The sequence below is a fragment of the Solanum dulcamara genome, chromosome 6 (genome assembly GCF_947179165.1).
Source record: "Solanum dulcamara chromosome 6, daSolDulc1.2, whole genome shotgun sequence".
Lineage (NCBI taxonomy): Eukaryota > Viridiplantae > Streptophyta > Magnoliopsida > Solanales > Solanaceae > Solanum > Solanum dulcamara.
Window position 1 is genome coordinate 46,821,102 of NC_077242.1, and position 288,358 is coordinate 47,109,459.

The window sequence follows — 288,358 nt, forward strand, 5'->3', positions numbered from 1 at the left end:
TAGTTTTGTCCTTACCTGAGGGAACATATGGTTTCGTAATCCATTGTGATACATCCAGAGTTGGAATGATTTGTATTTTTATATAAAAGGGAAAAATTATAGCTTTTGCTTCCTAATAGATTAAGATTTACTAGAAGCATTTTTCGACTCATGATGTAAAGTTGGTAGCGGTAGTATTTGATCTCAATATTTTGCATCATTATCTTTATGGCATGCACGTGGATGTTTTTACTGATCAAAATAGCCTACAATATGTATTTAGTCAGAAAGAGATGAACTTGAGGCAGAGGAGAGGGCTTGAGTTGCTCAAGGACACTATGAAATGAGTATTCTGTACCATCCAGACAAGGCTAATGTTGTTGTTGATTCTCTTAGAAGGTGGTCCATAGGGAGCAATGCTCAAGTTGAGGAAGAGAAGAAAGCATTGGCCAGAGAAGTGCATCGGCTTGCATGGCTAGGAGTACGCCTTATGGACTCTGAAGAGGGAGGTATTTTTGTTCAAAATGGGTGTAGTCTTCATTAGTTATTTAAGTAAAGGAAAAACAAGATCAAGATACTATTCTTCTTCAATTGAAAGAAGATGTTTATAAGTAGAAACTAATGTCCTTTGCCAAAGGGAGAGATGGGGTGTGAGGTATCAAGATAGATTATGTGTCCCAAGTATTGATGGTCTTCGAGATAGAATTATTGATGAGGACCATTGATCTAGATATTCAATTCATCCGGGATCAACAAAAATGAACCATGATTTAGAGAAGCTTGTTGATGGAATGGGTTGAAGAGAGACATAAAAGAGTTTGTATCTAAGTGCCCGAATTGTCAATAAGTTAAAGTTGAGCATCAAAGACCTGATTGTGTAGCCTAGAAAATAGACTATCCAGAATGGAAGTGGGAGATGATTAATATGGATTTCATTACAGGCTTACCCTGATCTTGTAGACAGCATGATTCGATTTGTATGATTTTGAATAAAATGACCAAATCAACCCATTTTTTGCCCATTAAGACTACAAATTCAGCAGAAAATTACACGAGGTTACATATTTGAGTGATAGTTAGATTTCTTGGAGTCTTTTTGTCTATAATATTAGACAGAGGTACTTAATTCACTGCACAATTTTTGAGGTCATTTAAGAATGTTTGGGTTTGAAGTTGAATCTTAGAATCGCTTTCCATCCATATATAAATGGTAAGCTAGAGCATACAGTTTAGACTCTTTAGGATATGTTGAGTCTTGTTTCATTGACTTCAAAGGTAATTAGGATGATCACTTGCTACTTATTGGGTTTGCTTACAATAACAGCTTATATTCGAGTATTCATATGACACCATATGAGGGTATTTATAAGAGGAGATGTAGATCGCCACTTAGGTTGTTCAAAGTAGGTGAAGCTAAGTTGATTGGGCCAGACCTAGTTTATCAAGTTATGGAGAAGGTGAATATCATTTAAGAGAGGTTGAAAACTGCTCAAAGCCATCAGAAATCCTAAACTGATGTTAGAAGGAGAGACTTGGAGTTTGAAGAAAGTGATTGGATGTATTTGAATGTTTCACCACTGAAAGGTGTTATAAGGTTTGGGAAGAAAGGAAAGTTGAGTTCTTGATATATTTTTCCTTACCAGATCATAATGAGAGTTGGAAATATAGCCTATGAGGTAGAGGTTCCACCAGAGTTAGATGTCGTTCATCTAGTGTTAGATGTCTCCATGCTTAAGAAATTCGTGGGATATCCTTCACTCATTGTTCCTATAGAAAACATTAGAGTGAAAGATAGTTTGTCCTATATGGAGGTCCCTGTCCTAATTCTTGATCGTCAGGTTCGTAAGTTGAGAACCAAAGAGGTTGCTTGAATCAAAGTTTTATAGAGAAATCAATTCATTAAAGAAGCTACATGGGAAGCCGGGGAAATTATGAAATCTAAGTATCCACATCTATTTATCCCCCCTAATATCGATATTGAAGGTAATATTCCTATTTCTATCATTGAGTTAGTACCTTCTTGAGTTTGATTCAATTGAGTGAGTATTATTGAGTTGATGTTTTAAATTATTATGTTTTATTCATTCTTTGAGAAAACCCTAAGCTTGTCCATCATTTGAGGATGAATGATCCCAAGAAAGAGATATTGTAACACCCCATACTATTCTAGCCTAGACCAAGTTCTAGGACCAAGAGCAAACCAGAGGAGACTTGAGAAAGTGAACTGGCAGTGGGGTCTATGACCTACTCTATGGACCATAGAGTGATCTACGAGTCACAAAAAGGGCTTGTCAAACCCCTACACAGATATCCAAATTTCAAAGGGTCTGTTCAGTCCTATGAGTCATAGTTACAACCCATATGAATGTTTACGAGCTGTAGGATGGCTCGTATATAAAGTTCAGAAACATAAAAAATTTGGTATGCAGGACAAATGGCCAGGATGACCCATTGATTAATCTAAAATAAATAGAAGATGATCGTAGAACCTTTGATACTTAGACAAAAATCTAGTAGTCAAGGACCATTCCTATGACCCAAGATGGCGACTCATAGCAGGGTCTATGAGCCATAAGAATCGGTCTGTTGACCCCTCCTTTAGAAGAAGCTTCAAAACCTTTCCTATGAGTTAGTAGGATGACCTGTGACTTGTCTACAACCCGTAGGAAGATTTTCATTGACCCATGTGAAGAATTTTTAGGAATTCCATGTTTTTGGACTAGGTTTCCATGATCGAGCTCCTACGGTCCATAAGAAGTCCTGCGATACCTAGACGACCGAAGTAATTTTAATGAGTGTTAGTTTGGTCTTTTTCCACCTTTTCCAAACTTAAGCTAGGACATTTAAATTTAGCCCTTATCAGTACTCAAAGGAGTTTTTCTCTCATTAACATTTAGAACTTTTGAGAGTTAGAATTGGAGAGAAGAAGAAGTAGGGTTTAAGATTTTCGAGCTAGGTTTTTGAATTTTGACTAGATATTCATCATTCTAGGTATGTAAGGATATCCAAATTTGGAATATGTTCTTTCTCATGCCCTATATGTTCATAAAGTCAAACTGAGTTATGAGTTCAAGTTTCCAATTCCATTAAAGTAAATTTCTGAGTTATCTATATAAATTTTATCGAGCTAATGTATATATACATATATATATATATATTGAGAGAGAGAGCGAGAGAGAGATTTAAATTGGTGATTTTCATGAGTTGAATTCTTGAGACATTTTATCATGCTTGCATTCACATGAACTCCAGTATATTTTTGCATTAAATATTTTATGCATTGTTGATGTTAAAAAGGAATGATTAGTTTCATTGTTTGATTGAGGAAGAGTTGAGCACAAGTTAAGTTGAATAAGTCTTTTGATGTCTATTTTACAGTATGAGTAGTAATACTTTTTAAAACCTTTATTTTGATGAATGAGATAAGAAGTTAACGTATGTTTTAGAAATACATTATTGAGCTGAGATGTTATGTATCCTTAAGAGAAGAGATGAAATGAGAAAAGATGATGTAAATTGACGCAAAAGTCCAATGAGACTAGATAAGATTTATTTTGAGTATTTCACTCACTTGATATATATAAGCATATTAAGTATTTTGAGAGTGGTATTGAGAACTGACTTGGGAAAGAGTTAAGATAAATTAATTCCCATAAACTACGTAGCCAGCGTAGTATAAGATCGTGTCATTCATTCGGATGACTCCTCATAGTCCCAAAAGAGGACTTTTTATATGGATCCAGTGATGTGACTCCCATTACCCTGGAATGATAATGGACGGTTGTGGCAACGACAATACTTTTTTGTATCATCATTTGCAATAAGTGATGGTTGTCGGTTAGAGAAACACCCAAAAGTAAAGTAATATTTTAAAATACTGAGTTTCATTTACTTTTGCATATATTTTAAAGAATTGTTTTATTATATTTCATGCCTTATTAAGTTGATCTATGTTCGGAGTTGATTACTTCAGTAAAGCTTCCTTTAAGATATTCTACATACCGTACATTTCATGTACTGAAGTCATTCAACCAGCATCATTTTTTGATGCAAATACAAGTGTCAGAGATCATCAACAGGCCCATCGTTAAAGATTTATCTTCTATAGTTTTGGTAAGACCTCTTTACATTAAAAGGAGCTCCTTCCCTTTTAGTTTATTTTTATTGTCTTAGTTCATTGTGGTAGCCGTGAGCTTGTCTCGGCACCTTTATAGTAGCTAGTAGAGGCTTCATAGATGGAGTAGATTGGAGTCATTATTAGTCTTTTAGAATTGTTTCTAAACTATGTTTTCATTAATGAATTATGATATTGGGTTATTTTTCTAATTGAATACTTTAAAATTATTATTTAAGGATTGATGAGAATGTTTTATAAATGCTACTTGAGTTACATTTTTATTGAGTCGATTCTTCCACAAAATGATGTTAGCTAGCCCAAGGATTCCCTTGGGACCATCAATAGTTTTCAAGTGCTGACCACGTCAACGATATAGGCTCGAAGTGTGACAAAACTACATACAAATAAATGATACCTCTCAAAATATAAAAGTCACAAGTATAAAGCTACTAACAAAAACTAATACAAGTCCCAAAAGTGGACCATGAAAAAAAACTTTCTCAAAAAGTAGAATACTGGTCATAATATATACAGAAGGACACGGGTAAATCTAGGACGTTGTGTGCTCACCCTCACCTCCGAATTAGATAGAAGCAAGCTCGAGATCAATGATGGTAGTTGGTGCTCACACCTATATCATGAAAACAAATACAAAGTGTAGTCTGAGTATCAAAAAAATAGGTACCTAGTAGGCACCATCGGCTGACTGAAAAAGAATAGCAATAATAATATGAAATGCTAGATTCTAAAAAATAATCACAAACATGAATGGAAACCTAATTGGGTTACACACGAGTGTACTAACACACAAAGTAAAGGAGATCAACTAGCTAAATCCAATTGGGCTCCCATAAAATTGGCGAGTACACTCGTGCGCAAGTTTAAGTAAACCTCAAACAGACTCCCATAGTCCTGACAGGTGCATAGAATAGTTGAAATCAATAAAGATAAATTGATGAAATTTCAAAGGTTACTATAACCTTCAGTGGGCTTCAACCGAACCAATCGAATATCTGAAACTCTATCAGAATTTATTAGGAGCCAAGGACTTGAACCAAAGTGAAGATGAAGGAATCAAGGACTTGAACCAAAATTGGAGTAGCCGAGGACTGGAACCAAGGATGAGGATAATCCTTGACTTGAACAATGTATAATGTGTCCAAGGACTTGAACCAATGTTAAATATAGCTATGGACTTGAATCATAAGTAGCCATGAACTTGAACAACTGCTGCAAATGGCAGTGGACTTGAATCATGACCGAATAAGTCTTAGGACTGGAACTGAGGCTATAATACCAAGGCATTGGCTTGGACCATGCCCTGTGGAGTGAATTGGGGACTTGAACCACGAATTGAGGTGAATCGTTTAGAAATAGGATCAGAAACTAAATGAGCATCACGTGGAGTACCGCCAAATCAAGTGCCATCAATAAATTACTCCAGCCTAAACTAAATCCAACCAAAATCAACAAGCAGCTTCTAAATCAAGAATCAAGGATATCGAAACCAACATAAAAGAGGGAATTATAAGTATAAGGATCCAAGAGCGGTGTAACTTCTTAGATAAGTCCCAAACTATTAGAGTCAAGTTTTTTGCATTAGTCTATAAGGAGGTAATCTGTCTAAAGTAATGTCGGAGAGATTTCAAGGACTAACGGCTCCAAAAGTATACAAGTTTATGGAAATCATTAGTTGAAGCCTAGAATAAGGCTAAACATAATTTCATAGACAAGTACAAGCAAAACTATGGGTACACCACAAGGCATGGATGATCAAACAACACAATCGACATGCTTCACAACCCAAACTACCTGAAAAATAGCCTAAGGCATATATTCTAGCAATTGTATATGAACCACAACCAAAAACCACCAAATTCACACAATTCAACATAAAATTACTTTATCATGCTCAATCTAAGAAGAGGGAAGTCTACATGTATGACAATTACGCGTGCTCCAAAATTGAGGGACCAGAGCTTTCCCTTTCTAAATGGCCTTCGAACACTTCCACCTATCATAAATAGGTTCACAATGTCAATACGTTTGTTCAGACACTTAATTTATAAAAAATGGAGACAAATTAATTTCAGAGTCAAAACTAAAAATGTGGAACCCATCCAGGAATTCCGAAATTGACTTCATAAAAGGATCTACTTTATCTCCCTAAACTTGTATTCCAAAATGAAATACAAATCAGGGCTCATAACAACGGGAAACTGAACATTTAAGGACATCATAATTTAACTATAAAAAGGAAAATGACAGCAGGTTAGGCTCAAATTTTACCTCAATTGAAGGTTCCCCAATACTTTTCAATCACCCCACCGAGTTCTCCTAACAATTACCCATAATCCATCCTTTGAATCACACAAATCTGACCTAAAATAAGAGAGATATCAATGTTTGAGGTTGGGAGAAATAACTAAAAAATAGGTATAAAAATAATCCCCCCAGGCGTCAAAAAAGTGACCAAAGAGGTCGCTTAAGTGACAACCTCAAGGAGGCGGACCTCGTTAAAGAGAGACCCATATCGCAAAAGCGATACCCTTCGAGGGTTTTCCCTTCACTTAAATGATTCCCTGGTCGCTTTAGCAACCCAGGGCTGCTTTAGCAGTGGGACCAACACAGTTACACCAGTTGTGCTTTGGAAGTACTCAAGTCTCCGACATAGTGCTCAAAATTTATTCGAAACCCTGTGCGTACAAATGCAATATGCTACCCCACAATATTTGAAGTTCCAGACTCAACAACATAGTCAAAATTCTCATATGGGGTCATTTTATAAAAAATTGGGTGCCACACCCAAGTGCCATTTTTAACCAATTCCACAATGGGCCTCGGGGTTAGATTGGAAGCCTTGAAGTGCACAAAAGGTCATTATAGACCAAAATCGATACTTGAAAACTAACCGCGTGGATGAAATTTTAATTTGAGTGCATTTTTCCAGAATGTTGATGATGAATGGGTAATTTTCACTCATTTAGAGCTTTTTTCTTATGATTTTGTGGCACTCCAGTAGAGAAAAGGCTAATTATTCTTTGAATATTATTGTTTTAGGTATATTTTTGTTGGATTGGATTTTTGATGAAAAATAATGAAAATTGAGGCAAAATGGAGCTAAAAGAGAGAATTAATGACTGTCAGCATGTTACTCTCCTCGAACGCGATCAAAAAACCCACAAACGCGTAGGCTTGGTCAACAAAGGACTACAAACACGATCAAATCTAGCCGCAAACATGGAGACACAATCAATAAAGGTCAGCGAACACAGCATCTCATCTGCAAATGCAGAATCCACTATGATCCTGATCCAGGAATGCGGATATACATTTGTGAACGTGGAGAAAAAGATCTACCAAGTGCCAGGGACATAGATGGAACTTCACAATTTAATGCAAATTCATATTATATACTCATACATAGCCATATTTAGAGGAGAAAACACATAACATAGATTACACTGATTTTTGGAACCTGGCTTAGGTTTTGACAACAAGTTTCCTACAATTCACTATCGGATTGGAGATTAAATTCTTAATTGTAACTATTTTAATCCTTTCTTCATTCCCTTTATTTGTATTGGATAAATTGTAGGTGTAATTATCACAATAGAATTAGGGCTTTGTGCTAGAATGTAACATCCCCTAAAAACATTGTATACGATATTTCAATATGATATAGCCTTTGTATTTTGGTTATAACATTTATAGTATTGTCCAAATTGGGTGATTCAAATTTTTAAGTAACCACAAGATCATTACCTACAAAATTTGTGAGACCATAATTTACGTTTCAGAGTTTAAGTAGGTCAAATAAATTAATTATTGTAAGACAGTGTACTGTGACGAAATAGAGTATTTGTAGAAGAAATTTCATATCTCACTGTATGATGCTCCAAATTGGTTGATTCTTGAACTAAATGAAACTAAACTTCTATATCTACAATTCTTATGAATACACCAAATCCTAATAATAAATTTATCTTATTCAAAAGCAGCTCCGAAAAGGAGTATTCTGTCAAAGATAACTCATTTCACCTACCATGGAAAGATCTAGATACATTTGACATCACTCATAACATAAATTGTCCTCCAATTAACATCATCCATGACATCATAATTTTCTATTAAATTTTTATATTTTTCTTTATAATTATTTTATTTATTGTTAGGTCCCTTTTTCCCACCTATAAATACCCACCTTATTTCCTCATTTTATTCATCAAGCTTTCTCAAGTAAATCTTCTCTCTACACACTTCTTTACACATTTTTAAATATAGTTTTAGTTCTTAGTAGTGAAGAAATACTATTCCAGTGATTCATATACTCTGGGTAGTACACAAAATATTCTGGCGAGGAGAAAACCTAGGACTCAAGAGTGTTCATTAAGTCTTTTGATTTCGACTAAAGCTTCGTATTCCAGGTATGTAAGGCTTCAATGAGAGTATTTCTTCCACTCTCATGTCTAAATTATTTTGATTATATGATAAGCTATATTTATTTATTTTAAGCTCTACTCTAAGTTATGTGGATGTTTATGCATGGGTTTTTTCACACATGTAGTCCAAAAACTCTTTCAATTAAGTCTCTTGATTTCAAGTAATATTTTCTTATGGTATTATTTTTACTTAATAGTATGAATCATGATTAAACTAATGATTATTGATCTATTTTGATACGACATAATTTTATATGTATGAATTGATGGTTTGCAAGTAATTCCTCTATTTATCTATTTAAAAGTTCTTGAAATTCATGGTGGGTTATTTAAAGCATAATTTTTAATTAATGAATTTCAAAGTATTTATGTATATTTATTTACATACGTATTTGCAAGTTGAAGTGATTTGAACCCACCTAATTCTATTATGTTTTTAATAAAGTTTGACTTGAAAGCCTTGACTCCAAATGAATGTTTGTGAAAGCAATATCTATGATCAAAAGGGAGTCTTATAAACGTAAACAATGATGAAATGATATGAATGATAGATTCTTTATGCAATAAGGACAATTCTTGCATATTTGAATTTTCAAATATTTTAATGAGCTATTCTATCGAATATGATGTTTGAATTCTCAAGTTATATGCTGTGAATATTTTAAAGTATTAAACTATTCTGTGGGATTGACTTAGCACCGAATAAGGCATTGAGGTGGGATTCGATAAGAAAATCCTAGTAGCAACCTCTTGTCGCATTAACTATGGCCAACATAGGAGCCCTTGTAGGCTTAGGCTAATGGATCCATAAACAGCCCTTAAAGTTAAAGTTAAAGAAATGAATAAAGTTGACGGAGTTCTACCTGGCAAGTAGTCTCCCGGGCCAACGTAGGGGGTTATGTTCGATTCCATGTAATAGCTCGCATGGTCTTAAATGTCGGTTATGGTTATTTTCCCACAAAATGAATGTTTTAAAGGATATCTATATGATTTATTATGCATGCATTACATTATGTTCCATATTACATAAATGTTATAATGTTTCCTCAATGTTCATGCATCCTTACATACTTAGTACATTCAAAGTACTAACGCATACTCTTTTGCCTACATGATATCACCATGTAGGGACCAGTGCTCCTCCTCGTTCTCCTCCACGTGGCTAGTTGAGATTTCGTTGAAGACTACTTTTTGTGAGTTCCCATGTTTCAGGAACAATACTCCTTTATATTTCTAGCTTATGATATGTTAAGATATTTTACTATGGCATTTCTTTTATTATGATTGAGGGTGAGCTAGGGACTTGTCTTAGCTCCGTTAAATCTAATAGTTATAGGTATTGTTGGACATATGTAAGTTGAAGATTTACTATTATGATTTCCGCTTGTTTATTTATCATCATTACCTATGAAAGGCTAAAAAAATGCTAAGAGGCTTGTTTGAGGTACTTTCGGGTTCCTCATTCGCCATGTCACGTCTAGGCCCTAGGCTTGGGTCGTGACATAGAAATAGACAATTGATTGGGTTGTTGATTTTATTCTTTTGATTTTGAAATTGATTAAATATATTCTCATATATGAATTGGGTGGGTCTTTGATTATCTAATCAATTTCATGCTTTAAATGCTTTCCTATGATTTTGATCACTCTTTGGACTTTCCTATTTACTTTGATTGATCTTGAGAGAGTCAACTGAGGTTGAAAAAAGTTGATTAGTGCATAATTTGAGGTTTAGTATCTCATAAATTGGATTTTGCTAGAAATAGTGAATCCATGCACTGCCTATAGTTGAACTAATTGTGTTATTACTCAATTGGGTTTGAAAGAATTATTTGAGATATATTTGCCTATATTCGGGAGAAATAGGTGGATAATTTAGATTCTAGGCATATATGATTTTATTCATGATTGATTGAGATTAAGATGCAATGGATCATGTGAATGTTAATTGACTTTCCATTAACAAATTTCCTTTGATTCCTTCTTTGAAAATATCCCATGTTCCCTTTCTCTTATCATTGATTATTACCAAAATATTTATATTATAATTGTATAGTTTATTTTGGGTTCAAGCTAGTAGATTATAATTCTTTATTTCTTCAATTGCCTATAAAGATTGTTCTTGTGGGATTCGACCCCAACCTTACATATATAGTTGATATTTCTAACGACCGTTGACACTTTGAATCGTAAAGGTGTAGTTGAGTGTTATCAGTTGACCAAACCCAAGCTTGGGTAAAATTTCAAAGGCTAATATGCATAATGGTATAGACTCACATTGAAAGCCTCGACACTCATATCGACCATGCTAATAGCCTAAACAGACTATTCTGCAGTTGATAGAACCATTAGAATTCCTTTCTGAGGCTGTTTACCTGACATCATGATCGAAATTAACTTTTTAAGTTTCAAAAGCTCCAAAATAGGGAAATGGGTATAAAACCCAAATGAACAACCATGCAATCGAGTAGTCAGTTCCATCAAGTCCTAAACAACTTAGGGTCTCTATAGGTACACTCTAAACGATGAAAGGAATACATTAAATCAAAATGACCTGGAGCATCATTATAGTATTGGACGACTCTAGCAATGAGAGCAGTTTGTTGTATTATCCGAGGCTCATAGTGATGGTTGTCAATTAGAGAAACCTCCAAAGAGTAAATACTTTTTATACTGAGTTATATTATCTTACTTATATTTTGTTAAACATTGACTTACTCTAATAATTGCGTGCATTATTTAGTTGAGTTACTTTATTATTCATCTAGTTTAGTACTCTCAAGTATGGTTTTTTCCAACTATTTTACATAATGTACATTCTATGTACTGACGTCCTTCAATGCTGCATCATTTTATGATGAAGATACAGGTGTTAGAGATCCTCTACAAGCGCATCATTGATGATCACAATCATTCAACTTTTTGTGAGACCTTCTTGCCTTCGAATGAACTCTCTTTAGGCTCATTCAATCTTTATTTTGTTAGTTCTTTTGAGGTAGCCATAGGTCTGTCTCGGTTCCTATCATGTGAGTTCTAGAAGCTTCATAGACAGAGAGAGAATTTAGTCGATTTAACCTTTCAGAGTCTATTTTTGAACAGTATTTCATTATATATACTTAGAGTATTGACACTTATTTTGAGAAGTTAAGTTTATATTCTTTTGCATGCCCAAACCAACGCCAGATGTATCATAATATACTGTGAATCCCTCTTCCTCAATTGGAAGAGTCAAAATAGGAGTGGTGGTAAGTAACTTCTTGAGCCTCCAAACTCTCATCTCACACTCCTCCAACCACATAAAAGCAATATCTTGGTGAGTCAACCACATAAACGGGGATGCAATAGCAGAAAATCCCTCAACATATTATCTGTGGTAACTCGCTTAGCCAATGAAGCTACGAACCTCAGTAATTGAAGTGGGCCTGTCCTAATTTTGAATAGCCTCATTCTTCATCGAATTAATCATAATACCCTCCTTGGACACTACACTCCCCAAATATGCTACAAACTCAAGACAAAACTCACACTTTGAGAACTTGGCATAAAGCCGCTAATTTCTCAAAGTCTGATGAACTATCCTCAAATGCTGCTCATGCTCACTCTGGCTGTACGAGTATACAACTATGCCATAAATGAAGACAATGACAAATGAATTAAGGTATGATAGCCTGAACACATGAGTCATCAAGTGCATAAAGGCGGTAAGGGCATTAGTCAATGCAAAAGACATCACAAGGAACTCACAGGGGTCGTAATGAGTCTTAAATATGGTCTTAGGGATGTTTGCTGACCTATTCCTCAATTGGTTGTAACCGAATCTCAATTCTATATTAGAAAACACTATGGCACCATAACATTGATCAAATAGGTCATTAATGCGAGGCATGGGGTAACGGTTCTTCACCTTTACCTTGTTTAGTTGGCTATAATCAATGCACATCCTTATAGTCCCGTCCTTCTTCTTCACAAACAAAATAGGAACACCCCATAGCAGCACACTTAGATGGAGAACCCTTTACCTAAGAGGTCCTCAATCTGAAGATTGAGTTGTGCAGGTAACCTCCAATAAAGTGGAATGGAAATAGGCTAGGTTCCTGGCCCCAAATCTATGGAAAACTCAATATCACGTTCTAGGGGAAGTCCATGTAGGTCTATAGGTAACACATCCATAAAATCTCTAACCACATGAACTGAGTCAACTGAAGGGCTCTCTCTACCAACTCATGCACATAGGCCAAGTAAGCTAGACAACCTTAAGAAACCAACCGTCAAACATATATAAAAGATATAATCCCCATTCCTATGTTAATGTAAGCACCCTACCACAACACCGACAGAATGCTAAGCATGGCTAAGGTAATAGTCTTGGCTTAGCAATCCAAGATCGCATGGTAAGGGAATAACCAGTCCATGCCCTAAATCATATCAAAATCTAGCATATCTAGTAGAATAAGGTCAACTCTAGTATTATAACCATGGATGGTCACTAAGCAAGACTACAACCCTTGATCCACTACTAAAGATTCACCTACCATGGTTGAAACATGAACCGGCTCTGCCAAGGACTCGAACCTCATACCCAATTAGGGAGCATAATAGATAGATACATATGAAAAGGTTGATCTTGGATCAAATAATCATGTGGTAGGACAGTGGAATAATAGAAGAGTACTGATAATGACATCGTCAGATGTCTCATCCCATACCCTTGCTGAGTTGCATAGAAATGGCCCTAAGCACCTCTTCCCGTTGCATCTTACCTACCGCCTGACCTGCCTTCTTGTGCTCCATCTGTAGCACTATGTCAGCCACCCTGATGATCCTTATCCTGAAATTTGCCTCTAAATAGAGGAGGCACTGCTACCACTAGTCTAGCTACTAGAGAGCTAGTACAATCTCCTCTTGCTCTCTCCAGGGGCACTCTCGGGACCAATGGTCTAATTTACTGCAGTCAAAGCGGCCCTGAGAAGATCAACCTATTAGAATACGGCCACCATAGCCTGAAGAACATGTATCCTATCTCCTCAAATTTTGGCTCATGATAGGACCACCCTGCTGATGTTAACTACTCTCAAAAGCAAGTAATGCCTCCTAAACAAGTTGGCTGTACTGAACCTGCTAAAATCTCTGGTGGGGTCTATCATAGGAGTCCCTCCCTATAGTATGGGACCCACCATAATGAGACCTCTTATCGCTTTCTTCTTGGGCCTCGTGATGAATATACTTCATGGATCAGGCATAGTCAACCACATCTAGAAAGGAATGGCCTACTAAATCCAAATGCTCCATATCAACTCGCATTTTGTACCATAACCCATACACAAAGAAACGAACTCTCTCATCCTTTCTTGGTAAAATCATGGTGGCATAGCTAGACAACTCATAAAACCTCACCTCATACTCTAAGAAGGTCATAGAGCCCAACTCTAATCTGGAGAACTGATCGCGAAGCTAGTCCTGGATACTCCGTGGTATATACCTAGCCAACAAATTCTCTGAGAACTCATCCCAAGATAACTTATCCAATTTTGGCCCTGAAAATTGGTCCATTTCTATTTCTTTTGATTTTAGTGTCTAAACAACCGTAATGATATAATAATTCTATTTTTGATATTGTGGCAGTGTTCATAGGCCTTCTAGAAAGGAAAATCTCTAGCAAAGTAATTCGGAGTATGCACGATCGGCCTACAGTTGGGCTACGACTTTCCTTTCTTTATATTGAGGTGGATTATGTGAAAACATGTTGAAATTCTTGGAATGTTGGGGTTGGGTAGGGTATTTACATACCTTAGAGTAGAATCATATCTTAGGTCCTATTTCGAGTATTTCAGGTATTGAAAGTATGTGACCCTTGTTGTTATTTGGTGGTTCTATTACCGGTTTTTATCTCATATTATTGGTACTAAGATGTATGTTGGCCTTAGTGTAGGTTAGTTGAAACTTTATTTAGACGCCCTGACATCACTCCGATGGTGTTTTTTATTTTTATTTTAAAACCCTTGAGGGGTTAGGGGCTGAGCAACACCCTCGGGCCTTACCATTAATTAAAAACACAAAAGTACAATAAGGGGGGACATAAACCTTACCTCCAGTCCTATGGTGTTTCATGAGTCTAATAACTTACTAAATTCAATTAACTCATGCCCAATGCTACTAGTAACTAGTTCCCTTACGAGAGGACTTCTATAGATACAAAATACTAGGAAAATAGAAACAAGGGAGACTCTCCCCTTACAATAATAAGAAAAGAATAAATCTACACTATTCATATTTAAAGAAGCCATAACTAACAATAAGAGATAGACAAATTGAAAAGGAAACAAGTATACAAAAACAAAAACAGATGCATTTATATCCATGCATTGATGATTGCAGCAAACAAGGACTAAAGTCATGTAGTTGGGCCTTATCTAGGCAGTAACTGTGCTCTTATGAACAACCTTATCCATAATTTCCTAAGTTTGCAACTTTTGAGATTCTTCGATGTTCCTAGACCTTATGTTCGGCTTGTTTCAATTTCAGTTAATGCCTAAGTGTATATAATGAGTTGGTTATTTATGAAAGGAGATCTATAGACGTTATACTTTATGTATTTGTGGCCTGTACTTGCTAAGAAAAGAGAGCTTTGGGTGATTTACTAGGCATTTGCTAGAAAAAGATGTTGGATCGGCCTCTAGATTTGATACTTGCATGGAGCATTGGGGTATAGACCCTACCTCTACGGACTCACTACTTATATAGAGCATCGGGTACATGCCCTATATCTACTGATTCATTATTTATAAAAGAGTTTTGGGGTACAGGCCCTAGCTCTATTAAGTTGGCCATTTATGGTGAGTATCGGGGTTACAGGCCCTTCCTCTACCACAATGTCAAATTGGATGAATATTAGGGTTACAAGACCGGCCTCAAACCCTAGGGCATTTACTCCTGGAGAACCTATCTCCTACCCTATTTAGCATAGTCATTCTATGTGCTCGGCAGGCTTATTGGGGTTCGCTCGGGTTTTACGTTATATTACCCACGTGTGTTCCAATGAGGATTATAGTAGCCCGATTGGGTGTACTTAGTGTATATCCCTTAGCATATTTTAACCTATCTTCATCACTGATACGTTTCCTTACCTTACATATTATATTTTGACTTTTGTTGAGTTTATTCCTCTTTTTAATATTGCTTTCACCTTCCTTGTTCAATTGGCCTATGATGGATAATGGGTACCTTATATCTGGTACTCATATTATACTCTGCATCTACTTTCATGATGCATATTCGAGTACCAGCTATTGTCGTTGATAAATCAAGCTTGTTGCAGCCGGATTCGGAGAGCAGGGTGAGCACATGTGTTTTGAGATCATTTATGTCCCCTTAAGCTTGGATGGCCCATCTTTTTGTACTTTTAAGACTAGTCGGTGTTGTGTATATATTTTTGGTCCACTTTTGGGCTTGTATTCATCTGTAATTTTTTAGTGGCTCTATACTAGTGACTTCTAGTTTGGGAAGGGATTCATTTTGCTTATGAATATATTTTTGGCTTGCCTTGTATTATTTTTGTTTTTCTTCCTTTCTGTTATTTAGTCTCTGCCCATATACCCATTACTAGCGGTTTTAAGTTACGATTTGTCTTAACTACCATAGGTGACCCAGCTATCCTAGACTGCAAGTATGAGCATGACCACTACCTGGCGGGCTGTGGAACTAATATGCAGTGAAGTCGACTCCTCTCGACTACATAAGGCCTAAGGACTGAAGTTGCTCCTGGCATGTATTCAAGAACTCATGGCCATCCTCCACAGTTGCCCCAGTAAACATCGATGGTGAAAGCCTCTAAAATACCCCAATCATCTTTTGCTAGCATAGTGGCATGAGCCCATCATCTATACCCGATTGTGTGGCCATGTGAGATGATAGTGGCTAGATATCTGGGCTACTACTGCAGGTTGACCCTATGGTGTTGGGGTTGGAGCTGGAGCTGGAGTTGGTCCTGACCCCACCAGCTATGAAGGTACATATGTTGCATGTGTCTCCTCATTGATAAGTAAAGTCATGAGAAAATCATATTGACCAAAGCATTTAAAAGAATAAATTTAAAATTATAACATACTTAAGAGATCATACATATATGGGATAGGAACCATAACCGATAATAAGACAATGCGAGCTATAACATGGAATCCCGTTGTCTCCCCATACAACAAAGAAAAGGGGAATCTACTTGTCAAGGTAGACTCTACCCCGCTAGGCGGGTTATACATACGCTATATATGGTTCCTATAGCTAAACCATGAAGGCAACCTACGGTGGCACGTAGTTTATGGGATATCAGGCTGCTACTAAGGCTTTTGGTAGGGCCCCCACCTCAAGTCCACTCGGTGCTAAGTCAAATCCCACGGAATACATGCATAGCATAGAAATCATAATTACATATATCATAGTCATGATGATAGGTTTGAAATCATAGATTAGCTCATTTTCATAACATACTTGTACTGTGAGAATTGTCCTTTCATCATTACAATCATATTTGCATAATTCATTTTGTTAGGCCTTAGATCACCACATAGGGCCCTAAGTCACCTTTTAGGCCTTAGGTCACTACATAGGGCTCTAAGTCATCTCATTTCATAACTTGCACGAAATTCATGCCTTAAACTAGAGTAAAACTCAATTGCATAATAAATTGACATTGAAAATCATGTAATTCACTTGAAAACATGCATGATCATAAACTTTATATCATCCCATACATAATTCATATAGATAATATCCTTTGGAAGTACAATTCAAAATACTCACAATTTACATCATAAACCCTAGAGATCAAAATAGGAGAATTCATGAGAAAACTCTTCAATTCAATACAATAACCATAAATTTATATCAAAATAGACTCATGATCATGTTTTGAATCATAATTCATGCAATAGGAATAGAGATCATAAAACTCATAAAATACCATACTTTAATTTGATAGAAAACCTTGAAAAATTTATTGGGCTTTATGGATGAAAGAATCCATGAATCAATACTCACATACCTTAAGTGAGAACACCAATTAATTTGGAAGAACTTGAGAGTTTGATGGATAAATTGAGTAAATTGCTTGAATTCTTCAATGGAAATCCTTGGGAGCCTTTTTGTAGAGAGAGAAATCTTTGATAGATGAATTGAAGAAGAATGAATAGAATTAGGGGTTTAGGTGAATTTATAGAGTTGCATTATGTCCTAAAAACGTTTAAGTTCATTGACTAATAATTTGGAAAAGGTCTAAAATGCCCTTTAAAAAAACTCAACTCAGTCAGAAAACTCGACTTGTCGCGGACCCTACTATTTCATGAATTTCTTCAAAAATCTATTTTCTGATATACGGGTCTCAAAAATCCACCGAGACCATTTCCCCATAGGTTTTGACCGCCTGATTGATATTCTGAACTCGGATTTTTCAAAAAGATTAAGGATAACGCATTACATGAGCGACCTATTCCCAAAGCATTCTTAAGGTACTTGTAATTATTTTTGAGGTATGTTACAATATATCCCCCTTGGGAACATTCTTCCTCGAATAAGATTCAACTAATATAGGAAACACTTGGAAAAAGGATTTAAAATCCCAATATGAACATGAGGACACTTCGGAAAAAAATGCATAGAACATGTAAACTTCATACTTAAAATAAAATATAGTCCTTGAGAGAAATCATTTCCATGAATCATGCATACATATGAATGACATATGGAACTGAAGCGTAGAAGTTTAATCGATTTGATCATGAGCAACTTAATACCTTTAGGCTTGAGTGAAAGGAAAGAGATAAGGATATTGCTTCATCATGTCTGATTCCGCTTCCCACGTAGCACTCTCTACTTGTTGATTCCTCCATAACACTTAAACAGATGCAACGTCTTTATTTCTCAACCTCTTCACTTGTCGGTCTAAAATCTCAATTAGGACCTCCTCATAAGTCAAATTCTCTTAATACTCACTTTCTCCTTTGGCACAATAGAATTTGGATCACCCACAAACTTCCTCAATATGGACACATGAAATACCAGATGAACCAAAGCCAACTCAAGTGGCAAGTCTAACTCATATGCTACCTTGCCAATGCACTTCATTATCCTATAAGGTCCTATATATCTAGGGCTCAACTTCCCTTTCTTTCCAAACTGCATTATCCCTTTTATAGGTGAAATCTTCAAATACACTATATCATCTACATCAAATTCAAGTTCTCTCATCCTGGTGTCCGAATAAGATTTTTGACGACTTTGAGACATTTTCAATCTTTCTCTTATGAGCCTTAATTTCTCCATTGCATCAATTACCAAATTTGGACCAACCAACGTCATCTCACCAACTTTAAACTACCCCATCGGAGAGCTATATCTTCTCCTATACAATGCTTCAAAAGGAGCCATTTGGATGCTAGAGTGATAACTATTATTGTAGGTGAACTCAATAAATGGAAAATGGTCAGCCCAACTTCTTCTAAGGTCAATCACACATGCCCTTAACATATCCTCAAGGGTTTGAATCATTCTCTTGGCTTGTCCATCGTTTTGAGGATGAAAAGCGGTACTTAGCTTGACTTTAGTGCCAAAACCTTTCTGAAATGACTTCCAAAAATGTGAACTAAATTGAGTACCTCTATTCGATATAATCGATAAAGGAACACCATGAAGTTTCACAAGTTTACGAATACAACTTAGCATAATCTTCGGCACCATAAGAAGTTTTGACCGATAGAAAATGTGCCGATTTGGTCATTCAATACACAATGACCCAAATAGAATCATGTTGTCTTCTAGTACGAGGCAAACCCATGATAAATTCCATATTCACATATTCCCACTTTCATGTAGGAATTTCTATTTCTTGAGGTAGACCTCCCAGCCTCTGATGTTAAACATTCACTTGTTGAAAATTATGACACTTATCCACGAACTCTACTATGTCTTTCTTATTGTCATTCCACCAATACACTTCCCTCAAATCATGATACATCTTAGTAGATCCTGAATGAATTAAATACCAAGAACTATGGGCCTTATTCAATATCAACTCTCTTATTCCATCAATATTTAGAATACACAACCGACCTTGGTAACGTAGTACCCCATCTTCTCCTAGGGAGAAAACCTCAATGGATTGTTTAGCAACCGGCTTCTTTAATTCGACCAAAATTGGAGCATTGTCTTGTTTGGCCTTGACGTCTGCCGCAAGAGATGATTCTGAACCATTATGTATAAGAACGCCTTCATCATTGTAATCAACCAAACGCACACCTAAACTTCCCAATATATGGACCTCTTTGACCAATTCCCTTTTACCTTCCTCAATATGTGCAACACTACCCATAGACAATCGACTAAGAGCATCGGCTACAATATTTGTCTTACCCGGATGGTAGAATATGCTTATGTGATAGTCTTTTAGGAGTTCAAGCCACCTTATTTGCCTAAAGTTTAAGTCCATTTGACTAAACACATATTGAAAGCTTCTGTGGTCGGTAAACACATCAACATACACCCCATAAAGATAATAGCGCCAAATTTTCAATGCAAACACAACCGCTGGAAGTTTAAGATCATAGGTTGGATAGTTTTTTTCATGTACTTTAAGTTATCTAGAAGAATAGGCTATAACCTTACCATGTTGCATCAAGACACAATCCAAACCAACACACAAAGCATCACAATAAACAACAAACCCATCTGAACTTTTGAGCAATGTCAAAGCTGACATAAGACGATCTTTTAATATTTAGAAACTTTTCTCACATTGTTTTGACCATTGGAATTTTGCCTTCTTTTGTGTCAAATTAGTTAAAGGAGAAGCAATATATGAGAACCCTTCAACAAACCTTCTGTAGTATTCGGCTAAGCCTAAAAAGCTTCTAATGTCCGTAGGAGATAATGGTCTAGGTCAATTCTTAACTACCTCCGTTTTCCTTAGATCTACTTTAATCCCATTACCGAACACCACATGTCCAATAAATGCACTATTTTAGCCAAAATTCGCACTTACTAAATTTAGTGGAAATTTTCTTTTCCCTCAATGTTTGCAACACAATCCTCAAGTGACTCATATGATCTTCCTCATTTCGAGAGTAAATCAAGATATCATCAATAAACATCACTACAAACATATTTAAATATGGCTTGAAAATATGATTCATCAAATCTATGAATATAGCAGGAGCATTTGTCAAACCAAATGACATTACTATAAATTCAAAATGACCATACCTTTATCAAAAAGCCTTCTTGGGAATATCACACTCCCTTACCCTCAATTGATGATAACTGGAATGGAGGTGTCACGACCCAACCCCGTAGGCCGCGACTGGGGTCCGATCTGGACCCTCTTATACGTATTTATCAGCTACACTTAAGTTGAACCATGTGTGATGTGATACTATACACAAAAACTTCAATCTCATATCATTCATTACTTAACTTGAAGACATGCCAAAAGAAGGAACAAGATAGGCTTTACATACTTATGCCAAAAGAAAGCTTCACATACCTTGTCTGAGTTATTCCTTATCCTGTTCGCCTCGTCATCCTTTGAACCTATCCAACATAAAATTAATATGAATATCAACCCTTCTTAACTTTCCAGCATCTTAGGTTACACCTTAGTATTAATGGAATCTATTTCCTTAGTTGTTTCCTCGACTAGTTCTTTAGTTTATTAAGGCGTTAGCGAAAATTGGGCAGCACCTCTCCTACAAGGTGCCCTATCCGAATTTCCAATTACATACCTCATTACTACAGCCAACCAACAACAACAACCTTCAGCTCATATACAAGTAAAACATGGCAACATTCCACAATATAAACTCCACCCAACTTGCTGAAAATTGTAATACCAAAATAGGGTTTCTAATCCTTGTTTCGGAAAACCTTCAATTATACGAAATGAGGGGTCATGTGGATGCAACCAGAAGCACCCACAAACCTTTTGAAATACATTTAGGCCCTGAAACACATCGCCACACACCTGCAGCAGCATCCCACACGCACAACACCCCATTTTGACTATAATTTAACTACGACGACTTCAATTTTGATTGTTTCTATCATCGAGCATTTCCCCAAATTTTTTATACTTCCAGCAGTATAAAAGGTGTAAAACACACTAAATAACAACCCCACAAACTTTAAATTAGAATGTAAAACCTTACCTTTCCCGAAATTGGCCAAAACACGCCAAAACCCACCTCGGAAAATCTCTTGATGTGCTGAAATGGAGTGGACTGTTTGCTGTCTGTTTGGTGCTGATCCAAACCTTAAATTTACATTATTAACACCCTAATAACATGGAAAAACCCTTAACAAAACGTGGGAGAATAAAATCAAGCCATAGCTTATCAAATGGTCTTCCAAACACGCTGAAAATTCACTTCGGAACCTCCTTGACGCGGCTGAAATGTTGTGGCTTCTTGTTACTCGTTTTTGCTTCCCCAAATAGGTAAGCTACGTTGTTAAACACCTTCACTTGATATAATAATACCTTATCTAATTAATTTATAAAGAGAAATTGGGACGTACCTACTTTTCTCCTCCAAGCCGTCATGTTTTTCTCTCTTGTTCTAGGGTTTGTTTTTGACTTCCTTTGCTGAAGATTTTCTGATAAGGAACTGAACTTATGAGTCATTTAGCATGTATATAAGGTCAGCCTTGGAGGTGACACATGTCATCCCCTTAGGGTGACACGTGTCAAGCCATGATTGGCCACCGTATCATGCTGCCAACTAGGGGCTGCCACATGGCAGTGGGGTCCACCTCTCCCAAGTAGGTGGGTCACCTACTTGACCCCAAGCAGGTGGGTCACCTGCTTGCTTGAGGTTCTGCCACGTGTCGTCCCTCCATTGGCTTCCACGTGCCGCATTTTCCCCTTCCTCGTCGGTTTATAATCTCGTCTTATTTTAGGAGCCTATGTAATCCATGCTATGTAAGCTTGGTATGTCCTTAAGCAACTCAAGTATGTAAGACGTCTAAGTTGGTAGCTTACATAGGTAAATCGAGTCGTACGACTCATTATTTGGCCTCTAATTCCTTCCAGATTCTTATGACTCTATTTCCAACCTTCTCTACTATGGGGTAACACATTCTCCCTTCCTTGGAGTTGTTTGATAGTGTGGTAGATTATCCGACTCACTTGATAACTTCTAAGAACTTAAGGGACATTCCGAGCTCAAAAGTGTGGGGTGTAACAAGAGGTCAATATAGAAAAGTAGCTTGCACCTTGTAATTGATCAAATAATTCATCTATCCTTGGGATTGGATATTTATTCTTTATGGTGACCTTATTCAATTGTCGATAGTCTATACACATTCGAAGTGACCCATCTTTCTTCCTAACAAATAACACGGGAGAACCCCATGGTGAAATACTTGGTCTTATAAAACCCTTATCCAATAAATCCTTCAATTGTTCCTTCAACTCCTTAAGTTCCACCGGAGCCATACGGTAAGGAGGAATACAGATTTGCTTCTGTATTTGAATTGATCTTATAGCTTTATTTAGGTTATGATTCGGTATTTTGATTTAGTTTTATTTTCTTTATTTACATTATGCATGCTCATAAATGATATGCTGAGAGGCTTAGTTGGGGCTCTCAGGATTTTAATTACCGTATCACATTTAGGCCCTAGTGCGGGTCGTGGCAGTTATCCTAACCCATTGCCCATAACTAGAAGCAACGGGCAATAAAGTGTAAGATAATCAAATGAAGCAGAAGATAAATAATAATAATAATAATAATAATAATAATAATAATAATAATAATAATAATAATAATAAGAAGAAGAAGAAGAAGAAAGAATAACTCAATAGATAAAAACAAACCATCTCCAAGGCCTGACATTAGTCTATAATCGAGCATCTAATCAAAATAAGAGTACAAGGCTCTACAGATAAAAATATAGGTACAGACTATCGTCGAATATAACATAAATATATTCTTATTCAAAACAAGATAGAGGTCGACAACTCCGAACGTCTGGAGCTCACCCTAGACTTTGAATCCCAAAATTTGCTACGCACGAAAGACAAATCAGCATTGAGAACTTGTACTATGATATGCAGGATGTAGAAGTGTAGTATGAGTTCCAAAAAAGGATACTCAATAGATATAAGCCGACTGAGATCCACAGATAAGACAAGTATAAAAAATAGGTAATTAAGAAAAGCACAATATAAGTATCTACTCATGAAATATGGCTTGATAGAACATGCAATAAGAATGAAGGAAAAGTATAAACAGAGTAAGAGATCGAGTCAAAAAAATGTACCTTAGAGCGCAAGTCCAACAACCTACTCTCAACAAGAAAGTACTAAAGAAGTCAACTAAGGAAGGACATACCGACGACAATCACCATTAGATAGCATAACAACTTAAAGACTAATCCAAGGCAACCTATCAGGGAGTACTAACATCAAGTCAAGTATAAGACACACAATAACCAATTATCAGTGTACCATAAGATAAACACAACTATAATAAAAAATTAACCTAATTGGACTCCCATAAACCTAGAAGGTACAAGTAATAACCATAACCCTACCACCCTCGTAGTCCGGCAATGGTTGTCGTTATCAATTTTGCCAAAACTCCTCTGATCAAAATTCTTCTAACACTCTGGATCCAAGGTTCAATAAGGATAGGGTGTCTAACCCTAAGTCCTAAGAAGAAGCTCTGAGTGGTCAGACTGTCCCCACATGCAAGAAGTATGGGAAGAGCCATCAAGGAGAGTGTTTGGCAGGTTCGTGTGTATGCTTTAAGTGTGGCAATATGGGTCACCAAGTGAAAGATTTTCCTTTAGTTTCTACTAGAGGTGGAGATGGTCGTCCTCAGACTCATACTTCTACATTCGTTCGTCTGACACAGCATGGTACTACTTCAGGTTCTGGTGGTGGTTAATCCTAAAATAGATTTTATGCTCTACAGACTCGTCAAGAGTTGGAGGATCTCCCGATGTAGTGACTGGTATGTTATGTTTCATTGCATTTGATGTTTATGAATTATTAGATCCGGGTGCTACTATATCTTTTATTACTCTTTATCTTGCCATGAAATTCGATGTAAGTCCTGAGATCTTATTAGAGCCTTTTTTGGTCTATACTTCTATTGGTGATTCAATTTTGGCTGTCTAAGAAATTACCCGATTACAGTCTTCCATAAAATTACCCTAGATGATCTAGTAGAGGTTGAATGACCAATTTAGATGTTATTCTCAGCATGAATTAGCTTTAAGCATTTTATGCTTCTATTGATTATTGAACCCGTTTGGTTAATATTCTGTTTCCTAATAAGCCAGTCTTAGAATAGAAAAGTAGTAATTATGTGTTTAAGTGGTCAATTCATCTCGTGCCTTAAAGCTCGAAAAATAATTTCTAAAGGTTGCATCTATCATCTAATATGGGTTAGGGATACGAATTTTGAAGCTCCTACTCTTAAGTCAGTTTCGGTTGTTAATGAGTTTTCAAAAGTGTTTCTCGGAGATCTTTCGGGTATCCCTTTTTAAAGGGAGACAGACTTTGATCCTGATCTTCTTCCCAATGCCCAGCCTATCTCTATTCCTTCTTCCCGAATGGCTCAGGTGGAACATAAAGAGTTAAAAGATTTATTGGATAAGGGTCTCACTAGACCGATTATCTTTATATGGGGTGCTCCAGTTCTCTTTGTCAAAAAGAAGGCTAGTTCTCTTCACATGTGTATTAATTGCAGACAGATGAATGAAGTCACGATCAAGAATAAATATTCTATTTCAAGGATTGATGACTTGTTCGATCAACTTTAAGGAGAAAGTTATTTCTTAAAGATCGATCTTCGATCGGGTTATCATCAGCTTTGAGTAAGAGAAGGTGACATTCCAAAGAAGGCTTTTAGAATGTAGTATGGTCACTTTGAATTTTTGGTTATATATTTTGTGGACTAACAAATGCTCCTGTGGGTTTTATGAATTTGATAAATAGGGTATTCAAGCAATACTTGGATATGTTTTTCATTGTGTTCATCATTGATATATTGATAGATTCTCGAAGTGAGGATAAGCAATCCACTCATTTGAGGATATTCATGAAAATTCTCAAGGATTGCTAATTATTTGCCAAGTTTAGGAAGTGGGAGTTTTGGTTGAGGTCGTTTGCTTTCCATTGCTATATTATTTCCGGTGGAGGCATTATGATTGATACTAAGAAGATCGAGCGGTAAAGAATTGTCCTAGACCTTTATATCCTTCTAATATTCAAATTTTCTTGGGCTTAGCCAGTTATTATAGAAGGTTTTTGGAAGGATTCTCTTCTATTACATCGCCCTTAATTACTTTAACTCAAAAGAAGGTGAAATTTCAATGGTCCAAGGCATGTGAGAAAAGTTTCCAAGAGTTGAAAGATTGACTTATTTCCGCTTCAATATTGACTTTATCAAAAGGGTCCGATGGTTTTTTGGTATATTGTGATGTTTAAAGAATTGGTCTTGGTTATGTTTTAATGCAAAATGATAAAGTGATAGCCTATGCCTTTAGTCAACTTAAGATGCATGAAAAGGACTATTCAACTCATGATTTGGAGTTAGAGACGGTGGTAGTTACATTGAAAATTGGGAGACACTTTCTTTATGGTGTCCATGTTGATGTATTCACCGACCATAAGAGTTGCAATATGTGTTTAACCAAAAAGAATTCAACCTTCAACAAAGGAGATGACTTGAGTTGTTGAAAGACTATGATATGAATGAGTTGTACCATCTAGTAAAAGCAAATATGTTTGTCGATGCTCTTAGTAGGTTGTACATAAATAGCATTGCCTATATTGAGGATGAAAAGAAGAAGTTAGTTCGTGATGTCCATAGACTAGCTCGATGGGATGTTCACTTGGTTGATTCAGAGGATGGTGGCATAGTTGTCTAAAATGGTTCAGAATCATCCCTTGTGTCGGATGTGAAGGCAAAGCATGATAATGATGCGACTTAAGGTGAGTTAAAGAAAGTGGTTACCAAAATATCCATTGATACTTTCTCCCAAGAGGGAAATGGTGTACTTAGATATCAAGGCCGATTATGTGTTTCCAATGTATCTAGCTTAAGGGAAATGATATTCTCCAAAGCTCATAGTTCATGGTATTCTATTGATCCAGGATCCACAAAGATGTATCAAGATTTGAGAGAAGTGTATTTAAGGAATGGCATCAAGAAGGATATTACGGAGTTTGTGGCTATGTATCTTAATTGTCAACAAGTGAAGGTTGAGCATCAAAAACTGTGAGGTTTATCAAGATATTGAGATTCTTACTTCAAAGTAGGAAGACTTGAATATAGACTTCATTACAGATTTGCCTTGTACTCGTATGCAACACGATTTGATTTGGGTTGTTATGGAATGAATGACTAAGTTGGCGCATTTTCTTCCCATTAATACTTCTTATTCAGTCGACGACTATGCTAAGCTTTACATTTGAGAGTTGGTTAAGCTTTACGATTTTCTGTTGTCTATCATTTGGGACCAAGGTACTCAGTTTACATCTCAATTTTGGAGGTCATTCCAAAAGGGTCTTGGCACTCAAGTTAAGCTTAGTAAAACTTTTAACCCTCAGGGCGATGGTCAAGTAGAGCATACTATTTAGAATTTGTAGGATATATTGAGGGCTTGTGTAATTGATTTCAAAGGGAATAGGGATGATCACTTGGCATTGATTGAGTTTGCTTATAATAACAGTTATTATTTGAGTATCTAAATGGCTCCATCGGAGGCCTTATATAGTAGGAGGTTTAGATCTCCTATTGGATGGTTCGAGGTTGGTGAGGGTGCTTTGATAGGGACCAAATTGGTTTATGAGTCTATGAAGAAGGTTAGACTCATTAGGGAGAGGTTAAAGACTTCCCAAAGCCAACAAAAGTGCTATTCGGATATAAGGAGAAGAGAACTTGAATTGAGGTTGATGATTGTGTTTTCTTGAAAATCTCACCTATGAAGAGTATGATGCGTTATGGCAAGAAAGGGAAGCTTAGTCCTCGATATGTAGGCCTATATCATATTTTGAGGCATTTTGGTAAGGTGCATCCGGTGTTTCATGTCTCTTTGTTGAAAATATGTATGGGTGATCCTACCTCCATTGTACCATTGGATAGTGTTGGTGTAAAAGAGAGTCTATCTTATGAAGAGGTTCTGGTTGAGATTTTGGATCATCAAGTCCAGAGTTGAGGAATAAGGAAGTTGCATTCGTGTAGGTTTTTTGGAGGAACCAACTAGTTGAGGGTGATACATGGGAGGTCAAAGCTGATATGATGTCTCATTATCCTCATCTCTTTCCCTCCATTCCAACTTGAGGTATTAAGTTCCTTCAGGTTCACTCCTTCAAATTCATGTATTTCAGCCACTCTCATATTTTTGTATGCATGTATGCTCATGAATGTAGTTTTAAAGTCATATTTTAGCTTGGGGTTGACTACTTCTTGGTTTTATGCATTTTACTATGTCATTGCATTCATGTTGAGTTGTTATATCTCTTTCCCTACTCTACTCATGCTAGCTTGAGTCCCTTTTGAGGACAAATGTTCCCAAGGAAGATATATTATAAGACCTAGAAGTTGGAAAGTCAAACGAAATAAAAATCTATAGAAAAGTGGTTTGGTGCACAGGTCTACTAGATGGTCTAAGAATCATATGGAGTTCTACGGCCTGTAGGGCCATCCGTAGAAAACAACCACAAGGGAAAATGGCACAGATGAGTTATACAGACGGTCATATGGTCCATACAAGGTCCTATGGACCTTAGATCCATCTGTAGAAAGCCCTTAGAGAAGTAGCAGCGGAAGAGAGATTCCATGGATTATGAAAGAAACCACAACCTGTATAGGGTCCTACTAGAGTGAACCTGGAGAGTAGAAGGTGAGGCAATGGCCCATGACAAGGACCACGAGTCGTGGACTCTTTCACGTACTGTAAGGTGGTCCATGAACTTTATTCCCTAGAACCCAAGAAAGGCCGCTCTTCAAGATGTCCATGCATGACCCGTGAAGGTGTTAACGATTCATAGAACCCTCCGTATAAGACTTCCCCTAATAGCCCAAGACCTATCCCTTTCACAGACACCCTTACGATTCGTGAAAGTTATATGGACCATATAAGGGTCTTTCTAGTTAAGTTTAACGATATTTTGGACTTTACCCCACTCTTTTATATTTAAAGCTTGGATGTTTTGGGGTATTTTTCTATACTAATAACTACCCAGAACCCTCCATTAACTTCTCATTCTCTAAGATACTCTCCCAATTAAAATCTTCTCTCTAAAGATTCTTATTAAGGACAAGTAGGGTTCAAGCTTCAAGTCAATTTCTATCAATATTTTATTAGGGCTTTGATAGCTAAGGTATGTGGGAGTTCGCCAATGGATTCCTTTCTTCTATTGGGTCCCAAAAAAACTCAATTCTTCAATTTCAATTTATCCGATTCAATAAAATTTTATGTCAATTCTTTATGGGTATTTCTCAATTGATATTAATTAATGTTATTCCACTATATTATGCATGAATTAACTACAATACAGCATTTTAAATTAACTTCACATGGACCCATGCACTACACTCTGATGTTTAATTATGAACCATAAAATTATGATCATGAACTTAACGAATGTTTTAAGAAAGCCATGAATTATGTTTCAAGTATGTTTTCAAGCATAAATGAATGAATTGTCTAATTGTTTCTCACAATATGAAGAAATTAAGATTTATATGCTTAGAAAGGTAAGCATTTGTATGGATTATATTATGATCATAATTTTCAAGGAGTTATTCTTATGATATACTTTATGATGTGGATTGGTATTTATTATTGTCTTTCATAATAATATCAATGATAAATAATTTATTTATTCCATTGGAATTAACTTAGCACCGAGAGGACTTTGTAGTGGAGACTTGGTAAGGGAGTCCCTAGTAGCAATCCCTAGTCCCAAATTATATGCCCCCGTAGATTTGCCTTAATTGGTCTAGCTAGTGGATCCACATATAGCATATGATGATGATTATGATATGAAGTCTACCTTGGCAAGTAGCCTCTCTCTTCTCGATGTGGGAGTTATATGAGATTACATGTTATAGCTCATATGATCCTAAATATCGCTTAAGGTTAATATCCCGCAAAATGGCTATTTTTTCTTATAAGCTCTTAAATGATGTTTTGATGATGCATTGACCTTATTAAATGTTTTCATGTTTTACTTCATTCTTTTCAAGTCATTTGGTCGAGCATCACATGTTCATGCTTATTATGTCCATTTATTCATGATTATGCATATTTCTAATATACTTAGTATATTTCACGTACTAATGCATACTTTTGTCTATATTGTTTAATAATATAAGTCACGATGCTCATATTCCTCCACTTGATATTGCTAGATTGGTGAGTCCTCGTTATTCGAGGGTGAACCTGCTATGTCTTTTCTTATGTTTGGACTATTTTTCTTTTATTATATTTTGGTGAGATAGGGCTTGTCCTATGCCCCATATAAATTTTAGTAGGGGCATGTCTATACTATAGAAATATGTTTCTTTCATGTTGATATTTATGTTTGAATTCTCCCTATTTTGAGATTTCTTTGTTGAGACTATTTCTGCATTTAAGGTTTATCTTTTATTTCAAGTTTTGAATGTCATGCTATGTATTCTAAGAAGATTGGTTGAAGTCCCTTGGGACTCTAATTGTCGTGTCACCTCTAGGGTCTAGCTTGGGTCGTGATAGAAATCTTTCTTGTCTTGAGATTATCTTCCGCACCTATGTTTACTCTTGCTTGTATGTTATTTCATGTTATTCAATGAATGCTAAGAGTCTTGGTTGGAGTCCCTCAGAATTCTAATTGGTGTGTCACGTCGAGGGTATAGCTTAGGTCGAGACACCCTCCCCATTTTACATATGTATGCTTGTTGAGAATTCAATTTGCTAGTTTATTTTGAGTTGTGAAATCAATCTAAGGTGATCCCATCTTTCAATCCTTGTGGTTTGACCTCGACCTCTAAAGCTGGATATTATTTTGCATACAATCGCCTGTGCCCTGAAATTGGGACATAGTTGAGCGTTTATCATCTTGATAATCGTAGTTGAATTAAATCTTTTATTTCCCAAATCCCCCAATTTTACATTCTTATTTTGAACATCGTGCTAGTTAGTCTTGCATTGACGATCCAAAAGAGCATAATCTTTTCTGCCAATTCTTGTGGCTCGACACTGACTCATAAAGTAAGTTATTTTGCACACATTGTTTTATACCTTGATTGTGAGGTATAATTGAGCGTTATCATATGTAAACACCAAAGCATGTGATTTTGCAAAAATGCTACAAATGTATTTCAGAAAGATATTTGACTAATCTCTTTGTTATAGCATTATTTGTATAACACATCATGTGTAGAGAATACTTTAGGAATTTCTTTGACATAATATTTAACTTTTTACAGAAAAAAAAGAGTAAACAAAGGCTATTAAAATTATATAATATACAAATACATTTATTTTTAAGATACAAATATATCTGAACAAAAAGGGTCAATACTAGAGATATACAAATGAGAAAGAAGACAAATATTATTGACTAATACATTTACGCTTATCTGATATGAAGTGGTATCAAATACATATGGTCAAAATATATACAAATAAAAAGTTATGGAAAAGGGTCTAAAATTTCCCTGAACTATTGGAAATGGTACAAAAATACCCCTCATCTATCTATTGGGCCTAAAGGGCCCTTGACATCCATTTTTAGGTTCAAAAATATCCCTTTTTAATGGAAAAGGACACGAGGGGCATTTTTGTACCATTTCCAATAGTTTAAGGACATTTTAGGCCCCTTTCCTGTCACGACCCAAGCCTAGGGCCTAGACGTGACATGGCGAATGAGGAACCCGAAAGTACCTCAAACAAGCCTCTTAGCATTCTTTTAGCCTTTCATAGGTAATGATGATAAATAAACAAGCGAAAATCATAATAGTAAATCTTCAACTTACATCTGTCCAACAATACCTCTAACTATTAGATTTAACGGGGCTAAGACAAGTCCCTATCTCACCCTCAATCATAATAGAAGAAATGCCATAGTAAAATATCTTAACATATCATAAGCTAGAAAGATAAAGGAGTATTATTCTCGGAACATGAGAACTCACCAAAAGTAGTCTTCAACGAAATCTCAACTAGCCAAGTGGAGGAGAACGAGGAGGAGCACTGGTCCCTACATGGTGATATCATGTAGGCAAAAGAGTATGCGTTATTACTTTGAATGTACTAAGTATGTAAGGATGCATGAACATTGAGGAAACATTATAACATTTATGTAATATGGAACATAATGTAATGCATGCATAATAAATCATATAGATATCCTTTAAAACATTCATTTTGTGGGAAAATAACCATAACCGACATTTAAGACCATGCGAGCTATTACATGGAATCCAACATAACCCCCTATGTTGGCCGGAGAGACTACTTGTCACGTAGAACTCTGTCAACTTCATTCATTTTTTAACTTTAACTTTAAGGGCTATTTATGGATCCATTAGCTTAAGCCTACAAGGGCTCCTATGTTGGCACATAGTTAATGAGACAAGGGGTTGCTACTAGGATTCTCTTACCGAATCCCACCTCAATGCCCCATTCGGTGCTAAGTCAATCCCACGGAATAGTTTAATACTTTAAAATATTCATAGCATATAACTTGAGAATTTAAACATCATATTCGGTAGAATAGCTCATTAAAACATTTGATAATTCAAATATGCAAGAATTATCCTTATTGCATAAAGAATCCGTCATTCATATCATTTCATCATTCTTTCATTTTATAAGACCCCCTTTTGATCATAGATATTGCTTTCATAAACATTCATTTGGAGTCAAAGCTTTTAAGTCAAATTTTATTTAAAATATAGTAAAATTAGATGGGTTTAAATCACTTCAACTTGCAAATATGTATGTAAATAAATATACATAAATACTTTGAAATCCATTAATTAAAAATCATGCTTTAAATAACCCATCATGAATTTCAAGAACCTTTAAATAGATAAATAGAGGAATTACTTGCAAACCATCAATTCATACATATGAAATTATGTTGCATCAAAATAGACCAATAATCATTAGTTTAACCATGATTCATACTATTAAGTAAAAATAAGAATTACCAGAAGAAAATATTATTTGAAATCAAGAGACTTAATTGAAAAAGTTTTTGGACTACATGAGTGGAAGAACTCATGGATAAACACCCACATAACTTAGAGTAAAACTTAAAAAAATATATAATTTATCATATAATTAAAATACTTTAGGCATGAGAGTGGAAGGAATACTCTCATTGAAGCCTTACATACCTGGAATCTGAAGCTTTAGTCGAAACCAAAAGACTTAATGAACACTCTTGAGTCCTAACCTTTCTCCTCGCCGGAATGTTTTGTGTACTACCCGGAGTATATGAATAACTGGAATAGTATTTCGTCACTACTAAGAACTAAAACTATATTTGAGAATATGTAAAGAAGTGTATAGAGAGAAGACTTACTTGAGAAAGCTTGATGAATAAAATAAGGAAATAAGGTGGGTATTTATAGGTGGAAAAGAGGGACCTAACAATAAATAAAATAATTATTAAAAAAATCTGAAAATTTAATGGAAAATTATGATGTCATGGATGATGTTAATTGGGGATAATTTATGTCATGAGTGATGTCAAATATATCTAGATCTTTCCATAGTAGGTGAAATGAGTTATCTTTGACAGAATACTCCTTTTCAGAGCTGCTTTTGAACAAGATAAATTCATTATAAGGATTTGGTGTCTTCATAAGAATTGTAGATATAAAAGTCTAGTTTCATGTCGTTCAAGAATCAACTAATTTGGAGAAAACTACAGTGAGATATAAATTTTATTCTACAAATACTCCATTTCATCACAGCACACTGTCTTATAATAATTAATTTATTTGACCTACTTAACCTCTGAAACTTAAATTATGGTATTCACAAATGTTGTAGGTAATGATCTTCTGGTTACTCAAAAATTTGAATCACCCAATTTGGACAATCGTATAAAAGGTTATGACCAAAATACAGAGGCTGTATCATTTTTAGGCGAGAATTGAGAAATCGTATACAACATTTTTAGGGGATGTTACATTTCCGTAATTAAAATTCTGTTAAATAAATTTTGATTTATAATTAATTTTAATATCACAACACGATTTCTTAGATCATGATGCGCCTACTATGATCCACTAGTAGGCAAGACGACCCATATCCCAAAACTGCAAGTAATGAAATGTCAGGGGTAGAAGAACAGCAATCTAACATAAAATAATGAATAATATTAGGAGTATACTATGAACGGGCGGAAGCAACCGCATATATATACAAACAAAAAGATCCCTTCCAAAATATGAAAGTCACATGTACAGAGTTATTGATAAAAGAATACAGGTCCCAAAAGTGGACCATGGAAATAGAGGTGTCTCAAAAAGCAAAAAATAGGCAAAATATATGTACATAAGGAGACGTGTAAATCCAGAACGTAGTGTGCTCACCCTCGCCTCCAATCACGACCATAGCTAATTCGAATTAATGCAGGTAGCTAGTACTCGGATCTGCATCACAAAAATAGATGCAGAGTGTAGTGTAAGTACCAAAACAGCAGGTACCTAGAAGGCATCATAGGCCGACTAAGCAAGATAAGCAAAAGTAAACTAAAATACGAGTAAAAGAACAAAATCAAAGACAGGACAAGAAGTAAATGTGGGTATGTACAAGAGCGTACTAGCAAGCAAAGAGAAAGAAACTAACTAACTCCGTCGGGCTCCCATAAACCGTATGGGTACACTAGTGCACAAATAAAGAACCACTTGCACAGACACTCATAAGGCCGACAAATGCAAGATTAGCTAAAAGAAAATGAACAAAACCAAAATGATTACAATAATATCTCCATTTCCTAGACTTGAACCGAACCATTTCCAAACTCTAACACCTCAACCCACAGCAGAGAGTAGATGAAGACATAAACCGAATATTCATCAGGGAAACAGGAATTTAACCACATGCAAGCTGGACCACGAATTGTAATCGGATAACTATACCTAATGAGTCGACATGAGTAGGCTAGACTACGGAATTTAACCAGGTAACTATAGCTAATGAGTTGACATGAGTAGGATAGACACGGACTTTAACCGGATAACTGTAGCCAAAGGTCGAGCATGGATAAACTAGACCGCGGACTTTAACCAGATATCTGTAGCTAGAAAGCCTCGACATAGGTAAGCTGGACCACAGACTTTAACTGGTATCTGTAGCTAAGGGATCTGACTGAATTTGGATCAGCGACCAACTGTGCGTCACGGCTAGTACCCCCAAACCTAGTGTCATTAATGCATCGATCTAGCCCAAACCAAATATAACCTTCATCATTGAGACAACATCCAGAAATCAAGAACCGAGTAATAAAGGACCAATAGGAGAATAAAGCATTATGGAGGTGAGGTCACAAGCTGAGTTACTGCCTAGCTAAGGCTCAAACTATCAGACTCAAGTCTGATATATCAGTATATAGGGAGCTATATTAGTCTATAGGGAGCTAACCATTTGAAACGACGTCGGAGAAGGTCTAAGGCCCAACGACACCAAAATTGCGCAAGTCTAAGCACAACATTCAATACAGGATAGGAACAACCAAAAACCACAGGAGTCATGCCTACACAGTCCAATAATTACCCAAAATAAGGCCTAGGACATCGATTCTATGAATTTAGCATGCTAGACACCCAACCCCACCAAACTCATACAAATCAATGTATTATTGCCTAAACATGCTTAGTCTTACGAGGAAAAAACCATAGTCTAACTATAAACCGACCACTCGCGCTCCAACTCACGAAACCAGTGTTTTCCTTTCCAAGTGGCCTCAGAATGTTGCCACGATATCAAAAATAGAATCACAAATTTAATACAATCGTTATGACACTAAAATTATCAAACTCGAAAATGGACCAATTTCGAGGTCTAAAATGGGAAATGTGGAACCCGCATTCGAATTTCCGGAATTGACCCCCAAAAAAGGTTCAAAGCAGCACCCTAAGCTCATAAATCAATTTGATAAATAGTACGAGGTTGGGAGATGACGCAAAACAAGCATGCAACAACAATTCATGAAATTTGAACTAAAAAATAAAAAAGGCAGCAAATTTGATCAGCTATTCCTCACAAATGACACCCCCACGACCCAAACCAAACATACCACAATGATCCTTACAAAAAAAAACCATAATCTAGCCTCAAAGATCACTAAAAATGTAGCTAAATTTGCCAAGTTACAATTCTCCAAAGTTCAACAAAAGACCACTCCGAAATTCACTAAACCAGTAGCTAATTATGAATTATTACCTAACACAAAGCTTTCCCTCGAGTTTCTGCACTCACCACTGGATTCCCCATGAAATGCTCTTGAATTTGGACCTTTGAATCGCCTAATTTGGTGAAAGAACGAAAGAGAAATCAATGTTTGAATTAAAGAACTATGGTTGAGTTTGAGTTTCTGGTCTTAATTAAAAGACTAGGTAGTTGCTCTTTGCGATCGTGGGAACACGTGCGCGATCGTGAACAGCTCCCAAACAGACCATCGCGATCGCGAAGGCAAGGTCTCGCAATCGCGATGACCAACTCGGTCAAACCCCAGTCAACTATTTATCGCAATCGTGATAGTTCCTTCACGAATGTGATGAAGAAAGACACCTGCACCAGATATCAGCTAAAAGCTCAGTTTTCACCAAGTTCAAATACTCCGATGGGGTCCTAAAAATTTGTTCAAAATCCCATGCACGCAAATGAGATATGCTACCCTACCAAATTTGATGTTCCGGACTCAATGGCTCAGTTAAAATTTCCATATGAGATCGCTGAAAGTGGGTCCCAAACCCAAGGGTCATTTTAAGCTAAATTCCACAACCAGCCTCGAGACTAGACCGAAAGCCTTGAGAAGCGAATGAAGGGTCGTTCTAGACTAAAATCAATATTTCAAAACTAACCGCGCTGTTAGAATTTTAATTCGAGCATATTTTCTAAGAATGTAGACCAAAGTCAACTGCGAGCCAAATTTCAAAGACAAAAGCACCAAATAGTCCTAAACTCGTCTAGATTGCCTTGGTACTTGTGCCGACCATGCCACTAGCCTAATTTGTCCACTCTGAAGCTGATGGAACTGTCAGAATTCTATTCTGAGGTTGTATTCCTGAAGTTATGGCCGAAGTCAACTTTTCAAGTTGTTAAAGCTCTAAAATAGGGAAACGGACCTAAAACCCAAATAAACGACTAGGCGACCGAACAGCCAGTACCAGCAAGTCATAAATGACTTAGGGTCGCTACAAGAAGTCTCTAAACAATGAAATGAATGATTTAATTCAAAAATGACTTTGAGGGTCATTATAAAATCCACTACTAAAACAACTTTCGTCCGCAAAAGAGTCAAGAACTAGTTGAAGGCTCAAATAAGCCGGGCAACTATTCCCGCATCTCATGTTAGGTCTCTCATGTAGAATCCTCGACTGGATGATGCCTCCAACAGACCTTAACCACAGGAATGACTCTGGAACGCAACTGTCTGACATCTCTGGACAAAATAGCAACTGGCTCCTCAATATAGCTCAAACGATCATCCAAGTCAACTGCATCCTACTGAAGTACATGGGACTCATATGGAACATACCGGCGCAGTATCGAGACATGAAAAACCGGATTAATAGCAGAGAAGGCCAGGAGCAAAGCTAACTCATATGTAACCTCGCCACCTATCCTCAATATCTCTAATGGGCTAATATACCTGGGGCTAAGCTTGCCCCGCCTCCCAAATCTCATCATGCCCTTCATTGGCGACACCGGGGGAATACTCTGTCACCAACGGCAAACCTCAACGGTCGACGCTTACAATCTGCATAGCTCTGGTGTATACTCTAAGCTGTCCTGAGTTTATCCTGCATCAAGTCTATACCACGCGGCCTGGGATCCATAGACTCAAATTAACCATCTGGAGAGCAACAACGCCTATCATATAAGGCCTCGAAAGGGGACATCTGAATACTAGAGTGGTAGTTGTTGTTGTACACAAACTCCGGCAAAGGCAAAAATTGTTCCCACTGACCCCCAAAATCTATAACACAAGCCTGCAACATATTTTTGAGAACCTGAATCGTACGCTCTAACTGACCATCAGTCTGCGGGTGAAAAGATGTGCTAAGGTCGACACAGCTACCTAGATCCTACTGAAAAATCCTCCAAAAGCTAGATGTGAACTGCGAGCCCCAGTCTAAGATAATGGAAACAGGCACACCATGAAGGCGAACCACCTCCCGAATGTAAATATGGGCCAACCTCTCAGCACTGTAGGATGTATGAATAGGAAGGAAGTGTGCTGACTTGGTCAATCGATCCACGATGACCCAAATGCTATCAAGACTACGGGAAGTGCAAGCCAACCTCATAATAAAATCCATGGTGATCCGCTCCCATTTCCACTCGGGAATAGGCAATCGCTGAAGCTAGCCACCAGGCCTCAAGTGCTTGGCCTTAACCTGCTGATAACTCAAACAATGCGATACATACCTTATAATATCTCTCCTCATGCTGATCCACCAATAGTGTTGCCTCAAGTCATGGTACATCTTAGCGGTGCCTGGATAGATAGAATATCTGGAGTCATGGGCCTCGCTAAGGATCATCTAAATCAAACCCCCATCTCTCAAAAAACAAAGATGACCACCAAAACTCAAAACCCCATCTGAGTCTAAGGTAGCCAGATCGGTGTTACCTCCCAAAACCCGATCTCGTAGTGCAACTAGCTCCTTATCCTTAAACTAACGGCTATAAATCCGATCCAATAGAGATGACTGAGCTCCCACATAAGCTAACACACACCGAGAATCAGAAATATCAAGTCAAATCATCTGGTTAGCTAACGACTGGATATCCAAAGCTAATGGTCGCTCCACAGAAGAAAAGAAGGCTAGACTACCCATACTCACCACCTTCCAACTCAAGGCTTTCTCTACTACATTCTCCTTGTTCGGATAGTAGAAAATAGAGAGGTTATAGTCCTTCAAAAGCTCAATCTAGTGGTGCTGCCTCGAATTAAGATCCCTCTAGCTCATAATGTACTGAAGGCTCCTGTGATCAGTGTAAATCCTGTATTGAACTCCATACATGTAGTGCCTCCAAATCTTAAGCGCAAAAACTACTGTTGCCAACTCTAAGTTATGAGTGGGGTAGTTGCACTCGTGAAGTTTAAGCTGCCTCAATGCATATAGAATGACCTGGCTCTACTATATTAATACACAACCCAAACCAACACCGGATGTATCACAATAAATGGTGAATCCCTCGCCCTTTAACTGGAAGATTCAATATAGGAGGGATGGTCAGCAGCTCCTTGAGCCTTAGAAAGCTCTTCTCACACCCCTCCAACCACATAAACAGGATATTCTAGCGAGTTAACCGAGTGAGAGGCGCTGCTATAGTAGAAAACCCCTCAACAAAATGCTTGTAGTACCCTATCAATCTGGCAAAGCTATGAATCTCAGTCATAGAGGTGGGCCTGGCCCTATCATGAATAGCCTCAATCTTCATCGGATCTGCCATAATGCCATCCTTGGACACCACAGCCCCAAGAATCCTACAGAATCAATCCAAAACTCACACTTTGAGAACTTGGCATAAAGAAATTGATCTCTTAAAGTCTGAAGCACTACTCTCAAATGCTGCTCACTCTCCTACGGGCTCCACGAGGATACCAGAAGGTCATCAATAAAGACTATAAAAAATGAGTCCAAGTATGGCCTAAACACTCGGGTCATCAAGTCCATGAATGCAGCAGGGGCGTTAATCAACCAAAAAGACATCACTAGGAACTCATAGTGGCCGTAACGAATCCTAAATGTGGTCTTAGAGATGTTCATTGCCATAATCCTCAACTGTGGTAGCCAGATCTCAAATCGATCTTAGAAAATACCACGGCACCTTAAAGCTGGCCGAATAGGTAATTAATCCTAGAAATGGGGTAACAGTTCTTCACCGTCACCTTGTTCAACTGTCTATCATCAATGTACATTTGCATAGTACTATCCTTCTTCTTAACGAACAGGACTGGAGCACCCCAAGGTGATATACTAGGCCAAATAAATCCCTTATCTAAGAGATCCTGAAGCTAAACACTGAGCTTCTTGAGCTCTGTGTGGGCTATACAGTACGGTATGATGGAAATAGCATGAGTACCTAGCTCTACATCAATAGTAAAGTCATTATCATGGTCAGGAAAGAGGTCAGGCAGATTGGTAGGGAACACATCTACAAACTCTCAGACTGTAGGTACTGAATCAACTGTAGGGCCCACCCTACTCATATATCTAACATAAGTTAAGTATGCCAAATAACCTCTAGTCCTGAACAAAAGAGATCAACCCATCGGGCATGCGACTTCAAGAGCCCTGCCACACCACCAGCGAAATACCAAGCATGGATAAGGTAACGGTCTTGGCATAGCAATCCAAGACCGCACGGTGAGGGGATAACTAGTCCATGCCCAAAATCAAATTAAAATCTACCATATCAAGTAAAATGAGATCAACTCTAGTGTCATGCCCGTTAATAGTCACCATAAAGGATCTAAAGACCTAATCCACTACTACAGAATCACCTACTGGGGTCAAAACATACAATGGCTCAACTAATAGCTCTAGGCTCATACTCAGCCGAGGGGTACAATAAATAGATGTATAAGAATAAGTGGAGCTTGGATCAAAAAAGCGGATGCGGGCTGATGGCAAAATAAAATTGTACCTGTGATCACATCATCCGAGGCCTCAGTCTCTACTCTAGTTGGAGCTGCATAAAAATGGGCCTGGGCTCCCCTACCTTGTGCATCGACTCTGCCTCCTGACCTACTTCTATGGGGACCTCTCCATGCACCCTGATGACCACCCATGCGGTCCTGGCCCTAGCCTCCGCCTCTAATAGAAGATGTTGGTGCTAGTGCGGGTCTACCTGCCTGTGGAGCTGGTAAGTCTAACCTATGCTAAGGTCATTCATGGGACCAATGATCTAGCTACCCACACTAATATCACCCCTGGGAATATCAACTGAATGTTGGAGTTCAGCCACCTTGGCTGGAAGAACCTTTTTGTGAACCACCTTAGCCCTGATTTGGACCAGCACTAGAACCAATCTGACAATGCTGATCACCCTCCGATGTCTAAAGAGAGGCCTATAAGGGGCGGTTGGACTGACCCGACTGAAATCTCTGGCGATATCTATCATGGGATTCTCGAGGTCTAAAGTGGCGCCCATCATGGTTATCCTCCTATCTAGATCTCTTGTCGCTGCCCCCTTGGGCCTCACAACGGAGCTGCTCGAGCGTCCGGGCATGGTGTACAAGCTCCAGAAATGAGCGGCCCCCCGAGACTAAAAACTGAGTCTCAATCCGTAGCTGGAGTCTCAATCATCTAACGAAGCACCAAACTCTCTCCTTCTCTATAGGTAAGATCATGGTGGCATGTCTAGAGAGCTAATGAAATATGGCCTCATATTCTTACATGGTCATGGAGCCATGCTCCAACCATGAGAACCGATCTTGGAGCTGATCTCTGACGCTCTTGGAATAAACTGAGCCAAGAAAGCCTTTGAAAACTAAGCTCATGTGACCGGTGGGGAACCAGCTGGTCTGGTCTCTAGGTATGTACGCCACAACTGCCGGGCGGGACTGTCTAAATGATAAGCGGTGAAGTCTTCTCCTCTCGACTCTATTAAACCTAGGGTCTGTAGCTGCTTGCGGAAAGTAAGTAGAAACTCATGGATATCCTCACCCACAGCCCCAGAAAATCTCAGTGGTGATAGTATAAGGAATATCCTGAGCATCTTTCTGCTCCCGGAGTGGTATGACGCCCTACAAATCATCAGGTTGAGCGGTCGGTGATGGTGGCTGCTGAACAACCTATGCTGCTAGTGTAGATTGGCCCTACGGTACTGGAGCATCGGGAGTTGGGGCCTGCTGGATACCCCTAATGGCAACTAAAATTTCAGCGAACATCGCCTACAAGCCTGGAACTGTGGATGGCTCGGGCAGTGGTTGGGCTTGTCCCAGACCCACCAACTGCTGATTTACTAGAGCTACTGGTGGCTCCACCTCCGGCACTGGAGTCTACCCTCGCTCTCTGGCTAGTGCGGCTGCCCTGGCACGGCCCCACAATCGACCTCTACCTCCAGCGCATATTCGATTCATCTTGTAAAAGAGTGGAACAAGTGAGAATTCCAGAAACCAACAAGACACACACTGCACGATAGCGATACAAAAGAGACACATTCCTAAAGACATCCTATAGCCCCCCGAGGATAAGTCATGGACGTCTCCGCGTTAATCTGTAGGACTCTACTAGACGTTAGCTCTGTACAAGTGAGACCGGTGAACCTGGGGCTCTGATGCCAACTTGTCACGACCCAATTTCTCAGATCATGATGGCGCCTACTATGACCCACCAATAGGCAAGCCGACCCATATCCCGAAACTGTAAGTAATGTGATGTCAGCATAGAAGAACAACAATCTAACCTAAAACAGTAAAGTAATTATAGGAGTATACAACAAACGGGCAGAAGCAACCACATATATATACAAACAAAAAGATCCCTCCAAGAACCTGGAAGTCACATGTATAGAGCTGCTAATAAAAGAGTACAAGTCCCAAAAGTGGACCACAGAAATAGAGTTGTCTCAAAAAGCAAAAGACAGGCAAAATATATGTATAGAACAAGATAGGTAAATCCAAAATGCAGTATGCTCACCCTCTCCTCCGATCACGACCGCAGCTGGCTTGAATTAACACCGGTAGCTAATACTCAGACCTGCATCATGAAAACCATATGCAGAGTGTAATATGAGTACCAAAACAACAGGTACCCAGTAGACATCATAGGTCGACTGAGCAAGATAAGCAAAAGTAAACTGAAATGCAAGTAAAAGAACACAATCAAAGACAGGGCAAGAAGTAAATATGGGTATGTACACGAGCGTACTAGAAAAAAAAAAAGAAACTAACTAACTTTGTTGGGCTCTCATAAACATGACGAGTACGCTCGTGCACAAATAAAGAACTATGACTCCCAAAATCCCGACACATGCAAGAATAGCTGAAAGAAAATGAATGGAACCAAAAGGATTTCAATAATATCACCATTTCCCAGACTTGAACTTAAACATTTCCAAACTCTAACACCTCAACCCACAGCCGAGAGTAGATGAAGACTTAAACTAAAAATTCATCAGGGAATTAAGAATTTAACCATGTGCAAGCTAGACCACGAATTGTAACTAAGTAACTGTAGCTAATAAGTCGACATGAGTAGGCTAGACCATGGACTTTAATCGGGTAACTGTAGCTAATGAGTCGACATGAATAGGCTAGACCACGAACTTTAATCGGGTAACTGTAGCCAAAGGTCGATCACGGGTAAGCTAGACTACAGACTTTAACCGAGTATCTATAGCTAGGAATCTTGGACACAAATAAGATGGACCACGTACTTTAATCAGGTATATGTAGCTAAGCGATCAAACCAAATTAGGATCAGCGACAAACCGTGCGTCACGGGGAGTACCCCAAAAATGAGTGTCATCAATGCACCAATCCAGCTTGAACCAAATATAACCCTAATCATTGAGACAACGTCCATAAATCAAGAACCGAGCGATACAGGACCAATAGGAGAATAGAGCATTATGGAGGTAAGGTCACAAGCTGAGTTATTGCCTAGCTAAGGCTCAGACTATCATACTTAAGTCTGCTATATTAGTCTACAGGGAGCTAACCATCCGAAACGACGTCGGAGAAGGTCTAAGGCCCAACGACACCAAAATTATGCAAGTCTAAGCCTAGACTAAGGCCAAACATGCTTCCAAATGTGTTACCACAAGTACAGCATTCATTACAGGATAGGAACAACCAACAACCACAGGAGTCATGCTTACACAGTCCAACAATCACCCGAAATAAGGCCTAGGACATAGATTCTAGAAATTTAGCATGCTTGACACCCAACCCCACCAAACTCATACAAATCAATGTACAATTGCCTAAACATGCTCAGTCTTACGAGGGAAAAATTAGAGCCTACTTGTAAGCCGACCAAGCGCACCCTAACACAAAAAACCGAAGCTTTTCCCTTTCGAGCGCCCTCTGAATGTTGCCACGCTATCAACAATAGAATCACAATGTTAATACAATCGTTATGACACTAAAATTATTAAATTCAGAGATAGACCAATTTCGAAATCTAAAATGGGAAATGTGGGACCCGCATCCAAAATTCTGGAATTGATCCCAAAAATAAGTTCAAAATAGCACCCCCAAACTCACAAATCAATTTGATAAACAGTACGGGGTTGGGAAACGACGCAAAACGAGCATGCAAAGAAAATTCAGGAAATTCAAACTAAAGATTGAAAAAGGAAGCAACTTTGATCAGCTATTTCTCACAAACAACACCCCCACGACCCAAACCAAACAAACCACGATGATCCTTATGAAAACCCTACAATCAAGCCTCAAAGATCACTAAAAATGGAGCTAAATTGGCCAAGTTACAATTCTCCAAAGTTTAACAAAAGACCACTCCGAAATTCACTAAACCAGTAGCTAATTATGAATTCTTACCTCCCACGAAGCTTCACCTTGAGTTTTCGATCTCACCACTAGATTCCTCATGAAATTCTCTTGAATTTGGACCATTGAATCGCCTAATTTGGTAAAGGAACAAAAGAGAAATCCATGGTTAAAATAAAGAACTATGGTTGAGTTTGAGTTTTTGGTCTTAATTAAAAGACCAGGTAGTTGCTCTTCGCGATCGTGGAGACATGTTTCGCGATCGCGACCCGCTCCCAAATAGACTATCCCAATTGCGAGGGTAAGGTCTCGTGATTGCGAAGACCAACTGGGTCAAACCCCAATCAACTCTTCATCGCGATCGCGACGGTTCCTTTGCAAATGCGATGAAGAAAGCCACCCACACAAATATTAGCTAAAAGCTGAGTTTTCACCAAGTCAAATACTCTGATGGGGTGCTCGAATTTCGTTCGAAATCTTGTGCGCGCAAATAAGATATGCTATCCTATCAAATTCGACATTCCGGACTCAATGGAGCAGTCGAAATTTCCATACGAGATCGTTACGATTGAAAGTAGGTCCCACACTCAAGGGCTATTTTAAGCCAAATTCCACAATGGGCCTCGGGACTAGATCGAAAGCCTCGAGAAGCGAATGAAGGGTCGTTCTAGACCAAACTCGACATTTCGAAATAACCCCACTGTTAGAATTTTTATCCGAGCACGTTTTCTAAGAATATTGACCAAAGTCAACTGCGAGCCAAATCTCAAAGGCAAAAGCACCAAATGGTCCTAAACTCGTATCGATTGCCTCGGTTCTCATGTCGACCATGCCACTAACCTAATTTGGTCACTCTAGAGCTGATGGAACCGTCATAATTCTGTTTTGATGCTATTTTCCTGAAGTTATGACCGAAGTCAACTTTTCAAGTTGTAAAAGCTTCAAAACAGGAAAACGAGCCTAAAATCCAAACGAACGACCAGACGACTGAACAGTCAGTTCAAGCAAGTCATAAATGACTTGGGATCGCTACAGGAATGTTGTAAACAACGAAATGAATGCTTTAATTCAAAAATGACCTGGAGGGTCATTAAATTTAAATAATTAAATTGTAACCAATAGATGACCACCATGTGATTAAAAAAATTATTTAAATTATTTCATTAAAATTTTGTTTAATAAATTTTGATTTATAATTAATTTTAAATAATTAAATTATAACCAATAGATGGACGGCACATGTTTAAAAAACTTATTCAAATTATTTCATATAAAATTCTAAAAATTAATGCCCTAGTCATCCACCTTTAGGTCCAAAAATGACCATTTTTAACATAATTTAAATTAAATAGTTTTTTAAAATACGTGGCGGTCATCTATTGGTTACAATTTAATTATTTAAAATTAATTATAAATCAAATTTTATTTAATCAAATTTTAATTAAATAATTTAAATATTTTTTTAAAATACGTGGTGGTCATCTATTGGTTATAATTTAATTATTTATAAATTAATTATAAATTAAAATTTATTTAACAGAATTTTAATTACGGAAAATGACCTAAAATACCCTCGAACTATTGGAAATGGTACAAAAATGCCCCTCATGCCTTTTTTTCGTTAAAGAAAATGTCATTTTTGGACCTAAAGATGGATGTCAGGGACATTTTAGACCCAAAAGATAGATGAGGGGAATTTTTATACAATTTCCAATAATTTAATGGCATTTCAGGCCTTTTTCAAAAAAAGTTATATAAATGCAATTAACTATTATAGTTTCGTGGAAGCATATACAAATGCTGTAAAGGCATATACAAAAGACAAATATCCTGAAAAGCATATACACTTATTTTATAACATTAATTCAAAGAAATGTACAAGAAGTCGATGAATGAGGTTATAGATTGATATAAAATACACAAATGTATAACTGATACAAAAAGGAAAATTATATTTATACAAATACTTCAAATTGTTCAACTGCATCTTCACCCACCGATCCAAAATCATCATCATTGACATCCTTTGCTTTAGAATCCTTGCTGTTGGATTCAATTTCTTTCACTTTCCTTTTCTTTTTGAAATTTTTGCATCTTTTGAACCATCAGATATGAGAGAATTATTTTGTGTGTTTTAAAATTTTTCCTGAAATGATTCTCGGAGTGGTTGCATCTGATGTGGATTATTACGCTGCTTGGATCTATTCTCTTTCGTCACTATAAACTTAGCAGCTGATACTGTAATTTCTTTGAATACTTGAGTTAGACCTAAAGAAAAAGATGGTGGATCATTAGTGTTTTGAACAAGCATTTATATACCTCGTATATATCTCTTTGATAGAGTTTGTTATGTCATGAACTTGCATAAATTTGTATATTTCTATCAAAGTCAATGGAAAATTAAGAAATCAGATGAACTTAAATAGGTTTAATTATAAAAATATAAAAATACAAATGTATATCTAAGATTTTCAATTGAAAAACGTGAATATGGGTTACCAAAAATTGGGGGACACACGATTTGGGTGGAGATAACAATCTTTAAAATTTTAAATTGAATGTGGATGAGTGAAAATAAGCAAAAAAATCATAGAGTGGAAGAGATGACAGAGAACTGATTTAATGTATAAAAGGAAAGAAAAAACGTGGGAGAGATGAGAGAGGAACTTGATTTTGACACGAATGATACATGTGGAAACCCGCATTAAAAACGTCTATGTTATTAAATTATAGCTGTGAATTGTTTGTTATACCGCATAAATTATTCTTATTTTTCCTTTGTTTGTATTTATACGTTTGAATGTGTACTTTTTACTTCGATCTCAATACTTTCAAAGGTTTCTCTTCTTTTTCAATACCATGAAATTATTGTCAATGGTACCCAATTACTTCTTGTTTCTTTGTATAAAGCTAGAAAAGACGAAAAAGATGGCTAACAAAAATACTTAACACTACGGGTGTATTTGGTAATCCTTCCTTGTAGGTCCTTGTGGATTCGATCTTGACCTCAAAAGTTGAGTTATATTTTGCATATCTATGCCTTGAAAAGGAGACATGGTTGAGCGTTCGCCAGTATACTCATTTTTTGTTTAAATCCTAACAAACAATTTTAAATTGCACCAGTACGGCGATACGTTTTATATTTCTAGGCTAAGGCCTCATTTGTTTACAATTAATGTAGGTATGAGCCTTAATTATTCATATTCATCCCATTAAATGTGTTTGGTTTTAGGATTGAATCTTAATCATTGGAATTTAGTCCATTAAGTTTATTTGTTTCTTTTTTTTAGAAAATCTATTAATGGATCTGAAAAGATCTTATCGAATTAAATCTGTAGGAGAGTCTTAACAATATTCAGACTTATTTAATACCCAAAAAATAATCACGTCGTCCGCCTCTCTCTATGTCTCTCTTTGCGCAACTTTGTCTTTCTACTACAAACTTTCTTCCTCTCTTTTTTTTAACCAAAAGCCATTTTTTTCTCTTGAACTGAAAAGTTTTCATAATTATTACAAGTATTTTGTTTAGAATTTTTTATATTAATTTTTTTGGGAGAGTGTATTAATGTTTGTCAAGAACTCTTGTTACAATAATATTTTTGAGTGTATTTATTTTGTCAAGAACTCAAGGTTTCTGAGTGAAAAAATATTAGCCATGATTAAAAATAACTACTATGTATATACTTGAGGTCTCTTATTAAAATTTTATTTTAGGCCACTGTTTTTATCGAGACTTTTTGACCATCGAACCCGCTTGTGAGATTTCACTAAATTTACTATTGTTGTTGAACTAGGTGGGTCTCTTATTAAAATTTTGAGTTAGTTCACTATGTTTATTGAGACTCTTTTGAGTTAGTTTACTATGTTTATTGAGACTCTTTAATCATCAAACCACTTGTATGATCAAACGCACTTATGAGATTAGACTAGATATATTATTGTTGTTGAATTATATATATATATATATATATATATATATATATATATATATATATACACTTGAGGTCTCTTATAAAAAAAATTATGCCACTAATTTTATTGAAACTCATTGATCATGAAATGGACTTGTGAGATTACACTAGATATATTATTACTGTTGTTCTTGTAATTTAATCTCCCGATACATATTTTTGTTGAAAAGAAATTTTTATAATATTTTATTGATATACTATGTAATTTCATTTCATAGTCAGATATTGAAAACAAACAGTCTTTAATCATTCAGTATTCAGATCCAGACACCACATCTTAATATTTAGATATATTTTCAAATCTATACATCTAGATCTTGATGCACATATTAATATTCAAATACCTATTCAAATTCAGACGTCTTAATCTTAATGAAAAAAAAGTGAAGCCTAAATTTGACACCAATCGTCTAAATCACAGAACCCACTATAAAGTAATCTCTCTAGTCCGTATTATGTGATTACTCAAAATTCAAGAAAATTGTTGAATTTTTTTCATATTTACTTTTCATTTAATGGGATTGTTAACTACTTTATATTTTTTCTTTAAAATAGTTTGGGATAATCAAAATGATAATAATAGAATAGAGCCTTTAATTTATTTTCTTAAGAGTATCATAATATATAGTTCAAGTATACTTTCTATGACTTTTGACTATTTTTTATATAAATAAAATATGACTATATTTTTTATAAACTAATTACTTTATTATATATATTTAAAACTATCCCAATATTTATTTATCCCAACAATTTACTTTCTATGGAGTAGAGGGAGTATTACGTTTTTGAGAGGGATCGGGAAAGCCGGGTGTTTCAAGGCCTTAATAGCGAAAAAGATGAAGCTTTAGGGTGTGTTTGGTATGAAGGAAAATGTTTTTCTTGGAAAACAAGTTGAATTCTAACTTATTTTCTCATTTCTAACTTATTTTCTCATGTTTAGTTGGTGAGTGGTAAATATTTTCCGGAAAATATATTTCTATTGTTTGGTTAGTGAATGAAAATATATTTTAGAAAATATCTTTTATTTTTGGCCAGAGAGTAGAAAATATTTTTAAGAAAATAATTTCTGACATGAAAATCAAACTTATTAATTAACTCGTGATCCGGTCCTGCCCTTTGATTTGGGACTCAACTCGACTTTCAACTCAAGATTTGTCTTTCAAATTTAGACTCAATCCCGACTTTCGAACCGAAATCCGATTACACCCAACTCTAGACCCAACTTTAAAATAATTTAATTTTTTAAAAAAATAATTTTTTAATTTTTTTTGGGAGAGTGGGCGGGGGGTTTAGGGACTGGCACAAGGGTCGGGGTTAGGGGCGGGTGGGGTGGGCTGGGTAAAAAAAATAAAATTTTTAAAATTTGAAATATTTTTAAAAATAAATTTAACATTTTTTTGTGTGTATATGGTGGAGGGGGGGACTGGTGGGGTGGAGGGCTGGTAGGGGGTCAGGGTAGGAATGGATAAAAAAAATAAAAATTAAAATTTGAAATGTTTTTTAAGAATAAATTTTTAATTTTTTTGTGGAGCGGAGGGAGGAGGGCAGTGAGGGTGGGGATGGGAGTTGGTAGTGGGGAGGGGCAGGGTGGGATAGATAAATAAAAATTTTAAATTTTGAAATATTGTTCAACAAAAATATAGTTTTAAAATTTTTTGGGGGTAGGGTGGTTGGGGTAGGAATGGAGTAAAAAAAATGAAATTTTCAAAGTGTGAAATATTTTTCAAAAATAAACTTTTAATTTTTTCTTTAATAAAGAAATTTTAACTTTTTTTTGGGGGGGGGGGGGGGAGGGGGGGTCATGGTAGGGGTGTGGTAAGAAGAAACCATTGTAATTTAAAGTTGGAAGATAGTTTTGGAAAACCTTAATTTTTAGAAAGAAATCATTTTCCTCCAATTTGAGGAAAATAAGTTGATTTGAAAAATATTTTCCAAAACATTTAAGCCAAAAAATATTTTTCTTCATACCAAACACACTTTTAGTATCTAGTGTAATATGGACACCAATTAATAGGTGAAAGTTTCTTCCTTTACAGTGGGAATCAAGCTTGGAACTAAAAACCAACCTGGTACCACAAGAAAATAGCAAATCAAAGAAAAATAACACAGAAACTCTAGCTAGCCTGTTTTCGTCTAATAAATGTGAGGATCAGAGTTAATCAAATGATGATGAAAAGAATATTAACTACAAAAGACAACTGTACAGACCCCCCTCAGGAGAAAGAGAAGAAGAATCAGAACTAGAGCTTCTTTACATTGATGCCAAAAGCCCTCGCATTTCTGAGATGGAAGGGATGGTCTCGGTGGGGTAAACCTTATTTATGAGTTGGACGAAACTCTCATACTTGTCCAGGAACTCCTTCTGCAAGTTTATGAATGTTGTAGCAAAACTTGATCAGAAAATCAACCAAGGGGAAAAATATACGAAAACACAGAATGCTAAAAGCATATCTAGGCACAAAATCAAAATTTTAAGCAACTCCAAAGATTGCTCAAGATTTTAGTGTCAAAAGGACAATGCTTATTAGAAGTTTAAGATTTCTACATCACCATAGGTCGACTAATCACCTACCCGATTTATAACTTTATCAATGTAAAGCATGCTTTCAACGGCGTCAGTCCACCTTTTTCAAGTTGGCTACCTACCACATCAATTATGCTTTATTTTCAAAGAGAATTAGACCACCTATGGCCTAGATGAAACCCTATGAAAAAGGTTGTGTTAAGACGCGTTAGAATTGTAAGAAATTTCAAAGTTTCAATTGGGTATGGCTTCAACTATTCCCGCAGCCCGTGATAACTTTGCATAGGAGAAAAGTTTGAATCTTCTCGAAGGAGTTCCAAGATTTTAAAAACAAAAAAAGAACAAATCTCGAATCACACGTAAGGTTCGAAGGCCATGCCCCACCTTCGCAGTAAGTGTGTGTAGCTTAGGTCCAACTAACACAAAAAAGATATAGTTCACTCAATGAGAATTTAGAGTATATATTGTATGGGGGACAATATTTACGATTTTTCAGGACTCTTTAGCATCCATCGGCCTTAGCGAACACAACCAACTTTTGCCGCATGAAACACGTGACGCATTCCAAATTTATAGAGGTGTAGCTACCTATTGAATTTGCAAAGTAATTGATTTCAATATTCAATCTGCTAGATATACCTTGCATTTATCCCATAGAGAAGGCAACAACTCCTCCGAGGCTAAGTTCTTCTGCAATCTCTTATACATCGTGCTGATGGACTTATCCACCTGTCAAAGAAAAATATATCATTTAAGAAACAAACCAAAATCTCGTAGATCAATTGAGGAAATTGATTGACTTACTCCAGATAAACTGTATTTCACCACCTTCCTAAGATCCGCTTTTGACAATCCAATCTGGAATGGAATCTAATAAAAATGGCATAGTCATTAGCAGAAGATGATTGTCGCAGTGTCATTAAGGCACACTCATATCATTAGCGGAACTCAAAACCTTAAACAAGGAACAAGTCTAACTGGAACATTTGGCATAAGATCGTCTTCTATAAGATATACTGAGTATCCTCCGTAGTTTCATTAAGGCACTCATATATACCTTCACCATTTATTCCTTCTGTGCTTGAACTGAACTTTCACATCAATCAAATGATAGATATACCCATTTTTTTCATTTGATAAGCACTGATAGACTTTACTTGAATTACCAGTTAAAGGCCAGTCGCTTATTCTTTTCTGATCCAAGTTTTCCATCATTTTTTTAGTTTTTATTTAATCAATTGTAACAGAGATATTTAAAATAGCAGAACATCCGTCGTTTTATATCAAATACAACCCAACAAGATTGTTCTGAGACACCAGTTGCATCCAGCTTCAAAGTTCAGTAAGAGAGAATCGCATGAAACAATGAAATAAGAACTATTGAACTACAAGGTTTAACCTGTCTTCCCACCAAAAAGGAAAAGAGAGAAAGACCAAAAAAGAAGACGGAATTCTAAACTGAAAATGAATGTGGTTGCATTATTTCTCACATCCAACTCATCAAAAATGTTCAAATGTCCAAACAAAAATAATATTTTAATCCAGAGTTTTATTTTGGTCATATCTTTTTCAGTTGCTGTACTAGAAGTTCAACACGAAGTGAGATTAATCAAATAAAGATTTAAGACTACACAATTTTTCTTAATTTTGAAAGAAATAATGTACTGGCACAAATTAGCAAGTTATCTAGTATCAGAGCATTGTCAAGACACCATCCTCGTACAAGGAAAATTAAGATACTCTGAGGTGACGGGCAGTCTGCAAATACAAATACCCAGAGGAGTTTAAAAAAAAAAAGAACTAACCTCTTCTGGTGTAATCGTGTACATCAAATCCTCGATTCTTCGAGCAAATTGAAAAAGTCGCTCAAATTGCTGGGAGAAAGTTCAGGTTCTAAGGTATCTCATCAAAGAGAGTAAATAAAGTAATAGGAAGGCAAAAGCATAGTAAGGATTATTACACAATCATGAAGCATGAAATAGGATAACTTACGTAGTAAATAATTGTGTTGATGTGGCGTGTGCAAGCCTGTTCATAAGATTCACTTGCTTGGTGATAGAATTTTGCTAAGGTTGGCACGACATTAGCCAGGTCATATAGACTGCACAACTGTTTCAATCAGCACTAGAAGCAGATTTTGTGGAATACAACAAATACATTTCTGAACCCAAAAGTGAACAATACCTATTCTGAAATGATGCATAGTTTTCTAAAAGCATGATATCTTGATATTTCAGGTCTGTTTGAGCAATTTTGTCCAAAGTAACAAACATTATAGTGACCTGCCAAATAATTTCCAAAACAATCGAGCCACAAAATAAAACATACATAAGGGAACAAATATAACTGACCACCACAAATTAAGAAATTTAACTCATTGCACCTTGAAAGAAAAAGAGTTCTGCAAATATTTCTGAATTCACACTTCAGATTACTTTTATTTTCTACTATTGGATATCTAAACAGTATAAATCATGCTACATTACCTATCACAGTACTCAAATCAGGAAAAAAGGGTAAAACAAGACAAACAGTAACATATATTATGTCATTCTAACATTTTCAACTGTTCATTTCTCAGCTTAATGGTCGCTGTAATGCATTAAGAAACAAGTGTGAGATAAAAGCACTCACAAACTTTGTGTATGCCTGATCAACCAAATCCCTTGATTGTCCTTGAATGTACTGCTCCATACGGGTTGCGAGGGTGGCAAATCTAGATGAAAAATTATACACCCAATGAAATGGTTGACAATAGGCCTAAATGAATAAGTAAAAGCATTCTGAGACAAAATAAGTACAAATTCTGATTTTGAGGCAGAATTACTGAAAGGCTTACTGCCTATAGTTGTAAATAAAGTTATTCAAAGAGTTGTTGAAGGGATTTTTACGAGGCTCGGGCCTACAATAAGTTCACATCACAAAAGCAATGATGAAGCTATAGAACTGTAACAAAGAGGTAACAGGGACAAGGCAGAAAACCCACAACAACAACAACAACAACAAGCCCAGTATAGTCTCACCATGTGTGGTCTGGGGAGGGTAGAGTGTACGCAGACCTAACCCCCACCTTGAAAGGTAGGGCGGCTGTTTTCGAAAGACCCTCGGCTTAAGAGAGAAGAACAAGAGAGGAGAAACAAGGAAAACAAGACATAGGTCAGTAGAGCCAAGCATATCGAAAACAATATAAAAATATGAGAAATGAGAGCGAGAAAGTCAGGGTAGGAAAGACCGGAAAGAAAGGAGCATTAACTACTATAGATAAATAGGATACCAAAAGTAAACCGGACCAACAAATATAAGCAGTAATCAAATGCAGAAATCAAATGTTAATAAACAAATGAGCAAAACTACGACTACTATGGAGAAAAGATAAGCCACCTTGCCCACTATCTTAGTTTGAGTCCTCCACAGCCTCCTATCTAAGATCATGTACTCGGTGAGCTGCAACTGTGTCATATCATGTCTAATCACCTCTTCCCAATACTTCTTCGGCCTCCCTTTGCCCCTCCTGAAACCTTCCATAGCCAACCCCTCGCACCTCCGCACTGGAGCATTTGTGTCTCTCCTCTTCACATGCCCAAACCATCTCAGTCTCGCTTCCCACATCTTGTCCTCCACCGATGCCACTCCCACCTTGTCTCGTATATCTTCATTCCTAATTCTATCCATCCTAGTGTGCCCACACATCCACCGCAGCATTCGCATTTCCGCGACTTTCATCTTCTGAACATGAGTTTCTTGATTGGCCAACACTCCGCCCCGTACAATAGAGTCGGTCTAACCACCACTTTGTAGGACTTGCCTTTGAGTTTTGATGGCACTTTTTGTCACACAGCACTCCGAAGGCGAGCCTCCATTTCATCCACCCTGCACCAATACGGTGTGCAACATCGTCGTCGATATCCCCATCTTCCTGTATAATAGACCCAAGATACTTGAAGCTTCTTTTCTTTTGAATGGCCTGGGTACCAAGCCTCACTTCCCCATCAGTCTCACGTGGCAGGCCACTGAACCTGCACTCCAAGTATTCTGTCTTGGTCCTACTCAATTTAAATCCTTTAGACTCCAACGTCTGTCTCCATCCCTCCAGCTTGTCGTTAACTCCATTGCGAGTCTCGTCAATCAGGACTATGTCATCCGCGAACAACATACACCAAGGCACCTCACCTTGTATTTGTCTTGTCAATTGATCCATCACCAGGGCGAATAGAAACGGGCTAAGAGCCGATCCCTGGTGCAACCCCATCGTGATAGGAAAGTGCTCCGAGTCCCTTCCTACCATTCTTACCTTGGTCTTAGCTCCATCGTACATGTCTTTAATCGCTCTAACGTACGCCACAAGTATACATTTCGCCTCCAAGCATCTCCATAGGACCTCTCTTGGCACTTTGTCATAGGCCTTTTCTAGGTCAATGAATATCATGTGTAAGTCCCTCTTTTGCTCCCTATACTGCTCCACCAATCTCCTTACAATATGAATGGCTTCTGTAGTCGAGCGCCCCGGCATGAATCCGAACTGGTTCTCTGAAATAGACACACTTCTCCTCACCCTCATTTCCACCACCCTTTCCCACACTTTCATAGTGTGACTTAGCAGCTTGATACATCTATAGTTGTTGCAGCTTTGAATGTCTCCCTTGTTCTTGTCTACGGGAATGATTGTACTCCACCTCCATTCTTCCGGCATCTTCGATGTCTTGAAAATGACATTAAACAACGTAGTCAGCCACTCCAATCTTACCCTACCTGCATTCTTCCAAAATTCCCTATGGATCTCGTCAGGTCTGGTCGCTTTTCCCCTGCACATCCTACGAACAGCTCCCTTAACCTCCTCAACCTTTATTCTCCTACAATACCCAAAGTCGCGACGCCTATCCAAGTGCTCCAAGTCTCCCAACACAAATTCTCTGTCTCTTCCTTCGTTCAAGAGTTCGTGAAAGTATGACTGTCATCTCTGTCTAATGCGGGATTCCTGTACTAGTACTTGGCCATCCTCGTCCTTGATGTACTTCACTTGATCCAAGTCGCGTGCCTTCCTCTCTCTCGCCTTGGAAAGCTTAAATAGCTTCTTATCCCCGCCTCTGTCCTCTAGCTCTACATAAAGGTGTTCAAAGGCTGCCGTTTTAGCTGTCGAAACTGCCATCTTCGCCTTCTTATTCGCCATCTTATACTTTTCCCTGTTCGTTCGCTTCTCTTCGTCATCCTTGCTATCTACCAACTTTACATATGTCTGCTTCTTTGCTTCTAACCTTCCCTAGACTTCTCCATTCCACCACCAATCCCCTCGGTGCCCACCATGGCGGCCTCGTGAGACCCCCAGCACCTCTCTAGCTGTTTCCTTAATGCAGCTGGCCGCCCTATCCCAAATACTGCTCGCATCCCCCCTACTATCCCACGCCCCCATAGCCATCAGCTTCTCCCCCATCTCTAGGGCACTAGACGGAGTCAAACGACCCTACCTAATCCTCGATCGGTCATCCACGACCCTCTTCTTCTTCTTCCTTCTTATGTCCAAGTCCATGACCAATAGTTTATGTTGGGTCGTAAGATTCTCACTTGGTATGACCTTGCAGTCCTTACAAAGGCTTTTATCATCTTTTCTAAGGAGCAAAAAGTCTATTTGCGTCGCCGCCCTCGAGCTACGAAAGGTTACCAAGTACTCCTCCTTCTTTGGGAAACTCAAGTTGGCCACCATTAATCCAAAAGCTATTGCGAAATCCAGGAGTGAGGCTCCTCCACCATTCATGCACCCGAAGCCAAATCCTCCATGCACCTCGTCATAGCCCATCGAAACAGACCCAATGTGCCTATTGAAATCTCCTCCTATGAATAGCTTCTCAGTAGGCGGTATACTGACCACCACTTCGTCCAATTCCTCCCAAAAGCGCCTTTTTATCTCCTCGTCCAACCCCACTTGCGGCGCGTAGGCACTAATAATGTTCAAGGTGAGCCCTCCAACGACTAACTTAATCGTCATCATCCTATCATTAATCCTCCTAACCTCTACCACCTGATCTCTAAGCTCGCTATCTACTAAGATCCCTACTCCATTCCTATACCTCGACTTGCCCGAAAACCAAAGTTTGTACCCGTCCACCTCCTTAGCTTTAGGTCCTACCCATTTAGTCTCTTGAACGCAAGCTATATTAATATTCCTCTTCTTAAGGATCTTAACTAACTCTATTGACTTTCCCGATAAAGTCCTAATATTCCAAGACCCTACTCTCAATCTAGAAGCTCCCTCAGCCCCCTTAGCCCCCCCAACCCTGGCCCTCGATCCCAACCGAGAACATGACCCTAGTCTACCATCGCTCACTAAAGCCAGGAAAGCAGATATACGCTACTGAAAGGATACTCTCAGATAAACGAACGAACAATAGTATAGCACAAGTTAGCAATAGTCTAAAAGCAGTGAGATAGGTACTTAATTAGGCGCTGCAAGCAATATTTATAAGGCTAAAATATCGGAAATGGGCTATTGGAGGTACCAACTCCAAGTAAATAAAACTTGTTCACTGCCGGAAACACTGTTCACTGCCGGAAACACTGAATACAAATATATGGTTAGCCTCGGAATGCAGAGGCGACCACACTGGGAGAAAAAACGAAGTCGAAAACTGGCCGGAAACTGCCACACGCGCCGGCGCGTGCTGCGCGTGGCGACGCAGATCTGCGGCTTCCGGCGGCGCGTGGCTGTGCAGATCTCAGAGGAGCTAACTGGGGTTTACTCGCCTGAGTGTTCCGCACCTCGTGGTGTTGTTGGTTTTGGCAGCAAGCGCAGAGAAATTGAAGAGAGTTCAAAAGAGATTCAAGGCAGAAAACCTACATTTCATAAATACTGAGGAAAATTTCAGGCACTATTCAATTGGGGGACATCAAATATAAAATGGTATACTCTTGCTCCCATTTGATAAAGAGAAATCAGCAGAAAATAATAGAAATAACACAGGCAGGCAAACTTTCAACTTCAAATTTGGAGGAACTATTTGCGTTATATGTAAGAGAGCCATAGAAAATCAATCTGCTTTTTATTTCCATACTGGGGGGGGGGGGGGGGGGGAAGAAAATATATCCACATGAAAGAACTTTCAACCTATACCATTCATAGTGAGACTAATCTCCCAATAAAGTAAATATGGGAAAAGGGTTTATACTGTAGCATACTAGCATACTAGATTACACTCGAAATGGGAGGACAGATAAAAGTAGAAAGCTCTTACTTCAGCGGCTGAAGTTTAATTTGACAATCTCGACTTACCTCCATTAACAATAACTATGCACTTCCAGCTCTATCTACATACAAACTTAATTTGAACTATTAACTATGTGGCTGACAGTAAATCTAATCCAAAAAACTATGGAAGTATAACAAAAGCATAACATGAAACCCAGTTTACCTCGGTATAAATGATAGAACTCCCAACTGTCTAACATTTCGCTCATTTCTTTCAATTTGATGGCATGTTTCCTCAACAAACTGCAAAGTATAGGGAAAACTGAGAAAATTTCACCCCTTGTGAACTGCAAAATATAGATGGCTACAAGGGATACAGTAGCTCACACGGCTGAACTGCATTGAAATTCTTGATTCCAAATCATCAAGCAAGATGCGCACAAATCCTGCTGCATCAGCCTTCTGACCAGGAATATAACGCTCTGTGATTCCATGCATTGATATGCAGCACATAGGATCAATCTTGCCTGCCCAATCCACCACAGCAAAGAAGTCTTCCTAAAGCACATAAAAGGGTAAAGATAATATTATCAGTTATATATTTTTTATAGTTTTGTTTCGTCAGAACAATATGAAAGATCTTTAGTTAAGTGGAACAACAACCCAATCAACAATTATGCACATGAAGAAGAACCCGGATATTGTGACAATCATAAATTCACAACCACAATGTATGAGAAAATGAGAGGAGGCTGACAAAAAAGATATGAGATCCAAAAGAACAGATAAAACTTGACAAAAAAAGTCCAGTGCTAACTCCTCACGATAAGGACAAAAAAATAATAAATTATGTCAGACAATGCAACAAAAAGATCAGCGGACTTGGTTTACTCAAAGGCCTGCTTCTCCGTGGCACGTAAGAAGCAGTGGTGCAGCATAAAGGTCCAAAGTCTATCTGCTAAGATCAGGTACAAAGGTATTCACACAAGAAAAGAAAAAAAATGTCAAGCAGTCTGCTTGATGAAGCAAAATCAATATTCTTGCTCCTATTTACAAAAATAATTTTCAGATTCTACAGGACAACTAAGGTAGTAGCATGAAATTGATAGAAACATAGCTATACTCCACCAGATAAATTACCAACGCCACGGTGATGTGAAGATGCAGATATCATAGAATGCATATCCAGAAGAACAATAAAAGAACTAAAGACAGACAAGACTCTGATGTAGGTTTGTATTCAGCATCCATATTAAGTGAAACTTGAGAGTCTTCCTCACTCTATTAACCTAACCTACTGTGTCATTTTCTCTTTTCTGTTTAAATAGCACTGGTGTTTGAGTATACGAAGAATCGGATAAAGTGTATATTAAGCGTCTCAAAAATCAAACTAATTATGCACTAAGGAATGTCCTCTTTGCACCCACAAAGAAAAATCAAACAAGAAAGAATAATCAGCACTTAACAAAAACTATTGTTATTAGAAAACAAGACTATTGTAAGTTAAAACTGTAACATTACTTGGATTCCATCAAGCAAATCATGTAGTGATTCATTTAGTGCCTCTAGATCTGCAGAATTCTGTCCTGCAAAATAGCAAGACGGTGGTCCTTGATAAAGTCCAAGCAGGACAAGGCAAGAGCAGAAACCAGAAAAAATTACCAGCTTTATTGTCATTCTCATCTATATCCATGATGCCTAAATCATCATCCTTATCATCTCCAGCTTTGTTTCCATTGGCAACACCTTCTGGTGGAAGCAGTGTTGGAACTTCAAAGCACATAAAGTGTGCAAAGAAAGAACTCTGGGATTTGGAATTTAAGAAAAAAAAATGATGATAAACTTCGGGTAGAGAAAGCAACATAGACATTCATACGCATATATACCAGGAAAAAAGGAAAAAGAAACTAGAAGAAAACCTCATCAACAAGGAGTGGGATAAATATTGTGAGCATTTTAGCATATGCCTCAGAGGCTGCAGAAGTGTCTGCATTATTCACGCTCTGATTCAAACCTGTCAAACCTTCAAACCATACAATAGGATTTTTGGATGCTTTTGTACTAGAACGAAGCTCATTTGCAAACTCACGAGCCTGAGAAGAATAACAAACATAAGCATCATAAGTTAAACTTGAAAATTTTCTTATTCAAGGATTTACTAAAAACAAAAAAGAGTATTTCTATTAGCTTTACAAGCTAATCCAAGGAGACTCCAACGGCAAATATAATGGTGCCTTGTACCAACAGAAAAGATGAATCAGAAAGGAAAGAGGAAGTAGAGGAAAAATAGGAATGAGATAATTCTATTCTTGCTTGTTTTCTTCCAACCGTGACCCAGAGTTATTTATAGATTGACGAAGCAGTTGTACTCCCCAATCAACTTCCCTTACCATCTTTGGCTTTCATAACAAAACTTGATTTTCAGCTACCTTTTACCACAATTCATACCATTCAAACCCCATGAAGATCGACGTTGTCCTCAAGGTCACTATGGTGTTTGGCTTGACATTGGTTGTTCACTTTTTCTGGAAGGCAGGGTTGAACAACCGTGAAAGAGCCAATCCCGATGACACAAATCCAAATGAGTGAGCTTCTCCATTGAAGCTTTCCCTTGCTGCATACCCTCAATGAAAAAATCTGGCCAACAAGTCATTGAAACATTCTCTGTTCGAGGCATCCAAGTATCTACTTGAATGGAATGAGGAAACAACATGGACCACCAAAGAGAAAGCTGGCAACCTCCACAAGAAAAAAAAAGGAGCAACACAGACACACTGTCTAAGACACCTTTAAGTACAGCCTGCAATAGTGGGGATAAAATGGCATAGTGGTCACGAGTGACATTGGCAAGACAGTCCATGTTTTTTATGTTCCTGCTTCAGGAAGAATACCACAAAATCAACTGGGAAATGACTTTATGCACGTGGCACTAACCTCTGAACTGTCCTGTTCAGCTATTCTTGCTGTATATGGAAAATCCAGTGGTTCTTAAAAGCATCCAACTCACATTTCCCAATTTCATGGACACCAAGATTTTTCTCTTTCTAATTTCCCTTGATGTCACAAGGGCATGATCATAGAGATATTCTTCCAAATCAAGGTTTCTTCCCTCAAGTATGAGTCGAACTCTTGCAGCAACTTTGCAATGTCACTTTCTACCAACTGCACTGATCCAACATTTGACCAACCGCAAGCCTAATGATTTCAATAGCAGTTTGACATCATCTTCAGCAGCCGAAGCATCTGCAAGAAGCTCTCAGAATTGTCTATATCTGACTCGACTACAGCATCAAACTACAACAACAACAAACCCAGTATAATCCCACCATGTGGGGTCTGGGGAGGGTAGAGTGTACGCAGACCTAACCCCCGCCTTGAAAGGTAGGGCGGCTGTTTCCGAAAGACCCTCGGCTCCAGAGAGGAAAACAAGATAAAAGGTCAGATAAGGACAAGCATATCGAAAACAAAATGAAAACAAGGAATAGCAAAAGTGAGAAAGTCATGGTAGAATAGTACGGAAAGAAAGATGAATTAACTACTATAAATAAATAAGATAATCAAAGTACAACGGCCCCATACCTATAAACAGCCATACAATACAGAAATCAAATGGCAATAAACAATGAGCAGAACTACAACTACTATGGTGTAAGGATAAGTCACCTAGCCTTTTATCCTAATCTGAGTCCTCCACAAAAGAAATTATAGTGCGCTAATGCGCCTACTAATAGGGAAGAATAACGAGACTATGTACTAGCCTTCTACCCTAATGTGGGTCCTCCACACCCTCCTATCTAAGGTCATGTCCTCGGTAAGCTGTAACTGCGCCATGTCCAGTCTAATCACCTCTCCCCAATATTTCGTCGGCCTACCCCTACCTCTTCGGAAACCATCCATGGCCAACCTCTCACACCTCCTCACTGGGGCATCTGTGTCTCTCCTCTTCACATGCCCAAACCATCTCAGTCACATTTTCCGCATCTTGTCTTCCACCGAGGCCACTCCTACCTTGTCCTGAATAGCCTCATTTCTAATCCTGTCGCTCTTGGTATGCCCACACATCCATCTCAACATACTCATCTCAGCTACTTTTATCTTTTGAATGTGAGAGACCTTAACTGGCCAACACTCCACCCCATATAACATAGCCGGTCTAACCACCACTTTGTAGAACTTGCCCTTAAGTTGTGGTGGCACCTTCTTGTCACATAGCACATCGGAAGCGAACTTCCATTTCATCCACCCTTCCCCAATACGATGTGTGACATCATCGTCAATCTCCCCGCTGCCTTGCATGATAGACCCAAGGTACTTGAAACTACTTTTCTTTTGGATGGCCTGGTCACCAAGCCTAACTTCCGCGCCAACCTCCTGAGGTGTCTCACTGAACTTGCACTCTAGATACTCTGTCTTGGTCCTACTCAGCTTAAACCCTTTAGACTCCAAGGTATGTCTCCAATCCTCCAGCTTAGCGTTAACTCCGCTACGAATCTCATCGTCAGGACTATGTCGTTCGCAAAAAGCATACACCATGGCACCTCACCTTGAATTTGTCGCGTCAATCCATCCATCACCAAGGCAAATAAAAACGGACTAAGGGCTGATCCTTGATGCAACCCCATCACAAGTGGAAAGTGCTTTGAGTCCCCTCCTACTGTCCTTACCCTGGTTTTGGCACCCTCATACATATCCTTGATCACCCTAATGTACGCCACAGGTACACCTTTAGCCTCCAAACATCTCCATAGTATCTCTCGTGGAACTTTATCGTAAGTCTTTTCTAGATCAATGAATATCATATGCAAATCCCTCTTTCTCTCCCTATACTACTCCACCAGTCTCCTCCCTCGCTATCTTATAAAGTTCCTTATTCGTCCACTTCTCCACCTCATCCTTGCTTTCTATCAGCTTCGCGTACGCTATCTTCTTTGGTTCCACCTTCCCTTGCACTTCTCCATTTCACCACCAGTCCCCTCGATGCCGGCCACGGCTACCTGTCGAGACTCCCAACACTTCCTTTGCTACAACCCTAATACAACATCAAACTGAATGCAACCCTTGCCCCTTTTCCTTCATCTTTTTTAGTTCTGAGAAGAGAATCATCATTTATAGGATGTTTTATATGGACCAACTCAAACTCACCCGACCTTGCAATCCTGTGCAAACATATTTGTGTTACTTCCCCTAAAGATATTGTTAATTCTACCATGCAGACTCCTTCCTTGTTTCCTCTACAGCACCTTCAGTTTCATCTCTCGTCAGTAACTATGGCACCCCTAGTCTCAAGATTGATTCCAAGTTTCACCATTATTTGGGGTAGTAGCAGATGTTACTCATTGAGTATCCAACCCAGTTAATCCATTCCTCTATGTCATCCATAAAAGCTTGCACTGTATATTGCCAGAGAAGACTGACATTGATCCTCCATTCTCTTTGTGCATTCCTCAGATCCTGTCAATCGATTTTTTTCTGCTATGGCTGAAGATGGCTAGGTGCCAAGATCATGCTGTGATACCACTTGTAATGGTCCTTCTAGAACGGACAGGGAAACTATGAGAAAACCTTTTCCATATGTGAATTAAGATTTACTCCTACAGAGGTTAGAGCTAAAAGGGACACAAGGTACTAGAGCACTATAAAGTCTTATTCCTGTGCATGAATTAAATAAAAATGCAAATCTTTGCTTTAGGTCTCACTAGACAATTAACCCTATGCCAAGCCTTAATTTCAGCACCCTGCATGGAGTAAGTTTCAGAAATTTACCCCGTCACTTTGATAGTAAGAGTTATGTGGTCCAATTATCTTTACTTCCTTCAGCGAATTTTCTAGCATGTAAGGCATTACCAAATTTATTTACACTTGAACTACAAGTTGCTTGGCAGCAAAGAACTCTTGCTCTTAAAAAGAACTCTCACACTCCTAGATCATGAAGGAATGTCTTTGAACTGACAACAACAACAACAACCCAGTGTAATCCCACATCGTAGGGTCTGCGGAGGGTAAAGTGTACGCAGACCTGACTCCTATCAATGTAGGACGGCTGTTTCCGAAAAACCCTCGGCTCAATAGAAGCATAAGAAAAAAAGGTCAGACAAGAATATTAAAAGTAGGAAAGTAGATAACGGAAGAGTTCCAAACAATAGTATAATCAAAGCACCAAAAAACAGTAGATATCGTCAAATAATAGCATAAATACCATAAATAACATAAGATAACATAGCATACATAACATAAATAACATAAATCAGAGTACAAGAAATCATAGTGCGTTAATACGCCTATGTACTAGCCTTCTACCCTGATATGTGTCCTCCACACCCTCTTATCTAAGGTCATGTCCTCGGTAAGTCGTAAATGCGCCATGTCCTGTCTGATCACCTCTCCCCAATATTTCTTCGGTCTACCCCTACCTCTTCTGAAACCATCCATGGCCAACCTCTCACATCTCCGCACTGGTGCCTCTGGGACTCTCCTCTTCACATGCCCAAACCATCTCAGTCGCGTTTCACGCATCTTGTCTTCCACCGGGGCCACTCCTACCTTGTCTCGAATAGCCTCATTTCTAATTCTGTCGCTCCTGGTATGCCCACACATCCATCTCAACATTCTCATCTCGGCAACTTTCATCTTTTGCACGTGTGAGACCTTAACTGGCCAACACTCTGCCCCATATAACATAGCTGGTCTAACCACCACTTTGTAGAACTTGTCCTTAAGTCGTGGTGGCACCTTCTTGTCACATAACACACCGGAGGCCAGCCTCCATTTCATCCATCCTGCCCCAATACGATGTGTGACATCCTCGTCGATCTCCCCGCTGCCTTGCATGATAGAACCAAGGTACTTAAAACTACTTCTCTTTTGGATGGCTTGGTCCCCGAGCCTAACTTCCGCGCCAACCTCTTGAGGAGTCTCACTGAACTGGCACTTTAGGTACTCTGTCTTGGTCCTACTCAACTTAAACCCTTTAGACTCCAAGGTGCGTCTCCAATCTTCCAGCCTAGCATTAACTCCGCTATGAGTCTCATCGATGAGGACTATGTCGTCCGCAAAAAGCATACACCATGGCACCTCACCTTGAATTTGTCGCGTCAATACATCCATCACCAAGGCAAATAGAAACGGACTAAGAGCTGATCCTTGATGCAACCCCATCACAACTGGAAAGTGTTCTGAATCCCCTCCTACTGTCCTTACCCTGGTTTTGGCACCCTTGTACATGTCCTTGATCACCCTTATGTACGCTACAGGTACACCTTTAGCCTCCAAACATCTCCATAGTATCTCTCGTGGGACTTTATCGTAGGCCTTTTCTAAATCGATGAATACCATATGCAAGTCTCTCTTCCTCTCCCTGTATTGCTCCATTAGTCTCCTCATAAGATGGATGGCTTCCGTAGTTGAGCGTCCCAGCATAAATCCAAACTGATTCTCTGAAATAGACACGCCTCTCCTCACCCTCATCTCCACCACTCTTTCCCACACTTTCATAGTATGGCTTAGAAGCTTGATACCTCTATAGTTGTCGCAACTCTGGCTATCCCCCTTGTTTTTGTATAGAGGGATCATGATGCTCGACCTCCATTCTATGGGCATCGTTGCCGTCGTAAAGATGACATTAAATAACCTAGTCAGTCATTCCAAACCTACCGAGCCCGCACTCTTCCAAAATTCTCCAGGGATCTCGTCAGGTCCGGTCGCTCTTCCCCAACGCATCCTACGAACGGCCTCTTTAACCTCATCGCCCGTAATACTCCTACAACCTCCAATATCGTGACTACTTCCTGTATGTTCCAGATCTCCCAACACAATTTCTCTGTCCCCTTTGTCATTCAAAAGTTTATAGAAGTATGACTGCCATCTTTGTTTGATAAGGGTCTCCTCTACCAACACTTTTCCGTGTTCGTCTTTAATGCACTTCACTTGATCCACATTTCGTGCCCTTCTCTCCCGGGCCCTGGCTAGCTTGAATAATTTCCTGTCCCCGCCTTTCTCTTCTAGTTCAGCATAAAGGCGTTCAAAAGCTGCCGTTTTTGCCGTTGCAACTGCCGACTTTGCCTCCTTCCTCGCTATCTTATACAGTTCCCCATTCGTCCACTTCTCCACCTCATCCTTGCTCTCCATCAACTTAGCATACGCTACCTTCTTTGCTTCCACTTTCTCTTGTACTTCTCCATTCCACCACCAATCCCCTCGATGTCGACTACGACTACCTGTCGAGACTCCTAACACTTCCGTTGCTACAGCCCTAATACAACTAGCCGTCTTATCCCACATACCGTTCGCATCCCCACTGCTATCCCAGGCCCCCATATCCTTCAATTTCTCTCCCATCTCTAGGGCACTAACCGTTGTCAAACTCCCCCATCTGATCCTAGGTCGTTCTTCCCCGACCCTTCTCGTCCTCGTCATCTTGATCCCTAAATCCATCACTAAGAGCTTATGCCGGGTTGTAAGATTGTCGATCGGGATGACCTTACAGTCTTTGCACAAACTTTTATCATCCTTCCTAAGGAGTAAAAAGTCTATCTGAGTTTTAGCCACTGAACTACGGAAGGTTATCAAGTGGTCCTCCTTCTTTGGGAAACTCGAGTTAGCTATCACCAACCCGAAAGCTCTTGCGAAATCCAAAAGTGAGATTCCTCCTCCATTTCTGTCCCCGAAGCCAAAGCCCCCATGCACATCATCATACCCTCCTGGAATAGACCCGATGTGTCCATTGAAATCCCCTCCCAAGAAAAGCTTCTCAGTAGGTGGTATGCCTCCCACTAACTCGTCCAAATCCTCCCAAAAGCGCCTCTTATCCTCCTCGCGTAAGCCCACTTGCGGCGCATAAGCACTAATAATGTTCAACGTGATCCCTTGAACGACCATTTTAATCGACATCATCCTATCATTAACTCTTCTAACCTCCACCACCTGATCCCTTAAATCACTGTCTATTAAAATGCCTACCCCATTCCTATACTTCGATTTACCAGAGAACCAAAGCTTATACCCGTCTACCTCCTTAGCTTTAGAGCCTACCCATTTTGTCTCCTGGACACAGGCTATATTAATCTTCCTCTTCTTTAGAATCTTAACCAGTTCTATGGATTTACCCGTTAACGTTCCAATGTTCCAAGAACCTATTCTCAGTCTAGACGCTCCTTTAACCCACTTACCCTTCCTTACCCTCGTCCCCGTCCAAGAGCGAGAACATGACCCTAGTCTACCATCACTATCCAAAGCCACGAAAACGCGTATGAACTAATAAATTATTCGGAGGTCTAAAGTCGACAAAATATAACTACAAGTATATGAACAAAGGATAGATATATAAAGATATAAAAACCGGAGGTACCAACTCCGGTATAATTTCTCAGCTGCCTTCCATCTGTTCCCCATTTTTCTTCTTACAAATGCTACTACTCCACTTGAACACCTTTGTGGTCGTTCCTCTCTCTCTCTCTCTCTCTCTCTCTCTCTCTCTCTCTCTCTCTCCCTCCCTCCCTCCCTCCCTCCCTCTCTCTCTCTCTCTCTCTCTCTCTCTCTCCACAGCTACCATTTCTCTACCGCTTGTTATTGTTCAAACAGAACAGCTTGCTCACTGAATTCTTTCTGAGAGGTTACTGCAATGATCTTAATGATTTGGCCAGCTAAATTTCCCAACAAAATGTGCTTCTTAAAGTAGATAAATTCATCTAAGAAGCAGGTTCAACCAGCAACTCTTTGATGGGAAAGCTGCTATAGAAAAACAGGTGATACATCCTTTGGGAGTAGATGAAGAAAACAGATATCTGCCAGCTTAAAAGTGCAAATAACGGCCAGTGAACTTAATGGGGATTTAAGTAACCTACTCAACAGAAAGAAGCAAATGAAGAAATAAAAGGAAAAGAAAGAATTAAGAGACAAATCAATAAAGATAATAGCTTTCTGACCTCCCGGCGCAAAAGCAAGTTGAGGGAGGTACAATAAGCTTTTCTTAAAGGGCCCAAGCAATTCTTGTCAAGACTCTGCAAATGCAAATGATTGAGAGAAAGACACCAGAAAGTATTAAACAATGCTAAAATTCGACAAGTTGAACCAATCTGACCTTCAAATGCTGCAACAGACGAGCATATGTCCTACACTTGTATCGGAGATCAGCATGGTCAGGCCTTTTCAGTTGCCCACGCTGTTAATTCATATTATCAGCAGTCCTCAAGTGACTATTTATAGAAAAATCATGACAATTCGTTCAAGTAAAACTGATCTATATACCTGAGAAAAATAACTCTTATCACTCGTCATAAAATCCACCAAACTGGAAAAATAGTTTCTCAAGAATTCAGATGCTCTTCTAACAAATGTCGTTTTTAACTTGTCAACTTCTGCTCGTTTTTCTTTCACCTGTAAGAGATTCAGGGACAATTTCAAAGCTAAAAGTTGCTGCATCTTTTACAAGCAATATTAATTTTGATATAAGTAACTTTCTGTGTACAAATGCAGAGATGACTCAATGCGGCAATGCCTATGCGACGAGTGTTAGAATAGCAAAGACAGGGCAACTTGGTTTCACTTCATTCAGTAAACAAGCAAATAATTTAATGATAGGACAGTTTAATTTCCACCTTTTCTTGTCCAGTTTAAGTATAGAACATTGGCCCATAAAAAACTTTCAGGAACTTGATTCCAGCACTATCTAGACTCTATGACTGTGTATTTTGCAATAACTCAATCATTTTTATACCAGGCCAGGTCCAACTGTGGATTTCCCAATACTTCAAAACAATTTATTTACTCAAATCACTTCATAGGAACCAGTCATCCAAGCCCTGAACGGGCAAATTTGTACTTACCTTAACATATGCATGCATACCTACATTAACCTTATCTGCGTACTTTACATGCTGAAGCACAATAACAAAAATGAAGAAAAAAGAAAATGACAGAAAGGAATAAACAAGTGAACATACAGCTCTCATGTTTGAGTAGCTAGGATCCAAGTTAGGTGATTCAAGACCACGTAGAGCATTAGTTAGCCACTCACATGCCTCAATGTTCTGAGGCATTCTTGCCTCATCAAATGAACCACCTGTTAAATACGCTGCATACTACAAAACCAAGAATCAAGATGTGAAGAAAATTAATTTATTAGATCTCACCAGGACCTAGCTCCAAGAAAGATAGAGAAACACCTCAGAAGGGATGCGTAGTCTTTCAAGAAGACTATCAAGTTCCTCAATCAATGCCTTGTTGTTTACTGACTGCATTTCTAGCTTGTTGTTGCGGGTTTCTATCTGCATATTGTGAAAGAACCAACATTACATTAGCAAAGGAGGTCTACATTCAAATAATACTTACTTCCTGCATCTTTATGTGGCACCGTTTGACTTGGCACAAAGTCTAAGAAAAAAGGAAGACTTTTGAATGTGGTCTAAAACTGTTGAAATTTGCTTTCAGTTACTGCAGTAATTTATAGCATAATAAGTTACTTAGATTTAAGCTAAATTTGAATTTTGAATTTATGTTAGGTTGTTTTAGTTGTTGAAATTATTTAGCCTTTTAGAATTTTTGTTATGCAGATTTTCTACACATTATATTTTCAAATTGGCTATTTAAATCCCTCCTATGCATAATAAAATTAATGAGACTGTGAGAATTATTGGAGAAGAATATTATTGAATTGTGCTTCTACATTATTACACAGAGACGCTATTTATAGACACTACAATACAATCCTTTACCAAGTAGGTTACGATTTACTATTTCTATTAATATTCATATTTCTATTTCTACTCTAAGTAGGATTGTATATACCTAATTCTATTTTAACACTCCCCCTCAAGCTAGTGCATACAAGTCATATGCAAAGGGAGATTTAACTGAATTTATTTCTCTTGCGACCCCTAGCTTGTTACAAATGTAATTAATATGAGGACCGATGAGGGGCTAGGTGAGATATCTGCAAGTTGATCACTCGACTTCACAAAATTGACAGTCAATCTCAATGTGATTAGTCTTCTCATGAAATATTGCATTTGATGCATATTGTCAGTCAATCTTAATGTGCTTGGCCTTCTCATGAAATACTGGATTTGGGGCATAATATCGATAAAACACAGAGTGATAAATTCCTGAATTGCAGTATTGAACTTCCCAAACCAAGTTTGAGAAGATTGTTCCACACCATAGAGTGACTTACACAATTGACATATGAGGCTACCAGACTCCCCCTGAGCAACAAAATCAGGTGGTTGCTCCATATAGACTTCTTTCTAGAGATCACCGTAGTGAAAAACATTCTTAATGTCCAACTGATTAAAAGGTCAATGGAGAACGACAACTAAAGATAGAAAAAGGCGGGCATATGCTATTTTAGCCACGGGAGAGAAAAATATCACTGTAATCCAACCCAAATATCTGAGTATACCTTCTTCTTCTTCTTTTTTTGGCAAAAGTAAATCTGAAAGAAAAAGAAAACACTACAGGAGAACTCAGATCTCTCAAAAACAATGCAATGGTCACTGGAAATTGCTCAAAATCTGGTATAAAATATACGGAACGTCTCAAAATCAAGAGATGAGTAGATCTTAAACAAGAAAGTCACCGTAAAACTGGTTGGAACATGCTCGTGCACTGGATTATTAGATTTGATGGATGAAAGAGGTCACAATCTGAGAAATAAAATTATATGGATAGGATCGGAATGATGGCATGACCCTACTGAGAAATAGAATGATATGGGTAGGGTTGGAATGACGGCACAACCCTACTGAAAATTTGAAATTATATGTGTAGGGTCGGAATGATGGCATGACCCTACACAAATAAGAAAGTAGTCACCGGAAAGATGGCACGGTGCTACGCAAATCGGATATGAAAAAGTAGTCATCGAAAAGATGGCATGGTGCTACACAAATCGGATATGAGAAAATAGTCACCAAAAAGATGGCACTGTGTTACAAAAATAAGATATAAAAAAGTAGTCACCGGAATGATGCACGGTGCTACATAAATTAGATATGAGAAAGTAGTCCGAAAAAAATGCACAGTACTATGCAAATTAACTATGAAAAAATAGTCACCGAAAAGATACATGGTGCTACGCAAATTAGATATGAGAAAATAGTCACCAAAAAGACACACAGTGACCCTGCATTTTGCTAACATAATCATTGGCCAGACGGGCGGCATATATAGGTAATAGCCGCCCGCCGGTAGCGAAAACTCTTTGATTCTCTATCAAAATCATAGAGGCTCTGATAACATGTGAGAAATAATGGAAAAGGATATTATTGAATTGTGTCTCTATATTATTACACAGAGACCCTATTTATAGACACTACAATAAAATCTTTTACCAAGTAGTATACTATTTACTATTTCTATTCCTATTAATATTCTTATTTCTATTTGATTCTCTATCAAGACCATAGAGGCTCTGATAACATGTGAGAAATAATGGAGAATAATATTATTGAATTGTGTCATTACATTATTACACAGAGACCCTATTTATAGACACTACAATACAATCCTTTACCAAGTAGTATACTATTTACTATTTCTATTCCTATTTTTATTTCTACTCTAAGTAGGATTGTGTATACCTACTCCTATTTTAACAGAGACAATTTCAACCATTTTTTGTTGTTCTATCTTTTGAAAAAAATAAAACAAAAATACTCTTTAACCATTTGTGTGGCTATATATCATTTTATTAAGGGTAAAAGAGGAATTTAAAGTTAAATTGTCTTCAATTATAGAAATGTGACATTCTTTTGGAATGGACTAAAAAGGAAAATATGTCCAGATGGAGTATAATCATGGAATTGACTCGATTATTAGATTATATGTTTATAATCCTAGCTCATTCCCATTATGGGCAGAGCATATCTACTAATTCTTTGATTCCAGTTAGTAAAAGGGATCTTGAACTAAAAAATAGACCATAAAAGCTAAAAAAAATGATGCTTCAAAATTCTTTTTTTAAAAATTGGTAACAATTTATTCAGCGGCATAAAATTTTTTCTGGCATAAACCTAATGGCCTAAGCTTGTTATGTCCAGCATATTGTCATTATTTGACTTGTAGTCTTATCCTATTGATTTGGCTACCACAATATGATATAATATCTATCTACAACACTCTATTCCTTGATTAGTGGCCAATAAAAGCATGCTAAGATTTTGTTTAGATCACATGTGATTACTTGCTATTGTTGTGATGTTTTTATCATTTGGCTGCAGCCGATGAGCTTGGTTTGGCCTCAGTCTATGACCTTGTTTTGGCCTCAGCAGGCATTGAGACTGTAGGGTTCCAGAGTCTACAAATTGATTGTTATACAGTGCCTACGGATCAAGTAGACCTTGCCTACAGGCTGTGTAGACCATGCCTACGGGTCAGGTAGACCGTACCTACGGAACAAGCAGGTTGTACCTACAGGGTAGCACATATTGTACGGCCAGCATATTGTCATTATTTGACTTGTAGTCTTATCCTATTGAATTGGCTACCACAATATGATATAATGTCTATTAACAACACTCTATTCCTTGCTTAGTAGCCTATAAAAGCATGTTATGATTTTGTTTTAGATCAAATGTCATTACTTGCTATTATTGTGATGTTTTTCTTGTTTGGCTGCAGCCTATGAGCTTGTTTTGGCCTCAGCAGACACTGAGACTGTAGGGTTTCGGAGACTACAGATTGATTGTTATACAGTACTCACAGTCGAGTAGACCATGCCTACAAGCTGGGTAGACCATGCCTACGGGACTAGGTAGATTGTACCTATGGGACGGGGAAGTTGTAACTACGGGGTGGCACATACATTGCACCACAGAGCCTATGATTCGCATTGATTAACGGCACATGTACATTCGGACAATTCAGATCAGAGAATCATTGGGATCCACGTAGGGGGGGAATGTGGGTATTTAGCAACTGCTTGTGCTTGTTAAAACTTATAGTGATTGTGTGATGTTTGTACCTGTCGGGATTATGGAGGCTAGGTCAGGTTAGTTATGTGTCTATATTGTCTTGTTGTAGGGAGGTAAGGTATTATACTTGTGTTTCATCTCTGCCCTTTTTTGTTGAGTTACGTAGCTTTCAGTTTGTCTTACATGCTCGTTACATTATTTTGTACTGATGCCCCTTGTCTGGGGCTACTGCATTCATGCTTGCAGGTCCTGAGCAACGATCAGACACACCTACCGAGTAGCACAGCCGCCTATCCAGCTGATTGGTTAACTCCTTTCTTTCAGGGGTTTCTAGAGTCCTAGATGTTTGCTTGCTTTGTTGTTTACAGATTTTGGGTAGGTCAGGTCCTGTCCCATCCGAGTAGTGTATTCATAGAGGCTTGCAAACTAGTGTGTTGGGTTGTATTGCCATGTTATTGGCCATGTTGACCTTGTTTGTTGGTTGGCCGATGTTTGATGTATTGTATGGATATTCAAATGCTTTCAACTTTTGTATAGAGATCATGGCGGCTTTGACGGCCAATATAGCGTTTATGTTTTCCTAGATACCATGGTGGCCTCGACATCCCAAACAGGACTTGTGTGCTAGCTAGTTATAGCTTTTTATGAACTGTTGGGAGTAGTTGTTTTCTTTCTAGAGCTGTTGAGAGGGGCCTTGCCAGCCGAGGGCTTATTTTTAAGCCGAGATAGACTTGTTTGTTTTCTTGACTATGTGTTGCTTTCATGCTCCATTAGCAAGTGGTTCAGCAGGGTCGGCTCAAGCCTAAGTTTTGGCATTAGGTGTTAGTTGCGCCCCTTGAGTTTGGGGCATTACATATGTATTGTGAAAAACTTGGTCTTGTTGCAATTACAAGCTATTCAGATGCATATAAAGAAAGATCAACCCCATCCTATTTGTAATAATATACAAAAAGGTCACACACTTCTGCATATCCAAACTCGGTTTGAATCAGGAAGGGATTCATATTCCTTTTTGATTAAGTAGTTACTACAGTGTTGAAATCCATGAATTCTGGAAAGGAACTACAAACAAATTTTTTTGGTGGATGCACAAAGAAGAGAAAGAACTACGATTCAATTAACTAGAAAAAGAAAAATAAACATTGCTGGTAAGATTAAACAGAAGCGCTATGCAGAAATTCTTACTGATTCAATGTCTTCTCTCATGTGTCTAAGTTTTACATTAAAGATGCCCAACCATTCATCCATATCTTCAACACAGTTGGTGGCCGATTCAAGCCCATGCAAGACCTGGTAGGACCAAAAATTTAGGCACAGAAGCATACGTTTATCTTCATTAGAAAAATGGAACGATCGCCTCATCTTACGAAAGGCAAAATATGGAATGGTCACCTCATCTTACCAAAGGCAAGATATAAATGTTATACATAATCAAGTATGAGAGCGTACATATCGGGGAAATGTTAGTAAGTTGAATCTAAGGAACAGAGAACAAGACAAACTTTCCCTGCTATTGCTCTTGGCAGAGAAGAAGTTCATAACGAACGAGCCGAAAGTCTTATCAAAGTACATGGTTATCAATTGTCATAAAGAGGAAAACTGTAGCAACTCCTGAAAATAGAAACCAAATTCTTCTCTGACACTGGCATCAAAGCAATAAGAACTCTTCACAAAAACAAATGGGTCACCTCATCTATTAATGGCTCATTCTCCAAAATGGCATGCACATTAGCAGCTTCCAAAGCTTGAAGCTCTCGCTTCAGCCGCTCAGAGAATGCCTCAGCTTCACCAATACCCATTACATAACTGTAGAATTTGAAAGCAAGAATCAGGAAATGAATCAAAATAGTGCTAGGGTGAAACAAAGGGTTGTTGATTAAGAACCCGTTTGTATGGCTTTTACAACTTTGAAGTGCTGAAAGTTATTTTTATAAATAAGCAGTTAAGTGTTTGAATAAAAGTGATTAAATAAGAAAAATGATAGTGAATTTTAGGGTTAAAAGAATAAAAAGGGTAGTTTGGAAATTTAATTAAAATATAAGGAATATAAAAGTAATTTCCATGGTCAAAAATATGACTTTAAGCACTTAGAAAAAAAAAGTTAGGAATCCTAACTTTTTATTTTTGACTGACTTTAAGAACTTCATAACTTAAAGTTAGCATTAGGCAAACACGTCCAAAAACTAAAAAGGAGTTTTAAGTTGGTTTTGACCAACTTAAAGCCCATCCAATCGGGCTCTAAAAATAGCAACACAACTTAATAGGAAACTTTAAAATCAGGGAGTAAACAGTACAAACTAAAGGCTCGTTTGGGTAAGGATAAATATAAATAGTCTTGGGATAAAAATACAATTCAGGAATACAATTCTGGTGTCTTGTTTGGTTGGCAAGTTTGGGATAACTTATCCAACCATTTATAGCATAGTGATGGGATAAGTTATCCCATATATATGATGATATAAGTTATCTCACCTTATCCTAAAATAACTAATACCAGAATAATTAATCTTGAGATAACTTGTTCTCAACTAAACGACCCCTATGTGTTTGGCATGAAGGAAAACATTTTTCAGGATATTTTTTTTCAATTTTCGTATAGTTGGTTGGTCAAAATATTTTCTCTAAAAAAACTTACTTAAAAATATGAAAAATGACTTCCTCAATCAAAATAGAGAAAACAAGTTATACAAATGACATTGCAAGTTCATTATCTCTTCCCCTCCCACCCACGCAACACCCCCACCCCTTCCCTCCCCTTAACCATCCCAACTCCCGCCACCCCCAAACCTCCACTCTCCACCACATCTCACCCCATATTGTTTTGCTAGATAACATATAAATACTTTTGAGATATTATTTTTTTCTTACCTACCAAACATTACAAATTAAGATAGAAACTCACTTAGGCATGTTTGGAAAGCCACTTTGGTAAATGGATTTGGTGTAATTACATTGTCTGGCATTATAGTTGGCCATATAATTACTTGGTCAATAGGTAATTTGGTGTAACTGTCAGGGTATAATTACACTCTCTAATTCACAGGGGGGTTGTGAATTGCTGGTAATTACATGGTGTAATTACAAGCTGATTACTTTTTAATTTATTCCCTTTATTTCTATTTTTATTTTTTCATTTTAATTTATTTTTTTGTTTTTACTTTTTTAATTCTTTTTTATTTTTATTATTCAAATGTTTTCTAAAAATATAATTTTTTTATTTTATGTTATTTATATTTTATTTCCTTCTTATTCTCGATCTTTACTTGATGTGATTCCATGCAAATTTTAGTATTATCTATTTTTTTATCCTTATTTCTTCCATTAGCATAATTTTGTTACTATTCTAGTTTTTAAATGAAAGTAGAATTCATTGTTGAATAAGGTTATAGACTTATGTTTTTCTTTTCTTTTAAATCATATTTATGTATGTTGACACCCAACTTTGACCCTCCACAACGTTAATTAGTTATCGAGTTTCTTCAATTTTCAAACAATTTGAAATAATTACTTTAAAAAATCAAAATATTTTCAAGTTAATTTTAAAATAATTTTTTCATTTTTATAATTTTTGAATGATGTATATATTTTTATATAATTATTTATCTAATATTACCTCTTATGATTATTCGAAAGTCATCTTAAAAGGATTTTGTTTTTAACTAAATTTTTTGTTAATTAGTTTGGCTTAATCAATAGATTTATATTTTTTAGTTAATTAGTTTAAAATTAAGTTAATTATTTTACTTTGTCAAGATTAAGAAGCTCATTAATCAATTAATATTAATTCGTCCTATTTAAATTTTAGCTGAATTTCCTAATTAAACTTAATTTGGCCAATTTCTTAACTCAATGTGCCTAATTTTTTAATCCAATTGGCTATAATTGAAATTCATATGATCATTTGTTAAATTACAATCCTAGACAATTTTAAACCACATTCCCATCGACCCTTCCCATAACCCTAATATCAAGCCAACACCTTGTAATGACCCTCTAGGTCATTTTTGAATTAAAGCATTCATTCCATCATTTAGAGTGTTCCTGTAGTGACCCCAAGTCATTGATGACTTGCTGGCACTAACTGTTCGGTCGTCTGGTCGTTCGTTTGGGTTTTAGGCGCATTTTCCTATTTTGGAGCTTTTATAACTTGAAAAGTTGACTTCAGCCATATCTTCATGTAAACGATCTCAGAACGGAATTCTAATAATTCCATCAGCTCCGAAATGGCCAAATTAGGCTAGTAGCATGGTCGGCATGAGTACCGAGGCAATCGGTACGAGTTTGGGGCCATTTGGCGCTTTTGCCTTTGAAACTTGACCTATGGTTTGACTTGGTCAACAGTCTTGAAAAACAAGCTCAGATTAAAATAAAAGCAGATGAATCATTGTCTGAGCTCAGAACCTACACAACTGTAGTTAGCAAAGAGTGAGTACCAACAGCATGGTACCCAACAAGTAAACAATTAAGACTAAGCAAAGCTAGTAAAATACACGTAATCTTGCTACACCATCCAACCCCTAGACTACAACCTGTACAGAAATCAACCCAGTCTAAAGTTCTAACAGCACAATATTCATATACCTCAACAACAGTACAATTCAATTCACAAGTAAATCAGCATAATCAATAATACAAATTAGGGGAATATCAGAGGTAAAACCATCCACAATGGCAAAAGATGTATAATGCAACAAAATGCAATGTAATGTCACATATCGTGATGCATGTCTTCCCTAATGATACACATCCACTGATCACCTCAGACCAGAATCCATGGGGGCCTCACATAGACTATGTATTTGTCGGAAGAGAACTCACTATAACATCCACCGGAAAAGACCTCGGTCATAATATTCGCTGGAAAAGATCTCGGCCGCCGAAAAAGATCTCGGCAAATCACATCGATCGATAAAAATCTTGATCCTAATATCTAGTATCTCACTCATATCACTTTCTCAATCATCACAGATAAGTGTATGCACAAGTAATGAGTGAAAACAGAATGGATATTCACATATAATGCCATATAGTCCACAATCACCCAATTAATCAATATCATATCAACAACATATAAATATATCCAAATATTCACAACAAGCCAAAGGTTCTATCACATCGAACACCACATGTCATCTCATCTCAATTTTTCCATTTATTACCCCACTCTTTATCATCCAGTTCATTTGAATATCAATAGTTCTTAACACCACTTTCTATCAATACTCAACACATAAGACACGAATACATGATCCTACACGCTTTAGATAGGTTTAGAAATTCACTTGCCTCCACGCAAGTATACTTGACAGAACTTTTTCCACCCATAAGCTTATCATTTCAATGTCAATCCACTCCTTTTGGCTCATAACGAACTCACCAATCCCCAATTAGATCCTCAAAATACATGTCACCATTCAAATACATTAATTCCCCACCAAAGATCCACCATTATAATTTTCCTTATAAACCATGTCTAACTCCAACATTTGTAGTAACAACTAGCTGATTTCTCAAATGTAAATGCAACATCAAACTTCATTGCCCGAGTAGGTGAAACAACTGATAACATCTCAATAGCTAGTATTCACGCTTGCTAATCGATGTCTCTGTTACCATATATCACTAGTACCATACCATGAGATCCCGACAGATCCACTACTAAAGTACATCATATCCACCAAAGAGATTATTCCTAGATGGTCTACATCTTTCTATCCATTACGTAACCGCCATATATTACCAAAATATTTCAGTCTCCAGCCAAAAATGATATGCACCTTTTCGTAGGCTAGGTCGATAGCAAAAGCAACATAGCCCATAATCTCACCCAAGTAAAGATCGGTATCGCAGCTATAGACTTATCATAACCCTTCCTTATATACACCCACGCTATAAAATCGCCGTAAAAGTTTTGATTTTAGTTGGCACTACATTATCATCATAATACAATAAGCAAAATATTCCTTTGTGACGAATTTCATAGTCTGTAGTCCTCAAAGTCACAGTGCTCACCGCATACTCATTCCCCTAATTATATCATTCTTCATTGTCAAACCACTTCAGATGTCGAATAATCCACACCAAAGCTATTTTTCGTTGCTGAATAACTAACCAAACAGGTTGAGATGTTCATGAAGTCTCTTAATAATTATTCATCTTTCAATGTCATAACCTCGAAATATATCGTTGAACCACAACCCTATTGATCCCTTTTGAGTCGCAGAGCATTCCAAGTCTGACTACACATTCTTTCCATAATTATATCACTTCCGCCTTAATGCTAGATCTAACACTAACACCAAGCGATGACACCTTAATTGCTTACACGTAGTACCAAGCACAAATCATCGCTATAAGAGAGAGGATATAGTGAAACGATAGGAATTCGATCGGATCAAGGATGCACGATAAAGAATCAAGAAGTGAAAGTACTTTCTAACAGTCTTCATAACATCTCGAAGATAAGTACAAATGTCTCTGTACCAATCCTTGAGACTCTACTTAGACTTGGCTTATATACGTGAGACCTATAAACTTGGGCTCTAATATCAATTTAAATTTGGAGTTGAAATCAGCCCTTAAACCCCAATTTTATCAAAATCCATATTTTTGAGAAAATTCCCAATATTCGGATCTGAAACCCCGGCTTAAATCTGAAATACTTCTTAAAAAATATCTTACCAATGTTTAGGAAATTTTAAATATAAAATTTCATCAAAAATGGAGTTAAAATCAACCTTGAAATCCTCAATTTAGAAATCTTTAACTTTATGGGGAAAATCCAAATTATACGCAATTAATATAATGAAAAAAGTATATTTAGGATCCTTGTATTATGGTAGCCTCATTTTGGCATAAATTTGTTGATTCAATGTTGTAATGACCCTCTAGGTCATGTTTGAATTAAAGCATTCATTCTATCATTTAGATAGTTCCTATAGCGACCCCAAGTTATTGATGACTTATTGACATTGACTGTTCGGTCACCTGGTCATTCATTTGGATTTTATGCTCGTTTCCCTATTTTGGAGCTTTTATAACTTGATAAATTGACTTCAGTCATAACTTTAGGTAAACGACCTGAGAACAAAATTCTGAAGATTCTATCAGCTCCAAAATGGCTAAATTAGGCTAGTAGCATGATTGGTACGAGTACCGAGGTAATCGGTACAAGTTTGGGGCCATTTAGCACTTTTGCCTTTGAAACTTAACCTATGGTTGACTTTGGTCAATATTCTTAAAAAACATGCTTGAATAAAAATTCTGACAGCACGGTTAGCTCCGAAATGTTGAGTTTGGCCTAGAATGTCCCTTTGTTTGCTTTCCGAGTCTTTTGGTCTAATCCCGAGGCCTGTTGTGGAATTAGTCTTAAAATAGCACTAGGTGTGGGACCTACTTCTCATTAAAATGACCTCATACAGAAATTTTGAATGCGTCATTGAGTCTGAAACATTGAATTTGGTGGGGTAGCATATCTCGTTTGCTCGCACGAGGTTTTGAACGAATCATGAGCATCCGTCTGAGAATTTGACATGCTAAGTTCAGTTTTGCACAAGTTGGGTCTGGTGCCATCGCTAAAGAGACTCTTGGTCACTAAAGTGGCCAGGAATTCTAAAATGACCAGCCTTCTTGGGCGGGTGTCTCTTAAGCGACCTGGTGTCGCTAAAGCGATGCTCGTCTCTTTGAGGTGGTTGCTTAAGCGACCAGCGGGTGTTCACTTTTGCGACACCTAAGGCCCGTTAACTCCAAAATTCCAACATTTATTCTTAGCACTTTGAACTACAAATTTTCTTTCAATTCTTGGGAGATTTGGAGATTCAAAAGGCTAAGTTGCGTGGATTTTCTAGGGGAACTCAGTGGTGTGTTCAGAATTAAGATTTGAGGCTTCTCTTGAGGTAAGTTTCCCTTTTTCCCTGTGTTTCTAGTGTTCTTAGGCTATGAAGTTGATCATGAATGCAATGAATTGTGTTTCGTTTTTGAACACAAGCTCAAGTTAGCGTATGAAACCTCTTCTCGAAGTCAATTTCATAATTTATGGAGCGAGTCCCACAACTCCCAGCTTTTGACTCTATAATTGGTCAGTCTTTGAATTTGATAATTTTAGTGTCATAGCGACTATTTTAGCGTTGTGATTCTATTATTGATAGCGTGGTAGTATTCGAAGGTCATTCGGAAGGGAAAAGCTCCAATTCCGTAAGTTAGAGCATACGTGGTCAGCCTACAGGTAGGCTACGATTTTACCTTCTCTAGACTGAGCATGTTTAGACATTTGTATACTGAATTGTATAAGTTTGGAGGGGTTTAGGTATCGATCATGCTAAATTCATAGAATTCATGTCCTTGGCATTATTTTTGGGAAATTGTCGGACTGTTAAAGCATGACTCCTGTTATTGTTGGTTATCCCTACCCTTAGGTATGTGCTGTACCTTTGGTTATATATTTGGAAGTATGTTTGACCTTAGTCTAGGATTAGAGTAGTGTATCCTTAGACTTGCGCGATTTTGGTGTTGTTGGGCCTTAGAACTTCTCCGACGTCATTTTGGACAGATTAGCTCCCTGTAGATTGATATAGCAGACTCAAGTCTGATAGTCTAATTTTTACCTATGCAGTAACACAACTTTAGGAACCTTACCTCCATAATGCCCTATTCTCTTATCGATCTTGAATTGCTTGGCTCTTGATTTTGGAAGTCTTTTCGACGATTCTGGTTGGATGTGGTTCAGGCTGGAGTGATTCATTGATGGAGCTCATTTTGAGGGTACCTCCCTATGATGCTCGATTGGCTGTTGATCCTAACTCGGCCCGACTTACCTCAATTCGTGGTTCAAGTCCCCATTTCACTCCACCAGTAGGGTTCACACCCCTGCCTTGTTATTATAGCCTCGGTTCAAGTTTGTCACTCCTCACTTAGCCGTGGTTCGATCCCACCACCTTATTATCATCTCGGTTTAAGTTCGTCACTCTTTACTTAGCCGTGGTTCGAGCCCACCGCCTTTATACAACCTCAGTTCAAGTCCGTCGCTCCTCACTTAGCCGTGGTTTGATCCCACCGCCTTTATACAACCTCGGTTCAAATCTGTCGCTCCTTACTCACTTTGGTTAGACTTCTTAGCTACAGTCACCCAATTCAATTCTGTGGTCTAGCTTACACATGGTTCAAATCCACGATTATATGTCACCTAATTCAAGTTCGTAGTTGCTTTCAAATCTCGGTTCGGATCCCTGATCCTTTGATGAATCATCGGTTCAAGTCCTTACCTACTCTTATCTTTGGGTTAAGATTTCAGGCTTTTAGAATGCTTTGGTTCAATTCTAGAAAATTGGTGACATTTTTGGAACTTTATCAGATCCGTTCATTTTACTCCACTATCCTTGCTCCTGTAGGGCTTATGGGAGTCCGCTTAGGTTGCTACTGTTAGACTTGTGCACGAGCATACCCATCGGGTTTATAAGATCCCGGAGGATTTAGCTAGTTTTTTTTTCTTGGGTGTTGAGTACACTCGTGTATATACCTACATTTACTTCTTGCCCCATCTTTGGTTGTGGTTATTTTCTCACATTTCAGTTTACTTTTTCTTATCTTGCTCAGTCGACCTATGATGCCTGCTGGGTACCGTTGTTTTGGTACTCATACTACACTCTGGATTTGTTTTCCTGATGCAAGTCTGAGTACTAGCTATCGATGTTGATTCGAGCCAGCTACTGTCGTGATCGGAGGCGAGGGTGAGCATATAGCGTTCTAGATTTATCCGTCTCCCTCTATATATATTTTTTCTGTCTTTTGCTTTTTGAGATAACCCTATTTCTATGGTCCACTTTTGAGACTTGTACTCTTTTGTATTAACTCTGTACTTTTGACTTTCAAGTTTTGGAAGGGATTTTTTTTTATTTGTATATATTTAGTTTTTCTTCCGCCCGTTCATTTATGTTCATATTATCTCATTATTGTTTTTAGATTGAAATCGTTGCTCTTCTACCCTGATATTTCATTACTCGTATTTTCAGGATATGGGTCAGCTAGCCTACGGATGGATCATAGTAGGCGCTATCATGACCTGATAAATCAGATTGTGACACACCTACAGCAACCGAACTAAACACATCCATCAACAACTACAACAAAAATCCAACACCTATACACTACAATTTTCTACACCTCTACACTTATACAACTAACCGGCCCCCCCTCCACCCCCCTTTTTTTTCCATTCTACAACTTACAACACACATAACACACCATTGTCCACATTGATACGTACTATATACTCCATCAGTAGCCCACCACCCTAAAGCCCAATGCCAATACCCAATTCCCTAACTTAATTCCAGCATACATACCCCTATACGTGTATAGCTATGTACCCCAATTCATGCATACGCATCTTCTTCCTTACACACGCCCAAAGACAAACGCAGCGTACAACACCAACAACTCTTTCCCCACAAAATCCCTCAAAATCCACCGGATTTCAAGGTCATCCATCTCCCTCAAATCAATCTGGGAGCAGGTAACCCATCCCTTTGTCAGCCTTTTTCTCGTACTTCTCTTAATCCGTGGAATTTTGAATTCAAACAAGATCTTGAAGAAGATTTTTCTCTCTCTCAAATGGCTCTTTTGAAATTCAAGCACTATTTTTGGCTATAAATTGTTCACTTGTTTCCATTGACAAAGTGAGAAGGAAAAAGAGAATTCTCTGCTCTTATTATTTTTTTATTTACTCGCACTCGAAATTGGTGTGGAAATTGATCTTCTCAACTCGCTGTCGCAAGTTCGCTGCTCATAAGGAGGTAATTTTCATCCTATCTCCGTTTTTTTCTAGTTCCGTTTCTTACAATTTATTTTAGTGCTTATGTTTATTTTCATTTCTGTTTATTTTGTTGGTTTTGTTTCTTTACTTCTCTTATCATGCTTAAATTTTGTTTAGCTTCTTTGAGATAGTTAGATGTCTAGCTATTAATATGCGCATGACTATAACATTAATCTTCTAGTTTCTTGAGATTAAATGTTCAACAGGTTCTTCTTTACATATTGCTTTGTCTTAATTATTTTATGTAAGTCATGTTGATTTGGGGTTGAACTCTTGGTTTCAATATGGCTTTCCATAGTTAAAATAAGTTCCCTTCATGTGTGCTTTAGTTGTCGTTTCTGATTAGTTTGGACGGACTAGTATAGATTAAGGACGTGATTTGTTCGTAGTCTAATCTTCATGCTAACTCAATTTGCTTTCTTTTTGTTATCCCTATTTTAGCTGAGTTCATAAATCTGGAACACATGCTCTTAACCCGTTTAATGTATTATCGTCACATACCTTTGAAATTCATGGTATAGAATTGTTGGTTTCCTTCTCACTGCCTTCTTTAGATGCACATAACTAGAGATACAACTCATGTATCCTTCCATGTTGAATGTTTAGTCTGAAAATACTATGTCGAGTTTGTTGGTTCTAAAGTTCTCACCTGCTGTATTGTAAAGGTCTGCCTTTGTTTCGCCTTATGTTCGAATAACCAGTCAAGCAATAGCCCTGGTTAGCTAAACTTTGCTCTCTGATTGTTTTTTCCTTTCCACTATGCTCGAGATATCATTATTTAAGCTGCTCGAATTTAATGAGCCTTTTTATCCCGTAATCCTCTCCATTTTGTTTTCTGTGAATTTCAACATATTAGAATCTATTTATTCGTTTGCATTCTCATGTATTATAGGGTATTTTTCTATAATAAGTATACAATTCTCTTGATCTAACGTAGCGTTTTGATCTATTAAGTTGATCTTTAAACTTCCTAATATTATAAGATTGAATCAGATTTACATGGCACTAAGATGAATTTAAAAGTATGTAATTGAACTTGGCTAGCTTTATTAATTTAAGAGTATCATATGACCTTAGTTTTAAGTCTCAGAAATGCCTTTCTTCCCAGATCAGTATGGTTATGCTTACATTGGTTAAATTCCTCTTGTCGAATTTGTTCCAGTTATCAGTTTTGGGTCAACTTCTTGATCAAGTATTGAACTGCTATAGAATTACTTTAATTCAGGTCATTATTTCATATGGTTTGAGTCAGTTTCATGAGAACTAGTTTAACCTATTTTCTCTCTTCTTCTTTGATCTGATGACTCCCCCTGAGTGTTTGATTACTCTAGTTTGTTTAAGTAAACATTCGATGTTTTTTTGATATTTCTTAGTTCGCCGTATTGTTATTAGACTCATGCCAATGCTCATCTTTTTCTTTCCTTTACATTAACTCTCACGTTCGAGTCCAATTGGATTCACTATCTCCGTCGTGTCTGGCTTGACTCTCATTCCCAGCATTATTTCCTTTCCGAGTCAACCCTTTCTGACCAAAAGAAGCAGATTGGAGGGAAAGCTTAAGTTTAATCCCTCAAAATTTCACAACCATAAAAAATGTGCTTACTGCCCCCATATCAGTCCAGTGCGGCAATCAGGAACGAGCAGGAAATAGGCTTGAAACCCAATGTAATTTTGCAGCTGCTACAAAGACTTCAGTCCGGACTAGACCCAATCTGAGCAGCAAGTTTCAAATTTGTTACTTTATGTTGCTTTCTGTTTAAATTATATATAGATGATTACTAACATTTAATCTTAACTTAGATGAATTCTTGAGAGATTTTTTAATGGTCTTTCTTTCACTATTTTGTTGCTCATTTACTTTAAGTATTTAATTTTTAAAATCTATTTAAATTAGGCAATTTAAGCTTCGAGACTAACTTGAGAATTATTCATATTCTTTCATAGTTAGTAATTAGCTTGAAATTCACGTTTATGAGTTTGAGCTAATCATTTAGTTCAAAATCTTGACTTAGACAAATTGTTAAGCTAGAAATATTTTGACACTAATATTTGAATTATTTCATTTCTTGAAATAGTATGAATGTGTAAGTATCAACTAATTTCTAGTTACTTTTAAATAAAGATTTTCACAATTAATTCAACAAGTCTCTTTCACAATTAGCCAAACTTTTTAATCCGCCTGTCAATCGCATGTTAGCAGATCAGGATCATTTGAACCCTTACCCGAACTCTGGTTTATTAAAGGTTTTATTTAAAAATTACCTTTTAATATATTTTTTCTTGTTTTTTTCTAAAATTAAGTGACGAACTCTCTTTTCTTTATTTTTAAAATAATAAATAGCCAAGTTATGGAACGTTTTTACCTAGTTTAAAAACGGGTCGTAACAATGTACGTTTTGTTGAAATTTGATATAAGAGTATTAAGTTAAATTTTTTGTTTTGAATTTAGAACTTATGTTATATTTTCAGTTTATTTCACATTGCAACCTATTTCTTTTAGTTAGACTTGATAGATTATCTTTTTATAAAATGTTAAAATAATTTTATGACATTATATTTATAATATTATTCTTTTTGTCAAACATGCATTTCATGATGTTCATAGAAATTTTGTATTTTCAATTTTTATGATTAATTTAATTAAAATATATTAATTTAAAAAATATAAATCAATTATTTTTTATAATATTAGTTAAGAACCTATGTTTTTAAATTAATATATTTTCAAAAGGAAATATATATCTTAAATATTTAATTTAATATATTTTATAAAAGCCCTTATTTGTCTAATATAAATTTTTAATTTTAGACAATTAATTTTTATAAATTTAATATAATTTTATGATTATACTTGTGCAACCAAACAGTACACTCGTAACTACACTGTAATTTCATTTTGGCAAACAAACAGATCATCGTAATTACTAGGTTGTGTAATTACTCGACTGATAATTACCATCTTAGTAATTACACCAATTTCAATTACCAGGTGACTTTCCAAACAAACTCTTATTTTCCAATAAAACATTTTCCGCCATACCAAACAAGTGTCTGCTAATAGTGTTATCTACAGCAACTTAGATTCTCCAACTAAGAAAAACAACGATAGCCAACATGGTTATTTAGAATAGTATTAGATGACTAATCAAGGTTGAAAAAAAAGCCAAACTAGACTTGAAGTATATGGTCTTGATAGATGAAGAGGTATTTAAAATACGGAAAAGGGTTTGATATACCCCTCAACTTTGTCATTTAGAGCTAAGATGTAAGACTTCAAAAATTTGGGAAGTCCTAAAAACAAGGAACAAAGAATGAAATCTCAGAAAAATGCATAAAGCTGGCACCAGTGATGACCACGGAAGGCCATCACGTGCTGTGGTAAGCACCATGCCTCGTGGTGAGCGACCGTGGTGGTAATTCAGAGACTCAGACCTAGAAGGAAAGGACCACGCCGAGGGACCATGGACCGTGGTGAGTACCACGGGCCGTAGTGCCCTCTCTGGTGACTCCTCCCCTACAGCCTTAGAAAACACTCCAAGAAAAGGACCACGGACGACCACCACGGGCCTTGGAGCTCTTCACTAACCATGGTTTGTTTTCATGATGGTCACTTTATAGGCCTCTTACAGGACCTGAACCACGACCACGTTTCACAGGTTGTGATGCCCTCCATGGATCGTGAAGATCTCCGTGGAGGAAGTTTAGAGACTTTTGCTGCAACCCCAATATTTTTCCCTCTAAGTCAATCATCACGGGACACCACCATGGACCGTGGTGAGCACCATGGGCTGTGAAGGGTTTCCATGAAGCCCTTTTCGACAAGATTTAAAAGGGGCATTTGGGTCTTTTTCTGTGTTTTAATATTGAAGTGTGGTCGTTTTAGTGACTGAATTGACCCTATCTAAAGATCTTAAACCTTCTGAAGTCCTCATTTCTCACACTTAGACTCAAACACAAAATTCCCTTCCTCTCAGGTCCTCCCAAGGGTTTCAAGAAAAGATAGGGTTCCAAGGTTCTTCAAGTCTCCATTACTTTCAAGCTTGCATTAGGGTTTCATTCCCCAAGGTATGTGGGTCTTATTCATGGGTTCTTCTACCCATGGAGCCCAAGTTATTTCTAAACTTAATAGTTCAATTTCAAATGGTGAAATCTCATGGATTTCTATATTATGATTCCAAATGCATGGATTGTTGTTTATTTAAAGTTTATTTATCTATCTTAGTCTATGTTGACTCTTAATTGCATGAAGTTGATGATTTTATTAAAGGTCCTTATATGAAGGCATGAAAAAGGGGTTTCAAGGTGTTTTCGGTGGGTTGTTTCCAAGATATATAAATTGATGCATCTCATTCCTCTCATGCATGCTAACATTGTTTTAAATCATTTAAAGGTTGAAATGAATAGAACCCACCCAGTTTTACTATGTTCTCAATGAAGTTGAATTGAAAGACTTGACTCCAAAATGAAAGTTCATGAAAGTAAATGTTTATGATTAAAGGGAGTCTTATGAAATGAAAGAATGATGAAATGATCATGAAATGATATATTCCACTTGTGAAAGGCCAATTCTCACTTATGTGAATCACATGAAAGGTTCTAATGACCTATTCTACCGAATGATGTTTTGATGATCTAAACTAGGTAAATGACTATGTTCTTATTATATGAACTATTTCGTGGGATTGACTTAGCATCGAATGAGGTATTGAGGTGAGATTCGGTAAGAGAATCCTAGTAGCAACCCCTTGTCTCATTAACTATGCGCCAACTTAGGAGCCCTTGTAGGATTAGGCTAGTGGATCCACAAATAGACCATAAAGTTAAAGTTAAAGAAATGAATAAAGTTGACGGAGCTCTCCCCGACAAGTAGTCTCCCCATGCCAACGTAGGGGTTCATATTGGATTCTATGTAATAGATCGCATGGTCTTAAATGTCGGTTACGGTCATCTTCCCAGAAAATGAATGTTTAAAGGTTATTAATACGATTGATTATGCCTGCATTGCACTATGTTTCATACTACATAAATGCTCTAATATTTCTTTAATGTTTATGCATGCCTACATATTTAATACATTCAAAGTACTAATGCATAATCTATTGCCTACATGATATTACCATGTAGGGACCGACGTTGATCCACACTCACCTCCACGTGACTAGTTGACTACGTTGAAGGCTACTATTTTGGTGAGTTCCCATATTTCGGGAACAACACCCTTTTTCTTTTCTGGTTCATGTTATGTAAAGACCTTTAGATTTCCTTTTTGGTACTTTTGACACTCATTATGAGGGTGAGCTAGGGACATGTCTAAGTCCGCACCCCCAAGTCTATGATGTAGAGGTATAGTTGGACATGTAAAAGTAAAGTTGGACTATTTTGGTTCCCATTTGAATGTTCCCCTTAGTCCTGTTTTCCCCTTCTTATTTCCGTTGTTATTGAATGTCATTACCTGTGAAAAGCTAGATGACTGCTAAGAGACTTGGATGAGATACCTCTGGTGTCTATTTGTCGTGTCACGTCTAGGCCCTAGGCTTGGGTTGAGATATAATATATCTATCGTCACAAAAGTGGCTCACATATACCCCTATTATTATTAAAAAGGCTAACATATACCTCTATTGACAAAAGTGTCTCAAATATACCATTTTTATCCAACGACAAATGAAAATGAAAATTTTATTTTGAATTTTATTTTTTGATTTTTTTTTTGAAAAATCATATAGGGGCATATATGATACTTTTCATAGCTGTTTTTTTAATTTCTTTGACTATCATTATTTGAGTTTCTTATTCTTATTTTTTATTCTATTTGTTAGTGTAAAAATATGAGAAATAAAAAGAAAGAAGTGTGAATGTAAAAGGAGAAAAAGTAAGAAAAAAATTCAAAACTAATTTTTTCCAATTATATTGCAATTTTTCTTTATAAGAAAAAATTCAAAACTAATTTTTTCCAATCATATTGTAATTTTTCTTTATCTGTAAAAAAAACTTGGGGCATATATGATAAATTTTACAAAAAGATTAGTGAAAAAATAAATTTGACCATCAAAATAATAAATTTAAATTAATTGTTGAATCAAAGAAACTAAAAAAATGCATGTGAGAAGGATCAAATATACCCCTACATTAATATTTATTTTATATAATAGTTTTTAAAAAATATATTTTTTTTCACTTCCGTTAGAGAATGTGAGTCATTTGTGTAACACAAGGGTATGTATGAGCCACTTTTAGGGGTGTTTGGTATGAAGGAAAAATATTTTCCAATTTTCTCATGATTGATTGATTTGAATGTTTTAGAAAATAATTTTCAAATCAACTTATTTTCTTCAAATTTTAGGAAAATGACTTATCTTCAAAAAATAAGGAAAACATTTTACAAAACTCTCTTCCAACCTCAAATTACAATTTTTTTCTTATCTCACCCCATACCCCGACCCTCCCCTTGTACACCCAAACCAGCAGCTCCCCTCCCCCCCCAAAATTAAAATTATGAAAGCTTGTTTTTGAAAAATCTTTCAAATTTAATTTTTTTTATTTTTTACCCCACCCCGACTCCCCTACATCCCCTACCCACCCACCCACCTGCAAAATAAAAATTAAAAGAAATTATTTTTTAAAAAAGTTTCAAATCCTGATTTGAAAGTCAATTCTCGAGGCGGGTCCAATCAGGGTCCCAATTCGAAAGCCAGAGTCGAGTCTCAATTTGAATGTCGAATGTTGGGTCAGAAGTCGAGTTGGGTTCTGGTTCAAAAGTTGGGTTCCGCATCGGATATTAGGGTCGAGTCCCATTCAAGTGTCGGGGTCAGATCTTGGATTGGTCGATGGTGTTCATGTTCGGGTGCCGGGGTTGGGTCTGGTCTCAGGGTCGGATTTTGAATTGGCTATCGAGGTCTTGTCTTGGTTCGAGTGTCGGCATCTGGTGTCGGGTGTCGGGGTCAACTCCCAGGTCAGGAATTGGGGTCGAATTTCGGATGATTCATCAGGGTCGGATCTTGAATCTGTCCTAGGAGTCAGGTCCTGGTTCGGGTGTCGAGATCAGGTCCGGAATCGGTTATTGGAGTTTATTTACATGTCAGAAACTATTTTCCTAAAATGTATATTTCTACACTTTAGCCAAAAATATAAGATATTTTCTGAAAAATATTTTTCATTCACCGACCAAGCAATAGAAAATATTTTCCACTCAACAACCAAACATGAGAAAGTAAATTAGAAACAAATTTGTTTTTCAAGAATACATTTTTTAGAAAAACATTTTCCTTCGTAACAAACACTCTGACAAAATTAAGGGGTATATCAGATCCTTTTCCCTTTTAAAAATATAAAAGTACATGATTCTTCAATTTTTCATAGCATGGAGAGTGCAAGGCATTGCGAGGTAATTTCTATCAGCAACTAGCTTGACTGATGCAAGATAAGTTCAGCAGTAAAGCAGTTTGCAGGTTAAATCAACCAAAATGTAGGTTCTCTGTAGACACAAAATTCAGAAATTGTATTGGCATATATTACTACATTCTTTTGTAAATTGAGCAAGAAGTTAAGGTTGCCAGACCAATTGTAACCAAAAATTTACACACTTATTTTACAACTCTCAAGTCTTGCATTCATAGACATATGCACATTTTGTAACCAAAACTTCAGCTATTTGTACTCGTATCCGCTCTTCAGGAATTGTTTCCTAATTATTTCAAGACAAAACTGAATCCACCATAAACTTTAAGTCTACCAATTAATACATTGATTAGACATGGGACCACTGCTTGTACACCATTAGAAATAAAACACTAAAGAGACTGGAGGGCGCTAGACACAAAACAAGGTAGATAGTTATTTATATTCAGAGTACTTTAAGATAGGTTTCTCAATCGTTATTCCACTTAAAAATTTATGTTCTGTAAATCTACTCATCTAAAAGAAAGGAATCTGTCTTTTGAAGTAGGTAACACTCCTACCTACAGCCCGTAGTTCTATAATGCATGAGAATACTTTCTTTTCTAAGAAAAAATAAGTCATAATACTAGCCAGTTCCCTCCATGACATGATAAAGTCGTGGCAAGAGGTCAACTTAAGGGAAGCAGACATAAGCATTTTCGATTTTGAGCAAAAATCGGCACAATGAAACGTCAAGAGAAGTGGGAAAGAGGTTACATACGTGCCTAACAGAGCCTCCATGTCCTCTTCCTCTGCTTGAGATACGAGTTCTCTTTCAACAGTTACTGTCATCTCACCTTCTTCTGCTACAGCAGTGACCGGCCCATCTTGAGGATTAGCCTGTTGCTTGGTAATTGCTGGAGTATTTTCCTATATAAATTAGAATTACATAAAATACATCAAGCAATAGCTTTTATTTTAGTTCCTGTTTAGAAACATATCATGTTGCACAGACTTGCGTGCGGGTGTCCGATACCGGTGCGGATCCTCTATGACCTAAATTTTATGATTCGAGGATATGGATTCATGTGTGGATATGAGTGTGGGAATTCGCCTAAAAGGAGAGTTAATAAAACCTAAGTTATGAGATATCAGGTGGAAAGCTCGAGGAAAAAATAATGATCAAGAGGAGAATCTTGAAAGGAGATAAAGGGAAAGGGAGTGCAATAGAAATTTATATATACAAGGTATTCCATTTTCTTCAATTTCACCTTACGTTTTGTTTTGATTACATAAATCATTGAATTTGTCCAAAATTTCTCCCTCGAATTTGGTCAAAGTATCCAAAACCCATTGATCAGATCCGGTACAGATCCCACACCCACGTCGTGTTGACACAGGTGCAGCACCAAATGTGAAGAGTCCGATTAGCAAATAACTATTTCTAATGTAAAAAAAAAAGGAAAGTGTTTATCTTCAATTAAATAGTGAATATGCATATGACCTTCAAAGACATTCTAACTGGAGGAACAAGTGACAACACTTCATTTATAATAACGAATGACTGTTTGTTTTACCACTAGTTTCCTTCTTTAACTAGTAGAGAGTTTCCAACTGCGAATTTTATAAGAAAACATTCATAAACGACTCTGGATACTTAAGCGAGATTAATAGAGAGTTTCTTGCATTTAAGACTACTAACAGATAATAATTGTAACATTAGAACTTTAAAGGGTACAACAGGCAAAAGGTTGTTCCAGGTGTAGTGACCTTCCGTAAAGATTTCCCCATGCATTTCACCTTTAAAAGAACTTTTTCTTTAGATAAGAATCTCAACTTTAACAAACACATTTGTGATCTTCCTTCTACAGGTATAAGGCACAAGAACAAAAGCTAACTAGCTCTACCAAATATGCAACTGATAATATAGTTCAGAAGAAGAAAAATTGACACTAATAGAGTCCATCTTCAGCAGCTAGACAATACATTTTTATGCTTTATAAGATAATGGGGAGGTTCAACACTAAATTAACAAAAGCGGAAACATTTGGGATATTAACAGGAAGACAAGAGGCAAGAAGTTGATCAAGGCCACCACTTAGGCTTCTCTAGTTCATGGACAAAACGGGATTGAAGTTTCAGTCATATAATCATGGCATTGGGAATAAATAAAAATATTGGTATCTCAAGTTTTGTATATGCAGAATTGAAGGTGGGATTAAATTTTTATGGAAAATATATACTTTTTGAGGTAAAGGTAACTGTGCACTCACAACAGAATTCATCATCGAACAAATGATGAGCATAGGCCACTTACAATCTCATCAGAGCATAACAAAAACTACCCTACGGGAGATTACAAATTTTCCATGAAATCAACAAAAAGTTCTATATCCCTACCATATCTTGTTTACACCAAAAATAAAGCCTGAGACAATTTATTTTAACATTCTGAATGTAGTTTCTCTTATCTTCGAAAGCATCTTGCATTTCTTTCTTTTCACAAAGCCCACCAAATGCATGTTGGGATTAAGAGCATGTTTGGATTGACTTAAAAGTTGGTCAAATTAGATTTAAATTATTTTTTAACTTTTAAAAGTGTTTGACAAATAAAAAAATAATTAAGATAAGTAAAAATTTATAAAAAGAAGTCAAAAGTTGTCCCCCTCCCTCCACATACTTTTTTTTTTTTGCTTAAAAGTAATTTATATTTGACCAATAATTTTACCTTTTGTATCCCTATAATTTATATATTATTTTCCTCCTACTTTTTCTTTGCTATTTTTCTTCTTTTTCTTGGACTTTCTTTCTTTTGTTTTCCCCCTTTTTTGCTTTCTTTTCTTCAGCTTTTTTCCTCTTTTTTTTTTTTTGGCTCTTTCTTTTCTTCAATTTTTTTCTTCTTCTTACTCTTCTTTATAATTTTTTCTTCTAAATTATTTTGTCCTTTTTTGTTTTTTCTCTTTATAAATTATGTGGTAAAGAAGAAATATAGTCTAATATTTATAAATATAATTAAAAAAGTATCTTTACTTTATAATAATTAACATTTTATAATGTTTAACAACTTTAAGGGTATTTCAAACATTTTAATAAAAAAAATGTTTAACAACACTTATTCACCAAACACATCATTTTTTTTTTTAGTTACAATACTTTTATTCAAATACATAACTATTTATTTTTAAAATATATTTCAACATTTTAAAAAGTTACTTTTTAAAAGCCATTTTTTAGTATCCAAATAGGCTCTTAATTCCCACCAGTCTCTCCAAAGTCTTTTCTTCCTATCTCCTTCCAGCTATTCAACGTCTTTGTGGTCTTCGGTACTACCTAGCACACACCAAGAATACATAAGAACATGTTTCACATCTTTGCAGTTGTTTTGAAATGAAGTAACAGATGCCTATTGAATTATGCATCTTGTTCACACATGAAACACCTTGTTGAAAGAAGTTCGTGTGATGATATTTCTTCTCCTCTCAGTTCATTCATACCATTCCACTGGCACTCCTTTAATTCTCTCGATGTCAAAAGACTTAAAACCTATCGCAAAGTAGATATATACCTCCATTAGAGTGGAGGAAGGTTTAGGACAGAGAAGGTTGGAGATGGAGATTTTCGGTGATCAGGACCCCAAAAAGGAGAGATTTGGGTGGATCTATGTCAATTCGTGGGAACTTCCATAATCTCATCGGTTTTTTACTTCGCAATAACTCGGGATTTAATTCCATAGAGATGATAAATCTTTGGCCTGTAAATTCAATGAATGAATATTACCTCTCGATGATCTTGAATCAGATCAATATCATGAATAACAATATCTGAACTATCAAATCAATTCGTCGTCGAGAATTGAATAGTATAACATAAGAAGTTTTTTAGCATGTATTATATATTGCATAACAATTAATTCCAAAATAATTTACATCATAAGGAAATTATGCTTAGGCAGAAAACAATTTTCTAATATACCAAATTAGGCTTTCGTACAGAATATCACATATATACTCTTTATATGAAAAAGAGTCATTATGTGTAGATTAAGATGGAATCCAGCTAGTAGTTGCCCTTTCCATGTCATGAAAAAGATGGAATAAATTCCCCATGGGCATTTTTAATCAACTGTGTTCTACCCAAAGAAACGATTTCCTTGCATTTTTTATGCTTTCTTATCAGTCATTAGTTACTTATATTTGTTCCTTTTTCGTTTGCAAAGAATAAGCAGCAAGAACAGGACTTGTCAACTGATATTTCCGATTCTTATTTGAAGCTATCACAGATAGCCAATATTTTCAATAACAAAGCTAATTACCACTTGGCAGATTTCTTCTCTTCTCTTCTCTTCTTTGCAGGTTTTCCTTGTTGGTGCCCTGAAGGTGTTTGACAAAATTCCTCAACGAAATACTGCTTCATTAAATGCAATTATTTTTGGATTTTGGCCTAAGGATTTGTTCAACCCAAGATCTGCTATCCACACAACCCAAAGGTCGTTGTGAACAACACCTTGACAACCAGGTTCATTTCAACTGGAGTTGGTACCTCCGGTTTCCATATCTTTCCCTATCTATTCCTTACTCATACAATTGTAGTTACATTTTGCTGACTTTAAACCTTTGAATAATTTATTAGGTCATACGCATTTTCGTGGCTTTGGATAGTGATGGTAGACTAGGGTCATGTTCTCGCTCAGGGACGGGGACAGAGATGAGGGTTAGTAGGGGTAAGTGGGTTAAAGGAGTGTCTAGACTGAGAGTAGGTTCTTGGAACATTGGGACTTTGACAGGAAAATCCATAAAGCTAGTTAAAATTCTAAAAAAGAGGAAAATTAATATAGCTTGTGTACAAGAGACCAAATGGATAGGTTCTAAAGCTAAGGAGGTAGACGGGTATAAGCTTCGGTTCTCTGGTAGATCGAAGTATAAGAATGTGGTAGGCATTTTAGTAGACAGTAATTTAAGGGATCAGGTGGTGGAGGTTAGGAGAGTCACTGTTAGGATGATGTCGATTAAGGTGGTCGTTGAAGGAACCACGTTGAACATTATTAGTGCTTATGCGCCGCAAGCAGTCTTAAAAGAGGAGGATAAGAGGCGCTTTTGGGAGAATTTGGACGAGTTAGTAGGAGGCATACCACCTACTGAGAAGCTTTTTGTGGGAGGGGATTTCAATGGGCACATCGGGTCTATTTCGAGAGGATATGATGATGTGCATAGAGGCTTCGGCTTCGGTGACAGAAATGGAGGAGGAGTCTCACTTTTGGATTTCGCTAGAGCTTTTGGGTTGGTGATAGCCAATTCGAGTTTCCCAAAAAAGGAAGACCACTTAGTAACCTTCCGAACTGCGGTGGCTAAGACCCAGATAGATTTTCTACTCCTTAGAAAGGATGATAAAGGCCTGTGCAAAGACTGTAAGGTCATTCCGATCGACAATCTTACGACCCGACATAAGCTCTTGGTGATGAATTTAGGGATCAAGATGACGAGAAAGAAGATGGTAGGGGATGACCGACCTAGGATCAGATGGGGGAGCTTGATTACGAGTAGCGCCCTGGAGATGAGAGAGAAATTGAAGGATATAGGGCCTGGGATAGTAGTGGGAATGTGAATACTATATGTGATAGGACGGCTAGTTGTATTAGGGTTGTAGCAAGAAAAGTGTTGGGAGTCTCGACAAGTAGCCGTGGCCGGCATCGAAGGGACTAGTGGTGGAATGGAGAAGTGCAAGGGAAGGTGGAAGCAAAGAAGATAGCGTATGCAAAGCTGATAGAAAGCAAGGATGAGGTGGAGAAGTAGACAAATACAGAACTTTATAAGATAGCCAGGAAGGAGGTGAAGTCGGCAGTTTCGACGACAAAAATGACAGCTTTTGAATGCCTTTATGCTGAACTGAAGAGAATGGAGGGGATAGAAAATTGTTCAAGCTAGCCAGGGTGCGGGAGCGAAGGGCACGCGATGTGGATCAAGTGAAGTGCATTAAGGACGAGCATGGAAAAGTATTGGTAGAGGAGACTCTCATTAAATAGAGATGGCAGTCGTACTTCCATAAACTCTTGAACGAAGAAGGAGACAGAGAGATTGTGGTGGGAGATTTGGAACATACAGGAAGGCTTCACGATGGTGAGTGTTGCAGGAGTATTTTGGTCGAAGAGGTTAAGGGTGCTGTGCGTAGGATGCGTTGGGGAAGAGCGACCGGACCTGACGAGATTCCTGGTGAGTTTTGGAAGAGCGCGAGCCCGATAGATTTGGAGTGGCTGACTAAGTTATTTAATGTCATTTTTAGGACAACAACAATGCCCGAGGAATGGAGGTCGAGCATAATAATCCCTCTATACAAAAACAAAGGGGATATCCAGAGCTGTAACAACTATAGAGGTATCAAGCTTCTAAGCCATACTATGAAAGTGTGGGAAAGAGTGGTGGAGATGAGGGTTCGGAGAGGTGTGTCTATTTCAGAAAATCAGTTTGGATTTATGCCAAGACGCTCAACTACAGAAGCCATCCATCTTATGAGGAGACTGGTGGAGCAGTATAGGGAGAGAAAGAGGGACTTGCATACGGTATTCATCGATCTAGAAAAGGCTTACGATAAAGTTCCACGAGAGATACTATGGAGATGTTTGGAGGCTAAAGGTGTACCTGTGGCATACATTAGAGTGATCAAGGATATCTATGAGGGTGCCAAAACCAGGGTGAGGACAGTAGGAGGGGACTCAGAGCACTTCCCAGTTGTGATGGGGTTGCATCAAGGATCAACCCTTAGTCCATTTTTATTTGCCTTGGTGATGGATATATTGACGCGACAAATTCAAGGTGAGGTGCCGTGGTGTATGCTTTTTGCGGACGACATAGTCCTGGTCGATGAGACTCGTAGTGGAGTTAACGCTAAACTGAGGATTGGAGACACACCCTGAAGTATAAAGGGTTTAAGCTGAGTAGGACCAAAATAGAATACTTAGAGTGCAAGTTCAGTGAGACACCTCAGGAGGTTGGCGCGTAAGTTAGGCTTGGTGACCAGGCCATCCAAAAGAAAAGTAGTTTCAAGTACCTTCGGTCTATCATGCAAGGCAGCGGAGAGATTGACGACGATGTCACACATCGTATTGGGGCAGGGTGGATAAAATGGAGGATTGCTTCCGGTGTGCTTTATGACAAGAAGGTGCCACCACAACTTAAGAGCAAGTTCTACAAAGTAGTGGTTAGACCGGCTATGTTATATGGGGCAGAGTGTTGACCAGTTAAGGTCTTCCACGTTCAAAAGATGAAAGTTGCTGAGATGAAAATGTTGAGATGGATGTGTGGGCATACCAGGAGCGACAAGATTAGAAATGAGGCTATTCGGGATGAGGTAGGAGTGGTCTCGGTAGAAGACAAGATGTGGGAAATGCGACTGAAATGGTTTGGGCATGTGAAGAGGAGAGACACAGATGCCCCAGTGAGGAGGTGTGAGAGGTTGGCCATGGATGGTTTCAGAAGAGGCAGGGGTAGGCCGAAGAAATATTAGGAAGAGATGATTAGAAAGGACATGACGCAATTACAGCTTACCGAGGACATGACCTTAGATAGGAGGGTGTGGAGCACCCACATTAGGGTAGAAGGCTAGTACATAGTCTCGTTATTCTGCCCTATTAGTAGGAGCATTAGCGCACTATAATTTTCTGTGTGGAGGACTGAGATTAGGATAAAAGGCTAGATGACTCATCCTTTACACGATAGTAGTTGTAGTTCTGCTCATTAATTTTTGCCATTTGATTTCTGCATTGTATTGTTGTCTATAGTTGTGGCGTCGTTGTGCTTTGATTATCTTATCTTATTTATTTATAGTAGTTAATGCCTCTTTCTTTTCGTACCATTCTACCATGACTTTCTCAGTTTTGCTATTTCTTGTTTCCATCTTGTTTTTGATATGATTGTCCTTATCTGACCTTTTATTTTGTTTTCCTTTTGTTTTCCTCTCTTGAAGCCGAGGGTCTTTCGGAAACAGCCGCCCTACCTTTCAAGATGGGGGTTAGGTCTGCGTACACTCTACCCTCCCCAGACCCCACATTGTGGGATTATACTGGGTTTGTTGTTGTTGTTGTTATGTGTAGATTAAGGGTGAGTTTGGTATGGAGGAAAATATTTTTTCAATTCTCTCATGTTTGTTAATCAAAATTTTCGAAAAAAACACTTTCTTTAGAAAAACAAGTTCCTTAAAATTGAGGAGAATGACCTTCCCGTAGAAGTAGGGAAAACAAATTTCATAAGTTGGAAGAAGGAAAAACAAATTTCATAAGTGACATTCATAGTAATTGTCCTTCCCCACCCTCACCCCTCCACCCCCATAGCCCCACCACCACCAGCCCCTCATCCATATCCCATATCACCACTTGCCTAGATTATATATAAATGCTTTTGGTTGTTTATTTACCGCCCAAAATAAGCAAAAAGAAAACTACTTGTTTATGAGGAAAATATTTTCTTCATATCAAACACACCCTAACTGGATGGAAAATAAATAATTCGGCAAATGTGCAAAAGCACACATTTCTCGAATTGGATAACTTTTATCAGATCTCATCCTATGAAGATGAGATGTGATGCTCCACAATCCAATCTAACGTTCCAAAACAAAACTATTGATGAACTTTTCCAACCATTTCAATTCTATTGGGCATTTTTGAGATGTACTTTCCAAGAACATCTGATAAAAGAGTCATCATATGACATAATTAAATTAAACAAGCAAACTTTCAAGCCTAGACTATAATATGTTGGAAGATACTGGGTGGAACTTTTATATGTACCTTTGCCCAAAGAGCCATCTCTACCACATCTATGCCAACAACCTTGGGGAGACGACCAAGGACATCCTTACAGATGTTTAGGATGCAAAGCAAAAGGCGGTTCCTACAATAGTTAAAGAAAAGGTCATGGATGAAAGTGCTTATACGAGAAAAAAATCTCAGATATTTACACACTCATTATTAAACAAATACCTATCGTCAACGTTACGCATTGTCCACTGAGGTGGAGTAACACTTTGACTTCTGAGATTATCGAAACCCTGTATGAAAAATATCATCAAGAATAAGCTTTATATATTAGCTGCATGTGCAATTGCAAACTAATTTTGCTGAGAGTATTACCAGCATGAATGTACACCCACTTGGATCATTAGTTACCAGCTCAACCTTTGAAAGATGCTTAAGCTTGTACAACTTTGCAGGCTGCATGTGCAAGCATAACATTGTTGTCAGCTTAAACGAGGTACTTAGCACAACTTTCCTTTTCTCTAAAGGAAAGTCACCACCCCAAAATGAAGATTTTAGGAGATGCAGTTCGATTTCATGACTCTATCTATGACGGTAAGTAAAATAATCCTTCTTAACAGTTTTATGGGCAAGTTTAGAGATATACAGTTTCCTTATACACAACCAAATAAATATTTGAAAAAGTATGTGTCATGTAACATTTGAGCACTATCCACAACATAATTAGGACACAGATTCATGTTAGTAGACAAGCTAAACTAACTTATGAAATTATTATCTTCATCCTCTAAATAATCTGGAGTACTGAAAAAGTATATGAATAGAAGAAGAAAGTTTTAGTATTAAAAAGGTAGATTAGAAGTATTTACCTCAAGGACTCCTCCATTAGAATATTTTAAGACACGAAGAAAAGCTTTAGTGCGTTGGCCTTTAGCTTTTGCTGCACAAACCACATTTTATGAAGTAATGGCCTATTGTAGTTGACAACACAAGTATGCATAGGAGAAAACTCTGAAATTACTGTAGTACATCTAAATTTTCAAAGTTGACTCCTCCTCCCAGAAAGAATGCACGCACCTGTTTAAGTTATGAGTCTAGGTATCCAAAATAAAAATAAATTTGTGATTATTTTTTTGAATAAGTAGTTGATGCTTTTGTTCAGAATAAGCTATAAAGGAACTTGTACCACAACATCAATAATTAATAAAAAAGTAATTTGGTCAAATGAAACGGGATGGAACAATACAATTAATCAATTTGTAACACTGGGATAGAGGGAGTATTATTGTACACCATTCACTAAATAAAATGTTATACTATTTTTACACTAGAGTCAGCAATTAAAAAAGGAACCATCAATAATAAACTACGCCTTATTTCTTCCAATCAAAATTAGTTGAGTCAGTTACATAGATAATCCATTAGAGATTGTTGATTCATTATAATTACTAGTGTCAGCAGTAACAAAGAAACAGTCAATTGGTGAAATATATGAATAATCTAAATTCTTCAAAACTTGTATGATTATTTTTACAGAACATATATAAAATTAATGATATATTACGTACTGGAGATTGCGAGAACTCTGGGTTTAGCCATGGCACCACGACTCAATTTTCCGGAAATGCCTATAATCCCACTGGTTTTGGCAACACGGATTGACATTATAACTTGTTGTTTTGTGCCTTCAATAGCCGCCTCGCAAGCTCTTCGTAGCTCCTCATCATCGGCACTCGATTTCGCCATATTTAATAATCTCTCTCCGACTACACACGAGAATGATTAACACAAATAACAACTTCTCTGCAAAAAAGGTTTCAAGGAAAAAAATCTCTAAATAAATTCTTTTAGTATAGACTTCTTCAAACTATGAAGAGAGAAATGTGGACAAGTTTGTTACAACAAATTTAACAAAATATTTTTAACCATTTCAAATTAATGTTCTACATCCCACTTATTTACTTCCAAAAAGTTTTCAAATCTTTTACATGTTTTTATGTTACTGGTTTAGTGTACGCGCAATGTGTAAAATTTATTCTTAGAAAATACATAAATAGTAGATTAAAAAATACATTTAAATCATAACGTAAAAGAATAAGTTTTTAAAAATAATGAATATTGATCCTATAAAGCTAACTCAATAAAAGGAGAAATTGCTTCAAAGAAGTCCTCATTATAGATGAAGCCCATTCACGTAGTATACGATAATAAGATCAGTGAAGAGACAACAAAGGTACTAACTTAGATTTTTAACTTATTACCCACTTTTTTGGTTAAAGAATGTATTTTCTTATTAGCCTCAGTAGTAGGGATCCCAGTTCAGCTAGACTTGGCCACGATCAATAGACTAGGCCAAGTTGTACTCAAGCAAAGGTAATGGTTGATCTTAAAGGAAATTTCCCTAAAGTTGTGTAGATGAATATTGAAAATGAAGCTACGGGTGATATCCAAACAAAAACGATCCATATCAAGTATGACTATCTCCCTAAATGTTGTGGTGATCGCAAAATGCTAGGGCACGACATGAAGGGTTGTCTATAACTAAAGCAGCAAAAGGTGAAGGAAAATATTAACAATCAGATAAATGCAATTTCGATACCTAGGGTACATCATTTTCAAAAAGGAAAGGCAAAAATTTAATCAAGTGGCAACGTAATATGTGATCTGGGAAAATGGAATGTGGTAATGAACAAGAAGAACTATACGGGCAACAGGCAAAGCACCGACAGGCATGAAATGTTACCAACAATGGAAAACAAATTTAATGCTATTAGTGAGGATATCGCAACAATCACACAAGAGGTTAACACAACATATAACTCTTTAAACAATGACGATAAGGAGCAGCTAACAGAAAAGAAGGTAGAGACAGAGAGGGATGACAAGAAGAAAATGGGGCAGGAGAATCAAATTACAACAAAAGATTTGATCAATAAATCTTTTGAAAAATTAGTTCAAGGAGATAAAGCTTCCATGATTGATCATAATCCTTCTAAAACAATTGCTCCTTCACTAGAAAAGAATCAGTTGGCAAGTGGAGGTGTAAGGTGGAAGAGTACAACGCTAATCACCCAGGGTCAGGGGGCAATATTAATTAATCTATGACTGGAGAGGATATAAAGGAGAGTGAGGATATAAAGAAGGCTAACAACATCATTAATCACCTTTCACATGAGATGACAATATATGCATCTGAAGAGTTTATTTCTCATACAGATGGTATTTCTTATTTTGATCAACTTCTTACTATTATGGAGATTCCCATAATGATTCAGACAAATGATTCAAGAGCTATAATTGTGAATTCTGAATCTTCTAATAGAGTTCTACATGATATTATCACCCACAAGTTGGGAGTGTTGACGCCAAATTTTGATTCTCCACAATATGTATTAATTATCGAGCTTCTTCAATATCAAACAAATTGAAATAATTAGCTTTTATTAAAACTTGAAATATTTTCAAGTAATTTTGTCATTTTCACAAGTTTTAATGATATATATAGTTCTATATAATTATTTATATAATTATTAGCTTTTATAAATATTTAAAAATGATCTAAAAAATATTTTGTTTTAATTAATTAAATATTTCATAAATTAGTAGTTTATATTAACTACAAGAAACTCAACTTTTAATGACCAATTCTTAATGAAGGGATATGAATCCGGTGGTTAAAAGTGTATTTATAACGACACAATTTTTTTTCTGTCGTTAAAGGTCAATTTTTAATTTAATATTAGTGATAATATAATATCCATATATTAAAAGAATTTATATCCGGTTGTTAATATACTAAAAAGGTGCATAAATTTTAATCCCATTCCCTCTTTTATTTTCTCACCACATACGTCTGTCCATGCTTCCCACTCCTCCATAAAGAAAATAGACTCTCCATTTTTCTCATTCCCATCCTCTTCTATTAGAAGTTAGAACTCGGGGACCTAAATTTTCTCAGCAATTAGAGTGAATCGAGCGATGGTTAGAGATAATTCAGCCATGGTTGGAGAAAATTATGCAAGCACTCTTCTCTCCCATTTTTGTTAGAGTAAGCTAAGAAGAGATACAATTCGGTGCGTCTCTCCCAGGTTTGCTTGAGGAAAATTAGTATATACAAATACACACGTTTCTCTGTTACAACTTATCAAAAGGTGATCTGGGTCTCTCTTGTTTGATTCCAGGACTACGAAATCAACATTTTCTTCTTACGACTTGTTGTGACTTTGCTTCAATTGACATTATTGAGATGCTATCTTGGTGTTTTCATCTCTTCAAGGTAATTATTATAAATATGAATTGCTTTGTGGAATGCTTGATTTTGTCCAATTCTAGGTTTTTCCCATTTCTAGGGTTTTCCTAATTTTGGGTTTCATCTAAGTTTTTTTCCTTCTTTGTTCTTGCACTTATATATATTAGTCGTATTGAATGAGAGCCTTGGAGTAATTGGTAAAGTTGCTGCCATGTGATCAGGAGGTCACGGATCAAGCCTTGGAAATAGCCTCTGGCAGAAATGCAAGGTAAGGCTGCGTACAATAGACCCTTATAGTGGAAGCTTTAGTGCACCGAGCTGTCCTTTTATTGATATTTTCACCATCCTAATTTGTTTTGTGTACTGATTTGATCATTTATTCTAGACCTTATTGAATAAGCTATTAATCTGATAATTCCATTGCAAAATCCTTATGGTTTTGTGTGAACTGCATGTCACAACTCGATTTTTTAGGTCATGATGACGCCTACTATGATCCACCGGTTGGCAAGCAAACCCATATCTAAGAACTGCGAGTAATCGGATGTCAAGGTAGAAGAGTAGGAATTCAATCAAAAAAAGTAAAGAAATAACAGAAGCATACATGAATGGACAAAAATAACTAAATATATATAAACAAAAAGATCCCTCCCAGAACCTGGAAGTCACATGTACAGAGCTACTAGTAAAAAGAGTACAAGTCCCAAAAGTGGACCACGAAAACAGAGTTGTCTCAAAAAGCAAAAGACAGGCAAAATGTTTATACATAGGGAGACGTGTAAATACAGGATGGAATATGCTCACCCTCATCTACGATCAAGACCGCAGGTGGCTTGAATCAATGCCAGTAGCTAGTACTTGGACCCGCATCACGAAAACAGATGCAGAGTGTAGTATGAGTACCAAAATAATATGTACTCAGTAGGTATCATAAGCTGACTGAGCAAGATAAGCAAAAGTAAACTAAAGTGAGAGTAAATGATCACAACCAAAGATAAGGCAAGAAATAAATATAGGTATGTACATGAGCGTACTCAACAAATAAAGAGAAGGAATCTAGCTAAATCCGCTGAGTTCCTATAAACTCGATGGGAATGCTCGTGCACAAGTCTAAGGTAACCACCTGACAGACTCCCATTAGCCCAATAGGAGCAAGGATAGTTGAAGTAAAATGAACGGAGACAAAAGCATTCCAATAATACCACCAATTCCCCGAACTTGAATAGAACCATCCCCAAAGCCTAAAACTTTAACCTAAAGCTGAGAGTAGATAAAGACTTGAACTGAAGATTCATCAGAGAATAAGGAACCTGAACCAAGATTTTGAAAGAAACCATGGACTTGAACCGGGTGATAGTTAATCGTGGATTTGAGCCATGTGTAAGCTAGACCATGGGCTTGAATCGGGTATTGTAGCTTAGGAGTCGATCACTAGTAAGCTGGACCATAGAATCAACCCGAGTAACTGTAGGTAAGGAGTTGAACACGAGTAAGTTGGACCACAGACTTGAACCAGGTAACTGTAGCTAAATAGTCGATTATAAGTAAGCTGGACCATAGGCTTGAACCCGGTAACTGTAGCTAAGGAGTCGATCACAAGTAAGCTGGACCACGGGCTCGAACCGGGTAACTATAGCTAAGAAGTCGATCACAAGTAAGCTAGACCACAAACTTGAATCTGGTAACTATAGCTAAGGGATCGAACCGAAATAGAATCAGCGACCGATCGAGCGGCATGGGGAGTACCCCCAAACCAAGTGCAATCAATATTCACTCCAAATCGAACCATATACAACTAGAATCATCGTGAAAACTTCTAGAATCAAGAACCAAGCAATACAGGACCGTTAGGGGAATATAGCATTATGGAGGTAAGGTCACAAGCTATGTTACTGCCTAGCTAAAGCTCAGACTATCAGACTCAAGTCTGCTATACCGGTCTACAAAGAGCTAACCATCCAAAATGATGTCGAAGACGTTCTAAGGCCCATTGGTACCAAAATCACGTAAGTCTAAGGCAACACTAGTCTAAGCTTAGACTAAGGCAAAACTTGCTTCCAAATATTTAACTTAAGGCACAACACATACCACAGGGTGGGAATAACCAACAACAATAGAAATCATGCTTAAGCAATCCAAAAATTTCCCAAAGTAATGCCTAGGACATTGACTCTAGGAATTTAGCATGCTCGACACCCAAGACCTCTCCAAACTCATACAATTCAATATACAAATGCCTAAACATACTTAGTCTAAAGAGGAAAAAATCGTAGCCTACCTGTAGGCCGACTGCGCGTGCTCCAACTCACAAAATTAGAGCTTTTCCCTTTCGAGCGGCCTCCAAATGCTACCACGCTATCAATAATAGAATCACAATATTGGTACGGCCATTATGACACTAAAATTATCAAATTTGGAAATAGGCCAATTTTGGAGTCAAAAATTGAAAATTGTAGGAACCGCTCTATAACTCACGGAATTGACTCCGAGAATAGACTCCAACTACTACCCCCAGCTCATGTTCCACAAGGAAACACAATTTACATGCCAAAAGAGACCCAAACCTAACATGCATATATGATCAACTTCAAGGCCGAAGAACTTAGAAACGCAGGAGAAGAAGGGAATTTTACCTCAAAGGAAGCCTCAAATCCTAATTATGAACACACCACTGGGTTCCCCTCTAAAATCTACACAATCTAGCTAGAGCTGTATAGAAGTAGGCCTTGGACCCTCTACCCCATGCATCGATTCTGCCTCCTGACCTGCCTCTCTAGGGACCTCCCCGCACACCTTGATGACCACCCCTATGGTCTTGGCCCTGGCCTTTACCTCTAACTGGTAGTGCTATGCTGGCGTAAGTTTAGCTGCCTGTAGAGCTAGTAAGGCTAGCCTATGGTAAGAGCACTCGCGGGACCAATAATTTATCTCTCCGCACTTATAGCACCCCTGTGAATATCAGATAAAAGATGGAGGTCGGCCACCTCGTCCTGAAAAACCCATCTATAAAATACCTCGACCTTGACTCAGACCGGCACTAAATCCAACCTAATGGTGCTGATCACCCTTTGAAGTCTGAAGAGAGGCCAAAAAGGGGTGACTGGACTTACCCGACTGAAATCCCTTGCGAGATCTATCATAGGACTCCCTGGGTCTAAAGCGATGCTTATCATGGATATCCTCTTGACTAGCTCTCTTGTTGCTGCCCCCTTGGACCTCGTGATGGATCTTCTCTAGCGTGCGAACATGGTCTACCACTAAGACTAAAGACTGAGTCTTGATCTGCAATAGGAGACTCAATCCTCTAATGAATCACTAAACCCTCTCCTCCTCTGTAGGTAAGATCACGGTGGCATGTCTAGAGAGCTCGTGGAATTAGGCCTTGTACTCTGTTACAGTCATGGAACCCTACTATAATCGTGAAAACTTATCTTAGAACTGATCAATGAACCTCTGGGAATAAATTGGGGTAAGAAGGCCTCTGAAAACTCAGTCCACATCACTGGTAGGGACCCAAATGGCCTGGTCACTAAGTATGTACGCCACCACTATTAGGCGAGACCGTCTAGCTAATAAGAAATAAAGTCGGCTCTTCTCGACTTTACTAGACCCAAGGTCTGCAGCTTCTCTCAGTAAGTGAGTAGAAACTTGTGGGCATCCTCATTTGTAGCCCCAGAAAACCTCAACGGTGATAGTCTAAGGAACACCCTGAGCATCATCTTTTGACGCCCTCTAATTCATCCAACTGAGTGGCAGGTCCTATGGCTGCTGAATAACGGGTGCCTCTAGTGTAGGCAGGTCCTACGATACTGGAGCGATTGGAGCTGGGGCCTACTGCATACCCCCAATGGCAGCCAAAATTTAGGCAAACATCGCCTGTAAGTCTAGAATTGCGACTGGCTCAGGCGGTGACTGGGCTGGTCCCAAGTCCACCAGCTGTAGGTGTACTGGAGCTACTGGTGGCTCCACATATGGATCCGGAGTTTATTCTCGGTCCCGGGTTGGTGCTGTAGCCCTAGCACAACCTTGAGGTCGGCCTCTACCTCTAGTGTGCATGGGAGGCATCTTGTAAAAGAGTGGAACATGTGAGATTTCTAGAAACCAATAAGACACATTGCACGATAATGATACAAAAGATATACATTCCTAAAGACATCCCGTAGCCTTTTGAAGATAAGTCATGGATTTCTCCGCGATGATCTGTAGGACTCTACTATTTATTTGCTCTATACAAGTGAGATCGGTGAACGTGAGCTCTGATACCAACTTGTCACGACTTGATTTCTCAGGTAATGATGACGCCTACTACGATCAGTAGTCAAGCCAACCCATATCCCAAAGCTGCAAGCAATGAGGTGTTAGGGTACAAGACTAGTAATACAATCTAAAATAGTAAAAAAATAATAAGAGCAAACATGAACGGGTGGAATCAACTAAATATATAAAAACCAAAAAGATCTCTCATAGTACCTAGAAGTTACATGTACAGAGCTACTAGTAAAAAGAGTACAAGTACCAAAAGTGGACCATAAAAATAGAGTTGTCGCAAAAAGCAAAAGACAGGCAAAATATAGATATAGAGGGAGACGGGTAATTCCAGGACGCAATGTGTTATACCCCATACTTTTGTACCTTGAAAGACTTTTGTACCTTGAGAGGTTTTTGAGTTTCTGGAAAGGTTCTTAATCTTCTTAAGCTTCTTAAGTCTCTTGAAAGGCTCTTAAGTTCCTTGTAAGGATAGTAAGCCTCTTAAGTTTCTTAAGGTTTCTTAAAGTTTCTTAAAGATTCTTAAGATCTCTTAAGCTCTTAAGGGCTACCATGTGAGCCGGATAATCTATAACGCTACCAAACAACTCTAAGAAAAGGAGAATGCGATACCCCATAGTAGAGAAGATTAGAAATAGAGTTATAAGAATCTGAAAGAAGTCGGAGACCAAATAATGAGTCATAGGACTTGAATTATTTATGTAAGCTACCAACTTGGAAATCTTATATACTTAAGCTACTTGAATATATACCAAGCTTACGTAGCAAGGATTACATAGATTCGTAAAGTAAGATGAGATTACAAACCCACGAGGGGGAAAAGAGAGTGCCACGTGGTAGCATGAGAGAGTGCCACATGGCAGCATTAGAGAGTAAAATGTGGAAGAAGTTGTAGCAAGGGGGTGGGCCCTACATGATATGTGGTAGCCCATGATTGGAGAAAAGGGTGTGTTAGCCCAATGAGGGCTTGACACGTGTCACCACTTAGAGCTTGACATATGTTACCACTTAGGGATTGACATGTGTTACCACCTTAGATTGCCTATATATACATATTTTACAAGTCATTCTTATCTCCTAAAAGTCATTTCTATCAAGAAACTTCAAGAACCTTGAAGAGAAGAAACTCTAGAACTAGAGAGAGAGTAGGTTTGGCCAAGGAGAAAGAAAAGGTAAGTCTCCGATTTTATTTCATGAATTAATTATCTAGGATATACCATGATGTTATTAAGGTGTTAGTAATGAAAATGTATGGTTTGGAGCAGCACCAAAATGTTAGCAAACAACCACGAAGTTTTTGCTGCGCTAAAAGAACTTCCAAGGTGAGTTTTGGCGAATTTCGAGCAAGGTAAGGTTTTCTCTTTCAAATTGGAGTTTATGATGTTTTTATGAGGTATATTACATGTCTTAAATGAGGTTGGAAGTAGAAATAATTGCACAAGGATGCTTGACGTTAACAATAAACTAAATTAAAGTCGTTATAGTTAAATCAAAGTCGAGTAGTGTGTTGTGATTGTGGTGCTATGGTTGCGTGTTGTAGGGCTGTAAGGTGTTTTAAAAAGGGTGTGGGTGCTTCTGGTTGCAGACACATGACCCTACGTTTTATATTGTTAAAGATTTTATGAAATAAAGGTTAAAAACTCTATTTTGATATCGTAGTTTTAAGTTAGTTGTTTGGAGTTTGTATTGTGTAAAGTTGAAGTGATTTACTTGTAAATATGCTGTTGGTTGTTGTTGATGGTATGGTTGTTGATATTTTGTCCAAGTTGAAATTTCGGGAATGTTGAAGTTATAGAGGAGATGCTGCCCAATTTTTGGTAACTTTAGAGCTAGTAATAAGCTAGTCAAGGGAAATGGATAAGGAAATGATTCCTATAGATACGTGGTTGTAGAGTTGGAAACTGGAAAGTGAAAGGTCATTAACCTTAGTATTACTTTCATGTTAAATAGGTTCAAGAGACGACGAGGAGAATGTGTTAAGAGCAATTTGTAAGAGGTATGTGAAGCTATCTTCTTTCTTTTGACATATTTTTGGCATATGTAAAGATGCCCTTCTTTCCTTTTGACATGTCTCAACATAAGTATATGATGATATATGTATATGATGACTTGATGAGGGAAAGTAGAGAGTATATAAAGCCTATCCTTTCTCTTCTTTTTGTATGTCCTAGATGTACGTAAAAGATGATACAATCTCAGAGGTGACTCCATTCATAAGTGTTTCTTACTCATCCTCTAATGTTGGAACTCTTACAATAATTGAGCTATTGCTTCTCAAGTTTTTCTATACATTGGGAAGCAGTAAGTATGTAAAGCTAATCTTCCTTTCTTTTTGGCACGATCTTTATGAAACAAATAGATGAAGTGTATACGATTCCAAGAAAGTTCCTCTTTTTAAAGCCACTAGGATAGCCAACTTCTTGATTCCCAAAAGATATTTGATGATGACTTGATATGGGAATATGATTCCAAAAGTTCCATTTGGACCTAATCCATAGTGGCAATCAAAAGGTACTTGATATGACTCTTGTCGTGGTTTTTGAATGATCAAATATTTTGAGTATTCTATCGAGTTTCAAAAATGATCTAAAATGAATATGGTTACTCACTACTCTACTCGTGTATATGGTAACCCTTCTATCACTAGAGGGCCAGCTATGTTATCATGCGTAGTTCACTGTATTATCTTTTGAGTCCCTCACTAAAGTGCCGGGTACTATATATGATGATTATGACACCGAGTCCCATAAAGGGCTGGGTAAGGTATATGATGATTATGACACCGAGTCCCATAAAGGGCCGTGTACGATATATGATGATATGATAACACCGAGTCCCATAAAGGGCCAGGTAAAGTATATGATAATATGATGACACCAAGTCCCATGAAGGTCCGGGTACAACATATGTATGCAATGATATAATATGACGATGTGGTGTTGAGGTATAATATACGATTATGGCCCCAAGCCCCATAATGGGCTGGGTGTGATATATGTGTCACGAACCAACCATGTAGGCCACGACTTGGGTCTGACCTGGACCCCTGTATACATACCTATCATTTATAGTCAAGTTGAACTCTGAATAATGTGATGCTACACAGAAAAACCCCAATAGGTCAAAATCTTTTCATGTACATGTAGCCCTTGCATTCGCATCATATCATGAAAGGGCACGTAAGCCGACAAGGTTGTCATACATACAAACATTCATAATGCGCCGTATAGGCATAACTGAAACAAACTTATAAACAACCCACATACATATGTCTATAGACCTCTAAGAATAGTAACAGTAATATAAGGCGGGACAGGTATAATATTTAGTAAATCACTACACCTGCATTTTATAAAATGAGGGCATATATGTCATCCTTCTATACCGTACCCAACTAGCTGTAAGACTCGATGTTATCATATCATCGTATACGGCATTATACCATTGTATACGATGTTATCTCATATGTTACAAATACATTATTATATTTTTATATACATGCCTATATATACTGTATTCGACCCTTTAGTGAGGGACTCAATAAACAATAATCCTATCATAATAATCATACCATCATATATCGTACCCGGCCCTTTAAGAGACTCGGTCGTACCTATCCCTTTATGGGACTCGGTGAATGCTCATATCATTAAATATCATACTCGGACCTTTATGGGATTCAGTGAATGCCCATATCATCATCTATCATACCCGGCCCTTTATGGGAATCGATCATACCCGGCCCCTCAGGGGACTCGGTGAATAATCATGTCATCATATATCGTACCGACCCTTTATAGGACTCGGTCATACCTGGCCCTTCATAGGACTCGGTGGAAAATGTATTAACAGCATGCACCAGTAGAGTAGTGAGTCAGCATATGCAATTAGCTCATAATCTGAGACTCGGTATAACAATTGTCATGAACTATCATTTGAGGATCAAAATGATCACCATCTCAAGTTTCCTCTAAATGCCATTAGGAGCCATATCAACGGAGTCTCGGGAATCATAGACTTTTATTAAGATAATGCTACACAACTTATGCAATCAGAGATATTTATCATCACAGAGTCTTTAGAAATAAGAGCTTATGTACTTAGTCACTACTTAACATATAGAAGGCTCGAGGGTAGTAGTTCAACTACTTTAGAACTTCTAGCTTTCAGGAGTGAACACGAATCATGAGTTATGTCCGAAACTTATGAATGGAACTCCCTCCAAACTCATATCATATATCAATTCACTTACATTTAAGACATTCCAAAATAAAGGAGAGAGGCTTTACGTATACTACCCTTCATCATAGAGAAGCCTTAAAAGGAAATAACTCAGCTATTATAGGAGTTCTAATACCACGAAGTGGGTAAGAATTTCGAGTCATTCCTGGAGTTTTATGAATGGCATTATCCCCCTATTTCGTATAATAACCACTTATGGCTAAGATATGCCAAGACCAAAGAAGGATAGCTTCACCTACTCATCACTTCCTAACGTATGGAAGGCTTGAGAAGCCCTAGTTCAATTACCGTAAAAGTGCTTTCATCAAGAAGTAAGTAAGGACCGTGAATTATGCTTGGCATTTATGAGTGGATTTACCCTCAAGCTCATATCATTCATTACTTAAATTGAAGACATTCCAAAAGAAGGAAGAGATAAGCTTTACATACATAACACTTACATCTAAGACATGCCAAAAGAGAAGAAGGGATAGCCTTACATACCTTTTATAGAGTAATCGTAACCACTCTTGCCTCGTCGCCTTATGAACCTATTTAACATGAAGGTAGTACTAACATTAATAATCTTTAACTTTCCAGCTTCTAAATATACAACTAAGCACCCATAGGAATCAATTCCTTATTCACCTTTCTTGACTAGTCTCGACTAGTCTATTAGTTAGTAAAGAAGATAACGGAATTCGGGTAGCATCTCCTCTATAACTTGCCCTATCCGAACTTCCAATTACATTTTCAATTAGTACAGCCAACCAAAAAAAATGACCATCATCCAATACACAATTATACTACATCAACATCACACCAAACAAGTCCCAAACAACCCGCTCAAAACTACGACTCCAAAATACGGTTTTCAATCTTTATTTCATAAAATCTTAACGACACAGAATGGGGTGTCATGTGTCTGAAACCAGCAGACCTTATACCCATATTTAGACATGTTTCCATCCCTTCAACACTACAAAACAATTCCCAATAGGACACTACAATAACAACGATACTAGTTACATTTTAAAACACTAGAATTCAAAACAGTCCCTACACGACCTGCAATTTCCTTCAGCTGTAACATCCATAATTTCACATCTCCAACTCATGTTTACACACCCATAACATTCTTAAACCTTTAACAAAACGTAGGAGAAGAGAATCAAGCCATACCTTAACAAACGGCTTCCCAAACTTGCTAAAAATTGGCTTTGGAAGTTCCTTAACGTGCTAAAACTTTAGCGGACTGTTTGTATCCTTTTGGTAATTCTCCAACCATAAATTTACATTAATAACACCTTCATTTCATCTTGGTATACCTTAGATAATTAATTCACGGAATAAAAGTCAGAGGCTTACCTCAAATTGGCTAAATCCGTGGCTTCCCTCTGTTATTCCTCAATGTTTGTCTCTTCTTTTTCCAAGGATAAACATGCTAAAAATGAATTATATTTTAGCATAATTTACATATATACACCTCCTTAGGAGGTGACATGTGGCAGCCTCCTAGGGCACCACCTCATGCCATGCCTCCAATCTTTGGCTGCCATATGGCAGCATGGGGTCCACCCAAGTAGATGAGTCACCTACTTGCTTCCAAGTAGGTTCTATGCCTCCTTCCGCCTCTTCCGTGGGTTTGTAATCTCATCTCACTTTAAGAACCTATGTAATCCTTTCTACGTAAGCTCAACATGTACTCCAGTAGCTTAAGTACGTAACACATCCAAGTTGGTAGCTTATATAAGTAAGTCGAGTCCCACAACTTGTTATTTTGGCCCCCAACTTGTTTCAAATCCTTATAACCCTATCTCAAACCTTCCCACTTATGGCGCATTAAATCCTCCCTTTCTTAGAGTTATTTGATAACATTAAAGATAATCTTGGTCACGTGGCAACCTTTAAGAAGTTTAATAAAGCTTTTCAAAGTACAAAAGTACGGGTATAACATCCTTTCCCATTTTAGAACATTCATCCTCGAATGTTAACTAGTCTCATAAAATCTTGCGAGGACTTTAGGAATTCTTTGTCATAGTTGTCATCCATAGTCCTTTTATTCATCAACTCAACTAATCTAGGAGTTTAGACTTCCTGTAGACATAGGGAACCTGTGTTCCCAATCCCTTCCAAAATAATCTCCAGAGGTTAGCTGTAAATTGAACTTCCCTATCTGAGATAATAAATGTGGGAACTTCGTGAAATCTTACTGTTTGCTTAATATATCATCTCGTATAACCCATAGCTGAATATGTCTTCCTAACTGGAAGAAAATGGGTGGATTCTGTCGGCCTATCTACCATAACCCATCTGAACTCATGCTTTCGTAGATTGCAAGGTCAGCCTGTACTATAATCCATATTAACTTCTTTTCATTTCCATGTTGGGATTTCCATTTCCTGTAATAGGCTACCAGGCTTCTGATGCCCAATTTTGTTTATGTTGTCATACAATTTCTCTTACCCTAACTTGCAACACTCCATGCATATTCTACTGTGCCTTTACTGAGCTCTTTTTTCTTGTTCTCTTACCCCACATCATATTGCAATCTTTACACGAACCTGAGTAAGTACTTAGATCAGCCTAGCAAATGCCTTAGCATTGCCCCACTAGTGTTCATGTAGGCTCCTTCGGTTGATGTCAGGTCTTACTATGGCTTTTGCCCTTAATACTAGTCATGTCTCAATAGTTTTGCCTCAAACCATCTTATACTTCCCTTTGGTGTATCCAAAATATTGCAATCACCCTGTTGTTATTGAATTCTTATTATTTTTATCAAGTAACCACTTGATTTTACCCTTAACATACCAACATTCATAGGTTGCATAACTATTCTTGTACAATTTGTACCAAGTGCGTTCCATTTTAGTCATAGCCTTTCCTGCTTTTGGCTTACTCTGCTCCACATATTTTATTGTACTGACATGCAGTTGCAGTCTATTTTGTCATACTTGTTTCGCTTCCTTTACTTACTCTTAAGTTTTCTCATACCAATATTGACCTCCTCATTACCATTATTATCACTTTAGTAATTAACTTACATCTCGAGGTCAGCCATACTCGTAGTTTAGTCAAATCTCATTCTTATTACGGACAAGGCATACTACAACCATGTATCTCATTCTCCTTTTATTCTAGGAAAATTTGGGTAGAGTTTCCTTTGTATTTCTCCCTATCTCAATACCTGCACGCAGAAAATGCCAACAATACCTCACAAGGCCAACATATATATTCATATCATGTCATATCGCAGTCATACAGGGTGCCCAATATCAATAATAGTATAATATGATGGACTTACCTCGTATGTCCAACTCAACTGCACCTGTTACACTTTCCTGTCTACCTTTCCTTTCAATTTAAACTTTACATTTCAAGCTCACTTTAATACTTTACCTAACATATATCCTTCATGCCGTTGCTTACCTGTGTGCTTGGCAACTTCAATTATCGTCAATCATTTGGTGAAGTCAAAGGTTAGTATAAGGAATTTCATTCCCTACGACTCGGCTCTATCGCACGATCTTAGATATTAAAGAAAGGTAACATCCTAAATGTCCTGTAGCCTTCTGTTTATAGATGTGGTGCACAACACATCAATAAATAAGACTCTACTAGACACAGTCTGTAGACACTCTAAGGATGAACTGCTCTAATACCACTTCTGTCATGACCCAATCCCGTAGGCCGCGAATGGGGTCCGACCTGGACCCCCGTATACATACCTATCAGCTATAGTCAAGTTAAACTCTGAATAATGTGATGCTACACAAAAAACCCCAATGGGTCAAAATCTTTTCATGTACATGTAGCCCCTTGAATTAGCATCATATCATGAAAGGGCACACAAGCCGACAAGGTTTTCATACATACAAACATTCATAATGCGCCGTATAGGCATAACTAAAACAAACTTATAAATAACCCACATACATATATCTATAGACCTCTAAGAATAGTAACGGTAATATAAGATAGGACAGGGCCCCCTCCGTACCCCTTAGTAAACAAATATATACATAGGAGGACTAGTACCCAAAGGCTAGGCTCTAGAATAGTGGAGCACTTCCAACATAGCTGAGCGGAAATCCTAAGCTGGCGGATCTTCAAAATGAACATCTGTACCTGCGGACATGAAATGCAGTCCCCCCAAAAAAGGGGGTCAGTACGATACATGTACTGAGTATATAAAGCATAACACAGTATAAGTGAGATTACAGCAGAATTAGGGGCGCAGGAAACAAGTATAACATTTAGTAAATCACTATACCTGCATCTTATAAAATGAGGGCATATATGTCATCCTCCCATACCGTACTTGGCCTGCTGTGGGGCTTGGTGTTATCATATCATCATATACGATATCATACCATCGTATACAGTGTCATCTCATATGTTACAAATACATCATCATATTTTCATATGCATGCCTATATACTGTATTCGGCCCTTTAGTGAGGGACTCAGTAAACTATCATACTATTATAATAATCATACCCGACCCTTTATGGGACTCGATCGTACCTGGCCTTTTATGGGACTCGGTGAATGCTCATATCATCAAATATCGTACCCGGCCTTTTATGGGACTCGGTGAATGCCCATATCATCATATATCGTATCCGGCCCTTTATGGGACTCGATCATACCCGACCTCTTAGGGGACTTGGTGAATAATCATGTCATCATATATTGTACCGACCCTTTATAGGACTCGGTCATACCTGGCCCTTCATAGGACTCGGGGGAAGATGTATTAACAACATGCACTAGTAGAGTAGTGAGTCAGCATATGCAATTAGCTCATAATCTGAGACTCGGTATAACAATTGTCATGAACTATCATTTGAGGATCAAAATGATCACCATCTCAAGTATCCTCTAAATGCCATTAGGGGCCATATCAACGGAGTATCAGGAATCATAGACTTTTATTAAGATAATTCTACACAACTTATGCAATCAGAGATATTTATCATCACAGAGTCTTTAGAAATAAGAGCTTATGTACTCAGTCACTACTCAACATATAAAAGGCTCGAGGGTAGTAGTTCAACTACTTTAGGACTTCTAGCATTTAGGAGTGAACACGAATCATGAGTTATGTCTGAAACTTATGAATGGAACTCTCTCCAAACTTATATCATATATCAATTCACTTACATTTAAGACATTCCAAAATAAAGGAGAGATAGGCTTTACGTATACTACCCTTCATCATAGAGCAGCCTTAAAAGGCAATAACTCAGCTATTATAGGAGTTCTAATACCACGAAGTGGGTAAGAATTACGAGTCATTCCTGGAGTTTTATGAATGGCATTATCCCCATATTTCATATACAAACCACTTATGGCTAAGACATGCTAATAGAAAAGAAGGATAGCTTCACCTACTCATCACTTTCTAACGTATGGAAGGCTTGAGAAGCCCTAGTTTAATTACCGTAAAAGTTCTTTCATCAAGAAGTAAGGACCATGAATTATGCTTGGAATTTATGAGTAGATTTACCCTCAAGCTCATATCATTTATTAATTAAATTGAAGACATGCCAAAAGAAAGGAAGAGATAAGCTTTACATACATAACACTTACATCTAAGACATGCCAAAAGAGAAGAAGGGCTATAGCCTTACATACCTTTTATAGAGTAATCGTAACCACTCTTGCCTCATCGCCTTCTGAACCTATTTAATATGAAGGTAGTACTAACATTAATAATCTTTAACTTTCCAGCTTCTAAATCCACAACTAAGCACCCATAGGAATTAATTCCTTATTCGCCTTTCTTGACTAGTCTCGACTAGTCTATTAGTTAGTTAAGAAGTTAACGGAATTCGGGCAGCATCTCCTCTATAACTTGCCCTATCCGAACTTCCAATTATATTTTCAATTATTACAGCCAACCAACAAAAATGACCAGCAGCCAATACACAATTATACCACCTTAACATCACACCAAACAAGTCCCAAACAGCCCGCTCAAAACTACGACTCCAAAATACAGTTTTCAATCTTTATTTCTTAAAATCTTAACGACACAAAACGGGGTGTCATGTGGTTGCAACTAGAAGACCTTATAACCATATTTAGACATGTTTCCATCCCTTCAACACTACAAATCAATTCCCAATGCTTAGAATACGTCAAAATAGTCCCTACACGACCTGTAACTTTCTTCAGCCATAACGTCCATATTTTCACATCTCCAACTCATGTTTACACACCCATAACATGCTTAAACCTTTACCAAAACATGGGAGAAAAGAACCAAGCCATACCTTAACAAATGGCTTTCCAAACTTGCTAAAAATTGGCTTTGGAAGTTCCTTAACATGCTGAAACTTTAGCGGACTGTTTGTATCCTTTTGGTGCTTCTCCAACCATAAATTTACATTACTAACACCTTTATTTCATCTTGGTATACCTTAGATAATTAATTCACGGAATAAAAGTTAGAGGCTTACCTCAAATTGGCTAAATCCGTGGCTGCCCTCTCTTATTCCTCAATGTTTGTCTCTTCTTTTTCCAAGGATAAACATGCTGAAAATGAATTATATTTTAGCATAATGTACATATATACACCTCCTTAGGAGGTGACATATGGCAACCCCTTATAGGTGATACATGGCAGCCCCCTTGGGCACCACCTCACGCCATGCCTCCATCCTTAGCTACCACATGGCAGTGTGGGGTCCACCCAAGTAGATGAGTCACCTACTTGGTCCAAGTAGGTGCATCACCTACTTAGTCCAAGTAGGTGCATCACCTACTTGCTTCCAAGTAGGTGCTACACCTCCTTCCGCCTCTTTCGTGGGTTTGTAATCTCATCTCACTTTAAGAACCTATGTAATCCTTGCTATGTAAGCTCAATATGTACTTCAGTAGCTTAAGTACGTAAGACATCAAATTTTGTAGCTTATACAAGTAAGTCGAGTCCCACGACTTGTTATTTTGGCCCCCAACTTGTTTCAAATCCTTATAACCCGATCTCTAACCTTCCCACTTATGGCGCATCATATCCTTCCTTCCTTAGAGTTATTTAATAACATTATAGATAATCTTGGTCATGTGGTAACCTTTAAGAAGTTTAAGAAAGATTTTCTAAGTACAAAAGTACGGGGCATAATAATATGATAACGATGTGCATAATTTGTCTCGTTGGACACAAGTACAGTGCCTTATTGAGTATCATATTATTTCCTGGATCTCTACTTCAGATGTGACTTCGTTTGTGAAATGTTATGCTTTATATACTCAGTATATATATCGTACTAACCCCCCTTTCTTGAGGGGCTGTGTTTCATGTCTGTAGGTCTAGGTACTTATTTTGAAGATCCATCGGCTTAGGCTTTCCGCTTAGCTATTTTGGAAGGGCTTCATTTTCCCAGAGCCTAGACTTTTGGGTAAAGATCTAGTGATATATGTATTTATCCAAGGGTATGACGGGTCCCTATCCCGTCATATATTACTATTGATATTTTTAGAAGTCTGTAGACATGTGTGTGGGTGTGTGTAAATGTGATCCAGCCATATATGGTTCAGCTATACTAGTGCGACTTATGTTTTGGAACGTCCCCTTCCCAACGGCAGCTTTGTCGGCTTGCATGTCCTTGCATAATATGATGCAAATGAAAGAGGCTATATGCAGATAAATTTGCTACCACCCTTTGGATTCTTGTGTATAATTCTTATAGTTGATAATTTTGTATACTTTGGGGGTCTAGGTCGAACCCCAGTCACGGCCTAAGGAGTTGGGTTATGACAGAAGTGGTATCAGAGCGGTCCTTCCTTGGAATGTCTACAGACCGTGTCTAGTAAAGTTTTATTTATTGGTGTGTTATATACCACATATATAAATAATAGGCTACAGGACATTTAGGATGTTATCTTTTTTTCTATCTTAGATCTGCGATAGAGCTATGTTCTTAGGATGACCTTTCACTAACCTACCATTATGTTTGTAGTAATGTCTCCAAGGAAAGCAACAACCGCCCAGAAGGGCAAGTCGGCGGCAGGGGAAACTAGTCAGGCCCTGAGAGTTACTAGGGCTCATGCCCAATCTATGCCGAGGATTATGCTCTAGTCCGCAAGCCTTACTATGCCGCCACCTCTAAAGGAGCTTAGGGAAACAACAGCTGCAAATCCAGAAACCCCAGTACCAGAGCCTCCAACCCCACAGCTAGGGGTGGAAGATAGGACTATGAGAGATGCAGTGCAACTGCTAACCAAATTAATAGCAGGGCAGACTTGGAGACATGGGTTGAATAGTGCCAATAGGCAAGATAGTCAGAGGGTTCGTGACTTCCTGGTTTGTAACCCCCCAGAGTTTTATAGGTTGATACCTATAGATGACCCATAGGAGTTTATTCGGCAGATACAATGTATATTAAGAGTAATTAGGGCCTCAGAAATTAAGTTTGTTGAATTGGCGTCATATCGGCTGCGTGATATAGCCGTTAATTGGTATGAGTCTTGGGAATTATTGAGGGGCGAGGGTGCTCTTCTGGCAGAATGGAACGAGTTTGTAGAAGCCTTTCTTGTCCACTTCCTACCTCTGGAAATGAGATGGGCCAAAATTGATAAATTCTTACAGCTAAGGCAGAATAGTAGGAGCATTAGAGATTACAGCCTTGAGTTTGACTCGTTAGCGAGGCATGCGCCCACTATAGTAGCTGATATGGCTGATAGAGTGTATCACTATGTGATGGGGCTAGACCATTACTTAATTGATAGTTGTATGTCCATGGCTTCTCAGCCAGACATGGATATTGTTCGAGTACAAGCGTATACACAAGGGGTGGAATATCAGCATCGGGGGCGTCAACCTAATAAAGATTATAATGGAAGCTAGCGGAAGAAAACTAAATCAGCTGGGTATTATGGCTAGATCTGAGGCGAGCAGTCTCGAAAGTATAGCAGATATCCTCCTCAGTCGGCCCAGAGTTCACCCCCGCAGTTTCTAGGTAGAAGATTTGGCAGCACAAGGTATTCAGGAGCCGGTCAGAGCTCCAAAGTTTCAAGCTCACAGACAAATAGGGGTTCATGTTAATTGAGGTTATCTTTACCTCGGTGTTCTTATTATGGTAGGTTTTATTTTGTGGAATGCCATTTTGCCACTAACGCTTGCTTTGCTTGTGGCCGTCAAGGCCATGTTATGAGAGAATGCCCATCCAGGGGCAGTCTAGGAGGTGCAATTCAGCCTACCAGATTAGTTGTCGGTCCTTTTTCTTCTGTGGCTATGCACTATCTAGGGCGAGGTATGCAGGCACCAACAGGCTGTGGTAGAGGCCGGGGCAGAGCTTCCAGTTTTAGCGATCCTTTGAATCGCATATATGCCTTGTTTGGTAGATAGGGCCAAAAGGTGCTATCAAGCACAGTTACGGGTATATTATTAATCTTCTCCCAAGATGTGTATGCATTGATAGATCCAGGCCCCACACTATTATATATATATATATATCTCCTTTTGTTATTGATATTTGACGCTCTGTGTGGCTGTGATAGACTATGATATGCATATATGTATTGGCCCTATGAGGCATTATTAGTATTTCCTGCGTGCAGGTTTTGAGATAGGAAGGAATATAAAGGAAACTCTATCGAAATTTTCCTAAGAAGTAAAAAGATAATGAAATATAGGGTTGTAATATATCTTGAAAAGGTCGTATTCATAATAATGGTAATTAGAGAATCGATACTGAGATGGTAAGAAAAATTCAAACGGATATGAATGCCTTAGGACAACTGGTGGAATATGTAAAACGGAATAAACCAGGAGATGAAAAAATCATGTCTACCTTATACAGGTTGTACTAAGGGACTAGAATATTTTGGATACGTTCCAAAGAGATATCAAAATGGGTTAGACCAAACTACTGAGATGGGGTGAGTACTAAGGGAAAAATAGGACCTAGCCATGGTGGAACCAAAGATCTACCCTGATATTGATTGTAAGAGAGAAGCGTAAAGGGCAAGGTGCATCATGACGACTAGAGAAACGACGTTGAGGTAATTCTTAGGCTAAGTTGAGCCTTCACACATTATTACAAGGATGGCAATGTAACGTGTGAAAGAAAAATTGGAACCAAATCTGAGGAAAAGAACCATGGAAGAATCTGAACTAACGATGAAGCAACCTATCGCCATCCTGGATCGACAGATTAGAAGATCGCGGACTAAGGACGTAACTTTCGTCAAAGTGTTGTGTCAAAATAAGAAGCGCAAAAAGATGACTTGGGAAGCTAAAAGAGAGGGTGAAATATAAATTTCCGCACCTATTCCTTACTTCTAATCCCAACCTTTGGAACTCTGATATTGATTGCTCGATGAAAGTATATGTTATGGCAATGGAACAAAGAAACTCTCCATATGGTTTGTATAAGATCTTGAGGAGATTTTGGTTCACATTCGAGGACGAATGTTCTAAAGGGGGGAAGAATGTTATACTCTATACTTTTGTACCTTGAAAGACTTTTGTACCTTGAGAGGTTTTTGAGTTTCTGGAAAGATTCTTAAGCTTCTTAAGTCTCTTGAAAGGCTCTTAAGTTCCTTGTAAGGATCGTCAGCCTCTTACATTTCTTAAGGTTTCTTAAAGCTTCTTAAGAACTCTTAAGCTCTTAAGGGATACTACGTGATCCATATAATCTATAACTCTACCAAAAAACTCTAAGGAAAGGAGAATACGATACCCCATAGTAGAGAAAATTGGAAATAGAGTTATAAAAATCTAGAAGAAGTCAGAGACCAAATAATGAGTCAAAGGACTCAACTTATTTATGTAAGGTACCAACTTGGAAATCTTACATCCTTAAGCTACTTGAGTACATACCAAGATTATGTACCAAGGATTATGTAGGTTCATAAAGTAAGACGAGATTAGGAACCTACGAGGGGGAAAAGAGAGTGCCATGTGGCAGCAAGAGAGAGTTCCATATGGCAGCAGCTGGAGCAAGGGTGGTGGACCCCAAATACCATATGGCAGCCCGTGATTGGAGAAAAGGGGTGTGTTGGCCCAATGAGGGCTTGACACGTGTCACCACTTAGGGCTTGACATATGTTCCCACTTAGAGATTGACACGTGTCACCCCCTTAGCTGGCCTATATATACATATTGTATAAGTCATTCTTATCTCCTAAAAGTCATTTCTATCAAGAAACTTCAAGAACCTTGAAGAGAAAAAACTCTAGAATTAGAGAGAGAGTAGGTTCGGCCAAGGAGAAAGAAAAGGTAATTCTCTAATTTCGTTCCGTGAATTAATTATATAGGGTATGCCACGATGTTAGGAAGGTGTTAGTAATGAAAATTTATGGTTTGAAGCAGCACCAAAATGTTAGAAAACAGCCACGAAGTTTTAGCCGCTCTAAAAGAACTTCCGAGGTGAGTTTTGGTGAATTTCAGGCAAGGTAAGATTTTATCTTTCAAATTGGAGTTTATGATGTTGTTATGAGGTATATTACATGTCTTAAATTAGGTTGAAAGTGGAAAAAATTGTACAAGGATGCTTGACGTTAACAACAAACTAAATTAAAGTCGTTATAGTTAAATCGAAGTCGAGTAGTGTGGTGTGATTGTGGTGCTATGGTTGCAGCTGGTTTGGTTGCATATTGCAGGGATGGAAGGTGTTTTAAAAAGGCATGGGGGCTAATTGTTTCAGTCATACGACCCTCCATTTCATATTGTTAAAGATTTTACAAAATAAAGGTTAAAAGCTCTATTTTGGTATCATAGTTTTAAGCAAGTTGTTTGGAGTTTGTATTGTGTAAAGTTGAAGTGATTTACTTGTAAATATGCTTCTGGTTTTTGTTGATGGTATGGTTGTTGATATTTTGTCCGAGTTGAAATATCGAGGATGTTGAAGTTATAGGGGATGTTATATCCCATACTTTTGTACCTTGGAAGGTTCTCAAGTTTCTTAAGCTTCTCAAGCTTCTTAAGTTTCTTGAAAGGCTCTTAAGCTTCTTAGAAGTCACCATATGAGCCGGATAATCCATGACATCATCAAATAACTCCAAGGAATGTAGAATGAGATACCCTATAATAGAGAAGATTGGAAATAGGGTCGTAGGAATTCGGAAAGAGTTGGAGACCAAATAATGAGTCGTAGGACTCGACTTACTTACTTAAGCTACCAACTTGGAAATCTTACGTACTTAAACTAATTGAGTACATACCAAGCTTACGTAGCAAGGGTTACATAGGTTCATAAAGCAAGACAAGATTACGAACCCACGAGGAGAGGAAGAGAGCGACACATGGCAGCATGGGAGAATGCCATATGGCAGCAGATGAAGGTGCCACATGGAAGCATCTGCAGCAGGGGGTGGCCCCCAACATGCCACGTGGCAGCCCCTAACTGGAGGAGGTGGTGCATTGGCCCTATGATGGCTTGACACATGTCACTACTTGGGGCTTGACACGTGTTACCTCCTAAAGTGTCCTATATATATAATTTATGACTATTATGGTCATCTTTATCCTATAAGTTTCATTCTTATCTCCAAAAGTAAAGAAAATTCTAGAGAAAAAAAAGGAGAAGAGGAACTTAAGCTAGAGAGAAGAAAGAGCTATGGTTTTGGAAGGAGAAAAAGGTAAGTTTTCCGATTTCGTTTCGTGAATTAATTATATGGGGTATACCAAGAAGGTATGAAAGTGTTAGTAATGTAAGTTTATGGTTTGGGTCAGCACCAAAAGGATATCAAACAGCCACAAAGTTCTAGTCGCGCTAAAGGAACTTCCGAGGCGAGTTTTGGCGAGTTTTGGGCAAGGTAAGGTTTTTCCTTTCAAATTGGAGTTTATGATGTTTTTATGCAGTATATTACATGTATTAAATGATTTTGGAAGTGGAAAAATTATATAAGGATGCTTGATGTTAGAAACAAACTAAATTGAAGTTGTTATAGTCAAATCGAAGTCGAGTAGTATGTTGTGATTCTGGCGCTGCGGTTGCAGCTGATTGGATTGCGTGTTGCAGGGATGAAAAGTGTTCTAAAAGGGGTGTGGGTACTGTGGTTTCAGCCACATGACCCTCCATTTCATATGGTTAAAGGTTTTACGAAATAAAGGCTAAAAAACTCTATTTTGGTATCGTAGTTTTGAGCTAGTGTTTGGAGTTGTATTGAGTAATGTTGAGGTGATCTGATTGTATATATAGCTGCTGGTTATTTTTGTTAATGTGTCTGCTAAGATTAGCATTTGGATAGGGCAAGTTGTTGGGGAGATGCTTCCCAATTTTTGGTAACTTCGGAATTAGTGAGGGACTCGGTGAGTCATTCATGTCATTGCATTATCATTTCCTCATACCGCCTTATGTTACTATTCTTACTCTTAGAGGTCTGTGGACATTTATGTGGGTTGTGTATACGTGAATGTGGATTGTATATTTATGTATATGCAATGGTGCCTATAAGGAAAATATTTAGGGACGTCCTCTTTGTCATGACAGCCTTGTCAGCTTGCATGGGATTTTATTATGGGAGGACCTTATATATTATGATAGCCTCGTAGGATAATATGTTATCATGCCTATTGATACATTATAACTCAAATAGGGCACAAATTTACTTATAATTTGCAGGGGTATATGCGAGTGTCCAGTCGGGCACCCATCATGGCCTATGGAGTTGGGTCATGACAGAAGTGGTATCAGAGTGGTCCTTTCTTGGAATGTCCATAGACCGTGTCTAGTAGAGTCTTGTTTATCGGTGTGTGGTGCACCATATATATAAATAGGAGGCTACAGGATATTTAGGATATTACCTTTCTTTCTTGTCTTAGATCGTGCTATAGAGTTGTCTATCAGTAAAATCCCTCCCTAACAGATTACTATGTGTGCGGCCATACCTATAAAAGAAGCCTATTTTTAGCCTCCTTCCTTGTAGGTGGGTACAGACTGTGGTGGAAAATGAAGAGACCAGCTCTAGACAGTAGAGAGGGTATAGAGAAGGCCCCCAGGGTTTATATGGGACCTCATGCTCTAGGACCATGCAGGAGGAGCTCCAGTTATTTGATTGAGACTGATCCCTTCGGAGACCCTGATTATTTTATGGAGACCGGTCCCTCAGAAGGCCCAACAACAGGTTCTCCAAAGCAGGTTATAACAGGGAAGTGGTTCCAGAAGTCACGCCAGCGGTTCTTATGACAGAGCACTATGTCAGGCCGGCTCCTATGGTAAGTGTTACGGCATATTCGAGTACTTTATCTTGGTCGTTGGTGAATCAAGAATTACCTGGCTATCAATGTCTTTTGGATTCAAGTGAGGAAGATGATGAGAGACAGACAAGCAAATAGCAACCAGATAATGACGGGGAGCATACTTTACCTCTTAGGTCTCCGGGTCGAACTGGGGATTGATTGGTCACAGGTATAGAGGAGTGATAAGTATAGTTTTTGCTGGCTATATAGGGAAAGTTGTCATTTTTATTTCGGCCTAATGTAGGAAGCCTTGTGTGGCTGGGATATGAGATACTATAAACGTATGTATATATTGGCCCTGTGAGGCATTGTAGATATGATATGATATGATGTGGATGTATATATACATTGGCCTTGCATGACATTGTTGGTATTTTCTGAGGGCAGGTTTGGGATAGTGAGGAATATAGAGGAAATTCTACCGAAATTTTCTAGAATAAAAAGGGGAAATGAACTATAAGTTTATCATACGGCTTGGAAGTTGATACCGAATACCCCTATTATGATGAGCTAAAGCTGTAAGGGTACCCTCCGTGTTGTTGGTAAGGAGGCCCCAGGTTTACTTAGCAAGTTTTATGTCGGAGGAAAACTCCTTTTGGAGGGCAAGGTGTCCAGAAATTGGGTCCCACTTTGGTAGGGAGAGTATAGAACCCTCAAACATTAGTGGTGAACGAGATAAGTTGTTCACGACTCAAGAATGAACCTAGAGGGAAACCATACGAGTTAGGCACTAAATAGTATTGTGGTGCTTATTGGATATTAATTTTCCATCTGGTAGTGGTTAGATGATGCTTTATGGTAACCTTTTATTGGGTATTAAGAGACCAAAATAACTTGTGGATGGAAGACATGAACTTATGGACTATCCAGAATTATGTGCTTCATATATTGGATAACATACTAAAAGGATACAGAAGGGTCGGTGATACCAAAGAATGATTTTCGCAAGGGATATAGGGGTAACATGAAACTCCTCGGGCAGAAAAATGGCCATGGACTGGAAGAATAGAAGAACTACTACAGGGAGCACTCAAGATAGATGTGATCAATTAAGTATGAGTATCGAACGAAAAGGGAATAGATAGATACAAACTGAAGGTGTATTATGAAAAGGCGAGAACATAAGACCAGTATTAAAGTAAAATTGACATAAAACTGAGGAGAATTGGAAGTTAACCTCAGGTACCCGACAAGGATAAAAGCTTATGAGATATAAAGAAGTATTGGGGATATGTGATTCCACCGTGGAAAATATAAAGACCCCTCAAGGATGAGGGAGGTAGCTCTGCAAAACCATTGATGCATTGCGAGTCCCTTAAGAAGAACAAGTGGTATCCACTGGAATGAAGATAGTGATATAGCAGGGCTAGAAACATGGGTCACTGGAGTACAAGTACTTCTGAATGGAGAAGTTGAAACGATCATGAGCGCTAGCTAAGAACTGGTGGGGAAGAAAGGAATATGGCCCTAGATAAACTGCTAGATTAATTATATAACTTTAGTACCAGTACTTGGACTAGATTGGGTGCTAGTTATCAAGAATTCTAAGTACCCCATGGTTGTATTAAGCATTCTTGCAGGGGCAACCTAAAGTATAAGTGATCTAATAGAAGGTGTAGATATGGTGCGGTATGTCAAATATGCTGGAACAGAATCATATGCGTATGAATAGTTGAAAATAAATAAAGGATGACATAGGTACACCTAAAAGGGAGGAAGTGGACAAGAAAAATACAAGTATGAGATGAAGTCAACTGACACTATCACATGTTAATGGGAACGCTTAAATTTCAAGTGAGATCCCATGCTGGCACGAGTTAGCAAAGACTAAAGGCCAGCAATAAATGGATAGAAGCCATGATATCTGAGATAGTGCAAAGAACTATTAGCAGAGACCCCGATGGATGGGTGCATACAAAAAAGTAGTGAATACAATCAGAAGGTAAGACTGAGCGATCTAAGGACCGTGTAAAGGGTAGTAAGGCCATATTTGAGTAAAGATTAAAATATGGCAACAGATTTGTTGGCCGTTGAGATGTGACATACAAGTAACAAGGAGAAAGAATAGAAAACCTCCTACGGTAAGGAAATGAGAAGACCAAGGAGTACCCAAAGGGAAAAAAAGAGAAAAGGGGTAGGACAGAATAATGTTAGCACGAGCAAGTTCTAGTATGAAGGTGATATGTAAAGCAAGATGGACCAGGAAATGAAAAGACTGCGTCTACCTCATATCGGTTATATAAAAGTAGTTGTGCAACCTACGAATATATATACAACATAAGACCAAGCAGAGGAGTACATGAGGAAAAGGAGGTTATGATATTTTAGACACGTTACAAAGATATACAAAGAGAAGTTAAATCAAATGACCAAAAAGGATATGGTCATGGTTGAACTAAAGATCTACCCCAATACCGGTTGTAAGATAGAATAGGAGAGGGCAAGGCGGAACCTGAAGACTAGCGAGATGATGCTAAGGTAAATCTTGGGCGAAGTTGAGTGCCTTCGCACATTATTTCAAGAATTGCAATGTATCGTGTTACAGAAAAAGTGGAGCCAAATCTGAGGAAAAAGACCATGGAAGAATATGAACTAACAATGAAGCAACGACACGAGATTATGTACCTAAAGTGTTATAAGTAGGGTTAAGGGAGTTGTAAAAGAGGTTTAAGCCAAATGAACAGGAGTATCTGGTTACTAACAAATGGCGCACTGTATGCTAAAGTTCTATAACACTATACTAGTAAAGATAGACAAAGCACAAAATGGCTAAGAAGGTTATTATGTGAGGAAACTTCAGTATCACTCGATAGCCAACTCTAATGGGCAAAAAGCAAAATCCAAAAGGTAAGGGTACTAGTTGATGTCGTCTAAGGAATGTCACGACCCAACCCCGTAGGCCGCAACTGGGTTCTGACCTGGACCCTCTCATGCGTATTTATCAACTACACTTAAGTTGAACCGTGTGTGATGTGATACAATATACAAAAACACCCAATAGTTTAAAACTTTTTTATGTACATGTAGCCTCTTTCATTTGTTTCATATCATGAAAGGGCACGCGAGCCGACAAGGCTGCTATAACAAAAACATTCACAACATATCAAATAGGCAACATCGAAACTAACTCACAAACAACCCACATATACATATGTCTACAGACCTCTAAGAATAGTAACAGCAACATATGGCGGGACAAGGCCCCCGCCGTACCCCTGAATGTACAAATATATATATTAAGTGACCAGCATCAAAATTTAGGCTCCAGAACAGTGAAGCACTTCCGACACAACTGAGAGGAACTCCTATGCTGATAGATCTCCAGAATAAACATCTGTACCTGCGGGCATGAAATGCAGCCCCCCCCTCCGAGAAAAAGAGGGTTAGTACGATATATGTACTGAGTGTGTAAAGCATAACACATCGTAACTAAGATCATAACTGAAATAGGGATGCAGGGGATAAGTACAACAATTAACAATTTACTGTACCTGCACCTTAGGACACGTGATCCTATACACCATCATATACTGTGCCCGGCCATCTAGTGAACTCAGCGTCATTATCATTACTTCATAATCACAAATCATCATGTCATAATGTATTTCATTTCATCATATCATCGTATACAGTATCATACCATCGTATACGGTATCATCTTATCATGTATATCATCGTATTATACCCGGTTCACTACGGGGCTCAGGGTCACAATGTATTGCTTTAATCTCATATGCATGCCTACATAAAGTATTCGGCCCTTTAGTGAGGGACTCGGTGAATGGAGTGGTGTACGTCTATAGCGTACCATTATAATATACATATGTACCCGGCCCTCTAAGGAGGGACTCGGTGTTCCTTCCTTATTTCACCACATATACTATCATATTACAGCCGGTCTGGGACTCGGTGAATAATCGTATCGTCATAACATATAACATATATCACACCTCACGTACGGCATCATCTCCTCGTGCATGGAACTATACACATCCGGCCCGGGATGCGGTGAAAGAAGTAGTAACACTGTGCATGATAACATATCCCAGCCCATCATGGGACTCGAGGAAGGATGGGTTACAGTATGCACGAGTAGAGTAGTGAGAAACCATATGCAACTAAGTCATTATCTAAGATTTGATGAAACAGTCAAGTGAACCGTCACCTGAAGACTGGGGGAGTAATTATCCGAGGTATCCCTTTAGATGTCATTAGGGCTTATATCAGTTGGGGCTTCAGGGATCACAAACATGCATCAAAATAATGCCACATAATTCATGTAATCAGAAATATAGTCTATGCAATCAGAAACACAATTTATCTAGTCAAAGACTCAACTCATGCAATCAACGGCATTTATCATTTCAGATCCTCTAAAAAGAGGAGCTGGTACCTCTACTTTCTATTCATTATATAGCAGGCTCGAGAATAGTAGTTTGACTACTTTTAGACTATTGATGTTCAGGAGTGACTACAAGTCACGAGTTACAATCAGAGCTCCTAAATGGAATTGCCTCTAAACCTATACCATATACCATTTAACTCAAAATTAAGCCATTCTAAAGGAAATAAGAAATAGGCTTTACATATACTAATTTTCATCGCATAGAAGACTAAAAGGCAATGACTCAGCTATTACAGAAGTTCTAATATCAAGAAGTAAACAAGAGTCTCGACTCATACTCAGGGCTTTACGAATGGATTGAATCCCAAATATCATGTACATATCATTCATAACTTATATCTAAGACATGCCAAAAGAAAAGAAGAATAGTTCGACATACTTATACCAAAACATGCCCAAAAGAACGCTTCACATACCTTGTATGGACTTCTCTTAATCACGTTCACATCGTTGTCCTCGAAACCTATTTAACATGGAAGTAATGTAAGTATTAACAACCTTGGACTTTTCAGCAACTTAGACTACCCACGAGTATTCATAACATTCATCCCTTCGCTCGCCTTCTCGGCTAGTTCCTTAACTAGTTAGGATGTTAACGAAAATCGGGCAGCACCTCCCCTATAATGTGCCCTATCCGAATTCCCAACCATGTCATTAGCACCTGCAGACAACCAACAATGCAACCAGCATCCCATACATATACATATTACGACCAAAATTACACAATATAAACCCCCAACAATTCACTCGAAACTAAGATACCAAAACTAGAGTTTTTTAATCTTTCTTTCGCGAATTCTTTAATTGCAAAGCGGAGGGTCATATGGCTGCAACCATCAGCTCCCACACATCATTTAGATAAATTTTATACCCTGCAACACGCCACAACACAACCAGCAGCAGCCCCTACGCGTACAACACCTTATTTTGACAACAACTTAACTATAGCGATTCCAAATTCGTTTATTCCGAACGCTGAACTTTTCAAACCTTTTACCCAACTTCCATCAGCTCCTAAGGTGTGTAATACACCATAATTTAACATCATAAACTTCAAATTAGAGGGTAAGAACTTACCTTTCCCAAAATTGGCTAGAACTCGCCGAAATCGCGCCTCGGAATTGTTTTCACGTGCTGAATCGTTGTGGCAGCTTGCTGTCCGATTTTTTTCTGCACCAAATCCTAATTTTGTACTACTAATACTTCCATATCATCGTAGTATATGCTAATTAATTAATTTACGGAACAAAAATGGGACTTACCTATTTGTTTCTCCCAAGCCGTCGAAATTTTCTCCTTAGCTCTTAGGGTTTGTTTTCTCACGTTGCTGCTGGAAATTTGTTAATGAACTGAAGTAATTAGGATACATATCAACTTATATAGGTGGTACCAAGGGGTGACACATGTCAGCCCCTAAGGATGACACATGTCAAGCCATGATTGGCCACCGTGTCATGCTGCCAATTAGGGGCTACCACGTGGCAGCGGGGTCCACCTCCCCCAAGCAGCTGCATCACCTACTTGACCCTAAGTAGGTGCATCACTTGCTTGCTTGAGGTGCTGCCATGTGTCGCTCCTCCATTGGCTGCCACGCATCATCTTTTTCCCTTCCTCGCGGGTTCGTAATCTCGTCTTACTTTAAGAGCTCATGTGATCCGCACTACGTAAGCTTGGTATATCCTTAAGCAACTTAAGTGTATAAGACTCTTAACTTAGTGTCTTACGTAGGTAAATCGAGTCCTACGACTCATTTCTTAGCCTCCAACTCTTTCCGTATTCTTATGACTCTATCTCCAACCTCCCTTCTCGCGAGGTATCACAATCTTCTTTCCTAAGAGTTGTTTGATAGTGTCGTAGCTTATCCAGATCACATGATAGTGTCTAAGGAACTTAAGAAGACGTTCCGAGCTCAAGAGTGCGGGGTGTAACAAGGAAGCAAGAAGTAATACATGAGGTCGAAGATTCCACAACACGACCTTGGCTATAAGATTCATTTTGCACTCCATGGACGGATAATGGTATATGGAATATCATCCGCAGACTAATAATATCATCCAGTGTTCCTTCAATCAAGGACTACCTATTCAGCCGAGATTGTGTGAAATTATAGATCAAGAGAATGGTGAGATTTTGCGGAGTTCCCATAGCTATTGTCTCAGACGAAGGATCCCGAGTTATAGTTAACTACTGAAGATCATCCCACAAAGAGATTGGGGAGATAGATAGGTCTTCGTACACCTTTGTACCCTCAGACTGATGGACAGACTAAGCTTACTAGCTAAATGCTAGAAGATATGTTTGTGGGCCTATATGGTTAACTCCAAAGGTAGCTCGGATGGCCCCGTATAAGACTTTGTATGACAAAAAGTGTAGGTCACCATTGGTTAGTCTGATGTTGGCGAAACACGACTAATAGGCCCAGACATGGTCCAACAGGCTATGGAGAAGGTAAAGATTATTCAGGAGAGATTATTAGCTGCCCAAAGTCGATATAAGCTATATGCAGACAATCGACGTCGATCTTTGGAATTTCTAGTGAGCGATTTGGTATTCCTGAAGGTGTCGCCTATGAAAGGAGTAATGAGGTTTGTCAGGAAAGGGAAGCTGAGTCCGAAATATATTGGCCCTTACCAGATCATTCGCCGAATAGGCAAGGTTGCCTATGGGCTAGACTTACTAGCGGATCTAGAAGCAGTGCATCCAGTCTTCCATGTATCCATGATTCACAAGTGTGTTGGTGATCCATTCCGGGTATATCCCGTAGATGATATCCAGGTCACAAAGGAGTTATCCTATGAAGAACAACCTATCACCATCCTGGATTGATAGATTAAAAGATTGTGGACTAAGGATGTAGCGTCCGTCAAGGTGTGGTGGCGAAATGAGAATCGCAAAGAAATGGCCTGGGAAGCTGAAGAGGAAATGAAACACAAGTATCCGTACCTATTCCCTATGTCTATAGGCAATTCCAACTTCTGAAACTCTTAAGGTGATGAAAGTATGTGTTATTGCAATAGAAGGGAATTTTCCCTATAGTCTGCGTAGGATTTCGAAGAAGGTTTGTTTAACATTCGAGGATAAATATTCTAAAGGGGGGAATGATGTTATACCCCTTACTTTTGTACCTTGGAAGGTTCTCAAGTTTCTTAAGCTTCTCAAGCTTCTTAAGTTTCTTGAAAGGCTCTTAAGCTTCTTAGAAGTCACCATATGAGCTGGATAATCCATGACGTCATCAAATAACTCCAAGGAAGGGAGAACGAGATACCCTATAATAGAGAAGATTAGAAATAGGGTCGTAAGAATCTAAAAGGATTTGGAGACCAAATAATGAGTCGTAGGACTCGACTTACTTACTTAAGCTACCAACTTAGAAATATTACGTACTTAAACTACTTGAGTACATACCAAGCTTACATAGCAAGGATTACATACATTCATAAAGCAAGATGAGATTACGAACCCACGAGGGGGAAATAGAGTTCCACGTGGCAGCATGAGAGAGTGCCACATGGTAGCATGAGAGAGTGAAATGTGGCAAAAGCTGCAGCAAAGGGGTGGGCCCCATATGCCACATGGCAGCCCCTAAGTGGAGGAGGTGGTGTGTTGTTCCTATGAGGGCTTGATACATGTCACCACTTGGGGCTTGACACATGTCACTTTCTAAAGTGGCCTATATATATATATAATTTATGACTTTTATGGTCATCTTTATCCTATAAGTTTCATTCTTATCTCCAAAATTCAAGAAAATTCTAGAGAAAAAAAGAGAAGAGGAACTTAAGCTAGAGAAAAGAAAGAGCTACGGTTTTGGGAGGAGAAAAAGGTAAGTTCTCCAATTCTATTTTGTGAATTAATTATATGGGATATACCAATAAGGTATGAAGGTGTTAGTAATGTAAGTTTATGGTTTGGGGCAGCACCAAAAGGATATCAAACAGCCATAAAGTTCTAATTGTGCTAAAGGAACTTCCGAGGCAAGTTTTGGCGAGTTTTGGGCAAGGTAAGGTTTTACCTTTCAAATTAGAGTTTATGATGTTTTTATGCAGTATATTACATATCTTAAATAAGGTTGGAAGTGGAAAAATCGTATAAATATGTTTGATGTTAGCAACAAACTAAATTGAAGTTGTTGTAGTCAAATCAAAGTCGAGTAGTGTGTTGTGATTGTGGTGCTGCGGTTGCAGCTAGTTGGATTGCATGTTGCAGAGACGGAAAGAGTTCTAAAATGGGTGTGTTTACTTTTGGTTGCGGCCACATGACCCTCCGTTTTGTATGGTTAAAGGTTTTACGAAATAAAGGCTGAAAAACTCTATTTTGATATCGTAGTTTTGAGCTAGTGTTTAGAGTTGTATTGAGTGATGTTGAGGTGATTTGATTGTATATATAGCTTCTGGTTATTGTTGGTAATATGACTGCTAAGATTAGCAGTTGGATAGGGCAAGTTATAGGGGTGATGCTGCCCGATGTTCGGTAACTTCAGAACTAGTAATAAACTAGTCAAGGGAAAGGGATAAGGGAATGGTTCCTATGAATACTTGGGTGTAGAGTTGGAAATTGGAAAATGAAAGGTTATTAATCTTAGTATTACTTTCATGTTAAATAGGTTAAGGAGATATCGAGGAAAACTGGGTTACGATTAATCCCTAAAGAGGTATGTGAAGATACCTTCTTTCTCTTGGCATGTTTTTTTCATAAGTATGTAAAGTGTTATACCCCATACTTTTGTATCTTGAAGGACTTTTGTACCTTGAGAGGTTTTTGAATTTCTTGAAAGGTTTTTAAAGCTTATTAAGACTTCTTAGAACTCTTAAGCTTCTTAAGACTTACCATGTGAGCCGGGTAATCTATAACGCTATCAAATAACTCTAAGGAAAGGAGAATGCAATACCCCATAGTAGAGAATATTGGAAATAAAGTTATAAGAATCCGAAAGAAGTTGGAGACCGAATAATGAGTCGTAGGACTCGACTTATTTATGTAAGCTACCAACTTGGAAATCTTACATACTTAAGTTACTTGAGTACATACAAAACTTACGTAGCAAGGATTACATAGGTTCATAAAGTAAGATGAGATTACGAACCCATGAGAGGAAAAAGAGAGTGCCACGTAGTAATATGAGAGACTGCCATGTGGCAGCAGATGGAGCAAGGGTGGTGGACCCCACATGCCATATGGCAGCTCATGATTGGAGGAAGGGATGTGTTGGCCCAATGAGGGCTTGACATGTGTCACCACTTAGGGGATGACATGTGTCCCCTCCAAAAGTGGCCTATATATATATAATTTATGACTTTAAGTTCATCTTTATCCTATAAGTCATCTTATCTCTAAGAAAGTTCTAGACAAAAAGAAGAAAAGAGAAACTTAAGCTAGAAAGAAGAAAGAGCTACGATTTTGGGAGGAGAAAAAGGTAAGTTCTTAGATTCCATTCTATGAATTAATTATATGGGATATAATACGAAGGTATGAAGGTGTTATTAATATAAATTTATGGTTTGTAACATCCCCAAAGGGACAACAAACAGCCACGAAGTTTCAGTCGCGCTAGAAGAGCTTCTGAGGTGAGTTTTGGCGAGTTTCGGGAAAGGTAAGGCTTTTCCTTTCAAATTGAAGTTTATGATGTTTTTATGGGGTATATTATATGTATTAAGTGAGTATGGAAGTGGAAAAAGTATATAAGGATGCTTGACGTTATAAACAAACTAAATTGAAGTCGTAGTAGGTAAACCGAAGTTGAGTAGTGTGTTGTTGTTGTGGTGCTGCAGGTTGGGGGTGGTTTAATCACGTGTTGGAGGGCTGTAAAGTACTCAAAAAGGGGTGTGGGTGCTTCTGATTACAGCCACACGACTCTCCATTTTGTATGGTAAAAGATTTTATGAAATAAAGGCTAAGAACTCTATTTTGGTATCGTAGTTCGGAGCTAGTTGTTTGGAGTTGTATTGGATAATGTTGAAGTGATTTATTTATATATATGCTGCTAGTTTTTGTTGTTGGTTTGGTTGTTGATATTTTGGCCAAGTTGAAATCTCGGGGATGTTGAAGTTATAGGGGAGATGCTGCCCAATTTTCGGTAACTTAGGAACTAATAATGAACTAGTCGAGGGAAATGGATAAGGAAATGACCTCTATGAAGACTTTGTTGTAGAGTTGGAATTGAAAAGTGAAAGGTAATTAACCATAGTATTACTTTCATGTTAAATAGGTTCAAGAGACGACGAGGTAAACGTATTAGGAGTAATCTGTAAGAGGTATGTAAATCTAACCGTTCCTTCTTTTGGAATGTCTTTGGCATAAGTATGTAAAGCTAACCGTTACTTCTTTTGGCATGTCTTTGGCATAAGTATGTAAAACTAACTATTCTTTCTCTTGTCATGTTTTGACATAAGTATATAAAGCTAATCTTCCTTTTTGGCATGGTTTTTATGAAACAAGTATATGACTTTTATATGATCCTAAGGAAGTTCCTATTCGTAGAGCCGCTAGGATGGCCAACTTCTTGATTTTCCAAAGGATATTTTATCGTGCCTAGATATGTGTATATGATTCCAAAAGTTCTATTTGGATATAACTCGTAGTGATATTCAAAAGGTACTTGATATGACTCTTGTCTTGATTTTTGAATAATAACTCATTTTGTAAATTCCATCGAGTCTCAAAAATGATTTAAAGTGTATTTAGTTTCTCACTACTCCATTCGTACATGCCTCAATGCTTCTTTCCCCGAGCCTGGGTCAAGTTTTATTATCGTGCGTACTTCTCTACATTATTCGTCGTTCCCCGACGTGAGGGGGCAGGTACGCCCTGTATATGGGTTTGATTTATGGAGTTATGATGTGCCATGTACACATATGATATGATATGATCTGATATAATTTGTTACAGAGATATTCCCTACTCTGGAGTTATGATGTGCTGTGGCGCCAGTGACGGGGCGATGACCATGATTTATTTACCGAGTCCCATAATGGGGCCGGATATGGCATATGTTTTTCTGCATACATTATCTGTGGTTATGAAAAGGATTTTGATATTCTAGATATTTTGTTCATTTTTTCACCTTTTGTTCTGGTAATAGCTTTACCTATTACAGTCCATGCTTTACATACTCGGTACATTGTCCGTACTGACCCCCTTTATTCGGGGGCTGCCCTACATGCCCGCAGGTACAGATGCTTGGTTTGCTGATCCGCTCGCTTAAGACATCCACCCTATTGGTTGGCAGTGCTCCTTTGTCCGGAGCTCTATTTTGGTACTAACTTTTCTGTTGTATATTTGTACATGTTGGTTAAGGGTACGATGGGGTCCTATCCCATCATATGACTAGGCTGTCATTCTGTAGAGGTCTGTAGACTTATAATGTGGGCTATGTATATATTACGTTGGATGTGTTACATACGTAAGCTACCAACTTAGAAATTTTACATACTTAAGCTACTTGAGTATGTATCAAGTTTACGTAGCAAGGATTACATAGATTCATAAAAGAAGACGAGATTATGAACCCACAAGGGGGAAAACAAAGTGCCATGTGGCAGCATGAGAGAGTGACACGTGGAAGCAGCTGGAGCAAGGGTGGTGGACCCTACATTTCACGTGACAACCCGTGATTGGAGGAAGGGATGTGTTGGCCCAATGAGGGCTTGAAACGTGTCACCACTTAGGGCTTGACATGTGTTACCACTTAGGAGATGACATGTGTCCCCTCCTAAAGTGGCTATCTATATATATATATATATATATATATATAATTTATGACTTTAAGTTCATCTTTATCCTATGATTCATCTTATCTCCAAGAAAGTTCTAGACAAAAGAAGAGAAGAGAAACTTAAGCTAGAGAGAAGAAAGAGCTACGGGTTTAGGATGAGAAGGTGTTATTAATATAAATTTATTGTTTGTAGCATCCCCAAAATGTTAACAAACAGCCTTGAAGTTTCAGCTGCGCTAAAGGAAATTCCGAGGTGAGTTCCAACGTGTTTTGGCGAGTTTTGGGCAAGGTAAGACTTTCCCTTTCAAATTGAAGTTTATGATGTTGTTATGGGGTATATTACATGTATTAAGTGAGGCTGGAAGTGGAAAAAGTGTATAAGGATGCTTGACGTTAGAAACAAACTAAATTGAAGTCGTAGTAGGTAAGTCGAAGTCGAGTAGTGTGTTGTTGTTGTGGTGCTGCAGGTTGGGGTTGGTTTAATTGCATGTTTCAGGTATGGAAATTACTCAAAACGGAGTGTGGGTACTTCTGGTTTTAGCCACACGACCCTCTATTTCGTATGATAAAAGAATTTATGAAATAAAGGCTAAGAACTCTATTTTGGTATCGTAGTTCGGAGCTAGTTGTTTGGAGTTGTATTGGGTAATGTTGAAGTGATTTATTTATATATATGCTTCTGGTTGTTTTTGTTGGTATGGTTCTTTATATTTTGTCCAAGTTGAAATCTAGGGGATGTTGAAGTTATAGGGGAGATGCTGCCCAATTTTTGGTAACTCCGGAGCTAGTAATAGGCTAGTTAATAGAAATGGATAAGGAAATAATTCCTATGGATACGTGGATGTAGAGTTGGAAATTGGAAAGTGGAAGTTTATTAATCTTAGTATTACTCTCATGTTAAATAGGTTCAAAAGACGACAAGGCGAACATGGGTGAGAGTAATCCATAAGAGGTATGTGAAGCTACCTTCCTTCTTTTGGCATGTCTTTGGCATAAGTATGTAAAGCTAACCGTTCTTTCTCTTGGCATGTTTTGACATAAGTATATAAAGCTAATATTCCTTTTGGCATGGTTTTTATGAAATAAGTATATGACTTTTATATGATTCCAAGGAAGTTTCTATTTGTAGAGCCGCTAGGATGGCCAACTTCTTGATTTTCCAAAGGATATTTTATTGTGCCTAGATACGTGTATATGATTCCAAAAGTTCTATTTGGATATAACTCATAATGATATTCAAAAGGTACTTGATATGACTCTTGTCTTGATTTTTGAATAATAACTCATTTTTTAACTCCATCGAGTCTCAAAAATGATTTAAAATGCATTTAGTTTCTCACTACTCCACTCGTGGATGCCTCAATGCTTCTTTTACTAAGCCTGAGTTAGGTTTTGTTATCGTGCATACTTCTCTGCATCATTCGCCGTGCCCCGACGTGAGAGGACAGGTACGCCTTGTACATGGGTTTTATTTATAGAGTTATAATATGCCATGTACACATATGATATGATATGATATGACCATATGATATGATATGACCATATGATATGATATGATTTGTTATGGAGATATACTCTACTCTGGAGTTATGATGTATTGTGGCGCTAGTGATGGGGTGGCGAACATAATTTGTTCACCGAGTCTCATAATGGGGCCGGATATGGCATATGTTTTTTTGCATACATTATCTGTGGTTATGAAAAGCATTTTGATATTCTAGATATTTTGCTCATTTTTGCACCTTCTGTTCTAGTAATGGCTTTACCTATTACAGTCTATGCTTTACATACTCGGTACATTGTCCGTACTGACCCCCTTTTTTCGGGGACTGCATTACATGCCCGCAGGTACAGATGCTCGATTTGCTAATCTGTTCACTTAGGACATCCACCCTATTGGTTGGCAGTGCTCCTTTGTTCGGAGCCCTATTTTGGTATTAACTTTCTGTTGTACATTTGTACATGTTAGTTAAGGGTACGACAGGTCCTTATCCCGTCATATGACCGGGCTATCATTCTTTAGAGGTTTGTAGACTTGTGATGTGGGTTATGTATATGTTCTGTGGGTTCTGTATATATTTTGAACTTTTATGTACCGTGACAGCCTTAACCGCTTTCGTGTGCTACATCTGCTTCTGTATGCTCTCTGGTGACCCCATTTTGATTTTTACTTTTATTTATTCTGCTAACACGCTAAGTGGGGATAAGTGTACGTATGGGTGACCAACTCGGGCACCAGTCACGGCCTATGTAGTTGGGTTGTGACAATATGTTTATCTGTTTACTGGTACGGCGGGGGCCCTGTCCTGCCTTATGTTACTATTTTTACTCTTAGAGGTCGGTGGACATGTATGTGTGTTGTGTATACATGTATGTGAATTGTATATGCATATATGTGCAGTGGTCCCTATAAGGCGAATGTTTAGGGACATCCCCTTTGTCATGGCAGCCTTGTCGGCTTGCGCGGGATTTTACTATGGGATGAACCTATATATTACAATAACCTCATCGGCTTATATGTTATTGTGCCTGTTGATACATTATAACTCAAACAGGGCACAAGTTTACTTATAGTTTGCAGAGGTATATGCGAGCGTCCAGTTGGGCACCCGTCATGGCCTACGGGGTTAGGTCGTGACAGAGATATTACCCGATTTTTGGTAACTTCGGAGCTAGTAATAATCTAGTCAAGGGAAATGGATAAGAAAATAATTCCTATGGATACGTGGTTGTAGAGTTGGAAACTGGAAAGTGAAAGGTCATTAACCTTTGTATTACTTTCATATTAAATAGGTTCAGAAGACGATGAGGAGAACGTGTTAAGAGTAATCCGTAAGAGGTATGTGAAGCTACCTCCTTTCTTTTGGCATGTTTTTGGCATAAGTATGTAAAGATGCCCTTCTTTCCTTTTGACATGTCTCGACATAAGTATATGATGATATATGTATATGATGACTCCATGAGGGAAAGTAGAGAGTATATAAAGCCTATCCTTTCTCTTCTTTTGGCATATCCTAGATGTACGTAAAAGGTGATACAATCTCGGAGGTGACTCCATTCCTAAGTGTTTCTTACTCATCCTCTAATGTTGGAACTCTTACAATAATTGAGCTATTGCTTCTTAAGTTTTTCTATACATTGGGAAGTAGTAAGTATGTAAAGCTAATCTTTCTTTCTTTTTGGCATGATTTTATGAAACAAATAGATGAAGTGTATACGATTCCAAGGAAGTTCCTCTCTTTAAAGCCACTAGGATATCCAACTTCTTGATTCCCAAAAGATATTTGATGATGACTTGATACGGGAATATGATTCCAAAAGTTCCATTTTGACCTAATCCATAGTGGCAATCAAAAGGTACTTGATATGACTCTTGTCTTGGTTTTTGAATGATAGCACATTTTGAGTATTCCATCGAGTCTCAAATACGATCTAAAATGCATATGGTTACTCACTAATCTAATCGTGTATACGGTAACCCTTCTATCACTAGAGGGTCGGGTATGTTATCGTGCGTAGTTTACTACATTATCTACCGAGTCCCTCACTAGAGGGCCGAGTATGGTATATAATGATTATGACACTGAGTCACATAAAGGGCCAGGTACGGTATATGATGATTATGACACCGAGTCCCATAAAGATTCGAGTACGGTATATGATGATATGATGACACTGAGTCCTATAAAGGGCCGGGTACGGTATATGATGATATGATGACACCGAGTCCCATGAAGGGCCGGGTACGGTATATGTATGCAATGATATGATATACAATTATGGCCCCAATCCCTATAATGGGCCGGGTGAGATATATGATAACGATGTGCACGATTTGTCTCGTTAACACAAGTACAGTGCCTTATTGAGTATCATATTGTTTCCTGGATCTCTACTTTAGATGTGACTTCGTTTATGAAATGTTATGCTTTATATACTCAGTACATATATCGTACTGACCCCCTTTTCTTAGGGGGCTGCATTTCATGCCCATAGGTCCAAGTACTTATTTCGGAGATTCACCGGCTTAGGCTTTCCGCTCAGCTGTTTTGGAAGTGCTCCATTTTCCCAGAGCCTAGCCTTTTTGGTAAAGATCTAGTGATATATGTATTTATCCAAGGGTACGACGGGGCCCTATCCCATCATATATTACTATTGATATTTTAGAGGTCCGTAGACATGTATGTGGGTGTGTGAATGTGATCCAGCCATATGTGGTTCAGCTGTACTAGTGCGACTTATGTTTCAGAACGTCCCCTTCCCAATGGCAGCCTTGTTGGCTTGCATGCCCTTGCATGACATGATGCAAATGAAAGAGGCTATATGCAGATGAATTTTCTACCACCCTCTGGATTCTTGTGTATAATTCTTATAGTTGATAATTTTGTATACGAGGGTCCAGGTCGGACCCCATTCACGGCCTACGAAGTTGGGTCATAAAATAATATGCTCACCCTCACCTCCGATCACGACCGCAGCTAGCTTGAATCAATGCCAGTAGCTAGTACTCGGACTTGCATCATGAAAACATATGCAGAGAGTAGTATGAGTACCAAAATAACAGGTACCCAGTAGGTGTCATAGGCCGATTGAGGATGATAAGCAAAAGTAAACTGAAGTGCGAGTAAATGGCTACAACCAAAGAAAAGGTAGAAGTAAATGTAAGTATGTACACGATGTACTAGACAAACAAAAAGGCAGAGTGTACCTAAATCCACTTAGATCCCATAAACTCGAGGGGTACACTCATGCACAAGTACAAGGTAACCACCTGCATGGACTCCCAATCCGAAAGGTGCAAGGAAAGCTGAAGTAAAATGAATAGAGCTAAAAGGATTCCAATAATATCACCAGTTGTCAGACTTGAACCGACCATTCCCAAACTCTAATACCTTAACCCAAAGCTGAGGGCAGACGAAGACTCGAATCGAAGACTCATCATGGAATCAGGAATTGAACTACATGTAAGATGGACCATGGACTTCAACCGGGTAGCTGTAGCTAATGAGTAGACAATAGTAATCTAGACCAAGGACTTTAACTGGGTAATTGTAGCCAAGGGGTCAAACACGGCTAAGCTAGACCTCGAACTTCAATTGGGTATCTGTAGCTAAGGAGCCTGAACACAAGTAAGTTTGACCACTAACTTAATCGGGTAACTGTAGCCAAGGAACTTGACACAAGTAAGCTAGACCACAGGCTTGAACCGGGTATCTGTAGCTAAGGGATCGAACCGAATTAGAATCAACAACCAGCCGAGCATCACGGATAGTGCCTCCACACCGAGTGCCATCAATATATCATTTCCGCCTAAACCATTTACAACCAAAATTATCGCAAAGTCTTCCGACATCAAGAACTAAGCAATACTGGACCAATAGGAGAATAGGGCAATGTAGAAGTGAGGTCACAAGCCGAGTTACTGCCTAGCTAAAGCTCAAACTATCATATTCAAGTTTGCTATATCAGTCTACAGGGAGCTAACTATCTGAAATAACGTCGGAGAAATTCTAAAGCCCAACGGCACCAAAATTGCGCAAGTCTAAGGATATCATTAGTCTAAGCCTAGGCTAAGGCCTACATGCTTCCAAATATATAACCATAGGCAAGAAAACAACAAGGCACAAATGAACGATAGTAGCAGGAATCAGGCTTAAACAGTCCAACAGTTTCCCAAAATAGTGCCCAGGACATAAATTCTAGGAATTTAGCATGCTCAACACCTCAACCCCTCCAACTCATATAATTTAATATTGTCACACTATCAATAATAGAATCAAAACATTAATATGGTTTTTATGATAATAAAATAATCAAATTTGGAGATGGGCCAATTTCAGAGTAAAAAATCAAAAATTGTAGGACCCGCTCTATAACTCATGGAATTGACTCCGAGGATAGGCTCTAACTACTACCTAGAGATCATGTTCCAAAAAAGAACACAATTTAGACACCAAACATGTCCCAAAACTAACATGCATTTAAGATCAACAACAAGCTCAAGAACACTAGAAACGCAGGTAAAAGAAGCAATTACCTCAAAGGAAGTCTCAACTCCTAATTCTGTACACACCACTAGGTTCCCAAGAATTGAAGGAGAAAACAACATTTGAAATTTGATATTAAATCTGGTAAATGAGTCTTAAGAACGACCCTCAGGTGTTGCTTTAGCGATCACCCGACGATCGCTTAAGCGACACCCACCTAAAAGCGGGCATCGCTTTAGCAACACCTGGTCGCTTAAGAGACCATTCGATTTAGCGACAGGGCTATTACTTAAACGACACCTGTCCAAGAGGGCTAGTCTCTTTAGGGACACTCGCTTTAGCGATGAAAGCAGACACAGGTGGTACAAGGAAGAGCTTCATATGCCAAATCCTCCAATAGGGTGCTCAGGATTCATTCGGAACCCCGTGCGAGCAAATGAGATATACTAACCCACCAAATTTGACGTTGCAGACTCAATGGTGCATTCAAAATTCCTATACGAGGTCATTTTAATGAAAAGTGGGTCTTACACCTAATTGTCATTTTGAGCCTATTTCTACAACAAGGATCAAGATTAGATCGAAAGTCTCGAGAAGTGAACGAAAGGTCATTTTACACCAAACTCAACATTTCAGTGCTAATCGCGCTGTCGGAACTTTTATGCAAGCGCATTTTCTAAGAATGTTGACCAAAGTCAACTATAGGCCAAATTTCAAAGGTAAAAGTGCCAAATAGTCCTTAACTCATACTGATTGCCTCGGTACTCATGTTGACCACACTACCAGACTAATTTGGCCATTATAGAGTTGATGGAACCGTCAAAATTTTGTTTTGAGGTTATTTTCCTAAAGTATGACCGAAGTCAACTTTTTAATTTATAAAAGTTCCAAACCAAGGAAATGACCATGAAACAAATGAATGATCATGCGACTGAACAGTCAATGCCACCAAGTCATAAATGACTTGGGTTTGCTACAGGAATGCTCTAAATGATGGAATGAATTCTTAAATTCAAAAATGACCTTGTGGGTCATTATAATAGCTCACTTAAGGGCTCTAGACTCATACTTAGTCGAGGGGCACAATATATAGATATATAAGAATATGTGAAGCCAGGATCATATAAAGCGGATGTAGGTTGATGGCATAATAAACCCGTACTTGTGTTCACATTATTTGAGGCCTCAGCCTCTGCTCTAGATGGAGCTTCATAAAAGTGGCCTTGCGCTTCTCTACCCAGCGCGTCGACTCTGTCTCCTGACTTGCCTCCTTGAGGACCTCCCCATGCACCTGATGACCACACTTATGGTCCTGGCCCTGGCCTCTACCTCTAACTGGAGATACTAGTACTGGCGTAGGTCTAGCTTCTTGTGGAGCTGGTAAGCCTAAAGCGGTGAGGGCACTCACGGGACCAATGATCTAGCTCTCCGCACTCATAGCACCCCTATGAATGTCAGCTGAAAGCTAAAGGTCAGCCACTTCGGCTAGAAGAACCCATTTGTGAACCAACTTGGCCTTAACTCAAATCGACACTAGAGCCAACCTGACAGTGTTGATCATTCTCTGATGATCGAAGAGAGGCCTGGATGGGAAGGCTGGACTGAACCTTCTGAAATCTCTAGCGAGATCTATCATAAAACTTCCTGGGTCTAAAGCGGCACCCATCATGTCTATCCTCCTGCCTAGCATTCTTGCCGCTGCCACTTTGGGCCTCATCACAGTGCTATTCGAGCATGCAAACATGGTCTAGCACTTCCAAAAATATCCGGTCCACTATGACTAAAGGCTGAGTTTCAATCTGTAGCTGGTGTCCCAATCCTCTGATGAAAAATTAAACTCTCTCCTCCTCAGTGGGTAAGATCATGGTGGAATTTCTTGAGAGCTCATGGAGTCAGGCCTCATACTTTGATACAGTCATAGAGCCCTGCTCCAACCATGAAAACTGATCTCAGAGCTGATCTTTGGCGCTCTTGGTAAATAACCGAGCCAAGAAGGCCTCTGAAAACTTAGCCCACATCACCGGTGGAGACCTAGTTTGCCTGGTCTCTAAGTATGAACTCCACCATTGTCGGGCAGGGCCGTATAGCTAATAAGAAGTAAAGTCAGCTCCTCTTGACTCCACTAGACTCAAGGTCTACAGCCGCTCGCGGCAAGTAAGTAGAAAATCGTAGGCATCTTAACCCACAACCTAGAAAACCTCGGCGATGATAGTCTAAGGAACACCCCGAGCATCTCCTTCTCTCGAAGAAGCATGACACCCTCTAAATCATCCGGCTGAGTGGAAAGTGCCGATGGTTTCTGAACAACTGGTGACTCTAGTGTAGGCTGGTCCTGCCGCACTAGAGCGACGAGAGCTGGGGCCTGCTGTATACCCTCAACAACAGTCAAAATCTGGGCGAACATCACATGTAAGTCCGGAGCTGCAATTGTCTTGGATGCGGGATGGGCTGGTCCCGGGCCCACCAATTACTGATGTACTGGAGCTACTAATAGCTCCACCTTCGGCTCTGGGGTCTCCTCTCTATCTCAGGCTGGTACTGCATCCCTAACACGACCCTGAGGTCAGCCTCTACCTCTATCGTGCGTGCAAGCCATCTTGTGAAAGAGTGGAACAACTAAGATTTTTAGAAACTAATAAGTCACACACGGCATGACATGATACAAAAGAGACTTATTCTTAAAACATCATGTAGCCTTCCAAGGATAATTCAGGACGTCACCACGCTGATTCGTAGGACTCTACTTGACCTTAGCTCTTTACAATTAAGACCGGTTAACCTGGTACTCAATTACCAACTTGTCACGACCCGATTTCTCAAGCCATGATGACGCCTACTATGACCAACCAATAGGCAAACCAACCCATATCCCAGAACTGTGGGTAATGGGATGTCAAGGTAGAAGACCAACAATTTAATACAAAATAGTAATAAAATAATAAGAGCATACATGAACGAGCGGAAGCAACTAAATATATACAAACAAAAAGATCTCTCCCAGAACCTTAAAGTCACATATACAGAGCTACTAGTAAAAAGAGTACAAGTTCCAAAAGTAGACCACAAAAATAGAGCTGTCTCAAAAAGAAAAAGACAGGAAAATTGTATATACAGAGGGAGACGGGTAAATCCAGGATGCAATGTGCTCACCCTCGCTTGCTCGAATCAATACCGGTAGCTAATACTCGGACTTGTATCACAAAAACAAATATAGAGTATAGTATGAGTACCAAAATAACAAGTACCTAATAGGCATCATAGGCCGACTAAGCAAGATAAGTAAAAGTAAACTAAAGTGCGAGTAAATGATAACAACCAAAGATAGGGTAAGAAGTAAATGTAGGTATGTACATGAGCGTACTCAATAAATAAAGAGAAGGAATCTAGCTAAATTCGTCGAGCTCTCAAAAACCCGATGGGTACGCTCATGCACAAGTCTAAGGTAACCACCTGATGGACTCCCATAAGCCCAACAAAAGCAAGGATAGATGAAGTAAAATGAACAGAGCCAAAAGAGTTCCAATTATACCACCAATCTCCCGAACTTGAATAGAACCATCCCAAAAGCCTAAAACTTTAACCCAAAGCTGAGAGTAGATAAAGACTTGAACCAAAGATTCATTAGAGAATCAGGAACCCAAACTAAGATTTTGAAAGCAACCACGGACTTGAACTGGGTGATAGATAATCGTGGATTTGAGCCATATGTAATCTTGACCATAGACTCCAATCGGGTAACTGTAGCTAAGGAGTCAAACACGAGTAAGCTGGACCACAGACTTGAACTGGGTAACTATAGCTAAGGAGTTGATCACAAGTAAGTTGGACCATGGGCTCAAACCGGGCAACTGCAGCTAAGGAGTAGATCACAAGTAAGCTGGACCATGGGCTCAAATTGGGTAACTGTAGCTAAGGAGTCGATCACAAGTGAGCTAGGCCACAGACTTGAACCAGGTAACTATAGCTAAGGGATTGAACCGAATTAGAACCAATGACAAACCGAACAGCACGGGGAGTACCCCCAAACTGAGTGCCATCAATATATAACTTCAACCTGAACCATATACAACTAGAATTATCACAAACTCTCCCTAAATCAAGAACCAAGAGATACAGGACCGTTAGAAGAATAGGATATTATATAGGTAAGATCATAAGTTGTGTTACTGCCTAGCTAAAGCTTAGACTATCAGACTCAATCTGCTATATCGATCTACAAGGAGGTAACCGTCCAAAATAACGTCAGAGAAGTTCTAAGGCCCAACAGCACCAAATTCGTGCAAGTCTAAGGCAGCACTAGTCTAAGAGTAGACTAAGGCCAAACATGCTTCCAATTATATAACAAAAGGTACAACACACACCATAGGGTAGGGATAACCAACAACAACGGGAGTCATGCTTAAACAGTCCAAAAATTTCCTGAAGTAATGCCTAGGACATGGAATCTAGAAATTTAGCATGATCAACACCCAAGCCCCTTCAAAAACTCATACAATTCAATATACAAATGCCTAAACATACTTAGTTTAAAGAGGAGAAAATCATAGCCTACCTGTAGGCTGCCTGCGCACGCTTCAACTACCAAAATTGAGGTTTTCCCTTCCGAGTGGCCTCTGAATGCTGCCATGCTATCAATAATAAAATCACAATGTTAGTACGGTCATTATGAAACTAAAATTATCAAATTCTTAGATGGGTCAATTTTAGAGTCAAAAATTGGGAATTGTGAGACCCGCTCCATAACTCACGAAATTGATTCCGAGAATAGGCTCCAACTACTACCCCCAGCTCATATTCTACAAGGAAACACAATTCACACACCAAAAGAGACCCAAACCTAACATGCATATATAATCAACTTCAAGGCTTAAGAATTTAGAAACTCAAGGGAAAATGGGAATTTTACCTCAAAGAAAGTCTCAACTCCTAATTCTGAACACACCACTAAGTTCTCCTCGAAAATCTATGAAATTTAGCCTTCTGAATCACCCAAACCTCCCAAGAATTGAAGAAGAAAACATGGTTTAAAGCTTGAGAGAAAATCTCAAAAAGGGTCTTAAGAACGACCCTCTGATGTCTCTTTAGCGACACCTGGTCGCTTAACCAATCACTTTAGAGACAGGGCTGTCGCATAAGTGACACCCGCCCAAGAGGGCTGGTTGCTTCAGCGACACTCCCTTTAGTGACCAAGGGTCTCTTTAGAGATGGCACCAGACCAGCTGGTGCGAAAATGAGCTTAGCATGCCAAATCCTCCGATGGGGTGATCAAGATTCATTCGGAATCGCGTGCGCTCAAACGAGATATGTTACCGCCCTAAATTCGATGTTCCAGACTCAGTGGCGCATTCAAAATTCCCATACAAGGTCATTTTAATAAAAAGTGGGTCCCATACCCAAGTTCCATTTGAGCCCATTTTTACAACGGGCCTCGAAATTAGAATGGAAGCCTCGAGAAGTGAACGAAGGGTCGTTCTGTACCAAACTTGACATTCTAGAGCTAACTGCATTGTCAGATTTTTTATCTAAGTGCATTTTTCGAGAATGTTGGCCAAAATCAACTATAGACCAAATTTTAAAGACAAAAGCGCCAAATTGTCCTAAACTCGTACTAATTGCCTGGGTACTCATACCGACCATGCTACTAGCCTAATTTGGCCATTCTAGAACTGGTGGGACCAAAAGAATTCCATTCTGAGGTCAATTTTTTTAAAGTTATGACCAAAGTTAAATTTCCGGATTATAAAAACCTCAAAACAGGGAAACGGGCCTAAAACCCAAAGGAACGATCAAGCGATCGAACATTCAGTGCTAGCAAGTCATAAATGACTTGGGGTCGCTATAGGAATACTCTAAAAATGAAATGAATGCTTAAATTCAAAAATGACCTAGGGGTCATTACACTGTATCATTTAACGTTGGCTCGTTTCTCTATTTTTTTCATTTGGTTTAGGAGACGGAAAACTTAAGTTATTGCACTAATAAAAATCCAATAGTTAAAATGAACCCAACATATTGTTTGATAGCTTAATTAAGCTAATGTTAGGTCACAAAATAAACTAGAAGAAAACAAAGTTAGATTTTCTGTACGAATGCCCACTGTCGAGTTAGGTAGTTGATGGAGGATCCACTTGAAGTCATGTAGAATGTGAGCCAAACAGTGAGCAGGAGCATGTAAAAGATCAATAACTTATGTACCATCAATTTCAATTATTAGTGGATGTAAGTTGTGTAGTAAGGAAAGCTTAAGTCCATGAAAGAGGGCAAGTAACTCAAACATTAAACTGCTAGCAACAAAAATTGGTAAAGATTTCATTGTTAGGCTTTGTACCTAAGTTTACAGCTCTTGTATAACAAGTGGAGAAAGCAAAATAGAAAAATTATAACCTCTAATTTGAACTTTCATAGTCAGTTCCTCGTCTTTACAAAATTCAGTAACAATTCACTGTTTATATCCCTGCTCCCACTAGTTCCTGTCTCTGCTTAGAAATGATAACTGTACTAACTCTGATCAATTGAATTTTAGGATTTCCTAAGACATCCACATCACTTTTTATTAGATAGTTTACTATTATTTTTATCTATTGCATAATGTGTACCTCTGCTTCTTTGTGCCTTAGCCGCTGAACTATTGTAATTTGTATTGTTGTCATAACTTTATAGCTTCTTTAGTGTTTACACCTGCTAGGTTTTTTTAAAAAATAAAGTATTATTGTTGGCCTGCTTTAGCATATAATAAAAGTATTATTGCACCTCGAGTGTTGTTGACTTAGTTGTTGCTAACAATTGTTGTTAGGTGTTTAGCTAACCTGCTACTTTAGCCACTGCTAACGGATGATGAAGTATTGTCTAGGGTCCTTTGGTGTTTAACTGCTGCTCTATAATAATATGATATCTACATAATCTTCTATTGTTTATTATTATATACTTAAGAGGAAATTGCTTAAAGTTGAGTGGTTGTGTTGCTTTGATGCTCACTGTTTTGGGTGGTTGTAACAACACAGTCCATGTACAGTTTAATTTTTTTGATAAATTAAAATACTTTTACTTGCCAAAACAAGAAAGAGATGTCATGTTGAAAATTTAGTATTGAAAACTTGTTAAATGACTTTTCTCTTATTGGATGAACTTACAAAGAAGTGCTTTTTCTATTATGTTGACATGGATCGATCAAAAATTTGGAACTCTGGAATGACATCAACTTTCAAGCCTAATAAACTTGCATATCTTCCACCTGGTGCTTTAGCAATTATAGGACGAGGAAAAAGCTTACATTCTTTGGGCTCTTTAAGAGTAAGGGCTGAAAAAATAACTTAGTAAAAGTCTAAACTTCATTGCATCAACATCTTATCAAATTGATCCAGTACAAAATATTGTTATTGTACCTTCTGATTTTGATTCATCAGAAGATAGTGTTCCTTGCTATCTAGAAGTCGAAGTGATGCAAGATACTTAGATAAATGAAATAGTTGGAGATACTTTGTTGGTTACCTCCACTGGCTCCACCTCTTTTTGAGTAGTTGTAGTTTCCATCTGAAAAAAGTATTCGAAAATCTAAATAAATAGAGAGATCCAAAATCATTAGATAAAAAATAAATCAATAGAAAAACTTAAACCAGTAGAGAAAATCTAAAATAAGAGAGAAATAAAATAAAAAAACACATACAAGATGAAAGAAAAGAGAAGCAATTCATTAAAGTAAAACTTCAAAGACACAAAAATAATTACAAAACAAAGAGTAGGAAACATACAAAAAGTAACCAAAAAAGTAAAAGGAAGAAAAAGTTACAGACTTACAGGGATTAAAGCTTCTTGCACTCAATTGTTATCATGAGAGACTGAGTGAAGAATAGAGGTCTACGGGGTTTGGGAGAAAATAAGAGGAAACTGAAAATCTAACGAGAGAAAAAATTATTTATGCTAACTATTCAGTAAAGATTTTTTATTTTACTTTAAAGGTAAATGGGCTTGGGGAATATGGGCTAGACTTTTTTCTTGGAATGGTTCTAAATTATGAAGAATTAAAAAATAGATAAAATTTAATAAACATATATAAATATATATATAATATTTTAAATATGTACATATTTATTGGTTCGGTTTGATTTAGTTCGGTTTTCTTTATTGGTAACACCAAACCAAATCAAATGTTATCGGTTTTTAAAAATCTAAATCCAAACCAAATCAAACCGAGCCAGTTTTCGATTTATTAAATCGGTTTGACTTGATTTATCGGTTCGGATCGGTTTTTCAGTCTCGTTCGAACACCCTTGCAGTCATATGGTATCATCATGGGAATGCACACACAAAAATATTTAAGCTAAATAAAATAAAACTTTTATTTTTAAGAATGAATAACTAAAGCTTGCAAAGAAAACATAAAAAATAAAATAAAGTGAAGGGTATTTTTATAACAAACAACTTGTTCTTAAAATTAATGCAATGTATATTATTTTGAATACAACAAACCAAACAATTAACAAGAAATAATCTCAGCATAACTTATTTCATCATAACTAATCTCATCATAACTTGTATTCAAACCAAACGACACTTTAGGGTTGAGTTAGGCCAGGTGTTATATCTTTACATGATATCAGAGCCAAATCCATCCCGTTTGGGCTCCCAATCCAGGCTACAGTTGGCCTGGGCGTGAAGAGGGGTGTTAGAGTGTATAAAAGTTCCACATTGGTTGGAGAATGAACTGGTGATCTGCTTATATCGACTTGGGCAATCCTCCCTCAAGATCTTAGCTTTTGGGGTTGAATTATGCCCATGTGTCAAATCTTTACAACAATCAATAATATTTTTTTTCTCATATTTCTCACATGGTATCAGAGCAATTGTGGACAAAAAATATCACATGTCACAATGTTGATTTTTCGGTGACTATCAATGACTGATTTACATTTTTTTCTGTTTTTTAAGTGTTGTGCGAAAACCAACACCACTAGAAGGTGTGATATACCTAGGTGAGCAAACCCAGTGAGCTCCTAGTAGCTTTAGATTTGCACCACCATGCGCCTCACGGGCCGGCGCATGTGAGCTTTTCCGATTAGGTCTTTCGACATTTTTTTCCCAGTGAGGTCGCCTCTCATTTTGAGGCTGACCATATAATTATTTTTTGATTCCAACCAGTTTTGGCAACCAGATCGTATTTTCGACGACTGAATATTTATTTTCTAAATTCTGGCACCTTATTTCCAATTTCTTTTAGGGGAAAAATTCTGATTGCACAAGTGTTTTTTGGGGTTGACACTTTTGGCATAAAAAATATGATAATTTGAAGTTCGAGTGCTATGATCGCTTTCGACCCATTAATGGAAAGTTCAAATTATCTAGCTTGGGCCTCCTCGATTGAGCCATTGTGCAAAGGTCAAGTGTTTAAGATCACTTAACAAACAAAGCATATGCGGTAGATGAAAAGGCAAAGTCTAGTACGAAAGATGCAACAGCCAAAGCACAATGGGAGAAGGTTGATGCTCAATTATGTAGTCTCTTGTGGCGCTCAATTGATTCCAGGTTAATGCCCTTATTTTGCCCATTCAAACATGTTATTCAGTTTGTAAAAGGCTCGTGATTTATACACTAATGACATATCTTGTTTCTATGACGTGATATCAAGAATGACCAACTTAAAAAAAAGAATCTGATATGTCTACTTACTTGGGACAAGTAGTCATGGAGGAATTTGAAACATTGATGCCCGTCACTACGAACATGGAAAAATAACAAGAGCACAGACAAACGTTGCTTCTAGTTCTTACACTTGTTTGACTGCCTACTAAGCAATATTCAGTGCGTGATTGGATTTTAGGTAATCAGACGGTTCCTTCAATAGATAAGTTATTTTCTCGACTGCTTCATCTTGTGACACCTCCCAATCACAAAGGCATTTCATCATCCACTGTTGACTCCTCTATTCTCACATCTCAAACCATAAACAAACAAACATATCAATCTACGGAGAATCGGCGTGGAGGAGGTCGTTATGGGAAACCTCGATCCAAGTGCAGTTATTGCCATAAACTTGGACACACTCATGACATATGTTATATTTTGCATAGTCCACCACCCAATTATGATCCTATTGCTCTAAAGTAATATAATGAGTTTCTTTGGAATCATGCAAGTAAACAGATGTCTCCACAAGTAGCCTCGGTTGCTTTGCCTAATTAACCATCTAATAATGCTCATATTCCCCCGATATAGTATGATGAATTCCTTCCGTATCAAGCAAGTAAGCAAGCTTTCCACAAGTAGCCATAGTTACTCAGCCTAATAGTTTTGTTGCTGGTAATTCTTTTGCTTATGTTTCACAATCTAGTACTGCTGGATCATGAGTCACGGACTCAAGCGCGTCTGATCATATTTCTGGTAATAGATCACTTTTGTCCAATGTTGTTTATTCATAATCTCTTTCTGTCATTACTTTAGTCAATGGAATCCAAACAAAACCAAAAGGGGTTGGACAAGCCAAACTCCTATCTGTTTTCACCCTAGACTATGTTCAAAGTCTATTTTTTCATTAGTTCATTCTAATATTTGGATTTTCTTAATGAAAGATCAATTTGAGTTATTTTCTATATTCAAAAGTTTCTTTGCTGAAACACAATCAATTTAGTGTTTCTATTCGTACTTTTCATAGTGATAATTCCTTAGAATACTTAACCTCCCAATTTCAAAAGTTTATGACTCACCAAGGAATTAGTCAGCAAATATCTTTTTCGTACACTCCTCAACAAAACAGTGTAGCAGAACGAAAGAAAAGGCATCTAACTAAGTCTTCTTATTGAATCTCATGTTCTGCTGCGTTTTTGGGGCGATGCAGTCCTTGCATCTTGTTATTTAATTAATTTTCTTCTATTTAGAATCAGGTTCCACATTACATATTATTTCCTCTATCGCATCTCTACTCTATCCCTCCTCCTGTCTTTGGGAGCACATGTTTTGTTCGTAACTTAGCCCAAGAGAAGATAAATTAGCCCTCGTGCCCTAAATGTGTCTTCCTTGGTGACTCTTGAGTTTAAAAAGGGTATCGATTTTCACCTGACCTTCATCGATACTATATGTTTGCCAATGTCACATTCTTTGAATCCCAACCTTACTATACATCTTGTGATCATCCGATGTCTCTAAGGTCTTACCTATACCTCCAGTCTTAGATGTACCGACTTTTGAGGAATCTACGGTTACTTCTACATCTCCAGTAACAATGCCACCACTCCTGACTTATCATCGTCGTTCGCATCCAGCAGAAGTCCTAGACGATTCATGTCATGCACCAGACCCTGCTCCTACTGCAGACTTGCCCCCTCCTAGCCAATAGGTTACACTTCAAAAAGGTATACAATCAACTCAAAATGTTAACCCACATTATACTTTTTTGAGTTATCATAGTCTGTCCTCACCCCATTATACTTTTGTATCATCTTTGTCTTCTATCTTCATTCCTAAGAGTACAAGTATAGCACTTCCTCATTCTGGATGGAGGCAGGCTATGATTGATGATATATCTATTTTACATTCGAGTGGCACTTGGGAACTTGTCTCCCTTCCTGCAGGTAAATCTACTGTTGGTTGTTATTGGGTTTATGCAGTCAAAATTGGTCCAGACGGTCAAGTTGATCAGCTTAAAGCTCGCCTTGTTGCCAAAGGATATAGTTAAATATTTGGGCTAGATTATAATGACACTTTCGCTCCCATGGCTAAAATATCATTTGAATGTCTTTTTCTATCTATGGTTGTTGTTCGTCATTGACTGTGGACATTAAGAATGCTTTTTTGCATTATAATCTTAAGGAAGAAGTCTATATGGAGCAGCCACTTGATTTTGTTGCTAAGGGGAGTCTAGTAGTCTTGCATGTCAATTGTGTAGGACATTTATGGTCTGAAATAGTCTCAACTTAGTTTGAAAAGTTCAATACAGTAATCCAAGAGTTTGGCATGACTCATAGTGGAGCTGATCGCTCTGTGTTTATAGATATTTTGCACCAAATCTATGTATTTATTTGGTTCTTTACGTTGATGATATCGTTATCACCAACAATGATCAAGATGGTATAACTAATTTGAAGCAATATCTCTTTCAACATTTTCAGACTAAAGACCTCGGCAGACTAAAGTATTTTCTAGGTATTGAAGTTGCTCAATCTAGATCAGATATTGTTATATCTCAACACAAGTATGCCTTAGGCATTCTTGAGGAGATAGGAATAATGGGATATAAGCCCATTGACACTCCTATGGATCCGAATGTTGAACTCCTTCCTGAAAAGGGGTAGCCACTCAATAATCCTAAAAGGTATAGACGGCCGGTTGGAAAGTTGAATTATCTCACAGTGACTAGGACTGAAATCTCTTCTCATGTGAGTGTCTTAAGTCAGTTTATGAATTTTCCTTGTGATAATCATTGGGATGCAATTGTTCATATTCTACGATATATAAAGTAGATCTCGATAAAGGACTACTCTTCAAGGATCAAAGCCATAAGTATATCACCAGATACACAAACGCTGATTGGGCAGGATCACCCTCTAATAGACGTTCTACATCTAAATATTGTATTTCAGTAGGAGGTAATTTGGTGTCACGGAAGAGCAAGAAATGGAGTGTGGTTGCTTGATTTAGTGCAGAAGCAAAATAACGAGCAATGGCTGTAGCAACTTGTGAGCTAATTTGAATCAAACAGTTGTTGAGAAAACTATTGCTTAGAGAAACCGTTCATATGGAACTTGTTTGTGATAATCAAGCGGCCATTCATATCGTATCAAATCCAGTATTTCATGAGAGGACTAAACACATTGAGATTGATTGTCACTTTATTAGAGAAAAGATACTCTCAGGAGATATTGTTACCCAATTTGTGAAGTCAAGTGATCAACTTGTAGATATCTTCACCAAGTCCCTCACTGGTCCTCGTATTAATATATTGTTTTTATGACAAAAGTCCGCATATTAATTATATTTGTAACAGGCTAAGTACATATGATTTGTATGCACTAGCTTGAGTGCAGTGTTATTAAAAGAGAGCGCTTCATCGCTTAAAGCAAGAAGCGAAGCGACATTGTTGCGCTTTACTTCCTTGAAGCGAGGCGATATTGAAGAAGCAAGAAGCGCGCTTTTGATAAAAGCGAGAAAAGGCTCGCTTAAGCGAGATAAGCGCTACTAGGGTTTTTATATTTTAATTTTTGTAAAAATACTTACTTCAGTTTTTCCAAATATTTTCTGTTGTGATTGCACGACCGTTCCTCCCCTCCCCTCTCCTCTTTCTATTTCTCTGCTACGTATGTTTATATTCTCTCTTCTCTTCTCTTCTTTTTAATTTTTTTTTGTAGTGCTACTTAAGTAGATAGTCTCTATTTTTTTTCTTTCCTGATTTTAGGTTTTCAGTTACTGCATTGCCTATCTGTAATGCTACTGCCATGCTCTATTTTTTTCTTTTTTCTGTTTTGCTGCTCTGTTTTGTCTCTATTTTTTTTTCCTTTTATTTTTTGTTGTTATGTGACCGAGTTACTATTTTATTTTTGATTGTAGTAAGTTGTATATTCTTATTCGATGGCACAAAAAAAGAGATCTAGCTTAGGCGTATGGAACTCCAATGATTGCTCCCGTTGTGATTTGTTTATGCATTTGCTTTATATGTTATGACTTATGAGGATTATTTACTATCTAGTTACTTTTTAATCTAAAAATTGAAAGATTTGTTTAATATGTTACCTCTATTGAGTTCTTGATTATTTATCTATGCATATTTAATATTTTTTATTTTTATACTAAATAGCGCTTTATTTGAAAAAAGTGTGCGCTTCGCTTCTCGCTTCTGTGAAGCGAACTCTCATCACTTTTTTCCGCTTTTTGCTTCTCAAAACACTGCTTGAGGGGGAATGTTAGAATAAGAATAGGTATACACAATCCTAATTAGAATAAGAATAGGAATAAAAATAGTATATAATATTCTACTTGATAAAGGACTGTATTATAGTGTCTATAAATAGGGTTCTTTGTGTAATAATGTAGATACACAATCAATAATATTTTTTCTTTCATATTTCTCACTGTATCCAACAATTTAAACAAGAAAATCGTCATTTAGATTAGAATTCTATCTACTCCTATAAGTTTCAAGTTTGTCAAATCCTTCTATTCTCTTATGACCAAATTATATCTACCGAAACATGCTTTTTCACATGGTCAAATTTATGCTGCACTTTCAAGAGGGATTTCAATGTCAATAACAAGAGTTTTGGTTATGACAGAGCAACAGAAACGAATGAAAGGAACATACACCTGGAATATCATCTAGAAGAAAGCATTAGGTGAGATACGGTTAATTACATGAGTGTACCTCATGAAAGAAAAATAAGTAAAAGCAATTACATGTTCTAACTGAATATTGATTGTATCTTTATAGGTTTAGACAATATGTAATTATCTTGACATCTGCAAATAAGACACCATTTAACGATCAATATTGATCATTCCAAAAATTGCTTACTTTATTCATTTGTGTATAAATTTTAAATTAATAGTGTTGATATAATTTAACAAAAACTATACACTCCAATGTCAAGCAATATACTATCAACTTGACTAGATGACCCCAGAACCACGTGCAACACACGTTTCGAGAGACTACTCTTATTAAAATGTCTAAAAAACATAGATTGAGCAACTCTTTTAAACTTTTAACATACACTACTTGAGAACTGCATCATCAAATAGTCCTATTTTAAATTGTCAATGAAGAAATAAGTAACTGAAAACCGAATCAGAAGAGAGAATTCTAAGATGGGAGTCACTGTAAGGATGCCAACAAACCTTCAACGTGCGTATTGCGATGTTTTTGTCAAAGTAGATCTCTGAACCAACTAAAACTGTCCTGTAACCAGCAATGGGAAATGAACACATTTAATGTGACTTCAAATGCACCACAAGTGATTATCAGAAAACAAACTTACCCTCAAATATTGGTACTGAAGAAGTAGCTATCATGTCTATTTTGATTTTATCTACTAATACAGGTGAGAGGATAATCTGACTGGTTTGCTCAAGGATTACAGTAATAAATGTTCTTCATTCTTAGAAAGAGACTCTTATTCGTTTGACATTACCTGATGTTTCCCTTTGCAGTATAGAACATAAGTTAGGAGGTGCAAACAAACAACCTTGCATTCGATGACTATAAAAGTACTCTATTTGATATTAAAATACAAACAAATTAAAGTAAACCAGAGACACTTTGAAAATATTTATTTAATCTTTTTCTAATAAAGCACATAATACCATCAATGTGAGTTAACTCCTATATATAAGGTACTCTTCTCTCCTTCGAGACTCTCTTCTCCTGCGCGACTCTTCTTCTCTCTTCTTCTTTCTTCTTCAGTTCTTCTCAGCTCAGTAGGTACATTTTCAGCTCCTTTTTTTCTTCTTCTTTTCTCTTCTTGTTCTGTTCTTTTCTTCTCATTCTTTCATATGCATTTAGCACAACATTGTGCAGTCTCTGTTTTTTATGCTCTATTTTTTTATTTCTGGAGCTACTGACTACAATTTGCCTATATTTTAAAAAAATAATAATTAATCCTTCTATGTTTATTTCTGTCCTTCTCAGTTTAGTTTTATACTAATTTGATAATCTTGAAGAAGAATAGACTTTGAGTTCTAGTATTCCTTGTCAATTGTCTTATGAATTATTGAGTGATACAAGTTCTTGACTTTTAGTATCTACTATTAGTTTTTGAATTAAAATATTTGCTAATATATGTTATATTGCAATTGAGATTATGAATATTTATATATGTAATTAAATATTTTAAGTTTTTGGTGGCGCCTAAATTCAAAAAGGCTAGCGCCTCACCGCGAGGCAGACCCTTATCGTCTTTCGTCATCCAAACACTGCCCTATACTAAATGGAGCCTGCAAAGAAATATGGAATATGTAGGTATGCTTGATATTATGCTCTTCACTAGTGCTTCCTTTCCCCCTTTTGATGAATATCTCTTCTGTCAGCCTGCTAGTCACCTTTCAAATCTTTTAGTTACTGAATCTCACACAACTTGCCCTTGTTTGAAACACCCAATGGCAATCCAAGGTAAATAGTAAGGAGAGTTTTATTCGTACAATTGCATTTGTGCTAGGTGTTCAATATTGTCCACCTTATCCACGAAAATGATCTCACTTTAAGTGTTGATCTTGAGCTTTGACACTACTTGGAATTATATGAAGGTTTATTTCAAGGAACTCAACTAGAAAATATCTGAACATATATCCCCATTAGATACACACTAGTATGTCATCAGCAAATAATATGTGTGTGACCATTATGCAACTATGTTCACTAATCAAGGTTGAGAATCTCTAACCTCCCGTCACAACTTCATCTATCATCTTACTTCAGACTTCCATCATCAAATTGTACAACATAGAAAATAATGGACCCCTTACCCCAAGCCTCACGAGCTTTTCCACCTGCAATTGAACACTTGTATGAGGTGGTCAACATTGTCCACCTCGTCCACTGAGATGATCTTAAATTTTAGTGTTGATCTTGAACTTTGACACTACTTTGAAGTATATGAAGGTTTAATTCAAGGAAAACAACTAGAAATTATCTTTATCACATACACACTAGTATGTTAAACTGAAAAAATCTTCAAATCACCTCCTACCACAATTTCATCAATCATCTTATTTCAAACTTCCATCACCAAATTGAACAGTATGGGAAATAACAAGGACCCCTTATGTTAAGCCACTCGATCTTTCAATTGGCTCTTATCCCATAATAATAAAATTCTTCCCTCACTCAATATTATTAGACATTAATGTGTTGTACTTAACCATCACCCCCAGACACACATTTCTCATCATTGCATCTGTCATGAGCTCCATTATTGTAATTTCTTGAAAACGTAGTAGATTCACCTCCCATTTTCCAACACCTACTTGGATGATGTCCGTTTTCATTTGTGTCACCCAACCCCCTCACAAAACATATCTTTATATATCAATATCTAATATATCCTTACAACTGTATCCCTTTCCACTTCCATCATTCTCCTCATAGACACCCATATCTCCTTTCATACACTATAATTTTACCTCTTCCTCCTCGTGGTTTGTCCAACCTAGTATCCACCCCCCCTCCATCTCCGCTAACTCTTCTTGCCTATTGAAATATCAATAAGAAACTCTACACTCATATCCTCCTTTCTTTTAAAAGAAACCCCTAAAACTCCCCAAAGTTGAGGAATTGTTTCCACACCCACTTTGTCATTCTCCTCCGCCCTTAATTGATGGCTAAAGGCTGGCCATTTTAATCTATGTTCCTATTGCTTTCTTTCTCGAAAAATTATTCTCCCTGTCAAGCCTGACTTCATTGCCCAATTCTACTAGTTGCCTACCCCTATGAAGCATGTGTCTTGGGTGGTGGACCTCCTTAATTGTTCTTCTCGAAGATTGATTATCTTAGTCCTTCCAAATTACAACCTTATTCTTGTTATGGGTTTATTATACCTTCAGAATCAAGATAGTACTATTAGATTTAATAAAAAAAAATAGCCATGCGAGAAAGTAAGCCCCACAAACCAAAGTGGCAAAAATCAAATAGAATTTGTTATGGAAACCAGCTAGCGGAATATTATTACATATGAGAACATAGAAATGGAGAAAATAATAGCCAAAATAGGATACATTCTGATTAGTGCGCTCACTAAAGGGAAATCTGAAGACCACTCCCTTTTATCCTTTCTCTTTCCCCTTCTTGCTCTCCTTCCTCAATATTTAACACAATCAACACTCCCCCTCAAGTTCGACAAAAATGTCGCACATGCCCAACTAGCAAATCAAAGTATGAAAAGTCATTTTGTTTCCTTCTATAATAACATCCTCTAGTTCTTTTTCCAATAGTACACGAAGTAAACTCATGGTGCCACTAGTAACGTTCTCTCTGACAAGTGTCGATCATTTTCAATATGTTTTGTTCAGTTTGAGCTACATTGAACACTATGGTCATTGCACACCCTATCAACTCATTCCATTATTCAAGCCTAAAAAAATTGTAGTTTTGTTCCCTAATCTATCACCTTTGTATAGAACTCTCATGGCTTCCTCTAAATCAGCAAAATGAATGATGACTACTCTAATGTCTCCCAATAAGCACACCTCCAAGTATCTAGTTAGCAAAATCGTTAAAACGACTTTTCCCAGCCTAATCCAGTTCTAGTTGGGTGGAGAATTCAATAGTCCATCTTAGTCCTTCATTTGAAAAGGCCTTCATAATGTTAGCTCAATTAACCTAGTGAGTCGCCCGCGGGCTAGCATTTTAATTTCTTTTTGGATAAATCTACAAGATGGTTCATAATTTGGATGGAGGAGAACTTCTAAATGGCATGTGTGAATAAGGTTTATCAAATTTTTCACTTACTAGAGAATATAGATTGTGTAAAGTGTATAGACTTTATTGATAATTTTATTCAAAGAATGGAAGCAGACACACTCTCCAACGCCCCACCTCAACCACCTTAAAATTATAATTTTATTCAAAGAATGGAAGCAGTCACATTCCCCTACCCCACCCTAAAAATAATTCTACCGAAAACTCTAGTGATTTACCAACTTCAATATTTTTAGCATATGCCCACCTACCACATTAACCAAAGGAGCTTGAGGTAAGTACAAGAATTGCATACAAAGAAAGTATAATAAATCCATTGTTGTTGATTCTCAAATTTACCATATAGTGAGTTATTGACTAACAATCAACCCATTTCATTAAACCTCCAACCAAGCAAATTTGCATACTAGCTAGGTTCTTCACCATCTAATCTTCTAAAACATATTCTATGTCAAGTGTTGGCCAAGATAAGGCTTTCTTGTAAATTTATGACTTGAATTAATGGACTTCTAGAGAGAAGTGTGAGTCTTTCTCTCGCCTTCCTTCTTTCGACAAAGGACTCGTGAGAAATTCAAGAAAAGCACAGCTAGAAAGTGTGGACAGGTAGAAAAGAATAACCTAGGTGACTCCCTAACTGTGTTGTTGGATATCGTTGGAATATCCCTCACGAATGTGCAAAGTTGACTCGTCAAACAGTTTCACCTTCTTGGCACATGTCTCCTCTAGCGCAGTCTTGACTTCTTGGGTAATTTGGTTATGCTCACCCAAATGTTTTGAGTTTAGAGATGTAGCCAATGATCAAAAAGGCTTGTCAAAGTAGTTCTTTTCTCTCTCCTCCATCTACCTAGCTAACAAAGAGCAACTCCTTCCTTTATTTCTCAAATTCTTGAAAATTGTAGCTTTTCCAACGTAAAAGAAGAAAGAGAACCTAAAAATCAAAGCCAACCGTATGTCATCTATTCAAAGCAGATCGAAGGCATAAGGAAAAGGATCTTAGAAGGGTGACAAATGAGAGATCGGGTGTAGTAAGAAAAACTAGTATCACCATTAATGTAATTGAATATGCTACTTGAGATTTCCAGTCATAAAGAGTAGGGATGGCTTATGCACAATACATCAGACCATTTAATTGAAAAGCGGCAAGCTCAATAGCACAGATCCCATTACTGCTAAGTTATGGCATATCAGGATAACTATACCATCATTTTATATATTCAAACACTTCTATTTTTTCAAATCAAGGAGAATAAGCCTATTGTTCACCAGAAAAAACGAACATCCAAATTTTGCAACTACTTGCCATTTTTGAGCTTCTAACACACCCAAAATGCTTCTTAAATATAATATTTCTTCCCAAAAATCCCAAGAACATTTTTTACAAAGTTTCAGGAGCTATTTAGATGTGAAGTCATATTAATATCATCATTGATGAGCAGTAGCTAGAAAAAGGAGATAACCTAACAGATGGCATTACTCGTTGCAGTCACGTATAAATCAGACCTGCCTCTTGCCTGGAATTAGACAATATATCAGCATGTAATTACAGAATCACAGGTCTCTTGATGAATGAGAAATTCCAAAACATAAATAAACAAAGAAAACAAAGAAAAAAAAACCAAAATCTCATTGAAAGCCAATAATCATAAACAACAATCAACAAGCTGGGTATCCTAGAATAAGTAGCTTATGGAGCCATTCAAAAAGGAAAACTACATATGCAAGACCAAGAACGGTTTTCAAAAACAAATGCTACAGCCAAAATTGAATTAAAGAAACGAGGAAAGGTGGCTTTAGATAGCTATACCAGAAAAGTCATAGTTTCCTCTAGGCAACCAAGAATAGAAGTGCATAGGACTGGTTAAATACATACGATGCTTCTGAAGATAAAGGAGAATTTACTTTTCAGATGACAAATAATTACAAATGACAGTAGGAAAATGACAATACACTATTATTTGAAACACACTGGAGTCCAAAGAAAACATTACCATACGGAACCAAAATGAGGAAGTTGTCACGACCCAACCCCGTAGGCCGCGACTGGGGTCCGACCTGGACCCCCCGTACACATGTCTATCAGATGTGGTCACATTGAACTGTAAATAAATAATATCATGTAATAAAGCCCTACTGGGCGATAATATTTTCGTAAACCTGTAGCCCTTTTCGTTTGTATCACAACATGATAGGGCACGCAAGCCGACAAGGCTGCCATAACATAATAACATATACCATATATCATTTAGACTCAGCTGAATCAAACTGACATACACAACCCACATATACACGTCTGCAGATCTCTAAACATATAAATGACAACATACGGCGGGACAAGGCCCCCGCCGTACCCCTGAATGGATAAAACAATTTTTATACATCAGTGGACAGTATCAAAAACTAGGCCCCGATACAATGGAGCCTCTTCCAGCTGAGCTGCATGAAATCCTAAGCTGACGGACTCCTAAAATCTATATCTGTACCTGCGGGCATGAACGCAGCCCCTCGAGAAAGGGGGTCAGTACGACATATGTACTGAGTATGTAAAATGTAACATAATACACTGGATGTATATTCGAAATAGAGAAGCAGGGGAACATATTATCAAATCGAAGACATGTACCTGTACTCTGTGAATCACAAAAGCATGCATGCTCAATTTATACAATATAGCCGGCCCTTTCAGGGGTCCGGTGAATCACATCTGTAGGACCATCATAGGCCCGACGCCATCACCACCTTATTACAACACATCATCATATATATACATAAGTACCCGACCCTCTAGTGAGGGGCTCGGTGAACAATGCAGTGAATTGTGCACGACAACGTACCTGGCCCGGGACTCGATGAAAGAAGTGTTACAGTATACACGAGTATATGCAATTTAAATCATTATCAGAGACTCGACCAAATAAGAAAGTTAAGCTTTTGTTTGAGGACCCGAGTAACGGTGTAGTCATCTCGAGTGTCCTCTAAATACCATTATGGGCTGTCTCAAAAGTAATCTCGGGGACCCTAGACATGTATTAACGTAGGGACAAATCATTTATGGGATCAAAAACACTTAATCTCGTATAGTCTTTAAGACTTGGAGTCTGTACATTTGGTTCCTCTTTAATATATACAAGTTTCCAGGGAAATAGTTCAACCACTATCAAAGTTCGATGTTCAAAAGTAACTAAGAAATAGTTAAGAATGGAGTTACCCCGGAGTTTGAATTTCATTTAACTTACAGCTAAACAGAGACATGCCCAAGAGAAGAAAGAGAATAAGCTCTATGTAGTCTGTACTTTCTTTCAGATGACCTTCATACACATATTTCATATGCGGCCCATTATGGGGCTCGGTGAGCCATTATGGCATTCAAATTTCACTTTCGTACCAAATACAAATCAAGAGAAGGGAAACATAGTTTCCCATACACTACTTTTTAGCACGTAGAAGCCTTAACAGGCAATACGCAATCCTTGTAGGGGTGTTAACACTTAACTGTAGTTAGGGATTATGGGGCATACCTGGAGTTTTGGGAATGGAATTATTCCCACATTCCACATACAATTCACTTAAGGTTAAGACTTGCCAAAAGGAAAGAAAGATAACTGTACGTGCTTATACCAAAACATGCCACGAGAAAGCTTTACATACCTTGTCTGAATTATTCTTTATCCTGCTTGCCTCGCCGTCCTTTGAACCTATTCAACATGAAAGTAGTATGAATATCAACCCCTTTTACTTTCCAGCACCCTAGGTTACATTTTAGTATTAATGGAATCTATTTCCTTAGTCGTTTCCCTGACTAGTTCTGTTATTCGCTAAGGCGTCGACGAAAATTGGGCAGCACCTCCCCTATAATGTGCCCTATCCAAATTTCCAATTAGGTCCCTAAGACCTACAACCAACCAACAACAACAACCTGCAGCAATTCACACCAACAATATACAACATAAACTCCAAACGACTTATTCAAAAATACGGTAGCACAATAGGGCGTCTAGCCTTTATTTTGTAACGCCTTTCATTATACGCAACGAGAGGTCGTTTGGATTCAACCAGCAGCACCCTAACCCACATTAGAACATATTTAGGCCCTGCAACAACACATCACACCCCTGCAGCAGCACCTCACACGAACAATACTATCCTTCGACGACAATTTAACTATAGCAATTCCAATTTAGTTTATTTCGAACGTCGAGCATTTCTATGACATTTTTAAACTTTCAGCAGCATACAAGGGGTGTAATACACCATATAACAACACCATAAACTTCAAATTGAAAGGAAAAACCTTACCTTTCCCAAAATTGGCCAAAACTCGCCAAACCTATCAAAACGTGAATTTTGGATAGCCTACTGTCTTGTATTGTCGCTTTATTTCGAAGGGGTAATTGAAGGAAAAAAGATTTGTGGTCTCAATGAAAGTTATATACATGTGTATCAAGGTCGCAAACAATTTTGAATTACCCGTACAACAATTTGTATGAAAATATATGACCAAAATACTCACAGCTGTCCGTGTAGGATTTCCAAAACCAAATCTGGACAGTACCTCCTCTACACTTCATCACCCTTTTTAGCGAAGATAAAAGCAAAAATGGATTTAAAAGTATAAATAAAAGTTATATATCTATGAAATACCTTTCCAAAACATATTGAATCACCCAAAACTAAGCTATACACAAGAAGTTATACCAATATTACTAACAACTGTCCCCTCCAAAAACGGGTCTATGCCCTAGCGTTTTCTCTTTAAGTTTCTCTTAGTTTTCCAAGTGAAGAACTGAAAATATGGTTCCGTAGGCATCGTAATATACATATATACACCTCCACGTAATTGAGGAACACCGTAGATAATTAATTCACGGAAGAAAAGTGAAGAACTTACCTTAGTTCTTCTTGAACCATGGCTGCCATAGGTGTTCTCCCTCTCTCACTTTTTTTTCTCCTTTTTTTTGGACTTGTTTGGGCTGAAAAATGACTTGATAGTCATCAACCCACATATATATATTTCCTTAAGAAGTGACACGTGTCAGCCCCTAAGGGTGACACGTGTCCGTCTCCTATTGGGCCATGGATCCTTACCTTGTCTCCTAGGCTGCCACGTGTCTTTGTGGGGCCCACCCTCAAGTAGGTGGGTCACTTACTTGACCCCCAAGCAGGTGGGTCACCTACTTGCTTGAGGTGCTGCCACGTGGCACCTCCTTATTGGCTGCCACGTGTCATCTTCTCCTCTTCCTCATGAGTTCGTAATCTTGTCTCATTTTAAGAGCCTATGTAATCCATGCTTCGCAAGCTTGGTACGTACTCCAATAGCTTAAGTATGTAAGACTTCCAAGTTAGTAGCTTACGTAGGTAACTCGAGTCCTACGACTCATTTCTTAGCCTCCAACTCTTTCCGGATTCGTATAACTCTATTTCCAACCTTCCTTCTCACGAGGTATCACAATCCTTTTTCCTTAGAGTTGTTTAATAGGGTCGTAACTTAAGTGGCTCACATACTAGCTTCTAAGTAACTTAAGGGACCTTCCGAGTTCAAAGATGTGGGGTGTAACAGAAGTTATACCGGCAAATAATTGTATTTTCTTTCGTTGAAGTCCTTCCATAGAGATACATGGCGTATAAACCATCCAAGCCAACTAGGAAAAGTGTTGATCCATTTCTGTTAATGGAAATTCGCTGAACCTCAAAATTCAATTGCACATCAGCTTGCAGTACCTAAGCAACAACCAACACCATCAAATACATAGCTTCAACAATTAGTAGCTTGATATCAGGTGGTAGTAGTACCAATGCACTTCAAAAAGCCATGACAACAGAAAGATATGTTCTATCTTCCATCAATGGCCTAGTGATCTGATAACACGACATAGGAGTGTTAGACTTCAATTCTTGTTCTATGTATTTCATCCTTAACATTTGCACAGTAAGAAAAAGATGCTGAAAAAGTCAAAAGAGGAAAAGCATGTTTTGTAGAAGTCCAGAAGAATAAAGACTCTAGCATGCAGTCAATAACTGACGGTTCAGATATCAAAGTGAACACAACTGTCAGATCAATCTATTGCCTAAAAGAATGAATCTGATATCATAACTATCTCAAAGCAAAAAAGATGATCTATTTAAAAAAAAAAATACGTAAGTCGAGTTTAAGTTGGCACAATTTTCCTTTTTTAGATAAAATGCCAAGAGCATCAAACAATAATGTAGCAGAAGTTTATGTATTGTGTCAACTAGGGTGTACCAGAAAGGCTGAACCAGAAAATGAGAAATAACAATTTTATGGTGTACTGAAATTTATGCCAACTAATAATGCCAATTATTCAGCTTCTTTTCTCTTACTTTTGGAGAAGGAAAGCCCACATTTCAACAAAAAACTCTGAGGAACTCAAAGAATGATCCATCCAGATGCTTGGACATTGGAGAAATAATTCTACGACTTAACACAGGAATAAAAAGAGAAAAAGAAATAAAATGCATAGATACATCCCACATATTCTAAGGTTCATAAGGATCAAACACTTTCAATGTTCTACTCCCCATTCACTTCAAACTGTTACATTTGTATGCAATTACAAAATACTTATACAATTATATACAAAATATATAAATACAGAACCCGTGGTAAAAATTAGTATTTTCCGGATTCTCGGTAAGAAAGAAGGGGATGTATTTTTTTTATCTGTTACAAGTAGAATGTTTAAATCGTTATAATCCTCCTCTATTCAAGCACTCAGGTTCAGTTTTCTAAGAAAAGTGAAAACTAAAACATAAACATGAAATGGAGAGGGAATAGGCAGTTGATTAATAATAAAATAAGTTTTCTACATAAGAAATTTACCTTAGAGGGAGAAGCTGCAAGGAGGGAAGTAGGATCTGGTTCGCCCAATCAAACAGAGAGTCGATGCAGATAGGTTTTGTAAGAGTCCCAAAAGTAGAGATGAGAATCTCCAAGATTTTTGTGCACTGTGAAGGTGGAGGAATCTCTGTCCCTGTCCCTATCCGGGGGAGTAGAAAAGACAGGGTGGTGTTGTAAGGGTAGCCATTCGACATCTTCTAATTGATGGCCACCATCCTCCTCCTCAAAATTGTATCTCATACTCTTCACCCACTTTGGATTCTCCTGCAAAAGCAAATGTAAATTATTTATTGCCTTTTCAAAAATATGTTCTCTTGTTTCATCTTTCAACACTAGTTGATCTTTTTCACTGGCCAAAACCCTGTCTCATTGGCAGACTTTAGGAGATTCATTTCACATTGTGTTCATTTAATAAAGTATCTTTCTGCTAGTACTTCACCAAGAGAGGGTAACATTTTATTTAACACCAATATAAATCAATGGTTCTGTTGACTCAGCAATTGCTCAATAGCAATATATAGAGAAGAAAAGATTTAAGCATAATAATGAGAATAATAATTTTCAGAAGAACAAGCAATTCTTATATCACAGGCCAGAGCAATTCATTTCTCTAAATCAAAAAATTAAAGGGAGGAACCCAATTATATACGAACCAGAAACAACGAAAATCATAAATAGAAGAGAAAGGAAACAGAACTAAAAGAATATCTTGTAAAAAATGCTACATAGAATGCTTGACAAAAAACTATATCAAAATTGGGACTCAATCTAAAGTAATATACTACACCACTGAAACTGAACCAAGTGACCATTTTGCAACTAAGAACAACAAAAACAGAAACCTCAAATAGAAAAATGGTCGAAGTGAACATACCAGAACAGTGACCAGCAAATTCCTTCCTTATCTCGGCTACTCAGATCTCTTACAGCACAAATAACAACACCAAATCATACTCAATTGAACCTGACCGTAAAATTACAAGAACTGAACAATACCCACTTGAAAAAATGAAGGAAAAGCTTAATTTCCTTAATAAATCTATAAAATTCTTTAGAATATATGGATAAAGTATTATACTCCTCCATTGAAACTGAACACTAATTGGCAATTTTGCAACTAAGAACAACAAAAATAGTACTTTGAACGAAGAAAAAGGGCAGCCCGGTGCACTTATTAAGGTCCGACCATCTATTGTACCCGTTGCCTTTATTTCTGTCAGAGACTGTTTTGAAAGGCTTGAAGCCGTAACTAATATGTCAGTAACTTTATCAGTTATTCCAAAGCTGCCTTCAACGAAGAAGAAAGATTAAACAAAATTCTATATTCTATTCTATGAAGAAGAAATTAACTCACCAAAATTAAACAACAGAGATAAATTGCAACCGAATAGAAATGCCTTGAATGGAAATGCAACTTCTATTACCAAGGGAGAAAGGAGGAATTTCTAGATGCTTTGTTACGGCGTCTATTCAATTTTATGATATGACTAGGTCAAGCCTGAACTGTCACCCGATGGAGTTTACAAAAGTTTTCACAGCAAAAAAAAATGGCGATTTGAGGTTTGGAGGTTGAGGAATCTGCTGAAATGATCTTAACTCATGACCTTGAATTTGAAGGAGGCGCCATCGCGGGCCACCGGTAGAACTCGGGGAGTGGCATGGGGATACTATTTTTTCTTATATATGCTGACAAGGAACAACATAATTTCAGTTTTTTTACATAGCAACTACTCACTTTTTTTTATTTTTGGAAAAATGAGAAATATACCCTCAACTATTACAAATGATACATAGATATACTTCATTATACTTTAAAATTGTCTATATCCTTAAGTTGTGTATATCCTTAAAATTAATGGATAGACACGTGGCCTCGTCTCAACCATTTATCTAATTTTATTTATTTATTACCTAAAATTAAAAGATCCACCCAACCCACAACCAAATAGCCCTTCATTTTTTTGTTAGGGAATATCATTGATATCCAAAAAAAAAAAACTTCATCTTCAAGAATGAAGTGCATTTCCCAAAAGCTTCAGACAACATCAATGGACCAACCCCTTTCAACAACGCAAATCGATTATACAAATATTTTCAATCCTATACAAAATCAAAATTTATTTCAAGACTATTTTCAATCCTAGACATTACTAAATCAAAAGCTTTTCAACAACAACAACAAATCTATGGTGCACTTTGTTCAATTTATCAAAATCTATTTCACAAATATTGTCAAACCCTTTTAACAACAACAAATTGATTTGAGCTCGAAATTTTCGATCCAATTGTAGATTCACTTTAAAGATTGAAGCTTTATCCATCAATGGTGGTAATATTTTCAACCCGTATCAACAATAACAAGTCAATTTAAGTTCAATTTTTTTAATGATTGCAGATCTATCTTTAAAATTGAAGCTTTGTCCATCAATGGTGATAGTATTTTTAACCCCTTTCAACAACAACAAATTAACTTAAATTCAAATATTTTGATTTGATTCCAGACTCCCTTTTAAACTTGAAGTTTTGTCTATTAATGATGGTAGTATTTCATTACCTTTCACTAACAACAAATCGATTTCAACAAAAAATTAAAACGGATCCCTTGTTTTTCATTGAAAGCACATGTTACTATGTTTTTGTTTTGATGAGATTTAATGTTTTGATGAGATTTAAAAAATAGCTGCAAATGAATGTATTGACAAATTTGTCTTTTGTTTGATTTAATATGTATGCTTTGCATTATGTTTTAATGGAGAAGGGTCTTTTGTTTTTTATTTTAATTTTGAATGTCATGATATTTTAATTTCATGAGTGGGTAAATTATGAAAGATGTGTGGATCTTTAAAATTTGGGTAAATAAATAAATAAAATTGGGTAAAGTGTTGAGATGAAGTCACGTGTCCGTCAGTTAGTTTTAAGAGTATAAAGAACCCAAAAGATTGACGATAACGGTATAGATAACCTTAAAGTATAACGGAGGATATTTACATACTATTTGTGATAGTTCGGGGGTATATTTGTCCTTTTTCCTTTTATTTTTTGAATTATTACTCACACTTTTTGTGAATAATTACACAATTATACATCATTATCTATTAAATAATTTTGATTATTATGAATAATTTGAAGGGGAGCCTTGTAGTAACTGGTAAAGTTGTTGTCATTCATGTGACCAGGAGATCACGGGTTCAAGCCTTGGAAATAGCCTCTGGCAGAAATGCAAGGTAAGGCTGCGTAATAGACCCTTGTGGCCAGACCCTTCCTCGAACCCCACACATAGCATGAGCTTTAGTGCACCGGGCTGCCCTATAGGTAAGATTATGTATACACTATCATCTCTAAGATTATATTGAATATTTTATTTTTATATTAATAAATTCAAGTTGATAGTCATATTTTATTTTTTCTCATATATATATATATATTTGTACAAAAATGATATATGATCCAATAAATCGGTCACCTAAATAGCATAATCCGTGATCAATGAAAATGTGTTAAAAGTTATAATTTTTTAGATTCGAATGTTAACAAAAACAAAAGTAATGAGCAATGTTTTATAATAGTTTAATATTTTAATAAATAGAGCTATTTGATATTTATGTTAGTGAAAGTGTAAGGCCCCGGAAATGTGAAAGGTCCTAAACCAAGGAACTAAGGATGAATTCTCAAAAGTTGCAGAAAACTGGCACCAGAAGCTAACCACGGAAGCCTTTACGGACCGTGGTAAGCACTACCACTACTAAAAAATACTGCATTTATCTATGAACTTCGTCGCTGGTCCAACTCTATTTAGCTCATAGCTAACAAAAAATTATCGCTAAAGGATTAACAATGAATTTTGCTGTTTAGCTACAAAATCAGCCCGTCGCTAAATTTAGTATTTTTAGTAGTGTACGGACCGTGGTGTGCAACTATGGTAGAGATTTAGAGGCTTAGTCTGTTGAGGACGAACCACGATGGAGGACCACGGACCGCGGTAAGCACACAGGCCATGATGCCCTCCGTGGTGAGTCCTTCCCAAGACCCTCAGGAATTTTCCCAAAACAGGGTCCACGGACGACCATCATAGGCCATTATGAGTTTCATGGACCGTCAAGGTGTCCGTGAAGAAACTTCAGAGACTATCCTGCAAGTCCTTTTCTGAATTTCTCTAAGTCCCTTATCACGGGACCTTACCATGGATCGTGGTGAGCACCACGGACCGTGAATGATCCCCATAAAGTCTCTTCTGGACAGATTTTTAAAGGGACATTCTAATCTTTTTCTATGTTTTAAATCAAAATGGTGTCATTTTGAGGACTGAATTCTTATCTAAAGACCCTAAACCCCTCAAATCCTTCATTTCTTTCACTCTAACTTCTCCAACATAAATCCTCTCCTCTCAAGTTCTTCCAATGGCTTCAAGCCAAGATTAGGGTTTTCAAATTCAAGGCATTCAAATATCCTTTCTTCCTCAAGTGTTCTTAGGGATTTCATTTCCCCTAAGGTATGTGAGTTTTCATCCATAGGTCCTTCCACCAGTGGAGCCCAAATATTTTCTCAAACTAGCTTTTCAATTCAAAATGATGAAATCTTATGGGTTTTTATATGATGACTTTAAATGTATAGATTATGATATATTTGAAGTTTCCTTACATGTATTGATGTATATTGACTCTTGATTTCATGAAGTTATAATGTTATTAAAGTGTCTATATGAAGGCTTGAAAGAAGTTTTAAGACATATATGGTGAGTTGTTTTAATAGTGTGTATTTTATGCATTTCCATTACTTTCATGTATGCAAGAGTTCTTTCAAGGTATTGAAAGGTTTTTATGAAATGAGTCCACCTATTTTCCTATGCAAAGTAAAGTTGGAATGAAGTTTGACTCCAAATGAGTGTTATGAAGTAAATGCTTATGAAAGAGAGTCTTTATGAAGTGATTGATTGATAAAAGAGCTTCTTAGCCAAAGTAAGATTTCAATGTGAAAGGACAATACTCATGTTGAATCAAATGAAATGTTTAAGGTTGTGATATGACATGCATGACATCCCTATATGCCGTTAATGCTTCTGAACATTTACCAAAAAGGAAGGTCCGTTTAGCATAGTACCCAGAATACCATCACTAATTGTAGACCTAATTTTCTTATAAATCAAGTTTCATTAGTAGAATAGTAAATAGGGTATGGCAACCATGATGATATTATAAACCAAAGGATTTAATGAGCTATCCCACCGATTGATGTTTTAATGTTAAAGTTATATAATGCTTATGCTATATTGATGTTTAAATGTTATTCTATAGAATTTGACCTAGCACCGAATGTACCATGTAGATGGGGACTCGACCAAAAGGGTCCTTAAATAAAGTCTCATGTTGCATTAACTATGTGCCACCATAAGATCCCTTGTCGGCTAGACCTTTGTAGCCATCAAATATTAAAGTTAAAGTTAAAAGAATGTTTTAAGTTGATCGGAGTTCTACCTCGGCAAGTTAGTCTCCCCTATCTCAGTGCAGGAGTCATCGGCCTGCCCCGATGCAGGAGTCATTGGATTCCATGTAATAGCTCGCATGGTCTTAAATGTCGGTTATGGTCACTTCTTCACAAAATGAATGTTTTAAGGTTTCATATGATGAATTCCTCATGCATGCATTCACTTATGCATATTGCTTATATCTGTCTCTCTTATGTTTTTTATTTCATAGCATAATCACATACTTAGTACATTCAAAGTACTAACACATACTTTTGCCTATATGATATCACCATGTAGGGACCATCGTCGCTTTACACTCTTCTCCCCGTGGCTAAGTTGAACGTTGAAGGCTACCATTTTGGTGAGTTCCCATTTTCCGGGAACGACACTCCTATCTTATCTAGTTTATGTTATATTTAGACATGTAAATGAAGTTTGGTATCTCTTTGACTTAATCTTGAGGGTGAACTAGGGGCATGTCTTAGTCCCCGCTAAGTCTTAATGTAGAAGGTAGAGTTGGACAAAGTAAGGGATGTTATGCTGTCTTTGACTCTTATTAGAAGCACATAGTCCTTATATCCCTTATGTTTTTGCTTGATTTATTTATCATTACCAATGAAATGCTTAATGAATGCGAAGAGGCTTGGGTGAGGTACCTTCGGGTGTCTTATTTGCCGTGTTATGTGTAGGCCCTACACTTGGATTGTGACAAACTTTGTATTAGAGCAAGAGGTTTTGAAATGGTCCTCGAAGTCCATCATATAACATCAAATAGGGTCTTGTTTGCGGTTGTGAAATGTGCCACAACTATAAATAAGATACTATGGGATGTTTAGGAAAGTCTTCACTTCTTTCAATTCATGTCGTGCTCTAGAGTGTCCTAAGTTTTCCTCTAACTAACGATCAATTTTTTGTTCTCTAGATAATGCCTCGCAGAAGAGCACCTCCAAGAGCAAGGGTTGGCGACGAGGACCAAGCTTCTATGATTCTCGATGCTCTCTATCATGAGGAAAGGGTAACTCATGCCGAGTTCCATAACATTGTCGCATTATTGGCTCAAGTTGTATCCCACCAAGGGCATCAAGATGTCCCTCCTCCTTACGTAAAAAATCTGGCTTCTCGAATTCGGGACTTCCAAAGGATGAATCCGCCCGAGTTTGATAATTCTAAGATAGATGAGGACCCTATGGAGTTTATCGATGAGATGTAATAGATTATGACTATCATGGGTGTGCTACCGAATGAGAAGACCAAGCTAGTGGCCTATCAACTCAAGGTCACAACTCGAGTGTGGATTGAGCAATGAATTGTTGAGAGGAATGGAGAAAGGGGACCGATAGAATAGGAAGAGTTCAAAAGTGACTTCCTAGACCGTTTCTTCCCAATGAAGCTTAGAGAGGCCAAAATCCAAGAGTTCATCAACCTCCATCAAGGGGGTATGAGTGTGAGGGAGTATGCCCTCAAATTCACGACATTGTCAAAGTATGCTCCCTTCATGGTCTCTGACCCCCATGCTAGAATAAACAAGTTCATTTTTGGTGTCTCGAGCTTGGTGTCCAAGGAGTGCAAAATGGCCATGTTGGTCATTTCCTTGGATCTTGGAACAATGGAACTTAGATCTCCTACATATTTCCTCAACATCAACGCATGAAATACCGAATGAACCATAGCCATTTCCGATGGCAACTATAACTCATAAGCAACCTTACCAACACGACTCAAGATCCTATAGAACCCTACGTACCTAGGGATCAACTTCCCCTTTTTACCAAACTAAACTACACCCTTGATAGGTGAAACCTTCAAGTAAACCCAATCGTCCATACTAAATTCAAGATCCTTTCTCCTAGTGTCAGAATAAGACTTTTGGCGACTTTGAGCCATCTTCAACCTTTATCTAATGACTCTCATATTTTCCAAAGCATCTTTCACCACATCAGGACCCAACAAGGCCATCTCACCCACTTTGAACCAACCCATCAGAGACCTACATCATCTCCCATACAAAGCCTCTAATGACGCCATCTAAATACTTGAGTGGTAGCTATTTTTATAGGAAAACTCAATAAGCGGTATATGGTCATCCCAACTTTCTTTGAACTCCTAAACATAAGTCCTTAACATATCCTTTAGTGTTTGAATTGTCCGTCCGGCTTGTCCATCAGTTTGAGGATGGAATGCAGTACTTAGCTTCACCTTGGTACTGATACCCCTTCAAAACGATTTCCACAATTGACAAGTGAATTGGGTACCACGATATAAAATAATCGATAAAGGCACACCATGCAACCTTACCAATTCCTAAATATACAACTTAGCATAATCCTCGGCACTATAAGAAGTCTTGACAGTAGAAAGTGAGTCGACTTCGTTATTCTATCAATAATCCGCCAAATCGATTCATGATGTTTTTGAGTACGAGGCAAACCCACTACAAAGTCCATGTTCACATCTTCCCACTTTCAAGTGGGGATTTCAATGTCTTGTGCTAGGCCACCCGGCCTTTGAAGTTTTTTCTTAACTTGGTGACAATTTGGACATTCAACAATGAACTTTTCTATGTCTTTTTTCATGCCACCCCACCAATAAATCTCCTTTAAGTCTTGGTATATTTTGGTAGAACCAGGGTGAATAGAATGTGAGGAATTATGAGCCTTCTTCAAGATTAAACCCCTTAGGCCATCCACTTTCGAAACACATAGCCGACCTTGGTATTGATGCACTCCATCTCCCCCTTGTTAAAAGACTTATACACTCTTTTCCTTTACCAATTTATTTACTCCACCAATATTGGTGAAGGTCTTATTTTGACTTAACATCTACTATCAAAGATGATTTAGATCTATTTGCACATACATACTACCATCATCAGAACCACTCAACTACACCTCAACCTAGCCAACCGGTGAACATCCCATACCAACTCTCTCTTTTCTTCATCAACATTAGCCATAATTCCCATAAACACCCTACTAAGTACATTAGCAATAACATTGGCTTTACCCAGATGATAATGCACACTCATGTTATAGTCCTTGAGGAGTTTAAACCACCTCCTTTGCCTTAGATTGAGGTCCTTTTGAGTGAACACATATTGAAGACTTTTGTAATTGGTAAACACATCCACATGTACCTCATAAATGTAATGCTACTAAATCTTTAAAGAAAACACCATGGACGCTAACTCAAGATCATGGGTAGGGTAGTTACACTCATGCACCTTCAATTTTCTAGAAGCAAAAGCTATGACCTTACTATTTTGCATCAACACACAACCCAAACCGATCCTTGAAGCATCATAATACACCACGAACCCTTGTAATCCTTTTGGTAGAGTCAAAATAGGAGCAGAGGTAAGTCGATCCTTCAAGGTTTGAAAAGGGACCTCTCTTGTTAAATATTGCTTCTTTTGATTTGATACCACTTTATTTCTTTTGCTTTATTTTTTTTAGTCAGTTTTATTAAATCAAATAAGAAATGATTTCAAAATAAGCTACCAGCTTTTAATTGAATAGACAAAATTCTGGCCAGTGCATCAAAAATTGAATAAATCAAGCAATAACATGCATGAAGAATTATCGCAGTTGACTGAATATGGACAGGTCATGAAATAGTGGTTAGTTTCTCCTTAGAAACAAAATAGAATGAGTACAAACTAATTAAATTTGATTATGAGAGGCGAGGGTGTAATGACCCTCTAGGTCATTGTCGTGTTTCTGATTCCATTTTATTTTTTAGAGTATTCCTATAGCGATCCGAGGTCATTTATGACCTGCTGGTGCCCATAGCTCAGTCACCTGGTCGTTCGTTTGTGTTTTAGACCTGTTTTCCTATTTTGGAGCTTTTATAACATGAAAAGTTGACTTCCATCATAACTTCAAGTAAAAAACCTCAAAATGAACTTTTGACAGTTCCATCACATTCAGAATGGCCAAATTAGGCTAGTAGCGTAGTCGTCATGAGAATCGAAGCAATTGCTACAAGTTTAGGCCCATTTGGCACTTTTGCCTTTGAAATTTAGCCCATGGTTGACTTTAGTCAACATTACGCACTCGAATAAAAATTTTAATAGCGCGGTTAGTTTCAGAATGTCAAATTTGATCTTGAACGAACCTTTGTTTGCTTTCTGAGGCTCCGGTCTAATCCCAAGGACATTGTGGAATTAGGTTCAAAATGGAACTTGGATGTAGGACCCATTTATCGATAAAATGACCTCATTTGGGAATTTCGAATATGCTATAGAGTCCAGAATTTGAGTTTGATGGGGTAGCTTATCTCATTTGTATGCACAGGGTTGCAAAAAAATCCCTAGCACCAAGTCCATTTTGCACTAGCTGAGTCTGGTGCCGTCACTAAAATGATTTCTGGTTGCTAAAGAAAGTGCCGCTAAAGCGGCTAGGACGTTTCTAAAGTAATGAGGCCCCATGGATGGGTGTCGCTGAAGCGACAGGTGGTTGCTAAATAGACCCCTCGCTTAAGTGATAGGGTCCTTACATAAGCGAGGCCTAACTCTTTGAGTTGGTCGCTTAAGAGACTATCGGGTGTTCGCTTTTGAAATATCTAAGGCCTATTCCGGGGTTCCAATTTTTAGTTAAGCAGCTAACTTTGAGACATGGTTTATCTTTCAATTTAGCCACGATTTTTTGTGACTCCAACGACTAAATTGCATGGTTTTCGAGGGAAATCTAGTGGTTTACTTAGAACTAGGATTAAAGGCTTTGTTTAAGGTAAATTGGCTCTTTTTCTCTGCGAGTTTAGGTGTTCTTGAAGTAAGTTGTCAATTTTGGTGCATGTTTGGATTGTGACTGTTTTTGTGTGTTAATTGTGTTCCTTTTTGGAACACAAGCTTGGGGTAGCATTTAGGACCTATTTTTGGATTCAATTCTATGAGTTACAGAGCGGGTCCCACAATTCTCGATTTTTGACTTCAAAATTGACCCTTCTTTAAATTTAATAATTTTAATGTCATAATGATTGTATTGATGTTGTGAGTCTATTTTTGAAAGCGTGGTATCCTTCCAAGGCTGTTAAGAAAGGAAAAGCTCTGACAGAGTAATTTGGAGCACGCGTGTTTAGTCTATAGGTAGGCTACGACTTTTCTTTCCATAGATTGAGCTGAAATGTGTGAAATCATGTTGAGATAAATGGGATTTGGGTTGGGTAGCTTATCTTTATATCTTAGGTGTTAGAAACCATATTTTAGGCATTTTATCAGGTATTTCAAGTAATTGAAAGCATTGGATTTCTTCTGTTAAAACTTAGCGTGGTAAGTGGCATTGATTTCATATCTTTGTATTGTCAAGCATGTTGGCCTTAGTATAGATTATGATTTTTTTAGGTGCCTCGATGTCGCTCCGACGGGCTTAGATACTTGTAGAATGACATAGAAGGCTAGTGTCTGCTAGTTGGCCTTAGCTAGGCAATAAATTTGCTCTTAGGAACATCTTTATCCATAATTTTCTATGAGTGCAATTTTTGGGATGCATCAGTGATACTAGACTTCTTGTTCGCCTTATCGATTCCGGTTAAAGTACTGGCAATATATCGGTTGATTCATTATGGAAGAGATCTTCAATAGTTATTAGTGTTCAGTTAGAAAAGAGAATATTTGGCACCATCGATTAAATCATCTGTGAGAATCTGGGTGTCAGTCCTGGCCTCTATTCTGGAATCCCATCGGGGAGCATCCGGGTCCAAGTCTCGGCCTCCATCGACTTGTTAGTATAGCAAACATAGGGGTCCCAGTCCTAGACTTAACTGTACTGATGGATTACGGCGAGCATCCGAGTCCCAATCCTAGCCTCAACTGTATCGATGGTTTATGGTGAGCATTCAGGTCCCAGTCCCGGCCTTGGATACACTGAGACTCGGGTAAGCATCTGGGTGCCAGTCCCAGCCTCGGTCCCTGGAGCATTCATATTTAATTAATCTTGGGAGATTCTTAGTTAGGAAATTATATAGTTCTTCAGTTCTTGGCATCGTGGATTCTTAGTTCATAGACTTCGTAGTCGTAGCTACTCTGTGTACCCAGCCGGGGTTCGTACGGGTTTTTATTTAAACTTGCACATTAGTGTCCTAACTGGGCTTATGGGGGCCAAGTTGAGTGTAGTTAGTTGTAGTCTTCCTAGTTTGTATCTTCTTGTTTGTTAGTATATTTACCTTCCTTACCTTTGATGCTTATGATGACTCTTGTTTAGTCTTATTCCTCTTTTTCATATTTTTTTTATCTTTCCTGCTTAGTTGGCCTATGATGCCTACTAGGTAGATTATATATGGTACTCATACTATACTTTGCATCTAATTCCATGATGTAGGACTGAGCACCATCTACCGTCGAGGATAGATCTTGCCTGTTACAGCCAGTTTCAGAGACCAAGGTGAGCACTTGCCGTTTTGAGATCATTTCTGTCTCCTTTAGCTTGGATGGACCATCTTATTGTACTTTTGAGATTAGCCAGTATTGTGTATATATTTTTGGTCCACTTTTGGGACTTGTACTCATTTTGTTTTTATAACAACTCTGTACTAGTGACTTATAGGTTCTGGGTGGGATTTCAGTTTGTGTTATTTTGTATATATTTATCTAGCTTCTCCTTATTTCAGTATTATTTTGGTTTCTCTTAGTTCTGTGTAGTATTCCCCATCATACCCATTACTTGTGGTTTCAGGTTATAGATTTGGCTTACCTTCCGGGAGGTTATGGTAGGTTCCATCATGACTTGAGAAATCAGGTCATGACAAGATGGTATCAAAGCCCAGGTTTATTGGTCTCACTTGTATAGAGCTAATGTCTAATAGAGTCTCGTGGATGGGTGTGGATACATCCATGACTTATCTTCGGGAGGCTACACAATGTCATTAGAAATATTTACTATATTGTATTATTTTATGTAGTTGTGTGTCTTACTGGTTTAATGAAATCTTATTTGTTCTACTCTTTCTCAGGGATGGCTTGTACGGATGGTACTACCGATGGCGATGACCCATCAGGACTAGAAAGGCCTAGAGGCAGGCCTTGTGACACTAGCGGGGGAGCAGCACTAGCCCCCGATCCAGGTATAGCTCCAGAGTATGTAGTGGAGCGAGAGAACACCCTTATTCCTCATCAACCGGGAGGGCCACCACCAGTAGCACAGCCTACAGCCGCACCTTTTATTACCCTAGCATTACAGGTGGCGGTTTTATAGCTCCTTACAGCTATCGATTTATACCATAGGACCCATCCCCAGCGGTCAATATTCCAACACCGTAGGACCAACCTGCATCTCCAGCACCTGAAGTTCAGCCACTCCCACCAGATGTTGCACCCATGCCAGCAGTTCCAGAGGGTTTCATGTCCTATAAGAGTAGAAGATGTTGGGGGTATTTAAGAGGCTGTCCCTTTTTTTCTTTTTCGAGAGCTGTTAAGCATAGGCCTCATAAAATTCTGGAACTCAAGTCGTGTCATAAGGAATTTGTCCTTTAGTAAACCACTCAAACTTATGAAATTATATCATCCTCAAAATATCATGATACTTGTCGACTACACCATTAGTGGATAGTCATTTCTCTTCAAGGATACTGCGAAGACCTGAAGTTTTTAACATGTTCATGGATCGGGGTGCAATGACGGGGACTACGAGAGCACCCTAGCAGCTGTGGATCATAGATGACCTTTGAACACATTTCAACATGCATTCGCTATGAAACCTGTGCCTCAGCCAAAAGAGGAGGCTAGGTCTCAACAATGGTTGCGTGAACTAGTGTTGGTGCACCCTCTCCTTGGTCGAGAACATCATCACTTTACCACAAGACAATCTTAAATCTGAATATCATTGTCCTATGACTTTTCTACCACTTTTTATTTTCCTTTGCCTTTATCCTTCTCTTTTTCACTCACACGCTTGGATTGGGTTGCACTCGTCTCTTGACTAGTAATACCATTGGCCCTCTTTCGATATGGGTTATCGATTTCATCAACAATCCTTATCACCAAAATCGTTGGTCGAACCATATCTGCAAAATAGGCACACAAAAATATAGGATTGGGTGATGGCTAAGTCTCAAAAATCAAAAGCATTATTGGAGTGCAGTAGCAAGTTAACAGTAGCTAAAGCTTGCCAAAGTTGAATGAAGAGACATAGAATGTGTTCGGCGAGATCACATGAGCTCGCGAAATCACAATCAGGCCTGGGTGAAGTAGTTAGGCGAGTTAAGGAATGGGTTGGCGAGATGCCAACACCGTCGACGAGAAAACAAGAGCTCACCAAAAACATCAGAAAAAATTATGCATATTATAGAGTAAAAATGCGAGAATAGGCCAGCAATGGTGACTCGCTAACATCGATGGCGAGTTATGAGGACCTCATCCAATAATCTTGAAGTTTCAGACTATAGATAGGCAAGAAGGGAGATCTAAAATTCCCTATGGTGACCCACAAATCATTAGGTGAGCACGAACTAACTCGCCAAAGCAGATAAATTTGAAATTCATCTCATAATTTGAACAATTTCAAATTCAATGCACAATAATCAGCCATACGAACATAATTAAGCATTAATTTCAGCTACCCACATGACCAAACATAGTATAAGCGTCTTCCCTAGACATCAACCAAACACTACAAAATGATAAATCTTCCCTTAAGAATCATGTCACCTATCTATCATCGAAGAAATTCAAGTGTTTTGTAGGTATAAGGTTTCTCAAACATCTCACGTATATCAATTAATCATACCCAATCAATCTCCAATTAAAATAGACACATTTAACACCTATTCGTCCAATAATCACAGACCCATTAACAATTCAAGAATGGATTAGGATACCAAGTAGGAATTTCAACAATTTCAATCAATAATTTTTAGTATTCAATCACCAAATTATAAGGTGACTACTTCGAAGCAATAACAAAAATTAAATCACTTAACAAGTAGGTATGGGCAATTGGGAATCATGAGAACTGACCTTTGAATCGCAGCAAAATGAGGAGAATGAAAACAATGATTGTAGGAGACTAGATTCCACACTAATGTACAAAATAAGGATGAAGAAATGTAAAAGACTTTAATGAAAAGTAAATAACAAGTGTGAAAAAGAGTAGGAAAGAAAACAGGAGCGCAATTTGAAAAGTTGAGCATTTAAAAGATCAAATTGCCCTTTCACTTTTTCAAGGCGGTCATTTGGTCAAGGAGCAACAAATGTTGCCATTCATTCGGCGAGTCACCCTCATCGCCACATTATATATCTGGGCAAGACAATACATGAACCCAGTCGGTGAGCCCATTGGATCTCGCCAAGACAGGTCCACGTGTCACCAAAAGGTGTATTCCTTGCCAAATAATTCATGTTTCCTAAGCAAACTGAGCATTTCAAGGTGCAATCTGAGGAAAGCTCGCCTAACAAAATAAGCAGCTTAATAAGATGAACTTTCCTTGCCAATAACCTATGTAGCATTTGAGCATTCTTAGTGCCCAAGCTGCGAGTTAAGGCGTGCTCGCTCAGTTGAGTGGGTGACTGGCCAAGTTAGGCTGATCTTGCCTAAATATACTAAAGACTATATATGTTCTAAGTCTAAAAATTAGGCGATCCTAGATGACCCTGCCCATCCAACTAGGCGTATCGCCTTTCTATCCACCAACTCACCAAATTTCTTCTTCAATAAACTCCAACTTCAACCTACTATAAGGCCCCAAAATTTTAAAAGTTGAAATTTCAAGTTAAAAAGGAATAGCTAGGAAAAAGGGTGTGTGAAGCACGCCAAATGAGATTGGTGACACACCAAGGGGCTTGACAAGTGACAAATAGTCCTGTGAGTTCGCTTAAAAAGTTCTAAAAACTCATTTTCATAAGCTGGAAAGGATAGTAAGGAGGAAGAGGAAATGGAGACATGCCGAGTTGGAAAGGCGAGCAAGTTTTCTCACATAAAACTTTAGAGAAGTTGGTAGACAGAGGAAACATTAGGCAAGGGAGAGGTCCCAATCGGCAACTCACCGACCAGGTAAGCGAGAAAAAATGTGCTCTCTAAATTTATCTGAAGATTTTCCCTCATAGTTTAGGACTTTAGGCGAGGTAGATGGGAAGTTGGAGACACTGTGATTTTGTTGGTGAGCACGAGCAATCTCTCCCAACTATCCTCCGCCAAGTTTTAAGTGAGGTCATTTAAATTAATTCCGACTTATTTAATCCCAAAGCTTCATTGTTTTATCCCTATATTCTAAACCTACCATTACCCAAACCCTTCAAATTTCCCCCATTTATTCCTCAACCAATAGTTACAATATTTCTCTCTCTAAATTACTCACCCAAGGGTTTTATCTCTAAGATAAGCTAGGAGAGTAGGAATTTCAAGTTTAAGTCTCTATATTCACAACACTTAGGGCTTTATTGATCAAGGTGTGTGAGAATTCATCCATGGATCTTTCCATCCATGGAGTCCCAAGTTTTTCTCTAAATTCTTCTTCATGAATTCGATTTCTAAGTCCTAATTCTTATGAAATTACATTGGGTAAATTCAATTATAATTTCTTTCATTATCATTGATTTAATTATGCATGATTCACATTAAATTGTATGATTTCAAGTTGATTTCCACAGACCCATGCATTATGCTATTTTGAAGTATGAAATTAAGAAGTTATGATTGTGAATTGATAAATTATTTATGAAAAGCTATGATGGTGATGAATTATGATTTCACTGATATTTCAAGCAAGCATAAAGGTTGTGAGGATTTTCCTCACACACTCATGTTAATGATGGTGAATGAGTTTCTCATAGACTCATGGATTCATAAGGCCTAAAAGTTTGCTTGTATGAATCAATCATGTTGTTGAGCTAGTTCTTTGATTACTTTTATGATGATGTTAATGATTAAGTTCAATATATTTTGTTGGGATAATTACTAAGCATTGAGAGGACATTAAAGTGGGGTTCGATCCTATAGTTCAAGTAGATACCTAAGGGAATCCTAAATGTAACCTTAAGTCCCTAACTACGCTATCCGTGTAGTTTTGGCAATATGGCCTAGATAGTAGATCCACATATTGGTCATGATTTTAAGATATTTTCATGAAGTCTACCTTTACAAGTATCATCTCTCTTCTTGATGTAGGAGTTACATTGGATTCCATGTTATATCTCACATGTTCTTCAGTGTTGGTTAAGGTCCTATCCCATATAAAATGTATATGTTATGGTATAAGTTCTTATGTTCTTATACATCCCATGCTCATATTGCTTATGTTCTATTGTCATTAGCATGCATGATTCTCACATACTTAATGCATTCCATGTACTAACTCATATTCTTTTTCCTACAGTATATCATAATAAAGGGACTGATGATCACCGCGCACCTTTTATTCATGAGTAGAGTTGAGCTTATTACTATTCTCATTTGTGGTGAGTCCTCATGTTTCAATAACATGATAGTTTACTTTTCCTTATGTTCTTATGACTTTTGTTATGTATTGTGGGTGATGTAGGAGCTTGTGTTATTCCCCCATCTAGTCTATAATAGAGGCATGATTAGACGTTCATTAAGTTGTAGCTCTAATTTTTCAGATATGTTTCTTTAAGCATTTCTATTATTGAGACTTTAGTGAGACTTATCTTCTGCTTATAATTTCATTGATGTTTTAAGTTATCTTATGTATGTGATGTATGCTAGGAGGCTTGATTGGGATCCCTCGATATTCCATCATCATGTCATGCTTAGGGTCTATGTTATCTTATAACAAACTTGGAATCATAGAAAAGTTTAAAGTGTCTTAGGGAGTCTAACATGCCATATGAATATAGTGTTGTTCATCGATCTGAAGCGCGCCACATTGATGAATAAGAAGCTATTTAGAAAATTCCATTTGTTTAATGATCTTATCATGCGATAGAGTTGAACTCTTAGGCTTTCCTTCTAATGTTTCTTATTTGTGATTTCAGAAGTATGCATCCATGAAGAATCCCCTTTGGAAGAATTTTTAGGAGGAGAATAAAGCTCCCCAAGCTCCAAATTATCCTTTGAATGATCAAGTCTCTCATGCAGAGTCTCGAGGCTTTTCTAAGTTCTTGCTCAAGCCGTAGCGGCTCAAGCCAACCAAGAAGTAGTTTCTCCCTTGAACTCAAATATGGGTACAACAGCAACAAGGGTTTATAATTTCGTGAGGATGAGTCCTTTAGAGTTTTACATGTCAAAGGTGGATGAGGATCCATAAGAGTTTGTTGAAAGTATACACAAAATTATGGAAATTATGGGGGTTAGTCCGGTGGAAATGGAGGAATTAGCCGCTTATCAATTGAAAAGAGTTTCTAGGTTTTTGTTAGACCAATGGAAAGTGGAGAGATCTAGATAAGTGGATCATATTGCTTGGGATGAGATAAAAGAAGTATTCCTTGACCATTTATTTACCCTTGTGCTTAGGGAGGCAAATATCCAATAACGTATCAACTTGAGACAAGGTAGTATGAGTGTGAGGGAGTATGCCCTCAATTTCACCTAATTTTCAAAGCATGCACCATTTATGATATTCGACCCAAGAGCCCGAGTGAGTAATTTTATGTTAGGTATTTCTGTCTTGGTGTTCAAAGAATGCAAAACCACAATTCTAATTATTGAGATAGATATCTCAAGGCTCATGACCTATGCCAAACAAATTAAGAATGATAAGCTTAGGAAAGAGGCAAAATAGTCTAAGAGGACAAGGACTGATAGTGGTAACTTTTCATACTCTACATCCGAAAATAGTGGTCTTCCTCAATTTCTCCAAGGGTATTCAGACAAAAATTCTTCAAACACATCGACTCTAAATTTTGATATAGAGAGGGTGTCTAACTCTAAGGTTAAAAGAGGAGCTCTGAGTGGCCAAGTCATTCCTCCATGCAAGAAGTGTGGGAGAAATCATAAAGGAGAATGCTTGGTGGGTTTGAATGCGTGCTATAAGTGTGGTAGGTTGGTTCATCAACAAATAATTTTATAGGTTGTGGTCGACCCCAGGCTCATACATAGGCTACAGGCCTTCCTATTCAGCAAGGTGCTACTAAAGGTAACCGTGGAAGTCAATACCAAAGCTGATTCAATGCTCTTCATACTAGGAAATATTTGGAGGAGTCACCAGATATTGTGATGAGTATGTTGATGTTTATACTTTACTAGATATGTATGCTAGTCTATCTGTTATTACTCGATATCTTTCTATGAGATGTTTTGTTGATCCTAAGATATTGATAGAGTCCTTTTCAATTTATACCCTGGTTGGTGATTTGATTATTTCCAAGATAGTCAATAAAAATTGTCTGGCCTTAGTTTTTTTATAAATTTATCCCATGTGATCTTATAGAGCTTGATATGATTGATTTTGATGTTATTCTTGGTATGGATTGACTACATGCATGTTATGGTTCCATATGTAGAAGCCAGGTGGTCAAGTTCATGTCTCCTAATGAGCCAGTCCTAGAATAGAAGGGCAGTAATTACATGTTTAAAGGTCAATTCATATTGTGCCTTAAGACTAGGAAAATGATTTCAAAGGGTTGTATCTACCATCTAGTCTAGGTTAGGGATACAAATTATAAAGCTCATACTCTTGAGTCAGTTTCGGTTGTTAATATGTTCTCGAAATTTCCCCCCTATGATCTCTAATGTATCCCTCCCCAAAAAAATAGACTTCGGTATTGATGTTATCTACGATACCAAACCTATCTCTATTCCTCCTTACTGTATAGCCCCAATAGATCATAAGGAGCTAAATGATCAATTGGAGGATTTATTAGATAAGGGTTTCATTAGACCATGTATCTCTCCATTGGGTGGTCCAATTCACATTGTCAGAAAGAAGGATGATTCTCTTCGAATTGCATTGATTATCATCAATTGAACAAGGTCACTATTAAGAATAAGTACTCTATTCCGAGGATTGATGACTTGTTCGATCAACTTCAAGGAGCAAGTTACTTTTCAAAGATTGATCTTCAATCGAGTTATCATCAACTCTGAGTAAGAGAATGTGACATTCCAAGGACGTCTTTTAGTACTCGATATGATAACTTTGAGTTCTTGGTTATGTCTTTTGGACTATCAAATGCTCTTGTAACTTTTATGGATTTGATGAACAGGGTGTTCTAGATATTTGGATATGTTTATGATTGTTTTCATGTATGATTTTGGTCTACTCTTGGAATGAATATCTAATCATTTGAGGATTGTGTTGCATGTCTTGAAGAATCATCGATTTATTGCTAAGTTTAGCAAGTGTGAGTTTTGGTTCAAGTTAGTTGCATTTCGTTTCCATGTTTTGTCCGTCGAAGGTATTATGGTTGATCCTAAGAAAATTAAAGCGGTTTAGAATTGGATTAGACCTTTGTCTACTTATGATATTCAGCATTTTTTGGGTTTAGCCTGTTATTATAGACGGTTTATGGAAGATCTTCTCTTCGATTGCATCATCTTTGACTACTTTGACTCAAAGAAAGGTAAAATTCCAATTGTCTAAGACATGTGAGAAAAGTTTTATAGAGTGGAAGTATAAACTTACTTCCACTCCATTGTTGGCATTACAGGATGGTTCTAATGGGTTTGTTGTTTATTATGATGCTTCAAGGGTTGGTTTTGGTTGTGTGTTGATGAAAAATTGTAAAGTAATAGCCTATACTTCTAGGAAACTCAAGGTGCATGAAAATAACAACCAGACTCATGACTTGGAGTTGGCGGCGATTATGTTTGCTTTGAAAATTTGGAGATACTATCTCTATGGTGTTCATTTTGATGTATTTACAATTCATAAGGGTTTGGAATATGTGTTTAACAAAAAGTATTTGAACTTTCAACAAAGGAGATGTATTGAATTGTTGAATGACTATGATATGAAATTTTTGTACCATTCGAGTAAAGAAAATGTGGTTTGATGCTTTTAGTAGACTGTCCATTAATAGTGTTTCCCATATTGAAGATGGTAAGAAGGAGTTAGTTTGTGATGTTCATAGGCTAGCTTATTTGGGTGTTTTCTTGGTTGATTCAGAGGATGGTAAACTTTTTGTTAATAATGGTTCTGAATCGTCTCTTGTGGCGGATGTTAAGGGAAAGCAATATAGTGATCCTACTTTGGATGAGTTGAAGAAGGTGGTTTCTGGAAAAGCCATTGAGGCTTTCTTCCAAGTGGGAGATGGTGTATTAAGGTTTCAAGGCCGTTTGTGTATTCCTGATGTTGATGGATTGGGAGAAATGATACTTTCCAAAGGTCATAGTTCACGATATTTGATTCATACGAGTTCCATAAAGATGTATAGGAATTTGAGGGAAGTGTATTGGTTGAATGGAATGAAGAGGGATGTTATGAAATTTGTGGACAAATGTCCAAATTATCAACAAGTTAAGGTTGAGCTTTAAAAATTGGGATGTTTAGCTCAAGATATTGAGATTTACTTGGAAATGGGAAGATTTGAATATGGACTTCATTAAGGATTTCCCTCGTACTCGCAGGCAACATGATTTGATTTGTGTTGTTATTGACTGAATGGCTAAAGTGGCTCATTTTCTTCTCATTAAAACTTCTTATTCGACCGAGGATTATGCTAAAATTTACATTTCAGAGTTGTTTAAGTTTCATGGTATTCCATTGTCTATTATTTTTGACCTAGGTACACAATTTACATCTCAATTTTGGAGGACTTTCCAAATGGGTCTTAAAACTCAAGTCAAGCTTAGTATAACTTTTGACCTGCAAACCGATGGATAATCCGAGCATACTATTAAAATATTGGAGGACATGTTAAGATCTTGTGTAATTGATTTCAAGGTAATTGGGATGATCATTTGTTGTTCATTGAGTTACCTATAATAATAGCTACCATTCTAGTATCCAAAAGGCTCCGTTTAAGCGTTGTTTGGTAGGAGATGTAGGTCTTGAATTTTGTGGTTTAAAGTTGGTAAAGTTTTTTTCATAGGCCTCGAGTTCGTTCATGAGGATATGGAAAAATTTAGACTCAATAGATAAAGATTGAAAACCACTCAAAGATGACAAAAGTCCTATTCGGATGTAAGAAGAACGGAACTTGACTTTGAGGTTAATGATTGAGTTTACTTAAAAATCTATCGCATGAAGGTTGTAATGCATTTTGGTATGAAAGTGAAGTTTATTCCCCATATGTATGCCCGTACAAAATTTTCTAAGAATTGGAAAGGCGGCGTATTAGTTGGATTTGCCTTAAAATTTGGCATTGGTGCATTTTCATGTGTCCTTGTTGAAGAAATTTGTTGGTGATCCTGGCTTGATTATGTCTTTGTGTAGTATGGGTGTGAAGGGGAGGTTGTCCTATGGGAGATTCCTATTGAGGTTTTAGACCGACAAGTTCGAAAGTCGAGGAACAAGAAAGTTACATCCGTTAAATTGTTCTGGAGAATCTAAGAGGTTGAAGGTGCTACATGGGAGGACGAAGCCAATATGATGTTATGATATCGTCATCACTTTCCTTATGTTCCTAGTTGAGGTATTTATTTCTCTCATGGACACTCCTTCTAAATCAAGTGCCGAATTTATTCTTATGTTTTCATATGTATGCATGTTCATGAAAGTTGATTTTAAGCTATGAATTATGTTAAATTGAAATTTTCAGGGTTTGTTCATTTTAAATTTGTTATTGCATTCATGTTGGGCTACTATATTTCTTTTCCTACTCCACTCATGTTGTGAGTCCCATTTGATGATGAATGTTTCCAAGGGGGAGATATTGTGAGGCCCTGAAAGTTGGTAAGTAGAATTTTTGAGTTAAAAAGGAAAAGTTGGGAAAAAGGGTGTCTGAAGCTCCCTAAATGAGATTGACGACATGCAAAGGGGCTTGGCGACTAGCCAAAAGGACTGTGAGCTTTCTTAAAAGTTCTGAAAACTCAATCACATAAGTTGGGTAGGTTTATGAGGAACAAGAGAAACGGCGACACTCTGAGTTGGAAAGGCGAGTATGTTTTCTCATATAAAACTTCAGAGAAGTTAGAAGACAGGATGAAACACTGGGCGTGGGAGAGGTCCCGATCGCCGACCCACTGACTAGGTTGATGAGAATATTCGATCTCTCCAAATTCATCTAAATATTTTCCCACAATGTTCAGGACTTGAGGCGAGGTAGCCAGGAAGTTGGCGACTCATTGTTTGAGTAGGTGTGCACGACCAATCTTGCCCAACTATCCTCTGCCAATTTTAAGTGAGGTCATTTAAGTTAATTCCAACTCATTTAATCCCAAATCATCATCATTTTAAGCCTATATTCTAAACCTATAACTATACAAACCCTTCAAATCTCCCCCATTCATTCCCCAATCAATAGTTATAATATTTTTCTCTCTAAAACACTCAAACACTCTCCCAAGGGTTTCATCTCCAAGACATGCTAGGGTTCAAGCAATTTCAAGTTCAAGTCTTTATATTCAATACATTTAGGGATTTATTGATAAAAGTATGGGAAAATTCATCCATGGATCCTTCAATCCATGGAGTCCCAAGAGTTTCTCTAAATTCTTCTTCATGAATACTATTTTTATGTCCTAATTCTTATGAAATTTCATTTGGTCAATATAATTATAGTTTATTTCATTATCATTGATTTAATTATACATGATTCACATTAAATTGTATGATTTCAAGTTGATTTCAATATATAGGCACATGCATTATGCTATTTTCAAGTATGAAATTATGAAATTATTATTGTGAATTGATAAAGTATTTACGAAAAGCTATGAAGATGAATTATGATTTCAGTGATGTTTTAAGAAAGGTTAAAGTTTTTGATGGATTTTCCTCACACACTCATGTTAAATATGGTGAATTATTTTCTCACTGATTCACAGATTCACAGATTCATAAAGACGAAAGGTATTCGTGTATAAATCAATCATGTTTATGATCTACTCTTATATTTATTTTTATGATTATGTTAATGATTATGTTTAATGTATTCCATTGGTATAATGATTAATCATCGAGAGGACTTTAAGGTGGGGTTCGATCTGGTAGTTCAAGTAGCTACACAAGGTAATCCTAGTAGCAACCTTTAGTCCCTAACTACGTTGCCGTGTAGGTTTGCCAATATGGCCTAGCTAGTGGATCCACATATAGCTTATGATGTTAAGATGTTATCATAGAGTCTAAAATTTCTTGATGTTGGATTCACATCGAATTCCACATTATACCTCGTATGGTATTAAGTGTCGATTAAAGTCCTCTCCCAGAGAAAATGTATATGTTATGGTATAAGTTCTTATATTGATTTCACGATTCATTGACCATATGATTATGATGTCACTCAAATTCTTTCATGTTTTATTCACGTTTTCATGTTAATGCCCAAGCATCCCAAGCTCATATTTCTTATGTCCTATTGTCATTGTCATGCATGCTTCTAACATACTTGGTGCATTGCATTTACTAGCGCATACTCTTTTTTCTACATAGTATCATAATATAGGGACTGACGATCATCTCCCACCTCCTATTTGTGAGAGAGTTGAGCTTATTACTTTTCATTATATTCCTATGACTTTTCTTATGTATTGTGGGTGAGCTAGGAGCTGGAATTATGCCCCCATCTAGACTATAGTAGAGACGTGCATTGACGTTGATTTAGTTATAGCTCCCATTGTTCGAACATATTTCTTTAAGCTTTTATCTTATTGAGACTTCAATGAGACTTATCTTCCACTTATGATTTCATTGATGTTTTAAGTTACCTTATGTATAAGATGTATTCTAAGAGGCTTGATTGGGGTCCCTCATGATTTCGATCACCGTATCAATCCTTGGGCCTAGCTTGGATCGTGACACCTACACATTGAACACATGTTATTCAAGAAAAACTAAAAAAATGGATTGCCTCCCATGATGTGCCCTATTTTACGTCATGGAACGACGTGGACACATGTTTAAGAGTAATCCATATACACCATATAATTACTTCCCCAACCTGGGCCTTGTCCGAAAAACAAATTTAGCCTTTGCCTGATGACATTAAACATCAAGCCATCATTGTTATCCACCTCAATGTCCCCAGTTTCAAAACAAAAATTACTTTAAAAGGGACAAACCACTTTGATTTTTGCTTTTAGGAAAAGAGTCGTAGACGAGAATTATAGAGTAATACAAGATCACCAACTCTAAATTCCAGTTGAGGAATTCGAGCATCATGCCACTTCTTAATTCTTTCCCTATAAGGTTTGAGTTCTCATAAGCTCAAAGCCTAAATTCCTCTAAAGCATAAAGTTGGTCAACTCTATCTTTCGACGCAACCTCCCAATTCAAATTCAAAGTCTTCAAAACCCATAATGCTTTGTGCTCAAGTTCAAGCGGTAGATGATGAGACTTGCCAAAAACCAATTGATATGGAAACATGCCAATACTGTGTCTTTTATGAAGTTCCATACTCCCACAAAGCATCATCTAACTTCCAGGACTAATCGAATCTATTTGCATTCATGGTCTTGGACAAGATGTCTTTGATCTCCTGGTTTGACACTTCAACTTGTCCACTTGTTTTCAGATTAAAGGGAACGAAAACCTTATGCTTTACTCCATATTTACTCAGTAGTGAAGCAAACATGCGGTTGAAAAAATAAGAACAAACATCACTAATAATGGCACATAGAGTGTCAAACCTTTTAAAGATGAACCTCTTGAGGAATTGAACAATACTATGCCCCTCATTGTTAGGTAAAGACACCTCCTATACATATTTTGAAACATTGCCAACCGCAACCAATATATACTTGTTCCCGAAGAAACTCATAAATGGTCCATAATGTCCATCCACCAAACATCAAACAATTATACCTCTAGAATAAGAGTGAGAGATAATTTATGTTGCCGAGACACCCCTCCTTGTTATTGGCCATACACTTATTAATAAGAGAGTTGGCATCTTGATATAGCATTAGCCAATAATATCCACTTTGGAGTACCTTGGCAACTGTACACACTTTGCTATGATTCCCACCAACCAGTGATGCATAACAAGCACCAAGAATAGTATCAACTTCAACTTACGGGACACTCTTCTAATCATATGATCCGCATACTCCCAAATATGTACGTCTCATCCCAAAAATATTTCATCACATCAAAGAGAAACCTCTTCTATAAATAGAAATCCAGCACTTCAGGAAGAATCCTGCATACAACAAAATTAGTAAAATCTGCATATCATGGTGGTGGAGTGCTACTAGATACAACCATAACCGATTCATCAAAAAATGCTTCCTTGATATCTTTCTCCGAGACACAACCATATTAAACTCGAGCCTTGACATGATCCACCACTTGGTTCTCAAAGCCTTTGCGATCCTTAACTTCAAAATCTAACTAATGCAATAATAACACCCAATGGATAAAATGAGGCTTGGCATTTTTCTTAGCCATCAAGTAGTGTATCACAGCATGGTCGGTGTGGACCAACACTTTGGTTCCCAAAATATAAGCTCAAAATTTTTTAAAACCATACACCACAGGTAAAAATTCTTTCTTAGTGATGATATAGTTATATTGAGACACATTTAACATCTTGCTAGCATAATAGACGGGATGGAACAAATTTCCCTTCTGTTGTCTAACCGCAACCACCAAGGAAACACCACTTTCATCACACATGAGGTCAACATGAATAATCCAATCTGGAGCAACAATAATAGGAGATGACACAAGCTTCTCCTTAAGACGCAAGTATGCTTTGACAGAAGCATTATCAAATTCAAACACACTCTCCTTTTCAAGTAGTTTGCAATGAGGGAATGCTACTTTAGAGAAATATTAAATGAACCTCCGGTAGAAACCGGTGTGGCCCAAAAAACTTTGGGCACCTTTGACCAAAATAGGAGGAAGAAACCAAGTAATAACTTCAACCTTTTCTTGATCAACCTTGATGCCATCTTCCACAATATGATGGCCTAAAACAATACCTTCCTTCACCATAAAATGACATTTATCCCAATTAAGCACAAGATTCATTTCAACACATGTTTGCAAAACTCTCCCAAAGTGTTTAAGGCAAGCAAAAAATGTATCCCCCACAACTTAAAAATCATCCATGAAGAATTCCATTGTGCTCTCTACCATATCGGCGAAAATAGACAGCATACACCTTTGAAATATCGCAGGAGCATTGCATAAACCAAAGGGGGTAAGTTTGAAAGAAAAGGTGCCATATGGAAAAGTGAAGGTAGTCTTATATTGGTTTTCTGGAGAAATAGATATTTGGTTATAACCGATGTATCCATCTAAGAAATAATAACAAACGCGACCCGCGAGTCTATCAAGTATTTGGTCCATGAAGAGCACAAGAAAGTGATCTTCTTCCATGCAAACATTTAACATCCGGTAGTCCAAACACACTCTCTAACCGATCAACAACCACATTAACACTAGTTCATTCTTTTCATTTGGAACAACAGTCATACCACTCTTCTTGGAACACATTGAACCAGACTTACCTATTTGGTATCCACAATAAGATAGACAACTCCCGCGTTAAGCCACTTGATAATCTCTTTCTTAACAACTTATTGCATTGGAAGATTCAACCTCTATTGATTCTCAATACTTTGTCTACAATCACTTGTCAATGAATTTTGTGGGTGAAAATAGCAAGAGCAATTCCCACAATATTGGAAATCGTCCACCTAATAGCTTTGATAATTTTTTTCAGCACACTAACATATGCTTGAACTTTCCAATCAATCAAATTTGTAGCAATAATAATGGGCAAAGTGCTATTTTCCCCAAAAGTACATACCAAAGATGGGAATGGAGAACATTAAATTTGAGCTTTGGTGGTTCATTGATGGATGGATTTGGGGGTGGTGTCTCTCTATTCTTTAAATCGATATCAAGTATCATGAGATTCTTGGAATCCGACCTTATACCCGAAAGAGCAGCCACAACCTTATCATAATCGAGAATTTCTTCCCTATCAAAGTTCAACAATAACCCATCCAATGATTCACCCACACTAAATATAATATACCGGGCATGTGAAGGTTAGAATATGATAAAATAAGATATAATTGGCCTTGGTGGATTTGTTGATGGGTCAAGTATGATTTTTGTTCAAGGATATTATGAACTTTTCACTTATTTAATAGAGAATGAACCTGGACAGTTTTTGGAACTAGATTCCTAACCTGTTTAATCCCCAAAGCTCTAAATTCCCCTCACTTTCTCATAATTCACCCATCATAAAATTCTCTCTCTAAAAAAAGTTTCTCAAGTCCTCCACTAAAGACCAAGCAAGGATCCTTCCAATTCTCCATTTATTTTTAAGTTTTCTTTAAAGATTTTTCCAAATTCTTAATCAAGGTATGTGAGTTTCATCCATGGGTACCTTTCAACCATGGAGTTCAAAGAATTCCTCAAAGTTTTTGTGAATTCTAATTATATCCTTAGATATTCTCAATTTCAAATTCAATTGCATGAACTATGGTGGGTAGATTTATTTTAACATGAATTGATAAGAAATTGCATGAAATGGGTAGATTTTCCACATATGGACTACTATATTGCTATTTAGGGCATAGTACTTCATTATGGGTGATGCATACTCTTTGAAAACTACAAAAAATCTAGAAATTTATCAGGGGAAGGTTGGGGCAGAACGCCACCATCATGCTAAAGACATACCTCAGTAGTTTTGGGGCAGGGACGGCGCACCACCATCGCACCAGGATCAGGCCTTAGTAGTTTGGGTTTTGGGTGTCGCGCCAGCAATGAGTCACCGCCTAAATTTTTCCTTCCTGTATTCCTTCTACTTATTTGATCTTGACCTCACACCAACTACTCTTCCAAGTACAGGAATTAAGTTTCATTTATGTCACGACCCAATCCTAGGGCCTAAATGTGACATATGAAATAAGGAACCCGAAAGTACCTCAAACAATCCTCTTAGCATTCTTTTAGACTTTCATAGGTAATGACAATAAATAAACAAGCAGAAATCATAATTATAAATCTTCAACTTATATATGTCCAACAATACCTCTAGCTTTTAGATTTAACGGGGCTAAAACAAGTCCCTAGCTCACCCTCAATCATAATAGAAAGAAATATCATAGTAAGTATCTAAAGATCTCAACATATCATAAGCTAGAAAGATAAAAGAGTATTATTCCTGGAACATGGGAACTCACCAAAAGTAGCCTTCAAACGAAATCTCAACTAGCTACGTAAAGGAGAACGAGAAGGCGCACTGATCCCTATATGATATATGTAGGCAAAAGAGTTTGCATTAGTACTTTAAATTTACTAAGTATGTAGGCATGCATGACAAAGCAAAATATTTAGGACATTTATAAGGTAAAGTACATAAATGAGTGCATGCATGAGTAAACAAGTAGATATCATTTGAATCATACATATGTGGATATATACATGCATGATTAATCATGTAAATAGCATTTGAAAAGTTCATTTGTGGGAAGTTGACTATAACCGACATTAATACCATGTGAGCTATTACATGAAATCCAAGATAAACCCCTCCATTGTCCAGGGAGTCTACTTTCCTAAGGTAGAACTCCGTCAATTTTACATTCATTCTTTAACTTTAACTTTAAGGGATTTCATGGATCCATTATCCTAAGCGTACAAGGGTTCCTATGTTGACATATAGTTAATGAGACAAGGAGTTGCTACTAGAATTCCCTTACCAAATCTCACAGCAATGACCCATTCAGTTCTAAATAATTCCTACGGAATAGTTTAATACTTTAAAATAGCCATAGTATATATATTGAGAATTCAAAATATCATATTTGGTAGAATAGCTATTTAAAAACATTTGGTTATTCAAATATGCAAGAATTATCCTTATAGCATAAAGAATCTATCATTCATAGCATTTCATCATTCTTTTATTTTATAAGGCTCCCCTTTTAGCATAGACATTGCTTTCATAAAATTTCATTTGGAGTTAAAACTTTTAAGTCAAACTTCATTGAAAATATTATAAAACTAGGTGGGTTCAAATCACTTCAACTTGCAAATATGTATGTAAATGAATATGCATAAATACTTTGAAATCCATTAATTAAAAATCAATGTTTAAAAACTCACCATGAATTTCAAGAACCTTTCAAGAGATAAATAGAGAAATTACTTACAAACCATCAATTCATAAATATGAAATTACGTTGCATCAAAACAAACCAATAATCATTAGCTTATCCATGATTCATGCTATTAAGTAAAAATAAGAATTATCCATAAGAAAATATTACTTGAAATCAAAAGATTTAGTTGAAATAATTTTGGACTACATGGATGGAAGAACTCATGGATAAAAAGCCATATAACTTAGAGTAAAGCTTAAAGAAAATAGCCATAATTTATCATATAATCAAAATACTTTAGGCATGAGACTGGAAAGAATACTCTCATTGAAGCCTTACATACCTAGAATCCGAAGCGTTACTCAGAATCTAAGGATTTAATGAACACTCTTGAATTCTAGCATTTTCTCATCGTTAAAGCATTTTGTGTACTACCCAAAGTATATGAATCATCGGAATAGTATTTCTACACTACTAAGAGCTAAAACTATATTTTGAGAATGAGTAAAGAAGTGTACAGAGAGAAGAGTTACTTGACAAAGCTTGATGAACAAATTGATGAAATAAGATGGTATTTATAGGTGTGAAAGAGGAACCTAACAATAATTAAAATAATTATATAGAAAAATATGAAAATTTAATGGAAGATTGTGATGTCATGGGTGATGTCAAATGGGGGACTGTTGATATCATGCGTGATGTCAAATGTGTTATACCCCACACCTTTGTACATTGGAGCATATTGTTTTCTGTTTTTATAAATGATTTCCATGTAATGTAGGTTATCTATGAAGTTCTACGTTAATAGTAATGGTTGGAAATAGGTCTAGAAGGCTTTGGAAGGAGTTGGAGGACAAATAAGGAGTCGTGATAATCAACCTACTCGTGTAAGCCACCAACTTGGATGTATTACATTCCTAAGATACTTGAGTACATGCCAAGCTTACATAACAAGGATTACATAGATTCTTAAAGTCAGATGAGATTACGAACCTACAAAAAAGAGGATGATACGTGTTAGCCTAATGAGATGACACATGGAAACATAAGGGAGTGACATGTGTAAGAAAGTGATGCACCTACTTAGGGTCAAGTAGGTGACCCACCTTCTTAGGGGTGGGCCCCATCCCACCACGTGGCAGCCTTGGAGGCTATGCATAGATTCGATGGCCCAATAGGAGCTGGAGATGTGTCACCCTTAGGGGATGACATGTGTTACCTCCTAAGGAGGTGTATATATACATTTTTGATGACTAATATCTCATATCAGGATCAGTCTTTATACTTAGAATTTAAAGAGAACAAAGGAAAAGAAGAACTAGAAACCTAGAGAGAGAGAGCTAAGGATTTGGCCTAAAAAAGTGGGTTCTCTGATTTCGTTCTGTGAATTAATTATATACGGTGTACTAAGATGAAATTAAGGTGTTAATAATGTAAATTTTCTGTTTGGTGCAGCATCAAAAGGGTAACAATCAGCCACGAATTTTCAGCCGCAACTAGAGAGCTTTCGAGGCGAGTTTTGGCGAGGTAAGGTCTTCCCTTTCAAGTTAGAGTTAATAATTTTGGTATGAAGTGTATTACATGTGGGGAATGAATATGGGAAATAGGAAAATTTCATAAGTATTCTTGGCGTTAGAAATAAACTAAATTGAAGTCATTTTAGTTAAATTAAAGTCGAGTAGTGTGTTGCGATTGTGGTGCTGCAGATTGGAGGTGTTTGGTTGTGTGTTGAAGGGATGGAGAGTGTCATAAAAAAGGTGTAGGTTCTTCTGATTGAAGCCAAACGATCCTCCATTTTGTGTGAATAAAGTTTTTATGAAATAGAGATTAAAAACCCAATGTTGGTATCATAGTTTTAAGCGAGTTGTTTGGAGTTTGTATTGCATAATATTGAAGTAGTTTACTTGTATATAAGCTACTTGTTATTGTTGTTGGTTGTCTTTATTAATTGATAATGTAATGGAAAGTTCAGATAGGGAAAGTTATACGGGAAGTGCATCCCGATTTCCGTTAAATCCTTAACTAACTAAAGGGGCTAGTCGAGAAAGGAGAGCGCAGAAGTGATTCTATGCATGCTCGAATGTAACTTAAGATGCTGGAAATTTGAGGGTTGTTGATAGTCATATTTACTTTTATGTTAAATAGGTTAAAGGAGTAACAAAGTGAGCCGGGATGTGATTAACCCATAAAAGGTATGTAGAGCTATCCTTCTCTTTTTTTGGTATGTCTTAGATGTAAGTGATGAATAATATGACCATTAGGGTAATTCCATTTACTAGTCCCGAACATGATGCATGATCCTTACTCACCTTTAAATGTTATGAAATGTGAAATATGCTTTGAGGATAATTCTATTTATGAGCTCCGAGTATAACTCGTGACCATTATTCACGTATGAATATTGAGTTCTCAAAGTAGTTGAACTACTACCCTCGAGTCTCTTATTTGATGAAGAGTAATCATAAGCTCCTATTCTTAAAGTCTCTATGATGACAAACGTCTCTAATTTCATAAGTTGTTTAGCTTTGTCTCAATACACATCTACAATTCCTGAGACTCCAGTTGATATGATCCCTAACGATGTCTAGAAGGTACTCAGGATGATTACTACTATGGTCTTCAAGTGAAGGTTCACTTGACTGTACTCGTGCATGCTGTAACCCATCTTCCTCCGAGTCCTATAGAGGGGCCGGGAATGTTATCATGCACAACTTTACTACTCTTTAACCGAGTCCCGAGTCGGATATATATATATATGTGTATGAAGTATACGATGATGAAATGACATATATGATAAAGTTAAAGCATACGATAATGCCATATATGATGATGTTATTCATCAAGTCCTGGGCCGGATATATATATACAATGATATGATGAAAATATAGATCGAGCCATATGTTCCTCAATATATTTTACTATATGATTATGACATTGAGTCCCATAATGGGCCGGGTACTGTATATGATTCTAAGATTATGACACCGAGTCCCATAATGGGATGGGTATGGTATATGATGATATGATAATGGCACCGAGTCCCATAATGGTCCAGGTATGGTACGTTATGTACACTATTCTTTCACCGAGTCCCTTACTAAAAGGACGGATACAATAGATAGGCATGCATATGAAAACATAATGATGTATTTGTAATATATGAAATGATGCCGTATATGATGGTATGATAATACCGAGTCCCATAGCGGGCCAGGTATGGTATGGGAAGATGATATACATACCCTCATTTTATAAGATACAGGTATAGTGATTTACTAACTATTATACTTATTTCCTGCATCTCTATTTTAGCTGTTGTCACAGTTATGATGTGTTATGATTTATATACTCAGTACATATATTGTATTAACTCCCTTTTTCATCGGAGTGGGGGGGAGGGAGGCTGCATTTTATGCTCATAGGTACAAATGTTCATTTCGTAGGTCTGCCAGCCTAGGATTTCCACTCAGCTATTTTGGAAATGCTTCGTTGTGCCGGAGCCTAGCTTTTTGTGCACTGGTCCTTCTATTTATATATTTGTTTGTTCAGGGGCACGGTGGGGGCTCTGTCCCACCATATGTTACCATTACTATTCCTAGAGGTCTGTAGACATATGTTTGTGGGTTGCTTATAAGTTGTTTCAATATGCCCATACGATGTGATGTAAATGTTATTATGTCATGGAAGCCTTGTAAGCTTGTGTGCCCTTTCATGATATGATATAAATAAAAGAGGCTATATGTATATGAAAAAGTTATCACCCACTAGAGGTTCTTATGTATAGTTCTTATATCGGATAATTATGTATACAGGGGTCTAGGTCGGACCTTAGTCACGGCCTACGAGGTTGGGTTGTGACAGAAGTAATATCAGAGTAGTTCGTCCTTAGAGTGTCTATAGACCGTGTCTTGTTTATTGGTGTGTTGTGCACTACATCTATAAATAGGAGGCTACAAAACATTTAGGATGTTACTTTCCTTCATATCTAAGATCCTGTGATAGAGTTGAGTCGTAGGGAATGAAATTCCTTATGCTACCCTTTGACAAAAACAAGTGACTGACGATATTTGAAGTTACCAAGCACGCAGGTAAGTAAAGGCACGAAAGATATATGTCAGATAAAGTATTGAAGTACGCTTGAAATGTAAAGTTGAAATTGAAAGGAGAGGTAGACAGGAAAGTATAACAGGTACAGTTCGAGTGGACATACGAGGTAAGTCTATTTTCATACTATTGATAGTGGGCACCCTATGTGGCTGTGATATGATATGATATGAGTATATATGTCTGCCTTGTGAGGCATTGTTGGCATTTCCTGTGTGCAGGTGTTGAGGTAGTGAGAAAAATAGAGGGAACTCTGCCCAAAGTTTCCTAGAAATAATAGGAAAATGAGATATAGGGTTGTAGTATGCCTTGCCCATCATAAGAAAGGGATTTGACTAGACTATGAGTATGGCTGACCTCGAGGAATAAGTTAATTACTGAAGTGATAGTAATGATAATGAGGAGGTTAATATATGTCTGCCCTGTGAGGCATTGTTGGTATTTCCTACATGTAGGTGTTGAGGTAGTGAGAAAAATAGAGGGAACTCTGCCCAAAGTTTCTTAGAAATAACAGGAAAATGAGATACAGGGTTGTAGTATGCCTTGCCCATCATAAGAAGGGGATTTGACTAGATTACAAGTATGGATGACCTTGAGGAATAAGTTAATTACTGAAGTGATAGTAATGGTAACGAGGAGGTTAATATTGGTAAGGAAAATTTTTTGGAAATGAATGGTGAGACTAAGAGATGATTTAGAGAATGAATAAGAAAGACTTACACAGATTTATAGGGAAGGTTCAAAATAAAAGGTCAAGTGGTAACGAAAATAAAGGTGAGCAACAAGATAAGATGAATGCCAGAAATGACTAGTATGCTAAGAACAAATAGAGGTAAATAAGAAGATGTTTTGAAAATGAGAAATGAAAGAACTACTGAAGAAAGCACTAAAGATAGACGTAATTACTTAAGTGTGAGTATCAGACACAAAGAGAAATAGCCAGTTACGAACTGGAGGTATAGTACGATGAAAAGGTAATAAGACAAGACTACTATTAAAACCAAGTAGTTATGATTCTGAGTGAGATTAGAAGATAGCATCGGGTACACGACAAGGATGAAAGCTCATGAGGCATAAAGAAGTATGGTGTATATGTGACTCCACCAGGGAAAATTGTAAGATCCTTAGCAGATAGGGGATGTAGATTTACAAAACATCTGATGTGTTGCGAATTTATTAAGGGGACAAGTGGTATCCACTGGATTAAGGCTAGTATTATGACAAAGCTTGAGACACAGATCATCAAAGTATAAGTGTTCCCGAGTGGAAAATTTGAAATGGTTATGAGCATGAGCTGATTACTAATTAGGATGAATGGAATGTGGCTTTGAATGCACTACTACATTAAGGATATTACTCGAGTAACAGTGTTCAGACTGGATTTGGTACTGTATATCGAGGATTCTAAGCACCTCATGATTGTATTAAGGTTTCGTACAGGGGTACACCCTACAAAGGGAAAGTGGATAAGAGAAATACAAGTGTGAGATGAAACTAACCAACACTACAATGTGTCAATGCAAACACTCAAACTTGAAGTGAGATCCCATGCTAGAACGAGCTAGCAAGATCTAAAAGCCAGCAATAGATGGATAAAAGCCAAGATGATAACTGAGACAGTGTGGAGGATTATTGGGAAGGACCTTGAATAGTATGATGTCAAAGGAGGGGAACATACAAAAAAGGATGGATACAACAAAGGAATGATAATGAGTAACTTAAAGATATTATAAAGGATAACAAGGCTATACTTGACTAAAGGTCAAGACGTTGGCAATCGAGTTACTGGCTACTGATATTGTAATGTACAACTAGCAAAAAAGGAAGGATAAGAAATCTCTCCTATGATAGAATATGAGAGAACTTTAAGGGTACGCAAAAGCAGCAAAACAAGTGTGACCCAAAAGAGACTGCAAGTATGTGCTAGTGCAATAACACATGTAGAGCAAAGTAAGACAAGAGCAAGAAAGTCTATAACTAGAATTGCACACACTTTCTACAAATAGTACAAGAACAGCATGCAACCTATGAATATTGGTATGCTAAGAATAAGACCGAGTGGTTACTCGATAAAAACAAGTCAGTAATAGAAATATGATTGCAATGTGATGCGTGGTAAGAGAACCAGAAGGAAAATCTGAGTAAGAGTGCAGTAGGATTTGCCTAGAGTGTTACAAGTTGAATTAAGAGAAATTGTGCAATAGCTTAAACAAAATGAAGCATCAGAAGCTTGATAGCCTATTAAAGGGGATGGAAATCCTTACTCGGAAATAAAAAGCAGTTTATATGGATTATAGTACAGGCTGACTTCGCATGCTGCAGAAGTATGAGTTCATAGGGGTTATGGTAGATAGGCTGACAGAATGAACCCATTTTATTGCAGTTAGGAAGACACATTTAGCTAAGGATTATGAAAGGTTATATGTCAAGGAAATAGTAAGCCTTCATGGAGTTCCCACATCTGTTATCTTAGACAAGGGAGTTCAATATATGGCTAACTTCTAGAGATCATTATTGGAGGGATTGGGAATATAGGTGAATCTTTATACAACATTTAACCCCCAGACTAATGGACAGACCGAGCGTACTATCCAGACGCTAGAAGGTATGTTGCGGGCCTTACTGACTATAGGAGTAGTTGGTTACTAATAGATGGCACATTTATATGCCAAAGCCCTTTAATATAATACCAGTTAATGATAGACAAAACAAAGAGCATCTATGAAGGTTGTTGTGTGAGGGAACTTCAGCACCACTCAGTAGCAAACTCTGAGGGGTAAGAAGCAAAACCAAAAGGGTAGGGGTACCAGTTGATGTCCTCTAAAGAAGGAAAGAAATAGTACACAAGGTCGAAGATTCCATAATACGACCTTGGTTACAAGACTCATTTTTCCCTCTATGGACAGATGATTCTATATGAAATGTTATCCATCGATTACCAACATCAGCCCATGTTCCTTAAATCAAGGACTACCTATTAAACCGAGACTATGTGAAGTTATAGGTCAAAAGGGTAGTAAGGCTGTATGGAGTTCCCATAGCTATTATCTCAAATAAAGGAGCCCAAGTTACAGTTAACTATGGAAGATCAGCCTACGATGAGATTAGGAAGACAAATAGGTCTTCATACCCCATGTTACCCTCAAGCCAATGGAAAGACTAAGATTGCTAGATAAATGCTAGACGATATGTTGCGGGCCTATACGGTTGACTTCAAAGGTATCTAGGACAATTGTCTTCTACCTGTTGAGAATACCTATGATAATAACTATCATTTTAGTATCTAGATGGCCCTATATGAGGCTTTGAATGGCAGAAAATGCAGGGTGCCCATTTGTTGGTTGGATATTGGTAAAACACAACTAATAGGCCCAGATATGGTTCAACAAGCTGTAGAGAAAGGCTTGTACATGGCAACCATTACACAGAATTCTTGAAATCCTTTTTGGACCTTATGAGAATTAACATTCAAGGATGAATGTTCTAAAGGGTGGAAGGATGTTATACCCCGCACCTTTGTACATTAGAGCATATTTTTTTTTCTTTTCTAAATAATTGCCATGTAATGCAGGTTATCTATGAAGTTCTACGGGAGTAGTGATGATTGGAAATAGGTCTAGAAGGCTTTGGAAGGATTTGGAGGCCAAATAAAGAGTCGTGGTACTCAACCTACTCGTGTAAGCTACTTGAGTACACACCGAGCTTACGTAGTAAGGATTATATAGGTTCTTAAAGTAAGACAAGATTATGAACCTATGATAAAGAAAATGATACGTGGCAGCCTAAGGAGATGACACATGGCAGTGTGAGGGAGTGACACATGGCAGCATGTGATGCACCTACTTAGGGTCAAGTAGATGACCAAACATCTTGAGGATGGGCCCCACCCTGCCACTTGGTAGCCTTAGAGGCTATGCATAGATTTGATGGCCCAATGGGCACTGGACACATGTCAACCTTAGGGGCTGACACATTTTACCTCCTAAGAAGGTGTATATATACATGTTTGATGACTAATTTCTCACATTAGAATCAGTCTTTATACTTAGAATTTAAAGAGAACAAAGGAAAAGAAGAACTAGAACCCTAGAGAGAGAGCGCTACAGATTTGGCCTAAAGAGGTGGGTTCTTCGATTTTGTTCCATAAATTAATTATCTACGTTGTACTACGATGAAATGAAGGTGTTAATAATGTAAATTTTCTGTTTGGAGCAGCATCAAAATGGTAAAAAGCAGCCACGAAGTTTCAGCCGCAACTAGAGAGCTTCCGAGGTAAGTTTTGGCGAGGTAAGGTATTCCCTTTCAAGTTGGAGTTAATAATGTTGTTATGAAGTGTATTACATGTGGGAAATGAATCTGGAAATAGGAAATTTCATAAGTATGATTGGCATTAGAAACAAACTAAATTGAAGTTGTTTTAGTTAAATTGAAGTCGAGTAGTGTGTTGCAATTTGGTGCTACGGATTGGAGGTGTTTAGTTGTGTGTTGAAGGGATGGAAAGTGTTATAAAAAGGGTGTAGGTGATTCTGGTTTCATCCACATGACCCTCCATTTCTTTTGAATAAAGGTTTTTCGAAATAGAGATTAAAAACCCTATGTTGGTATCATAGTTTTAAGTGAGTTGTTTGGAGTTTGTATTGCGTAATATTGAAGTAGTTTACTTGTATATAAGATGATGATTGTTGTTTTTGGTTGGATTTAATAATTGAGGATTTAATGGGAAGTTTGGATAGGGCAAGTTATAAGGGATGTGCTTCCCGATTTCTGTTAACTCATTAACTAACTAATGGGGCTAGTCGAGAAAGGCGAGCGCAGAAGTGATTCTATGCATGCTTGAATGTAACTTAAGATGCTTTAAAGTCTAGGGTCGTTTATATTTGTATTTAAGTTTGTGTTAAATAGGTTAAAGGAGTAACTAAGCGAGCCGGGATGCGATTAACCCATAAAAGGTATGTAGAGCTATCCTTCTCTTCTTTTGGCATGTCTTAGATGTAAGTGATGAATAATATGAGCGTTGGGGTAATTCCATTCACTAGTCCAGAACATGATACATGATCCTCACTTACCTTTAAATGTTATGAAATATTAAATATGCTTTGAGGATAATTCTATTTATGAGCTCCGAGTATAACTTGTGACCATTATTCACGTCTGAATGTTGAGTTCTCAAAGTAGTTGAACTACTACCCTCGAGTCTCCTATTCCTAATATCTCTACGATGACAAATGTCTCTAATTCTATAAGTTGTTTAACTTTATCTCGATACACGTCTACGATTCTTGAGACTCAAAATGATATGCTCCCTAATGATGTCTAGAAGGTATTCAGGATGATTACTACTCTAGTCTTCAAGTGACAGTTCACTTGACTGTTTCATTGAGTATTGGATGAGGATTTAAATTGCATATGGTTTCTCACTACTCTACTCGTGCACGCTGTAACCCATGTTCCTCCGAATCCCATAGAGGGGCCGAGAATGTTATTGTGCACAACTTTACTACTCCTTCACCGAGTTCTGGGCCGGATATATATATGCCGTATATGATGAAGTTAAAGCATACAATGACACCATATGTGATGATGTTATTCACTGAGTCCCAGGCCGAATATATATATACGATGATATGATAAAAATATAGATTGAGCCATATGTTTCTCGGCTTATTTTACTATGTGATTATGACACCGAGTCCCATAATAGGCCGGGAATGGTATATGATAATACGATTATGACATCGAGTCCTATAATGGGCCAGGTACGGTATACGATTTTATGATAATGGCACCAAGTCCCATAATGGGCCGGGTGTGGTACATTATTGTCACGACCCAACTCCATAGGCCGTGACGGGTGCCTGAACTAGACACACCTATATACCCAGCCAACTATACCTAGTCTGTCTCCTGATCACACTCAAAATACACCAACCGATAAGAAAACATACAAGACGATAAGGCTATTGTAACCTGTGGGGTCGTTAAGCACAACTGATAAGTCATATCAGCACAACTGTACAGTCACACATATACGACTCATATACCACTCATATACAATTCATATACAGTGTACATATAGCTTATATACACTTATATACACACACAACTTACATACGTACAACCCACATCTGTATCTACAGACCTCTAAGAGTAAGAAAACAATAACATAAGGCGAGACAGGGCCCCTGCCGTACCCGTGAATAAACTAATATGCACATCATAGTTTAGTACCCAAAATCAGGCTCCAGCATAATGGAGCGCTCTTGGACTACTGAGTGGGACTTCTATGCTAGTGGATCCCCAACCTGTGTACCTGTACCTACGGGCATGAAATGCAGCCCCCCAAAGAAAAGGGGGGTCAGTACGACATATATACTGAGTATGTAAAATGTAACATAATACAACTGGAGGTATATCCGAAACAGAGAAGTAGGGGAACAAATTATCAAATCAAAAACGTGTACCTGTACTTTGTGAATTATAAAAGCATACATGCTCAATTTATACAATATAACCGGCCCTTTCAAGGGTCCGGTGAATCATATCCGTAGGACCATCATGGGCCCGGTGCCATCACCACCTTATTATAATACATCATCATGATATATATATACATACATACCCGGCCCTCTAGAGAGGGACTCAGTGAGTTGTTCATGTCCTTGCAGTATCATGTTTTCATATAGCGTACCCGACCCTTTAATAAGGGACTCAGTGACAATGCAATGAACTGTGCATGATTACATACCCGGCCCGGGACTCGATGAAAGAAGTGTTACAATATACATGAGTAGAGTAGTGAGTAACTATATGCAGTTTAAATCATTATCAGAGACTCGACCGTATAAAAAGAATAAGCTAGCGTCTGAGGATCAGAGTAGTAATGTGATCACCTCAAGCATCTTCTAGTTGCCATTCGGGGCTACATCAATTAGAATCCCCGTAGGCCGCGACTGGGGTCCGACCTAGAACCCCCGTACATATATCTGTTAGCTGTGGTCATATTGAATCGTAAATAAGATAATATCATGTAATAGAGCCCTATCGGGCGATAACATTTTCATAAACCTATAGCCCTTTTAGTTTGTATCACAACATTACAGGGCACGCAAGCTGATAAGGCTGCCATAACATAATTACATATATCATATATCAGGTAGACCCATCTGAATCAAACTGACATACACAACCCACATCTGAATCAAACTGACATACCTGTGGGGTCGTTAAGCACAACTGATAAGTCATATCAGCACAACTGTACAGTCACACATATACGACTCATATACCACTCATATACAATTCATATACAGTGTACATATAGCTTATATACACTTATATACACACACAACTTACATACGTACAACCCACATCTGTATCTACAGACCTCTAAGAGTAAGAAAACAATAACATAAGGCGAGACAGGGCCCCTGCCGTACCCGTGAATAAACTAATATGCACATCATAGTTTAGTACCCAAAATCAGGCTCCAGCATAATGGAGCGCTCTTGGACTACTGAGTGGGACTTCTATGCTAGTGGATCCCCAACCTGTGTACCTGTACCTACGGGCATGAAATGCAGCCCCCCAAAGAAAAGGGGGGTCAGTACGACATATATACTGAGTATGTAAAATGTAACATAATACAACTGGAGGTATATCCGAAACATAGAAGTAGGGGAACAAATTATCAAATCAAAAACGTGTACCTATATTTTGTGAATTATAAAAGCATACATGCTCAATTTATACAATATAACCGGCCCTTTCAAGGGTCCGGTGAATCATATCCGTAGGACCATCATGGGCCCGGTGCCATCACCACCTTATTATAATACATCATCATGATATATATATACATACATACCCGGCCCTCTAGAGAGGGACTCAGTGAGTTGTTCATGTCCTTGCAGTATCATGTTTTCATATAGCGTACCCGACCCTTTAATAAGGGACTCAGTGACAATGCAATGAACTGTGCATGATTACATACCCGGCCCGGGACTCGATGAAAGAAGTGTTACAATATACATGAGTAGAGTAGTGAGTAACTATATGCAGTTTAAATCATTATCAGAGACTCGATCGTATAAAAAGAATAAGCTAGCGTCTGAGGATCAGAGTAGTAATGTGATCACCTCAAGCATCTTCTAGTTGCCATTCGGGGCTACATCAATTAGAATCCCCGTAGGCCGCGACTGGGGTCCGACCTAGAACCCCCGTACATATATCTGTTAGCTGTGGTCATATTGAATCGTAAATAAGATAATATCATGTAACAGAGCCCTATCGGGCGATAACATTTTCATAAACCTATAGCCCTTTTAGTTTGTATCACAACATTACAGGGCACACAAGCTGATAAGGCTGCCATAACATAATTACATATATCATATATCAGGTAGACCCATCTGAATCAAACTGACATACACAACCCACATATACATGTCTGTAGACCTCTAAAATATAAATGACAATATATGGCGGGACAAGGCCCCCGACGTACCCCCGAATGGACAAAACAATGTTATACATCAGTGGACAGTATAAAAAACAAGGCCCTAATATAATGGAGCCTCCTCCAGCTGAGCTCCATGGAATCCTAAGCTGGTGGACTCCTAAAACCTGTATCTGTACCTACAGGCAAGAACGCAGCCCCCCGAGAAAAAGGGTTAGTACGACATATGTACTGAGTATGTAAAATGTAACATAGTACAACTAGAGGTATATCCAAAAGGGAGAAGCAGGGGAACCAATTATCAAATCAGAAACATGTACCAGTACTCTGTGAATCACAAAAACATGCATACTCAAATTTTCAATATAGCCGGCCCCATCAGGGGTCCGGTGAATCATATATGTAGTATCAGTATCAGGCCTCGTGACATCGCCACCTTATTACAATACATCATCATCATATATATACATACGTACCCAGCTCTCTAGTGAAGGGATCGGTGGACAATGTAGTGAATTTCACAAATCTGATAACTGGCCCAGGACTCGGAGAAGAAGTGTTATAGTATACACGAGTAGAGTAGTGAGAAACAAAACACAGTTTAAATCATTATCCGAGACTCAACTATATAAGAGGACTAAGTTATTGTTTAAGAATTCCAGTAGGAATATAGTCATTGTAGCTGCCCTCTAAGTGCCATTAGGGGCTACATTAATTATATCTCGAGGTTCCTACACATATACCAAAGTAGGACTATTCACCTAAGAACTCCAGAGTATTCATCTTCGAATAATTTTATGACTAGGAGTCTGTATATTCATTAAGTCCTCAGTGTATAAAAGATTCAAGGAAATTAGCTTAACTATCATACAAGCTTTAACATTCAGAATTGAATAAGGGGTATTCAAGAATGGAATTACTTTAGGTGTTATATCACTGCTTACATACCTCTACGACATGCCAAAAGAAGAGAAGGGAAAGGCTTCACATACCTCTTATGGACTTCCCTTAGTCGTGTTTACGTCGTCGTCCTCGAAACCTATTTAATACGGAAATAAGGCGAGTATTAACAACCTTAAATTTTTCAGCAATAGGCTACCCACTAGTATTCATAGCATTTATCCCCTTGCTTGCCTTCTCGACTAGTTCCTTAACTAGTTAAGGTGTTAACGGAAATCGGACAGCACCTCCCCTATAATGTGCCCTATCTGAATTTTCCAACCATGTCCTTAAAACCTGAAGCCAACCAAAAATACAACCAGCAGCTCATATATATATATAACATGGAAACATTACACAATATAAACTCCAAACGACTCGCCCGAAGTTACGATACCAAATAAGGGTTTCTAGTTTCTATTTTGTGAAACCTTTAACTGTACGAAGCGGGGGGTTGTGTGTCTGTAATAATAATCTCCACCAACTCATTTATATCACTCTTAGACCCTGAAACACTCCACAACACAACCAGCAGCATCCCCCACACGCACAACACCTTACTTTGACAACTATTTAACTATAGCGATTCCAAATTTGTTTATTTCAAACGCCTAACTTTTCAAACCTTTTACCCAACTTCCAGCAGACCCTAAGGTGTGTAATACACCCTAATTTAACATCATAAACTTCAAATTATAGGGGAATAACTTACCTTTCCCGAAATTGGCTAGAACTCGCCAAAATCGTACCTCGGAATTTTTTTTAGCGTGCTAAATCGTCGTGGCAGCTTGCTGTCCGTTTTTTGGCTGCACCGTACTCTAATTTTATTCTACTAATACTTCTATATCATCGTGGTATATGCTATATAATTAATTTACAAAAAGAAATCGGGACTTACCTTATTTTTCTCCCAAGCCGTCACAATTTTCTCCTTAGCTCTAGGGTTTGTTTTTCTCATTTTGGATGAAAATTGAGGAACAAACTGAAGTATATGATTCATATACATACATATATGTGGCTTTAGGGTGTGACACATGTCATCCCCAAGAGGTGACACGTGTCCAGCCCCTATTGGGCCACCGTATCTACATGCTGAAAGAGGGGCTGCCATGTGGCAGTGGGGCCCACCTCCCCCAAGCAGGTGGGTCACCTACTTGACCCCAAGCAGGTGGGTCACCTGCTTGCTTAGGTTTTTCCACGTGTCACCCTCCCATTGGCTTCCCCGCGCAATTTATTTTCTTCTTCGCAATCTCGTTTGTAATCTAGTCTCACTTTAAGAGCCTATGAAACCCTTGCTACGTAAGCTTGGTATGTAATCAAGTAACTCATGTATGTAAGACTTCTAAATTAGTAGTTTACGTAGATAAGTCGAGTCCTACGACTCGTTACTTGGCCTCCAACTTCTTTCGGCTTCTCTTGACCCTATTTCCAACGTTTCCTATCATGGGGTGTCACATTATTCCTTCTTAGAGTTGTTCAATAGGGTCGTAACTTAAGTGGCTCACATACCAGCTTCTAAGTAACTTAAGGAAGGTTCCGAGTTCAAAGATGTGGGGTGTAATATCCTTCCCCTCTTTAGAACATTCGTCCCCGAATGTTAAACAAAATCTCCCTTAGAACTTTATACAAATTGTAGGGAGATTCTTTGCAATCTTCTTAATACATACTTTCCTACAAGTACTTAATATACGTATTTCAGGAGTTGGGGTTCCTGTAGATATTGGGAATATGTGCGAATACTTGTGTTTCATATTCTCTTTATCTTCTTCGGTTATCCTCTTTCTGGTTTTGGTTTTGCCACAGTATCTTGACGGAAGGCACGTCCTTAGTCTACAATCTTCCCATTTGCCGATCTAAGATGGCGATAGGTTTTTCCTCACAGGATTTCATCTCCTGGACCTCATCTGTGGGATATACTCTGGGTGGCTCGTTAATATCTTTGCGAAGCATTCCCCTATCTGAGGGACTGGGCGTATAGTTTCCAAATGAGGTGGTAAGCTCAACTTACTAGCCACATTGCCCACCTTATGAGTAACTTGATACAGTTTAATATATTTTGGGTTAAATTTCCTTTTCTAGATGACTTCGTTATGAATGTCCAATCATCGATTTGAACTCTGTATATCGATGTCGATCATCTGTATACATTTCTGCCAACTCTGGGTCGTTAGTCAATAGCTTGCTTAATCATGTTAGGGCCTTTTTAGCTTAGTTTTTCTAACATCGACCCATCAAATAAGGGACTTACACGTCTTGCTCTACCAATCTTGTATGGGTATATTGGGATACATGAGTAGTAGTTATTATTATAGGAAACTTGATAAGTGATAGTTAATCATCCCATCTATCTTTGAAGTTAACAACACCAGCTCATGACATATCTTCTAGCGTCTGATAGTATGCTCAGTCTGTTCAGCAGCTTGAAGGAAAATATAGTACGAAGACCTGTCTGTGCTCCCAATCTCTTCTTGGACTGATCTCTAGACGTTAATCATAATTAAAGTCCCTCTATTTGAGATATTAACTGGGAAACCTCACGAAACCTTACCATTCTCCATGTTCTATAACTCCCCCTAACTTCAGTAGCATAGGTGCTCTTGATTGGAAACAAATGGGCTGATTCCTTAGCCTACTCACAATAACCCATATAGCACCCTACTCTTACAGAGTATAAAATGGGTACGTAATGACGTTGATAACTTGGGGGTCGTTAGCCTCGTATAGTCCTTCTCGACTCTTTCCAGAACTTTAACTGACATTCTATCTTTTGGGTTCTGCTTTTCAATCCTTAGGGTTGGCTACTGAATAATGCTGTAGCCCCCTCGTATAATGGCTCTCATAGTCATTCTATGCTTTATCTAACATGATCTGGTATAATTCTGACGGAATTTTGGTGTATATACTCGCCATCCTGTAGTAACCAGCTAGTTCTGCTAGTTTTATTTAAACTCTTTCACCACTTTCCTCACCCCCACTGGTAACCTTCTAGACACATTATCTTGTGTCATTTCCTTCCTTACAAATTGACGAGAGAGTACAAGGCATATCTTGGCATTATCTCGCTAGTCCTCATGTTTTACCTTGCCTTTTTCTTCCTTATCCTACATTTGATGTCGGGGGAGCTCTTTGGCCCAATCGTGGCCACGTATTATGTCACCCGTAGTACCAATTCCATCTCGATAGTTTGGATTAGCCTATCCTTGCATCTCTCAGTAGTTAATTGTAACTTGGTCTTCTTTGCCTGGAATAATAGCTATGGGGACTCTGTAAGGTCTTACCATTTCTTCACCCTACACTTTTACACCTTCTTAGCTGAATAGGTAGCCTTTGATCAAAGGAGCAGGGGCTAATATCGTTAATCCACGGGTAACATTCCCTTTAGAGTCATCTATCGATGGAGTGTGGAATGAGTCTTGTAGACCTGGTCATATTATGGAATTTCTGACTTTGGGTATTACTTCCTGGCTTCCATAAATTATATCAATTAGTACCCTTAACTTTTTGGGTTTTGCTTTTTTTTTCTTTTTCTCCCTCGGAGTTGGCTGCTAGTGGTGTCGAAATTCCCTCACCCACTGGCCCATATAGTCATTCTATGGTTTTTCTTTCATTAACTGGTTCTATGTTGAAGAGCTGTGGCATTTGAGTGTGTCGTCAGTTAGCAATTAGCTAATCCTTCTTGTTTTGCTTAAGCCCTTGTTACAATTGCCTTAACGTATCTTATAATACTCTGGGTACATAATCTCATATCATTTCTCCGTCGCTAGTTCAGATTCCTCCATCTCGCGCGATCACACCAGCACTAACGCATTAAGTTCCATCAGAATTTTAAAGTTAAGCGTGCTGGGGCGAGAGTAATATTGGAATGGGTGACCTCCCTAGGAAGTATTCGTGTCGCGTTTCATTATAATCCTTGCCATAATATGTGGGGCACTCGACTTAGCTCCAGATTTACCTCAGCATTGTCTCGCGAGTCTTTATGTTTTACCCTGTCCTTTTCTCTGTTATCTTGCATCCTGTATCGGCGTAGACCTTTAGCTCCACGATCCTTTATTCACTTTGTGTTCTCCTCATTTTCTACCACAGGAGGCTTTCTATTTCTTTTTCTTTGATTATTTATCTATCACAACATCATTTGCGACTAACTCTATAACCAACATTTTGGCTTTTGGTCTAGCATGTTGTCATTATCCTTTGTAATGTCTCTTAAGTTGATTGATATCCTTTCATGGTTATACTCTTTTGTTTTTATATGCAACCGCCTTCTAGTGTTATATTATTTAGGGTCTCGTCACAACTTCTTATCGCTGCCTTATTTAGCATTCTGGCTTCCATCCAATTATTGGTAGCTTCCAGACCTTTCTAACTTGGTTCAGCAAGATATCTTCTTGAAGTTTAGACGTCCATCCCAAATATATTTCCATATCAGTTGCCTCCTCCTACTTTTGCTATTTTCTCACTAACTTCCCCCCTTTAGAGGGTACTCGTACTTTCATTTGTTGGTGCTTGTAGGCGTTCTAACTTCAACTAGGCAGTGCTAGTATTCTGACGATAACTATTCCATGTTTTTTCGAAGTAGTGGTTTTGTCCCAACCTATATCCTTTGCTTCTTGGGGCGAATAGAAGTTGCGTCATTTGTTCCTTAAGTTTTCCATCCTCGTCTCTTAAGGGTTCCACTATTTTTGGGGCGACATTGTGTACACGCGTCATTGTTTTTGTATCTTAAGCCCCATGCTCTTACTGCATTCTCAACGCAGGCCTTTAACTTAGTCAACGCGTACTAAGTGCGTCTTACTAGTGGTTCCACTTTATCCTTGCATACTCGTATCATACTATTCAATTCATACTTATATATCTATATCCCTCTTTTAGTTCGTATTCAGTTCCTGACATCTCTTTGAGGTATTTCTATTAGAAGGTCTTTCCCCAATTAGTCAATGGAGAACCATAAACTGTTATCATAAATCATTTTCCAACCATTGTTGGAAGAAATTAGAACCTCTTAAACATCACAATACTCCTTTTAATACTTGACCTACTTGGTCTCCTTTTGAGTTTATCCTCGAGTTATGAACAACTCATCTAATTTACAATTAGGAGTTGAGGGCTTGGTATTTTTTTCAAAAAGAGTGAAACTCATTCGCGGGACATCTTATCCTTCATCCCGAGCCCTCTGTTTATATTTCTACAGTACAAATACGGCTGGAGATACCGTAGTCTGAACTTTACTACTTAAATAAGCTTTTGTTCCTCCGAAATAAAATTCTTCAAGTGAAAAGGGTGCCCCTTATCGGCGACCTGAAGGATACCTGTTACATCTTTGGTTAAACACAGTAGGGGTATTGGTATCAATTTCTCCAACATCTCAAAATTCTATGCTTCATTTCCTTTTCCCCATTCTGGGAAAAATTCGGCAGAGTTTCCTCTATACTTATTACTATCCCGTAACTTGCACGCTGAAAATGCCAACAATGCCTCACAGGGCCAACACACACACACATATATATATATATATTCATGTATATATATATATATATATTCATGTCATATCACAGCCACACAAGGCTTTCAATATCGTCTCATATCGCAGCCACACAGGGCTTTCAATGTCAATACTAACATAAAAATACTGGACTTACCTCGTATGTCCAACTTCAAACCGCATCTGTTGCACTTCCTGTCTGCTTTCCTTTCAGGTTTCAACTTTATATTTCAATACCTTACCCGACGGATATCTTTCGTGGGTTTACTTTACTTACCTGCATGTTTCGTAACTTTCCCTGTCGTCAATTATCTCCTTCTGTTGGTGTTGTTCTTTTGTTAAGATCCAATGTTAGTATAAGGAATTTTCCTATAACTCGGATCTAAAGCACGATCTCAAATGGAGAAGAAAAGTAACATCCTAAATGTCCTGTAGCTTCCTTTTTATAGATGTGGTGCGTAACACATCGATAACCAAGACTCTACTAGACACGATCTACAGACACTCCAAGGACGAACTGCTCTGATACCACTTCTGTCATGACCCAACCCCGTAGGCCGCGAATGGGGTCCAACTTGGACCCCCCGTACACATATCTATTAGCTTTGGTCACATTGAATCGTAAATAAGACAATATTATATAATAGAGCCCTACCGGGCGATAACATTTTCATAAACCTATAGCTCTTTTCATTTGTATCACAATATGACAGGGCACGCAAGCCGACAAGGATGCCATAACATAATCACATATATCATATATCAGGTAGACCCAGCTGAATCAAACTGACATACACAACCCACATATACATGTCTGCAGACTTCTAAAATATAAATGACAACATATGGCAGGACAGGGCCCCCACCGTACCTCCGAATGGACAAAACAATGTTATACATCAGTGGACAGTATAAAAAACAAGGCCCTAATATAATGGAGCCTCCTCCAGCTGAGCTCCATGGAATCCTAAGCTGGTGGACTCCTAAAACCTGTATCTGTACCTACGGGCAAGAACGCAGCCCCCCGAGAAAAAGGGTTAGTACGACATATGTACTGAGTATGTAAAATGTAACATAGTACAACTAGAGGTATATCCAAAAGGGAGAAGCAGGGGAACCAATTATCAAATCAGAAACATGTACCAGTACTCTGTGAATCACAAAAACATGCATACTCAAATTTTCAATATAGCCGGCCCCATCAGGGGTCCGGTGAATCATATATGTAGTATCAGTATCAGGCCTCGTGACATCGCCACCTTATTACAATACATCATCATCATATATATACATACGTACCCAGCTCTCTAGTGAAGGGATCAGTGGACAATGTAGTGAATTTCACAAATCTGATAACTGGCCCAGGACTCGGAGAAGAAGTGTTATAGTATACACGAGTAGAGTAGTGAGAAACAAAACACAGTTTAAATCATTATCCGAGACTCAACTATATAAGAGGACTAAGTTATTGTTTAAGAATTCCAGTAGGAATATAGTCATTGTAGCTGCCCTCTAAGTGCCATTAGGGGCTACATTAATTATATCTCGAGGTTCCTACACATATACCAAAGTAGGACTATTCACCTAAGAACTCCAGAGTATTCATCTTCGAATAATTTTATGACTAGGAGTCTGTATATTCATTAAGTCCTCAGTGTATAAAAGATTCAAGGAAATTAGCTTAACTATCATACAAGCTTTAACATTCAGAATTGAATAAGGGGTATTCAAGAATGGAATTACTTTAGGTGTTATATCACTGCTTACATACCTCTACGACATGCCAAAAGAAGAGAAGGGAAAGGCTTCACATACCTCTTATGGACTTCCCTTAGTCGTGTTTACGTCGTCGTCCTCGAAACCTATTTAATACGGAAATAAGGCGAGTATTAACAACCTTAAATTTTTCAGCAATAGGCTACCCACTAGTATTCATAGCATTTATCCCCTTGCTTGCCTTCTCGACTAGTTCCTTAACTAGTTAAGGTGTTAACGGAAATCGGACAGCACCTCCCCTATAATGTGCCCTATCTGAATTTTCCAACCATGTCCTTAAAACCTGAAGCCAACCAAAAATACAACCAGCAGCTCATATATATATATATAACATGGAAACATTACACAATATAAACTCCAAACGACTCGCCCGAAGTTACGATACCAAATAAGGGTTTCTAGTTTCTATTTTGTGAAACCTTTAACTGTACGAAGCGGGGGGTTGTGTGTCTGTAATAATAATCTCCACCAACTCATTTATATCACTCTTAGACCCTGAAACACTCCACAACACAACCAGCAGCATCCCCCACACGCACAACACCTTACTTTGACAACTATTTAACTATAGCGATTCCAAATTTGTTTATTTCAAACGCCTAACTTTTCAAACCTTTTACCCAACTTCCAGCAGACCCTAAGGTGTGTAATACACCCTAATTTAACATCATAAACTTCAAATTATAGGGGAATAACTTACCTTTCCCGAAATTGGCTAGAACTCGCCAAAATCGTACCTCGGAATTTTTTTTAGCGTGCTAAATCGTCGTGGCAGCTTGCTGTCCGTTTTTTGGCTGCACCGAACTCTAATTTTATTCTACTAATACTTCTATATCATCGTGGTATATGCTATATAATTAATTTACAAAAAGAAATCGGGACTTACCTTATTTTTCTCCCAAGCCGTCACAATTTTCTCCTTAGCTCTAGGGTTTGTTTTTCTCATTTTGGCTGAAAATTGAGGAACAAACTGAAGTATATGATTCATATACATACATATATGTGGCTTTAGGGTGTGACACATGTCATCCCCAAGAGGTGACACATGTCCAGCCCCTATTGGGCCACCGTATCTACATGCTGAAAGAGGGGCTGCCATGTGGCAGTGGGGCCCACCTCCCCCAAGCAGGTGGGTCACCTACTTGACCCCAAGCAGGTGGGTCACCTGCTTGCTTAGGTTTTTCCACGTGTCACCCTCCCATTGGCTGCCCCGCGCAATTTATTTTCTTCTTCGCAATCTCGTTTGTAATCTAGTCTCACTTTAAGAGCCTATGAAACCCTTGCTACGTAAGCTTGGTATGTAATCAAGTAACTCATGTATGTAAGACTTCTAAATTAGTAGTTTACGTAGATAAGTCGAGTCCTACGACTCGTTACTTGGCCTCCAACTTCTTTCGGCTTCTCTTGACCCTATTTCCAACGTTTCCTATCATGGGGTGTCACATTATTCCTTCTTAGAGTTGTTCAATAGGGTCGTAACTTAAGTGGCTCACATACCAGCTTCTAAGTAACTTAAGGAAGCTTCCGAGTTCAAAGATGTGGGGTGTAATATCCTTCCCCTCTTTAGAACATTCGTCCCCGAATGTTAAACAAAATCTCCCTTATAACTTTATACAAATCGTAGGGAGATTCTTTGCAATCTTCTTAATACATACTTCCCTACAAGTACTTAATATACGTATTTCAGGAGTTGGGGTTCCTGTAGACATTGGGAATATGTGCGAATACTTGTGTTTCATATTCTCTTTATCTTCTTCGGTTATCCTCTTTCTGGTTTTGGTTTTGCCACAGTATCTTGACGGAAGGCACGTCCTTAGTCTACAATCTTCCCATTTGCCGATCTAAGATGGCGATAGGTTTTTCCTCACAGGATTTCATCTCCTGGACCTCATCTGTGGGATATACTCTGGGTGGCTCATTAATATCTTTGCGAAGCATTCCCCTATCTGAGGGACTGGGCGTATAGTTTCCAAATGAGGTGGTAAGCTCAACTTACTAGCCACATTGCCCACCTTATGAGTAACTTGATACAGTTTAATATATTTTGGGTTAAATTTCCTTTTCTAGATGACTTCGTTATGAATGTCCAATCATCGATTTGAACTCTGTATATCGATGTCGATCATCTGTATACATTTCTGCCAACTCTGGGTCGTAAGTCAATAGCTTGCTTAATCATGTTAGGGCCTTTTTAGCTTAGTTTTTCTAACATCGACCCATCAAATAAGGGACTTACACGTCTTGCTCTACCAATCTTGTATGGGTATATTGGGATACATGAGTAGTAGTTATTATTATAGGAAACTTGATAAGTGATAGTTAATCATCCCATCTATCTTTGAAGTTAACAACACCAGCTCATGACATATCTTCTAGCGTCTGATAGTATGCTCAGTCTGTTCAGCAGCTTGAAGGAAAATATAGTACGAAGACCTGTCTGTGCTCCCAATCTCTTCTTGGACTGATCTCTAGACGTTAATCATAATTAAAGTCCCTCTATTTGAGATATTAACTGGGAAACCTCACGAAACCTTACCATTCTCCATGTTCTATAACTCCCCCTAACTTCAGTAGCATAGGTGCTCTTGATTGGAAACAAATGGGCTGATTCCTTAGCCTACTCACAATAACCCATATAGCACCCTACTCTTACAGAGTATAAAATGGGTACGTAATGACGTTGATAACTTGGGGGTCGTTAGCCTCGTATAGTCCTTCTCGACTCTTTCCAGAACTTTAACTGACATTCTATCTTTTGGGTTCTGCTTTTCAATCCTTAGGGTTGGCTACTGAATAATGCTGTAGCCCCCTCGTATAATGGCTCTCATAGTCATTCTATGCTTTATCTAACATGATCTGGTATAATTCTGACGGAATTTTGGTGTATATACTCGCCATCCTGTAGTAACCAGCTAGTTCTGCTAGTTTTATTTAAACTCTTTCACCACTTTCCTCACCCCCACTGGTAACCTTCTAGACACATTATCTTGTGTCATTTCCTTCCTTACAAATTGACGAGAGGGTACAAGGCATATCTTGGCATTATCTCGCTAGTCCTCATGTTTTACCTTGCCTTTTTCTTCCTTATCCTACATTTGATGTCGGGGGAGCTCTTTGGCCCAATCGTGGCCACGTATTATATCACCCGTAGTACCAATTCCATCTCGATAGTTTGGATTAGCCTATCCTTGCATCTCTCAGTAGTTAATTGTAACTTGGTCTTCTTTGCCTGGAATAATAGCTATGGGGACTCTGTAAGGTCTTACCGTTTCTTCACCCTACACTTTTACACCTTCTTAGCTGAATAGGTAGCCTTTGATCAAAGGAGCAGGGGCTAATATCGTTAATCCACGGGTAACATTCCCTTTAGAGTCATCTATCGATGGAGTGTGGAATGAGTCTTGTAGACCTGGTCATATTATGGAATTTCCGACTTTGGGTATTACTTCCTGGCTTCCATAAATTATATCAATTAGTACCCTTAACTTTTTGGGTTTTGCTTTTTTTTTCTTTTTCTCCCTCGGAGTTGGCTGCTAGTGGTGTCGAAATTCCCTCACCCACTGGCCCATATAGTCATTCTATGGTTTTTCTTTCATTAACTGGTTCTATGTTGAAGAGCTGTGGCATTTGAGTGTGTCGTCAGTTAGCAATTAGCTAATCCTTCTTGTTTTGCTTAACCCCTTGTTACAATTGCCTTAACGTATCTTATAATACTCTGGGTACATAATCTCATATCATTTCTCCGTCGCTAGTTCAGATTCCTCCATCTCGCGCGATCACACCAACACTAACGCATTAAGTTCCATCAGAATTTTAAAGTTAAGCGTGCTGGGGCGAGAGTAATATTGGAATGGGTGACCTCCCTAGGAAGTATTCGTGTCGCGTTTCATTATAATCCTTTCCATAATATGTGGGGCACTCGACTTAGCTCCAGATTTACCTCAGCATTGTCTCGCGAGTCTTTATGTTTTACCCTGTCCTTTTCTCTGTTATCTTGCATCCTGTATCGGCGTAGACCTTTAGCTCCACGATCCTTTATTCACTTTGTGTTCTCCTCATTTTCTACCACAGGAGGCTTTCTATTTCTTTTTCTTTGATTATTTATCTATCACAACATCATTTGCGACTAACTCTATAACCAACATTTTGGCTTTTGGTCTAGCATGTTGTCATTATCCTTTGTAATGTCTCTTAAGTTGATTGATATCCTTTCATGGTTATACTCTTTTGTTTTTATATGCAACCGCCTTCTAGTGTTATATTATTTAGGGTCTCGTCACAACTTCTTATCGCTGCCTTATTTAGCATTCTGGCTTCCATCCAATTATTGGTAGCTTCCAGACCTTTCTAACTTGGTTCAGCAAGATATCTTCTTGAAGTTTAGACGTCCATCCCAAATATATTTCCATATCAGTTGCCTCCTCCTACTTTTGCTATTTTCTCACTAACTTCCCCCCTTTAGAGGGTACTCGTACTTTCATTTGTTGGTGCTTGTAGGCGTTCTAACTTCAACTAGGCAGTGCTAGTATTCTGACGATAACTATTCCATGTTTTTTCGAAGTAGTGGTTTTGTCCCAACCTATATCCTTTGCTTCTTGGGGCGAATAGAAGTTGCGTCATTTGTTCCTTAAGTTTTCCATCCTCGTCTCTTAAGGGTTCCACTATTTTTGGGGCGACATTGTGTACACGCGTCATTGTTTTTGTATCTTAAGCCCCATGCTCTTACTGCATTCTCAACGCAGGCCTTTAACTTAGTCAACGCGTACTAAGTGCGTCTTACTAGTGGTTCCACTTTATCCTTGCATACTCGTATCATACTATTCAATTCATACTTATATATCTATATCCCTCTTTTAGTTCGTATTCAGTTCCTGACATCTCTTTGAGGTATTTCTATTAGAAGGTCTTTCCCCAATTAGTCAATGGAGAACCATAAACTATTATCATAAATCATTTTCCAACCATTGTTGGAAGAAATTAGAACCTCTTAAACATCACAATACTCCTTTTAATACTTGACCTACTTGGTCTCCTTTTGAGTTTATCCTCGAGTTATGAACAACTCATCTAATTTACAGTTAGGAGTTGAGGGCTTGGTATTTTTTTCAAAAAGAGTGAAACTCATTCGCGGGACATCTTATCCTTCATCCCGAGCCCTCTGTTTATATTTCTACAGTACAAATACGGCTGGAGATACCGTAGTCTGAACTTTACTACTTAAATAAGCTTTTGTTCCTCCGAAATAAAATTCTTCAAGTGAAAAGGGTGCCCCTTATCGGCGACCTGAAGGATACCTGTTACATCTTTGGTTAAACACAGTAGGGGTATTGGTATCAATTTCTCCAACATCTCAAAATTCTATGCTTCATTTCCTTTTCCCCATTCTGGGAAAAATTCGGCAGAGTTTCCTCTATACTTATTACTATCCCGTAACTTGCACGCTGAAAATGCCAACAATGCCTCACAGGGCCAACACACACACACATATATATATATATATTCATGTATATATATATATATATATTCATGTCATATCACAGCCACACAAGGCTTTCAATATCGTCTCATATCGCAGCCACACAGGGCTTTCAATGTCAATACTAACATAAAAATACTGGACTTACCTCGTATGTCCAACTTCAAACCGCATCTGTTGCACTTCCTGTCTGCTTTCCTTTCAGGTTTCAACTTTATATTTCAATACCTTACCCGACGGATATCTTTCGTGGGTTTACTTTACTTACCTGCATGTTTCGTAACCTTCCCTGTCGTCAATTATCTCCTTCTGTTGGTGTTGTTCTTTTGTTAAGATCCAATGTTAGTATAAGGAATTTTCCTATAACTCGGATCTAAAGCACGATCTCAAATGGAGAAGAAAAGTAACATCCTAAATGTCCTGTAGCTTCCTTTTTATAGATGTGGTGCGTAACACATCGATAACCAAGACTCTACTAGACACGGTCTACAGACACTCCAAGGACGAACTGCTCTGATACCACTTCTGTCATGACCCAACCCCGTAGGCCGCGAATGGGGTCCAACTTGGACCCCCCGTACACATATCTATTAGCTTTGGTCACATTGAATCGTAAATAAGACAATATTATATAACAGAGCCCTACCGGGCGATAACATTTTCATAAAGCTATAGCTCTTTTCATTTGTATCACAATATGACAGGGCACGCAAGCCGACAAGGATGCCATAACATAATCACATATATCATATATCAGGTAGACCCAGCTGAATCAAACTGACATACACAACCCACATATACATGTCTGCAGACTTCTAAAATATAAATGACAACATATGGCAGGACAGGGCCCCCACCGTACCTCCGAATAGACAAAATAATGTTATGCATCAATGGATAGTATCAAACACTAGGCCCCGATTCAATGGAGCCTCTTCCAGCTGAGCTGCATAGAATCCTAAGCCGACGGACTCCCAAAACCTGTATCTGTACTTGCGGGCATGAACATAGCCCCTGAGAAAGGGGGTCAGTGCGACATATGTACTGAGTATGTAAAATGTAACATAGTACAACTGGAGGTATATCCAAAATGGAGAAGCAGGGGAACCAATTATCAAATTAGAAACATATACCAGTACTCTATGAATTACAAAAACATGCATGCTCAAATTTTCAATATAGCCGGCCCTATCAGGGGTCCGGTGAATCATATATGTAGTATCAGTATCAGGTCCCGTGCCATCACCACCTTATTATAACACATCATCATCATATATATACATACATACCCGGACCTCTAGTGAAGGGATCGGTGGACAATGCAGTGAATTGCACAAATCTGATAACCGGCCCGGGACTCGGAGAAGAAGTGTTACAGTATACACGAGTAGAGTAGTGAGAAACCAAACACAGTTTAAATCATTATCCAAGACTCAACTATCTAAGAGGACTAAGTTATTGTTTAAGAATTTGAGTAACAATATAGTCATTGTAGCTGCCCTCTAAGTGCCATTAGGGGCTACATTAATTACATCTCGAGGTTCCTACTCATATACCAAAGTAGGACTATTCACCTAAGAACTCCAGAGTATTCGTCTTCGAATAATTTTATGACTAGGAGTCTGTATATTCATTAAGTCCTCAGTGTATAAAAGATTCAAGGAAATTAGTTTAACTATCATACAAGCTTTAACATTCAGAATTGAATAAGGAGCATTCAAGAATGGAATTACTTTAGGCGTTATATCACTGCTTACTTACCTCTACGACATGCCAAAAGAAGAGAAGGGACAGGCTTCACATACCTCTTATGGACTTCCCTTAGTTGTGTTTACGTCGTCGTCCTCGAAACCTATTAAACACGGAAATAAGGCGAGTATTAACAACCTTAAATTTTTCAGCAACTTAGGCTACCCACTAGTATTCATAGCATTTATCCCCTTGCTTGCCTTCTCGACTAGTTCCTTAACTAGTTAAGGTGTTAACGGAAATCGGACAGCACCTCCCCTATAATGTGCCCTATCCGAATTTCCCAACCATGTCCTTAAAACCTGAAGCCAACCAAAAATACAACCAGCAGCTCATATATATATAACATGGAAACATTACACAATATAAACTCCAAATGACTCGCCCGAAGTTATGATACCAAAAGAGGGTTTCTAGTTTCTATTTTGCGAAACCTTTAACTGTACGAAGAGGGGGGTTGTGTGTATGTAACCATAAGATCCCCCACCTCATTTAGAGAACTCTTAGACCCAGCAACACGCCACAACACAACCAGCAGCAGCCTCCACACGCACAACACCTTACTTCGACAACTATTTAACTATAGCGATTCCAAATTTGTTTATTTCAAACGCCGAACTTTTAAAACCTTTTCCCCAAATTCCAGCAGCCCCTAAGTGTGTAATACACCTTAATTTAACATCATAAACTTCAAATTAGATGGGAAGAACTTACCTTTCCCGAAATTGGCTAGAACTCGCCGAAATGGCACCTCGGAATTTGTTTTAGCGTGCTGAATCATCGTGGCAGCTTGCTGTCTATTTTTTGGCTGCACCAAACTCTAATTTTATTCTACAAATACTTCCATATCATCGTGGTATACACTATATAATTAATTTATGGAACGAAATTGGGACTTACCTTATTTTTCTCCCAAGCCATCGCAATTTTCTCCTTAGCTCTAGGGTTTCTTTTCTCTCATTTTGGCTGAAATTTGAGGAACAAACTGAAGTATATGATTCATATACATACATATATGTGGATGTAGGGTATGAAACACGTCATCCCCAAGAGGTGACACGTGTCCAGCCCCTATTGGGCCACCGTATCTACATGCTAAAGGAGGGGCTGTCACGTGGCAGTGGGGCCCACCTCCCCCAAGCAGGTGGGTCACCTACTTGACCCCAAGCAGGTGGGTCACCTACTTGAACCCAAGAAGGTGGGTCACCTTCTTGCTTAGATTCTTCCACGTGTCACCCTCCCATTGGCTTCCCCGCATAACTTGTTTTTCCTTCTCATGCGTTCGTAATCTCATTCGTAATCTCGTCTCACTTTAAGAGACTATGAAACCCTTGCTACGTAATCTTGGTATTAAATCAAGTAACTCACGTATGTAAGACTTCTAAATTAGTAGTTTACGTAGATAAGTCAAGTCCTACGACTCGTTACTTGGCCTCCAACTCCTTTTGGCTTCTCTTGACCCTATTTCCAACCTTTCCTACCATGGGGTGTCACATTCTTCCTTCCTAGAGTTGTTCAATAGGGTCGTAACTTAAGTGGCTCACATACCAACTTCTAAGAAACATAAGGAACCTTCCGAGTTCAAAGATGTGGGGTGTAACATCCTAAACGTGTACTAAGGTAATACTAGCCACTTATAAAATCGGAAGCGCTTATCATCCTATAGTCTTTAAGACTAGGAGTCTGTACATTCATTACTTCCTTAACATATAGAAAGTTCTAGGAAAGTATTTCAACATCCAGAAGTGAATAAGAGACACTTAGAAATGAGATTATTTCAGAGAACATGTCACCTTTTACTTGCCTCTAAGACATGCCAAAAGAAGAGAAAGAATAGGCTTTACATACCTCTTATGGACTTCCCTATACCGTGTTCGCGTCGCTGTCCTCAAAACCTATTTAACATGGAAGTAATGCAGGTATTAACAACCTTAGACTTTTCAGCAATGGACTACTCACGAGTATTCATAGCATTCCTCCCTTCGCTTGCCTTCTCGACTAGTCCCTTAACTAGTTAAGGCGTTAACGGAAATCTGACAACACCTCCCCTATAATGTGCCCTATCCGAATTCCCCAATAATTTCCTTAACACCTACATCCAAACAAAACCATAACCAGAAGATAATATATATGTATATTACATCAACATTACACAATATAAACCCCAAACAACTCCTTCGAAACTACGATACCAAAACTAGGGTTTTTATCCTTCCTTTTGTGAATTATTTAATTTGTGCAAAGCGGAGGGTCGTGTGTCTGCAACCAGCAGATCCCATTCCCTTATTAACTCACTTTCCAGCATCATAATACCTTACCACACTACCAGCAGTCCCACACCACAAGCGCAATGCGTTACTCAATTACAATTCAACTATAGTGACTTCAATTTCATTTATTTCTAACGTCGAACTTTTTACGACATTTCCCCAATTTCCCGCAGCCCAGAAGATGTGTAATACACCCTATAATAACATCATAAGCTTCAAATTAGAGGGGGACACCTTACCTTTCCCGAAATTGGCTAGAACTCGCCAAAATTATGCCTCGAAACTCTTTTTTAGTGCGTTGTAACGTCGTGGCAGCTTGCTGTCCGGTTTTTGCTGAACAAAACCCTAATTTTTTAATACTAATACTCCCATGTCATCGTGGTATACGCTAAATAATTAATTCACATAATGAAACCGGGACTTACCTTATTTTCCCTTCTAGCCTCCATGTTTTTCTCCCTAGATTAGGGTTTGTTTTCTCTTCACTTTGGCTGAAATTTGGGATAAGAACTGAAGTGTATGCTGTATATACACATATATATGTGGTCCTAGGGAGTAACACGTATTATCCCCTAGAGGTGACACGTGTCTATCCCCTATTGGGCCACCGCATCCATGCGCTGAAGGAGGGGCTACCACATGGCAGTGGGGCCCACCTCCCCCAAGTAGGTGGGTCACCTACTTGACCCCAAGCAGGTGGGGCACCTGTTTGCTTGAGGTGATTCCACGTGTCACCCTCTCATTGGCTACCCCGCATCATTTTTTTTCCTTCCTCGTGGTTTCGTAATCTCGTCTTATTTTAAGAGCCTATGTCATCCATGCTACACAAGCTTGGTACGTACTCCAATAGCTTAAGTATGTAAGACTTCCAAGTTAGTAGCTTAGGTAGGTAAATCGAGTCCAACGACTCATTACTTAGCCTCCAATTCATTCCGGATTCCTATGACTCTATTTCCAACCTTCTCTACTATGGGGTATCATATTCTCCCTTCCTTAGAGTCATTTGATAGTGTCGTAGACTATTTGGCTCACATGAAAATGTCTAAGGAACTTAAGAGACATTTCGAGTTTAGAAAATGTGGGGTGTAACATCCTTCTCCCCTTTAGAACATTCGTCCCCAAATGTTAGACAGAACTTCTCTTAGCACTTCATACAAATCGTAGGGAGATTCTTTATTGTTTCCATAACATATGCTTCTATCCAAGTACTTAATATACAAGTTTTAGGAGTTGGGGTTACCTGCTAACGTCGGGAATAGGTGAGAGTACTTGCGTTTCATATCCTCTTTGGCTTCCCAAGTCATTTCCTCACGATTTTTATTCTGCCACAGCACCTTAACCGAAGCTACATCCTTAGTTCACAATCTTCTAATCTATCGATCCACGATGGCGATTGGCTATTCTTCGTAGGCTAGCTCTTCAGTGACCTGGATGTCATCCAGGGAGTGCACACGGGATGGGTCACCTACACATCTATGAAGCATTGATACATGGAAAACTGGATGTACCGCTTCTAGGTCCGCCGACAAGTCTAATTCATAGGCAACCTTGCCTATTCGGCGAAGGATCATGTAAGGGCCAATGTATCTCAGACTCAACTTCCCTTTTTTGCCGAACCTCCTTACTTCCTTCATGGGAGACACTTTCAAAAAAACCCATTCCCCCACTTGAAATTCCAATGGTCGACGTTGACTGTTTGTGTATGACTTTTGCCGACTTTGGGCAGTTAATAATCTTTCTCGAATAAGCTTTACCTTTTCCATCACCTGTTGGACTATGTCTGGACCCATTAGTTGTGTTTCGCCAACATCGAACCAACCGATAGGTGACCTGCACTTTCTACCGTATAAAGCCTCATACGGCGCCATCTGAATGCTGGAGTGATAACTATTATTGTAGGCAAACTCAATAAGTTGTGTATGATCATCCCAACTGCCTTTAAAGTCAATTGTGCATTCTCATAACATGTCCTCTAGTGTCTGAATAGTGCGTTTGGCCTGCCCGTCAGTTTGGGGATGAAACGTTATGCTAAGGCTTACTTGTGTTCCTAAGCCTTCTTGGAATGGCTGCCAAAAGTGGGCTGTGAACTGGGCTCCCCTATCCAAAATAATAGATGTGGGAACTCCATGAAGTTGTACTATTTCCTTGACGTACATCTTCGCATAGTCCTCGGCTGAATATGTGGTCCTGATTGGGAGGAACTGGGCTGATTTTGTCAGCTTATCCACAATAACCTATATAGAATACTGCTTCCGAGGAGTACGAGGAAAGCTAGTAATGAAATCCATATTAATCGCTTCCCATTTCCAGGTTGGAATCTCCATCTCTTGTAGTAGCCCATCCGGTTTCTGATGTTCAACTTTAACTTGCTGGCAATTCGGATATTGGGCTACGAACTCTGCTATATCTCTACTAGTACTTGCCGCCGCAACCCTGCAACTTCCGATACACAAACTCTGCCTTGATATCGTAATATCTCTCCAGCTATGATTTCAAATGGAGTCTTTTCCTTTTGGAGAGTTTCATCCCTATACTGTACTAGGACAGGGTCCTGGTATTGACATCATTTTACTTCCTCTATGATCGAGGATTCAGCAATTCCTCGAATAGAAACCCCGTCATTACCTGAATTAGCTAGGCGGATTCCAAGGCTAGCGAGCTGGCTGATCTCACAGATCATCTCCTTCCATTCTGGTTGTACCTCTACCAAGCTACCTATTGACTTACGGCTGAGTGCATCCGCCACCACATTTGCTTTTCTAGGATGGTATAGGATTTTCACATCATAGTCCTTCAATAATTCCAGCCACCTTCTCTACCGTAAGTTCAATTCTTTCTATTTGAAGATATACTAGAGGCTTTTGTGGTCCGTATAAATGTCAACATGTACACCATACAAGTTGTGTCTCCATACTTTCGAGGCATGAATCACCGCTGCTAATTCCAGATCATGCATTGGGTAGTTCTTTTTGTGCTTTCTAAGTTGTCGGGAGGCGTAAGCTATAACCCTACCATGCTGCATCAAAACGCACCCTAATCCAATACCAAAAGCATCACAATAAATAACAAAGTCGCTTGGTCCTTATGGAAGAGTAAGGACAGGAGCCGTAGTCAAATTTTCTTTTAACAGCTGGAAGCTTCGTTCACAGGCATCAGTCCATTGGAATTTAGTCGCTTTTTGAGTCAGTCTTGTTAAAGGCGCTGAAATGGAAGCAAACCTTTCTACGAATCTTCTATAGTATCCTGCTAACCCCAAGAAGCTACATACCTCCATAGGGGTTGTGGGTCTTGGCCAAGCCTTCATGGCCTCAATCTTCTATGTATCCACTCAAATACCGTCAGTTCCAATAATATGTCCAAGAAAAGACTCTAACGTTAACTAAAATTCACATTTAGAGAACTTAGCGTATAATTTCTAGTGTTGAAGTACCCCTAGTACTGCCCGCAAATGGTTTACGTGTTCCATCTCCGATCGTGAATAGACCAAAATATCATCAATAAATACGATCACAAACAAATCTAGATATAGTTTGAACACTCGGTTCATTAGATCCATAAATACTGCTGGAGTGTTTGTCAGCCCAAAAGACATCACCTTAAATTCATAATGCCCGTATCAAGTCCTGAATGCAGTCTTTGGTATATCTGCCTCTCTCACCCGTACCTGATGATAGCCTGACCGTAGGTCTATCTTCGAAAAACATTGGGCACCCTGCAACTGGTCATACAAATCATCAATCCTGGGGAGGGGATATCGGTTCTTAATTGTTACCTTATTCAGCTGCCTATAGTCAATATACATTCGCAACGATCCATCTTTCTTTTTCATAAACAGCACTGGTGCTCCCCATGGTGATGTGCTGGGCCTAATAAAACCCTTCTCCAGTAGGTCCTTCAACTGCTCCTTTGGCTCTTTTAGCTTCGCAAATACCATTCTATATGGGGAGATACAGATAGGCTAGGTATCTGGTGGCACATCCATAGTGAACTCTATCCCCCGTTCTGGAGGAAGGCCTGGAAGTTCATTTGGAAACACATCTGGATATTCATTAACCATGGGCACCGACTGAAAAGTTGGCACCTCTGCTTCCAGATCGTGTATGCGGACTAAATGATAAATGTACCCCTTGCTGATCATTTTCTTTGCCTTAAGGTATGAAATAAACCTACCCTTTGGTGACGCTATGTTTCCTAACCACTCGACAATTGGTCCGTCTGGGAACTGAAACCAAACTATTTTATTTTTACAGTCTACATTGGTATGGCAAGAAGCTAACCAATCCATACCCATAATAACATCAAACTCCACCATATCTAACTCTATCAAATCGGCCAAGGTACGATGACTATACACATTTACCGGGCAATGTCTATATACCTGCTTTACCATGATAGAGTCTCCTACTAGTGTAGCAACCTCAAACGATTCTATTAACTCAAGCTTAATTCCAATTCTACTAGCAACAAAAGGAGATATATATGATAAAGTAGAGCATGGATCCATCAACGCATATACGTCTTGAGAAAAGATTGATAATGTACTTGTGACTATATTTGGCGATGTTTTCTGGTCCTGTCTACTGGCCAAAGCATACATACGATTGGAAGGACCGCTAGAACTGGAGGCTCCCCCACGGCCTCTACCACGGCCCGCTGGTATCTGCATTCCCCGCCCCATCAGGCGTATAGCTACAAAAGAAGAAAAACCTGCAACTGACCCTGCTGGCTGAGCCATACCACCTGGAGTACTTTTACATGGACACTCCCTCACCATATGGCCTTGACGGCCACAAGAAAAACAAGCACCTGTAGTCTAATGACATTCCCCAAAATGAGGCCTAGCACAACAAGGACACTGGGGCATCGGTGGTCTTGACTGTCGAGAACTCTGGTTCATCTGTATACCTGAGTTCTAGAGCCTTGTCCGACCCCTGAATACCTAGCACTTTCCACTCGTTCACCTGGAAACTATAGAGGTACACTTCGATCTGGCTGGGAGGGATACCTACCAAACTGCAGAAACCGCCCGCTGCAAAATTCCCCTAGATAACCATCTGACTTAGCCCTCTTAGGCAGACTTCTATCAAACCCTCTGTTAGGCTTACGCATTCCATGTTGCTCTTCTACACCTTGGGAGTATGCTTGTACCCGGGCAATATCCATGCCTGGTTGAGAAGCCACGGCCATATCAATGCACCCTATCTACCATATCAGTTACAATTGTGGGGGCATGTCTTGCCAACGAGTCAAACTCGAGGCTATAGTCTCGAACACTTTTGTCGTTCTGCTTCAGTTGCAAGAATTTATCTACCCTGGATCGTCTCATTTCTGGGGGCAGGAAGTGGCTAAGAAAAGCCTCCGCAAATTCATCCCATTCAGCTGGAGGAGCATCCTTGCCTCTCGATAACTCCCAAGACTCGTGCTAGTTAGAGGCTACATCACGTAGCCAATAGGAGGTCAATTTAACTGGCTCAGTCTCCGAAGCCCTAATAATTCACAATATATGCTGCATTTGTAGAATGAATTCCTATAGATCCTCTACAGTTCTCGATCCGTAAAATTCTAGAGGGTTACAAGCTAGTAAATCATGGACCCTTAGGCTATCTTGTCTATTAGCATCATCTGGACCATGCCTTCAAGCCTGCCCTGCCATCAGTCCAGTCAACAGCTGCACTGCATCTCTCATAGCTCTATCCTCCGCCCCTTACTGCGGGATGGGAGGTTCCTATACTGGAGGTTCAGGATCGGCAGCTGCTGCTGCCCTAAATTCCTCTGGAGGCGGCGGCGTAGTAGAGCTCACCGACTGAAGTACGATCCTTGGCATAGACTGGGCATGGGCCCTGATAACTCTCGGGGTCTGACTAGTTTCCCCTACTGCCGACTTGCCCTTATGGGTAGTGTTCACTTTCCTTGGAGGCATTACTGTAAACATATAACTCGATTAGTGAAGGGTCATCCTGAAAGTGTATAGCTCTATCGCACGATCTAAGATAAAAAAAAAGATAATATCATAAATGTCCTGTAGCCTCATGTTTATAGATGTGATGCACAACACACCGATAAACAAACCTCTACTAGACACGGTCTGTGGATACTCTAAGAAAGAACCGCTCTAATAACACTTTTGTCACAACCCAAACCCGTAGGCCATGATAGGTGCCTAAACTGGACACACCTATATATCCAGCCAACTATACCTAGTCTATATCCTGATCACACTCAAAATACACCAATCGGCAAGAAAACATACAAGTCGATAAGGCTGTTATAACTTGTGGGGTCATTCCGTGATACACATATACGTGAGCCAACAAGGCCTCCATGACATAGGAAACGCCCTAAACCATAAGTCATATTAGCACAACTGTACAGTCACGCATATGCGACTCATATACTTCTCATATATAGTTCATATATAGTGCATATACAACTTATATACACTTATATACACACACAACTTACATACCTACAACTCACATCTGTATCCACAGATCTCTAAGAGTAAGAAAACTATTATAACATAAAGCGGGACAGGGCCCCTGCCGTACCCGTGAATAAACTAATATGCACATCAGAGTTTAGTACCCAAAATCAGGCTCCAGCACAATGAAGCTCTCTTGGACTACTGAGTAGGACTTCTATGCTGGCGGATCCCCAACCTGTGTACCTGTACCTGCGGGCATGAAACGCAGCCCTCCAAAGAAAAGAGGGGTCAGTATGACATATGTACTGAGTATGTAAAACGTATCATAATACAACTGGAGGTATATCCAAGACAGAGAAGTAGGGGAACAAATTATCAAATTAGAAATGTGTACCTGTACTCTGTGAATTATAAAAGCATGCATGCTCAATTTATACAATATAGTCGGCCCTTTTAAGGGTCCGATGAATCATATCTGTAGGACCATCATATGCCTGGCGCCATCACCACCTTATTACAACACATCATTATCATATATATATACATATGTACCCAGCCCTCCAGTGAGGGACTCGGTGAGTTGTTCATGTCATTGCAGTATCATGTTTTCATATAGCGTACCCGGCCCTTTAATGAGGGACTCGGTGATAATGCAATGAACTGTGCACGATTACATACCCGGCCTGGGACTCGGTAAAAGAAGTGTTACAGTATACACGAGTGGAGTAGTGAGTAACTATATACAGTTTAAATCATTATCGGAGACTCGACCATATAAAAAGAATAAGCTAGCATCTGAGGATCAGAGTAGTAATGTGATCACCTCAAGCGTCTTCTAATTGCCATTCGGGGCTACATCAATTAGAATCTCGGGGATCCTAAACGTGTACTAAGGTAATACTAGCCACTTATAAAATCGGAAGCGCTTATCATCCTATAGTCTTTAAGACTAGGAGTCTGTACATTCATTACTTCCTTAACATATAGAAAGTTCTAAGAAAGTAGTTCAACATCCAGAAGTCAATAAGATACACTTAGAAATGAGATTATTTCAGAGATCATGTCACCTTTTACTTGCTTCTAAGACATGCCAAAAGAAGAGAAAGAATAGGCTTTACATACCTCTTATGGACTTCCTTTAACCGTGTTCGCGTCGCTGTCCTCGAAACCTATTTAACATGGAAGTAATGCAAGTATTAAAAAAATTATACTTTTCAACAACTTAGACTACTCACGAGTATTCATAGCATTCCTCCCTTCGCTCGCCTTCTTGAGTAGTCCCTTAACTAGTTAAGGCGTTAAAAGAAATCTGACAGCACCTCCCCTATAATGTGCCCTATCCGAATTCCCCAATCATTTTCTTAACACCTACATCCATCCAAAAACATAAACAGAACCTCATATATATGTATATTTCAGCAACATTACACAATATAAACCCCAAACAACTCACTCGAAACTACGATACCAAAACTAGGGTTTTTATCCTTCCTTTCGTGAATTCTTTAATTTGTGAGAAACGGAGGGTCGTGTGACTGCAACCAGCAGATTACATGCCCTTATTAACTCACTTTCCATCATCATAATACCTTACCACATGACCAGCAGTCCCACACCACAAGCGCAACGCGTTATTCGATTACAATTCAATTATAGTGACTTCAATTTCGTTTATTTCTAACGTCGAACTTTTTACGACTTTTCCCCAACTTACCGCATCCCACAAGGTGTTTAATACACCCTATAATAACATTATAAACTTCAAATTAGAGGGGGAGACCTTACCTTTCCTGAAATTGGCTAGAACTCGCCAAAATTATGCCTCGGAACTCTTTTTTAGTGCGCTGTAATGTCGTGGAAGCTTGCTGTCCGGTTTTTTCTGCACAAAAGCCTAATTTTATACTACTAATACTCCCATGTCATCGTGGTATATGCTAAATAATTAATTTAAGGAACAAAACCGGGACTTACCTTATTTTTCCCTTCTAGCCGCCATGTTTTTCTCCCTAGATTAGGGTTTGTTTTCTCTTCACTTTGGCTGAAATTTGGGATAAGAACTGAAGTGTGTGCTGTATAGACACATATATATGTGGTCCTAGGGAGTAACACATGTAATCCCCTAGAGGTGACACGTGTCCAACCTCTATTGGGCCACCGCATCCATGCGCTGAAGGAGGGGCTGCCACGTGGCAGTGGGGCCCACCTCCCCCAAGCAGATGGGTCACCTACTTGACCCCAAGCATTTGGGGCACCTGCTTGCTTGAGGTGATACCACGTGTCATCCTCTCATTGGCTGCCCCGCGTCATTTTTTTCCCTTCCTCATGAGTTCGTAATCTCGTCTTATTTTAAGAGCCTATGTCATCCATGCTACACAAGCTTGGTACGTACTCCAATATATTAAGTATGTAAGACTTCCAAGTTAGTAGCTTAGGTAGGTAAATCGAGTCCAACGACTCATTACTTAGCCTCCAATTCCTTCCGGATTCCTAAGACTCCATTTCCAACCTTCTCTACTATGGGTTATCACATTCTCCCTTTCTTAGAGTCATTTGATAGTGTCGTAGCCTATGTGGATCACATGACAATGTCTAAGGAACTTAAGAGACATTTCGAGTTTAGAAAATATGGGGTGTAACAGTTATGCACACTACTCTTTCACCGAGTCCCTCACTAAAAGGTCGGATATGATAGATAGGCATGCATGTGAAAATGTAATATTGTATTTATAATATATGAGATGATATCGTATACGATGATATGATGCCATATTTGATGATATGATAACACCGAGTCCCATAGAGGGACGGGTACGGTATGGAAAGATGATATACATACCCTCATTTTTATAAGATGTAGGTATAGTGATTTACTATCTCTTATACTTGTTTCCTGCATCCTTATTTCAGCTGTTGTCGCAGTTATGAAGTGTTATGTTTTATATACTCAGTACATATATCGTACTGACTCCTCCTTTTCTCGGGGGGGAGGGGAGGGGCTGTGTTTTATGCCCGCAGGTACAGATGTTCATTTCAGAGGTCCGCCAGCCTAGGATTTCCACTCAGCTTTGTTGGAAATGCTCTGTTGTGCTGGAGCCTAGCTTTTTGGGTACTGTTCCTCCTACGTATATATTTGTTTATTTAGGGTACGGTGGGGGCCCTTTCCCACCATATGTTACCATTACTATTCCTAGAGGTCTGTAGACATATGTTTGTGGATTGTTTATAAGTTGTTTCAGTATGCCCATACCACGTGATGTAAATGTTATTATGTCATGGCAACCTTGTTGGCTTGCGTTCTCTTTCATGATATGATGTAAATGAAAGAGGCTACATAAATATGAAAATGTTATCACCCACTAGGGGTTCTTATGTATATTTATTATATCGGATAGTTATGTATATGGGGATCCAGGTTGGACTCCAGTCATGGCCTACGGGGTTGGGTTGTGACAAAATAGATCCAGATCTTTCCATTGTTGGTGAGATGAACCTTCTTTTAATGGAATACCCTTTTTCATATGAATTATTGATCTAGAAGTCTACTTTCATGTCGTTAATGAATTAAATAATTTGGAGAAACCTACAGTGAGATATGAGTTTCCTTCTACAAAGACTCCATTTCATCATAACACCATATCTTGCAAAAAATAATTTATTTAACATACTTAACCTCCAAAACATAAAATATGGTCATCACAGAAGTTGTAGAGAATGATGTTGAGGTTATTTAGAAATTTGAATTACCTAATTTGGACCATCTTATGAAAAATTATGCCCAACCTACAGAAGTTGTATCATTTTTATCGAGAATTGGAACACCATATACAATGTTTTTAGGGGGTGTTACATTATCTCTCCCTTGAGAACATTCATCCTCGAATGAGGCAAGACTTAGATTGAGTAGAGTAGAATTTAAACCAACAACCCATCATTAATGCAATAGCTCAATTTAAAACATCATTCGAAACATATTTCATAATTTTTCAAGCATATGACCACAAAAGTTGAAATGCAAGGATTTCAAGTAATTGAGCAAGGACAACTTAATACCTTAGGTTTGGGTAGAGGGAAAAAGATGAGGGTGCCGCTTAATCATATCCTCTTCCGCTTCCCATGTAGCACTTTCGACTTGTTGATTCCTTCAAAGGACTTTAACATATGCAACTTCTTTGTTCCTTAATCTCTTAACTTGCTAGTCCAAAATTTCAATCGGGACTTCTTTATAGGTCAAGTGTTCTTCAACATTCACTACTCCCAAAGGAACAATAAAAGAAGGATCACCCATACATTTTCTCAACATAGATATATGGAACACCGGATGAACCATGGTCATTTCCAATGGCAACTCCAACTCATACGCAACCTTCCTAACACGTCTCATGATTCTATGAGTCCCTACATACGTAGTTCTCAATTTCCCTTTCTTACCAAACCAAACCACACCCTTCATGGGTGAAACCTTCAGATACACCCAATCATCCACATTAAACTCAAGATCCCTTCTTCTAGTGTTGAAATAAGAATTTTGACGACTTTGAGCCATCTTCAGTCTTTCTCTAATGATCTTCACCTTATTTAAAGCATTATGTACATAATCGGTGCCCAACAAGGTCATCTCACCTATTTCAAACCAACCAACCAGGGATCTACATCATCTCGTATACAATGCCTCAAATGGTGCCATCTCAATACTTGAGTGGTAACTATTTTTATAGGCAAACTCGATGAGCGGTACATGATCATCCCAATTTCCTTTAACCTCCAACACACAAGCCCTTAACAAATCCTCTAGTGTTTGAATCGTCCTTTTGGCTTGCCCATATGTTTGAGGATGGAATATGGTGCTCAATTTTACCTTAGTACCGAGGCCCTTTTCAAATGATCTCCAAAAGTGAGAAGTGAATTGGGTACCACAATCTAAAATAATCGATAATAGCACACCATGCAACCTCACCAAATTTTGAATATACAACTTGGCATAGTCTTCATCACTATAAGAAGTCTTAACCGGTAGGAAGTGAGCTGACTTAGTCATTCTATCAACAATTACCAAAATCAAATCATGATGCTTCTGTGTATGAGGCAAACCCATTACAAAATCCATATTCACATCTTCCCACTTCTAAGTAGGGATTTCAATTTCTTGGGCTAGGCCACCCGACCTTTGATGTTCAGCCTTCACTTATTGGCAATTTGGACATTCGGACACGAACCTTTCTATGTCCTTCTTCATGCCACCCCAACAATAGAACTCTTTTAAGTCTCAGTACATTTATGTCAAACTAGGATGAATGAAGTATGTAGAATTATGAGTCTCCATCAAGATCAAACTCCTTAGACCATCCACATCCAGAATACATAGCCGACCTTGGTAGTATAGCATCCCATCTCCCCCTTGGGAAAAGACCTCTACCTTCTTTTTCTTCACCAACTTCTTTAACTCAATAAACGTCGGGTCAAGATCTTGCTTTGACTTAACATCCACCACCAAAGAGGATTTAGACCTATTTTGAACAACCATACCACCATCATCGGTACCACACATCTTCACCCCTAATCTAGCCAACCGGTGAACATCTTTCACTAACTCCCTCTTCCCTTCATCAAAATGGGTCATACTCTCCGTAGACACTCTACTAAGTGCATTAACAACAATATTGGCTTTACCTAGATGATATTGTACACTCATGTCATGGTCTTTAAGGAGTTCTAGCAATCTCCTTTGCTTTAGATTAAGGTCCTTTTGGGTCAACACATATTAAATAATTTTATGATCAGTATACACATCCACATGCACCCCACAGAGGTAATGCCGCCAAATCTTCAGGGAAAAAACAACAACTGCTAATTCAAGGTCATGGGTAGGGTAGTTACCCTCATGCACCTTTAATTTCCTAGAAGCATAGCCTATGACCTTACTTTTTTACATTAAGACACAACCTAAACCAATCTTTGAGGCATCACAATAAACTACAAACCCTTATAATCCTTCTGGTAGAGTCAAAATAGGAGCATAGGTAAGCCGATCTTTCAAAGTCTGGTAACTCTTCTTACACTCCTTCGTCCATATGAATTTAGCTTTCTTTTGGGTCAATTTCTTCATAGTAGAGGAGATGGAAGAAAACCCTTCGATGAACCTTCTATAGTACTTGGCTAGACCCAAGAAACTCCTAATTTCTGAAGGAGATAACATTCTAGGACAATTCTTGACTGCATCCACTTTCTAAGGATCAACCTTAATCCCATCACCGAATACTACATGACCAAGAAGTGCCACCTCCTTCAACCAAAATTCACACCTACTAAATTTTACAAACAATTTCCTATCCACCAATATTTATAGCAAAACTCTCAAGTGATTCTTATGGTCTTCCTCACCTTAAGAGTAAATCAAAATATCATCAATGAAGACCACCACGAAGTATCAAGGTAAGGTTTGAACACCCTATTCATCAAGTCCAAAAACACCGCTGGTGCATTCATCAACCCAAAACTCATCACCACAAACTTAAAGTGACCATACCTTATTTGGAAAGCCATTTTGGAAATGTCACATTCCCTCACCCTTAGTGACTTGCCCCTTGCAATTGATCAAATGTGACTTGCCCCTTGCAATTGATCAAATAAGTCATCTATTCTAGGGATTGGGCAATTGTTCTTAATGGTCATCTTATTTAATTTCTAGCATTCTATGCACATTCGAAGTGACCCATCCTTCTTTCTCATAAATAACACGGGAGCACCCCATGGCAAAATACTTGGCCTTATGAACCCCTTTTTTAACAAGTTCTTTCATTGTTCCTTTAACTCTTTTAATTCCGTTGGGGCCATCCGATAAGGAGGAATAGAGATAGGTTAGGTCGGGGAGGATATCAATACCAAAATCAACTTCCCTTTTGGGAGGGAGACCGGGAAGGTCATCGAAAAAAACATCGGTGAATTCATTGACTATAGGAACCAACTCAAGAGGAGAACTTTCAGAGTCGACATCCCTAACCCTAATAATATGGTAAATACATCCCTTCACAATTAATATTTGGTCCTTAAGATAAGAAATGAACTTATCCTTCACTGAATCACGACCCTCCCATTTAATAACAGACTCATTTGGAAAAAAGAACTTGACTCGATAAGTCCTATAATCTATGAAAGCATAAGATACATGTAACCAATCCATCCCAAGAATGACATCAAAATCTACCATGTCAAGCTTAATGAGATCACAAGGAATAACTTTATACAAGATAGACATGGGATAACCCCTATAGACCTTTGTAGTAATTACCGACTCACCAACAGGGGTAGACACCAAATAGGGCTTAATAATATTTCGGGTGACACATCAAACCTATTAGCAAGGAATGGAGTAACAAATAATAAATTTTCACCCACATCTAATAATGCATACAAATCAAAAGCAAAGACCTTTAACATACCGATAATGACATTGGGTGCGTCCTTAACCTATTGTCTCCCATGCAAGGCATAAAAGCAGTGGGTGCGTTGGACACCTCCTTGGGCTTGTTGACCATGAGCAATTCATCCTTGAGGCCTACCACCACCACCTTTACAATCCCTAGCATGGTAGCCTAGCTTGCCACACTTAAAGCATGCATTGGAGCCTGCTAAGTAGTCCCTTTTTACAGTCCTTCCACACTTCTTAAAAGAGGGGAAAGCTTGAGCACCAACGTTCTCTCTTGAAACTATTGGGTTAGCACCCTTATCCTTGTTGAACCTTGGAGGAGTATTATTGGTGGAACATTGTCCCACAAACTATTGCCCACCTTTTCCTTTTCCATTGTTACCATAATTGGACCTTTGAGAGTTAAGCCCTCCACCATCCACTCTAACCTTTTTGAACCCCCTTGATCTCTCTCTCAGCTTCTCTTCTTCAATTTATTCTACATATGTCATTAACTGAGAGATGTCTATCTCCTTGACCAACATGTCCATTTTTTACTCCTTGGACACTAAGTTTGAGACACCAAAAATAAACTTGCTCGTCCTAGCTATTGAGTTGGAGACCATGAAAGGAGCATACTTTGACAACTTAGTAAATTTGAGAGCATACTCCCTCACGCTCATACTCTCTTGATGGAGATTGATGAACTCTTGGATTTTGGCCTCTCTTAGCTCCAATGGGAAGAATCGATCTAGGAAGGCACCTTTTAACTCTTCCCATCCTATCGACCCTATTTCTTTACCCCTTTCAACAACCCATTGTTCGTACCACGCTCGAGCAACACCTTTGAGTTGATTAGCCACCAATGATAGCCATAATCTGGTATACATCATCAATGCTCTCCATAGGGTCCTTATCTAGTTTAGAACTATCAAACTCAGGTGGATTCATCATTTGGAAATCCGAAATTCTAGAGGCCGGATTTTGTATTTGGGGATGAGGAACAACTTGATTCCCTTGGTTTGCTATGACTTGAGCAAATAACGTAATGATATTGTGAAATATGGCATGGGTTACCCCTTCCTCATGATGTGGGGCATTGGGAACCAAAGAATCTTGGTCCTCATCATCAACTCTTACTCTTGGAGGTGCTCTTCCATGAGTCATTATCTAGAAAACACAAAATAGGTCGTTAGTTAGAGGAAAGCTTAGGATACTCTAAGGCATGATATGAATTTGAAAGAAGTGAAATTTTCCTAAACATCCCATGTCTCCTATTTATAGTTATGGCATGCTTCACAATAATGAACAAGATCCTATTTGATGCGGTATGTTGGAATTTGAGCACCATTCAAAACCTCAGGCTATAATTTTTAAGGACAAACTTTATGTTATGATCATGTATTTATAAGGCTTTCTAGAAATTCTCTTAAAAAGAGAAAAATAAACTTTTATGATGAAATTTAAGTCAAGTATGAATGACGGTGGGTTTTCTCTCCTAAATATGAATGTGTAATGATGAAAGGACTATACTCACATTACGTGAGGTAAGATTGAGGAGATATCCTATTATTGTGTTTGTATGAATGGTGGAAGGGTAGTAGATATGGCCTCTCCTATATGATATTGACTTTATGACTTATGCTTTATCTATTCTATTAAGATCTTACCTAGCACCAAGTGGACCTTGGGATAGGACTCTTTCCCATAATTGAGGTAAGAGACCCATCGTAAGATCCCATTTGCCCGTAACTTTATGCCACCATAGGAAAAAGGATCAACCGTAGTAGAGGCTAGATTCCTTTAAGGGTCACCCATAGAATAGGATCAATCCTTCATATAGGGTAGTGGATCCACATAAGTATATATGAGTCTACCTTGGGAAGTATCCTCCCCCTTTCTTCCGATGTATGGGTAAATATTGGAACTCTATGTTATAGCTCACATGGTTTATGTTGGTTAATGATGTCTCTCACAAAGTAAAGTGTGTGCTCTTACAAGGTCAAAGGTTTCTCTCAAAGGACTTATGGTATACCTCATTATGATTCATGGTATTTTCAAAGTATATAGTTTCCTATAATGACTCATGATTTCCATTATAGTGTTTAAATTCTTTCATGATTCATGATGATTTCTTTATTGCATTAGCTAAGTTTCAGGATTCCAAATAGTATTCAAATGATTTCATGGTCTTATAACGGTCAATTGTATCAGTTTATTATATCATGACATATTGCATTTCATGCTCACATAATTAGTACATTCAAACTACTAATACATACTTCTTTTATTTGCCTACATTGTCATATAATGTAGGGATTAGTGATCACCCTACACCCTCTCCTTTCTAGATAGAAGACTTGTTCACTTGATTGTGTAAGTCCTCATGCTTCGGGGACTACCTATCGAACTTATATTTTCTTGCTACCTCTAGACTATGTTATTAATTTGAGAATGTTTTTTTCTTTTTTGGGTGAGCTAGTGTCTTGTTCTATGCCCCTACCTATGTTAGTATAGTAGAGGCATGTTTAGACAATAAGTCAATTTTATCAAGCCTAAGCTTCACTTTTATCTTTAGATTCTTTTTTGAGACTTACCTATCAGTTACTTCCTATTGTGTTTTACTTGACCCTATGAATGCAATGAATGCTAAGAGGCTTGAGAAGCTTCATGAAGCGCTCGAAAATAAGGAGATCCATGGTGGTTGGCATAGGCTCACCAAAACCATGTTGCTTGAATATTGCGCAGGGCATCAAATTTATGCTTGCCCCTAAATCAAAAAAGTGCTTTAGGGAATTCATACAACCCAATGGTACAAGGAATAGTAAATGCACCCGGATCATCTTTCTTTACCAGCACATTTCTCCATGATGCCGCTACATCTATGAGATACCTTGATAGTCTCAAAATCCATGCTTCTCTTCTTCGTCATCAATTCCTTCAAAAATTTAGCATAACTGGGCATCTCTAACAATGCCTCAACAAATGTAAGATTGATAGAAAGGGTCTTTAAAATGGAAAGAAACTTTTGAAATTTGGTGTCTTCATTCTTCTTTTTAAATCATTAAGGGAATGGAGGATTTACCTTGGGAAGCGGCTTTGTAGGAACCTCTAGTGGAATAACTCCAACATTATACTTTTTAACCTCACTAGAATCAAAAACCTTCATGTGTCATCCCCTCATCAGAAACTTTGTTGTTTAACTCTTTGGATAATTCATCACTTTCAAAAATAATGGCTTTCTTGTTTCTTTAGTTGGCCAGTTCATCATTAGAAACCTCATTTCAGACAACCTTATCACTCTGAGTTAATATTGCAATACATTGTGCATTGTTATTCTTTTGATTAGCCACCGTATCACTAGGGAGACCACCTTTAGGTCTCGAATTCAAGTGAGCAGAAATTTGACCCATTTGAGCCTCAAGTAGCTTTATCAAATTGAATAAGAGGTTACCATTTTGGTTTAATGAAGAGAAGTCGACTTTTATCTCTTTGAGTACTTTATCCAAACCTTCAGTTCAGAAATTCTTGGGATCGACATTTGATTATTTGGGTTTGGGATGGTTATGTGGAGGCACATAACAATCTCTCTCACCATGGTTTTCTCTCCAATTGTTACCTTAATTACGCCAATCCCTTTTAGTTTCTCTCTAAACACCTTCTCGGTCTTACTTGGATGAGAACCCCGGGTTGATTTGCTAGAAATTACAGCTCTTTATTGTACATTGCATAAAACTTGACATCCTCCAGGATAAACCCACTATTGGAATCAAATGCATTCATAACCTTATAAACCCCACACATGAAATGTTTAGAGAGAAAATTGATTTGATTCATCATTTTCACCATATTCTCATCACGTTCATGGTTCGTTTCTAGTTGTTCCTTGGTCAGCCCAACATTTAGACGAGACACATGGTCCTCTCTTGTGTAACATGCATAGTTAATTGTAGTTATTTCATCAAGAAATGCCTTTGCCACAGAAAATGATTGGCATAGGATACCACCTCTAATAAGTTGATCAACCACACCTTTATTAAACCTATCAAGGCTATGATAGAAATACTGTAGCAACACATTGTCCAATTATCATGATCAGATATACGGCCTAGTCATAATAAAATGATCGAAACCCCAAAGGGCTCCAACCAACCCGTTTGACATATCATAAGCATACATAAGGTAAGGTAAGTACGGAAATAACATAAGAAGAGTCTAAATATGATCATACAAGAAAGGTAAACTTGACTACATAGACTCTGAAAGATAGGTCTAACATTTGCCTCTACTACATAAGACGGGTGAGGGCTAAGACATGTCCCTATCTCACCCTCAAAAACATGTAAAGAAATTCTTAACAAGGAAGCAACTCATAATTGCCCTCGATAGATGCAGTCTCACTAAGACTTCACTTGACAAAAGCTATACGAGCGACATGCAGGAATGGGATCCTCAACACCTACATTATAAGACAATATAGGCAACTATATGCATTAGTACTTTTGAATGCACTAAGTATGAGTGTATCACGTGCAATATAAATCATAAGATGCAACGAAAGATTGAGTATATGATAAAAATGATATGTAAAGTCATGAGAAACCATAATGATCAAAGTATTTGAAAGACATGGTTAAAATATAAAGATCGTAAAGAGAATATACATATGTAGGATAGGAACCATAATAGACAAAGAGACCATGTGAGCTATAACATGGAATCCCGATGTCTCCCTCGACAATAGAAGAAAGGGGAATCTATTGACAAGGTAGACTCTACCCCTCTAGGTGGGTCATGTACATATACTACATGTGGATCCACTAGCTAAGCCATGAAGGCAACCTACGGTGGCACATAGTTTAAGGGACTTGAGTCTTCTACTAAGGGTTTTGGTAGGGCTCCCACCTCAAAGTCTGCTCAGTGCTAAGTCAAATCTCGTGGAGTACATAACATAGTAATCATACTTAGCATTTATCATAACTTATTTTTAAACATTATAGATCATAGAGTAGCTCATTTTCATTTCATACTTGCAATATGAGTATTAGCCTTTCAACATTACAATATCATACTTGCATAATTAATGTCATTAGGTTTATAGGTTACCACATTAAGCACTAATTCACCCTTCTTCAGAATTTGCACAAAATTCATATCTTGAACATACTTATAATTCATGATCATAATTCATACTTGAACTTAGAGTAAAACTCATGTACATAGTCAACTGTGATAATACTTTCAAATCATTGAATTCATAATCATACTTCATAATGTCATCATTGAAAATAGCTTCATACATGGGCAATCATAATTCAATTTAAAATCGTATAATTCATGTAGAAATATACTTATAATGATCATTTATAATGATTAAAAACATAATTAAAATAGCCCAATGCAATTTATCAAAATTAGGGTTACACACCCAATTGATATTCATGAGATTTTGAATGAAAACCTTGGGAATCCATATGTGAAAGGGACCCACGGGTCAATCCCTACATATATTGATTGAATTTTTACCTTGGAATTGGAAAAGAAGACATGTCCTTGAAGAAACCGCAGAAAAAATTGATGAAGAAGATGAACCCTTGAATGAACCTTGAGAGAGAAATTTTAAAGTTGTTTAGAAATTAATGAGTGAAAATATTAGGTATAAGAGAATTTAGGACAATTTCATATTGAACATAGTCCCAAAAATATCCATATACATTAATGAAGAAATAGGGAATTAACTAATATACCCTTTATTTAACTGGAATTGGGACTCACTACGGAGGACCCATCATGGTTCGTGATGCTCATCATGGCTCGTGGCGGTGTCCATAATGATTTACTTGAACCTTGAATCTTGGGAGTTGTAGAGAAAAATTTTAGAACTTCCTTCACAAAATATTTCACATTCCGTAGAGTGAATTACGATCCATGAACCATGATCATGGTGCAGAACCTCTAAGGTGGTCTACAAGATCTACCACCACGCAACCTACTATGGTCTGTAAAGGGCTAGATGACATGTGGTAGTGAGGCATGGTCCTTGCCTTGGGATTATTTTCTGAGGTCTCAGAGGAGGGGTGACCACGGAGGGTATCACTTTCCTTGGTGCTCACCATGGTCCATGGTCCCTTGTCATGGTCCCTTTCTACATGTCTGAGCTTCAGAACAAACACCACGAGGTATGAGGTGGACCACGACCCGTGATGGCCTTATGTGGTCATTACCTAGTGTCAAAACTATAGGTTTTAGAATTTTTATGTTTTGATCCTCATTTTTTGAAATTCTAAATTCCAAGGTTTCACAATATCTCCCCCTAGTAGTCCTCGAATGGAACTCAACTTAACATTTATGGAATAAGAAAGGAATATAACAACCCAACATATCAGGATATCATATCGACTTTGGCCTCCCATGCAGAAACCTCAACCTCTTATTTCCTTCATAACACCTTAACTGAAGTTATTTCTTTATTTATCAAATTTCTAACTTGTTGGTCCAAGATCTCATTCGGGGCCTCTTCATAAGAAAGACTTTTTTTAACCTTAATATTGTCCAATGGAACAATGGAGCTAGGATCACCAACAAACTTTCTCAATAATGACACATGGAACATCGGATGCACTCATACCAAATTGAAGGAAATCTAAGACCTCGGATGTTAGAAAGCCCTAAAGAAGAGGATCAAAGGATGAAATCCCACAGAAATATAGAAAACTAGCACCAGGTGATGACCAAGGAAGGCCTTCATGGGCAGTGGTCCATACCACGCCTTATGTTGAGCCTCCATGGTGGTGGTTTAGAAACCCAACCTTGAAGGGAAGGGACCACAGACCATGGTGAGCACCACAGACCATAGTTCCCTTCGTGGTGACTCGTGCCCTAAGGCCATTAGAAAGAATTCCAAGGAAAGTACCATGAATGACCACAACGGGCCGTGAGTTTTTCTTGGATAGTAGTGTGCTCCGTGGTGGTCACCCCTATAGGTCATGCACCATGACCATGGTTTACGAACCGTGATGCCCTCCATGGACCATGAAGATCTCCATAGAGAAAGTACTGAGACTTTCCCTATAAACCCCAAAAATTTTCCTCCAATTCATTTACCACGGGACACCACCACAGGCCATGGTGAGCACCACAGACTGTGATGGATCCTCCGTGAAGCTGAGTCTAGCAAGTTGTAAGAGGAGTATTTTGGTCTTTTCTTGTATTTTATAAGAAAAGTGAGGTCATTTTGGGGGATAAATCTAACCTTTCTAAAGAGCCTAAATCTTCCAAAGCCCTCATTCCTTACATTAACTCCCTCAAACAAAAACCCTTTCTCTCAAGGTCTCCTCTATTCTCAAGCAAGGTTCTAGGGTTTCCTCAAGGAAGATCAAGTCTCCATTATTTTCAAGGTTGTGTTAGGGTTTTATTCCCTAAGGTATATGGGTCTAATTCATGGGTTCTTCCACCCATGGAGCCGAAGTATTTTCTAAACTTAGCAATTCCATTTCAAATGATGAAATCTTATGGGTTTTTATATCATGATTCCAAATGCATAGATTGTTGATTATTTGAAGTTTATTTAACTATATTGGCTTATATTGACTCTTAATTTTATGAAATGGTTGATTTATCAAAGGCCCTTAACTGAAGACATGAAAATAGAGTTTTAAAGTGTATTGGTGGGTTACTTGAAAAATATTTTAATTGATTCATTACCTTACTCCAATGCATGCTATAATAGATTTGAATAATTTTAAAGTTGATTAAATAGAACCCACCTAGTTTCATCATGTTACGATGAAGTTGAATTGAAAGCTTTGACTCCAAAATGAAAATTTATGAAAGCAAATGTTTATGATCAAAGGGAGTCGTATGAAATGAAAGAATAATGAAAAGATGGATTCTACTTGTAAAAGGCCAATTCTCACTTGTTTGAATCAAATGGAATGTTTTAATGTGCTATTCTAATGGATGACGGTTTGATGATTTAAAGCTATGTAAATGATTATTTTCTTAGGTTATTAAACTATTTTGTGGTATTTGACTTAGAACCAAATGGGGCATCGAGGTGGGATTTGTTAAGGGAATCCTAGTAGCAACTCCTTGTCTCATTAACTATGTGCCAACATAGGATTCCATGTAGGCTTAGGCTAGTGGATTCATAAATGGCCCTCAGTTTTAAAGAAATGAATCAAGTTGACGAAGCTCTATCCAGTAAGTAGTCTCTCTGTGCCAATGTAGGGGGTTATGTGGATTCCATGTAATAGCTCGCATGATCTTAAATATCGGTTATATTCATCTCCCCATAAATGAATATTTCAAATGCTCATTTCTTTTTTATTCATTCATGCACTCACTTATGTACTTTTCTTATGAATGTCTTAATGCTTTTCATTATAATGCATTGCTCACATACTTAGTACATTCAAATTACTAACACATGCTCTTTTGTCTACATGATATCACTATGTAGGGACCAGGGTTGCTCTATATTCACCTCCACGTGGCTACTTGATTAAATTGAAGGCTACTTTATTAGTGAGTTCCCATATTTTGGGAACACCATCCTTTTCTTTTCTAGCTTATGTTATGCAAAGAATTTTGTTACCTTTGATAGCACTTGTTTCCATCTATTATGAGGGTGAGGTAAGAACATGTCTTACCCCTACCAATTCTTTTAGTAGAGGTATGCTTAGACATAAATGTATGATGTTTAAGTTTGATATTGACTCATATTATATGTTTTTTCCTTAGTCCCAGTATACCTTTTATTTCCTCTTATTATTCAATGTCAACACCTATGAAAAGCTTAATGAATGCTAAGAGGCTTGGTGAGGTACCTCCAGGTGTCTCATTCACCATGTCATGTCTAGGCCCTAGGCTTGGGGCATGACAAACTTAGTATTAGAGGTTGAGGTTTTGAATAGTTCTTGAAGTACAACATACCGTATCAAATAGGGTCTTATTCATAGTTGTGAAGTGCACCACAACTATGAATAGGAGACTATGGGACGTTTAGGAAAGCTTTCACTTCTTTCAAATTCATTTTGTTCCATAGAGTATCCTAAGACTTCCTCTAACTAACACATTATTTTGTGTCTTCAAGATCATTCCTCCGAAAAGAGTACCTCCACCTAGATCAAGGGTTAGATACGAATTTTGAATCCCCTACTCATATGTCAGTTCCTGTCATGAATGAGTTTCCGAAAGTGTTTCCTGATGATATTCCAACTATTACTCCCAAAAGGGACATATAATTTGGTATAGACCTTCTTTGCAATACCAAGTATGTTTCTATCACACCTTATAAATGGATTTGGCAAAACTTAAGAAGTTGAAGGATTAATTAAAGGACTTGTTGGATAAGGACTTCATTAGACCGAGTATCTCTTCATGTGATGCTTCAATTCTCTTTGTTTGTAATACATATGGTTCTCTTCACATGTGCATTGATTATCGACAGTTATATAAGGTCATAATAAGGAATAAGTATCCCATCCCTAGGATTGATGACTTTTTTGATCAACTTCAAGGTGAAATTTACTTCTAAAAGATTGATCTTCAATCGAGTTATCAATAGCTTAGAGTGAGAGAATATGATATTTCAAACAAAACATTTAGAACTCGGTATGGCTAGTTTGAATTTTTAGGTATGTCTTTTGGACTAACAAATATTCATGTAGTTTTTATTGATTTGATGAATAGGATGTTCAAGCAATATTTTGGTATGTTTGTTATTGTGTTCATTGTTGATATCTTGATATATTCTCGGAGTGAGGATGAGCATGCCGATCACTTGAGTATTGTATTGCAAATTCTAAAGGATCGTTAACTGTTTGCTATGTTTAGCAATTGTAAGTTTTGGTTAAGGTCGGTGGCATTCCTTGACCTTATTTTTGGTGACATTGTTCAAGTTAATCCAAAATACACAGAGGCGGTTACGAATTAGGCTCAACCTCTTTCTCCTTAAGATATTTGGAGTAAATTGGGTTTAGTAGGTTATTATAGATGGCTTAGGAAAGTATTTTCATTTATTATTTCACCTTTGACTACTTTTACTCAAAAAAAGGTTATATTCAAATAGTCCGAAGTATGTGAAAATAGTTACCAAGCTTTGAATGATCAACCTACTTCATCCCCAGTGTTGACTTTATTGAAAGGATCCGATGGTTTTATTGTGTATTATGATTTCTCAAGAATTTTTCTTGGTTGTGTGTTGATGCAAAATGGTAAGGTGATAGCCTATGCATCTAGGCATCTTAAAATCATCAAATGAATTATCCGATGCATGAATTAGATTTAGTGGCGGTTGTGTTTTCTTTCAAATTTTGGATATACTATCTCTATAGTTTTCATGTTGACGTATTCACCGATCATAAGAGTTCAATATAATTTAAAGAAAAATGATTTGAACCTTTAACAAAAAAGATAGTTTGTGTTGTTAAAGGATTATGACATAATTATTATTTATAATCCGAGAAAGGAAAATGTGATTACCGATGCTCTTAGTAGATTGCCCATGGATAGTGTTGCCCATATTGTCGATGAGAAAAAAAGATTTAGTTTGATTTGTGCATAGACTAGATTTTTGTATGGTCATTGGGATGATTCGATGGATGGTGGTGCATTTGTGCAAAATGTCTTAGAATCATCTCTTTTGTTGGATGTGAAGGTAAAGCAAGAAAGTTATCCACTTTGGTTAAATTAAGGAGACATATTTCTAAAAAAGCCATTGAGGTTTTCTCTGAAGGGGATAATGGTGTGTTTCATTATAAATGTCATTTGTTTGTTTCTAATATTTTTTTTGAGGGAAATGATATTGTCTGAAGCTCATAATTCCCAATATTTTATTCACTTGAGATCCACCGAGATGTCTCATGATTTGTGGAATGTTTATTGGTTCAATGACATGAAAAAAGATATTGCAGAGTTTGTGGCTAAGTGTTCTAACTATCAACAAGTGAAGGTTGAGAATCAAAAATTGGGAGGTTTAGATCAAGACATTGATCTTCCTACTTGAATGTGGAAATATTTGAATATGGACTTCATTACGGGATTACCTCATATTCGTAGGCAATATGACTAAATTTGGGTTGTTTTGGATGGAATGACTAAGTCAACACCTTTTCTTCCCATTAAAACCTCTTATTCATCAAAGGATTGGTATAGGTTTTACATTTCAGAGTTGGTGAAGTTGCATGTTTTTCCTTTATCTATCATTTCAGATAAAGTTACCGAGTTTACTTTATATTTTAGAGATCATTTCAAAAGGGTCTTTGAAGTTAAGTTAATCTTAGAACAACCTTTTACCCTTAGATCGATGGTCAAGCCGAACAAACTATTCTATCTTTGGAGGAAATGTTGAGAGCTTGTGTGATCGACTTGAAATAAAGTTGGGATGACCATTTCTCACTAATTGTATTTTCCCATAGTAATAGTTATATTCGAGCATCCAAATGGTTCCATTCGAAGATCTCCATAGTAGGAGGTGTAGATCTCCTTTTAGGTGGTTTGAGCTAGTTAAGGTCACTTTGACATGGTCCGAGTTTGTTTGTAAATCCATGAAGAATGTTTGACACATTAGGGAAAGGTTGAAGAATTCCCAAATTCAATAAAAGTCCTATTCGAATGTGAGAAGACCAGAGCATGAGTTTGAGGATGATGATTGGGTTTAGTTGTAAATCTCATCTATGAAGGGTGTCATACATTTTGGTAAGAAAGAGAAGCTTAGTCCCTATTATATAGGCCCATATCAGGTTTTGAGACATTTGTGCAAGGTAGCTTAGAAATTGAATTTTCCTTTGGAATTGGCATAGGTGCATCCGGTGTTTCATATCTCCTTGTTGAAAAAGTATATTGGTGATCCTACTTCTATCGTGCCATTAGAGAGTGTTGGTGTGAAAGAGAGCCTATCCTATGAGGAGATTTCATTTAAGATTTTGGATCCTCATTTTCAAAAATGGAGGAATAGGAAAATTGCTTCTGTGGAAGTCCTTTGGAGGAACCAACTAGTAGAGGGTTCTACATGAGAGGCCAAAGCTCATATGTTGTCTTTTTATCCTCATTTCTTTCCCTCCATTTCACCTTGAGGTATTTAACTTTCTCATCTTTAGTCTTTTTGGATTCATGTGTTTTAGCTATCCCATGTTTTCATATTGCATGCATGTTTATGAAATCGGTTTTAAGTCATGTTTTAGGTTTGGTTTATTACTCATTGGTTTATGCATTTTAATGTGTTGTTGCATTCATATTGGGTTATAAGATCTCTTTCCTTACTCTATCCATGCTAGCTTGAGCAATATTCGAGGATATATATTCCCAAGGAGGAGATATTGTAACCCTGGATGTTGGAAAGTCGAAACGAAAAGAAAATGTGCAAAAAACGTAAGGTACAAGTTCAACGAGAAAACCTATGGGCCATAGAAAGTCTTACGGACCATAAAAAAGTCTCGTACGTAGGGTACTGAAGTTCAAAAAAATATTAAGTGTTGGGTTTGAGTTACGGGTGGTTTCTACTGATCGTATAAGATCCTACGGTTGTTAGAAAGGGATCGTATGAATGTCCTGAGAAATGTTAATTTCAAGTAGCTCCGGGTGAGTTCCACGAGGAGTCCTAAAGATCGTATAAAATCTTACAGGTCGTAGAATGACTCACTGTGTGAGTTTCAAAGAGTTGTGTAGGTCCCGTACACAGGTCACTCCCGACAAAATTAATCCATGGTTATTTTTAACATTTCTCATTTTCCTAAATCCTAAAATATGTAGATTCTGACTAATTTGGACGTCCTATAACTACCCAGACACTTCAAAGTTCCACTATTCCCTCTAAATCTATAAATGTTCCCTAGGTCACAATGGTATTCTCTCAAGGTTCTTCTTCTCCTTCAAGCTAGGGTTTCAAGTTCAATCTCCATTTATTTTGGGCTTTGATTATCAAGGTATGTGGAAATTCACCAATGGATTCCTTTCACAAATTGGGTCCCAAAAGATCTAAATTCTTCAAGTTCTATTTCACCCAATTCAATTAGAGTTTATGTCAAATCTTTATGGGTCCTTTTCATTATGATTCAATTGGTCTTATTCTACTTTGTTATGCATTATTTGACCTAAATACATGAGTTACATTTGATTTCATATGGGCCCATGCATTATACATTGAATTAAACTTATGAACTATGAACTATGATCATGAATTTGAGGGAGTATTTATGCATGTTTGATGTAAATGAAGCTTTTGAGTAAGTATCAATGATTTGTGAAATTATTTCTCATAATATGAAAGTAATCATGATTTATATGCTTAGAAAGGTAGTGTCTATACAAACTACTTCATGAATCATGATTTGAAAGAAGCTACTCTTATACGATTTTATGATGTCGATTGGTAAATGATTATTTCCTTACCTAATAATATGTTTTGATAATTATCTTTATCTATTCAATTGGGAATTGACATAGCACCGTAGATTGTCCTAATTAATTAGCTAGTGCATCCACAAATAGCATTAATGAAATGAAATAGAGTCTACCTAGGAAAGTAGCATCTTTTTTTCCGGTGTAGGAGTTACAATGAATTCCTTGTTATAGCTCACATGTTCTTAATTTCGGCTGCAGTTAATGACCCACAAAATGAACTATGTTTTCCTTAAATCGTTTCACTACGTAATATGATAATGCATTGATCTTATCTTATGATTTATGATATATTTTTAAGATCTTAAAGGATTTTTTCCATACATTTCATGTTTATCTCTACTATGATTTCTCATTTATTTTATGCATATTCCACACACACTTAATACATTCCATATAATAATGCAGGTGCCTACATTGTCTCAAAATGTAGGGTCTGATTCTACTCATCATTCTCATGGCTATAAAAGTTGTTATTTACACTACACTGCTTGTTTAGTCTTAATGTTTCGAGCTCACAACCATGATGGTTCCTTATGTCTTTCTTTTTGTGACTTTCAGACTTAGATTATTTGGGTGAGCTAGGGCTTGTCATATGCCATCGTATATGATTAGTAGATGTGATATCATACATAGAATATTTTCGTATTTACGGATGTTATCTCTAATTTATTTTATGTTTAAATTCTCTTTTATCTACACTTCTATATTTGAGACTTGTCTTCCACATATGAGTTTTACTATTTATTATCATGTAATACTATGCTAGAATGCTTATTTTGTATTTCTCGGGATCCAATTTTGTGTCATGTCTAGGGTCTAGCTTGGGTCATGACATTATCGATATTACATAAAGAACTTGGATAGATCACCAATATAATATTCTTTCTAAGTTATGAAATCATGGGGAGCACATTTCTAGTTACATCCATTCATCTTAATACAAACAAACATCAAACTACAAGCCATTATTATTCTCTACTTTATAATTCCCCTTTAAGTAAGGACAATGGAGTAAAATATTTGTTTATTGAGAATATTCTTCCATATTTCCTATGGGACTGATCTTGATTATTTAGTTGGGTAAATATATTATAAATGATCATTTAAATTTATTTTTTGAGAGGTATTTTTAGACGTTATCAACAGGTCTGAAGATCACATGTGACATTCAATCAAACGTGTTATTGGCCATCACCTTTTTGGTCATCCTTAAACAGTTCACTGTCTTTTGGTATCTTTGTGATGGTTAATGGTTTCACATTCTTTCAGGCTTCCATTGATGTGTTATATCATCACGTCAATTTCCACTTTAACTCATCTTGAATTTTCACATTTAGCAACTCGTTCAAACACACAAACACAATAAACAATTTGCAAATAATGCATATGTACAATGATTTTGGGTTGCCTCCCAAATAGTGCCTTATTTAATGTGATGCATGACTTAGGTACCTTGATTACTTACATTTCTCTAAAGTATTGAAATTCCATTACCTTTACCCCTCGTCGCACTACAGTGTACTGCTTAACTTGCTTTCCATTCACGTTGAAATGCTTACATTTTTGGTTCTCCAATTCCATAGCTCTAGATGGAAAATCATGTGCAACTTTGAATGGACTGGAACAATCGGATCTCAATTTACTCATGAATAGTTGGAGCCCTGAATTGAACAATAAAACCAAGTCTCTAGGAATGTACTCCATTTTCTCAATTCATCAATCATTGCATAAGTTCATTCTTTCCTTGTAGAGAGTTGATCTCTTATTTTCCCTTAAACAGAGTTCATCCTTCTAATTAATCCATCCTTAGATTAGTACCATTATTCAAACTCAAGTTCAGCTTCTTCAAGGCCCACAATGCCTTATGCTCTAGCACTATAGGCAAGTGACATTCCTTTCCAAACACTAACTAGTATGGTGACATACTAATTGGTTTCTTGAAAGTCATCTGTGTCAAGAACTGAAATTTTGCAATTACAATGGCACCTACAAACATCCATCAACAGATCCCAAATCTGGAAGCAATGAACTACCATGCAGAAGAGAAATAAATAGAAAGCAAGAAACAATAGACTGATGTAAAAGGGAACATATAGCAAAATAACATAACAATATCATATAACCGGGTATCAACCGGTATTCAAGCTACTAATTTAAAGATAAGAGATACAAGGTTGTACAAGTAATATGTATATAGGACTATCTTTGAAAGCAAAGTAAAGACTAGTCCTATCCAAAAACATAAGGAGAAGGGTTTCTCTAAATGGTAGGAGCTCAACCTAGTCTTTGAATCCCGAAAGCTACTCAACACGAGGTCCAAATCAATAATAAGAACCCGTACTATGATTTGCAGGGTGCATAAGTCTAGTATGAGTACCAAAAAATTGATAATCAATATGCATAGGTTGGCTGAGCTTCCTAGAGAATACAAGTGAAAGCAACAGGTAAAAAGAAAAAGTATAGTATAAGAAGCTAAATAGGAGATATCACATGATAATACAAGTAAATAGAGACTTATGGGTAGAACAAATTAGCAATAGAGAGAAATGAGGGAACATATCGTGACACCTTGATATATCCTAACTTAGATCAATCACGAAGACACCTATAGAAGGTAAGAAAAGTGCACTGTCCCATGGGGCACGTATGGAACCTACGGGCCGTAGAGCGATCTACCAATAATAGGTGGGAAATCATAGGTAGCCCTAATAATAAGTAAAATTTTAAGGTTCTCAAATATTTCTACGAATAGCTTTTATGGCCTATAGAAATTTCTATGAGCCATAAGAAGAGTGCGTACAAATGACCCTGTGGCCCATTTATTAGACCTTCACCACAAGCCTTTTCTACAATCTATAGAATAGTCTATCTCCTGTATAAAGGACTTGTAGACCAAACCTTGCAATGTTAGTAGCTACTAGAAAGTGCAACCAGTTCTACGAGCATGGTGCATGACCCATAGAAGGGTCTACGACCCATAGAAGGAGCCCATAGACCCAATCCCTACTAATTCTAGTAAGCCCATTTTTTGGTACCCATTTATATGAAAGTCTTTTATGGCTCGTAGAAGGTTCTACGATCAACAAGATAACCCATAGATGGCCCAGAGATAGTTTTAATGAAAGCTAGTTGGTCTTTTCCCATCTTTTATAAGGATGGTTATATCCAATGTCTCCTACGAGGATGCCTTAAAGTCCTCTTTGTCTAGGCAGAGGTATAGCCCTTTTAAAATAAAAACCCGTTAGTTTTAGGACTATGTTAGTTCCCTTATCAGTACCCTACGTGTTTTTCCCTCATTAACACCTCAAACACTTAGAGCAAGGATTTGCTAGGAGAAAATGCTAAGGTTCAAGCTTAGTCATTGAATTCATCAAGTTTCACCAAGAAAATAATTCTTCCAGGTATGTAAGGCTAATTACATCAATAGACTGAGTTCTTCCTCGTTATGTATATCTCAATTAAATTAGTGTAAATTCAATCTTGAGCTTTAAACCTATCATATTGAGTTTTTGATTGAGTTACAATATTTTTCATTGAGTTTTTTGTATATCTATATTTTATTATTACTATTCATATATTTTAAATTCTTGAGTTGTTGTTCATGCTTACATTCACATGAAGCCTAGTTAATTATTCACATTGCTTCTTATTATATATTGTTTTGAGTTGAAGAATGATGTATTTTCATGTCTTAATTGAGACATGAATTTTAAGTACATTATATTACATGAGTTATGAAAATTTACACTACTCAGTTTAGACATGATTCTTACCAAGTCCAAATGAGTTAGAGTAATTATGCAATATTATGAGAATTAGTTTGGAGGGAACATGAGTAGTCCCAAAATACATGTTTGTTTTAAAAAGGGTATTAAAGCGTTTTGAGAAACGAATTTGAACTTATTAAGGTAAAGCCTAACGAAATTAAATTGGACATATTTTGAGTATTTTCACTCACCTGAGTATATAAGCATTATTGCATATTCTTAGGAGTAGTATTGAATATAAATTTATGTAAAAAGTTTAGATAATTCAAATCCCATAGATTAGATGGCCAGTGTAGGATAGCATCGTGCAGTTGTTCGGGCGACTCCTCACTTCAGTCCCTGATACAGACTTTTATGGTTATTAATAAGTTGATATTGCGTCCCTTATCCTTACAACGTAATGGATTGTTCTAACAACATGAGCAGTACGTTGTATCATCACGATGCTTATAGTGATGGTTGTCAATTAGAGAATCTCCTTAAAAGAGAAAATAATAATTTTATATGTAGTTAAATTTACTTAACTATATTTTTGAAACATTAACATATTTTCATCCTTGCATGATTTATTGGAGTTCCATTAATTTACTCATTGTTCATAAGTAGTTTGATTTAGTTATTTCCCTTTCTAACTATTTTACATATTGTACATTTCATGTGCTGATATCTTTTAATGATGCATCATTTTATGATGTAGATAGAAGTGTTATAAATCCTCAACGAGCGCATCATTGAAGATCACTTTTCATTCAGCCTTATGTGAGGCCTCCTTGCTTTCTAAGGAACTCTTTTAAGATTCATTATTTCAATATTATTAGCTCTTTAATGTAGCCGTGGGCTTGTCCCTATAGAATCTTTATTTCTTAGAGGCTTCATTGACAAAGTATAGAGTTATTTTAGTTTTCAGAGATTATTCTTTAAACATAATTTATAATTATATTTTTAGAATGTCAATCTATTATTTAAAAAGTTATGTCTATACTTTAAATAGCCTATCTGAGTTAGATTTTTAGGTTGAGTTGAGTCTTCCATTGAGTATTTATCTAGACCAGGGGTTCACTTGAGACCAACAATGATTTCTAAGTGTTAACCAACTCTAAGGTGTAGATTCAAGGCATGAAAAACTTGGTCTCAGAGCCCAAGATTTCAAGAGTTCTAGGATTTGTATGAAGACGAGTCTAGTATATTCTTCCTTATCATCGTGAAGTGTTCCATATCTATAACTGAGAGGTTATAGGACTTTAGAAATTGTCTTACTTTTTTCATACTCCAAATTCGTGGGATAGAGTTTTAAATCTATAAAAGCTTCTTCTAACTTGTACATTTAAACATTTTTAGATCATACTTCTAAAACACACTATCATTCAGACAAATATTGCAACAACTAAGAACCCACCGACTACTACGCATCTATCATAGGGAATGCAGACAAGAAATAGAGCCTGAGTAACAGAGAATGAAAAAGATAATGAGATTTAAGAGGTTCATTAGGAACCTACTGCTCAGCCTTTTCTTACTTCTGAAATGAAATTTAGAGGAGCTATATGCTCACTCAGTTGATGCCTTCCCAGTCAGGCCTTCAAAGCACGCATGTTCTCAGTTCTAGCTCCTATGTTCCTTTAGATGCCTAGAGCAATAGATAATTCTTAAGGATGAACCCACCATTCTTCAGCATGTCTAGGTTGAGGAGGATCCTTAAGACTATGCATGCAACTAAGATAGGAACAGTTGAACTTGTTTCCTACCAGCTCAAAGATGTGGATAATGTATTATATAACCAGTGGTAGAATAGATGCGGTGAGGATGTTGAGTTTGTTTTTTGGCATGAGTTCAAGAGTGCATTTGTAGATGTAGTTCTTTCCTAGAGAGCTAAGGGATGCAAAGGTTGAAGATTTCCTGAAACAGAAACAATAAAGGATGAAAGTGAAAGAGTACAACCTTATGTTTATCCAGTTGTGCAGGTATGCTCCAGAGATAGTTCCTGATATGAGGTCAAAGATGAGGAAGTTTGTCTCTAGCCTAGGTAAACATGTGAAGAAGGAGTGCAAGGCTGCCTTATTGATTTATGAAATGGACACCTCCAGAATCATTGTCCATTACAATATTTTGAGAAGAAGAAGAATAAATATAGGGAGAAACACCAACACAAGAGAGTAAGGTCTATAGGTAATTAGACTAACCACCAGAAAAGTGGTAATGCCAACCGGTCATTCTTGCAGAGTAGGTCTTCTATCTATGCACCATCATTAGGAAGTACACTGGCATAGTACAACAAGAATGACCATAGATCACAGAATAAACCAGAACATTAGCGCTTAAGGTTCTTAGTGTAAAGAAAGTATGGCAAAAGGTTCTTTATGTAAGCCAAATTGTTATAAGTATGGTAGACTGCATTTGGGAAAGTGCCATAAGAAAAGTAGTGGTTGTTACAAGTATGGGTATATGGGACACTATACGAGGGACTACCCATTGGACATACATGATAATAGGGGAAACATGGCCCAGTATACTCCAGTGGCACCATCCGGTAGAGTTTCCTAAATGGGTACTACTTTAGGGGCAGGCGAAGGTTCAAACAATCTATATGCCATGGCTAGTTATCAAGACTAAGAGAACTCACTAGAGTTCGTCACATGTATGCATAAAGTCCTTTGTTTTAGTGTTTATTCTTTACTTGATCCGGGTGAAACTATTATCTTTAATGACTCCTTATATAACTGTGAAATTTAAGATTTATCCCAAATGTTTTCTAAAGTCTTTCTATGTTTCTACTCTTGTTAGTGAGTCCATCCTAGCTAAAAAAAGTCTATAGAGATTGTACAGATTCTATCAATCATAAAGACATCACAACCAACTTAGTTAAGTTGGATATGGTAGATTTTGATGTCATTCTAGATATGGATTGACTTTATGCTTGTCATACCTCAATAAATTATAGAAATTAAGTTAACAAGTTTTATTTTACAAGTAAGTTGGTCATAGAGTAGAATAGTAGTACAGTAGTGCCTAAGGGTATTTCATTTCATACCTTAAGGTTAGAAAGTTAGTTTCTAAGGATGTGTCTACCATATTGTTCGAGTTTGAGATGATTGTTTGGACACACCATTGCTTTACTTAGTTCTAGTCATATATGAGTTTCCTAAAGTCTTTCTTGAGGATATACCTATAGCCCTCCCGACTTTGAGATATACTTTGGAATAGATATCCTTTTCAATACTCTGTCTATATTTATTTTGACATATAGACATTCTTGATAATGGGTTTAGTAGGTCGAGTGTCTAAATTTTGGGCTCTCCTATCCTATTCGTGCAAAAGAAAGATGGTTCCCTTAGAATATGTATTGATTACTGTAAGTTGAATACAGTCACCATAAAGAATAAGTACCCTCTTCACAGAATTAATGACCTATTCAACCAACTCCTAGATATTTTTTTATTGAGGATCTACCAAGCTGTACCATGACTTGAGAGAAGTCTATTGGTGGAGTGGCATGAAGAGAGATATTACAAACTTTGTTTCTAAGGTCCCGAATAGTCAACAAGTTAAAGTTGAACATTAAAGGCCTCATGGTGTGGCTAAAAATATATAGAGTTTCCCGAGTGAAATTAGGAAATGATCAATATATAATTCATTACAGGCTTACCGTGATCTCATAGTCCATATAATTCAATTTGGGTGATTGTAAATTGGATGACTAAATCAACCTATTTTTATTAAGACTGTAGACTCAGCAGAGTATTATTCCAGATTGTACATTTGTGAGATATTCTTACTTTATGGATTTCCCTTATTTATTATCTCAGACAGAGGTGTTCAATTCACTGCTCAGTTTTGGAAGTCGTTTCATAGAGGTTTAGGCTTGAAGGCAAATCTTAGTATTATTTTCCATCCTCAGATACATGGTCAAGTAGTGCTATGATTCAGACTTTTGAATATATGTTGAGAGCTTGCATATTTGACTTTAAAGGTAATTTGGATGATCGATTGCCTCTTTTTGAGCTTGCATACAAAAATACGAGTTGTAGAGTGTCTTAGGTGGGATTCATTGGTCACCCCATGACTTAGTATAATTTTGAGGTTCCGAGACACTTCTACGGATGGCCTCTATGACCTATAGAACTTTCTATCGATTGTAGGAAGAGTTTATAGAAGTGACTACGAGGCCTAGTTATCGGACCCATTCCATGAACCTTTCCCATGATACGTAGAAGGGTCTATGAAACATAGAAGGGAATTGTAGATCTAACCTTGCAATTCCAGTAGCTACTAGAAATTTAACCCAGTTGTATGAGCAGGGTCCAAGACCCGTAGAAGGGTCTACGGCTCATAGAAAGGGTCCATACAACCAATCCATAAAAATTCTAGTGATCCTATATTTGTATACTCATTTCTACGAAGGGTATTGTATGACCCGTAGAAGGTTCTACAGTCCGTAGGATTACCCACAGACAACCCAGACATAGTTTTAGTACAGGATAGTTTTGTCTTTTTCAGCCTTTTCCAAATGAAAACTTTGATATTTTGGGACTAAGTTAGATCCCTTATTAGTACCCTACTTTCCCTTTCCCCTAATTAAAACTTCAAATACTTAGAGAAAGGATGAGAGATGATAAAAAGGCTAGGATTCTAGTGTAGTCATTGCATTTTTTGAGTTTTGCCAAGAACATGTTCTTCTAGGTATGTATGACTAATCACAACATTGGTTTGAGTTCATCCTCGCATCCTACATCTCAATTTAGTTAGTGTGAGTTCAAGCTTGAGTTTTAAACCTATCATTGAGTTCTGGATTATCTTATGATATCTTTTGTTGAGTTTTTTGTATATATATTTTTTAATGTGCCTATTCCCATGTTACAAATGCTTGAGTTGTTCATGCTTGCATTCACATGAACCCTTATTTAATATTCAAATTTCTTCTTATTATGCATTGTTTTGAGTTGAAGGATGATGTATTTTCATATCTTAATTGAGAAAGGAATTTAAAGTAGATTATATTACTTGAGTTATGGAACTTTACACTATTGAGTGTATGCATGATTCTTACTAAGTCTAAATTAGTAAGACTAATTATACATTATTATGAGAATAAGTTTTGAGGGAACATGAGTAGTCCCAAAATACATGTTTGTTTTCAAAAGATTATTGAAGAGTTTTGAGAATTATGAAGGTAATGTAATAACCCTCTAGGTCATTTTATTCATTCTCTAATTTTTTAGCATTTAGAGCTTTCCCAAAGTGACCCCTAGTCATTTATGACTTGCTGGTATTGATTGTTCGGTCGCCTGACCGTTCATTTGGCTTTTAAGCTTGTTTCCCTATTTTGGATCTTTTATAACTTAAAAAGTTGACTTTGATCATAACTTCATGTAAATGACCTCATAATGGAATTCTAATGGTTCCATCAATTTTGAAATGACAAAATTGGGCTAGTAGGATGGTCAACACGAGTATCAAGGCAATGGTACGAGTTTGGGGACATTTGACGCTTTTTCCTTTGAAACTTTGCCTATGGTTACCATTCTTGGAAAACACGCTCGAATCAAAATTCTGACCATGCAGCTAGTTTTAAAATATCGAGTTTAGGTTAGAACAACCCTTTATTTGCTACTCAAATCTTCCAATCAAACCTCAAGGCCCGCAGTGAAGTTAGGCTCAAAATTGCACTTCGGTGTGCGAACTACTTTAAGGTGTAATGACCTCGTATGAAATTTTTGACTGTTTCATTGAGTCCAGAACATTTAATATTGTTGGGTAGCATATCACATTTGCACGTACAAGGTTCTAAACTAATCTTGAGCACCCCATCGGAGAGTTAGACATGCCAAAGTCTAATTTGCACTATCTGAATCTGGTGCCGTTGCTAAAGCAACTCCTGATCGCTAAAGCAACTGTCGCTAGAGCGACTGTCACTAAAATGGAAAATAAGTGGCTTTAGGGTGTCACTAAAGCAATAAGAGGTTGCTAAAGAGACAAGGTCCTCGCTTAAGCGAGGCTTGCCTCTTTGGGGTGGTCGCTTAAGTGACCACCGGGTGTGCCCTTAAGTGACACCTGGTGTCATTCTTACTGTTGAAAATTCAATTAATTATTCAACTTTAAAGATCGATTTATCTCTTAATTTCGAGGTGATTTAAGTGATTCCAAAGGCTATTCCTCGTGGTTTCTTGAGGGGAATTAGGTGGTGAGCTCAGAAGTTGGTATAGAGTCTTTATTTGGGGTGATTTCTCCATTTTGATGTGTTCCTTTCTTGTTCTAGGCTAAATTATGAATGTATATGCATGTTGATATTATATTTGTTTAGTGTGCGAATTTTATTTCCTTTTGGAATACAATCTAGGTTTAGCATTTAAGACCAATTCTCGGAGTCAATTCCATAAGTTACGGAGCATACCCCACAATTCTCGATTTTGACTCTAAAATTAGCCTATATTCAAATTCAATAATTTTGGGGTCAAAATATTCGTATTGATGAGGTGATTACTACTTTGTTAGCGTGGAAATGATTGGAGGTGATTCGGGGGTTTAGAGCTTAATTTTGGTAGATTCAGAGCATGAGTGATCAGCTTCGAGGTATGCTACGGTCTTCCCCTTTTGCATGGACTCCATTAGATATTGCGTACTATGTTTTACATGTGACTTAAGTGAGTAGTTTCCGAGATTAGAGTTCTCCTCATCGTATTTAGTTTTCTTGTTCCCGGGTGAGCTCTAGGCTAGAATGGTCCTGTGAAATCCTTAGATTAGGTTGTGGGCCTTGGTTGTGGAGTTGACTCTGCACAATTACCCTGTTTAGGATTGCTATTTGTGGCATTAGGATAGGGTTTAGCCTTAGGTGTTGTATCAGGTGTTTATTGCCCTCTTAGCTAGGTGTAGCTTTTGGTAGGGCTTATTATTATTTTTAAACTTGTTTTAATAGGAGTCGTACAAATTTGATACTTGTTCATTTATTTTGAAACTTTTGAGGCATTGGGGATGTACTCACTTTTATATTTGAGGCATTAGAGGCATCTGGGATGTGCTCAGTTTTACCTAGCTATTTAGCATATTGACGCCCTTTCTTAACCCACTGATGCCCACGGGTTTACTCTTACTAGCAGGGCCATTCCCTTGGAGTTTATGGCTGGGTGGGAAGCCCCTTTTCAGGGTGCTCCCGGTTGAGCCTACTGGTTTAATGATATCCGGCGCGGCATTGCCCTTTGTATATTGCCTTGGCTTCTCAATCTCTAGTATACCTATGGAGGTACTATATATCTATGTATGACCTAGTTTGGGCCCAGACAGTATATATAGACTTCCTGCATCCCCTATGGGCCCCTCTAGCTAGTGCACCACTCAATTGGATGAGGGAGTCCCATAAGTCGTACTTGATAGGCCAAGGGCCGAGGTGGGTCTATACACTTATTATTGTTGAGCTCTGAGAGTTGCCGATGATGTTATTGGATTTTACTACAAACTTGCATTCATTAGAATCTTCTATCATTTGTATACTTGTTTGGTGTGGTACCCCCATTTTATAGGGGCATGGGGTATATTTGTCATTATTTGTACCTTCCAGGGGTATGGGCATCCGGTCGATTATTGTAAGATTACACTTTCTCTTATCTCTAGTTGTACTTGTAGTTGGTCTATGTGGTATTTAAGTTGAATTATGGTTGGTACTCCTTTTTAGGTCTAGTCAGAATAGTTCCTAGGTGATTGCAGGGTTAGCATTGCTTGTTAGTACTGTATTTTCATTAGTAGACTCCTATGATGCCTTCTTCTTATTAATAGGTTATTGGATTGCCTTTCAGGTGCATATTTTGACTCTGCTCCTTTATCTATATCTCCAGTATTGTTATCTTATTTCTTGTCATTATTGTGATAATTCCTGATTAGCTATTTGTACAGTATTTACATGATTATATGTTAATTATACTTGCTTTATCTGTGAATGTAAGACCCTGAAAGTTGAAAAGTCAAAAATTAGAATGTAAGGATAAAATCTCAGAAAACATTCACCTGTAGAGGTTCATGAAGCTTATCACGGGCTATATTCAGCACTATATCCCGTGGAAGGGAGTCATGGTAGTCATGTTCACGGACCGTCAAATGGTCTGTGGAAGCCAACTCTCAAAATCATGAAGTGGGTCAGCTTCAGGAGGGAAACTACGGACAATTGAGTCCATCACGGCTTATGGTCCCCTTCTGTAAAGTGTCCTTGTTCAATTTTGACCAAGGCAACCTTCACGTACAGACCCACGCCTATGAAGCTCTTCATAGACAGTGAAGATGGTTCATCCCGGGGTTCATTTTTATCCCAAGGGATTTAAGATCAATTGTTTAGTGATGGAATAATTTTGGAGATGTTTTAAGGTCATAGGAATCCTTTAGCTCAAAGTGAATTTGAAAGCTTCCTTACCGATTGAGTTTTGATGTAAGATTTTACATAGGTCAACTTAAAACAATCATATCTCCTAAATTATAAAAAACTAGGTGACCCATTACCAAATTAAATATCTTTGTTTCCTCTTTCCAACGCCACTAAGTTTTCCTCATTTAAAGTTCGAAGTAAAAGTTTATGCCCAATTAAGTGAAGCCCTTTTAGGCATTCGCATGTTCACGACCACCCACCACGGACCTTGAAGACCTTTATGGGCCGTGAAGGCTTGCTGGTATATTTTCCAAGAATTTTCTACACCTGTCCCCAGGTCAATTTGGTCCTTTACAAAGCCTTTTAACCCTATTCTAAGTATTTTTTGGGTGTTTTAAATGAATATATCATCCCACAAACTAGTTTTCCCCTCATTCTTACCCAATTCTCAAATCATAAATCCACTCTCTAGAAAACAATCTTCTCAAGACTCTCCTCTTGTCCTACAAGTCTCCATTGAAGGATAAACTAGGGTTTCCATTGCTTCCATCAATCTTCAAAGCTTAAATCAAGGAATCCACCTAATGTATATTGACATTGATTCATGGTCATCTTCCACCCATGGAACCCAAAAGATCTTTAACTTTTCAAGTGATTTCAAGTATAAATTTTATAAGATTTTGGTCAATTCTTATTCCAAATTCATGGATTTAGTTATATTACATGATCCTTTACTCAATATGCATGAATTATCAATTATTATATAACTTCCATAAAGTATTACCTAGACCCATGCATTTAACTAATTTTCAAGTATGAACTTAAAAATGTTTTAATGGGTCTTTCAATTATGATTTAAACTATGATTATGATACTATTTCAATATGAATTAATAATTATTATTTGGAATTGAAGTATTTCCTATGAATTTCCTAATTACTTTCTCTAGGGTTCATGGTATGAATTATGGGTATTTTCAATTATATTCCTATTGATGTTTATCTTCATAAATTACGTATGAGTTGATATAAAGTATTTGATTATGCATGTTTTCAATCAAATTTCCCAATTTTCAAGACAATTGATTATGTTTGCATGTTTTACCGTAATTTCAAGTATAAGCTATGATCATGAATATTCAAGTTATATTCTATGAGAGATTTATTAATGAATTTAAAGGTGCTATACGCAAAGAAGTTTATGAATTATTATTATAAGTATGTTCCTATATGAATTACATGATTTTAAGTTGAATTATGATTGTCCATGCATGAAGTCTATTTTCTATGATGATATTATGAAGTATGATTATGAATTCAATAATTTTAAAGGTATTATCATGATTTTCATTCAAATTAATTATGCATTTGAGTTTTACTCTAAATTCAAGTATGAATTGCGATCAAGAATCACAAATATGTTTAAGGTATGAATTTCATGCAAGATTTGAAGTAAGGTGACTTAGGTATCTATGTGGTGAACTAGGACCTAACTATATGAATTATGAAATATGACTGTAATGATAAAAGGATAATTCTCACATTACAAGTATGTTATGAAATGAGCTATTCTATGAAATATGAAGTTTATGAATAAGTTATGATATATGATAAGTATGTTACTATGTTATATATTCTGTTGAGAGCTTACCTAGAACTGAGTGGAACTTGGGATAGGCATTCTTTCCCGTAGATGAGGCAAGAGACCCATAGTAAGATCCCATTATCCTATAACTATGTGCCATTGTAGAATAAACGATCACTCGTAGAAGAGGCTTGATTCCTTTAAGGGTCACCCGTAGTAGAGGATCGATCCTTCATGTATCTGAGTGGATCCACTTAGGCATTTAGGAGTCTACCTTGGCAATTAATCCCCCCTTTCTTCTAGTGTAGGGGTAACATCAAGACTCCATGTTATAGCTCACATGACTTATGTCGATTAACCGTCGCTCTCAGAAAGGTGCAAGGTTTCTCTTTCAAGGTTTAAGGTATTTCTTACGAAGGCTAATACGTCTCATACAAAGTAAAGTATGTTATCTCACCCATGGTTTTATGGCTCTCAATATGATTTAATATCATTACTACAACCTATGAAAGTTTCTCATTTATGTATTGTGACTATCCATGTATTGTAAAAGTTCTCTTTATAAGATTGCATTATGGTTTTAAATGACATTAACCTTACTCAGTATTCACTGTTGTCTATAAATGGTTTACTTATCATGTGTTGTAACCTTGATCATTACATCATTGCTTTTATGCCATGCATTGCATTGCTCACATACTTAGTACATTCAAATTACTGACGCATACTTTTGCCTACATTGTCTTATAAATATAGGTCTCGGAGATCACTCTACACACTATTATGCGTAGCTAGAAGACTTATTCACTTAACTTTGAAAGTTGTCATGCTTCGGATACTATCTATTTTGAGACATTTGTTTCTTGTTTAGGGAGCTAGTGGCTTGTTCTATGCCCCCACCTATGTTAGTATGATAAAGGCATGTTTAGATAGAGAGTTGATGTAGTATGTTTGGACATATGACTAGAGATTTTGGTTTCCATTTCTAGACTTCCATATTTGAGATTATTTTTCCGCTTGTTTTTATATTGTTTTATCTTACCTTATGAAAGCAATGTATACTAAGACGATTGGTTGAGATCCTTCGAGGTTTCAATAGCCGTGTTATGACTGTTCCCCAGTCAAATCATGACAAATTTGGTATCAGAGCACAAGGTTTTAAGTGTCCTAGGGTGTCCAACATGCCGCGTCAAGTAGTGTCTTATTCATAATACTGAAGCGCGCCACTTCTATGAATATGAGGCTATGACGGGTTTAGGGAAATATTTCACTTCTTTCATGATCTATGTCGTGCAATAGAGTTGTGCGCTAAGGTTCTTTTCTTAATGATTGGCCTTTGCAATTTTTAGAAAATGCCTTAAAGAAGACAAGTTCGTCAAGTTAATGATCCTCTTACCGATTAAGTTACCCATGCCTAGTTTTAGACTGCCATCACTATGCTAGCTCATGTCATGGAAAACCAAGGGGTTGTTGCTCCTCTTAATTCTCCTACTACGACTTCAAGGGTAATATATTTTTCATGGATGAACCTCCCAATTCCATGGACTGAAAGTTGATAAAGATCCCCAACAGTTCATTAATGAAGTGTATAAGATTGTTGTTATCATGGGGGTGTCTTTGGAGGAGAAGGCACAGTGAGCAGCCTACCAACTCAAGGGTATTCCTCATGTTTGGTACAACCAATGGAAGCCGAAGATGTTAGAAGAGGTCTCATATTTGGAAGAATTTCAAAGTTGCTTTTCTTGACCTCTACTTCCCACTTGAATTGAGGGAGGCAAAGGTAACAGAGTTTATCCATCTCAAGCAATGTAATATGAGTGTGAGGGAATAGACCCTCAAATTCACAAAGTTATCCAAGTATGCTCCTTCTTTGGTTGTCGACTCCCGTGCTCGAATGCGTAAGTTTATTTCGAGGGTATCGGACTTGGTAATGAAAGAGTGCCAAACCTCTATAGTTACAAAGTAAATGGATATTTCTAGGCTCATGACATATGCTGAGAAAATAGAGGAAGAGAAGTTGAAAGATATGTCTAAGAAAGAGTCCAAAAGGGCTCAAACCGATAGTGGTTCATCTTTTGCTAAGACCCCGGTGTCTAGGCCTAATAAGGAAAGAAGTCCTTTTCCCCCTTGTAAAAGGCATGGTAGGACTCACCAAGGAGAATTCATGGCTTCTAAGGAGGTTTGCTACAATTATGGTGATATGGGACATAGAATGAGAGATTATCTAGAGGCTACTAGAAGATAAAGGGAGAGGGCTAGGACTGCTTCATTCTGTATGTTACTAGTTCCATTTGGTCACGATAATGGTTGGTATGGATTTGTTTTGTATTCATCATGTCATAATTGACTTTATAACCTAAGAGCTTGAGTTTATGTGCTAGTTGAAGTGTTAGCTTCTCATGTCTATTCTTGCAAATTCCCGAGTTCTAGTTATACTCATGTCTTTTCATATGCATGCATACTCATGAAGTTGATTTTAAGTTACATTTTAAGTTAAATTTAAAGATCTTATGTTTTATGCATTTTTTATGTAGCATTGTATTCATGTTGGGCTGCTATACATTCATTCCACTTGATTCATGCTAGTTTAATTCAAATTGAAGGATGAATGTTCTCAAGAGGGAGATATTGTAAGACCCCAAAAGTTAGAAAGTCAAAAAACAGAATGTAAGGATGAAATCTCAGAAAAATTTTACCTATTGAGGTTCACGAAGCCCATCACGGGCCATATTCAGCACCACAGACCATGGATGGGAGTCATGGTAGTGCTAGGGATTGAAAATGAGATCAAGACAGGACCATGATCGAGTTCACGACCTGTTGTCGTAGTCATGGACCATCAAGTCATCCGTGGAAGCCAACTCTCAAACCAATGAAATGGTCAACTTCATGAGGGCCACTATGGCCCGACGAGTCCCTCACAACCTGTGGTCCCCTTCCGTAAAGAGTCCCTATCCAAATATGACAAAAGTAATCTTTATGGACAACCTCACGGCCAATGGAGATATTCACACACCGTGAAGATGGTCCCTCCAGGGGTTCATTTTTATCTTAGGGATTTTGAGTTCAATTCTTTAGTATGGAAAAAGATTTGGAGATGTTTTAAGGTCACAAAAATCCATTATTGAAACCTTCCTTACCGATTGAGTTTTGATGTAAGATTTTTCATAGGTCAACTTTAGACAATCATATACCTACATTACAAAAAACTAAGTGGCCCATGAACTATCAAATTAAAGGTCTTTGTTTCCTCTTTCCAATGCCACTGAGTTTACCTCATTTTGAATTTAGAGTAAAAGGTTATGCCAGATTTAGTGAAGCCTTATCGAGAAGTCGTATGTTCACAACCACCTACCACGGACCATGAAGACCTTCACAGGCTATGAAGGCTTCTATGAAGGCTTGCTGATATATTTTTTCAGTAATTTTCTACACCTGTCCCTAGGCTAATTTGGTCCTTTTCAAAGCCTTTTAACCCTATTTAAGTCATTTTTTGCTGTTTTGAAGGAATGTTTCATCCCACAAACTAGGTTTCCCCTTATTCTCACCTAATTCTCAAATCATAAATCTTCTATCTAGAAAACAATCCTCTCAAGACTCTCTTCTTCTCCTATAAGACTCCATTGAAGGATCAACTAGGGTTTCCAATTCTTCAATCAATTTTCAAAGCCTCAATCAAGGAATCCACACAAGGTATGTGGGCATCAATTGATGGGCATCTTCCACCCATAGAGTCCAAAAGATCTTCAACTTTTCAGGTGATTTCAAATATAAATTTTGTGAGATTTTGGTCAATTCTTATTCCAAAATCATGAATTTAGTTATATTACATGATTCTCTACTCAATATGCCTGAATTATCAATTATTGTATGTCTTCCATAAAGTGTTATCTAGACCTATGGATTTAGCTAATTTTCAAGTATGAACTTATGAATGTTTTGATGGGTCTTTCAATTATAATTTAAACTATGACTATGATACTATTTAAACATGAACTAATGATTACTGTACGGAATTGAAGTATTTCCTAATTACTTTCTCTAGGGTTCATGGTATGAATTATAGGTATTTTCAATTATTCTCCTATTGATGTTTATTTTCATAAATTATGTTTGAGTTGATATAAAGTATATGATTATGCATGTTTTCAATTAAATTTTCTGATTTCTAAGTCAATTAATCATGTATGCATGTCTTACCCTAATTTCAAGTATAAGGTATGTTCATGAATTTTTAAATTATATTCTATGAGAGTTTTATTAATCAATTCAATGGTGCTTTACGCAAAGAAGTTTATGAATGATTATTATAAGTATGTTCATATATGAATTATATGTTTTTAAGTTGAATTATGATTGTCCATGCATGAATCCTATTTTCTATGATGATATTATGAAGTATGATTATGAATTCAATGATTTCAAAGGTATTATCACGATTCTCATTCAAATTGACTGTGCATTTGAGTTTTTACTCTAAATTTAAGTATGAATTGTGATCAAGAATCACAAATACGTTCAAGGTATGCATTTCATGCAAGTTATGAAGTAAGGTGACTTAGGGCCCTTTGTGGTGACCTAGGACCTAACTATGCGAATTATGCAAATATGATTGTAATGATGAAAGAACAATTCTGACATTACAAGTACATTATGAAATGAGCTATTCTATGAAATATGAAGTTTATGAACAAGTTATGATATATGCTAACTATGTTACTATGTTATATAGTCCGTTGAGATCTTCCCAGCACCGAGTAGACCTTGGGATAGGCATTCTCTCCCTTAGTTGAGGCTAGAGACCCGTAGTAAGATCCCATTATCCCATCACTACGCACCACTGTAGGATAAAGAATCACCTGCAAAAGAGGATTGATTCCTTTAAGGATCACCCATAGTTGAGGCTCGATCCTTCTTGTAGATTAGTGGATCCACTTCGTCATTTAGGAGTCTACCTTGTCAAGAAGTCTCCCCATTACTACTGGTGTAGGTGTAATATCGGGACTCCATGCTATAGATTAGATGGTTTATGATGGTTACCGGTCGCTCTCATAAAGGTGCAAGGTTCCTCTTTCAAGGTTTAAGGTATTTCTTACTATGGCTAATATGTCTCTTACAAAGTAAAGTATGTTCTCTCACCCATGGTTTTATGACTCTCAATATGATTTAATATCTTTACTACTACATATGAAAATTTCTCATTTAGGGCTTATGACTATCCATGCATTGTACAAGTTCTCTTTATAAGATTGCATTATGGTTTTAAATGATATTAACCTTACTCATGATTCACTATTGCGTATAAATGGGTTATTATCATGTATTATAACCTTGATCATTACATCATTGCTTTTATATCATGCATTGCATTGCTCACATACTTAGTACATTCAAAATACTAATTCATACTTTTGCCTATATTATCTTATAATATAGGACTCGACGATCACCCTACACACTCTTCTGGCTAGATAAAAGACTTGTTCACTTGATTTGGTAAGTTCTCATGCTTTGGGGACTATTTATCGAGCTTATTTATTTTTTTTCTACCCTTAGACAATGTTACTATTTTGGGACGTTTCTTTCTTATTTGGGGAGCTAGTGGCTTGTTCTATGCCCCCACCTATGTTAGTACGATAGAGGCATGTTTAGACATAGAGTTGATATAGTCCATTTATCTCACAACCCAACCCCGTAGGCCGCGACTGGGGTTCGACCTGGACCCCCATATACCCACCTATCAGTTGTAGTCAAATTGAACCATTAACAAGGTGATACTACTCACACAAAACCCCCAATGAGTTAAAACTTTTTCGTGTACGTATGACCTCCTTCACTTGTGTCATAACACATAAGGGCATGCAAGCCGACAAGGCTGCTATAACAAAAAAACATTCACAATATGCCGTATAGACATAATCGATATGAACTCACAAACAACCCACATCCATATGTCTACAAACCTCTAGGAATAGTAACAGCAACATATGGCGGGACAAGGCCCCTGCCGTACCCCTGAATGTATAAATATATATATTTAGTGACCAGTATCAAAAATTAGGCTCCAGAACAGTGAATCACTTCCAACATAGCTGAGAGGAACTCCTAAGCTGACGGATCTCTAGAATGAATATCTGTACCTGCGGACATGAAATGCAGCCCCCCCCCCCCCCCCCGAGAAAAGGGGGTCAGTACGATATATGTACTGAGTATGTAAAGCATAACATATCGTAACTGAGACCATAACTAAAATAGGGATGTAGGGGATAAATATAACAATTAACAAATTGCTATACCTGCAGCTTAGGACACGTAATCCTATACATCATCATATACTGTGTCCGGTCCTCTAGTGAACTCGGTGTTATAATCATATTCTCATATTCACATATTCACATATCATCATGCATTTCATTTCATCATATCATCTTATATGGTATCATATCCTCGTATATGGTATCATATCCTCGTACACAGTATAACCTTATCACGCATGTCATCGTATTACACCCGGTTCACTACGGGGCTCGGGGTCATAATGTATCACTCTAATCTCATAAGCATGCCTACATAAAGTATCCGTCCCTTTAGTGAGGGACTCGGTGAATGGAGTGGTGTTCGTCTATAGTGTACCATCATAATATTCTTATGTACCCGGCCCTCTAAGGAGGGACTCGGTGTTCCTTCCTTATTTCGCCACATATACTATCATATTACAGCCGGCCCATGACTCGGTGAATAATCGTATCATTATAACATATAACATATATCACACCTCATGTACGACATCATCTTCTTGTGTGTGGAACTATACACATCCGGCCCGGGACTCGATGAAAGAAGTAGTAAAACTATGCACGATAACGTTCCCGGCCCATCATGGGACTCGAGGAAGGATGGGTTACAGTATGCACGAGTAGAGTAGTGAGAAACCATATGCAACTAAGTCATTGTTTGAGACTCGATGAAATAGTCAAGTGAACCGTCACTTGAAGACTAGGAAGGTACGTATCTGAAGTGCCCTTTAGATGTCATTAGGGCTTACATCATTTGGGGCTTCAGGAATCACAAACATGCATCAAGACAATGCCATGCAGTTTATGCAATCAGAAATATAATAATGAAGTCAGAGACACAATTATGCAATCATAGACACCGTTATGAAATAAGAGACACAGTTATGAAATCAGAGACATTGATCGTTTCAGAGCCTTTAAGAAAACAAGCTTGTATCTCAACTTACTATTCACTATATGGAAGGCTCAAGAATAATAGTTTGGCTACTTTCAGACTCTAAATGGTCAGAAATGACTACATGTCACTAGTTACTCTTAAGGGTCATAAATGGAATTACTTCTAAACCCATATCATATATCGTTTTACTTAAAATTAAGTCATTCTAAAGGAAAGAAGAGATAGGCTTTGCATGTACTGGTTTTCATCACATACAAGACTTAAAAGGCAACGAGTCAGCTATTGTAGGAGTTCTAACATCAAGAAGTAAATAAGAGTTTCGACTTATATTCAGGTCTTTATGAATGGATTGAATCCCACATATCATAGACATATCATTTATAACTTACATCTAAGACATGCCAAAAGAAAAGAAGGATAGCTCTACATACTTATTCCAAAAACATGCCACAAGAAAGCCTCACATACCTTGTCTGAGTTATTCCTTATCCTGTTTGCCCCGTCGTCCTTTGAACCTATCTAACAAGAGATTAATATGAATATCAACTCTTCTTAACTTTCCAGCATCTTAGGTTACACCTTAGTATTAATGGAATCTATTTCCTTAGTCGTTTCCTCGACTAGTTCTTTAGTTTGTTAAGGGGTTAACGAAAATTGGGCAGCACCTCCCCTACAATGTGCCCTATACGAATTTCCAATTAGGTCCCTAAGACCTACAGCCAACCAATAACAACAACCTGCAGCAATTCACACCAATAATATATAACATAAATTCCAAACGACATAATCAAAAATATGATATCACAATAGGGCGTCTAGCCTTTATTTTGTAACTCCTTTAATTATACGCAACGAGGGGTCAAGTGAATTCAACCAGCAGAAACCTAACCCACATTAGAACATATTTAGGCCCTGAAACAACACATCACACCCCTGCAGCAGCAACTCACAAGAACAATGCCTTACTTCGACGATAATTCAACTATAAGGACTATGATTTAGCTTATTTCGAACGCCAAACTTTTCAAACCTTTTCCCCAACTTCCAGCAGCCCAAAAGGCGTGTAATACACCCTATAATAACATCGTAAACTTTAAATTAGAGTGGAAGACCTTACCTTACCCGAAATTAGCCAATACTAGCTAAAACTTGCTTCGAAAATCTTTTGCCGTGCTGAAACGGAGCGGCCTGTTTTTGACACTTATTCGCTGCCCCAAATTAAAATTTTATGTTATTAAAAATCATTATACAGCGGAGGGACACTTAAAATAATTAATTCACGGAACAAAACCCGGAAGCTTACCCCAAAAGGGCCAAACCTGTAGCCCTCCTCTTTGCCCCTCTACGTTTTTCTCTTCTTCTTTTTTTCCAAATTTCCAATCGTAAAGCTGAATTTTTGATTCCATAAACATCATAAATCACATATATACATATCCACGTACTTAGGGAATACCGTGGATAATTAATTCATGGAAGAAAAGTGAAGAACTTACCTTAATTTCCTCCAATTTATGGCAGCTCTTGTGAGCTCTCTTTCTCTCACATTTCTCTCATTCACTTGGCTGATTTTTGGACTCCAAATAACTTAAGAGTCATTAACATACAAATATAGGGTCCCTTAGGAAGTGACACATGTCATCCCCTAAGGGTGACATGTGTCAAGCCCTTATTGGGCCATGGATCCACCCTTTCAAGGAGGGGCTGCCACGTGGTAGTGGGGCCCACCTCCCCCAAGAAGGTGGGTCACCTACTTGACCCCAAGCAGTTGGGTCACCTGTTTGCTTAGGTGCTTCCACGTGTCCCCTCCCATTGGCTGCCCCGCGTAATGTTTTTCTCTTCCTCATGGATTCGTAATCTCGTCTTATTTTAAGAGCTGATGTAATTCATACTACGTAAGCTTGATATATACTTAAACAAATTAAGTGTATAAGACTCTTAACTTAGTGGCTTACGTAGATAAATCGAGTCCTACGACTCATTTCTTAGCCTCCAACTCTTTTCGGATTCGTATCACTCTATTTCCAACCTTCCTTCTCACGAGGTATCACAATCTTCTTTCCTTAGAGTTGTTTGATGGTGTCGTAGCTTATTCGGATCACATGATAGTGTCTAAGGAACTTAAGAAGACGTTCCGAGCTCGAGAGTGTGGGGTGTAACATCCTTCCCCCCTTTAGAACATTCGTCCTCGAATGTTGAATAAAACTTCCCTTAAGACTTTATACAAATTGTAGGGAGATTCCTTTCTACTGTAATGACATACATTCTCATCCAAGTAATTAATATACGAGTTCCAGGACTGGGGGTTATCTGTAGACATCGAGAATAGGTACGGACACCTGTGTTTCATGTCCTCTTCAACCTCCCAGGTTATGTCTTAACGATTCTTATTCCACCAAAGTACCTTGATGGAAGCTATGTCCTTAGTTCGAAATCCGTTTAATCTGCTGATCCCGGATGGAAATGGGTTTCCCCTCGTAGGATAAATCCCTGTTATGTGGACCTCCTCTACGGGAAATATTCTAAGAGCGTCGTTCACATTCTTGCAGAGCATTGATATGTGAAAACTGAATGTATTGTTTCAAATCGGACGATAGGTCCCACTCATAGGCAACTTTATCTATTCTACAAATGCCCTAAGAAGGATCAATGTATCCCCTTCTTACCGACTCTAGGCTTCTAATCGATAGCTTGTCCCGGATTAAGCTTTACTTCATCAATAATTTACTGGATCCCCTCTGGGCCTATCCATTAATCGAAGGGCAAAATGTCATACTAAGATTCACCTGTGTTCCCAATCCTTACCGGAATGATCTCCAGAGATTAGCCGTACATTGAACTCTCCTTTCTGAGATAATAGATATGGGAACCCCGTGAAATCTTATTATTTCCTTGCTATGTCACCTCTATAACCCTTAGCTGATTATACCTTCCTAATTGGAAGAAAATGAGTTAATTTTGTCAGCTTATCTACCATAACCCATATGAACTTATACTTCCGTAAAGTGCGAGGTCAGCCTACACTATAACCTACATTAACCACCTTCCATTTCTGAATTGGGATTCCCATCCCCCGTAACAGGCTATCAATCCTCTGATGCTCCTCTTTGTTTAAGCCATTATACAACTCTTCTTAATTCAACTTGTACCCCCTTAGGTATGCTATCTTGTTCTTTTACTCAAATCTTCCTTCCCGTTTTATTTCCACATATTATACTGTAACTCTTGCACAAACGTGTGTAGGTACGTAGAGCCATTCAGAAAATGCTTTAGTGTCTCTATACCAGCGACTTACCTCCTGCGATCAAGGTCAGGGCTCCGCTAGGGCTTTTGTCCTTGATACCGATTATATCTTAATATTTCTGTCTCAAACTATCTTACACTTTTCGTTAATAGATTCTAAGTATGGCAATCACATTGCTATTACTGACTTCCTTTTATCGAATAATCATTTGACCTCGCTCTTAGTATGCCAATGTTCGTAAGCTGCATAACTATTCTCGTGCCATTTTCACGAAGTGCGTTGTATTTCAGTCATAATCTTTTCTGCTTTTGGCTTACTCTGTTTTATATGTGTCATTGTACTAATACGCCCTTATAATCTCTTTTTGTCATACTTGTTTCGTTCCCTTTCTCACTTCCTAGGGGGTCACCCATCCCAGTGCTACTCTCATCCGAGCACGCTTAACTTCGGAGTTTTGATGAATCCGATACATCAGTGCGGGTACGATCATGTCCATCTCTTATGGGGTCTCGTTTGAAGTTTAAGCGTTCCTATTTACATACAATAGCGTCACTCAATTTTATTTTACGCTTGTACTTCTCTAGTCCACTTCCCCCCTTTTAGGGTGTACCCACGTCATCCTTTGTTTATTTTTAGCCGTTCACACGCGAATGATTCTACTCCAACATATTTAACGTGCTGCACCATATCTACATTTTTTGTTTAATCATCCATACGTTAGGTTGCCTTTATAGGAACCCTAGCATAACCATAGGGTGCTTTAGTATTGGTAATATATCGTATAAACCCTTATCTAATAGTTGATACTCGAGTAATATCCGTAATGTAGCAATGCATTCCAAGTCACATTCCATTCATCCCAATCAGTAATTAGCTCGTGCTCACCCTTGGTTCAAATCCTCCACTCGAGATACCTCTTATTCTTCTAATAACTTAGTAATGCAGCAGTTTTTCTGCGAATCGATATTCCCTTTCCTTGCAGGATCTCATTAATCATCAAGGTGGAGTCACGTATACACAATACTTCTTTATGTCTCCTGAGCTTTCATCTTTGTCGTGTGCTTAAGGCTTACTTCTAATCCTGCTTAAAACCATATCAACTTTGTTGTAGTAGTGGCCTTGTCTTATCGCCTTTTATCGTACTATGCCTTCAGTTTGTAATTGTCTATTTCCCTTTTTGTTCGATACTCATACTTAATTAATCAAATCTATCTTGAGTGCCTCTATTAGAACTTCTCTATTCTTCTCCTAGTTCATATCCACTTTTGGTTGTGCGCAAGGAATTCCATATTACTCTTTATTTCTTTGCACTAGCTAACCTTTTTGTCACAACATAACCTTTACTCGACACTTTCCTTAGAGGACTTGATAAATCTTCCTTATTTGTTCCATAGCTTGCTTTTCTGTTTCACACCTATCTTTACATTCCATTCGCATGGACCACGTCATACCTTCTAGTTATTTCCTTACTGAGATTTACTTATTCTCATAACGATTTTTGTTATGTTCACCTGGTACCCTGTTCGTATTCAATCCCATAATATAACATCGCTTGACCTTCTTCACGATTCTTACTATGGGCTACTTACCTTTCCTAGTTAGTCTTATCCTTAATGTTTCATAAGCTGTCTTATGAACACTTCACTTCCGTCATAATTCTTTTTCCCTCGCACTCTTGTCGTAATTATACTGTTACTTCTTTCAACTATAACTTGTCATAGTTTATCCCTATGTATCAATTCAGGAGATGCCTTACTATATCATTTTATCCCGATCAATCAGTCCTCTCTAAGTCATCTTCTTTGGCTTATAGCTCTTTTCCAACTTCGTTCTACTATATCAGTATCGACCTCCTAATTTCTATTGCCAATAATTCAGCAATTAACTCATTTCTCGAGGTCAGCCATACTTGTTTAGTCAAATCTCATCATTGTGGTGATCATAACCTTTCAAGACATACTTTAGCCCTATATCTCATTCTCTTTTTATTTCTACAAATATTTGGGCAGAGTTTCCTCTGTATTTCTTACTATCCCAACACCTGCATGCAGAAAATGCCAACAGTGCCTCACAGGGCCAATATATATATATATTCACATCGTATCGTATCGCAGCCTCACAGGGCACACATCATATATATTCATATCGTATTATATCACAGCCACACAAGGAGCCCAATACTGACAGCCAACAGAGATATATATAACAAGGTAAAGCCTGGATCTATTAATATATATACATCCTGAGAGGAGATTAATAATATACCTGTAACTACATTTTAAGAAACCTCCTAATCCTGTCCACTAGCCAAAGCATCAATGCGGTTCGACGAGTTCCTAGAACTAGAAGGTCTGCCGCGGTCTCTACCATGGCCTGCTGAGGTATGAATATCCTGTCTTTTAGGGCACGTAGACAACGAAGAAGGAACTCCAACAATTGATCCAATAGGTTGAGCTGCATCATTTAAAAAAAAATTCTGAATGGGCACTCTCTCACAAAATGGCCTTGACGGCTGCAGGCGAAACAAGCACCTGTAGTTAGACAACATTCCCCAAAATGAGTCTTGCCATAGTGAGGACACTGGGGCAAAGGTGGCTTCAACTATAGTGAACCTTTGCTCATTGGTGAACCCGAAACCCTGGAGCTTTGACCGACTCCTGAACATCCCGTGTTATTAAATCTTCTAGCTGGGAACTGAAGAGACACCCTCCAGGCTGGTTGGGTAGGGTATCAACTATACTGGTAAGGCTGTCTACCTTGAGACTCCCCCGAATCACCAACCAACCTAGCCTTCTTATGCTGGCCTCTGCCGTAATCTTTATCGGGTTGTCGCCCACTGCATTGCCTTTTTATCCCCAGCCCATGCCTTTGAACCTGCCCTGCCATTAATCTGGTCAATAATTGAACTGTATCCCTCATTGCCCTATCTTCTGGCCCTAGCTATGGGGCTAAAGGCCTAGGCACTAGGGTCTCGGGGGCTGCAACTACTGCTGCTCTAGGCTCCTCTAGGGGTTGCGGCATAGTAGAGCTCACCGACTGGAGCATGATTTGTGGCATAGGCTGGGCATGAGCCTTAATAACCCCCAGAGTCTGACGTGTTTCATTCGCTATTGACTTGCCCTTCTGAGCAACTGTTGCTTTCTTTGGAGGCATTGCTGCAAACATAATGGTACGTTAGTGAGGGATCATCTTACTAACAAAGCTCTAACGCACGATCTTATATATGAAAGAAAGTAACATCCTAACTGTCCTATAGCCTCTTGTCTATAGATGTGGTGCACAACACACTGATAAACAAGACTCTACTAGACACGGCCTGTAGACACTTCAAGGACGAACTGCTCTGATACCACTTCTGTCACGACCCAACCCCGTAGGCCGCGATTGGGGTCCGACCTGGACCCCCTTATACCCACTATCAGTTGTAGTCAAATTGAACCATGAACAAGGTGAACTACTCACACAAAACCCCAATGAGTTAAAAATATTTCGTGTATGTATGGCCTCCTTCACTTGTGTCATAACACATAAGGGTATGCAAGACGATAAGGCTGCTATAACAAAAAAAACAGTCACAACATGCCATATAGGCACAATCAAAACAAACTCACAAACAACCCACATCCATATGTCTACAGACCTCTAGGAATAGTAACAGCAACATATGGCGGGACAGGGCCCCCGTCGTACCCCTGAATGTATAAATATATATATTTAGTGACCAATATCAAAAATTAGGCTCCAGAACAGTGAATCACTTCCGACATAGCTAAGAGGAACTCCTAAGCTGACGGATCTCTAAAATGAACATCTGTACCTGCGGGCATGAAATACAGCCCCCCTCCCTCCCCCCCCTCCCTCGAGAAAAGGGGGTCAGTACGATATATGTACTAAGTATGTAAATCATAACACATCATAACTGAGACCATAACTGAAATAGAGATGCAGGGGATAAGTATAACAATTAACAAATTACTGTACCTGCACCTTAGGACACGTCATCCTATACATCATCATATACTGTGCCCGGCCTTCTAGTGAACTCGATGTTATAATTATATTCTCATATTCACATATCATCATATCATTATGCATTTCATTTCATCATATCATCGTATATGGTATCATATCCTCGTACACAGTATAACCTTATCACACATGTCATCGTATTACACTCGGTTCACTACGGGGCTCGGGGTCACAATGTATCACTCTAATCTTATAAGCATGCCTACATAAAGTATCCGACCCTTTAGTGAGGGACTCGGTGAATGGAGTGGTGTACGTCTATAGCGTACCATCATAATATTCATACATATCCGGCCCTATAAGGAGGAACTCGGTGTTCTTTCCTTATTTCACCACATATACTATCACATTACAGCCGGCCCAGGACTCAGTGAATAATCGTATCGTCATAACATATAACATATATCACACCTCGCATACGGCATCATCTCCTTGTGCGTGGAACTATACACATCTGGCCTGGGACACAGTGAAAGAAGTAGTAAAACTATGCACGATAACGTTCCCGGCCCATCATGGGACTCGAGGAAGGATGGGTTACATTATGCATGAGTAGAGTAGTGAGAAACCATATGCAACTAAGTCATTATTTGAGACTATATGAAATAGTCAAGTGAACCGTCACCTGAAGACCAGGAAGGTACTTATCCGAAGTTCCCTTTAGATGTCATTAGGGCTTACATCATTTGGGGCTTCAGGAATCACAGACATGCATCAAGACAATGCCACGCAATTTATGCAATCAGAAATATAATTATGCAGTTAGAGACACAATTATGCAATCAGAGACACAGTTATGAAATCAGAGACATTGATCATTTCAGAGCCTTCAAGAAACGGAGCTTATATCTCTACTTACTATTCACTATATAGAAGGCTCGAGAATAATAGTTTGGCTACTTTCAGACTCTAAATGGTCAGAAATGACTACAAGTCACGAGTTACTCTCAAGGCTCATAAATGGAATTACCTCTAAACCCATATAATATATTATTTTACTTAAAATTAAGTCATTCTAAAGGAAAGAAGAGATAGGCTTTACATGTACTGGTTTTCATCACATAGAAGACTTAAAGGCAACGACTCAGCTATTGAAGGAGTTCTAACCTCAAGAGGTAAATAAGAGTTTCGACTTATATTCAGGGCTTTATGAATGGATTGAATCCCACATATCATATACATATCGTTCATAACTTACATCTAAGACATGCCAAAAGAAAAGAAGGATAGCTCTACATACTTATTCCAAAAACATGCCACAAGAAAGCTTCACATACCTTGTCTGAGTTATTCCTTATCCTGTTTGCCCCGTCGTCCTTTGAACCTATCGAACAGGAGATTAATATGAATATGATATCACAATAGGGCGTCTAGCCTTTATTTTGTAACGCCTTTAATTATATGCAATGAGGGGTCAAGTGGCTTCAAAAAGAAGCACACTAACCCACATTATAACATATTTAGGCCCTGCAACAACACATCACACCCCTGCAGCAACAACTCACAAGAACAACGCCTTACTTCGACGATAATTCGACTATAAGGACTACGATTTAGCTTATTTCGAACGCCAAACTTTTCAAAACTTTTACCCAACTTCCAGCATCCCAAAAGGTGTGTAATACACCCTTTAATAACATCTTAAACTTTAAATTAGAGGGAAAGACCTTACCTTACCCGAAATTAGCCAAAACTTACTTCGAAAATCTTTTGCCATGCTAAAACGGAGCGGACTGTTTCTGACACTTCTTCGCTGCCCAAATTAAAATTTTATGTTATTAAAAATCATTATACAGCTGAGGGACACTTCAAATAATCAATTCACGGAACGAAACCCAGAAGCTTACCCCAAAAGGGCCAAACCCGTAGCCCTCCTCTTTGCCCCTCTACGTTTTTCTCTTCTTCTTTTCTTAAACATTTCCAATCGTAAAGCTGAATTTTTGATTCCATAAACATCATAAATCACATATATACATATCCACGTACTTAGAGAACACCGTGGATAATTAATTCACGGATGAAAAGTGAAGAACTTACCTTAATTTCCTCCAATTTGTGGCTGCTCTTGTGAGCTCTCTTTCTATCACGTTTCTCTCATTCACTTGGCTTATTTTTGGACTCCAAATGACTTAAGAGTCATTAACATATATATATAGGGTCCCTTATGAAGTGACACATGTGAGCCCCTAAGGGTGACATGTGTCAAGCCCTTATTGGGCCACGGATCCACCCTTTCTAGGAGGGGATGCCATGTGGTAGTGGGGCCCACCTCCCCCAAGAAAGTGGGTCACTTACTTGACCCCAAGCAGATGGGTCACCTATTTGCTTAGGTGCTGCCACGTGTCCCCCTCCCAAATGTTGCCCCGCGTAATTTTTTTCTCTTCCTCGTGGATTCATAATCTCGTCTTATTTTAAGAGCTGATGTAATCCGTACTACGTAAGCTTGATATATCCTTAAAAAAATTAAGTGTATAAGACTCTTAACTTAGTGGCTTACGTAGGTAAATCGAGTCCTACAACTCATTTCGTAGCCTCCAACTATTTCTAGATTCGTATGACTCTATTTCCAACCTTTCTTCTCATGAGGTATCACAATCTTCTTTCCTTAGAGTATTTTGATGGTGTCGTAGCTTATCCGGATCGCATGATAGTGTCTAAGGAACTTAAGAAGACGTTCCAAGCTCGAGAGTGTAGGGTGTAACAATTTAGACATGACTTGAGATTTTGTTTCCATTTCTAGACTTCCATTATTGAGATTATTCTTCCACTTGTTTTATACTTTTCTATCATACCTTATGAATACAATATATTCTATAAGGCTTGGTTAGGATCCTTCGGGATTCAATCATTGTGTTACGACTAGGCCCTAGGTCAGGTTAGGACAGTAGAGCTCAATTGGTCTATGTCTACTAGTTATTATTCATTTGGTACTCATACTACATTTTTGTCCCCTGCAGATCATAGTATGGGTTATCGCAATTGATTTGGACTGTATGGAGCAGATTCTGATTTGGAGATTTGGTGAGCTCCCAGTGTTTGAAGTTGCTGATTCCCATCCATGGCAGATTATGACTAGTCTTTACTTTCTTTCATAGATTGTCGGTACTCATATTATATTTGTAAAGGTCTTGTATTCCTATTTTAATTTAGATGCTCGATTAATAATTAATGTAAGGTC

General features: G+C 37.8%; 2 protein-coding genes, 1 long non-coding RNA gene and 2 pseudogenes across 5 annotated transcripts; 2 read left to right on the plus strand and 3 right to left on the minus strand.

Moving 5' to 3' along the window:
- Positions 1–39,068: 39,068 nt before the first annotated feature.
- LOC129892851 (uncharacterized) lies at positions 39,069–40,566 on the minus strand. Its single transcript, XM_055968388.1, has 3 exons — positions 40,422–40,566; positions 40,009–40,069; positions 39,069–39,258 (listed from the first exon to the last, which is right to left on the minus strand). The coding sequence occupies exons 1-3, from the start codon at positions 40,564–40,566 to the stop codon at positions 39,069–39,071; spliced, it is 396 nt and encodes a 131-aa protein (XP_055824363.1).
- Positions 40,567–50,220: 9,654 nt separating this feature from the next.
- On the minus strand, positions 50,221–101,534 carry LOC129891117 (exocyst complex component SEC3A-like). The gene is made up of 25 exons (XM_055966376.1): positions 101,318–101,534; positions 100,619–100,689; positions 100,125–100,205; positions 99,975–100,042; positions 99,783–99,885; positions 91,785–91,933; positions 74,505–74,622; positions 74,002–74,106; positions 69,070–69,171; positions 68,848–68,985; positions 68,153–68,281; positions 67,986–68,066; positions 67,831–67,905; positions 59,830–60,003; positions 59,573–59,714; positions 59,432–59,496; positions 58,298–58,468; positions 58,134–58,213; positions 53,368–53,449; positions 52,918–53,015; positions 52,726–52,834; positions 52,539–52,607; positions 51,538–51,603; positions 51,373–51,462; positions 50,221–50,571 (listed from the first exon to the last, which is right to left on the minus strand). Exons 1-25 carry the CDS (start codon positions 101,493–101,495, stop codon positions 50,461–50,463), a joined length of 2,655 nt encoding a protein of 884 aa, XP_055822351.1. The 5' UTR covers positions 101,496–101,534; the 3' UTR covers positions 50,221–50,460.
- Positions 101,535–103,503: 1,969 nt separating this feature from the next.
- Positions 103,504–159,064, plus strand: LOC129891119 (uncharacterized). Of its 3 annotated transcripts, none has more exons than XR_008767107.1 (3): positions 103,504–103,837; positions 103,931–104,025; positions 159,038–159,064. It is a non-coding gene; the product is annotated as an uncharacterized LOC129891119 (long non-coding RNA). The 3 variants fall into 3 exon arrangements; XR_008767106.1 differs by lacking the exon at positions 159,038–159,064 and adding an exon at positions 104,166–104,371; XR_008767105.1 differs by lacking the exon at positions 159,038–159,064 and adding an exon at positions 104,220–104,371.
- On the minus strand, positions 149,342–171,801 carry LOC129891118 (nuclear pore complex protein NUP88-like; annotated as a pseudogene).
- Positions 171,802–216,821: 45,020 nt separating this feature from the next.
- LOC129893538 (5S ribosomal RNA) lies at positions 216,822–216,941 on the plus strand (annotated as a pseudogene).
- The last annotated feature ends 71,417 nt before the right edge of the window (positions 216,942–288,358 follow it).

Excerpts from the sequence above, each read along its gene's own strand:
- LOC129892851 (XM_055968388.1), bottom strand. The coding sequence starts at position 40,566 with ATGGGTGGTCATCAGGGTGCATGGAGAGGTCCCCATAGAAGTAGGTCA. Across the intron at positions 40,070-40,421 it reads CTCGGATGATGTGATCACAG|GGCTCTTGAAGTCGCATGCC; the intron begins GTACAATTTTAT and ends GTGGTGTGGCAG. Across the intron at positions 39,259-40,008 it reads TCAGGACTAGAGGTTATTTG|GATTCTTGGGGCTGTGGTGT; the intron begins GCATACTTAACT and ends TTGATTCTGTAG.
- LOC129891117 (XM_055966376.1), bottom strand. The coding sequence starts at position 101,495 with ATGGCGAAATCGAGTGCCGATGATGAGGAGCTACGAAGAGCTTGCGAG. Across the intron at positions 60,004-67,830 it reads ACTTGCTTTTGCGCCGGGAG|GCTCGTGAGTTTGCAAATGA; the intron begins GTCAGAAAGCTA and ends TATTCTTCTCAG. Across the intron at positions 52,835-52,917 it reads TATGCATCATTTCAGAATAG|TCTATATGACCTGGCTAATG; the intron begins GTATTGTTCACT and ends ACAGTTGTGCAG.